Source organism: Carya illinoinensis, chromosome 7 (genome assembly GCF_018687715.1).
Source record: "Carya illinoinensis cultivar Pawnee chromosome 7, C.illinoinensisPawnee_v1, whole genome shotgun sequence".
Lineage (NCBI taxonomy): Eukaryota > Viridiplantae > Streptophyta > Magnoliopsida > Fagales > Juglandaceae > Carya > Carya illinoinensis.
In genome coordinates this window covers 33897929-34111924 of record NC_056758.1, presented here as the reverse complement: position 1 = coordinate 34111924, position 213996 = coordinate 33897929, and the positions used below count along the sequence as shown (strand labels likewise).

The following is a 213996-nucleotide window of genomic DNA, read 5'->3' as shown; positions in this document are numbered from 1 at the left end:
CAAGTGGAGATAGAAACCTATTACATTTGAACAACACCGCTACAAAGGATCTGTGTAGAACACCCTCTACACTTACAATCACCTTACACGTGGTGATTCAACTATTCCCTGTGTAGAACATTTTCTACACACACAAGGGTTATACACACCCTTTTACTGATACAAGAGCTGATAGTGAGTAGATTATCAGAAAACACTCCTCAATGAGTGAAATAAGAACAATACAGCGCAAACTATATCTCTCTCAAAATGAATAAGGATTAAGACTCAATGCTTAGAGAAGAGAGAATAAAAGTTTTGAATGAATGTTATATGCTCTTGATGTTGTAAATATGAAACTCTCAAATGATCTATTTATAAGCATATGAGACTACATATTCAAATTTAAAAAAATTCATATGTCAAAGACAACATCATTCACTTTTTCAAAAAATTCAAATAAAATGTACTTCTTTTTCAATTTTCAAATACAACATTATTCATTTTTCAAAAATTTCAAACCTAATTTTTTATTTTTTGCATATAATAAAAGGAGCACACTTTACTTTTCAAAAAATTCAAACCTAATTTTTTTACTTTTTGCATATGACAAAAGGAGCACTTTACTTTTCAAAAAATTCAAATATAATTTTTTTACTTTTTGCATATGACAAAAGGAGCACACTTCACTTTTCAAAATTTTCAAATAAAAACATCTATCTTTTGTATAAATCAAAAAAAGTATCAATCATTTTTAAAAATATTAAAATAAAACATGCACATGTGAAAGCTGACAATCAATCATCTTTAATATTTTCAAAATTCAAACCTTTAATCATGTAATTTACATGTGAAATATGATAATCAATTATCTTTCAAAATTTTTAAATTTAATTTTCAAAATATTTATACACATGTGGAAAATGTATTTTAATGCTTTATGATAAAATATTAATTTTGAGCCTTAATCCTAATTTCGAACTTTTAATAAATTTACAATACTACTGTATGATTTTAATGTGAACTTGTTTCCTTTTTGCTCATGCTTGTTTATTTGATGTGCTTGACTCCATTGTGTAGACAACTTGAGCTTGTGACTCCTTTATTCTTTGAATTCATTTGTTATCAACAAAATCCATGTGTAAATATATAATTATACAAAACTTGAAATATTGGGTTCAACAGTAGCCATCTTTGTTTCAACCTGTTATTATCTACTTAATATTATTTTGTTAATAAAAACACAATTAGTTTTAGTAGATGGGCAGCCACATGTGGTGTTAAATATATATGGCTGAGCAGCAACTATTGATAGCTATTTTGTAACTTTTTGTTGGACTGTTATGTAGGACTGTTGGACAGACTTTATATTAGAGATACTGTTATTTTGTAGGGCTATTGGGCTGTTATTATGCATGCAGAAGCACACAAGTGATTGTTGGAGTTAGAATATTGTCAAAAATCTGATGTTGCCGATGCACACAAGTTGGGTTGTTATTTTGGACAGCATTAAGTTGTCACATGTAAATGTTGGGTTGTTATTTTATTATATGTTGTTGGGCTGTGATTTTTTTATATGTTATTTTATTATATTTTGAGTTTATTATATTATAGATATGGGATTATTATGGATTGTACATATAGAATTTTTATTTACATATGAGATTTTGTCATCTATATACATATAAGATTATTATATTATAGATTGTTAGATTATGAATATGAAAAAGAATGGGATTATTGGAGGTTATATCACATTAGAAAAATAAAATTAAAAAGTAATTAAAAATTAAAATTAAAAAATAATAATATTTTATTATTATAGAGAATATGATGGCTAATCCAATGTAGATTTTAAGAGTTAAGTGATTAGCTAAAAAATAAAAAGTTATATATTCTTCAAATTTTGAAGATTATGATAGCCAATCCAATGCCAATGCTCTAAATATGGTCTTTTAGCTATAATATAAACTTTTATCTAGACTAATCTACATTGGACTAGCTATTTTAAATTCTATATAATAATATAATATTATATATTTTAATAATATTTGATAATTTTTTTCTAATATTTTACAAATGCACTTCATATATTAATTAATAACTTTATTAAAAAGTAAAATTATTATTTTGGAAATATTTTTTTATAGAATATCTAAGTTTTTACAATATATATTCATGTTATATTAGAAAATTATAAAAAATAGTAGACATTTTTACAATAGATATCTCCTGTTATATTAGAGAAAAAAAAATAGAAATATCCTGTGATTGTAAATGAGAGCATGAAACTTTTTATGTAATTTTGATCTTTGTACAGAAGGAGAGGAAAGCGTGAATATAAATATGGGACTTAAAAAATAAAATAATAAAATATGAGTTTGAACTTTGCATAAAAGCTCGCCAAGTATGATGATGAGCTTAAATTTACTATAGATAAAATTTTAAACTTTTTATGTATAGCTAATCCAATATAGAAGAAAATAAGCTTTAATTTCAAAATTTTAAACTTACATTGGGTAATAGTTAGTCTATTGTCAATGGTCTAAGAGTCGTTATACCGACTGAAAGGCACATGCCATGTCACATTGATTTTACAGCTACGTAAAGGAACGTTACTACTTGTATTGCAATGCATAACCACCAAAATTGAAACATCCAAATCGAGGATCAATTGCATGCGTGCTAGTGACGAGTGCTTAGAAGGAAATATTTAAACTCATATCTTTATCGATGATTGATTTGAATAATGAGTTCAATTGAGATAAAAGTTGACAATTAAATAAAATATTAATAAAATATTATTTTTTAATATTATTATTATTTTAAAATTTAAAAAAAGTCAAATTATTTATTATATTTGTTGTTAGAATTTAAAAAAATTGTAATAATTAGATAAGATGGGTTTAAATATCAAACAATTTTAACTTTATCAAACTTCAACATCACATCTCTCTATAATAAAAAGCATCAATGATCCTGCTACAGTAATGAACAGTGCAATCCCATTCTGTTTCCGTGTTTCACGTATTTACTCTTTGCTTCAATTTGTGTGTTTCATCCGTGCAAAAGTCTTTAACTTCATTGGTTGTGCAGTATAAACACGCTGGTTGCATTGGTACCAAGCCCTGCTCTTGTCCCCTCTTGTCAGTTATCAGTGCATGCGTATGGAAGATACTTCAGTTGGTCAGTGCATGCCTGTAGTTAATTGTGAGTCTTGCATACGTATAGGTAATTGTGACTTTTACATCTGTAACATATGGAATCACAAAACCATTAAAAAAAACATTCTTAATCTGGATAAAAAAAAATAATTAAAACCTTAAAAACAAATAAAAAAAATCCTGCCCGTTCAGGATAAAGAAGAAAAATTTGCTCAGTGTAGAAGAAAAACAAATGACATATGATTAATCACAACAAAGAAAACAGTGCTCACTACCTAAGAAGAAAAAACAAATGCCATATGAAAAAATCACAAATATTTAATCCTGATAAATAAAAATGCAAGAAATAAAGAATCAATCACGACAATTTCTTTTTGATGTAAAAGAAATAAAACGTATGGTTAATTTTTTATATTATGAAATATATACCTTTTTTTTAAAATAATTATGGGAAATAAAATGCAAGAAATAAAAAATGCATATGCAGTGGTATGATGCTGCCAGTTTTCCATTTGGTTTTCCAATATTTGGTTTGATTGGTTTTCCAGTGGGTTGATTGGTTTTGTAGTGGTCTGCTGCATGCGATGGGAGTTCCTAGGATGATAGTTCAGGAAGCCATTGCACCTTAAAAGGGTCTATGAAGATTATTTTTGTTCACCCTGCTTATGTCGTTTGGTGCTTTCTTTCAGAGCTGCACATTTAGTTCTTGGGTTATTTTCTTTACCCTACTGGCTTTTCTTTCTTCTTTCTTTCATTGTTACCTTACCCTACTAGCATTTCTTTCTTCTACTTTTTTTTCATTGTTTCATGCAGTGCTTAATGTTTTCTGTTCGTTTCTAATGGTGATTTCTTTTCAGGTTTTCTTGGTTGGAGACTTTCAGAGTTTTACATTTCTGATTTTTATCTCTGTAAGTCTATCTTGTGGTTTACTTATTTTGTTATCTTCCACTTTTCGATCCCTTTCATTTGCTATTGTCAGATTTATCAAAGATCTTTGTTATCTTCCACTTTTCGATCCCTTTCATTTGCTATTGTCAGATTTATCAAAGATCTAAAAATAAAAGTGTACTCTTTCTTTTGTGAGCTATCTTGACAGTGAATAGGTTAAGAAAAGAAAAATTGTGTGATGTTTTGTCAGTGATATATCTAAAGCTAGGAGCAAAACAGAATAGATCACAAAAGAATATATGACAAAATGAAAAATTAACTCAAATTGTATACTAAAAGAAAAAGACAAAAATAATCAATCCTAAACAATATATGACATAGAACAAATCAAGAATGGAATATTTACAATAATAACATGTTTGAAATAGATGAACAGATGAACAAAAATTGATGCCTCAAAAATTTCATAAAAAAAGAAAAAAAAAGGATTTCCATGTTCAAAACAGAATAGATCTTCGAAATTGTGTGATGTTTTGTCAGTGATATATCTAAAGCTAGGAGCAAAAAGAGAATTAGATAAACATCCTAGGGTGAGGATCTAAAAATAAAAATGTGTTCCAATAATAATGTATTCTCCTTTTGTTGGCTATCTTGATAGTTAATAGGTTAAGAAAAGAAAAGTAGTGTGAAGTAGTGTGATGTCGTGTCATTGGAAATTAAAAAACTCGAAAAAAAACAGCAGTTAAACCAGATGAATTCACAAACCCAAAACCCAAGACAGACCGTAATTCATTTAACCCAAGAAGCCATATAATTCCAAGAGCCAACAGCATATAACATACCCAAATAAATAAATAAAACCCCACAATTAAAAAAAAAAACAGATGAACTCTAGAAATTAAATAAGTATTTATATAATTCCAATAGCCTGACAGTAATAAGAAATAGCAAAACATATCTGAAACTTGGGCTTGTATTTTTCAACCCTCTGATACATATCCAAGGCTAATTCCAGGATTGCTGATTTCTTGGGTGACAAACCCTAGCCCTACAAAAAAAAAATACTAATAAGTTTCAAAATGAAAAAGACTATATAAGTAATTTGTTTTTCGTTCCATTATACGTTAAGCAAAGTTCCATGCTTTCACAGAAACAAAAAAGCCATATGTCAAATTCGCATCTATTACCAAAAATTAACTCAAATTGTATACTAAAAGAAAAAGACAAAAATAATCAATCCTAAACAATATATGACATAGAACAAATCAAGAATGGAATATTTACAATAATAACATGTTTGAAATAGATGAACAGATGAACAAAAATTGATGCCTCAAAAATTTCATAAAAAAAGAAAAAAAAAGGATTTCCATGTTCAAAACAGAATAGATCTTCGAAATTGTGTGATGTTTTGTCAGTGATATATCTAAAGCTAGGAGCAAAAAGAGAATTAGATAAACATCCTAGGGTGAGGATCTAAAAATAAAAATGTGTTCCAATAATAATGTATTCTCTTTTTGTTGGCTATCTTGATAGTTAATAGGTTAAGAAAAGAAAAGTAGTGTGAAGTAGTGTGATGCTGTGTCAATGGAAATTAAAAAACTTCAAAAAAAAAAACTACAAAAAAAAAAAATGGAACAGCAGTTAAACCAGATGAATTCACAAACCCAAAACCCAAGACAGACCGTAATCCATTTAACCCAAGAAGCCATATAATTCCAAGAGCCAACAGCATATAACATACCCAAATAAATAAATAAAACCCCACAATTAAAAAAAAAATAGATGAACTCTAGAAATTAAATAAGTATTTATATAATTCCAATAGTCTAACAGTAATAAGAAATAGCAAAACATATCTGAAACTTGGGCTTGTATTTTTCAACCCTCTGATACATATCCAAGGCTAATTCCAGGATTGCTGATTTCTTGGGTGACAAACCCTAGCCCTACAAAAAAAAAAAAAAATACTAATAAGTTTCAAAATGAAAAAGACTAGATAAGTAATTTGTTTTTCGTTCCATTATACGTTAAGCAAAGTTCCATGCTTTCACAAAAACAAAAAAGCCATATGTCAAATTCGCATCTATTACCAAAAATTAACTCAAATCGTATACTAAAAGAAAAAGACAAAAATAATCAATCCTAAACAATATATGACATAGAACAAATCAAGAATGGAATATTTACAATAATAACATGTTTGAAATAGATGAACAGATGAACAAAAATTGATGCCTCAAAAATTTCATAAAAAAAAAAAAAAAAAATTCCCATGTTCAAAACAGAATAGATCTTCGACTACTGATAGCTTATAAACACAAATTAAAAAATAAATTAAAAATCACGTGAAGCAATGCTATCTCCGATTAGAGCAGATCTAGAAAAAATAAACCCATCTTCAACTACTAATAGCATGCAAACAAATCCACAATCAACAAAGGGAAAACGACGGCTATGAAGAAAGAAACCCACAATATGTAAAAACAAACCCACAATCAACAAAGGGAAAACAATACAAGCAGAGAAAAAAAATAAACAAACCGAACAGAACCTAAAAATAAAATAGTAGATCTAGCCAAACAGATCGAAAAGTACAAGACGAAGAGAAGCAGCAACAGCAGTACACGGATTTGCAGAAAAATAGAACCAAACAAGAAGATTAAAGTTCAAGTAATTACCTAACGAAAATGGAGAAAGTCGACTGCAGCAACACCGGTTGCAGAAGAAAATAACACAATAAAAATGAAGAAGGAATGGACGACGTGTAGGAGAAGAAAAATAAAACAAAGAAGAAGAAGAGTAGTGTGTGGCTGCGGTAGGAGAAAGGTGAAGAAGAAAAGAAAATGAGACAAGCCCTAACTCTAAGCAAGGTCAAAACACACCGTTTATGGAGAGAGAGCTGGCTGAAAACAAGCCAACGAATTGGGCTTCCAACAGCTACAAGGCTGGGCCCAAAACATGATTTAAAACCCACTAAAAAATAAGCCCACCCAAAAATAAAATGGTACAACAAATAAAAATAGTATAACAAAAATAAATAAAAGTCTAATAAAAATACTACAACTCAATATTAATAAAATAAAATATTTAAAGTTCAACGATAAAATAATTAAAGTAAAGATTAATTTAAATGCAAAGCAATAATTAACATCAAGAAAATACATTAAAATAAATTATCGATTAAAATGAATTTTTTTATGAAATATATATCTTTTTTTAAAATAATTATTTCATTAAACTAGATAAACGTGCATTGCACGTTACTTCTACCTAGTATATAATAAATATGTCTATCGACAAGCTCAGATGGATGTGTCGGCATCACCTTATCCAACTTAATAATTTATTGGCCATTTGTTTTGAGAAATAAAAATTTTAATTGTAAGTAATTTTGTGTACTAATACACACATTCATTCAATATGATTAATTTAAAAATTAGATTTTAATAAAAATAATAAAATTTTAAAATTTAAATATAAAGACAATATAATTAGTACGTAGATTGGTACGTAACAAAACTCAAATATTTTTTATTGATATTGCAAAATTTTTAAAATATTTTAAAAATACATAAAAAAAATTAAAAGCCACCCTTTTGCAAAACCTTGCTTTGCTTTTACTATTCATTGAGAAAAACCTGGCCTAAAAGCAGTGGTATTAATTTTATCAAAAGCCTAATTAAATATAAAATATGATGAATTTCTTCAAAATATAACTGTATTGAATTAGCTATAGGGATGAGTGAGAAGAAATTTTGAACTATAATAAATCTATGGATTCCTTCAAATTTAAAAGGTTACTGTTTATCAATTAAATGTATTTGTATTTTTTATTCTCATTTATTCCCTAATGATCACAAGATACAAGCATTGGTGTAAGTCCAGGCACAATTATATACTATGCAGGGCCATGCACGAGCATGAGTGAGAAATTTTCACTCTCAATAATAAAGAATGAAAAGTTAAAATTTTTATTATTAAAAAATAATATTATATTATTATTTTGATTAATCTAATAACTGATCTAGTGTAAGATTATGAATATAGAGATTTGAAATTTATAAAAAATGTGTAGTTTTCATCAAGTTTTAAATATGACTTTAATAAAGCTAACGTAAATGTTATAAAAGTGGGTCACAAAAGCATCATCATCACAAGCACCTTCATCGATATGCCGAGGGAATGTAAAATTATCAAAAGATAAATAATTTAAATAAATTGGAATGTAAAATTATCAAGAGATAAATAATTTAAATAAATTTATAATCCGAAATAATTTGATATAAAATAATATATTATAAAGTTAGGCATGATCATAGAGAACAAATTTACTACGGGTTTGCTTTTACTTTTCTTTCCTCTCTCTCTCTTCTCTCAATCTCATGATCTCTTTCTAGCTAGCAGAACTGAAACTACTTTAATTTAGGACGTGTATATATAAAAGTAAACAATTTGCTTTAATAATAATATTTTACTCACAAATAGATCAACAGTAACGTTACGAATACAATACACAGAAGATGTTTATTTAAAAAACGGAACATAAAAAGCAGTAAATATACAAAAGTAATTCAAAAACCATAAAAACTGAAAAACAAAAATCAAAATGAAGTACGTTTTGTTAAGAAACTAAAAGATAAATGATATTATAAGAGAAATAATTATTCTTTGATGTAAAACTTGATAATATATAAGTAAATGATATATATATATATATATAAGAATACAAAAGAGTAGGTATAGCTTAAGTCTTAATTAATGGCTAAAGATAGGTCTTAATTGATAGTTCAATAGTCTTAATTAATGGTTAAAGATTGGTCTTAATTGATGACTAAATGGTCATACAAATAAGTTTATAACACTCCTCATTTGAATGACCATACATAAAGAATATGTCTCGTTAAAACCTTACCAAGGAAAAATCTAGTAGGAAAAAACCAATGGAGAAAAAAAAAAGAGTACAACATTTATGTGTACTGCCAAGTACTTTAAGATTACCTTATTAAAACTTTGCAAAGGAAAATCCAATGGGATAAAATTTTAGCGAAGGAAAAAGAGTACAATCAGCACAAGTCTTTAAGATATTTACTCCTTCTGAAAAGTACATGATAATAAGTCTTCAGGTATTTGTATTCCAATATTCTACACAATCTTCTTAAATGTTGCAGTTGATAATACTTTAGTGAATAAATATGCAAGATTATCATTTGATGGTATCTGCTTGACATTAATTTTACCTTTCTCCTGAAGTTCATGGGTGTAAAAAAATTTAGGTGAAATATGTTTAGTTGTATCAACTTTGATATATCATCTTCTAATTTGAATAATATAAGCATTATTATTTTCGTATAAAATTGTTAGACTATCATTAATCATTGGAAGACTACATTTTTCTTGAATATGTTGAATCATTGATCTTAGCCAAATACATTCTAGACTTGCCTCATGAATTGTAATGATCTTTGAGTGATTTGAAAAGGTAGCAGATAGTATTTGATTGACAGATCTCCATGATATAGCAAAATTTCCATAGGTAAATATATATCCAGTTTGAGATCTACCTTTTGTATGGATTTAAAAGATAACCTGCATCTGCATATCTAACTAATTGTGGACTTGATCCATATTGATAAAATAATCTCATATCAATCATACCTCGTAGGTATCGAATGACATGTTTAATGTCATTCCAATATCTTTGAGTTGGTGCGGAACTATATCTTGCAAGTAAATTAACTGAAAATGTAATATCAGGCCGAGTGCAATTTGGAAGATACATCAGGGCTCCAATTGCACTGAAATAAGGTATTTCATGACCAAGAATTTCTTCATCGTCTTCACAAAGACGAAATGGATCTTTCTACACATCAAATGATCGAAGAACTATTGGAGTACTTAGGGGATGAGCTTTGTCCATGTAAAAGTACTTCAAGACTTTCTCTATATAATTTAACTAATAAATGAGAATTCCATTTTGCAAATGCTCGAACTGCAGGCCGAGACAAAATTTCGTTTTGTTAAGGTCTTTCATTTCAAATTCATTCTTTAAATATGTAACGATTCTTTTGATCTCTTCAGGAGTTCCAACAAGATTTAGATCATCAACATAAATTGCAATAATAACAAATCCGAAATCTGATTTCTTAATAAAAACACGTGGGCATATTGAATTATTCTCAAATCTTTCTTTCAATAAATATTCGCTAAGGCGTTTATACCACATGCGTCCAGATTACTTTAACCCATATAAAGATCTTTAAAATTTAATAGAATATATATTTCTGGATGTATTCAAATTAGAAGTTTTAGGCATTTTATATCCTTCAGAGATTTTCATATATATGTCATGATCCAATGTTTCATATAAATATGCAGTGACCATATCTATCAACTGAATATCTAATCTTTTTGTAACTACTAAACTAATCAAAAATTTGAATGTAATTGCATATATAACAAGAGAGTATGTTTTCTTATAATCAATCCTTGATTTCTGTAGAAAACCTTGTGCAACAAGTCATGCATATTATTTTAAATTTTTTCTTTTTGTTTTAAAATTTTCTTATTTCTTTTTTTTTTTCTCAAAACAAAAAATACATCAGGAACTGCAGCTGGATGAATTTGTAACAAGAGGTAAAGTTTGACGACATCAACAAAGCTTTTGATCTACTCATTCAAGGGTAGAGTCTTCGTTGTGTAATTTGGATGGACAAATAAGTAAGCTTCCAAGGACTTTTTGGAATTTGATTATGGTACAGTCCGACGATGATGACGACGACAGAAACAACAAAGAAGTTCTACATTTACCATGGTGTTTTATCTTTTGCTGAATTCTAATGTAGCAATGTGCTTGTTTCAGAGTTTGATCAAATAACAGCTGTCTTAAACATTGGGTACTTTCTATTTTCTGCAAAAATGATACAAAACTACATACTGAATGCTTCTCTATTATACTGCAAATGCACTGGATTTCCCCGTAAAGGTTGCTAATCCATACAAACTATTGTTATCTAATTCCCATTTAGCTAACTCTTCTTGAATTCTCGGATGTATGCTGTCAATGTCTGAAGTTTGTATGGTACTGTATATAGTAACTAAGGCCACGGATGGGCTTTTAGACCTTGAGGCAGGCATAGATTAAAATTTGCCCTGAGTCCACCTCCCGAATAAGCCTCATCTGCCCAAACTGTCTTGGAGGTGATTTTGTCTACTAATTAAAATAAAACCCAACATCACACAACTTTATATCGGAATTGTTCATATTTTCTTATTCAACCTTTCATAGATTTATTGCACACTTGTGAAGAGCATAATTGCTGAGTTTCACACATAATAACAGTACAAAAAGAAGCCCTCCCAGTCTCCTCCCCTCCCCCCCCCCCCCTCCAAAAAAAAAAAAACACAAAAAAGATTATTAAACTGTTGACACTTCACAACACCATAATTCTCACAATATTCTATTTAATATTGTTCCTTAAATGTTGAAACAATTCCCTTCATTGTCTTTTCTTTTTTCATTTTGGAATAAAGAATAAGTTAGCTGATAATAATCTCATGAAGATCATTTCCCTTTTTAGGCCCGAGGAGGGGGTTTTGAGGCCTGAGGAGGTGGGGGAGGAGAGGGTAGAATTCTGTGAAGCTGATAAATCTCGTGTTGGGTGGCAGGAACACCTTCGGACAGTATTCTCATACGACCAAAATGAAAATCTTGAAAGAAAGAACCGCGTCCACCCAACTTTCTGGCCTCTGCAGAAAAAGCAACCAAAACAAATAGCACAAGGGCAATGATCAACCACTGTTTTTGATCGGCTACCGCCATCTTCTGTCTTTCTTCAATATTATTATTGTTCAAAGCTTCATTGTCTGATTTTTCTAGCCTCTCTTACTTTTAATCCAAAATGACTGACCTTTTAAATATTAGGCAAGTTATCCCTATTTAAGGAAAGATATATCTTTCTCCGACATTGTTTACTATCTATTCCTTATTCAAGGAATGACTTGAATTTTTGCTGAAAGGATGAACGCTCGATTTTTTAAGTTTTTTTTGGCATAACTCTATTTTTGGTGTACTGATTGTTATCTTTAGACTTCATTAGCCAATTTTATCCGTCAAGGTTGCTTTTGGATCAAAGAGTTTGACCCTACATTTAATTTTATATTAATTTTAGAATCCTCTATTTACATAGATTTTAATAATGAAAAATTCTATTATTAATCCATTGAGAATGTTAATAAAATATGAGAAAATGCTACATATAATTGTAAGATATGTAAATATCGTATAGACATTTAAAAAAAAAAGATCTATAATTAAAAATTATTTTTTATGTAAATTCTATATATTTTTTTTCAGTGACTATTAATTCTCTTAAATAATATAGAGTGTGTGGTATACCTATTGATTGGAGAATAAAAATTCATTTTAATAATTATAATATTTTAATGTGAGTAGCATCATTAGCGGCTAGCCAGCTACCACATTGGCATGGCCCAATCCTCCAAAAAAACATTTCTTTTTCAAACGGGATTTTGTTAGACGCAGTTGGCAAATGTAGTCGATATGCAGTCGGCTGTACGGAATAAATAAAAAAAATTATAAAAATATTTTTTTTTATAATTGTACAGAATGAATAAAAAAAATTATAAAAATAATTTTTTTATATAGGTCTCATATTAATTTATTTTTTTTTTAAATGACTACATGCCGTATTTACCGACTGAATAAATCATTTCACTTTCGAACCAGAGAAAGTTGGCATGGCATGATAACACGGTGAAGTCACTGGGGGGAAATTTGGGCGCCCATCACCATCAGTGGCGGATGTGACGCCACTTTCTAGTTGAATGAACGGGCTGTAGGAGTCGTTATACCCACTGAAAGGCACATGCCATGTCACATTGATTTTACAGCTACGTAAAGGAGCGTTACTACTTGTATCGCAATGCATAACACCAAAATTGAAACATCCAAATCGAGTATCAATTGCATGCGTGCTAATGACGAGTGCTTAGAAGAGAATATTTAAACTCAGATCTTTATCGATTATATGATTGTTTTAAATTGAGTTGAGGTAAAAATTGATAATTGAATAAAATATTATTAAAATATTATTTTTATTTTAATATTTAAAAAAATTAAATTATTTATTATATTTTATATTAAAATTTAAAAAAATTATAATGATTAGATAAGATAATTTAAAAATCAAACAACTTCAAACTTATCAAACTTCAAACCTATCAAACTTCAACAACAGATATATAATAAACATGTCTATCGACGAGCTCTGATGGATGTGTCGGCATGACCTTATCCAACTTAATAATTTATTGGCCATTTGTTTTTAAAAATAAAAAATTTAATTGTAAGCGATTTTGTATATTAATATATATATTTATTCAATCTAATTAATTTAAAAAAATAAATTTAAATTTTAAATATAAAGATAACATAATTAATACGTAAATTGATACGTAAATTTATTTATACATAGAAAAACTCAAATATTTTTTATTGATAATGTAAAATTTTTAAAATATTCTTAAAGAAAAATTCTATGTGCAGTTATTTTTGCGGACTCTTTTGTGCACTCCAGTGATATGATTGGTTGTGTATTAAAAAAAAATTAATCCAGTCAATCATATCAGTGGAGTGCACAAAAATGACTGTATGTAGCATTACTCATTTTTAAAATACATAAAAAATTAAAGCCACCCTTTTGCAAAATCTTGCTTTGCTTTTACTATTCATTGAGAAAAAATGGTTTAAAAGCACTGATATTGGTTTTATTAAAAGCTTAATTAAATGTAAAATATGATAAATTTTATTAAAATACAACTGTATTGAATTAGATAAAAGATGAGTTGAAAATTTTTCAACTACAGTAAATCTATGATTCCTTCGAATTTAAAAGGTTATTACTGTTTACCAATTAAATGTGTTTTTTATTCTTATTTATTTCCTAATGATCACAAGATACAAGCAATTGTTGCGAGTCCAGATACTGTATGTGCTAGGCGGGCCCATGCACGAGCATGAGTGGGGGAAGCTTTCATTTCCCTCTCTCAATAATAAAGAATAAAAAATTAAAATTATTATTATTAAAAAATAATATTATATTATTATTTCAATAAATTTAATGACTAATATAAAATTATAAATATAAAGGTTTTAAAATTAAATATAACTTTAATAAAGCTAACATAAATTTTCTAAAAGTGAGTCGCAGACTCACAAAGCATCATCATCACGAACACCTTGATCGATACGCCAAGGAAATGTATAATTATCAAAAGATAAAAAATTTAAATAAATTTATAATCCGATATAATTTGATATAAAATAATATATTATAAAGTCAGGCAATGATCATAGAGAACAAATTTACTACGAGATTGATGGGTTTGCTTTTACTTTTCTCTCCTCTCTCTTCCCTCTTCTCTCATGATCGCTTTCTAGCTAGCAGTCCTGACACTCCTTTAATTTAGGACGTTGTATATATAAAAGTAAACAATTTGCTTTAATAATAATATTTTACTCACAAATAGATGAAGATTAACGTTACGTATACAAGTACACAGAAGATGTTTATTTAAAATACGGAACATAAAAAGCAGTAAATATACAAAAGTAATTCAAAAACCACAAAAACTGAAAAACAAAAATCAAAATAAAGCAAATTTCAAGAACTCCATCCCGCATCGAAAATTAGCAAAAGCATAGCGCACACCAATATAATTAATCCTTTAATCACAACTCGGTCTTTAGTAATTGGAGGGAGACTCTTTCTGATCTTTCTCTTTTTCCTTCTCTTCCTCTGTCTTGGGGTGGTATCCGGGCAGTTTCTCCTTTATCTTCTCCAAGAAGCCCTTCTTCTCCTTCGCCTCTCCTTCATGACTAGGTACTGGCTCAGCAGCCGCATACTCGGCCTGAGGAGGAGGAGGAGGAGGAGGGACCTCCTCAGTCTTCTTCTGATGGCCTGGAAGTTTGTCCTTAATTTTATCAAGGAAACCCTTCTTTTCCTCAGGTTGGACTGGCTCTGCAGCATGAACGACTACTGCTTCATCGTATTTCTCAACAGGGACGTTGGTGTCCTCGTACTTCTCTTCTTCCTTCTCTTCTTGCTTCTCTGCTGCTATTTTGTCCTTGAGCTTATCTCCCTTCTTTTCCTTCTTTTTCTTCTTCTTTTCTTCTCCTTCACCTTCATCCTCATCGCTAGACTGCAAAGTTCAAGCAACAGACATATTTTAGGATTTATTACACCTTCCTTAATTTAAATAGAATGAGAAACCGAATTTTCTTTTTTAATCAAATCAATATAGAAATTAATGTCATAAAAGGAGTTGGGAAATGATACAAAAACATAAAATTATAATTAGAACAGATCTTTTAGATCCTCTTTTTCCAAACCAAAAAAAAAAAAAAATGGGGCATGTTTTACTGTGTATCTACCAGTTCAGGTATGATGAGAACTTTATTACAGATAGATGGATTAGTCTTGTCTATAGATACTTACAGAGCTAGAGCTGCTGCTGGATCGGTGAAGCTTCTCGTGTTTCTTCTCTTCTTTCTCCTTTTCCTTCTCGTGTTCTTGATCCTCTACCTTTGGCTCATATTCAGAAACTGTAACTTTCTCATCAAACTCAGTAACGATCGCCTCCTCTTGGTGCTTCTCCTCCTCTTTCTTCTTATGGAAATCAAACAGCCCTCGGTCCGTCTTCTCCACGGCGACCTGCTGATCATCAACGCCAGCAGTCTCGTACTCGTATCTACTCTTGTTGGGGTGTTCCTCCGCCATAATCGATCGAAAGCAACTAAAAAGAATATCGAAAACAAAAACGAAAGAGACCAATTACGAAGAACGAGAAGGCCGATTAAGTTACTGAAAGGTTTTGTGAAGGTTTTTTTCAGCTTTGCTACGATGGATTTGCGTGAGAGACTGGAAGGTTTTATAACAATATTACTATATTAAAGACACGGATCTGACGCGATTAAAGCCTATTGGGTGGCCCAATCAGTGTGCCATCTCTCTGTAACCGACGTGCCTCATTAACTTCGAGAGCAAAATGAGATCTCATACTCTCCAATCTCCATTATTTTACATGCCTAAAGGTACTCGCTGAGAATAACGTGACAACTGTCCCCTAGAATAAGCGACAAGGGAAAGAGGAGTCAAAATAATTAAAGAATAAACAAAGCAGAAAAAGGGCGGGAAGACGCGCGTACGTTTACAAAAGCCAATGGTTCGATGACACGTTTAGGAAGATAATGGGAGTTTGTTCTCGTGGGACCCTTTTATGTCGGTCAGTCAGGCGATAAATATGGAAGGTCGGCTTTGGCACCCACTGAGATTACCTTATTCCTAATGGGATACGTGGCAGAGTGAAAGAGGACGAGACGCGTCGATATTCGCGAGTAGGCCTCCGCGTGGGGGCATTGTTTAGCTGTTCGATGCTGTCACCATGCGAAGATACGTTACTTGGGAGAAAGAGAACGCTCTTCAACAACTGGCCGGTTGGGATGGCTGTACCCTGAGCTATGAGTGGCTGTAGCGGGACCCAAATTTGGGTCCCCACCAGCGTAAATTTTTTTGTTAAATGTATTTTTAAAATATTTTAAAATATAATTTTTAAAAAAATTTATAATAATATTATGAGTATTGATTTCTATCATTTTCACACATCATACACTATATTTTTTATTGTATAAATTTATATTAAAAATTTTTTTATTGTTATTTGAGACTTGTTACATACATAAAAAAATTATATAAAAATAAATTTATAAATTAATATAATTTTATCAGATTTATTATATCCACTTTATGATAAAAGTAATTTTATAATCTGACATATCATATCAAGTCACGTCAATTTATGAGTTTATTTTTATACAATTAATTTGTGATTAAAATATTTGTCTTGTTATTTTAGATATTATTATTATTTTTCATATTTAATGATATCATACATTTTATATAATTTTCATTAAGTTATTAATCGAAATATGCAACGTTATTAAACGCGAGTAAGAATGATAAATTTTAAAATAAATAGTAGTATTTAATTTATTATATTTAAGTAAAGATGGAGAGTGCATTGTTGATAATACATAGCCATTTTCTAAAAAATCTGAAAATTTTACGTTCTAATGTGTTAAATCATAAATGTTTGAATAGTGCGTCCTCAACACTATCTTACAAAAATATAGTTTATATTATTATATTATATTTCATGAAAAAACTTATTTAAATATGAATTTTCGAGTTTTTCTATTTGCAAGTTTAGTACATTAACTTATTATTTTTTAGTGAAACCCAGTATAAATTAAAATAACAATATTTCAACGGTATATTGGGTATGCTGAAAACAGGTTTATGAATAGTTTATTTTTCATAACATATCATCCTATAATAATAGAATGAAAGTTCTGTGTTTCAATACTTCGAAACTATATAATAATTAATGTATTTTTACACTAATTAATTAAGCCGACATAAGAAAAATTAAAATAAAAGAGACTGAAATAGGGTATAAGGATAAGGCTCAAGTCAATATCATATCTTCACATGGCGCTAACACCCGTGATACTAGCAATTGATCACATAAATCATGCTGTTTTGGAATTAACATGTCATGGTTCCAAATAAAACTTTATAGAAGATTCATAATTTGAACTAAGTCCTTCGTATTTGGTTTACATTAGATATAGAATTATGAATTTCTCCCACTAAGAGCACTTGCCAAATATAATGCATCTCTAAAATCTGGCTAAATATCAATAAAATGATCTGTATTGGAGTAGTTAAAATGAGGAAGTTTTATATATAAGCTACACTACCACCAAAATTTCCTTTATATTTGGAAATACATTGTTCATCTTCACAATAATTATTTTATTCTAAAAATATATGCCAACTGCATATTGGGACTTTGCTAATTTTCTTATTACTCGATTGGGCCTTTCATATAAAATATTAGGTTATTAAATTATTAAAGTATTATTTATCATATGGTTAGTGTAAATATTGGAAAATATGAAAAAATTTGAAATATTATTATTAAAAAATAATATCATATTATTATTTTAGTTAATCTAATGTGGGGTTCTATCTTGAATGGTCTTGATTTTATGCAAAACATGTACTTTTAACTAAATTTTGAATATGATTTTGACGAAACCAATGTTAATGATAAGAGCATTGTTAATGGATTATGTATATATAAAGGATAATTTTGATGAATATAAGATGAATTTAGATTTTAGCTATTCCATTTTCATAAATCTCCATATTGGAATAACTATTTTTTTTTATTATGTAATAATAAAATAATTATGGGTGTAAAAAAAATCCAACAAATCGAAAAATTGGCCCAGACCGGTTGTGCTGGTTTTGGACTAGTTCGGTCTGGAATCGGTTTTCATAAATGAAAAACTGGCCGGAACCGGTCCGGTTCCGGATCCAGATAGTTTTGGACCGGACTGGACCGGTACTATTTATATATTAATATTATATATAATATGTTTTATATTATATATAATTTTGAATCACACAAAAAATAATCACATATATACTAATATTAATATTCTAATATAGACTATAATTATACTCATACTAATATAGTTATACTAAATCATCAAAACTAATACTAATATATAGTTATACTAATAGTCTGATATTAATACTATCATATTGTCTAATATATTATATAGCTATAACTAATACTAATATATATACACTAATACTAATCGTCTAATATAGGATTATACAGATTTTTTTTACACTAAATTTCTTATTTTAGTTTTTATTTTATAGCAGTTTTTTATACAGCAGAATTTTGTTTATATAATAGATTTTGTTTATAAAGCAGATTTTTTATATCAGAATTTTTTTTACATATCAGAATTTTTTTACATAGCAGATTTTTTATAGCATAATTTTTTTACATAGCAGATTTTTGTAAATGGTAATAGATTTTTAATAAAACTGAATTTTTTAAATCAGTTTTTTTTTTAAACAGAATTTTTATGAAAAATTTATATTTTATTAAAACCGGAAAACTGGACCGGAAATTGATAAAACCGGAATACCGATTTAGGAGGAAAATCGATGCTTAATCGGTTTTGAAAAATGTAAAACCAGTGCCTACCGGTTCGGCCATAGATTTTCAAAACCGAACCGAACCAGACTGGTTACACTCCTAAAAATAATATAACTTGAATTTGACTTTAGCTATTCATATCAAATCTTCACATTGGATTTGTTGAACCCAATGTTTCAAGTTTTGTGTAATTATATATTTATACATGAATTTTGATGATAACAAATGAATTCAAAGAATAAAGAAGTCTCAAGCTTAAGTTGTATAGACAATGGAGTCAAGCATATCAAGAAAACAAGCATGAGCAAGAAGGGAACAAGTTTACATTAAAGTTATAGAATAATGTTGTAAATCTCTTCAAAATGCGAAATTAGGATTAATGCTCAAAATTAATATTTTATCATAAAGCATTAAAATACATTTTCCACATATGCATGAATATTTTTAAAAATTAAATTTAAAAATTTTGAAAGATGATTGATTATCATCTTTTACATGTGCATGCCTTGATTAAAGGGTTAAATTTTGAAAATATTAAAGATGATTGATTGTCATCTTTCACATGTGCATGTTTTATTTGAATATTTTCAAAAGTGATTATTTTTTTTAGACTTATACAAAAAGTAGATGATTTTGTTTGAAAATTTTGAAAAATAAAGTGTGCTCTTTTTGTCATATACAAAAAGTAAAAGATTAGGTTTGAATTTTTTGAAAAGGAAAGTGTGCTGTTTTTATCATATGCAAAAAGTAAAAGATTAGGTTTGAATTTTTTGAAAAGGAAAGTGTGCTCCTTTTGTCATATGCCAAAAGTAAAAGATTAGGTTTGATTTTCTTGAAAAAGTGAATGATGTTGTCTTTGACATGTGAATCTTTTTAAATTTAAATATGAAGTCTCATATGCTTATAAATAGATCATTTGAGAGTTTCACATTTACAACATTCAGAGCATACAATATTCATTCAAAACTTTCATTCTCTCTTCTCCAAGTATTGAGCCTTAATCCTTGTTCATTTTAAGAGATATAGTTTGCGCTGTATTGTTCTTATTTCACTCATTGAGGAGTGTTTTCTGATAACCTACCCACTATCAGCTTTTCTATCAGAAAAATAGTGTGTATAACCCTTATGCGTGTAGAAAGTATTTTACACAGGGAATAGTTGAATCATCACGTGTAAGGTGATTGCAAGTGTAGAGGGTGTTATACACGGATCCTTTGTAGCAGTGTTGTTCATAGGTGTAATAGGTTTCTATCTCCACGTGAAGGAGGTTGAATAGTGAATTTGTGAATCTTCAAGAGGTAGCTTGAGGCAAGGACGTAGACAATGGGGCCGAATCTCGTTAACATACTGAGTTTGCTTCTCTCTTACCCTTACTCTTTAAATTTATTGTTATTTCATGTTTTGTTTATATTTTATATTATATATTTGATTTATAATTGTTAGTTTTTAATATAACTCAATTCACTCCCCCTCTTGTATTAGTCATCTGGGCAACATGATTATATATTTATTTATTATATAGTAATGAGCAATTAATAATTTAAAAAATATTTAATTTTGTAATTATTAATTTATTTTATTTTATCATATTTTACTATTTAATTTAAAGAAACTGATGAAAGTTTGTAGATATAGATGGAGAGAAGATAAAATATTATGAAAAATAATAAAATAAGTATTTGATATATATCCAGTAACTATCAAATTTGATTTTATTTTAAGATTTATTGTAACTAAAAGCTACTATAGGGAGTGTTTCCCTAATCCAATGCGGACGTATTTGATGTCCTGGTAACTAAAAGGTATAATGATTTTACATTTAGATAATCCGGTGAGAGTGGAATCATTAATCCACATACAACAGCTCGGCTCTCTCCCTGAAACCTCTCTATCTATCTTCCCCAACCTAGGCGCGCGACCGGGGGGGGTGGGTGGGTGGGAGCTTCGTCTCCCGCTCCCCTCCCTTTTCCTTTTCTCTGTTTGTAGTCTTTGTTTTCTTCTTTCTCTTTGATTTTTTTCAGGCAAATAAGGGAGGAGTGCCGCTCCGGACTGTCCAGCCGCCAACCGCCAACACACACCCCTCCAGGATGTTGGTCAGCCGCCGATCTACAAGCCTACCGAACATGGTGCCAAACGGAGTGTGGCGTTGCCCGTACGCGCAGGACGAAGGCTCGGCTTTATGCGGCGTGTGGCTGCCACGCGCCACCAAGGGGCCATCTGCTGATGAGTTCCTCGGCTTTTTTGGATTCTTAGTCTTCGGTCGATTAGGTTCCGAGCAGCGGTTTCCTCCCAGCGTTTTGTGTTTGCGTCTGGCTCGGCCTCTGTTGTGCCGGCTGTTATGTGTTCTGTTTTTCTATTTTTTTGGGAGGCCGGTTTTTCTTTTCTGTTTTTATGTGTTTTGTTTCTCCGATTTTGGAGTTGGGTTTGTGTCTTGCACGGTGGATTTTTGTGTTCTGTGACGTCGCCGTAGTTGGTTTTTGGTCACAGATGTCTGTGTGTTGCACGGTCTATGCCTCCGTTGGTTTTTTTGTTTTGCTGTTCTGTTTGTCTTCGTGTAAAGTCCACGGTGATATGTTGAGCTGTTGAACGGTTGCTATCTCAGGCAAAGAGCTGAGAGTGGCGGGCGATGTTATGGCCGGTGGTCGTATGGCCGGCCTCCACTGTGGAGGTTGCTGTGGTCCGTACGCAAGTTGGGTGCTCGTGCCGTTGGTGCTCGTGATGCTGATTGCTTGTGGAGGGTGTGCCGTCAGAGTTCATGCCGTTCTCGTGGTTGGGTTGTGTTTGTTGGTTTTATGTTTTGTGGGTTTGTCTGTTTGTTAGTTTTTATGTAGGTATATGTTATTGGACTGTTTGTTCATAGTATCTCCCGTATTCCGCCTCCCTGGAGGTTGGAGGGGCCATCCCGTCTCTGGTCATACAGAGCGCTTACTCTCTCTTTTGAGAGTTTTAGAAGTTAAGACAATATCCATCATTTTATGTGCGGGAAAGCTCCTGAGCAGTTGCGTTAGTTGACTTATAGTCTGGTTTTCCTGTATTGGTAAGTCACAGTTGTAACTTCGTTTATGAATGAATGCAATGAAGCATATTTCTATAAAAAAAAAAGATAATCCGGTGAGAGTGCTATTAAGGAAGAATTGGGTGGATTAAGGAAAGCTCGTGGTAGTCTCATATTGTCCTAACCAAAGGCAGAGGTTTAATTGTAAGATTAATGCCTTGAATTTCCGAAAGGATTAGTAAGTTTTGTTTTATAAAACGAGGGGAGTTCTTCTTATTGTTGTGCAAAATTGATATGAAAAGCATTTTATTACATTTCCTGAATTTTTGTCGAAGAAATACATAAAATATATTTATTGTCCTGAAATCCCTATTGGAAATAAATGCAATTTTTTGGGAATTTCTGTACTGAATTATCTAAGAACCCTGTAATCAAAACATCGATTTAATCTTGTAAGAAATCTGTTATGAAAAATTGGAGTATGAAACATTTTGTTTTCATTAAAGAAAAGGCCGGAAAGAATTATTTTTTCCTTGAATAGCGTGAGGTACTCAAATACCCATAACGGAGTTTCTTCGAACATCTTCATAGCTCCTTGGATTGTTGGGCTTCGGACATCATGCAATACACGAATTAGCAAGGATGCATGCTACTGGGCCACGGCAATTTGATTGGGTTGAGACATGAGAACAGCCGATAATGTTCAATTCTTCATGATCAGGTCAGTTTAAAATACCTTTCATTTCTTTGAACCACCCAACAAAAGAGTAAATTTTTAGAGGTGGTTGGGGTTAAAGACCAAGGCAGAATATGACTGTCTTCGTTTGATCTACAGATATGCAAAAAGCTAAGCAGATTAAGCTTTGGTTACGGGGAAAGCGAAAAAGAAGAGAATTGAGGTGATTTATTACCAAAATCCCCACAAAGCAATAATCCAAGACTTCAATCCTTAATATACACCAATAAAAGTAAAAAGAGGAGAGAGGTGTTCCAACTTATTGTTTCTTTATTATTTTTCACAAAAGACCAGATGCAGTCATACAATTTTGCAGTACTGAGTACGGTATTCTTGTACCCAAAAGGAGAACAAGAACAATTCCTATAAACTAACACTGAATGCAAATTCAACTGAATGATGAGATTTACAATAATCTAAGAAAACACATAGTTCCCAATTAGTTACTCCAAAAAACCCTGCAGTCCCAAAGGGAAGTTTATAATCAATCAAAGGCACTAAATAAAAGGGACCAATCGACTCCCAAATTCATATGTACTCATTCGAGCACGCATATCCACGCGCAAGGCATAATTTACTTCTCACCCCAATGACAGTTAACTCCCCCTCCAGCTAGGCTAAAGGCATTATCATCCAACGTAGAGAAGATGAGCTAGAAACTCCCACCTATCAATCGATGCTCCCCTTTATCTATGCAGCACCACCTTTAGATTCACCATTTAGGTAGGATCTAGCTAATTTTACATGGGAGATTAGAGATTCCCCAGCACCAGATAAGCCTTTCCTACCAACCAACCTCACCCCAAAGTCATGATTTAACATCCTCATTCTGTTACCATCTCCATCAACTTCACTCAGTTTAATGACCTGGTTCCTTGAAATCAATGCGAACAGACAGATACAGACAGAATTCAGTCTCTCCCCTCCAAATTTCACTCTTAACAATGAATTAGAATTAAGGTCATTTGATCTTGGATCAAACAAAACAGAGAAGCTCCCAAATGTCAGGTCAGGGCTCTCAAACAATTTATTCAAATCATCACTTTCATCTCTAACATTATTTAATTTATCAGCCGGAATCAATGACCTCCTCTTGGCCATTCTCAGTATGTTTGCAGCTTCTCTCATCCCACTAAGAAAAGCTCCATGCATTGTTGCTGGGTACTGTTTGTTAGTTGCTTCTCCTGCAAAGAACACCCTCCCATCTCCAACACTCTCAGCAAGAATATCATAGTCATCTCCCGAAGACCCAACTGCAACATAAGAGTAAGACCCATATGAGAATTGATCCTTCCCCCAGCGCGTACAGACTGCCTGGACTGGATCTGGAACAGCAATACCTTTCGGATGAAAGATACCTCTCAATATGTCCAACACCCTTCTCACAGACTCGACAGGTGACATCATCTCAAACTTGATTGCGGCGTCTCCAGCCACAAGTGCAACAAGAAGTGGGCCTCCTGATACAGAAGAATAGCTATAAAACAAAAAGAACTCGCCTCTCATACTGGGATCTTGCGTCAAATGCCCAAACGTATCAATGTCACCACCCCAGAAATTATACGGGAACAGCATGGCAACCTTATTTAGCAACCCAAATCCTAATCTCTGAATTGCATCTTTCTTTCGCAGAGGAAGCTCTGGAAAGAACTCGATCGTTCCCTTCTTAAGCACACCCAATGGCACCGTGCAAAGAACCATGTCCCCACGGAACTCCTGCCCACCGGCATAAACCAAGACCCCATCGGTCCCGTACCTGATACTCTCCACAGTCCTTTCGTAGAAAATGGGAAGGTCCTCGCAAAGGGTTCGGACAAATGTCTCGTTTCCCCCGGGGATAAAACAATGATCACCACCCATCTCATACGGATCATCCTGATCCCAATACGCCATCGACAGATTAGACATCAACGAAGCATTCGCATATTCCAAATTAGCAAGATGCCAATTCAACAGCATGCACTCTTGCGGGTTCTCGGCAACGTTATAAACACGCCGAAAAGCTTCGAGAGCAGTCCCTAATGGAACATCTACCGATTTCACTTCCTCTATCATATCATGTCTAAGTTTACACACTCTATCTAACAACTTGTTGAACGAAACCTCAACTTTAGAGTCAGTTTCTGGGTTCACCGCTTCGCCATCAGGTAAATACAATGGGCAAATATCTCTCACCTTGTGAAGCGGCAATCCCAATTGCCTTGCAAGAACCCCGAGCGGGTTGCCGTTTATTCCGGTGAGGACGCTCCCACCGAGATCTGCTGCGGCCTCGACGCCTTCACTCTGCATTTTCTTCGTCCTCACTCGCCCTCCCGGCCGCGCCCTACCTTCCAAGACTACGACTTTGAACCCCATAAAGACCAATTGCCTCGCTGCGACTAAACCGGCGAGACCGGCACCAACGATTACCACATTGCTCTTGTCGATTCCGTCAAATGACCTCAGTTTCGCTTCTTTAATGGCGGGCGCGAGCCCGAAGTTTATGTAACCGTGGTTGAGAAGAAATCGGTAGGCCGAGTCAACGAGGCCTTTGTGCTCGGACCGAATGGACTCGAGCGCATGATCCCGGGTCAACCAAACGGACACGTTGGATCGCCACCGGGCGAGAATGTGGTTCCGGACAACGATGTAGTTGGCCTGCTCGACTCCGCCGATGGTGGAGACAACGTTGGCTTCGATCTCCTCCTCGGTGAGCGAGTCGACCGGAAAGCCAACCGAGATTGCGATTAGGGCTTCGACGTCGACGTCCTTCGCCATGTCGGACCGGCGATTCCTAGCGAGAGATGGATTGCCGTTAAGCTCCGTGAAGAATTTCTTCCTTCGGCGACGCTTCTTTGGAGGCGGGCCGGGTTCAGTTCGTCCGGGTTCGCTCGGGTTAGGGTTTTGGGGCGGTTCATCGAGGTTGTCTTCTTGGATGGGGTCGGAGGAGGTGTCTTCTAGGGAGTCCGAAACGGGAGCTTCGGGTGTAGTTTTGGGAGGTGGAGAGTGATTTTCCGGTGAGTTCTGGAAATTGTTTTCGGACGGGGTTGCACTGGCGGATAGAGTGACATCAGTATCCGGCGAGGAGACGCCGGATGCGACGTCGTTAGGGTTATAGGAGGGGTCTAGGGAAGGTTCCGTTGTTTCCATGTATCGTAGCTAATTTCGATTGTGGACGATGCTACATTTGAAGGAGGGCTTTAATCTTGGAATTCAATCTATCTTGGGCCGAGAGGGTAAACACGGATAAGGTCTAAGCCCATTTGGTTACAAAAAAAAAGCCCATGTATTTATTGGGCTGTATCTACCTTAGATATATCTCCTTCATTCTTCAATCACGCCATGCCTATTGAATAGTTTTTTTATTTTTTATTTTTGAGACATATTGACGTAGTAACACTCCATTCGGTAAAATATATCTAGTTTAACGTGGCAATGACCTCATAGGTCAGCCATTTAATTTAAAAAAAAAAATCATTTAACTATAAAATATTTCACAAAAATTAATCTATAAACTAACGTGATTTGATATATTACGATAGATTGTAAAATTATTTTTATTATAAAATATTATTATATGAAATCAAGTTAATATATAGATTTATTTTTAATAAAATTCAAAAGGAGAATAATATTGTTCTCTTTACTTATTTATTTATTTTTAAACAATTTTATTTCTAAGCCAACATGAACGATACACCATCTATCTTATTGACATATCAAATTAAAAAAGGTTTTAAATTTGAGAATTTTAAGTTTTCTTGTAAATCAGTTGTTGATTATTATTATCTTTAGTCAACTCTAACGTATGATACACTTTTTAATATTTTTATTGATAACAATAACTTAAACAAAAAGTGACGTGAATGTTACACCCAAGCTGGTGTGAGGATGAGATGATGAAATTTAGGTTGAAAAATAATATTTTATCTCGATTACATCTGTGAATATTATAAAATTATAAAAAAGTATATTCTCATATTATGCATGGAGTACAGTTAATAGGATTATTATATAATATAACTTAATTTTTTAAAAAAAATAAAAATTAAATGTTATAATTATAAAAATTTTATGTATAATTATTTTTGTCTATTTTTTATGTACTTTGTTAATATAATTAATTATATTATGATTTTAATATAAAATAATTATTTTGATAAATTATATTAATAAAATATATAAAAAAATAATTAAAAATACCCCTATACATATATCTAATTGTTTTCTCTTTGTTCGGAAAAATAATAAGAAACCATTAAAATTGGACGAAAGCTGAGAGAAGGGGTCAGGCGACGAAGTTCCAACCCCGAGCCAAGGCGGATTGAACGCTGAGGCATACTGCCGTTCCGTTCCATCGTTCAAATCGTCGTTGGCTCCGTCGAGTCTCTATTGTGGACAACGAAGACGATATCTGAGCTCTTGAGAGAGAAGTAGGAGAAGATTGGAGAGAGAGGCAGAGCCATGATAACTCGATCGAATCTGGCCGAGCAGTTGAGAGAGTACCAGCTTCGATCCAAGCACGATTGGGCCTCCGTCTCCTTCTTCTCCTCTACTTCTAATCTTCCTTCTTCAAGGTATGTTAAATTACTTTATATTTTTTGATAAAATATTTTATTTATCAAAACTTTTGTAATTGTATATTTTGATTAGTTACAATCATTGATTAGTTACATTCTCACGATTCTTGAATATTTTTTTGGTTGTTTGAATCGTTTTGTGATCAACGTGCTTTGGAATATTGTGTATAAAATTTGTCAATCTCTTTAAGTTGATTACGGTTTTGGGAATTTGGGGGATCATTTTGTGAGAGGCATTTCATTGTTTTGGAATTGTGAGCATAAAATTCGACTGCTTGTATTCAACTATTCAAGCGAACGTTCTAAAATTGTTCAGGTCGAGCATATCGGTTCTCGGTTTGGCTTTTTGATTCATTTTGAGTTGTTTGTTTGAAAATCATTTCCTACAAAACAAATTCTTAACTCACATTTCAATTCTTAAAGAACTATTATCAGGTGTTCTATCGACAAAGACCTAGCAAATACAATCATCTGGTGTGTCGATACAATTCATAAAAGAGGGCCGGGAAGGTTGGGAATTTTTGTCACCAACCTTCTTTCTTCTTTTTAATGCAACATGGGACGTACAATTGTTTTTGCTTCTCTTTTCAAAATTATATCCCACTCAGAACCGAAGGAGTTTTTAGATATATATGGTGGGCTATAACATTGGCAGGTGAAACGATGCCTATGATTATTGCATGAAGAGTAGATGGCATATATATTTGTTGGCATATCTTTCTAGATGAGATTTTCAACTGATCTGTCAAGGTGCAGCCTGGAGGTCGAGGGCCGGCATGGGATGAGCTGTAGTTTAGACATCCTGGTTTGATTTCGTACTAGGAGTTCCCTTGGATTACCTAGCATACAGTTGTGGTGGGTGGGGTCTCGTATCCAGGGTCCAATCCCTATGAAAATGAGGCCCTTGCCTTACCTTGTTGAGGTTCGGCATAAAGATATATATATATATATATATATAGGAAGAGAGAGAGAGATTTCCAATTTGGTTACTGCTATCACATGTTGGTTATCTGCAAAATGGCTTATGTCTCATTTTTGGCCATTTTGTTAATAGGGTATGATCAAAGCAGGCTTAGGGCTGGTCGTGATCAAACTGGTTCAACTGTCCAGTCCGGTTTTTAAAACCTCAGCATGAATTAGTACACCTGTATCCTGTATTCCTCCGTTCTTGTTTATGAAGCTCTGAACTTCAAACTGCATGACATTGGCTGTTTGTTTGAATTGTAATTTAGGCACACTAGCAATTCCCGTGGATACAATCTATTCATGCTTGACTTATAAAGCATTAATCATTCAGCTGCAACCATAAAAAAATAATCGATGCACAAGAGTACTATTATTGGCATTTTTGCACTGTGGTACCCATATGTCTAGATAGAATCAGAGAGCATCAAGATATGACTATGTTAAAGCATAAAAGATAAAAAAGTATATGTTCATAACTCAGAAGGCTTAGTTCCGAGTCTGTCCCCTAGTTCTTACTTGTTATTTCCATTGAGTTTCAAGTGAAATGGAGAGTATCTATTATTCCATTTAGTATAAAATATGGGTTTTTATTTATTTATTATTATGTTACCAAAAAGATTAGGTTGACATGTGAAACGACCAAAACACGACATGTTTGGTATTAAATGGATTTTCTACATTATTATCCATGAAGCTTTCATTTGAATAAATGATGTTTGTGACCTGGGTTATACTTGATTCAAAGAACAAGTTTTCTTTTTAACTTCATTTTGAGTTTGTTCTAGCAGAAACTGAATTGTTAGGGGAGCTAAGCATATTAAAATTTTTGAATGACACAACTAGCATCATGATGTTAATCGTTATATTGAACATAATCATAGAATCTGCTTAACATAATCGAATCACATGTCTTTTAATGGACTATCCTCTAGAAAACAACGGCACGAAGAAAATGAATACGAATATCATGGGATTAATATTTTTAATAAATATGCAGCTGAACTGTGTATTTAATAAATATGCAGGCAGGTAAACCACAAATGGATGTGAGTGGACATTGTCCAAAAATTTAATTGAGTACCCTGCAATTTTTGAATTTGCTTTCTCACAAGTGAAATATTCTGATTGTTTTCTTGAAGAGGACCCTTTTTCTTATGGAACTTCTTCTCGCAATGTGCGAGTGCCGGGTGGACTTATTCTAATTTGCATGAGCTCTTTCAGTTTTTTCTGATTATTCTGTGGATTAGTATTTATAGGATAACATGACTTCTTGGATAACATGACTTCTGATAATACTTTTTACCCATTTTCCTCCTCTGGATGCAGGGTGGATGTCGTGATCTTTGTAATATGGGAACTTGTTATTCTGGCTTTCCTGGTTTTTTCTGCAGTTTCTCTATATTTTAGGCATATGCGGCTTGCTTTCATTCTAGTGTGCATGACGATGCTATTCCTTTTATGTATGAAAATTACAAAGCAAGTGAGATTGGCCAGGAAAAAGAAGCGAAGGATGCTTCTCCCTTTGTCAATGTGAAACTATATGTAGTGTTTTTTTTTTTTTTTTTTTTTTTTCTATAGTAACCCAACTTTACTGTGCTATGTTCTTGGTCATTGCAATTTGGTCTGGCTTCTTTTTTGGTTTCTGGACGAAGTGCTGCACCTAAAGAAGATAAAGGATATAATGACGGCTTGTGCCAACAAAGCTGATCAAACTGGTTTATCCTCGAGGTAGATAATCCAAGTGTCATGACTGAGAGAGGGATTATAGTCGTGTTAATGGCTTCTTTCTTGCTGTCAGTTTCCCGTATACATGATGTAGTCAAAACTGTTACTTTTTTTAAATTTTAGTTCTTTTTTCCCCTAGGAGTTACTATGTTGTCAGTTCTATTTGGAATGAGATGACTGCTTGTTTGATACAATCATGTTAGACAAGGTTGTACTCTGTAAGTGATGATTATCAGTGTATGCAAATACTGAAAAAAGAAGCCATGGTTTGTATTAACCGTAGTTGCCACTTCTGTATCTCATGAAATCAAATTGCAACCCCCTCTTCAAATGCTCTGTCGAGGTAGAGGGTATGCCACTTTTGTTTTGGTCTTTCACCCAAAAGTGTGAGTTAATTTGACTATTTCCATACTAGTGAGGATTGCGTGCTATTGATAAGGAAGCTTTGCAGTTGGCTGCTGGCCATTGATTTGGGGATTATTTCTCTCATATAAGGACTCTAGACTTGTATTCCTGACCAATAGTTACAAACCAAACACTACATACCTCTGAGAATCTGATTAAATACATCACAAGCAAGCAAGTTCCAGCAGCTCTGCAATAGTAACAAAGCAAACAGTTTCTAAAGCATCATTACAGTTATACAGAAAATCTTGTTGAAAACAACTCCACTGTCTCATCTCCTCTGAGCAAAATGTTTATTCCACTCTTGAAGGTCAAGCGGCCAGTTTGTAAACCCAAGAGGGCAGAAACAGGAGAAGATGTTCCGAACTTTTTTATTTTCTTTTTTACAATGATATTTGAAGCTACTTCTCGGTGGTTAACTTCTGGGTAGGAGCGGTTCCTCAATTTCACACGCATCGAGCAACTACAGAGCTACGTTGAACCTTTGCACCTTCTTGTTTTAGCTGGCTGCTCATTTGGGCTTGAAAAAGTGGATCTCTATTCCTATGGTCACTATATTCCAAATTGCTGCAGTGACAACAAGAATGCTAAGAATCATTCCCAATACTCCCAATACCCAATTGACGTACCAAATTCCAGTACATTTCTGAGGTTTCTTGATCAGTATCCACATGAAACAGGGATATGCTAAGGTGATTGGCAGCGATATCCCTCCGATCAATCCTGCCAAGCTTGGCAAGAATGGTAGAGCCACTGCTATGAAAAATGCAAGACAACCAAAGGCAGCTCGGAACCCTGATCGGAGCCACCATGGACAGGGTTTGTTTGCTTTGCTGGTATACCTCAACTCCAGATTGTCAAAAACAGGCATTGCATATATTTGGAATGAGCTGAGACTGTTTATCACCACGAGTAAGCTTGTCAATCCCAAGAGCCATCTTGGTGTGTCATCCGCGTGGTATTTGTACAAAGCATTGAGCATCCCTCCATTAGGTATCTGGCAATAAAGCAGAAATCGTTAGTTGTTTTGCTTCAGAGTTTTTGTAGATTAAGCCCGTACCGATCGAGCAAGAATGTTCCCAGTATTGCACTATAAAGAGTCTGGAAGGGTTTATAAAATGAAAAAATAAAATTCGGTGCTCACTAAATTTCCATATGCCCAATAGCCGCCAATGGCAATGGGAAACAAACACATTGCGATAATTGCATACGCAAACTTCACTCCTCTCCACATTGGTACACGCGATGGGCACTTTGCGTTCGAAGGCATAGTCCCCTGCATTTGCAATGACACCCAGATGCTGACATAATGTATTAAAACATGATTTAAGTATGTTTGACACGTAACATAAGAAATAGAATAAGCATGATATATAGTGTATATTACGAAAAATTAAATTGATGATGATCATAGAATAGGGAAATTTACCTGTATTTCAAGTACAAGATTGTGGCCTCTAAAAGTGAAGGCAATAATCCCAAAAGCATTGAAAATGGTGAAGATCCTTTTTGCATCAAAATACTTTGCAGTTAGTTGGTCATATGAGATCCCCAGGGGCCTACTTTTGAAGACAGAGACTACCCATATCAGCCAACAATAGCTTATGGCAGTAACGGCTCCGATGAGGGATACCCCAGCAATCGAATTCAGATTGGGAAATTGAGCCAGAGCAGTGGCAAAACAAGCGAAAACCACGTACCACTCCGTTGTCGTCGGTTGATATATGTTGCATGTGTCCCCACAAATGATCTGGAAGAAGATTTTCATGGTCCCACCTCCTATCATGATTAAGGTCACACATGTGCCACCCGACAGATACATGGTCGGAAACAATGCGAGCAGTTTCCCCCATTTCTCACCTATTATAGATTGATATATATTTGGTAAATATATTTAGTAAACAACAGGGACAAAGAGGATAAAAAAGAAGAAAAATTTTATACACCACACTATCATTTTATTTTCATCGATGTCACCAATGAATGATCATATATTGAATGATTCTTTATCATCTAATGATAATAAACATGCCATATCTTTTATAATAAAATAAAAAATGGGATAAGAATATGATATATAACACTATTTAGATATATAGTTCACAATTGTTTAATCTTTTTAAGATAATAAATGATTTAATATGATATAAAAAAAATAAATAGTGTCATGCATGAACTTGACCTCGCTCTAAAGTGGAATCTAATCCCACTTAAAGATCGTTTAATTCGCACTTTTAGAATGTATAAATAATCTATGGATAAATTTGAGAGTAGTTATCTTCTTTCTCAAATTTTTGAAAAATTCTATATATCCGTCTTCCTCTTAATTCCCATATATATGCTCATTATCTCCTTATTATATGTGTGTCATCCATTAATATTGATCAGTAATGAATGATAAGTAATTTTTCAATAATTTAACGTCACTTAAAAGTCAGAAAGGCGAAAAGATGATAACAAAAAGTACAGTATATAATACTTTTCTAAACTTTTTAACGTCCCAATAGTAAGAAAAAGCTTAGGATAAACAAATAAAAGAAACAAACAGTATGAAAAAGATAAGCAATTAGTAACTTTTATCAACAATGCATCATGTGTAACTTTATATAATTAATTAGAGCACCACACGGAATAAAGCAACATCAGTAGTTAGTGTTGTTTTGACTGATATGGATGCTGATCTACTCGTAGCATTACACGTACGTTTCATCAAAATAATTGGAAACATTGGTGATTGACAAAGCTATCGGATTTGGAGGATTTGTTAACAAGGGTCTATCAGCAGATAGATTTGGAATCCTGGTGATTAAACATTTATATAATATATATATATATATAGAGAGAGAGAGAGAGAGAGAGAGAGAGAGAGAGAGAGAGAGAGAGAGAGAGAGAGAGAGAGAGAATAATAACTCCATTAATTAGTTTTTTTGTTTTTTTTCATAAACTCCATTAAATAGCTTAAGCTAGCTTGACAGATCTTTAATTTGAGCTTTTGAGTCGTATATTAATATCGGTCCATATATTTATAAAAATCATCGGCCGTTAATGCTGTTTAATGTTTATATTATCTTTCAATCATGTATGATGAACAGATAGTTGACACATATAAAAGTTTTTTTCTTAATTTCATGTCATGTCTTTTAAGGTTGCCATGCATGTACGTACTGGATATGGCCGTCTAAAACAAACCTGTAAACATATACACGTAGTGTATTGAGTATAGCCATGCATTGACATCTACGTACGATCAATTTGGCATGCATGCTTAATCCAAAAAAGAAAAAAAAAAAAAATGGCATGCATATATGCACATCATTCATGCATTTTCGTTGATCTTATATTGTAAAATCACAAATTGATATAGTACGTCAAATTGTAAAGTTATTTTTATAATTATAAAATAGATTTTACAAATTCCATGAAATCATATCAGTTTGTGAGTTTATTTTATATAATCACTCTGTGTCTGGAATAGTTTTAATAATATATATATATGTATATACGATGACGTTGAGCGTGATTGGCCTGCGTTAGAATCATCATGTTTAGATTTGTGTGTTTGACATAATAATAAGAGAACTATTACATACATAAAGTAATTACATAAAATAAACTCACAAATTTATATGTTTTATGGAATCCGTTATATAATTTATTTTATAATAAAAGTAATTTTACAATGACGTATTACATTAAATTACATCAATTTATAAGTTTACTTTTATATAATTCATTTGTAACTAAAATATTTACCATATATTACTGTCTATAGTTATTGCTATGCATGCTAGATATGATCTGCACGCAATATATTAAGATGATTGATCGTGCGTACCAAAAGCTAACATGGAAAGGCGGAGATATCTGCTATAACGCGTCCCGGATTCCGATTCATGCAACTTTATTAGTAACAACAGAGTGTACATCTGCCATATGAAAACCAGCGAAAGGCCCAAAGTTCCCCAAGTCCTGAAATAAATAAAAGAGAAATTCAAATTATCTTAAAAAAACAACTGTACGATTCAACTCAACTTTGATCTCATACTATATATTATTTAATTAAAAACTTAAATCTTTCTTTGATCCACTAGAATTATATATGATTCTCTGTAAGGTTATGTCCGAACCATTCTCTCTAGTTCGACAGTATATGGATGATCTTACATCATGCATGCAGCATGCTAAGTGTTGTTTTTATCTTTCATTTTATATAACCATATATATACATGATCATGAGATCGATCGATCACGCAATCGGATTCAAAATCGTTTACTCTTTTTTAGACTTATTATATATAACTAGCTAGCCTGGACAAAAGGAGCATGCAAATTAATTAACTTACCAGCCAAGGGAAGTGAAAGCTAGGGGAAGAACAAGGGCTTGAAACCCGATTCCGGAACATAGAGTATGAAATGCTGAGTAGTAAGCGTTACCGTTCCTCGATTCCGTGATGGGAAGCCAAGCATCCTGTTGGTCTAGCTTAGTCATGAAGCGGCCGTCAACATGAGCTTCTTCCTGCAAGCTGTAGCTTTGCATGCTTATAATAATGGCTTTTTTGATAGGGCAGACGATTGGAGAACTCATCATCAAACGAGAAGCAAATGGGCTAATTTCAGGGATCTTTGGGACTAAATCCAGAAGTGGAGGATTATGAAGTTGAAGATCAGGTGGCTGGGCGGAGATGGCCGAAATTTCTGCTTCTTCCCTCTTTGTACTCATGCTCACTTCCACCAGCACCTCACCACCCATTAATTTACCGCCATAAGACATAGATCTAGAGTACGTACTCTCTGATCTCTCGCTGATCTCTTGTAGTACTGCACGTGTGAGTCTTCTGAAAGTTTTGATGTTGCAGTAGTAGTGATCACCGAGTCTTTATATGCATATGTATAGAAATTTAAGTTGGTTCAGGTTTAATTCCAATATTGTATGATCTTGATCATGTGGATGCTGAGTAGGGCAGCGTAGAGGATTAATTAAGTGGGATTAATGAGGATTAAAAAAATAAAAAGTGGATGTTTGACTGATGTCCCCACAGCCTAGTCCATGGGCTGCTTTTATCTACCATAAAGCTTGGCACAACCAAAGAAAATAGACGATAGCAGGTGCTAGCTAGGAGCTTTTGAGTGTACGTACGTATGTAGTGGCATTGAATTAGATTTTAGATGGCAAAATAGATTCGTCGACCCTCGTATTTTTGCCTAATCATAGTGGTGACAATATGTTATACAACCTATTAATTCGATTAGAATACAATATGATAATAGCAGGTTAGAATTTAGTCTTAACGAATTCGAGTCAAAATAAATTGACTTATTAAAACACGATTGCTTAACGGGTTGATAATGATTTTGACTCATTATGACACGTTAAGAAGTTAAAGTTACAATTATACTCTTATACCTAAAAGTAAAATTGTTAGAATTTCAATTTCAATTTCGATATTTTTATTGTTTAGATTGTAATTTTGGACTTGTAGTTAGATTTATAATTTTTATAAATATTGTGATTTTAAAATTTATATAAAATTATGTTAAATTTAAAAAGGTCAAAAGGGTTAATTTCGGACATATTCAATCCATTTACATAAACAATTTGAAACAGATCGTATTGTGTCTTGTTAACCTATTTCGTAATATTTACTAATAAGTCAAAACGGGTTGACATGACACGACCCGTTATGTTAATGGATAGTGTTAGGATTTGAGATTTTGACACGATAAACTTAATGGGTCGAGTTAGGGTTAAGCTATATAGTATAATATACATGCTTTGATACGACATAAACACAACTCGTTAACACAATTTGACACCCGTAACTCATCAAAAGCAATTTGGTTTTTGATCAATCGAATGAATTACCTTAATTAATTAGTTTCTTTTTTCTTTCTCCGTTGTTGGAATCATTTCATCGATCATTTCTAGCGCCTGCAGCTTTGCCCTCAAAGCGGCCACGTAAAGCTTTTATTCTAGGGACCCAACATGCAAGTTGCAACTATGGTTGAGCACTGACTTTTCGAAGTCAGTATTGTCGTCCTTCGACTCCGACTCCAACTTTGTCGGAGGTCGAATGCGACATTCGACTTGGACTTGTCAGTCGAAGTTAGGCTTTTTTATTGGACTTTTTTCCTTAATCCATTTGATATTTTAATTTTACAATTTTGAACTCTAATCGGATTTGGGCTTCCATATCAATTTTTTTTTTAAATATAATTTCTAATTTCTAATTTATTTAACCAAATTTGTAAAAAGAAATCATTCACACAAGGATCCTTCATCCTTAGATCCTTAGAACTTGATACATATATTAAAATCTTCGACACTGTAAAATAAAACAAAATTCAAACTTACAACAAGAAATTTTCCAACTATGATACACTAATTAAAAATATATAACCAAAATTACAAATTAAAATCATTTATACAAAATTACAAATTAAAAATACAAAACCAAAATTATAAACTAATTATTCATCATCATCTATCCTCTCAAATTATCCAACCAACTCATGGTTCATCATCCATCAAATTCTAATTCCATCAACAAGTTACAACTTACAACAAAAGAACCAATACAAATTGCAACGAATTTCATTTCAACTTGTGCCTGAAAAAAAAGAACAAAATTAGTATTACATGTTATAAGTTATTATAGAATCATAGATTGATTACTATATTCTATACATTACTACTACATGGTATATTAGGTACATTAGTGTTACATGTTATTATAGTAAAAATATATTATTTTTAAGTACATGTGTTCATACTAGTATTTAACTCACTATATAAGTTATAGTTATATAAAATATATATGATTAATGTATAAAGAATATAGATATTTTTATAATAATAATTAACTCATGCTAGTATATATATATATATATATATTAATGAGTTTAACTAACTATATAAGATACACTTATATAAAATCTACATAATCAATACTTTAGTTATTATACATTAGTATTATATGTTATTATAAATTTATTGTTGAACCCAAGGTTTCAAGTTTCATGTGATTATAAATCTACACATAGATTTTGATGATAACAAATGAATTCAAAGAATAAAGGAGTTTCAAGTTCAAATTGTTCACACAATGGAATCAAGCACATCAAAGAACCAAGCATGAGCAAGAAGGAAACAAGTTCACATTAAAGTCATAGAGTAATGTTGTAAATCTCTTAAAATTCGAAATTAGGATTAATGCTCAAAATTAATATTTTATCATAAAGCATTAAAATACATTTTCCACATGTGCATGAATATTTTTGAAAATTAAATTTGAAAATTTTGAAAGATGATTAATTGTCATCTTTTGCATGTGCATGCCTTGATTAAAAGGTTGAACTTTGAAAATGTTAAAGATGATTGATTGTTATCTTTCACATATGCATATTTTATTTGAATATTTTTAAAAGTGATTGATGCTTTTTTAGACTTATACAAAAGGTAGATGATTTTGTTTGAAAAAATTTTAAAAAGTAAAGTGTGCTCATTTTGTCATATACAAAAAGTAAAAGATTAGGTTTGAATTTTTTGAAAAGGAAAGTGTGCTCCTTTTGTCATATGCAAAAAGTAAAAAATTAGGTTTGATTTTTTTTTGAAAAAATGAATGATGTTGTCTTTGACAATTGAAAAAGAAGAACCTTTTATTTGAATTTTTTAAAAAAGTGAATGACGTTGTCTTTGACATGTGAATCTTTTTAAATTTGAATATGAAGTCTCATATGCCTATAAATAGATCATTTGAGAGTTTCACATTTACAACACCAAGAGCATACAACATTCATTCAAAGCTTTCATTCTCTCTTCTCTAAGCATTGAGCCTTAATCCTTGTTCATTTTGAGAGATATAGTTTGCACTGTATTGTTCTTATTTCACTCATTGAGGAGTGTTTTCTGATAATCTACCCACTATCAGCTTTTGTATCAGAAAAAGGGTGTGTACAACCCTTGTGCGTGTAGAAAATATTCTACACGGAGAATAGTTGAATCACTACGTGTAAGGTGATTGCAAGTGTAGAGGGTGTTCTACACGGATCCTTTGTAGCGGTGTTGTTCAAAGGTGTAATAGGTTTCTATCTCCACCTGAAGGAGGTTGAATAGTGAATTTGGGAATCCTCAAGGGATAGCTTGAGGCGAGGACGTAGGTAGTGGGGCCGAACCTCGTTAACACACTGGGTTTGCTTCTCTCTTACCCTTACTCTTTATATTTATTGTTATTTCATATTTTGTTTATATTTTATATTATATATTTGATTTATAATTGTTATTTTTTTAATACAACTCAATTCACCCTCCCTCTTGTGTTAGTCATCTGGGCAACAATTGGTATCAGAGCTAAGAGCTCTATTATAAGATTAACTATCTTTTGAGTTAAGATCTTATGGCTAACATTGCAGTTTTATTTGGTGAAGGTCAATTTAGCAGTCGGCCTCCACTCTTTTGTGGAGATAATTACTCATTCTGGAAAGTTAGAATGAGAATATTTCTTCAAGCTCAAGGTAGAGAAATCTGAAAATGTATTGTAAATGGACCTTATATTCCAACAAAAGTGGTTGATGGAGTAAAGATCAAAAAGGAAGAAAAAAAGTTTGATCGTGAAGACGATAGACTTTATACTTTAAATTTAACTGCTATGAATTTATTATATAATGCTCTTAATGGAAATGAGTTTAATAGAATAATGAATTGCGTTACGGCAAAGGAAATTTGGGATAACTTGGAAGTAACTTATGCAGGAACTTTGCAAGTCAAGGAATCAAAAATTTATATTTTTACTCATGAATATGAAATGTTTAAGATGAATGATGATGAATCTATTTCTAGTATGCACACTCGTTTTACTAACATCATAAACAGCTTGACAGCTCTTGGCAAAGTTTATTCCAAGGTGGAGATAGTAAGAAAAATCCTCAACTCTTTACCAAAACGTTGGGAATCAAAAGTTACAGCGATTCTTGAAGATAGAGACTTCAAGAAGCTCGAAATCAATGAACTCATCGGGTTACTTATCACCTATGAGTACACATCGAAAAGAGGAGAAGAAGAAGGAAAGCCAAAGAAGAGCTTAGCACTTAAAGCTGTTCCTCATGAAAGTGAAAGTGATGAAAATGAGGAAAATGACGATAAAGATGAAGAAGTTGTGATGATAACAAGAAGAATTCAGAGATTCTTGAAGAAAAATAGAACTCCTCCGAGGAAATCCTTCAAAAAGTTTTCCAAGAAAGATTCAGGTAAAAATGACACTTTAATTTATTATAAATGCAATAAACCTGGTCATATCAAGTCAAATTGTCCTCTGCTAAAGAAAGATCGAAACAAGGGCAAGAAAGTAATGAAAGCTACATGGGATGATGATTCAAGTAGCTCAGATAGTGAAGCAAGCAATGAAAAATCAGCAAATCTTTGTCTTATGGCTAAATATGACATTGAAGTAACAAATCTTGATAATATTGAAAATCCTTCATATGAAGAATTGCAAAATGTTTTAGAAGATGTTTATGAGGAATTTGAAAAATTGGGTATCAAATATACTGCTTTGAAAAAGAAAAATTTTTCTTTAACAAATGAAATTGATATTTTAAGAAAAGAAAATATCATTTTAAAATATGAAAATCTTGAATTGAATAAGAAGAAAACCGATTTAGAAAATATTGTTGAAAACTTTACGAATAGAAAAAGAAATTTTGAAAAACTTCTTGGTAGTCAAAGATGTGTTTTTGACAAGGCAGGCTTGGGATATATGTCAAAATAAAAATATAAACCTTATAAAAAAATTTTTGATAATCCTTCTATATCAAAGACCAATAATCAAAATTCTTTTCATAAAAATAATTTTGTCAAAAAAAAAAAGATATTATTATAATCATTCAAGTTCTTCATATATGTCACATGCTATTTGCAATTTTTGTAATAGAAACGGTCATAATTATCATACTTGTCTTATTAGAAAAAATCATACAATGACTGTTAGAGCCATATGGGTACCTAAAAATCTTGTTTCTTCTAATACTAATAAATAAATGATTCAAAGAACTTGGGTACCAAGAAAAATCATTTTAATTGTTTTTATAGGTATGCATGAAGTCATCCACAAGCAGAAACAAGTGGTTTTTAGATAGTGGATGTTCAAGACACATGACGGGAGACAAGACTAAGTTCTTTGATCTTAGATCTAAAGAAGAAGGACACGTGACATTTGGAGACAACTCGAAAGGGAAGATCGTGGAAATAGGTAAAATTGGTAATGAATCTTCTCTCATAATTAAAGATATTCTACTTGTTGAAGGTTTAAAATATAATCTTTTGAGCATAAGTCAATTATGTGATAAAGGATTTACAGTTACTTTCAAAATGGATAAATGCATTATTTTGAATGATCATGATTGTAATATTTGTTTTATTACTTTTAGAAACAATAATGTTTATACAATCGATTTTGAAGAAATTACCTCACAAGATGCTATTTGCTTTTCAGCTCAAAATGAAACTAGTTGGCTATGGCATAGAAGATTAGGTCATGCCAATATGGAACTTATTTCCAAACTTTCAAAAAATAATCTTGTGAGAGGTTTACCAAAAACAAATTTTTTTAAAGACAAAATTTGTGATGCATGTCAATTTGGTAAACAAACAAAAATTTCTTTTAAAACTAAGATACATATTTCCACTATTAGACCATTGCAACTGATACACATGGATCTTTTTGGACCAAATAGAGTTGCAAGTCTAGGAGGAAAATATTATGCATTTGTTATTATTGATGATTTCTCTAGATATACTTGGGTCATCTTTCTTGCTCATAAAGATGAGGCACATAATGCCTTTACCAAGTTATGCAAGAGAATTCAAAATAAAAATGGTTATACTATTTCAAGTATCCGAAGTGATAGGGGAAAAGAGTTTGTTAATAAAAATATTGAAACATTTTGTGATGAAAACGGTTTTGTGCATAATTTTTCTGCTCCTTGAACTCCTTAACAAAATGGGGTAGTAGAGAGGAAAAATAGATCTCTTCAAGAGATGGCAAGAACAATGCTCAATGAGAACAACTTGCCTAGTTATTTTTGGGCCAAAGCGGTAAGTACTGCATGTTACGTTATAAATAGAGTTATGCTAAGGTCTAAATTAGATAAAACCCCCTATGAGCTTTGAAATGAGAAAAAACCCAACATTGGTTATTTTCATGTATTTGGATGCAAATGTTTTATTTTGAATGACAGGGATAATTTAGACAAGTTTGATGCAAAATCTGATGAAGGTATCTTTCTTGGGTATTCTACTAATAGTAAAGCTTATAGATTATTCAATAAAAAGACTTTGACTGTACAAGAATCTATGCATGTAGTATTTGATGAATCTAATTCTTCACTCTCCAAGAAATCTATTGATGAAGAAACAGGAGGTATAAATAACACGGAAAGTCTCAGTCTCAACAAAGAGAAAACAATAGAGGAAGTTCAACATGAAGCCATCAGGAAAGATCATCAAAATTTAATACAAGATGCAACCAAACAGTGAAAATTTGTGAAAGATCATCCAGTGGAACAAATTTTGGGAGAACCTTCACAAGGTGTAAATACTCGATCATCTCTTAGAAATATTTGCAATCATACTGCTTTTCTATCTCAAATTGAACCCAAAAATATTGATGACTCACTTCTTGATGAATCTTGAATTCTAGCTATGCAAGAAGAGTTGAATCAATTTGAAAGAAATGATGTTTGGACACTCGTTCCTAAACTTAAAAATCATACTATTATTGGAACAAAATGGGTTTTTAGAAACAAGAAAGATGAGTCCGGAGTTATTACTAGAAATAAGGCTCGACTTGTAGCCCAAGGTTTTAATCAAGAAGAATGAATCAATTATGATGAGACATATGCACCTGTCGCAATATTAGAAGCTATTCGAATGCTACTTGCATATGCTTGTTATAAAGATTTTAAACTTTTTCAAATGGATGTTAAAAGTGCTTTCTTAAATGGTTTTATAAATGAAGAGGTATATGTTGAGCAACCTCCAGGTTTTGAAAATCATATTTCTCCAAATCATGTTTTCAAACTCACAAAAGCACTATATGGACTTAAATAAGCTCCTAGAGCTTGGTATGAGAGACTCAGTGGTTTCTTGATTGAAAAAGGTTTTTCAAGAGGAAAAATTGACACAACTCTTTTCATTAAATATGAAAATGATGATATTCTTTTGATTCAGATTTATGTTGATGATATAATATTCGGTGCTACTAATGAAAATATGTGTCAAGTTTTTGCTAAGACTATGCAGGAAGAATTTGAGATGAGCATGATGGGAGAACTTACATTCTTTCTCGGATTGCAAATTAAGCAAGCAAAAAGTGGGACATTTATCAATCAATCAAAATATATTAAGGAATTACTGAAAAAGTTTGGGATGGAAAATGCTAAGGAAATTGGAACACCAATGAGCCCATCAACTAAACTTGATAAAGATGAATCTGGTAAGCCAGTTGACTCGAAAATATATCGAGGTATGATTGGTAGCTTATTATATTTAACAGCCAGTAGACCAGATATTATGTTTAGTGTGTGCTTATGTGCACGCTTTCAATCATCTCCAAAAGAATTACATTTAATTGCAGTTAACCGCATTCTTAGATATCTTAGTGGTACAATTAACCTAGGGTTATGGTACCCTAAGCACACATCTTTCGATCTAATCAGCTACACAGATGCAGATTATGCTGACTGTAAAATAGATCGAAAAAATACCAGTGGAGCATGTCATTTCTTAGGTCATGCACTAGTTTCCTGGTTTAGTAAAAAATAAAATTTTGTTGCACTATCTACTGCTAAGGCAGAATATGTTGCTGCGGGTAGTTGTTGTGCTCAAGTTCTCTATATGAAGCAACAACTTGAAGATTTTAAACTCATGTATAATCACATTTCAATCAAATGTGATAATACATGTGCTATAAATCTTTCAAAGAACCTAATACAACATTCTAGAACTAAGCATATTGAAATAAGATATCATTTTTTTCGAAATCATGTGCAGAAATGCGATATAATATTAGAGTTCACAAACACACACGATCAGTTAGCAGATATTTTCACAAAACCTTTACTAGAAGATAGATTATGTATGATCAGAAGAGAAATAGGTATGATGCATGCTATGAATATCTCTTAAAAGATAGACCAGAGTCAATAAAAATAGAGATAGATCTTTTAAATACTTTTACATAAACTTGAGATTCTTAGCCTCATGTTTGAGACCCTCATTCTCTTCATACAATATCATGTCATTCTTATCCATGGGAACCGGCAAGCGGAATGAAGAATCTAATAAAGATTTCAACTGTTTATTCTTCTGCCGAATGATTCCTTCCCTTGTGTGAGACTCTTGAACAATTCGTTGAAGTACAACAATTTGTTCTTTGAGTTTTTCAACTTCGTGATTTTTGGCTTGTAGCCGCTGAGAAAAAGCAACAATAGAGGAAGAGTAGCGAGTCCCAAGACTCACCAAGTCATAAATAGCATCAGAATCTGACTTATTAGTCAGATTATTATTTTCTTGCTGCAACATGGTACCAATGGCAGGTACAGAAAGGACAGGAGGTTGAGATGCAGAATGCCTCATGGATGGATCTAGAGAAATGTTAGAAGAATGAGCCATTGAGAAAAGAATAGAAGGCTTAAAACGAGAATGTTGAAGGAATGCAGATGAGTTATAGAGATGAGATGAAAACCTGATGCGGATTGGATGAACTTCAGGATTGATTTTATAGAGATAGCATAAAGAATAAGACAAACTATTGTCTCTTCAAATCTTATTTAGTCAAAAGAAATACAAGATATGCTGGACACACATTGTCAAAAGTTTTCTTACTAAGCCAGCGAGATTAACAGTAGATTGTCCCTATTTTTCTAGTAAACGATGAACCTCTACTGTTATCTACCGATGTTGACCTTGTATCTGAACCCTTTCTCGTTCCAGCTCCTCTATTCATGGTTGCAGATCATGAACATACCAATCTGCAAATTTTTTCAACTCTTGGTTTTCTTGCTTTAGTCTTTTATTCTCACTATCCTTATTAGCAAGCTTCTGTCGTAACTCAAATATTTGCATGTTAAGATGATCAATCTCACTCACCTTCGCCATTAACCTCCAAGACATGATCGTAACAGAGGAAGCATATTGACTACTGAGCATTCTTGATTCTGCAATAATTTCAGAATCAGCCTTACTAGAAAAACGGTTCACTGCGCCTATCATGGTATTGACGGCCTCAGGAGAGAAGATTGATGATTGATGCGTCAAGGGTTCCTGATTCAAGTCTGGAACATTAGTGGAAGAGAATTGCTCAGTCATTCTATCGTTGTGGAAAAACAGAACTCAGGTCAAGAAGTGATTATTTTTTTTGGCATCCGATAGATGAAAATGATCATTTTTTATAGCAACTCAGAGCCTTCAATCACGTTTGTCAACAACATCAGGCGATTGTTTAAATCTTCAGCCGTACTAAATTCATAGAGTTAGGTCTCGAGACTTTGCAGCATTTGTCGGGTCACGGACGGCTCCTTTTTCAACTATCTACAGTGATTATTAAACGCATCATTTTCTTCAGTCCATTTACTTGCTGCGGATCCTTTTTAATGATGTCAAAAGTGAGAGAAGTTTTAGACTAGAACATTAACATTGTTTAAATTACTAAACTTGTTATATATGCTTTGAATTATATTTATACTTTTGCTTGAAAAACTAATGCATATTTTCAGGGAGAGCTTAAGTATTAATACAGGTTTCAAGTTCTATCAAGTATTTGTCATCATCAAAAAGGGGGAGATTGTTGAACCCAAGGTTTCAAGTTTCATGTGATTATAAATCTACACATTGATTTTGATAATAACAAATGAATTCAAAGAATAAAGGAGTTTCAAGTTCAAGTTGTTCACACAATGGAATCAAGTACATCAAAGAACCAAGCATGAGCAAGAAGGAAACAAGTTCACATTAAAGTCATAGAGTAATGTTGTAAATATCTTAAAATTCGAAATTAGGATTAATGCTCAAAATTAATATTTTATCATAAAGCATTAAAATACATTTTTCACATGTGCATGAATATTTTTGAAAATTAAATTTGAAAATTTTAAAAGATGATTAATTGTCATCTTTTGCATGTGCATGCCTTGATTAAAGGGTTGAACTTTGAAAATATTAAAGATGATTGATTGTCATCTTTCACATATGGATGTTTTATTTGAATATTTTTAAAAGTGATTGATACTTTTTTAAACTTATACAAAAGGTAGATGATTTTGTTTGAAAAAATTTTGAAAAGTAAAGTGTGCTCATTTTGTCATATACAAAAAGTAAAATATTAGGTTTGAATTTTTTGAAAAGGAAAGTGTGCTCCTTTTGTCATATGCAAAAAGTAAAAGATTAGGTTTGATTTTTTTTTGAAAAAGTAAATGATGTTGTCTTTGACATGTGAATCTTTTTAAATTTGAATATGAAGTCTCATATGCCTATAAATAGATCATTTGAGAGCTTCACATTTACAACACCAAGAGAATATAACATTCATTCAAAACTTTCATTCTCTCTTTTCTAAGCATTGAGCCTTAATCCTTGTTCATTTTGAAAGATATAGTTTGCACTGTATTGTTCTTATTTCACTCATTGAGGAGTGTTTTCTGATAACCTACCCACTATCAGCTTTTGTATCAGAAAAAAGATGTGTATAATCCTTGTGCGTGTAGAAAGTATTCTACACGAAGAATAGTTGAATCACCACGTGTAAGGTGATTGCAAGTGTAGAGGGTGTTCTACACGGATCCTTTGTAGCGGTGTTGTTCAAATGTGTAATAGGTTTCTATCTTCACCTGAAAGAGGTTGAATAGTGAATTTGGGAATCCTCAAGGGATAGCTTGAGGCGAGGATGTAGGCAGTGGGGTCGAATCTCGTTAACATACTGAGTTTGCTTCTTTCTTACCCTTACTATTTATATTTATTGTTATTTCATATTTTGTTTATATTTTATATTATATATTTGATTTATAATTGTTATTTTTTTTAATACAACTCAATTCACCCCCCCTCTTGTGTTAGTCATCTGAGCAATATTTATTATTTATATATCAGGGTTTATCTATTGGTATTACATGTTATTATACTTATATGATTAATATATAGAAAAATATATTTTTTTTTATTAAATATGTATAATATCAGAGTGAAGTCGAAGCGGAGTTGAAGCCAGGGCATTGGAGTCGGAGTCGGTTCACCTCCACCTTCGACTTTGACTCCGACTTTCCGACTTTTATTGGGAAAAAAAAACTCCGACTCCGATTTGTCAGAGTCAAAGTGGAGTCGGGGTCGGATTTTCAAATTTTTATTCAGCCCTAGTTGCAATAACAGAATATTCATGAAGTCACCAATTTGTCCCTGCGTGGCTAGCAAGCAATTATTATCCAATATTTTGTATTGATTGGATTCATGAATAGCTGTAGATCATGGTTAAACATTACTTCTGAACAAACAAGTTTTGTTTTTGTCTTTATAATAATTCTAATCCAACTACTTTTTATTTTTATTTTTATTGCAAGACTCTCAAAGGCGGAGGAACTACCATTTACACCAAAATAGTAAGCAAAAAATTATAAGAGTAAATAAGGAACTTCCCAACAATCAATGCGCAAAAGTCCTAAAAGCGTCTCTGATCTAATTTATGATCCAAAAACTACCCAATTATTAATATTGGCACCCTCCTTGGCTAGGAAGTCCACTACCATATTTCATTCTCTGTAAATATGACATACACCAATCCAACTACTTTTTTTAGTTAGTATTTATAGGTCATTACTGATCTTCATTAAGGTTCATAGATTCTGTCGCGTTTAATTTGGTAAGTGGCTTAACGTGCTGCATCCGTTTGTTTTTTGACTTTTTCAATGGCCTCCCTTTAGAGCTCTGTTTCTTCTTTGATCTCATCTCCCCTGCGATTGCGAGGCCTTTATTTTGTTGGACAGTACTGTTACGTATACTTGGATACACCTTTTATTTAATAGTTTTTGTAGGTATAAGTTAAGTGGCGAACTAATTTACGTATCAATATTACTTCTTTAGTATTTAAATTTTAAATTGACACCATTTTTAATAAAATCTACTTTTTAATCAATCACATTAGATTGATTCACATATTAATATATAGTTATATTTACAACTAGATTTTTTCTTTATTTAAATAACGAATGCATCCAATTATCATTTTTAACAAAAAAAAAAATCTTCAATATGAATACAAACACACAGGTAATATACAAACAATAATTTGTAAGAGTAGGTGCATGGGGTTCCCAAAGCCGGCCATGATGCTTTGGAATGGGCTTCCTAAAGTACCCTAAGAGGCAAAAATATTACGCTCAGATAAATCAAGCCCTGTCCATCAAAATGTTTCCAGTTAGAGATACATGAAAAAGAGATAAGGAGATGACAAGAAAAAATAAATATTAAATTGAAAGAGAAAAAAAAAAGACAAAAAAAAGAAAAGAAAAAAGAAAAAGAGGAGAAAGCAAGTTGCAAAAGATGAGTGAGATAACATTCCTTACCACTCCCAAGGGACATTATAAAAGAGGGATCATATCCAATGAAAATGAGACTTCTTTCATATGGCTAAGCGACTATTAAGAGAGCATAGAAGTCATCTTCAACCTCAAAATGAGAGCTCCAGAATATAATCTCCTCTAGAAAATAGGTTTTCGACCTCCATTATAAAGAAAGAAATAAGAGATCACGAGAAATTGTAAAATATCTATATTATAGTAGATTTGCTCTCCAAACAATCTATAGACGTAAGCCTTATGCCGAATCACATAAATATATGTGTCTCAATCTCTATTTATATTTTCTGTATTTATTTTTTATTTATTGTTATAGATGTACAAAGGGGCACCAAATCATAGCTCTAAATCGCCCTAGTTGATTTTGAACTGTCTCATCTAGTCTTAAACTGCTTCAATGAATTAAGAATGACTCTTTATTTCATTTCGGCATGCGGTGCGATTTTTTCTCCATTAACCTACCCTTCCACAACTGCCCAAATGAGTCTCAAATGTACGTCGAATATGATAAAACGATGAATAGCTACAGTGACAAATGACATTTGGAGATACCCATATACAATCAGAACGAAGGCCGGCCATGTTGATTAGAAAGGTTGAAAGGATCAGAAATTAACAGAAGTTCATTACGATGAAAAATGTAAGACTAGACGTACAGCTAGAGGCCTACCAATAATACAATCCAAATAAATGCTGTTCATGTATGGACTAGTGAGGCTTGAAAAAGCTGACTTCAACGCCAGTGTCAATGACAACATAAATCCCAGCAGCGATGAGCACCACGCTAAGAGCCGAGCCCCAAAGTCCAAGCACCCAATTTAGCCACCACATCATGCTATATTTCTTGGGCTTCTTAATCTTCAACCACAGAAAACATGGATAAGCAAAAGTGACGGGCACTGCAACCCCTCCTATTAAACCAGCCAGGCTGCCCAAGAACGGGATTGCTACTGCCACAAAGAAGCATCCGTACCCAAACATCACTCTGAACACCGACCTCAGCCACCATGGGCATGGTTTCTTTTTCCTCTTGGTGTATTTGGACTCCATGTCATCGAACATGGGCATGCCGTATATTTGGAACGATGTCACGGCGTTAATTATTATTAATAAGCTTGTTAATGCTAACACAAATTGAGAAGCGTCACGTCCATGGTACTGATAAATTGCCGTTAGCATCCCACCGTTTGCTGGTATCTGTCAATATTTAAAAAAAAAAAAAATAGAATTTATAAGGTAATTTAGTGATTTGTTATGTTGTCAGAACAAAATAAACTTAATCTGGGACAATCGATAATGTTCTAAATTACCTTGTGGCCGTAAGCCCAATATCCACCGATGGCTAGGGGAAACAAGCACGCTGCGATGATTGCGTATGCTACCTTCACCCCTTCCCACATTGGCACGTGTGATGGATTTTTCTCGCTTGAAGGCATGGTTGCCTGCAGTAAAATGAGCCCCGTGTTCTCTACGTGAGAAATGTCTTAACGTGACTTCATATGATATATTGGATTATTTTATTATATAAATATTTTAATCACTAATAAATTTTATAAAAATAAATATATAAATTAATTTAAGTTGATATGATATATTATATTATAATTTTTTTATTTAAAAATAAATTAAACGTATCATTTAAAAAGTATTTACTTTTACTGTGACTTTATTCTTTTATTGCACGAGTTATTTATGTACCTGAATTTCAAGAGTAAGGTTATGGCCCCTGAAAGCAAAAGCCATGATACCAAGTGCATTCAGAACGCTGAAAATCATAGCCATATTATCGTTCTCCTTGATTGGATCATAAGAAACGCCATCAAGCCTGCCCTCCGTGACGGACACCAGCCACATAATAGTGCAGTACCCTACGGCTGTGATTGCACCAATTAGAGACACCCCAGCAATGGAGTTCAAGTTGGGAAGCTGAGACAGAACCACCGCAGCAGATGTAAACACCAAGTACCACTCTACATTTGTCAACGGTTTTTCTGTGCAGCCATGACCGCCACACACGATTTGGTAGAAAAGTTTCGTGGTCGAACCCCCAACGATTATGAGGGCAACACATGTGCCCCCTGATAGATACATTACTGGAAACAGGGCAAAGATCTTCCCCATTTTCTCGCCTGTAGAGGATTACACAATTGTCAACGAAGCTTAGTCAATGGCTATATATATTTATGAATGAGTAAACATAAAGAACTGCTCAGAAAACAGAGTAAAATCTGTAGGTGTAAAGGTATAACTAACCAAAAGTCGCGCTGAAAAGTTGGAGAAATCTGCTATAACGCATCCCAGTTTCAGTGGATTCATGAAGCCTCACCAACAGCCAAAGCGTGTAAAGCTGCCACACAAACGCCACTGTCAAGCTTATTATTCCCCAAGTCCTGCAATCAAAGAGAAGGAGATTATGATCAGAAGGAAACTTGTTTTCGAAAGCTGGACCAGCAAATGATACTGCTTATGCAGTTTAATTACAACTAATAAGTATTAAGCCAATTAATTCGCTCTCAGGAACTGCTCTGCCATATGCATGATATGTAAAGAAATGTGCTATGTGGCCTAAAAACCTGACAGACAATAAACGCTAGCAATTAATTTGGAGCTTGTTCAACTAAAGTATAATTCGACGGTGAAGTTCAAATATTCCGTATATCATAATTACCAATATTCAAACAAATAGTTTATGGCAAATAATATAGTGCACAAAACGCACGTCATCAAAAGTGCGGAGTAGTGAGTCTGTAATGTTGTTACATGGTTCCTTGATAGTAAAATCTGTTAATAACAGGTAGGAGGATCAAGAGTTTGGCCTGATGGCATCCGTGCTGGCCTATTCAATCGACCAGATTGTAGGTTTCAAATTTACAGTTGCTTGATGCATGAGAGGTTGAATGCTTACCACCCAAGAATGGTGAAGGCTACAGGCAGTACAAGCGCTTGAATTCCAATTCCAGAACAAAGAGTATGAAAGGCAGCGTAGTATGCGTTGCCGTTTCTTGACTCAGTGATGGGAAGCCAAGCATCATGAGGGTCGAGCTTGGTGAGTTGGATAGCCCTCCTAATCGGGCTACCCAAAGGTGTGAAGAAGTTTGGAGTGTGAGAAGACTTTGGCGCGGCAGTGTTTGCAGCATTTGTATTAGCTGCGACGATCGATAGCAATGGCTTTCTCGACAAAGACGGAGAATTGTACTGCGTTTGCATGGGAGGGGCGGACGCAACCTGAGCCCCAGAGCCCATCCCAGGTCTCGGAGAGATGGTCGAGCTCTCTTCAACCACCTCTTCCATCTCTTCCTCGCTCGCTCACTGCAATTTCCTCCACTCCTCTTCCTAATCTCCCTCCTCCGCCTCACACTGCATGGCCAGAAGGGCTTTGATTGTTATATAATAGTCTTTTGGAGCAAAACATGTTGAACATTGAAAATTACTTGGAAGGCAACATACAAGTAGAGGGGGACAGAGATAGGTAAGAGAGAGATGACTTCGGTTCTGGGTAGACAACTTTTGTTGACCGGCGTTTATAATATCATTACCGGATGCCAAATTGGACTCAACTGCATTCGCTGTAAAATTAATGTTCTTTTGTTATCTTTTCACTCTCGTTAGTGCAGTTGGTATGTGGTGAAGCTCTTGCCTGACTGACTTGGACCATGTCCGATTGTCACGGTGGGCGAAAAGAGAGAGTGAAAGCGAATAATAAGGAAAAAAAAAAAAAAATCATTTGCCGTTTGCCATGGAGGAGGGGAAGGTCACCTCTTTTCCTTTTATGTTAGTCTTTGTTAGACCATTGTACTTTCTATGCCAAATCCTCTGCCACCAAGATAAAACAGAGTCCTCCTGTTTAATGAAAATACGTATATGCTGCTCTTAAGACGCAAATGGCTGGAGAAAGATGGCTCATCTCTCTGCATTTACGCGGAGTTCCGAAGAAAAAAGAGTCAATCAAACACTTTATTGGCGATGCAATTAATATCCAAAAAGATCAAACAGTCAGCTTCATTCACCACAAGCACTGTTACGATACTTTAGCTAACAGTAAATCACGGGTTCTGGTTGTTGTTTGTTGCTTTGATTGACTGGAATTGTTTGCCATTACTTAATTTGTTTGGACAGGAAGCTGGCTATTATCACATTTCTTACAACTATCCACAAATTATTCACTATTTTTTTATATTATTATTTAAGATTTTTTTACTATTATTTACAAATCATTTAAAATTATTTCAATATCTAAACGTAACCCTTTAGAACTTTAATTTATCATTCTGGCCCTATGATTCTCTCATGCTTGGGGTGGGGCAAATAATTCGAACCTTGTTAACAGATGGATGAACTATCTGAACCAACCGATGATGGTTCATGGCCCTAGCCCCTGGCCCCAAAATTCTTGGTACATAATAGGTGTGTTACATGCAATCATTTATGGATTAAAAATTAAAATATGGATGTCTTATGAACTATATTTATTGACTATTTAAGGCATTTTTTCCTTGATTCCTCTCACGCGGTCCTATAACAAGTTGTAATTTATTATTCTAATAATGCCAATTATACACACTTGACTTAGTATAACTTGTTAAGAAATAAGCAAATAATCCAATTTGATTGGCAGTCAATTGTAACACTTTTATTTAAATACAGGGAAGTTTATAGTTAATAAAAAAAAGGAAGAAAAATGTGTCTGGCATGTACCCTTCTAGAACTGAGAAATAATGGTCTTCGTTACTGTGAATAATGAAAGGGTTTTCATAACTTAATCATACAATTTGGCTTGTGCCAGAATTCCACCAACGTTAATATATTACTCTTTATTCCCATTTCCTTGGATTCTTGATATTTTTTTTTTCCTCTCTCTATTTTATTCCCATCCTTTGTCTCCGCCGTGTTGACTCACTGGGCTCAGCCAAATAAAAATTGACTGCACAGGCTTGTATGTCCCAGCCTCGGTTTCTTTTCCTTCCTGCCTCGGGCTAGCTCGTCTGGATTCTCTGCACAGTCTATTCAATAATATTAAAAATAAATTAAAAATACTGAATGTGGGGAAGAAAAATTGTAATCCTCTTTCCCCTACAGATCCAAAAAAAAAGAACAAGCAAAAATATGGCAACATGGATTAAAAGGAAAGGCTTTAAAATTTCAAATTAAAAGAAAGGTCTTTTTTTTTTTTTTCCCAAAAAAAGTTGGAATTGAAAGCATTGTGCCACGAGACGTTGTGATCTGAAGACACGTCACTTGGTCAGAACGACGTGGGTCCAGCCTAATTGACTACAAACTTCTCGAAAGGTTGAAAATTATATATATATATATATAGGAGTGCCTGATACGGTATGGTGTTGAAGGTCAAAATATTAGAAATGATGAAAATGGCAACACGTTTAGTGTCAATAGAGATGATTGATGGTTTTCTTTTACCTAACCCGAGCGATTTGATTGTGATAGGCAAATAATTTATTTCGCCATTCTTATGTTTTTCGTATGAAGGTTTATGCTCAATTGTTACTTCCCTCCCACTGTAGGAAAAGACGATCAGGATGAGAAATAAGGTGAATTATTAAAGCCCTGCATACGTATGGGATCATGTCCTTCTTCCCTTTGAGATCGTGAATGGTAATCCTCACGAGTGGTTTTAAAAAAGAAGGGGAGAATGGACATGCATGCATGCCATGCTAAAAAATAAAAACGCGTCTAATGCAATTAAAAAAATAATAATAAAATAAGCTTACGTTTTATATATATTGACTAAGATTATAATTAACCAGCTAGCCTGTCTCTTTCTCGTCCTTTCGTTTTTTGCTAGGACAGAAAGTTAACGTTATAGGCTATTTCTGAGAAAATAATGGCAGGAAAGTGTCAATTTTGAACCTTTTAGATCAATTTGACATACAGAACCATTAGTTTTTCAGTTGTACTTAGCCTATTATTACAATGAAAATGATTTGTAGAGTCTTAATTATTCGTCCTGCATTTTTTTTAAAAAATTAGATACAAAATTTTTAAAATATATATACATGAAAAATTTTATTTTTTAATAATCGATCCCATTTTTTTTAATAGAAGTGTGTGGAGTTTGCACACTCTAAAACTATAACTAATATTACTTTTAGCATTACATAAACAAAAAAACTTGCCTGCAAAACAATCCCCAAGTTTAATTTTCATCAATGTAATAAATTAATATCAATTAGAAAGGAGCAAAGAGTCCTATTGGAGAGAGAATATCCAAATTTGTGCTGCTTAATCAGATTAGAGTGATTCCAATCCTAATTTGAAAAGATTCTATTATATTATTTTTGAGCAAGACAAGATTGAAAAAGAGCGACGTGATTCATCTAGCTTGTTAGATCAATTATGAGATCAAAAATCAATTTCTTTTGACAAAATAGATTCATATGGTTCTTCTATATATATGTCTATCCCGACATATGCTGTGAACTGTTTTTTGTTTTCACAAAGCTTGTGTCATGAGATGGAGATGATGATGGCTCGTTTTTTGTGGGGAAATCAATCTCAAAGGAAGAAAAATCATTGGGTAAGGTGGGAGAAGTTTTGTGATTTTAAGTTTAGAGGTGGTATGGGTTTTAAAAAATATTAGTGATTTTAATTTGGCTCTTCTTGCTAAACAGGGTTGGCGATTGTTAACTAATGAGGGTTCTCTCCTTCATAGGATGTTTAAAGCCCGATATTTTCCAAATGCCTCTTTATTTGATGCAAAAGTTGAGTTGAATTCCTCCTATGTTTGGAAATGAATTTTCAGTTTTCTAAGTTTGTTGAAATCTGGTTGTATGTGGAGAGTGGGTAAAGGGGAAGCGATAAGGGTGTTTCATGACTATTGGATTCCGGGGATTCAAAAGGAAGATATCCAAAAAGCTATGCCAAATGGTTCTGATTCGAATCAAAGAGTAAATGATTTGATAGATGCTAATATTAGGTGGTGGAATGTGGATGCATTGTGAGCTCTCTTCAATCCAAGGATAGTGAATCAGATTTTGAAGTTGCGGGTGTTAGTATCTCAGCAAAATGCTTGGTACTGGGTTTCTAAAAAGAGTGGTATTTATTCAGTTAGAAGTGGGTATAAGCTGCTACAGGTTGCCAAATCTCAGCTTGAAGGTGAGAGGTCTAGAGCATATTAGTTTTCTTCTTTCTGGAAATGTTTTTGGCAATTGAAAATTCCTCACAAGATGAAAGTTTTCGATTGGAGAGTTTGTAATGAGTATTTGCCAACTTTTCATAATCTAGTGAAGAAAGGGGTTGGAGTGGAAGAATGTTGTGTTTTCTGTAAGAATTCAAATGAGGATGCATCCCATGCTTTGTTCTATTGTTCAGCTGTAAAAAATATATACTTACAATATGTGCCTTGGCTAAATGATTTGCCTTCTGATATATCCTTTTGGGATTTAGCTATGGCAGTGAAGGAAAAAGGCGAGGAAGGAGATTCTTGTCACTTTTATTGCTATGGCTGGGAATGTAGTATAGGAGAAATCAATTTATTTATGAGAATATTGTACATAGTGCTATCCATATGATTAATGGTGCGCTATCCTTGTAGTCACATTTTAAAAAAGTGCAAATTTTTTTATTGGCATAGCAAGGCGGTACAAAAGGTGTTAAGTTGGTCCTCTTTACCGCCAGGTTACCTCAAGATGAATGTTGATGAAGCCAATTTTTTTGAGTTACAACAAGCGGGTGTGAGGTATCATCTCCATAATTTATTGAAGCAATTGCAGTGCTAAGGGGTTTACATATTTTTGTTTAATGGGGCATTACAAAGTTGATTGTGGAAACAGATTGCCTTGTTCTTGTGAATATTTTGAATTTTGTTGTTGATATTTTCACAAATTTTGCTTTCCTCCTTGCGGATATTAGAAGATTAATGCAAGATTTCAAGAGGTGCAATTTCTGCATATTAATAGACAAGGAAATAGTGTGGCTCGTCTATTGACTAGAAATACTTGTAATTTTTCAGATATGGTGTTATAGTCTGATTGTCCTTTCTTTGTATCTCGAGCTGTTTGGCTTAATAAGCAATCTCTTGTAAGGACTTGATTATTAATTACATTTAGGGTTGCAAGCAAACCGAATCAAGTCGAATTCTAACATAGGGTCAAGAGCTTGTTTAGTATATATATATCTACTCGACTTGAGCTCAAAAAATATTGAAAATCTCTAATCGAGCTCGACTCATCTAACATAAATGATGATTGAACTCGAGTACAAAAAATATACGAGTTGATAAGAACTCGACTCAAGCTCGGTTTAAATCTGACTTACAATTTTTTTTTCTTTGGTTGGCTGAAGCTTTTTTTTTTTTTTTTTTGATAAATAAATAAGATTATTTCTCTTAATTAATTTTAACTTGATACGAGCCATATACACATACTAAAATATAAGCTAAGGCATATACACATACTAAAATATAAGCATATCAAATATCAATATAACATTGATTCATTGTCACTTTCCAATACATATGGCATCAAGAAGGCCTAATACATTAAAGTCATTTAAAAATTACATAATAAAGCTATTAATTTAATATTAAAGTATTCAATTATCCTTGATATAATATTAAATATGACCAAATAATCAAAATATGATTAGTTAAGAAAGTATTGCAATCAATTATAGTTGTTTATTTTTATAAACATTTAATATTTGACTCAATAATTCTTTGATAAACTTAATACGTTATTATTGTATAATAATAAAACATGTTACTTATACATAAACTTAAAATAACAACATATATTACTTATACAAAGTATCAAAAATAATATATATAGCATAGAAAATATATATAATAAAAGAATATATGTAAGTATATATTAAATATATATATAAATATTACGAGTATTGTGACAAATTCAAAACGAGTCGAATTGAGTTTATAAGAATATTATTCACGAGTTTAAATCGAATCGAGTCGAGATTATACGAGTTTTACTCGTTTAATATTCGAACCAATATTAATCTTCATGAACAACTTATTTATTAAATGAATCAATTCCGAGTCGAGTTTATACGAGTCAATCTCAAATTATTTACGAGTGACTCTGTTCGTTTGCAACCCTAATTACATGTGGTTTGTTTATAAAATATATATATATGTCTATATATATATATTAATTATCATTTTCTATACAAGAATAATCTATTGGAAATTTGCAGATGGGGTTTTTTTAATTTTCTTTTCATGAACAAGGATTATAAATCGAGCAGATCAGAATTTTGGCTATAAGAGCCTCAACTAAATTGGACATGTCTAGGGGAACTAAAAGCCTCTTGATTTTTACAAAAATATTTTAAAAGAAATGTATACATAGAAAAATAATTTTACAAGTTGATGTATTTAGATGTAATTTAGTAGATTTAATTGATAATAAAAGTAATTATATGATATGATGATTGATGAAAGGGCCGGCCTCAAGTCACGTCAAAAAATAGTTTTCAAAAAAATATATTAGATACAATATTTAAATAGACACGCAAATATTTTATAGAAAAGGTAGATTCTAATAAAATAGAATATGTTTTATTTATTTATTTTTTTCAGTGAAATTCTTTTTTTTTTTCTTTTTTTATAAAAAGACTGTTACTCGTAAGAAAAAGAAGAATCGGATGCGGCCACCATTGTACCTCAGTACGTACTTATAGGCAAGAGGCACGTATGAAATTAGAATAAATCTATTCATTATTATTTTTTTATCATTTTACCATTATTTCATAATATAGTATTAGATGATAGATTTATAAATAAAATATAATAAATAATCTTTAATTATTTAATATTACATCATAAAATAATATAAGATGATATAATAATTGAGATGATGAGTGAGTATTAGTCGTGAAATTATATTGGAAAAATATAGTTGTAAGCATAGTTGTGTACTAATCTATGAACTAATGTGATGTGATTGGCTAAAAAGTAGATTTTATTAAAAACAATGTTAATTTAAATTTTAAGTATTAATAAATCAGTATTGGTATATAAATTAATGCGCAACTGTATTTGTATGTAGCAAAATTCAATTATATTATGGTCGCAAATGAGCCCCGTTTCATGAACTTGCTATGTTTTAGATTTTGAAGAAAAAACACGGCCAAATGTCTTTTCCGTTTTCGTTTCTTTTCTATTTTCTTGTTCTTTTCGTTTAAAAGCAAGTTTGATCACGTCCACGATGCCTCAACTCTCATGTCATGTCTGCCGATGGTGTTTGAGATTTAAGAAGTTGACACACATCAACACTAAAGGATAGATCAGTTCACCATTCAATGAAATTCGTCCACCAAAAAGAGACCCAGTTAAACAAGAAGGATTAAACCCTCCATCTTTCACAACAAAAAAGTACAAGATCCTTATTAAATCAAGGTTGTATTAACAGGGGAAAGCAAAATGTAATCTTCAATGTTAATGCGATCTTAAAATGTTATCTTGGTCATGTATATATAAATGCGAGCTGAATGCATGCTGCATGCATGATCGATCAGAAGCCATGGATGGATATTTGACGATAATAACTCAACTGATCTTCTGCAGTTTCCGAGCTATCGACACCAGCAATGCCTTCTCCAGCTCTACAGAGACACTCCTTTGAACAACCAACACGGCGTACTCCAAGAAGGCCGCATCGCATGGCAACGTGATTGGCCCGTCCTTTGGCAGCCCAAACTCTTCCTCAGACATCCTAAATAGCTCTTCAAAGATTCTGCTGCGCAAATAAACCAAAGGCACCACAAACCTTTTCTTATCTATCGTGTATACGACGAAGTGACCCTTATCAGCCACCCTATGGCGGATTATTGGGATTGAGATCGTTCTCCTCCCAATGCCAGCCATTTTCTTCCACTTCCTTGCCATGTCAATGAGTTTTTTCAAGCTGATCATGGTGGTTTCTCTTTTTTCTTTCTTCAAGAGTGGTAATAGACAAGCTATAAATAACATCGTCTAGGACTAGGGTGTATATATATATATCAGTAAAGGGTTATGATTCATGAGTAGAATGGCATGGGAATTTATACCTGAGTTTGATTGAATGTGAACTTTATGTTTCAACCAAAACCATGTGCTGATTGGATAGAAGACATGGTTTTGGAAGTGGGATTGTTTTGGATCTTATCGACTATTCACGATCAATAACTCTGTGGTGGGGACCAAGTTGGACATGACATATATTAATAGAACATGTTGGCTTCACCACAAGTGATACCGATCCTAGCTGCTCAAGCAAATTAATTAAATAGGTTATCGATGCCAAAGTTCCATGATCTTCCAAACTTGAAAAGCTTGTCCATATGGAGTTACCAATTAACTAACGGTTTGAATGCTAGCTTGAATCTCCCAGCATGCAAACAGGAGGAAATGCACGTGAAGTAGGAGAAAAGTGGACTTAATTATTTTGAAAGAACGTCTAAATTCATGAGTGCCAAAGGATTGGATTATTTAATGATCTGTCGCAACTCAATAAACCCATCCCTCTCCTTGATCATTAATTTTCTTGGAAGGTCGTGGAAAATCGGTAGCCTAGCTAGAGCTTTGCTTGCCGGATTAATTAATGCTAACAAATTAAGGAGTTCAAACTTCAATTATCACGGATTGTAACCGTGTCGCATGCATGCATGTGGTAGATTTAATGACGACCCATCCAATAGGGAAGTGTGTATTCTCGATCGGTAGGATGAGTAGTTCTGTGAATCGTACTATAAATACCTGTGAAAGAGATCTTCTTTCCAACTGGGAAATTAATTAGATAATATGTTGGTCCAGTATTATGACAAAATCGAAATATATATATAAATTAATTAATTATATTATCTTCATATATATTTCCAGTAGTAGAGTAATACTACTTCGACTAGAACTGTTTAATCATTACTAGAAGACCTCAGAAGCTAAAAGAGGTAAGATAAACAACAAAAGAACATGCTAAAAAATCAGAAGATATCCCCAAATAATACTCTCTACTGTCGTCTTTGGAATGCACGTGCAAATACTACTTGTGATTCGGTGATGCCGAGCATACAAGCGGCAATTTTCTGGACTTTTTCGTACTGGGTGATGAATGGCAGTTCTAATTTCTAACAGTTTGGAATATCATGTACGTATATTAATATCAATCGATCGATAGACTACAGGTGGCTGTCAATAGTTTTGAACAGAAACCGACAAACCACCGTACGGGTACTGACACTTTCCGGTTTCTTCAGTACCCAAGAAATGAATGTATTCCTAGAATGAGTAGTGCTATATAGAAGCCACTGTAGCAGTGCACACATTGCACTCACTACGTGGCTTCTGTTTTTTTTTTTTTTTTTAAACCAAACGTGCGTTTTAATTCTCGGTTGATTTCTCTTCCCCATTCGAATTTCAGAGCCCCATTCGAATTTCAGAGCCCCGCGAAATACCTCCTCCCTCGCTCGCATCGCATCACCTTCCTCTACCCAGCACCACCCGGCGACGCCGTCTTTCTGTCCAACTACACCGAGCGACGCTCCTCCGTCTGCCCAGCGCTACCACTCCTCGAGATCAGATCATTGAACGGAGCAAATCATATTTAATCTTGCGAAGACCCCCCTCCTCCCTCACCAAGCAACCTGTGTCGCGGCATTTGACCTCTGCCCAGCACCACCCTGCAAAGCTCATCCATTTGCCCAGGTTCGCCCCTCCCCCGAGCTCATTTAATGGAAACTAGCGACACTACTATGGTGGAGCTCTCTTTCGCCGCCGTCCCTTGGAGGGCATCGTAGGTAACATTTTAAGGACAAATCTGGTTTCTTCTTGTGTACTGAGAGGGGTGAGTTTTGGGTTGTTGTAAGATGGGTATTGCGGCTTAGGGAATGGAGTGTTGAAATCATTTGCATCTTTAACATCTTCTTGTTCCGTCATAAGTAATTTGTTCACATTTACACAAAAAATGAAATTTTTACAAACAACGTCAATCTCTCTCTCTCTCTCTCTCTCTCTCTCTCTCTCTCTCTCTCTCTCTCTCTCTCTCTCTCTCTCTCTCTCTCTCTCTCCTGCAATGGTTCTTGAAAAGCAAGTTCGTGTAATATTTCCAGAACTCTAGAGAGCTTCCAACGGACGTGGTTAGATATGATGACTATTGAATCAGCTCTCCCCAGCTTTAGAATCCTCTTTTTAGGGCACTTAGCGATCTTGTCTGGTTAGTTGCTATTGATATAATATGGGCTTCTTTTTTCTTTTCTTTTTTTTCTCATAAGGGTGTACATTCATTCAATCCACTGCTGTTGTTGAATTATCTTAGTAGCCAAACTCATGGCTCTTATTTGTTGTTTGATGTTTATAAGAATCTATGCCATGGGGTTTTCTTTGATGGATAATGAATGTTTTATGTTTAGGGAAACAAATTTGAATTGGACAGAAAACATGTTTGAGAAGAAACCTTTATGAGATGTATTTTTGTTAAAGCACTTTTAGTTCTTCAGTTCATTAATCATTAAAATCAGGATTAAAATAAAGATCAAAGGAGATTTTTTTGTTGTGTTTTTGTGGAGATGCAAAGGTTTAATTTTTGTACCTCTTGGCTCTTTGAGAGGCTATGGAGCTATGCCAAGGCTTTGATCACTAGCTAACATGCAAAGGTCTATTTTCTTTCCTTTTTATTTTGAATCTAACAAATTTAATGATCTTTAGTTATGTGAGAAAGAGGTAATGATGGCGTTTTTGTCAGTCCAAGCCATTTTTTTTGGTTTTTTGTTGGAATGAACTTATTTTTCTAACTTATGAGATAATCTGGAACAATAGAGTTGCAGTAGATGAAACAGTACAATAATCTGGTGTTAACTTGGGGAAGATATGTAATTATTGCATTCTTGGTTTCTCAACATGTATTAGTCATGTTTTTCATGATTGATGTCTGACTGGAACGGTTTGGGGATATTTTTCTCAAATTTTGGTTTCCTCTATGATTCTTTTAATATCTGGAAGGAAAAATATGCACTATGGTGGTCTTATACGTACGACTGCAACATTTGCCCTAATTTGCTGTAAATCAAATATTGCATAAAGTTATTATCATGACCTAAAACACATGGCGTTGACCTTTGCATTGGTAGAGGAACAGATCAACTAAATGATAGAAAAAAGTATTGATCACTTCATGAAGCTAAATAATGATATATACAAGTTGTCTCAAATGTACAAGTTTTGCATGAGTACCTTCTATAAAAAAGTGAACTCTACTATGAAAAATTCACTGTTTCTGGTTTATTGTTGGGATGAACTTATTTTTCTAGCTTATGAGACAACTGTTTCTGGTTTATTGTTTGTTTGTAGCTTCTATTTGGGTAAACTTCTTTTGAGCATTAACTTTCAAAATGGTTTTTTGTTCGAATGGGCAGGATAGATGCATGGTGTAGATGGTGGAGTTGCATCTAGAGGATTGTCAGAGGACCCACTGAAGATGTTTCCAGGAATTTTGACTTTTAGTGATGAATGGACCACCTTCTAGGCTGATCCAGCTGAAGTAGAAATGGTCACTTTTAATTACATGAACATTATTTACAGCCGTGAAGCTAGGAATCTTTGTTGAAAAGAAAATGGGGACATCAAAAGTGAAGAAGCACGAGGCCAATTCAAAAGTGAAAATGGGTAGCTGTTGTGCTTCCAGAGTTAAAGTATAATAGGAACTAATGTTTCACTCTTTTGACCAATGTTTATGTTAGCTTCAGCAGATACATCTGGCTCATTCTAATTTGTAAAGATTCACTTATGCTAGTCAACGAATTAGCTGTAATTATTAGTAATCTTGGTTGGTTTAGCACATGAACGTGCTCTGTTTTAGACTCCGGAAAACTAAGTCTTTGAACTTGGATAGGTTATGAATATAATGGCAATTTGCAGGTGTTTAGACTTATTGATTATTTGTTGGGGGTACATCCAATGACATTAGACTTGGACGGATACAATTTACATCCACAGGCGAGATCAAACCATGTGCACAAGCTACTTTCATTACACAGGTTAATTTAATGGCATACAATTTACATACATGGGTTTCATCAAATCATGTGCACAAGCTGTTTTCATTCAAAAGCCATCTACATCATGAACGGGCATTATTGACCTCCACTACTAACCTAAAAGTAAAAACTAAAAACAACTAAAAATTCATTACTCAACATGAAACCGAAAAACGCATCTACCCATAATCATACTCAACAATGGATGAAGCTCAAATTGCCTAGATATTCCATTGAAATTAACCACATGTTCATAAAATAAATGCCATCATGTACATGAACAGATTCCCATAACTTCAGGATCATTCCAGTTATACAAATATTGTGGCTATCTAAATACATAACATGAATGGACATTTTGAGATTCAATCAAAATCTTCACAAAAAGAGTAACATCTTCATTGAATCCTCTGTCATTCCAGCACCAAAGTTAGAGTTGTGGCTGCCATTGTATAGCCAGTTTCACCATGTGCAGTTTCAAAGTAAGAGGAAAACCTTCATGATATATAATGGAAACTCGAAAGGTTGAAGGGGGAACCAATGTATCCCATATAACCACATTAATACCATTGGAACTCTTTCCAGCTGCAGCAATGACTAATATGCCAGAAACATAAGTAACATCCCTGCAAAAGTACTTAAAATTTAGTATCAATTAAAAGCACAAAGATACACACACAGTCATTGTTTTATTCCAAACGAATAAAGAAACCATAAGCAACCATTATACTCAAATCTGTTAACTTGGAATAACATGTTATGAAAAAATCAAAATATCACCAATTCAGATTATTCTTCTCATTTTCAAAAAATGGAAAAGCAAATGCAAGCAAACCATACTATATTCATATGTGAGAACAAAACTTCAAAGTCTCACTCCACTTTTAGGCAACCAACTTTCGACAATTGAAAAAACCACTCTGATTTGAAAAAAAATGCAAATTTTAAGCTCTCGATACCTTATACTTCCGGGCTTAGTCTTTAAGCATGTATAGGCAAGAAACCGAAGGAGTTGGTTTAGAGCTGCCGAGAGAGGTTCGTGCAATGCCATGAGAGGCAAGATCTACAGGAGGGTACATTAGTTTCTAGCAAAAACAGAGAGAAAAAAGAGAAAAAAAAAATCTATGCTAAACCCTAGAATCACAGATTATTTGGAAGAAACGATACATTACCCTCCCACAGATCTGAGGGCTTCGTTGATGGCTTGAAGGAACCAAGGGGCCGAGGGCTTCATTGGTGGAGAAATACTCCCGAGGGCTTCATTGGTGGAGAAATACTCCCGAGGGCTTGGGGACTCGTTGGTGGAGAGATAGGACGGCTTAGGGACTCGGTTGGTGGAGAGATGGGATCGAGGGCTGAGAGCTGAGGTCGTGCTTTGAGAGCTTTGAGATGGGAGGGCTTGGGGTTGGGGGGTAAATGGTTGAATGAGGGGCGCGAGCTCTGAGAGAGACGAAATGGAGAAAACCGGTTTAGCTTTGTTAGTGAACCCAGTCTACACGTAATGTGTGCAATGGATGTAGCGTAACAGTGGCTTCTGTGAAGATTTATTCTTCCTAGAATTCCATTATTAGAAGATACTGCCTAGATTTCTTGAGCTATTCCATTCGATTTAAAATAATCAATAATTCAATTTTGAAAGTAATAAATCTTTAATTCTTTTTATTAAAATATAATAAATTGATAATCAGTCATGGAAGGTCTGCGTCCTGGATTGGATTCCAAAGTCAAGGGACCCAGACAGAGCCCAATAGCAATGAGACCCTTGTTATAAGGCACCCCAGGCCGGCCACAACATTGAATGATCACCTTATCCTTCAGTGACCTCATCGGTGCGGAGTTCTACATGCCTCCTGCAGCCACAGATTAGTTGGTCATCTGCACAAAGTGATAAAACCAGAGCATTTTAGTTCACACTGCATGCCTAATATCTAGCAAAAGGTCCGTTACATCAGTAGGGGCAGCCGATCGCACCACAATGCTCCCTCTCCCATTACCTTTCTTTCTTCAGACTTGTTACACTCAATATCATCAATCACAGCCAACCTTATCAAACTGTAACAATCTAGACCTTCAACCTACCCATCAAAGCTTCACAGAAAGATATAATAAAAATCAAAGAGATGTTATAAGAATCCTAGTGAGATCATAGTGAAATGTGGAAGAGAAATACGTATAGCACGCTCTGTTCTGAACTCTCCAGACTCCAATGACCGCTTGAACGCATGCTTTTTTACCTTTCCAGGTTACACTGTTGTCCATTTATAAATAATTTGGGACAATTCATTTGTCCTAAATACTACGTAAGTTATTCCTCTGGGTTACGCTTAATTTCCTAGCTATCGTTGTTGTTGTGGATAATAATTCTTGTCCCCTTCCATGTGGAGGAAAAATACAGGAGAACAAAATTTGTATGATCATCAAGCATGCGTAGCCAGTACACTTTCCCACTTGGTAATGATTGGGAAGCTAGAGAATCTCCTGCCCAAGTAGATATGTCTTCCACGCTTAACCAAGTTTACGTATCACAGAAAACAAAAGGCATAAACTTCAATTATCAAAACCAACCAAGTAGTTTTACAATCACAAACAGATTCGTAAAAGTAAATTCACAAAATTGCGTGACTTTATGTGATGCAATAGATTTATTTTACAATAAAAATAATTTTATAATCTGATGTGCCACATCAAGCTACATCAGTTTGTGAGTTTATTTTTGTGAAATCCCTTGTGATTAAAGCATTTCTTAAACCAAATAACAAGCACGATTCATTCATCCCAGCATAAAATAGATAAAACACACGGTTTTTTTTTATTTTTTTATGTTGATGAAGAAATGCAACTGCAACCGTCCCAGTAAGCAAACAACAAACAATTCAGAGTTTGGAGGTTGCAAGTTGTATTAGATCCTTCCTAAGAATCTTGCCGGACGGATTCTTGGGTATAGAATCTATAAATGCCACTCTCCTGATTCTCTTGTATGGAGCCACCTGTGCACATATAGTATGTCAGCACAGAACTAACAAGTAACAACGGATTTCTGCTAGCATCGAGATTCAATAATACAATTCATATTTTTAAATCAATACTCTCAGCTTACCTGTCCCGTTACAAAGTCCATGACTGCTCTGTCAGAGAGATTGCTTCCAGCTTTTCTTACCACGTATGCCATGGGGCACTGTCCAGCCTCCTTATCAGGAAAGCTAAAACAAAACAAATCAAACAGAGGGTCTCTCTTTTTCATTTTTTGTAAATCACATATTGCTCTCTAAAAACCCATTTCCCTTAAATGTATTGTGTTTGTCTACAAGATTAACAAGGATGCATAACAGCAAGTAATCCAGCTCTTTTGCCTCTAGAGAAGAAGACTTACGGTATAACAGCAGCATCAGAGATCTCCGGATGAGTAAGTAACAAGGCCTCTAGTTCAGCTGGGGGAACCTAACACGTTGAGAGAGAAATTAGCATTTTTTTCTTGAGACACGATTTTCATGATAATGTGATTCAAAATATCTTTCAAACATGATGATATCCAGTTGCTGGTTACAATATTCTCATATATATAGCATCCTCCTCATGCATAGCGTACTAAGGCATAGGTGTTTGCATATAAAAGAAGGCCAAATCCAAGATCCCGAACCTAATTATTAATGCCTCACCTGATATCCCTTGTATTTAATTAGCTCCTTCAGCCTATCAACCACAAAAATGAACCCATCATCATCAATATAGCAGATATCTCCAGTTTTCAACCATCCCTCTGAATCAAGAGTTGATGCTGTTGCTTCTGCATTACTGAAATAACCTGCAACAACAACATTCCCCGTATCACTCGGCAAAAATAAATTTCCAGCGACAACGTCAAACACTTGTTAGCCCTGGCATTCTATCATCAACTATGACATGGATATGGAACAAATACAAGCAACAAAATTACGGAACAAATTAGAATAGATGAGTTCTTGGCAAACCTAGGTCTAAATTGTTTGATGGAAACCAGCACCGGGGGACAGGCCAGGGGTACTGACAGGCAACCCGCAAATGCAATTGCATAAAATCGGACAGCGTGAAAAATAAACAGAGTGAAAGTATATATTAATCGATATGCTCAACCATCAATGCTGAAGGACACAAGTCACGCAACACAAGCAGCCATCAATTACCACCAGCAATGGCAGACAACACTACCATACGCTCGGTTGTATAGCATAGCTGTTGAATAATAAACTTAATTTCAATAGCTTCTCTGGATCTTTCATATCCTTGTAAGTTATTAAGGAAAGTGACACAAGATAAGAATAAGATTCAAATTCAACAACAAATATGGAAGTGATTTGCAGCAATCATCAAGCCGAGTATCATGGCCTCTAATTGATGTAGTTGTTTTATTTTTAGTAAGGCAAATCTGTAACCGTTGTATACAATATTTCCTTAGCTGTACAAATCCCTTAGATAGGTTTGTAAACCTCTTAATAAATGGTTACAAAACAGATCAATATATGTGTGTTGATATTTCCATTGTGAGCTTCAGAATATTTACTCTTCTACATGGTATCAAAAGACCAAGTCTCCAACGAGAATTCAATCCTAATGTCTTCCCCAACTCAGCCTACCTCCGAGCCCCTCTTGTTGTTTTTAACATCACAGCTCAGATCAATGAGAAACTCACACCTTCCTCATTTCCCCAATGGAGAGCTCAGTTTGAGGCTCTCCTAATTGGCTATGATCTAATGGACTACGTTACTGGTGAATCCCGTTGCCACTCCTCCGACGGCACCCCACCATCTATAGCCAAGAAACACCACTGGGTTAGGCAAGACAAATTAATTCTTAGTGCCATCCTTGCCTCTACTTCCCCAACCATTACCCCTCTTATTGCCACAGCAAAAACCTCCAATGATGCCTGGAAAAAATTATCCACCATGTATGCAAGTAAATTGCGTACAAGGGCCATGCAACTCAAGGAAGAGCTCACCTTGATTCAGCGTGGAAATCGCCCAATTCCAGAGTACCTTCATGCCGTTAAAGGCCTGGCTGATAAGATTGCACTCATCGATCACCCCGTCTCCGACGACGACATTACTCTCTACGTTCTCAATGGGTTAGGGCCTGAATTCCGTGAGATTGCTGCTCCTATTCGGGCAATAGAAAAATCCCTTGCCTTTGAGGAGCTTCAAGGAGGCATGAAAATTACCTGCGCAGGATGGAGGCTGCTACCCAGCAGCTCGTGGCCGCTGCAAATTTCACAAGCCGACGCTCTGGCTTCTCTGCATCTCAGCAACAGAAAGTTCCTCACAAGGGAAATGGGTCTCCACGTTCACAAGGCCAACATCGGTCTTCCAGCTCAAATGGCCCATCTCGTGACCCACGTCGTTCCAATAATCAGGGCCGGTTCAACTCTAATCAGAGACGCTATCAGCCCAAATGCCAGTATTGTGATCAAATGGACCACATGGCTAAGGCTTGCCCTCAATTAAATTATTCTGAAATGACTGTTAATTGTGCAGGAACTTCGAATGGTCAAGAAAATAAATGGTTAATTGACTCTACAGCCTCTCACAATATCACGGGAGATATAAAAAATTTATCAATTCACTCTGAGTATGATGGCACTGATGAAGTCCTTCTTGGTGATGGTACAGGTTTGGCGGTTACGCATATTGAATCTTTAGCATTACCCACACCCAAAAATTTTTGTCATTTAAATGATACTTTATGCGTTCCCAATATTCACAAAAATCTCATTTCTGTTCATCATTTCACCAAGCAAAATGATGTTTTTCTTGAATTTCACCCTTTTTATTTCCTTGTGAAGGCACGATCCACGGGGGCGATACTACTAAGAGGTGCATGTAAGAATGGCGTCTACATTTTTCCAACTCAATGGTGGCTTCTTCTACTCCCAAAATGGTTGCCTATGTGCATGAACGGACTTCAATCGATGGGTGGCACAAGCGTTTTGGACCCCATCGATTAAAGTTGTTCAAAATCTTGTTAATCTTTTTTCCCTTCCTCTCACAACAAATAAATTACCATTGTCATGTACTTCTTGTTCAATCAATAAAGCACATCAACAACCATTTGGCTCTACAAGTTTTCAAAGTCATTCTCCGCTTGAAATTATTTACAGTGATGTTTGGGGTCCTGGGCATGTTACCGGTTTGAATGGTGAACGTTATTATCTTATTTTTGTGGATCATTACATCAAATATATATGGTTTTACCCAATGTCCACAAAATCTCTTGTTTCTACAATTTTTCCACAGTTTAAATTACTTGTTGAAACAAGATTTAAGTGTTCCATAAAAAGCTTGTACTCAGACAATGGTGGCGAATTTTTAAGTTAAAAAAAATATTTGTCCGATCATGGCATAAGCCACTACACCACCGCCCCCTATACTCCTCAACAAAATGGTGTTTCCGAAAGACGTCACCATCATCTTGTCGAGACGGGTCTCACCTTGCTTCACGATGCCTCTTTACCTCTTTCTAATTGGCACCATGCCTTCCAAACAGCCAACTATCTCATAAATCGCCAACCAACCCCTCTTCTTAAAAACAAGTCTCCATTTGAGGTTCTTTTTGGTCAACGACCAAATTATCTCAAATTGAGAAAATTTGGTTGTTTATGCTTCCCTCTCACAAGGCCATACAATACCCATAAATTACAACCAAAATCAATTCCTTTTATTTTTCTTGGCTATTTCCAAACACAGAATGCCTATAAATGTATGGATCCATTAACGGATTGGCTGTATATCTCACGGCATGTGACTTTTGATGAATTGCAGAGCCCATTCCCTTCAAATACCACGTACGGTCCACACTCCACGGTCCACGCCCGGCCCAAGCACGGTTCATCTGCCGGAACCCACTTATTTTCCTCTGCACCTCACTCTTTCCTTCAGCAAAACCCGTGCCCTAATTTCCTCTCCCCTGCTCCTTCCATTCCTGCGCCTCCATCTTGTCCCGATCGTTCCTCGCAGCCACCACTGAGCTCGAAACCTGCAGCTGCCATTCCTGCGCCACCTCCAAGTATATCCCCCTCTATCTCTCCTTCTTTTCCTTGTGAATCGAATGATAATACCTGTGATATGAATCTGAACTTAGATGCTGATATCCATATGACTGTTCCGCATGCCTCTCTTTCACATCCACTTGCATCTAGTTTAATTCCTGATTCACAATCTCCTGTACACGCCGAACCCACTTCCCATCAAACCCATTCCATGACCACTAAATCTATGAACAACATTTTTAAACCCAAGCAATTACACACTGTGTCCAAGCACTCTCTTCCATTACCTTTAGAACCAACATGCGTGACTCAAGCTGTATCTCACCCTGAATGGCATGAAGCCATGTCTAGTGAATTGACTGCTCTCATGCGACATGGTACTTGGGATTTAATCCCCCCCCCCCCCCCAATAAATTGTCATCCAGTGGGTTGTAAGTGAGTGTTTAGAGTTAAAAGGAAAGCAGATGGCTCAGTTGATAAATTTAAAGCCCGGCTTGTTGCCAAGGGTTATAATCAGCAACCTGGAGTTGATTATAACAAAACCTTTAGTTCAGTGGTTAAACCAGCCACCATAAGGACAATGCTGAGCATTGCAGTCATGAATGAGTGGCCCTTAAAACAAATGGACGTAAACAATGCTTTTTTACATGGAAATCTAACTGAAACTATGTACATGATGCAACCTCCAGGTTTCAAAGATTTGTCTCACCCTGATTATGTGTGTCGGCTAAGGAAAGCAATTTATGGTCTCAATCAAGCCCCAAGGGCCTGGTATTCAGCTTTAAAAACTGCTCTTCTAGCACTCGGGTTCCAAAATTCTAAAGCTGATTCCTCTCTTTTTGTTTATCACCATGATTCCATTATCTACTATTTCCTTGTTTATGTTGATGATTTAGTCATTACAAGTAATGACAAGAAGTTTGTAGCTCATGTTGTTACCAAACTTGGTGACCAATTTTCCTTGAAAGATATGGGTTCTCTTCATTACTTCCTAGAAGTGGAAGCTATACCAACTACTGCAGGTGTATTTCTCTCCCAACATAAGTATGTTCATGACATCTTGGAGAATACACACATGGCTGGTGCAAAGGATGTCTCTACCCCGCTGTCAACCACTCAATCCCTTCAGCTAGGAGATGGCACGGCTGCTGTAAACAGCAGAGTATAGGCGTGTTATTGGCAGCTTACAATACCTTTCTCTTACTCGGCCCAACATATCTTTTGCTGTTAATAAGCTCTCTCAATTTATGCACAAGCCAACAGTCACTCATTGGACTGCCACTAAGAGACTTCTTCGATATCTTAAGAAGACAATCTTTAATGGTATTCACCTCAAATCAGCTGCAGCACCATGTTTAACAACCTACACTGATGCAGACTGGGCTGGAAACATTGATGATCGAACTTTCACATCAGCTTACATAACATTTCTGGGCTACAATCCCATCTCATGGAGTTCAAAAAAACGTGCTGTTGCTAGGTCCACCACGGAAGCAGAATATCGAGCGCTGGCCAATGGTGCATCAGAAACAATGTGGTTACTTGCCCTTCTTCAAGAACTGGGTTTTTCATTAAAGCTGCCAACTTCTCTTCTATGTGACAATCTTGGAGCGACTCATCTAAGCTTCAATCCGGTCCAACATTCAAGAATGAAACATATTCAAATTGATCTCCATTTTGTGCGTGATCAAGTTCAGAAAGGTGCGCTTAAAGTGAGTCATGTTCATACTCAAGATCAATTGGCTGATCTACTAACTAAGCCACTGTCCCAGGAACGCACAGAATTTCTAAGAGCCAAAATTGGTCTTGCCGATGGAAGCTCAATTTTGCGGGGGCGTATTAAGGAAAGTGACACAAGATAAGAATAAGATTCAAATTCAACAACAAATCTGGAAGTGATTTGCAGCAATCATCAAGCCGAGTATCATGGCCTCTAATTGATGTAGTTGTTTTATTTTTAGTAAGGCAAATCTGTAACCGTTGTATACAATATTTCCTTAGCTGTACAAATCCATTAGATAGGTTTGTAAACCTCTGTATAAATGGTTACAAAACAGATCAATATATGTGTGTTGATATTTCCATTGTGAGCTTCAGAATATTTACTCTTCTACATAAGTTACCAATCTAGTATCTCTCTCAAAGAGTTGTCTTGTGCTTTCAAGTGAGAGCTACACGTACGGGATTCATTATTCATGTAATTGGGAGTTATGTGTGAAGTAAATCATGAGTTAGGTTAAGATTGGAAGCTATAAGGACTCTTTGAAGCCTATAAATATTCATGTAAACAACAGACATTTTTGTTTCCATTGCTCTCTTATTAGTGAGATCAGCTCTCCAATTTTCAACAATATCAGTGCTTGCTCGTGATTCCCCATATGATAAGAGGATAACATAGGTGGTATATGAGATTCCATATTATTTGAGAAGGAGAAGTTCTTGCTATTTATAATGTTCTAATGGGATATTAATTGTATCATTGACTAATCATTTTGAAATATAAGCCGTATGGTTTAGGCTTTTCCATTGAGTCATTACATTGCTTGCTTGCTGACAATTCAATTATTTAAGAAAACTTGGTCAAGTCCAAACTGCCAATAAGGGGACCTTTGAACATGGACATGAGACTTGAAATTATCAAAACTTTTCATAATTTCAATCCCAAACATCACTCAAATACAAAATATTTTTCAATTTCAAATCTTAAATATTTTCATCTAATTATTACCTAAGTATTATCCAAATACAAAAACCAATACAACTTTTACAAACTTAAAAAAATATATATTAAAAACTATATTCAAACAATTTTTTAACTTTATAATAATTTTACTTAACTCTTTCTCTCATTTTTCAAAACTCAATAAAATATCTCAACTCAAATCATTTCACTACTATTCACAAAATTAAAAAAAAAAACTCCAAAAGTCTAAATGAGTCCTAAGAGCATTGGCAATAGCCTAGCTAAAACCAAAGTCAAAATTTGGCTAAAACTATATGTTTTGGCTAAAAGCCAAATCCATTCAAGTATAATATGATATATTTTTTTTAACAATATTTTTAAATATATATTTTTTTTAATATTTTGCCACTACATTAAGCATATGTTAATTAATAATTTAGAAATTATTAAATAATTAATTAACATAGGGTTAGTTTTAACATTAGAATGTAAATAATCAAAAGTTTAGAAATTAAATATGGATTTGATATGTGGACAGTGACTAGGGCTGAGCAGAAATCTGAAAATCTGACTCCAACTCCGACTCCGACTCCGCCTCCGCTCCAACTCCGACAAGTCGGAGTTTTTTCCCACTGAAAAGTCAGAGTTGGAGGTGGAGGTGTTCCGACTCTGACTCCGCTCCGATTCGACTCCGACTCATCCTCCGACTCCGACTTCCCATCCGACTCCGACTCCGACTTCCACTCCAACTCCGACTCCAACTCCGATATTATGCATATTTTATAAAAATATATGTTTTCAATATATTAACATCTAATAAATAATAATGTATAAACATTATAATGAATAATATAAGTTAATATAGTTATTATAAGTTAATTTATATTACTAATTTACTATAAGTTACTATACCTTATATAATTAATTTACATTACTAATTTACTATAAGTCAATATATAATATATAGTTATATTATATATAATTATAGATTATATATATACTCTATATATTGAGGGCTTATATAATATATAGTTACTATACTATGTATTTTTTATGCATTAATCATATATATTTATATATTTTATATAACTATACCTTATATAGTTAATTTACATTATTAATTTACTATAAGTTACTATATAAGTTACTATATAATTTACTATAGCTTATTTTATATTTTACATTACTAGTTTACTATAAGTTAATATATAATATATAGTTATATTATATATAATTATAGATTATATATATACTATATATATTAAGGGCTTATATATTATATAGTTACTATACTATGTATTTTTTATACATTAATCATATATATTTATATATTTTATATAACTATACCTTATATAGTTAATTTACATTACTAATTTACTATAAGTTACTATACCTTATTTTAATATCAAATATCTTATTTTATTTTATATATTATAATATTATATATAGTATAGTTTATATATATATATATAATATACTATATAACTATATATATACTGTATAGTATTAGAGTCATTAGACTATATATATTTATACTTATATAATATATATAGTTATACTTATATAATATATAGTTATATTATATATAATAGTATAGTTAATATATATAGTATTAAAACAAAATTAATATTTGATTTAGGGTTTACAACAAACAAAAAAAAAAAAAAGGCTAAAAATGCCAAAACAGAGCCCAAACGGCATCGTTGGACTCTGTTTTGGTCACAAAAACAGAGTTCATTACTCCAAAACGGCGCCGTTTTGGAGGTAAACGGCACCGTTTACTTCAGGCCAAACAAGGTTTAATTTCCCCCCGAGTCCGGTCCCTCACTCTCAGCTTTGCTTTAGGATTTACTACTTTACTTCAGTCACTCATTCGGCCATTTGACTCCTAGCTCAACCCCCACGATTCGACCACGAAACGGCGCCACGATCTCAGCCACAACTCAGCCCCAGCTTCCGACGCGTCATTGCTTCTTCGGTATCTCCTCTCTTTCTCTCTCTCTCTCTCTAACAGAAATCGTTCGATTCGTTCTTGGGTTTGAAATCTGTTTTAGTTGTTTTGAATCTTTGATTTCTCTTTTATCTGTTATGGTTTTGGTTGTTGATTTGTTTTTTGATTTTTTTGAAACTCTGTTTTCAGGTGCCCCAGTCGGCACTCGGCAGTCCCCGTCGGCCGTCGCCCCGAGTCCCCATGCTGTCGCAGATCTGGGTCATCGCACGGTACCCACTGCCCTCCCACGGTCTCACCGACTCCGCTCCGACAAGTCGGAGTCGGAGCCAAAGTGGAGCATATAGCCTTCGGAGCCGGAATCGGAGGTCGGAGTCGGAGTCGTAGTCGGAGTCGGAGTCGGAGGACCCAGATACCGATTCCGATCTGTAGGTGCTCAGCCCTAACAATGACTAGCCAAGTTTGGACTTCCCCTTTCCTTTCCATTTACTGTTTCTCAAAGTTTCACTTAAACAACTTTAATTAGTCCAATACAGCTCATTGAAATAGATATTAGATATATTTAAGACTTCATTGTTCAGTGCCAGTGCTCTAAGTCAGACCCGTCGCACGAAGAATACAAGGAAACAAAAAGCTTATCTTTTTGTCGGGAATATAAATGAAAACGTGACAGTATTGTATTTAAATAATAGGACTTAAGATAAATAATGAGTAACGATAAAGTAAAGATGAAGACAAAACATTCATTTCTTCTCATGCACAGACCAATATGATTTTTGTTTTTAAAAAGATTTACTGTTTATTTGTCCCTTATTATTTTATGTTAATTCATATGTAATTCACGATTATAAATATATTTTATTTTATTTTATTTTTATTAATAAGTATGAAAGCACGGAGTTTAATAAAGTCATTTTCCGATTTATTAATTATAAATATATCGCTATCAAATAATATAAACGAATTTTTTTTTTTAATAATTTTTTAGACATCTTTAACTATTAAAAAATTTATAAATAATAACCATTTTTTAACTATAAAAATAAAAAAATAAAAATGTATGAATAGCATATTTTATAATCATACAATCATTTTTCAATATTAAAATGTACCTGTCATGATGGTGGGACCTCTGAGCCAAAGCTCACCGGGCCGGTTCACCGGCAGAGCTTCACCGGTCTCCGGGCTCACAATCTTTGCCTCCATGCCTGAGGACAACAACCCCGCCGTTCCGTATCGCCTGCTCTCCTCCAATGAGTCCGTGGACGCACCCACCCCTGACGATTCTGTCAAACCGTACCCCTGAAGAATTGTCACCGTTGGATATCTCTCCACGAACCCCTCGATCACCTCCTTGCTCAGCGGGGCTCCACCGGACAAAACCGATTGCAGCGAGCTCAGATTGTACTTGTTCCGTATCTGATCAGCGCTGTTCACGAGCGCCACTAGAATAGGCGGCACCAGAGGGAGGTATGTTACCCGGTACTTCTCGATCGCTGAGAGCATGTCATGCATCTCGTACTTGGAGAGGATCACCACCGTCGTTCCTGACGCCAGTAGGGCCAACGCGAACACTGCTAGACCGTAGATGTGAAACATAGGGACAGTGCAGATGAACCTATGGTCTCCTTCGTCCAAATTGAAGCGGCTGAGCACGATTTGAACCATTGCTATGAGGCTCTTATGTGAACCCACCACCCCTTTACTCGCACCGGTGGTGCCTGACGAGTAGAGCAGAGTCGCCGTGTCGTCCTGGTTGACTCGTTCCCTGACTCGGGTCCCACTTGGGTGCTTCTTCAGCATTTCCTCCAACGTGGCCACAATTCTAGCATTCTGAACAGTGGGGATGGACTGCTCGTCCAGTAGTACTATTCGGAGATTTGACCCGGCGAGTTTGGGGACGAGTTCGCGAATAGTGAAAGCGAGGACCGGTTTCGAATCGGTGATCTGCTTGGCGATTTCTCGGTCGGTATTGAGGGGGTTGGTGGTGGTTATTACGGCGCCGAGGGACATGACGGCGAGACACACAACGGGGAAGGAGATGGAGTTGGGAGAGAGGAGGAAGATGACGTGGCCTTTCTTGACGCCCATCTCGGAGAGAAAAGTGGCAACGGAATCAACGGCAAGCCAGAGATCGGGGAAGGTGAGGTGGCGGCCGGTGGACGCGTCGACGAAGGCGATCTTGCCATGGTGGGCCCGGGAAGAGATGAAGGTGGTGACGTCCAAGGAATGGTTAAGTGGGTGTGCGGGAGTCTTACGTTTGCTGTAGAAGACGGAGTTTGATTTACAGAAACCGCTCTTGGGATCGATCACAAGATTCCTCTTCTGCGCCATCGATACACGACGCCGCTGCTCTCTCGATGTACCGCCTCTGAGAGTGTCTGAGTTATCAGCTGGAGTGTAGGCTGACTGAGCTCTTCACTTGATTAGTTCTTTGTTTTACGCTGTCCATAGACTTTGATGTACCCTTGGGTGGAGGACTTTCCATGGGGCAATTGTGGCCGTTGGATTTGCCGGCTGTGTCTGTTTTACGCACCAGCCTGCCGAAGGGTCACACGGTTCAACTTTCACTTAAAATTATTATAAAAGAAAATTTTAATAAACAGATAGACAGTTAAATCATCCCATTCTTCTTATTTTATTTCATATAATTATTATAATTTTTTTAAATATTTTAATAAAATATAAAAATAATTTAAAATTTTTAAATATTAAAATTAAAATTATATTATAATAATATTTTATTTAATTTATAAATTTTACTTATTTTTTCAAAATGAATTACGTGGAATGTTTATTGTTTAGCGATAAGATACGTTATAATTAATTTAAATAATTACAAATTTTGTGAAATTATTTCTTTTACTCTAAACTCGAAAATTCGATTAAGAACTCTGTTAATCGGATCCAGAAAACAGATCCGATCAATAGTCATAAAGAATTCATCACAAAATTATAAATAATAATAATAATAATAATAATTATCAAACAATTTTTTAACAAAACACATCTCATCAGTAATATAAGCCAACTAGATTTTGATTTGAACTATAGTGATGGGCGATCCTGAAAGGTATGATATTTGTTGTCCACAACATGTGATTCATGAAAGTCGCATGTGTAAACTGTACTGTTTTATTATATTTTATTTATTTAAATATTCTGCTACAATTTATAGAATAAGAAAATAATTTGACCTCGTTTTAGATTAAAAAAAAAAAAAAGGAGAGAAAAAAAAGAAAGAAAGAAAAAAGAACTAGGCTACAGGCAATTAAATATGTCTCTCTTTTTCTCCCTATTGGACAGAAGGCAATTGAATCTTTACGGTAGTATCTATTCAAAAAAAAATATACTTCTAGTTGTGAGTGCGTAAATGCCGTATAATCATTTTAAAAAAAATAAATAAATATAAAATTTGTATGAAAAGAAATTAATTTTTTAATAATAAACCTATTCTTTTTCAAAGTGACTATAAAACGTTTACATACTTTACGATTGTATATATTATTTTACAATTTATATAATTATTTTGCAATCTACGACTGTATGTATTGTTTTGTACTCTACGTAATTGCAAAACAGTACATTGTCTAGGTTGGCACCTCCATCTTTCGTGCATGCAATGTGTATTTGGGGGTACAAGTCCTATCAACACCAACTGTATTAACCACCAGTACCTGTCTACAATGGAAGGCTCCCCGGACAATTTGGGGATTAGCTGTACTCACAACCTGTGCAGATGATCCGTGCATACCATCAAGGACACTTTTTTCTTGGTCCTTATTCCTTGGGACTTTAGATCTGATTCAGGTTTTCCTGTCTTTATAGGCTTCTGTATTAAAAGATCTAAAGCACCTCAATTTCTCTTCGAACCCAGAAATCCGATACATGCATTTAGAATCTTATCTTTGTAGCTGGGTATATGGCACGCCCAAATTTTCATGCTCTTGGAGTTTTGCACAACTCTTCCGACGGCCAGCTTGTCCACTCACCCTGCTCCGTTCGACGAGCTCTTTTGCACCAACGACAAGAACAAAGGGTTCATAAGGTCTCGGAGGCATCTCTAAGGATGTTGGACGCCTGCGGCACTGCTCAAGATGTTCTCTTACTCGTCAAAGAACAACTCAAAGATCTTCAATTTACGTTTGGTCGGGGGCGCATTGGCGAGCCGGAAATTGGCAACAAGATTGCAGCTTATAATCTCGGTAGAAAGATGTTGAAGATAGAAACATTGAATCGCTTGAATTCTTTAAAAGGCATGAAGATAAAAGGTGTGAGGAACAAGTGCATTAATCCGCACCTCTCATCAATAGATGACAACCTTAAAGGCGTAGTGAATGTGCTAAAGGAAGTGAGAATGACTGCTATTTCTATAATGGAGGTACTGTTGTCCCTCATTTCCATATCATGGCTAGATCACAAATCGGTTAAATGGTCGTTTGCTTCGAGGCTTGTTCGCTTTAATAGCCATAGACTAAACATTATTTGCGATTTGATGGCGCTCCAGGATACGAATAAAAGACTGGAGGCCGTGGAGATTGCCATTGAAGATCTTGAAGTGGAGTTGGAGTGCATGTTTAGGCGTTTGATTCAGATAAGAGTTTCACTTCTCAACATTCTAACAAACTAGCTAGCTGGATGCAAGCAACGGTACTGGAAATCCCATCTGATCTCCTGTCAGTGGACATGCAAAGACAATCGACCTAAGACAACCTCAGAGGCTATTAAACTATGAACTGATTCCGCAAAAGTTCAAATTTCGCGCACGTCCATTTTTGCATATATCGTCATGTGATCGCTCACAGCCTAAATAAATCTTTGCAGGTATCCGGGCAGTTTATAACCATTTTATTCGGCTTATATCTGATGAGTGATGAAGACAAGGGAAGGCAACATTTTGTTTACCATGTGTAATCAGCTTTTGATTTATGGCCCTCTGAGAGGTCATTGTCCCACGTATGTGGATGCCTCATGTGCTAGCTTGTTTCAATATTTAAACGGTTGTTTCAATACCTTTATTTCCTGTCTCCAAAATGCTTGTCTGAACCCAAGCTTTTCCATTTCTCTCTTATTCCCCTTTTTGTTTCTAATTAAAGAACCACGCAAACGATTGCAACTTGGGAGGTTCTTAACTTGCCTCGAAATTTCAGGAGAAAAATCATATCGGTGCCAGGAAGGAATTAATGTTCAAACTTTAAGTAGTTTTCAGTCAAACTTGGTTGGAGAGGACGACGAACTACGTTATACTTCAGGTCGACGTTTCCAATACAAGGCAGCGATTATTTCCATCATGAAACAGGGAGACGTTCTTGTAAGAGAGAAAAAGAAAAACACGGTTAGGGGTTTCGGGTGTAATGTACAGACCAGAATATTTATTTTGATCAGTGCAGACTACAATATTAATACCAATCAAATGTCCATAAGCTTGTTTTTTCATGATCTTCTTCAAATCCACCAAGGGTCATATTAATATAAGGCAAGGCAAGCACAAAGGGAAAACCTTGGGAAGAACCGAAAGCGACAAACCACAAGATGAACTAAAATGTATCGATTCGCAAAAGAATAAGAAAACAGAAATTCATGAAGGGCTATATGCGAGACAATTGACATTATTTTGTGCAAGAAGTGCCATGGCTGTTATAAAGCATGAGGGCACTGATGCTCCGAAATATATTACAAACAAAAAATCGAGAGGGATATCTGTTATAGATAGGTTACAGAGATATTTTTAGCAACTTGTAACTTTCTATATTTAGATAGTATATCAAATAAATATGTTGGATGTAAATAGACTTAACGTGTAAATATATCTGTGTACAGTAAAACCAACAGCAATTAGACGTTAGAATCACGCTGAATATTCGGCGCTCTATGTAACTCTCTTCTATATAAATGAAGGAAACCAATGGAAAGAGGGATTCAGACCAAAGTTGACATGGTATCAGAGTCCTTACTCTGTTTTCAGTCTCTGCGGTCTTAATCTCTGGTATGCGATTTCCATCGCTATTTGTGAGAAATTGTGAGTTGTTGGTGGGAGAAATTTTCCTTTTCTTTTCCGCACGTTTTTCTAGTTCCTGGTTGAGAGTCGGAGCTCTCTGTCATGCTCATCCTTCTGAGTTTGCCATTTCATTGGCTGTCGGGTCTCTATCGGTATTATGAGCCTTGCCCCTTGATTGTCGGTGCTTTCTGTGGGTGGTTGTGTGCCCGTCGGCATCATCTGTGACAGTCGGTTCCCTCGTTACATGATCTGGTTGACGTTGGTGCTGGGTGCACCTTCTTTTCCGTGTTGCTTGGGTCTATCAGCAATATGGTTTGCCGATTCTTTTGTGCTGGGCAGTTGCTTCAGTTGGGACTACGGTGATTTTTTTTTTCTGGATAGTAGCTGTCGGCATTATTTTTTTCTCTGGATGGTGGGATAGGTAAATCTGTAACTGGGTCTTCTATTTTCACGGGCCTTTTATTTTCGTGGCCTTTTTATTTCTGTAATTTCTTGAGTGAGCCTTCTATTTTCACCTGGGGCTTATTTTGTTCGAATGGGCCGTTTAATATAGATTTGGATCTTTTTTTATTTTTTGGGTTAGAGTTCTGCTTATTTGTTTGTGACAGCTTGAACTTATTTTTAGTGACTTTTTATCATGTCTATTGAAAATATCATTGTCCACTTTACTGAAAAGAATTTTCTTACGTGAAAATTTCAATTTAAAATATTTTTAAAATGAAAAGAATTATCAAATCATATTGATAATTCTGCTAAAATTTCCATTGATGAAAAAGAATTTGCTTAATGAGAGGTCAAGAATGCCAAGGTAATCTCTTGGCTATTAGGGGGCATTGAGTCTCACCTTGTGATTAATTTTCGTTGTTTTGCTACTGTTCATACTATGTGGGATTATCTTCACCATATTTACCACCAAGATCATAGTGTTTGAAAGTCCCAATTAAATTTGAAAATTAGTAATTATAGTCAATGCAATTTACCTATCACAGAATTTTATTATGGTTTTATTAACCTTTGGAGCAAGTATTCTACCATTGCTCATGCTAAGGTTCCCATTGTGGTCCTCGCAGCTGTTAAAGCAGTTCATGCTGAGAGTCAACATGGTCTGTTTTTTAATGAAACTTCAACCCGAATTTGAGCTCGTTCGAGCTGGTTTATTGAACCGTGATCTAGTTCCTTCTTTGGACATTTGTTTGGGAGATTTGTTGTGTGAAGAACAACGGTTATCCACTCAGATGAGTATGACTTCTAAGAATGTCTTTTCCAAGACTGTGAATGTAGCCTATGCAACACAAGGGAGAGGGAGGAACAAGTTGTAATGTTTTAGTTGTAAAGAATTTGGTCATATTCTCTCAATTGTTCTAAGAAAGTTTGTAATTACAGCAAGAAAAAGAACTATATCATCAAAGACTGTCAAATACAGCCTCAAAATTACCAATCCCAAGCTTTTCAGGCTGATGTTCAGTCCTCTGCTTCTTCTTCTGCGCCACCTACTGTAAGCTCTGATTCATCTGTTCTCACACCAGCAATGGTTCAACAGATAATTGCGTCTGCTTTTAAGGCCTGCAAAGTATGAGTACTAAATCAACTTTCTGGATTGTTGATTCGGGCGCTTCTAATCATATGACTGATAATATGACGAGTCTTCATGGTGTTCGTAAGTATAGAGGTACGCAAAATATTCAAATCACTGATGACAGTACTCTTCCTATTACTATTGTTGGTAATTTGATCTCTTCATTTCAAGATTTTTTTGTCTCTCCTGGATTATCTACCAATTTAATTTATGTTGGACAATTGGTAGATAATAATTGTAAGGTTTATTTTTCTTGTAGTGGTTGTCTTGTGCAGGATCAGGTGTCGGGGATGGTGATCACGAAAAGGCCTAAAGAATGACGTTTATTTTCCTTACAATTTTCTATTCCTAATGTTGTTTCTCTTGCTTGTACAGCTATTGCCAATACTAAGTAATTCTGACATAAGAAATTATGTCATCCCAATTCTATTGTCTTGACTCATCTTATGAAACATGATTTTTTGGACAATAAAGAATCATTTTGTTCTTCTCCTGTATCTTTTGATTGTGTTACCTGTCGTTTGGTAAAAGTAAAAATTTACCTTTTCCTGTGCATGGTAGTCATGCTTCTAATTGTTTTGAGATTGTGCATACTGACATTTGGGGTGTGAGTCATGTTATTTATCATGCTCAGTATCGTTATTTTGTGACATTTATCGATAATTATAGTCGATTCACCTAGATATATTTTTTCCGTTCTAAAGCTGGCATATTTTCTTTCTTTCAAAAATTTGTTGCACTTATCGAGACACAGTTCAGTACTTGTATCAAAATTTTACGCTCCAACTTAGGGTGAGTACATGTCTCATTCTTTCCAAACTTTTCTTCAACAAAAGGAGATCATTTTCCAACATTCTTGTCCCTATACTCCTCAACAAAATAGAGTTGCTGAGTGTAAGAATCGTCATCTCTTATATGTCGTTCATATGTTATTGATTCATTCTTCTGTACCTTCTAAATTTTGGGTAGAAGCTTTATCTACTACTGTCTATTTGATCAATCATTTGCCTACTACCACTCTAGATTATGATTCTCCATATTTTCGATTATTTGGCATATCTCCTAAATATCAATCCTTTCATACTTTTGAGCGTGTTTGTTTTGCTCATCTGCCACCTGTTAAGCGTCACAAACTTGTTGCACAGTCTGTCATGTGTGTTTTTATGGCATATAGTCATACTCAAAAATGATTTGTTTGTTATGATGTTCATGCAAATAAATCTCGAATCTCAATCTCACGGAATGTGAATTTTTTCAAAAATCAATATTTCTTTCAGTCTCAGGTTATTTTTTATTCTCCTATTACTCTTCTTCTCGCTTTTTTTTTTTTTTTAATGTTTGTTCCTATATTAAGTGACTTCAATCAGGTATGGTGTATCATCGACGTCTTCCCCCTTCTTCAATGCCCCTTCCAGACACTGATCTGTCATCTAATTCTGTGATTTCTATGCCTCTGCACTCCACCCAAGTTACACATCCACTAGATAAGTATGGTTTTCCTCACATCTCGCTAACTGTCACTCTCAACATTATTTCTGTTCCTTACTCTTATACCCAGGCATCCAAGCATGTTGGTAGCGAGCCATGCAAGAGGAAACACAAACTCTTCATGACAATCACATTTGAGACTTTGTAATTTGTCCATCTGAGGTCAAACCTATTTATTATAAATGGGTATACTCAATCAAGTTTCGAGCTGATAGCTCACTAGACAGATATAAGGCCCGTCTCATAGTTCTTGGAAACCGACATGAGTATGGTATTGATTATGAAGAGACATTTACACTTGTTGCCAAAATGAATATTGTGCAAACTATCTTGGCACTTGCGACGTCGCAAGGTTGGTCTCTCTAACAAATGGATGTGAAAAATACTTTTCTACATAGAGACTTAAATGAAGAAATATATATGTTACCACCTCCTAGCATGTTTGCTACAGTTTCTTCAGAGATTTTTCGGCTACATCGATCCTTGTATGGACTAATACACACTCTGCGTGCATGGTTTGACAAATTTCACTCTAATCTGCTTGCTTTTCATTTTACTCAAAGTCAGTTTGATTCCTCTATTTTTCTTCGCAAAACTTCTGCATGAATCGTATTGTTTCTCGTATATGTCGATGACATTGTGATTATTGGCTTCGATAGTGAGTTGATCAAGCAATTACAACATCTCAAGGCCTCTTTTCACATGAAATATCTTGATTCCCTACAGTACTTTCTTGGCCTTGAGGTGCAACTTACTCCAACTGGTACGTTGTTACACTAGCATAAGTATACGCAGGATGTTATTTTATTGGGTGGTTTCTAATCGAGTAACTATGTTTTTACTCCCTTTGAGGTAAATCTTAAGCTTCATTAGGAAGAAAGAAAGCTTCTATCAAATCCATCATTGTATCGGCAGCTTGTTGGGAGTTTGAACTATTTAACAATTAATCGTCCTGACATTTCATTTGTCGTGCAACAAGTCAGTCAATTTATCCAGACTCCTCAACATCTTCCTTTAGTCGTTGTTCGCCGCATTATCCGATATTTTAAGGGCACCTCTACACGCGAGTTGTTATTTCTTAAAAAATCTTTCTTACAGTTGATGGGGGTATGGTGATACTGATTGGGCCAAATCTGCAAACGCTCATCGCTCTGTTACTAGCTGGTGCATGTTCTTAGGCAATGCACTCATTTCTTGAAAGAGTAAAATGCAAGACAGAGTTTCAAAGTCATCTACTAAGTATGAGTATCGTGTTATATCTTCCGCATGCTCTAAGATCACATGGCTTCATGGGTTATTGGGAAAACTTGATTTTCCTCAACTGCCTCCCACTCCTCTTCATGCTGATAACACTAGTGTGATTCAAATCGCCACTAATCTTGTATTCCATGAACGTACAAAACATAATAAAGTCGATTGACATTCCATATGTGAATCCTTTGACAAACATATGATTACTCTCCCTCACATTTCCACCGAATGTCAAACTGCTGACATATTCACTAAAATTCTTTGTCGGCACCGATATCAGTTCTTGGTTGACAAATTGATGTTTCTTGATCCACCAACATCAATTTGAGGGGGGATGTTATAGAGATAGGTTACAAAGATATTTTTAGTAACTAGTAACTTTCTATATTTAGATATTATATTAGATAAATATGTTAGATGTAAATAGACTTAATGTGTAAATATGTTAGACTTAAAGTGTAAATATATCTGTGCACAATAAAACTAAAGTGTAAATATATCTGTGCACAATAAAACCAACAGCAATTAGGCGCTAGAATCACGCTGAACATTCAGTGCTCTATGTAACTCTCTTCTATATAAATGAAGGAAATTAATGGAAAGAGGGATTCAGACCAAAGTTGACAATATCCATGCTAACATACTAACATGCTCAATCGGAGTTTTCTGCTCGTTAAATTATGTTCACACAACCTCTTCTTCACAATCACTTTATTGAAACAGAAATAAACGAAGTTGAGGTGACATTTGTGCCAAGAACCCATCAACAAAACTCTGTCATCTTCTTTCAGCTCCTCAATGCCTACAGGTGATAAAACATAAGGCAAGTTCTGGTCAATTTATTTTGCATTTTACAAATTTAAAAATAGATATAAGTGAAAGAAGAGCTGGGTAACAGTGCAACTCAAGCATTAATAATATAATGTATGCTTGTTGCACAACTCTCTCTCTCTCTCTCTCTCTCTCTCTCTCTCTCTCTCTCTCACACACACACACATTTTGTGGAAGAAAGTACAGGTCTCTATCTCATTAATGGACTATGTTATATAGATAATCTACCAATACCAATTTAGTATTATCTAATGAAGTTGAGTTTCCACTTCACCTGCAACATACATGAGAAATAATTCAAACATAATCTTTATTGGTCAGAGCCAAAAACCAGACAGACATAACAAAATGGTGTAATTATAGTTGATGAAATGACCAAGCAGCATATAATGAAATCTTCATATAGATTAAATAAGATAAGACAGGAAAAATGCTGGCAGAGTTTGCTTGTTCTCATGTAAAACGTTTCATGCTGATGTACTTTTATATACTGACTAATAACCCAACCTTTCCAAAAAGCAAAGCCCTATCTGTACGCACAAAGCCACAGGCTACCAGGCTGCGTTTGGATGTTAAGTTGAGTTGAGTTGAGTTGAGATGAAAGTTGAATAAAATATTGTTAGAATATTATTTTTTTAAATTATTATTATTTTAGAATTTGAAAAAGTTGAATTGTTTATTATATTTGTGTTGGAATTTGGGAAAGTTGTAATAATTATATGAGATTAGTTGAGAATCCAAACTGGTGTGCGAGTACAAAGCCAATAGGACTGACTAATAACCCAACCTTCACCAAAATAATCATCACACTGAACACAATTGCAGTACAAAAAACAAGTCCTATGATTTTGGTATAAGAACATTAGTCAAAGCAGTTTGAATGGCGAGTCTTTCCTGGGTAGTGAACACATTTCCGAAAACGAAGCAACATTAAAATTTAGTCTGTTGTCCATAGTCCAGACTATAAAGATCTGTAATTCTTATTTTCTGTTCTCATCAGACAATCAAAGAAAAGAAATAAAACCCCCTCCGTTATTTTGTAAACATGTACTGGTAGCCAAGAGTCGATTAACTTAATTGATTGAACAAAATAGAACACAGCATTTTAAGATAACCAGTTATTAGTATCTAAAAGCAAAGAGAGAAAGGGTGCCTACTGGTCATGCCCATGGCCATGAGAATGATCATCGTGGCCCTCCCAAGGATGCCGCCAACCCTAAGACAACAAGAATTTCGCCCGCCCAGCCGCGGGCCGGGGGGGGGGGGGAAGGGGAGGGAGTTAGAAAAAGCAGATTATAAAGAAAAAGAGCTCAAATACAGGAAATTTTGTGCCAAATTGAAACTTACCAATACTACAGGACCATCTTGCTTGGCCCTATACAGCACCCAAAACCTGAAATATCAAATTGCGAAAAATTCATATACTCGACAGCAAATAAAAGAAACAATTAAAATAAAATAAAAAATTATCGTGAAAGCCTTTACCATCAGGCTCCGAAAGACCCAATTGCACATTTTTTTCAATAAGCGAGCTCAATCAATCCAGGTTATTAAAGAACTCAAAGTGATTGATGTAGAAAACAAAACGAGGGGAATACTTGAAAAAGATAGATCTGAGGTACTGGATTCATATTCAACCGAGTCGTCAATAGTGAAAACAAAATGAGGGTAACAATAATTGAAGAAAGATTGAGAAAAAGATTGAAGAAATACGGGTAAAGACTGACCACATGACAGCGCAAAGGCCCTTCCCGGTGAGGGTGTGCCAGCGCTTTGGTTGATGCACCGTGAAGCCCTTGTACGTCGTGCTCTCTCCATGGCCTCCCCCCATCTCTGACCCAATCTCTCTCACTCGCCCTCTTTCTGAAAAAGCCCTAACAAGTCGGAAATAATCGAATTCGTACCAAATTTATTTATTTTGAAGTAAAGAACTAAAATTAAGAAACTGAAAGACCAGCAAAATGACTAAAAGCTCCCTGCAGTCCATATAATCACCATTCGCATCTGACTGAAAATCAGAAATTGGGCCTAATAAAGGGTCTAAGTTACATCCATTTGTTGGCAGTCCATTGAAATTATTGAATATATAGGCAGCGCATGAGGGCTTTCTCTTATACAATAATAATAATAACATAAATGCTCTCTAAACGCTAAACCTCGATTTGGATGGAGTGGTTTTAGGGCTGTAAATTAATTTGTCTGGTTGTTAGTTCGCTCAATATTTATTTAGTTAAATTCGAATCAAATTCAATTTGTGAAAAGAAAAGCTCACTCGTGACAACATAAATCTGCTCATTTAGTAAATGACACATATCCGACTAATTAAACTCGACTTGATTCGACCAAAACTTGTTAAATCCCGCTTATTTATGTTTGAATCGACTCGATTAAAACACATTCATGCATTAATTAATATGTAGAAATACATATACATATATATATATATATATATATATTGGTTAATAATATAAGTATATCACATTTTATAGTTAAATATATAATATGGAACGTAATTATTTTTTTTTTTAAATGATGTAACCTAATTACTTATACCTATATATTGAATATACTTCATACATATTTTATAATTTGTACAATAGTTAGTTTGTAAAATTTAATAATTTCATATATTAGCATGCAGTAACCATATATGAAATGTTGATATGTACTATCATATTATCTAGTTGTATCAGTAATTTATGTATAATATATGGTTATTATGGATAAATATCAATAGGTTATATATTAATTATTTATAAATATTTAAAATTTTCTAATTCAATAAAAAGTCTAGGTACTTGTTAGTTGTAAAAATTCCATTAAATAATATCTATTATTATTTATTTATCTCTTTAATTTACTAATTATTAAATTTTATTTAAAAAATAAAACATACAACTCTAATTCAGTTCAACTCGACTCAGATCTCGAGTTGAAAACTTAACTCACCAAGCTGAGTTCGAACAAAGCTTAAGATTTGTTAATTAAGCTGAACTCAGCAATCTAAAAATTGGTTCAGCTCAACACGACTCAATTATAATCCTAAATTGTGGCGTAATTATTTCTAGTTTTTTTTTTACAAGTGATAAGCTAGGTAGGAAGATCTAAGATGAAAGTGTTAGGGCTAAAAATTAATAGTGAGCTCACAATAGTTAAGAGTTCACAAGGTAAATGGTTCAAGTGATTAAATGCAAAGAATAAAATATGAGTGGTGCTATATACAGTCCTCTCAAAGGACTATATTGCATTCCTAGTATCTAAAATGACTAGATTGTCCACATTTTTAGGCTAGAAATTACTACTTTACCCCTCCTTCTACAACCTAAAGCCAAACGAAAACATTTGAAATTCTACAATATGAATACTGTTGCGCCCCAGACCAAATCTCCAGCATCATTGACCACCACAACCCAACCTCCTCCACCATTAACAACATCACATACTCAAGGTTTGTTTTATTTCCCTTTTCCTCCACCATCAACAGAACATGCTGTTTGTTTTCGTTCCCTTTTCCTCAAGTTTTTCTTTTTTGGTCTCCAACTCTACTTTCCTCGTTTCTCTTTTCTTCCATTTTGGTCGTTTGCAGTTCTTGTTTTATAGGAAACGAGAAGGGAGATTGATCGCAAGGATAGTGCCAATCATTTTGCAAATCACTTGCTGAGTTTCACTTATATGTGGAATATGATGTACTAATTAGTGAGACATCAAGAATTAGCAAGACATTATGCAAGTTTCTTAACATGAATAAATCTGGATACTATCTTGTATGGTTACCAAGGCTTTATTCTAGTTATATATTTCATTATCATTATTCAGTGCCTAAATCTAAACAGAGAAGTATAGCATTGCCAATGTTTGAATAAAGTTGAGCTGGGATGAAAACCATTCTTCAAGAAGGTGTAAGTTTCCTTTAATTTTAGGCATATTACCAAGTAATCTGCCTTTAGCTATCTTTGAATTGGACCAAATGGAACACATTCACAAATTTTTACAAATAAGTAGAGTGCACATAATCAAAATCAGCTGTAATGATTAGATAAATTGAGATAAATTTAAGAACTAAACTTGCTTGCACAAATATAAATGACGCACTATGATCTAAAAAGATAGATTATTACCTAAAAAGATAGATTATTACGTAGTTTGAGATCAGTTGACAATGACACTCAAATTAACTTGATCGTTCATTGTGTCTCCTTGTTGTTAAATGGGACACAACGAACATGGGGTAATTTAAAACATGTCATTTCAAAATGGCCAATAATATTTGGTAGTTGATACCTGATGCAATACTGACACATCACAAGTAGTGCAAGCAATCAAGCAAGCATTACAATGACAGAATAATGCTTTTATATATATACATATTTGTGTGAAATATAAAGATATTATATAAAAATAAATTTATAAATTGATATCATCTTGTATAATACGTTAGATTTATTTTATAATTTAACATGTCGTATCAAATTATGTTAATTTATAAATTTATTTTTGTGCAATTATTTCTCTAATATATATATATAGAATATTTATAAAAACTAAAAAAGTAGTAATACAGATATTCTTTGTTTTGGAGAGCTGACAGTTGCATAAGACCATACGAGCCATGAGGGAGCGGTAAATGACCATGGCGACAATTTGAACTTGGGGCTTTGCTACATACAGTTGGGAAATGCAGTCGGTGTGCAGTCGGCTGTACGGAATGAATAAAAAAAAATTATAAAAAAATTGTTTTATATTCAGGAGGAACTATATGAATTATAAAAAATTATAAAAATAATTTTTTTTTTTCATATAAGTCTTGTATTAAACTTTTTTTTACAGCCGACTGCACGCCGACTGCATTTCCCGACTGCATAAATCATTTCTATTTGAACTTGAAGCTGAGTGGACTTCAGTCTTCAAGGGATGGGAAACTTATCTGGCCGTACAATTAAGTAAAATTGAAAATATATATTTTTGAAAAGAGCAATGCTGTACTTATTTGAAAACTGAATATTCCTTATAAAAATGATATTTTTTTTTATTTAATAAAGTATATTATCTCTAAGTAAGGATTATAAATAGAATTTCTATTGGATAATTGCATAATTCTCTCTTTATATATATACACACGACACACGTGACGTTCTCCATGCAAGATATATACCGAATATAGTGTAGTTTAAAGCTGGTTTTCATTTGATTATATTTTTATTTTATACTAAATGAAAATGAAAGTAAGTGTTTTTATTTGATCAATAAGCCATGTTCAATTTTTCATGTCCCACAATTTTAGAGATTTTAATTTTCTTATATCTTTATTATAAGAGTTAAGAAAAAAAACTATCTACTATATTTTTAACTGTCATCCACTCATCATTCCTTATATAATATCTTGATTTAAAAATTAGTAAAATAATAAATAAATTTTCAATTATTCAATAATATATTAAAAGATGATGTGAGATTTAAAAAAAAATGATAAATAGAAATTTTTTTAAAATTCTACTATATAAAAATTTTGATGTAATTTATTTAATGCGCAGATTGTTTTGAACTATAAAATCATTTGACGGAACACACTAATTTGTTGACACTGTATAATAACAATCACTTTTGTGTAATTTTTTATATATTTTATTAATATAATTGACTATATCAATTTTTTTAATATATAATCAATCATATCAATGAAGTGTATAAAAAATATAAAAAAATAATTACACATAAAATTTTTGAGAAAAGAAAAGAAACTTGTTTTTGTTTTTTAATTTTATGAAATCATAAAAGAAAGTCTTGGATTTCGACAAATTTTTTTTTTACTAACATATTAAGAAAGTATTTTTTCATAGTGTTGTGATTTAAAAAAAAACATGTAAAAATATAAAATATTATGAAATTTTATTTTTTGTTTTTAATAAATTATTCCTGTTGAGATCGCCTTCAAATTACACGCCGGTAGATGTATTAGCACTGCTCATAAAACATATCTGCTGCGTCTAGAAACTTCACAGTGATCAATGCAAAGCGAACTCCTCTGCTTTTCACATCCTTTTCAGTGGTCGTTTGACTCGTTTCTTTTGAACTTAAAAATTAGCATCATCTTACTCCGCATAACGCCAGCCTATATATTATACAATCGCTAAAACGGTAGAAAATGAAGGCACAGAAGTTTGACACACTCATTCAAGAAATAACTTGGCTCTTATGCAGACCACGTGGGCGGGGGACCTAAGCACCAAGCAAAATCTATGGCATGTGTTTGGGCAAGTTGCTTCCCTTTTCATCCCCCAAAATCTCTCCAAGCAAGCAACAAAAGAACAAAACAACAAAATCCCATGTCGGATTCGTAGAAGTGGCTACAATCCACACGCTATAATTAGCCCTTCATTATCCCTATTGATATTACTTTGTACCCACGCATATAAGCAAGTTTAGAGACGCACAGGATAGAGATAAAAGCACAGAAGAAACTTCCATCTCATCAAAACCATGGCTTCCACCACCACTGCCAATCCTTTGCTCTCTTCGAACTGCTTAGGGTCTAAAATCTTTCTTTCTCCTCCAACCCCGAAAACCACCAAATCACCGCTTCCTTTGCCTCTCTTCTCCAAAAGAAAGTCTGCAATCACTCAAAGCATTCTCAACAAAAAACCCAATTCAGTGCCTTTGAAATCTCTCTCGTCCCAAGCCACCTTAGCTGCCTTGATCTTCTCTACTGTTTCCCCACAAGCTACCCTAGCCCTTGACAACCCCGCACCCCCTCAACCCCCACCAGTAATCGAAGCCGAACTCACCAAATCTAGCCCCTCAAATCCCTCGCCTTTCTCACAAAACCTCCTCCTCACAGCCCCAAAGCCCCAATCCCAGAACAACTCTGACCTCCCAGAAGGTGGCCAATGGCGATACAGCGAATTCTTGAACGCAGTGAAGAAGGGCAAAGTAGAGAGAGTCAGATTCAGCAAAGACGGCTCTGCTCTTCAGCTCACCGCCATCGATGGCCGCCGAGCCACTGTAATTGTCCCCAACGACCCGGACCTCATCGACATCTTGGCCATGAACGGCGTCGATATCTCAGTCGCCGAGGGAGATTCGGGCAACGGGTTGTTTAATTTTATTGGTAATCTTCTGTTCCCTATCATCGCTTTTGCTGGACTGTTCTTCCTCTTCCGCCGAGCCCAAGGCGGCCCCGGCGGGCCAGGTGGGCTAGGTGGCCCAATGGACTTTGGAAGATCGAAATCCAAGTTCCAAGAGGTCCCCGAAACCGGCGTTACATTCGCCGATGTAGCAGGAGCTGATCAAGCGAAGCTTGAATTGCAAGAAGTCGTTGATTTCTTGAAAAACCCAGATAAGTATACTGCCCTGGGAGCTAAAATCCCTAAAGGGTGCTTGCTAGTGGGACCCCCTGGTACCGGGAAGACCCTATTGGCAAGAGCAGTCTCCGGCGAGGCAGGCGTGCCATTCTTCTCGTGTGCCGCTTCGGAGTTTGTGGAATTGTTTGTGGGAGTTGGGGCTTCGAGAGTGAGGGACTTGTTCGAGAAAGCCAAGTCGAAAGCGCCGTGCATTGTGTTCATCGATGAGATTGATGCGGTGGGGAGGCAGAGAGGGGCGGGGCTTGGAGGTGGGAATGATGAGAGGGAGCAAACTATCAACCAGCTCTTGACGGAGATGGATGGGTTTTCAGGTAATTCGGGGGTGATTGTGTTGGCGGCTACAAACCGGCCTGACGTACTTGACTCAGCGCTGTTGAGGCCGGGCAGGTTTGACAGGCAGGTCACTGTGGACAGGCCTGATGTTGCTGGTAGAGTAAAGATCCTTCAGGTAATTATTAGCTCTATACATAACAACCCTGCACAATTAGTTGAACACATTTCTGTATTATCTGTAAATAAGATGTCCAAGGTCTAAATCTAGGTTATACAATTCAAAAATAATATAAATTCATGTTGATATTTATAAAATAAATGATATCCGAGTAGATGTTGATATTCAAAAATAAAATCTAGGTTAACGGCATGTTGGCCTTCTGTGCCCACTTAAAAAAGGGGGGAAAACTCCACTGCTCTACAACATATTACTAGGGCCAATCCTCATCTAGGAATATAATTGTATAATTTGGTTCATTCAACTGCCGTTGTCCAAGACTGAGAAGCTTAATGGGAAGTTTTCCAATCATTGAGTTGAACCGAATCCATTTTTTAAACTAGAACCCTGCATGTATGATAGGTACACTCGAGAGGGAAGGCTCTCGCAAAGGATGTGGACTTTGAGAAGATAGCGAGAAGAACCCCAGGTTTTACAGGGGCTGATTTGCAGAATCTGATGAACGAAGCAGCTATTCTTGCAGCCAGGCGTGACCTCAAGGAAATCAGCAAAGATGAGATATCTGATGCGCTGGAGAGAATTATTGCTGGACCAGAGAAGAAAAATGCTGTAGTGTCAGAAGAGAAGAAGAAACTAGTGGCTTATCATGGTATGTCTATAGATAAGGATGTTTCCAGCTCTGTCTAGCTTTGTAATCTTTGATTTTTGGTGGCTAACAATGTATACGCTCAAAAAACCTTGCAGAAGCCGGGCATGCTCTAGTTGGTGCATTAATGCCTGAATATGATCCTGTAGCCAAGATATCAATCATTCCTCGGGGCCAAGCTGGTGGCCTTACCTTTTTTGCTCCAAGTGAAGAGAGGCTGGAGTCTGGACTTTATAGTAGAAGCTACCTGGAGAATCAGATGGCTGTTGCCCTGGGTGGAAGGTTAGTTGCATGAACTTATTTCCAGAAATGCAGAACATATCTTGCTTTTTTCTTTTTTCTCTTTTTATCGTTGTTTTATATTCAAGTACCATTAGAGCCGTTCTGGGTCTAATTCTGCTATAGTTAAGAAGTGCTTGGATTTGTAGTATGTTTTCCCCCTCTATTTAGTGTACTAGTTGAGTATTTGGCTACGAGTCTACGACCATCCCATTTTGTTGAACAACTTTCATCTCTTCCTTGTTTTTAATTGCAGAGTTGCCGAAGAGGTAATTTTTGGCCAGGAAAATGTAACTACAGGAGCATCAAATGACTTCATGCAAGTATCGCGGGTGGCAAGGCAGATGGTTGAGAGATTTGGGTTCAGTAAAAAGATAGGACAAGTTGCCATTGGCGGACCTGGTGGAAATCCCTTCTTGGGTCAACAGGTATGGATTGTGTTTGTAATTTGTACTTGGGAAATGCTGCCAAAGTTGTAATAATGCCTGATGATATATTTTCATATCATGAATGCAGATGTCATCCCAGAAAGATTACTCGATGGCAACAGCTGATGTAGTGGATGCAGAGGTTAGGGAACTGGTAGAGACGGCATATTCCAGGGCCAAACATATCATGACCACCCACATTGACATACTTCACAAGCTTGCTCAGCTACTCATCGAGAAAGAAACTGTTGACGGGGAGGAGTTCATGAGTCTTTTCATTGATGGGAAAGCTGAACTATACGTTGCTTGATCCCACCGCTCAAGCGTCAAAATCTTGGTGTTATAAATTTCATATACGCATATACAAGTTAGGAACCAATTAATTATTTCAGTAAATTCAAAAAAAAAAAAAAGGGAAAACAATTGACAGCAGAAATCAAGTTCCTCTCTCTATCCATCGCTCTCTATCTTACACTTTTAAACAGAAACCACATTCCCAATTTTCATTACACAAACATCACATGTTGGTTACAACGACAATTAATTGAAAACCAAATATATGAAAGAATAAATTCCGCATTGATTCTCAAGACCCTCTTCCACCACGTTGCCTTTTTTCTTCGAGCGTTGCCGCCTCATTCAACATATCAGCTGCATCCTTGTGCATATCCAGCTTGGCAAGTGCAACTGCCTGCATGTAGAAGGCTGTCGACCAATCGGGGTAGACACATTGTGCTTGCATTGCATCTCGGAGGGCGGCATCTGGTTGATCACACATCAGATGGCAAAGACTTCGTCGCGCATACACCGTTGGAGAAACCATGGTTCCGACGTCTATGAACTGCACATACAACGAATATAAAATTAACCAAAACACAGTATTTCTCACCTTTTCTTTTCTATCTCTTCTCATTGTTTTTTTCTTTACAATTTGAAATCTGGATGTCTTTTCTATTTCTTTCCCCCTAATGGATCAATGGCCCTAATGGATCAATGGCATTAGCTTGTACGAGGGAGAAGAAGAGAATAGGGCAGGAGGGGGTGGGGAGCACATTTATGTAAGCTCTGCGGACGTATGCTGTTCTCCGTATCAATCAAGTTTCACATTTTCTTAAAATTCTACAGATAAAATATCCCTCCCATGTTAACATCATAACATGGGAATCTGGGATACTATTAAATAAAGTTCCATTGCTTTTTGTACAAGTAAATAACAGGGAAGTATGGATGGCCTACCACATAATGGTATGAAACGAAGTTTATTTATCAGAGCTATTTATCTCAATACTGCAATTGACATACCTGAGAATAAGAGTCTATTGCGGATCTGAAATCTCTGTCACGAAATGCCAAGTCCCCACGCTTTCTTGCCTCCAGCATATCTCTCATTTGCTGGGTCCATTCTTGGAAAGACAACTAAACAAATCGACATCAAGAAAGAGATGTTAGTATGAGAGTAGATGAAAGTTATGCACGCTTGCAACTTGTACCATTCAGTTACCTCATTGGACCCTTCATCATCTTTGTAGTGTGTCATGACCAAGATCTGATGGATAGCTGTGAGGTCCATCCTTGAACAGGCATCACCCATTGGAGAAAGGGGGTGTTGTGGCGTAGGAGGTGCATCCTCGTGCCTTGGGATTCCCAGCATCACATAAGATGGAACCTACAAGCAGAGAACTCACATCCTGAGATAAGATTTTAAGTTCACAAAACTGTTTTATTATGGACGGATCCATCCACAAAAATATCTGGAAGTTGATTTTAGTACACAATCAGGAATGCAATAAAATCCATTATCAAAACGAGACAAGCAACCATCAATTCTTTCCTGCACTCATCACCATCAAGAAAACCACAACTAAAAATTTTGCTAGCACGCAACTGAATGTTTGATGTAAGTGAGATGTATCCACACTATTTGCTCTGCCATAAGTAAAGATCCTTTTAATAAAATTATCGGGCTTAGTCCTCTCTAAACAAAAAAAGCTCTAACCAAGAATAAATCGGCAAAACAGACTTAACCAGCGGCACAATGGATAATTGGGCATGGTGATAGCATGACAGGCAGTGATCTTGTGCTTCCACAGCATTTAAGAAGAAATTTGAAGGTCATGTTAAAAAAGAAAACTTATGATAAAAGCTTAATGCATGCATTAGAAAGCTAGACAGCAATGAAAGCAGATTTTACATCGGGTTTATTTTGTAGGGGGGCAAGTGTTGCAACAAGGTCTTTGGTATTCGGCCGTTCCCTAGGTTCATACTGCAAGCATTGTGAGGCAATATCAAAAACCACCGTTGCCTCCTCAGTTGAAAAGTTACCCTCCAAATGTGAATCCATGAGAAGAAGAATGTTTTTGCCCCGTATCATATCAAGAGCCTGCATACATAATAGAAACATATTCATTAAAATCAATGCCAAAATAATTTCAAATAGAAAGAACCGTTAAATTTCAAACGACCGTGTAAAGATCTTCCTTGACACTAGCAGGTAACAAATCAGTGGTGTGACTATCAGGGGTGTTATTTCTCCAAATTCTTGGATAGGATTACATAACGAGAAATCTGCTATCTGACATAAGCCTTCTTCAACATAAATCATAACAGACTTCTTTGGAAGCTAAAAATGTAACACAAATACAGCCAGAAAGACAATGTATTAGAAAGGCCACACTCAAGAAAAAAAGATGAAAAAGGATATTATCCAGTATTTCCATTTTATGACAGATAATTGCTAAGTCACAGCTCAATAATAGTAGCAAAAGTATACTGTCATGCTCAACACAAATCCTACAAGCCTATAGAGAAAGCATGCAGCTTCCCAACTACAAATTTCCAATATTGTAGAATAAGTTCCTTAAAATGAGTACTTGTTTTCTTCTCTTTCTTATTAAAGAGGAATTCCATTGTGGACTTCGCTGCCCTCAAATTGGACAGCTGAATCGGCAGAACCACTACACTACACCTATTAGTGATAGATCCACTATCCAAAATTGTAAAATACTTACGTGACCCGGGGGGATGTGCTTTCCACTGAGAAGATCCAAAAGGACAGTCCCAAAGCTGAAGATAACGCTTTCTGGAGTCACTCTTCCTATAACATATACGTATTCCATTTAGGAAGCATTACTTGAAAAGTAGTGTCATACATTCCAATAATAACAATTTTAACACTATATAAACACCTTGCAAAAAAAAAAATTGATAACATCTACAAAGCAGTTAAGCATCGCAACTCTTTCAAACCCTACAAAACTAAATAGTACATATATGATAATCCAAAATATTTCAAGGCAAGCAACACCTCTGTGGTCGCTTAGATTGTAAGTTTCACACGATATTCATATACCAACCTCAGCTCAAGTTATCTTTCCTAATTTTTTTTTTTTAAATGAGGAATCCCGGAGACCATGCAAATGCAACATGTCTTTTGCTCGGTTCAACCCCAAACCTGTAAAACGCACCCACATCACATGGATCAAGTAAATCATTGACTTTTCACCAATAGGAAGTTAGGGACATGGCTCCTAAACATTTTTTGCACCCAAGGCCTTGTTTGGAAACGCAACATGTCTTTTGCTCGGTTCAACCCCAAACCTGTCAAACGCACCCACATCACATGGATCAAGTAAATCATTGACTTTTCACCAATAGGAAGTTGGGGACATGGCTCCTAAACATTTTTTGCACCTAAGGCCTTGTTTGGATTCAAGAACCATCTCAACCCATTTCATCTCATCTGATCATTACAACTTTCCCAAACTTTCAAACAAAATATAATAAACAATTCAACATTTTCAAATTCCAAAACAAAAATTATATAAAAGAATTATTTTCTAACAATATTTTATTTGACTTTCAACTCTCATTTCAACTTAACTCACTATCCAAACCTCCCCTAAGGGTTCAAACCTAAGTCTTGAGGGGAGCATACCCCAAAGACCAAGGCCCTTGTTTCCAATCTTCTCACAATTGCAATATTTAAACAAGAAATTGTAGGAAGACAAATCAATGCCTTCTATATTAAAAAAAAAAAAAAGACACATGCTAAAATTCTAGCTGTACCTATATGCCTACAAAGGTTAAGGTGAGAAGCAAATTGAGATTGATAAAAGAAATTGAAATTCACTTTCATGTTAAGCAATTTTAATTACTGTTAAATCTGTAACACTGGGTGGATCTAGTGAATCATCATGTCATAAAAGAGCTGAATCTTCTGAGATTTTATGAGCTTGGAAACTCTCTTACTTGATCTCTATATATGGTCCTTTTTACTAGCTTGCCTATATAGATCTGCTCCAAACCCCCCCTCTTGAATGTAATCAACTAATTTATACTTTTATCTGAAGGTGCAGCTTAACTCTGCCATATCTGTGCAAGCGGAGATTCTCTGTAACTTTCTAAAATATTCTACAAGGTTTCTTGATGATGCTATAGGGTCTCTTTGTTTCAGTAGACCAAGAAGACAATGACAACTAAACATTAATAGTATCCTTTGGAAGTCATTCATTGATATTAAAAGAAAAACTAGCAGTAATCATCACAAAACAAAAGATTATGCAAGCATGAGGATGTTCTAGCTGGTTTTATGTATCAGAGAACAATAAAGATAACAAGATCTCAGGATTTAGTGTGGAAGATATCACCAAGTAACATAGATAATGAGACCAAAGCTTAGAAACTACCATTTCTCAGATACTCTGGAGGTGTATAAGCAAGATTTGTGCTGTAACTTTTTCCATCCATACTGTTTTTCATCAAGCCAAAACATGAAAGCCGAGGATCACCATTCTGCCAATACCATCCACAACAGTACTGCTTTAACTCGAGAGAAAATGCCATAGATGCCAGAAACAAGAGTAAATTTGCTACTGCACCTCGTCAAAGAGAACCCTGTATGCATTCAAGTCATGATATAATGGGCGGCCTTGGGTACCACAATAATCTAATGCCTCAGAAATGTACAAAGCAACCCTTAATCGCATGGCCCACTCAATGGTCTGATTCTCCCCTGCCAATCAAGTGACAAATGAAGCATCAAAATTCGGGCAACTCAATAATGAAGGAATTATTAAGATAAAGAAGTTTCAGTGAACAGACCGGTAATATAGAGTGAGACTCAAATTATGACCACAAGTAAGAAGTCATAAGAGCACGACCTTGTCCATTACACAGTTTTAAGGGTTTTTCATCAATTTGAATTTCTTAAATATTTTTCAGATAGATATAGATATGCAAACATCCACATGCATATATTTATGAGTTTTTCTATTCTCAAGCAGTACCCATCATTTAAATGGTAAGATTTGATTTATAAGAATCAAATTTCAAAAATTCTCTTCTAAATCAAATTATGCCATGTAAGCATCTTTTTTTTTTTTCTTTTTCTTTTTTTTTTTTAAGTATGCCATGTAAACATCTTACTAAGTATGCTCTACACACCAGCTTAAAAATAGATTTTTTCAAATAACTACTATTATATCCGCAGCTTCAAGTATAGGCAATAACGCAACTCGCTTTACGGAAGCAATTTTTTTTTCAAAGGCAACGGAAATCAAAACCCACTTGAAAGGCTGGTCCTTTCGATTTCATCATACTAATAACCACCAGACAGTCCAAAACTAGTTAATATTAACAGAACAACTATGCCTAAGAATTCAAGTAGAAACAATTCCATAATTTATTTATTCACGGGAATAATTAGTTCGCCAAATTAGAAGCCAAAAAATTACAGGAACGTACAGTGGAATAGATGTTTGGCTAGGGTATCGTTGGGCATGTACTCCGCAACAAGGAGCCTCTCATCGCCATCGCAGCAATACCCAATTAGATTCGCAAGCCTTTTGTGCCTTAGCTTCCCAACACCAAAAGCTTCCTCCTAGAATTAAAATTAAATCAATAGTAAATACGCAACAGTAATGAAACAAAACCCTCCAAAATTGCAAACCCTAAGAAGAAAAAAAACGAGGAGCAAAACGGTACAACGGGAAAGGTAAGACAATAAAGGAAAGGAGTAACTACGGCGAACTGCTTGGGGTCAGGCCAAGCGAGCTTGGTGAACTTCTTGACGGCGATCCAACGGCGATGGTTCTGGTTCTGGCTCTGGAGGCGGCCCTTGTAGACGACATTGGGAGCCTTCTCCCCGCTCTCGGAGACGATGTGGTCGGAGCTGAAGTTATTGGTGGCCGCTCTCAGGTCGGCCAGAGAGAACTCCGAGAATCCCGGCACGCCTACATAACCGGTGGCGATGGCTCCGGAAGCGCCAGAGTCGGTTCCGTTGGGTGGGGGAATAGCGGAAGGGAGGTTGTGGTAGTTGCTGTGGCTGTGGTGTTGATTGTGGTTACGGCGGTGGTACTTGTTATCTTCCGTACGGGGACCTTTCGAGAAGGTGGACTCGCAACAGCCCATATCTCGGTCTGTTGACTCAGTCCCTCAACAACTCCACCTCGCTATTAGCCAAAAACAATAACACAGAGAGAGAGAGAGAGGGAGAGAGAGAGATTCCTTTGCTAAGTGTTAACCCAGGCACCCACCCGTGCGTGTATCACTTGAAAGAAGAGATCTAAGGAGCGAAGAAGGGGAGGTGCAGCTTTCAATTTCTTGTCATTTGCGTGTTCTCTCTTCCTTTAGCTGCACTGACAAAACCTCCTGTGTCTCCCTCTCTGCTTGAACGGTCCCTTTTTGTATCGTCGAGGGTACTTTGGTCTTCCAATCTCGTCTCCTCTTCCATTTCGCGGTTTTTTCGTCCTTGCCCTCTTTTCGTAGAATGTCTCTATTTTTCTTTTCTAACTCAAAAATTACTATATATTAAAAAATATATATTTATATTTTAACTATATTATTAGCAAAACATTTTATGATTAGCAGATAAATAAAAATATTAAAATTAATATTTATTAAATAATAATAAATAGCGCTTCTTTTTATTAAGTTCTATAAAGTGAAATCGTCAGCTCACATGCATCATTATCTTCATGATTTTTACTATCTTCTAATATTAGTTCCCTTAATTTCCACAATTTTTTATTTTAAACATAATTTATTTATTTGGTTGTTATTTTTCACAAACAAACAAGTCATTCATTTGCTTTTTAAACGTAGAATATCACATGAGAACCCAAAAATTATTTATATATATATATATAAAAAGACATGTATACAAATATGGATAAGCACAAATATTTTATATGTAGAAACAAAATGATTTATTTTCCAAGATTCAAGTGTTTTTCACACCGTAGTGGACTTTCCATATGTCTTGTTCTTTTATTTTATGTAAAGATAAAATGTACACCACTCTAATGTCTGCCCACTTTTGAGTTAAAAGAAAAAAGAATAAAAGGAGGAGGAAAAAAAAAAAAAAAAACAAACAAATAGCATGGTAAATCCAAAACAAAAGACCGCGGGCTTGTCGGCGGCTTGTGTGACGCGGTACGTGTGCAGCACGAGTTGAACGAGAAAATGCTCATTTTCTATTCAGACAAACAAATTCGAGTTCCCGACACTATTTCCTACGTTTTCTGTCGAATCAGGTATTCTGCATTTAATAAAGACTGTGTAAGCTTCCAAATAAATAAATAAACCTAATTTAAAAATATTGAATATTATAACAGTTTTTTAGAATTTAATTTAGTAATTAAATATTGATGTTCATATCTCAAAAACACGTGTCACTCCTTTTTTTTTTGTTTATTAAAATTTTATTTTAATCTTTAAATTCAGTGCAAACTTTTATTTAATGAGATAATAATGATCTAATTTCTTAGTCAGTAAAAAAAAATTAGGATGAGTATCTTTCCAAAAGAAACATTTGGGAGCAGTCCGAATCCGTGGCTAGAGTCCATAGTATATGAAGTTTGAGAATATTGAAACTTGTAGTAAACGAAACTCGAGCTTCCTCGTGACGTACAGCTGTCCATTGACCCTGATCTCTCTCTCTGTGTTTATGTTTTTTCCCTTACGTTTTCACATCTAGTTTGAAGAAGTGGATTGTCATCAAACCGACGATTAAACATCCTCTTCAACGAAAGTGACAGGATCTCTAACCTCAATCCAAATCTAGTTAACAACTTAACGCGTCTTTAAATTTTTTTTAATTTTTTATTAGATCATCTCCATCGGACTGTAGAATATTTTAAATGATTTTCTATTTAAATATTTAAAAATTACACATCAGTTTTCATTAAGAAGATTACCGTTAAAGACACAGGGTCTGTGTACACAGGATCTCTCATGCCAGTATTAATGTAACTACCAATTGGCGCAATTTGAATGCAAAACCAGGTTTGCACCAAGGAGAAGGGATTTCTAATTCAGATTCGGCAGACTCGCTGACATAGACAACCCTCATCTTTTCTTTTAAGAGTCATGCTGACTGGCTGAGATTACAAACTTTAATGTCGCCAAACTCCCATTTGTTGTTTCTCAGCCACTAAAGTCCCATTTGGCGTGTGTGCGTGCGTATTTAAGCATATCCCAATTTGGTTTCTCCACTTAAGATAAGTACGTATAAAATGGGAAAGGTCAAGATCCAGCAACCATATGCCCCAACAGCCCCTACTCGGGTTGGCTTACATTATATGCCCCCCCATTCACACCAAAGTCTCGAGGTCATTGTCAAACATTATCAAACCACTCATTCCTTTTACAATCAGTAACTAATTATATTATGCCATTTTATTGGATGTATGACTTACTTCTCTCTTTCTCAGCAGCTTTGGCAGCTCTACCCCACGGCTGAAGATACAAAGATATTGATTGGAAGTCAAATATTCGCACTCTTAAAGTTAAGGAATGAAAAGGAAATAGAATCAAGCCTCATTGACTTAGAAATGTAAATGACCAGCACAAGAAAGTTCCCCACCAAACCAATTGATAACACTGAACAAAATCAGGATCCATTACCCATAATGTAACACAAATTTCCTCTAGAGGAAGATATATTAACCTGGAATAAAGCATGATATACCATGGATATGCATAAGAAAGAATGATCACCTATCATCTTATCTGTAAAAATATACGGACCGAGACAACACTCTCACTCTCAGACATGCCCATCTTCTTGAATGCGTTGGCAAAGCTCCTCGTAAGCTTCCACAGAATTGGCTGTAAACCTCTCCATGGCCCCAAAAATCGTTTTCAGACCTGATAACAGACTGCTAGAATTCACAATCTCACGCCTAGGCAGGACATGATCCATCTTTTTTTCTCGAGCCTGCGCCATCTTTTGTATCCTTTGCTCCTCCCTGTCCAAGATTTTAAGTTTTCTCTCCACACCCTTGTCTGCAGCTGACCTTCGCTGCATGTCTGCAATATGAGGTTCCAAAAGTTGATTTAAGGTCATGAAAAATCCCTGCATAGCTTCAATCACTTCCTTCTCTGAGACTCGATCCATGGCTTGTGACCACCGGTTACATATCACAAACACAGGTGGTGCACCAATCTTAGCAGGGGAGAATGGCACTGTACCATTAAGTGTTTCTTCAGGTTCATAATGCACACATCTCAAAAGCCAACCATTTAAGGCCTTGGTATGGGCCTTTTGGATGTCAATCCAATTAAAGAAGCAAAGGTTCCAGTTTTGAAGCTCAAATTTGAGTTCCATGGCAGCTTCAAGATCAGCATAATTAAACTTCCCGTTGGATTTAATGTAATCTAGAATTTTGCTACCTCCAACTGCTTCGCACTGACACCTGTGACAATCTAGCATGGCTTTCCACATACCAACCAACCTGAAATAACAGTTAGATGGGAATTAGACACCAGAGATAAAATTATTACACAAAAACTATCATTAGCTAGAAAACTTAACCAAATGGTAAAGTCAAGCCATATTGTGCAGATAATCACCACTATCACTGAATCACATGCGGTGCAAACACAGGAAACAAAGTTACAGAGGTATTTAAAAAACATTCTCATGCGAAATTGGAAAGATCACGTACACAAGAATTAATTTATTGATCTGCTGCAACAACTCTTCATCCCTCATCTTGTTTATTGTAATTGCTGTCCTATCAATAACCTGAATTGAAATTCTCATATTGGTAGATAAACTCCTGATCAAATATTGAACTGAGTCAACTTTAGAAGCTTCAGCACTCTTTTTATTCAACAGTTTCAGCTCCCTGCACTTCTTATCATGAATTGCACGAAATTTTTCCAGAGCCTGCAAAATAACAAATACATCTTCACTTACAATTAGTGACTTATCCACTCATACACAAAGGAGGCACGATGGCAGGCATAAAATCACCGGAGTAGGAACAGATGGGAAACATATTCAAGCATATCATATTTCTGTAGGAAATTACCAATTGAATGAAAAAAATAAATAAATCCTTGAATAGTTCACAAAATCTGGAAGGTCAATGAACATAACAAAGTCACTACAACGCTTAATCTTCAGTTATCATAGTCATAACTCGTCTCTGAATTCAATAGGATGGCTTTACAATTTTTTTCTATTCTTCCTTTTTACCAAGAAAGTACCAAGAAAGAGGATTAATCTGAATGCCCCATGAAAATGTTGTCTTCAACAATGCAATATCAAAAGCTTTTCCAGGGAAGATAATAAGAATAGTTAGTTATACCATGCAGGACAATTAATATAATTGGGGTTGGTGATAGGGAATACCACCACAATTGGTTCTTTCTAACATTTACAGGTAATGGCCTCTTAAGTGTACCAATTTATGATCATATAGTTCTCAGAATTTTAAATGCAGAACTATTATCCTGTTTGCATACCTTAAAATAAAATAAAATAAAAACTATCCTGTTTGCACATCATTGAATGCGGCAAACAAACTGTGACTAATTATTATTTAATAAAAAGTGAATAACCATAATATTTAGAAACCTCTAAGATAATGAGCACCTTCATGTATTCCACGACCAATAATAATCATCTCTAGTACTGCAAAACCATCTGTACCCCTTGCCATGATTTGGCCTTCATTCAATAACATAAGCAGCATTGTTAATCACAAAGAAATGAGTTGGGGTAGGAATTTTAACATGAGATCAAAATGACAGATAATATCACACAGAGTGAATCTCACTCCAACTCAAGATACATCCATATGATCATCTGAAAGGCAGACAAGCCATATAAGTTGCACGTTTGTCATCATAGGAAGCATCTCTCGGAACATAGAACATAGAACGTAGAACATCTTTTGGCTGACTTGCTATATGCCTATTTAAATATATAAATATACCCACACACACACATCCGCGGCCGCATACAGCCAAACTAGGTTGAAAAGGTAATATCAATTGAGAAAAAAAGGTAGTACGTAGCCAAGCAGTAATTGGTATCCACGATTATTGGCACGAATGAGATAGTACCAAAGTAGCCTCTCTCATTTTTCATTGCATAGATAATTCAGATCGAATTTGAAGTTGACTATTTCTTTTAGGCTTTTTGGGCAATCAATTGCATACCTTGACTTCAGTATACAGCTTCTCCTCCCACATGCACAGCTTCTCCAAAACAGAAGAAATATTCTCAGAACTCAAGCCCATATCTCGATTATCGGAACTAATATTCTTCTTAATCAACGGTGAGAATTTCTCCACGCTTCTTCGTGGCAAAGACGGAGTTATCGCGTGCAAAACCTTGCATGAAGCTACTTCACAAAGAGCCACCAAACTCATATCTTATGAGACAGGTACTTCCAAAAAAACTCGGTAAATTTAAGAAAGGAACAGAAATACCTTGATTAACGGCAACTTTATGATGATAATGGAATATTCCGACATCTAGCAACTTCAAAACTTCGTTGCCTGAATCTGAAGCTTTATCAAACAGAACCTGAATTTCTCTCATTGCTTCGGAGACACCGCGTGTGGCGGTTGGAGTCTCAGGCCGATCTTTCTCCGAAACAACTTCAACTTTGTTCTCGGCCGACAGATTCGGCACATCGTCGTTGGATTTTATGTGTTCCTCGGTTTTCGTCTTCACCGGCTCGGGCTCGAAATCGGGGACTTCCTCTTTGTGATTGAACAGCGGTTCGTATCGGTCATACGCGTCGAAGAAATTCAAGAAATCCCAAGCCGAGTTGCTCGCAGGCGGCGGCGAAGGAGCTAAGCTTTGGTGATTACTCAGGAAGTCGTGGTGTATTCGGCTAAAGTAGTCTATTTCTTTCTCTGCGTCATCCGCTTCGGAATCAGAACGGAATTCGAGGTGAGAATTTGCTTTCGAATCTGATTTCGAACTGGAGAGGGAAATACAATGAGGCGTAGAAGATTTTGAAGGTTGAGGAACCGGATCAGAATCGGAATGCTCAGTGATCTGAGTAAAGAAACGGTGGAGAGTGGGGCCGAGAGTGCTAAGGGACTGCAAGTACGCAACGTGGGCATCGGCGAGGGAGTAGCTCAGGCGTAATGCTTCCTCAAGGAAATTGCAGCGGTCACGGCATAAAGCCACCGCCGGTAGGTCGTCGAGCTTGGAGGCGCCGCAGCCCATGAGTGGCACGTGCAGTTCAGCGGAGTGAGTGAGAAAAGTATTTGAAACCCCAGGGTTTTATGAGGTACATGGGAGATATTCCAGGATTCGTGTCTTGCATATATAACGGTCTGAATATGAAGAGCAGAAGAGAAGAGGAGAACAGGGAAAGCTGAGAATACATACCATATTATACGATAACATGTAGTTTTAAATTGTCGGATATTATTTGCCACATTTATTTCACGCTGCGTGTTTGTGAGATTCCAGAGCGGAGAGACAACTCAGGATATGTTTCTACTTTTTAAAGTTTGAACTGTGAGGAATAGACTGGCGGGATTGGCTTATTTTTGCATTAACGTCTTTATGGTTTTCATTTTCCTTTCTTTTTTTAGCATTAGTAGCACTCCTTCATTTATTTAACATATTTTCTAGATATATGAAATTTTGTATGAAAAATTAATTTTAAAAAAAGTTTTTTCGAGTTGTGTTATTTTTTTAATTAATTTTTATTTTTATAATTATATTCATACTTTTAGCATTTCTTTCTTTTATTCATGTTATAATTTCGTATGAAAATTATTTCTTATCTTTTCTTTCCTTTGAAAAATTTTATTTAAAAGTTGGTGTGCACACACACCTTCCATGCCGTTGACATAACAATAATTGATTTGTAAGAAAAATATTTAAAATTTAAATATCTTATAAATCAAGTCTTGTCCTGCCAACAACATAGAGAATATACATTACACATCGGCTTACTATTAGAAGAACTCAATTTGTTTTCTCTCCCTCTTTTCTTAATAGGGATTAAAAAAATGTCATATCAGTTTTATCCTCTCTTTTTTCTTTAAAGATTGGGGTGACTTTTGCAATATTAAAAATAAATTTTTGTTATTTTTTCAAAAGTGTCTATTATCTTAATTTTATTAATATTTTAGCCACAAAAGAATTATAAAAAAGTAAACCTACAATCTGATATTGCTTGATATGATATATTATATTGTAAAGTTATTCTTATTATAAAGTAAATCCAATAAATTTTATAAAGCCATATTAGTTTATAGATTTATTTTGTGTAATTTCTTCGTGTCTGTAACAGTTTTTATTTTATTAACAACCATTGCTTAAATTTTATTGATAATTTTCACTTTTAATGAAGAAAGACATTGAAAAAGAGGAAGCTTGAGGGTTACTATTAAAATTATTTGAATTCAAAATATTTTGCATGAAGTGAAGAGACTAATTTAATTGACAACTATCTAGAATAACTTTAAATTTTCAAAAAATACGTCGTATTATCTTCATATGTACTGTGATTATAATTATTATTCTTGAATAATAAGAGAACACTGTGCCTCTTAAATCTTTGTGCCGGAAACCAATAGGACACACATGGTACCGCCACCATGCCGGGCTATGCTACGTTGCCGAGAGGAGAAAATTAAATACAAAACAAAAATGACATTAGTCATGATTCAAAAATGTGATTGAGGCATAATTGAAACGCTCCACATCTGATATTAACAGTCTAATTGAGAACTTGACAAGCCAACGGTAAAACATGGTTGCCAAAAGCGATCGAGGACGATGATGGGATAAAGTTTTAAGCTTTATTATTGTCGATTGATAGCATTATATCCATTGATTTCAGTACATGCCAAAAACGATATTTATAAAGTCAAATAGCATCTCAATAATGTTCATCTCTTTAAGCAAATAGACCCATTATGTTTAGGGGTAAAACAACAACAACTCTTGTGGGGAGAAGAAGCTATTCTATAAAGGTTTTGCTTTGACAATGCAAGAAAGATTGAGCAAAGATCCACGTCAATGATGTGGATTTGAATCCGATGTTACCTCAAAAGGAGAGTTTTGGGTGGAATTACAACTCAACATATCCTTGTCTGTACTACTACTTGCTCTTTAGTTGTGTGGTTGTTTTTGGGGAGTGGGCAGGCTGAGTGCAGAAAAAACAGCGGGTATGGGGCATGGTCCTCTTCTGCTAGAGCCTAGGCATACCACAATTCCTAGAAAAAGCTGTATATTTTTGGATTTCCCCTTGTTTTTACCACATTATTTAGTGCAATAGTAAAGTGGCTGTATGATGTATGCCTCAAAACTCTCGGTTATGTCAAATAATTCTGAGTGGTGCTACTCAGCCAGCGCCATTAATTTGTCCCCTCAAATATATTAGTAGTAATTTATTTATGAGAATTATTTTAGATAAAAAAAAATTATACATAGTAAATTTATAAAATGGTGTGACATCATTAAATCTGTGAGATTTACTTTAGAATAAAAGTAACTTTATAATCTTATTCTATTAAATTATATCAATTTACGAGTTTAATTTTATGTAATTTTTTTTATAATTAAAATATTTTTTTTTATTATGAGAGGTAAAAAAGATGGGCTAACGAGCGTTATTCAATAATTTTTGCCTTTTCTCCTACGGATAGAGATAAAGACGGGGCAACGAACGGTCCCCCACCTGTGGTGCTAGGAAGTGAAGATTTTGAAGTTACTGCTGACGCGCTTTGCTTTAAACGGCCTGAACCAGCCCAAAGCACTGCACCTGTAGAATAGAAATGGAAATCTAGAATCATTGGTTGGAAGAAAGATATACTGTAAAAGGTGGAACCAATGAGAGAAGCCCAAAACCGTCCTTGCAAAGCTTTAAACACGGGCCCGGTTAATTGCTTTGCGTGTGTTATTTTACCAGTAGTCTCCGTGGCCTCTGTTGCATCAGGTAAACACCTTTTGCGGGTACTGATTGACTGGGTAAAGTTGTTAAAGTTTTGTCTGGACTCAGCAGGAGTGGAGGCGATTTTTGAAGTTTTTGAATTTCTGCAGGACAATCATGAAAAATGAATGATTATGTTGTTTCATGAAACCGGAAGTTTACCTCAAATATCATGATTTAGGCTCCACAATATGGCCGTGAATACTGGATCTACTCAAAGCCAACAACCAGATTCAAAACTAATGTTCAATCGATCATGTGGCAAACCCCAGATTCGCTTGGCTTTGCCACAAGAGATGAGTACAAAAAGAACATTTGGGAGCACGCACATGCTGACATGCATTGTACCAATTAGCACTGTGGTAGTCATGAGTGTCACGAGCATTATTGAAACTATGTTGATAAGTATTGTATAAGAAAATATGTCGGCAGAAGTGCCAAAAAGGTGGTCTCTCTTATATAATATTATTCATTATATATATGGTCGTAGAGTGACACTATTTGAGATGCTTTGAGGATTATACCGTGTGGTCCAACTTGTTCACTTCAACCTTCTGATTATGATGCTTATCAACAACCACCCCACAACAAAAATCCCAATATATTTGATAGAAATATTGATAAAAATAAGAATAGTCAAATGATTTATGTAAATTCCAAGCCATATATATTTCTTATATGATCTATACTCTAAACAGAGTAATTAATATTATAATTAGAGTTTTTTTAAATTATTATAAAAAAAATAAGAACTTCTCCCATATTGGGTCAGGGTCACATTCAAGACCTTCTCATACTAAACTTAGTATATTACAAAGTCAAAATTAAATAATTGATCAAGTTGATAAGAAAAATATTGGTCCAAAACTGGCTAGATTAACCTTACTGAGCAAGGCCAAACAAAAGGCCTTCAGCTCAGCTCAAAGCTGACTGGAAAGCCCAGTCGGATGCTTTTCTTTCTAGAATTCAAAACAGGCCTCGGGACCAAGCCCAGTATACAACCCAGGAGGAGAGGGCGGGCGTCTTCTGATCAACAGTAATAATAAGAAAGTTCAATTATTTTCATAATTGTTCAAAAAAAAGAAGAAAAGGTTCAATCATTTCGTAAATAATGGACATTGGAGTTCATGCAGGAACATGATAGTCATAAGATGGTATCGAGGGACCACCTCATCTGCCTCTTTTATTCCTTGTTTTCCAGGGAGAGCAAATTAAACATGCTGAGGCTCTGAGCTAAAATTGGCTGTTAATGCCGGTAAGTACAGAATCCACTTTTTGCACAGCAAGAACTCCTATATTTATAAAGGTAGCAACGGCCAAATGATAGGCAGAAGCTTTCTTAAATTCCTTCATAAGGCTGCATTACCTGGAGCAACAAGCTAGTCATGTTCATGACCAAGGAATCATGATCATTCTTTCATAATTATTATATTTATTTGTAGGGTTCATGCACAGCACAACCAAGTACTATTTTCCTTTATTAATATATATATATATATACACATGCACGCACAGTTTTTATGTCCGACGACGGATGAACCATGTGTGCTGTATTCCTTGGAGCAGTGATGTGTTTAGTAACGTGGGCGTGAATGAGATTATTATATCATGTATTCTCAGTATCTTTAATTAGCTTTTCTCTACCATTAACATGATGATGTACAGCTAATTTGTAAGTGTTGTTCATGTTTATATGCTGCGCCCACTACATTTTCTCCCAACTCCGGAAAGTGCCCCTTTGGCGTACGTCCATCTGCGATCGACGCCATCTCCTTGGAGTTGAGTACTCATGGTTGCCAAAATAAAAGAGATGTTCCTCTCCTTCTTCTTTTTTTTCCTTTTCTAACTTGGTTTGAATAATAGGGGAATGCTATATATATACATATTGATCACTTCATCACATATCTCGATATGAAAATGACTAAAAATTATACACCATAATTAGAGCAACATGGCATCAACTCTCTCAAGAAATCAGATCACATGGATGTAGCTGATCATGACAAGATCAGTGATCCTGATATGCAATCACACCCTCTATCAAATAAACTTGTCTCTTGTAATAAGTCTGTACATAATTTACTAAGTTGTCCTTCTTCTAGATGAGCTGTAATGTATATTTATGTAATTTTAGAATTAGTTAGTCTGCAGGTGTACAGTCTGTAGCTAGTACGAATATTCTCTAGTTGGTTAGCATCCTATCTGTCCATTTTAGTATAAAGCAGCAGCAGGACAGTGTAAACAAAAATAATGAACTTTTATGAAATCAGAGCAGTGAGCATTTTCTTCTGGTTTTCACTCGTTCCATTTTGCTTCCTTGTTATTCTTACATGGTATCAATAGCCTCAGAGTGAGAATTTTTTTTTTTCAAATGACTACTGAATCAACTCCTTCTCCTTTTCTTGATTTCAATAACCTCACCAACCCATATAGACTTGATCATGGTGATAACCCCTCCCTTCCCTTGGTCCCTGACCTTCTTACCATTGAAAACTACACAACTTGGTCAAGAGCTATGTGTAGAGCTCTTCGTGCCAAAAATAAGTTGGGATTCATCAATGGAACTTTGACAAAACCAAAAACTGTCACTGACCCTCTATATGATGCATGGGAAAGATGCAATGATCTGGTTGTGTCTTGGCTTCACAACTCTATCCATCCATCCCTCAAATCCAGCATTGCTTTAGTAGATGATGCTACACAAATATGGGGTGAACTCAAAGATAGATTTACTCAACAGAATGGTCATAGAATTTTTCAGCTCAAAAAGGCATTAACAGGTTTGCAACAAGATAATGACTCAGTTAGTGTGTATTTTGGCAAGCTTAAAACTCTGTGGGATGAACTTAGTATATATGACCCTATGCCTGGATGTATTTGTGGCAAGTTGACTATCTTGCTTGACAGATACCAAAGGGATTGTGTGATACAATTTCTTATGGGGTTAAATGACTCATTCCAAGCAACCCGTGACCAAATTATGCTCCTGGATCCTTTGCCTCCTTTAAACAAAATCTTTTCTATGATCTAGCAGCAAGAGATGCAACATGGCATGCTGTCTGCTGTTCCTTCAGCCGACACAATGGCCCTTGCTGTCAAACAACCATACCCTTCCCCTAAATTCTTTTCTAAAACACCTCAGCAACCAAAACTTGAGATACTTTTCTGCACTCACTGCAAAATCCAGGGTCATGTTCTTGATACTTGTTTTAAGGCAGGTAATGCCTTAGCCCCTACCTGTACTCACTGCCATATGACAGGCCATATAGCAGAAAAGTGCTACAAATTACATGGCTATCCACTTGGGCACAAACTTCATGATAAGACCAAGCAACATCGTTTTCCCTTTGCCAACATGGCATCAGTCGAGCTAGAAGATTCCTCAGATCACAAGTTAACCTTCACCAAAGAGCAATATCACCAACTGTTGTCTCTACTACAACCAAAAGAAGTGTCCATTGCCAATCATTCAGTCAACACTGTCAAGGCAAATTGCACACACCCTTCTACCATGAATGGTATTATTTCTTGTTTCACTTCTTTCACCCCCACACACACACCTTGGATCATTGACACTGGTGCTACAGATCACATGATCTGCAGTACCACTTCTTCTCATCCATTACCTCTCCAGTATCTTTTATAGTTAAACTTCCCAATGTTCACACTGCACCTGTCACTCACATTGGTACTGTCCACGTTCACAACACATTAACACTAAATAATGTGTTATGTGTTCCTTCATTTCATTTCAATTTGATTTCTGTAAAACAGCTAACCAATTCACTATCTTGCTGTTTTATTTTTCTTTCACCATTTTGTTTTATCCAGGACCTTTTGTCATGGACCACGATTGGTATGGGTGAGATAAAGCATGGTCTCTACCACTTGCTTGCAGAACCAGTGTCACCAACAACTCTCCTAGATCATTTTTCCACTTGTTTACATAAAAATATCTCTGTTTCAGCTACTTGGAAAAATGTTGATCTTGTTTCAGATCTTTGGCATTGTCGATTGGGTCATACCCCACTTTCCAGATTACATGTAATTTCAGACTCTCTTATTAAAAATCATGTTTCTGACATTTCCAATACCAATCCTTGTTTTGTGTGTCCACTTGCCAAGCATCATAAACTTCCATTTTCTATTAGTTCCCCATAAAAGCAAAGCCATATTTGAACTAATCCATTGTGATATATGGGGACCTAACTCAGTCACAGCTTATGATGGAACAAGATATTTTTTGACCATTGTAGATGATTACTCTAGGAGTACTTGGATATATTTACTCAAGGATAAATCAAATACCAGGCCATGCATTGAAGCCTTTTGTAATCTTGTTGAAACCCAATTCCATACTAAAGTTCAAACACTTCGAAGTGACAATGGCCTTGAGTTTCACATGACAGATTTTTTCAACAAGAAAGGAATAATTCACCAAAGAACCTGTGTGGAAACCCCTCAACAAAATGATATTGCAGAAAGGAAGCACCAACACCTTTTGAACATAGCTCGAGCCCTTAAAATTCAATCTAATCTTCCTCACTTGTACTGGAATGATTGTATTCTCACAACAGCTTACATAATTAATCGAGTTCCCACTCCTTTACTCTCTAATAAAACCCCATTTGAGATCCTTTTCAACAAACCTCCTACATATTATCACATGAGAATCTTGGGTTGCCTCTGTTTTACCTCTTCCATTTCTCAAAATAGACAAAAATTTGATCCTAGAGGTAGGCATTGTGCCTTTCTTGGTTACCCCTTTAGGGTAAAAGGGTATAAGCTGCTTGATTTAAACACAAACTCAGTTTTCATCTCTCGAGATGTTACTTTTCATGAGCATGTATTTTCCTTCCATCAACATCACTCTACTCCATCTTCTCAAATACCATCTTCTCCCACCCTTCCTCAAACTCCTTTTCCTTCTATTTCACATTCTCCCCCACCATACAGCACCTCTTTGCCACTTACATCAGAAACAGATTCCTCATCATCCACACCCACAGACTTTTCCATACCATCTTCCTCCAATCCTTCAACTCCATCAATAACAGAACCTTCCTCTCCTCTTCCTCTTAGAAGATCCACTCGAACCAGAAAAGCTCCTCAATACCTATAGGACTTCCATTGCCAGCAAGCAACTTTAATCTCATCCCTTCAATCAGTGAACATGGCATCAGCTCCATCAGGTATTTCTTTTCCTTTAGCTTCCTCCATTTCTTATCATAACTTGTCTCCCGAATTTTCTTTATTTTTTGCTACCATCTCTTCCACTAATGATCCACACACTTACACACAAGCTGCCAAAGACCCCGATTGGTTTAAGGCAATGGATACTGAAATTGAAGCTTTAGAGCTCAACAATACATGGACCCTCACAGATTTACCCCCTGACAAAACCCCCATTGCATGCAAATTTGTCTATAAAACCAAGTACCACTCCAATGGTACTATTGAGAGGAAGAAAGCAAGACTAGTAGCTAAGGGTTTCACCCAACAAGAAGGGGTGGATTATCATGAAACTTTTTCACCTGTAGTAAAGATTGTCACTGTCAGAACCATTATTGCCTTAGCTGCAATTAAAGGATGGCATCTCCACCAATTTGATGTTAACAATGTCTTTCTCAATGGAGAACTCAATGAAGAAATCTACATGAAGAAGCCACCTGGCTACACCAAAGGACAACCTGACCAGGTCTACAAGCTCAACAAAAGTCTTTATGGCCTCAAACAGGCCTCACGTCAGTGGTATGATAAATTTTCCACTTCCTTGGTTGCTTTTGGTTTCACTCAATCCAAGGCTGATTACAGCCTATTTACTTGCATAACCCCTACTACTTTTACTGCACTACTTGTCTATGTTGATGACATTGTAGTAGCAAGCAATTCTCTTGAATCCATTTCAGGTCTCAAAACCTTCTTGAACACACATTTCAGAATAAAAGACCTTGGAACCTTGAGATACTTCCTTGGCATTGAGGTTGCTCGATCACCCAATGGCATTCACCTTTGTCAAAGGAAATACACTCTAGATATTCTTGCTGACTCAGGTAATCTAGCTTGTAAACCTTTAAAGATCCCAATGGACCAAAACCACAAATTGAGCAAGTCATCAGGGATACCTCTAGCTGATCCTACCTCCTATAGACAACTCATTGGTAGATTGCTTTACCTCACATTAACCAGACCTGATATTAGTTATCCCATCCAAGTCCTAAGTCAATTTATGGATCACCCTTCCACCTCCCATCTTGCTGCAGCCCACAAGGTACTGAGATACCTCAAAAATGCACCTGGTCAAGGCATTCTTCTTTCTTCAAGTTCCCCACTGCAGCTTAGAGGCTACTGTGATTCAGATTAGGCTTCTTGCCCAGACACACGCAAATCAGTCACTGGTTTTTGTATCTTCTTGGGTCATTCTCTCATTTCATGGAGATCCAAGAAACAAACAGTTGTCTCAAGGTCTTCAGCTGAGGCAGAATATCGTGCAATGGCATCTATTTCTACTGAACTCACTTGGTTGCAACAGTTATTCACTGATCTTTCCATTCCTCACCCACATGCAGCTGAACTTTTTTGTGACAACCAAGCTGCTCTACACATAGCAGCCAATCCAGTTTTTCATGAGAGGACAAAACACATTGAAGTGGATTGTCATCTTATCCGAGATAAAATACAAGAAGGTAGCATCAAGACTGCTCATGTTCATACCAACTCACAGCTTGCTGACATTTTTACTAAGTCTTTACCTTCTTGTATTCTTTTCTCGCATCTCTCCAAGATGGGAATAGTCAATCTCTATTCTCCATCTTGTGGGGGGTATTAAAGCAATATGGCATCAGCTCTCCCAAGAAATTAGATCACATGGATGCAGCTGATCATGACAAGATCAGTGATCCTGATATGCAATCACACCCTCTATCAAATAAACTTGTCTCTTGTAATAAGTCTGTACATAATTTACTAAGTTGTCCTTCTTCTAGATGAGTTGTAATGTACATTTATGTAATTTTAGAATTAGTTGGTCTGCAGGTGTACAGTCTGTAGCTAGTACGAATATTCTCTAGTTGGTTAGCATTCTATCTGTCCATTTTAGTATAAAGCAGCAGCAGGACAGTGTAAACAAAAATAATGAACTTTTATGAAATCAGAGCAGTGAGCATTTTCTTCTGGTTTTCACTCGTTCCCTTTTGCTTCCATTGTTATTCTTACATATTGATCACTTCATCATATATCTCGATATGAAAATGACTAAAAATTATACACCATAATTTGAGTACAGGCCACCTGGTGGCTTTTGGAAATTTACGTAGAACCAGCTCACAGTTTTAAACATAAAACATATACAAACTGATCATGATCTTGTTACAAAAATATCAGCCCACTCATGATAATTTGTAGGACTGTTCAACTGGGTAGAAGTCGGATAACTTTTTAAGTCAAATAGTGATACCATACAGATGATCAGACGTTGAGTTTATATCTGGTGAAACAAGCTGTATTAGACCTGCATGTATTATTAAAACAAAATAGATCATGACATGCATGTATTTACTTCTCATAAAGATCAAGAGTACTGATGGATATACGAGCAAATTTCACAGCCAACAAAAATGAAAGGCAGAGATCAATGCACTGTCGAATGATCAACATTCATTTTTGCCCTCCATTTTTGTGGACTGTGAAATTTGACCATGTACCACGATTATAGCATAAAGGAAAAATCTATTTTTTATTATTCTCTTAATTTTTTTTTTTATGACGTGGCATTAAAAGATAAGATGATAACAGACTGATAAAAAGAACGATGAATAGTCTACAATCATTTAATTAATATTATATTATAAGATGATCACGAGAGAATAATAATAAAATAGATAATGAGCAATATGACTATAAAAAAAATGATAAGTACAAAGGAGGACATTTTGACGAGGGATATATAACGGAATAAGCAAATTAAAAGTAATATATCCTCTTCACTGTTTATCAATGGACCTTTAAATTAAAGAGAAATGATATATAAGCCGCAAATGTCATTGACCTGGTACCACTATTAAGTGAGAGGGAAGAAAACTAAAAAAGGCCAATACTGATCATCAGCGATCAAAAAAATAAAGCAACAGACACGGTCATTAATCTAGTGCATGCAACTCACGTATCAAATGATTTACAGAAAACTTGAACTGTACACCAATTAAATTCATTTCAATCTCTGTTCATCAAGATGGATCCTAATATTTAATTTTCATTTATGACAATTACATCTACTGTTATTGCGTGAGAGCGTTGAGTAGTGAAACCCTTGCGTTGATCAAACTCCTAAACACTCTCTCGCTACCATTTTCAATATCACCAATACAAACCTCCATATCCTGCATTTTCTTCAATGCCATCCTCACCTCCTCTTCTGCCTTCTTTCTCAAACCCCACAAGCCCTCCACCCCAACTTGCTGAAATTCTGCAATACCCTCCTCTACCTTGGTTTTCTTCGTCTTCTTGTATAACCCCAGCCCCACCCACGACGATTTCCTCGACGTAAACGACGCCGATATTCCATTAAAAAGCGTAACCGAGACCGTCACGGTCGCCTCAATCACATCTCCGATTACACCCATTAGCTCTGCGTCTCCCACCGATATGGACTCCGATCTTGCTGGAACCCTGACATTCCGTACGGTGGAGACAAGCTTTCCCATTTCCTTGGCCATTTGCTTTCTAGATTTTACGTACGAAGCAACCTTCGACTCGTCTCTCTTCCTCATTGCCACCTGCGCCGCCGATTGCACCTCTTTCAAAGCCAAAACCGACGTCCGGAAGATTCCATATACATCAACAAATCGAAGAAAATCTTCTAAGAGTTTCTCAACCCACAGGGATTGACAACGTTGTCGTAGTGTTTCCTGTGCCTGAGGGAGCTGAAGAATGTCGTCGAGGTAGTCAATGACGTTCTTGAGACGACTCAATCCGTCGCACAGCCAAGCCGAAGTTCGGGTGTCCGGCTTGGAAACCCATGATTTGAGCTCGATGATCTCATCCTTAAGCTGGGAGACCAGGGGGTGTGATCTGCATGGAAGACTGACGGACCTGATGTGATAAGAGATGGGCGGCTTAGTCACTGGACGGTTGGGATTGATTTTGTTAGGGAACGAAAGAGAGCGTCTAAAACGGCCAACCATTTTCTCTCCCTTACAACGCTAAAATTCAGTTTCTCGAAAATTTTCTGCAACAGTTGCGTTTGGCATGGAGGAAAAGATAAAGAGAGAGTCGAATATATATTAAGGGTGGACACGTACAACAAGGCGCACGAGGGGGGAGATGAGGAGGCGTGGCGTGGGAGGGGGGAGCTGGATCCGCGAATAAATCCAGGCTGTTCGGGCAGATCAAGTGGGGGCGTGTAGTATATTGAGGGGGACACCACGTGGGTTTGACACGCTGGCTTCGCTCGACTGTTGGGGCAACTTGTTACTTTTGATCATTGGGTGTGGGCACAAGGTCCAACTGATAGGAACACGAACGTAGGCAGCTTGGACTTATGACTTAGGCAGAATTCTTATGTAATATATGTGTATATATATATATATATATAATCAAAAACAAAATTTCCAGCGTCCAAAATTAAAGTTGTTTTGTAGGAGGCCAACTCATTCTGATCTTTGTATTCCTAAGTAATCATAGAACATGCAATATCAGGGGCTTCTAGCTGTCACTATAATAGTAGAACTACTAGTGCTGCTAGCTCTGATCTGTAGTAACAGCTAGCACATTGGGTGTTCGTCAGGCTTTCCGTCAACGCGTATCGATAATCGGCCTGTGCATGCATGGATTATGCAATTCTGCTTATAATGTTTCGCCTATTTCTTAATTATCGCACTTACAGACTCGAAGAAGATTACATTGGAATTTGGAACTTAACAACATCACATGATGAAACTTGGGATTTTAAGAACGTTACATGGAACCCCAAGTATCCCCGGAGAGATCTGTGGTGCTCGCATAATCTGAATATTTTTTAAATCCATGTTTATGTTAACTAAACTGCAAGTCGAAGAAGATTTGTACCATGTAAATTCTGTATAAAATGATTCCCCCCTTTTTTTATAGTGATTATTAATCATGTACAAGCATCAGCTAGAATGCTTTATTAATCCATATGCAGTGCTGGACCGGGATCGATCTTATCTTTGGGGGCTGAATAAGTACCATTTATATTTCATATGATTATGAGTTTTAGTTATAAAAATATTGTTATTATATATTTTGGAGCAATTAATGGGTTGTTTTAATTAATTTAATTCTTTTGAGGAAATGTACCATTTTTTTAAAAAATATATAAAGGTGGGATGTGTTTTCCAATAGAAAAAGAGAGGGATGGCAAATGGCTGCCTGTACGTATCCCTAATTAGGAATGTCTTCAAAGAAATTATAATAGAACATAATTTAATTATATATGGAATGAATGCATTGCATTGTATTCTCACTCGAATATAATTATTAAACTCATGATCACCTATGTATACCCCACAAATACAGTGCCAATAATTGTAAGTTCCTTTTGCGACGTAGGCCAGCAGTTCTACTAGTGCTCCTCATTGGAAAATAAATAAATAATAAGAATTAAATTATGAGCAATGCTATATACAGTCGTAGAATTGCAAACGTCGCGCAATCGCTTTGAAAAAGAGTGGAGTCCACGATTAAAAAGTTAGTTTTTTTTTCATATAGGTCCTATATTAATTCATTTTTTTCAAAGCGACTGTACGCCACTTGCATAACCACGATTGTAAATATCATTTCTCTTAAATTATAATGAAATCAATTAACCATTAGTTTGCCCAATTATAGTGAATTATGTACCATACAAGGAAATTGGTAAGTGGAATCCAACTATATATGTATAATATGGAGCATTATTTGTTATATATCATTTAGAACATATATACGTGCCCAAAATTTAATAAAAATTTTAAGTAAAATCTCTAATGAAAAATGTTATAGACATAATAAAATTTTATAAAAATAAATTTACAAACTAACATAATTTTATATATTAGATCTATTTTAAAAATATTTTTTTAGCACACGTTAGCTTAAATTGGTGAACTTTGAAGGTGAGAATTGTGACCACGTTTTGTTTACGACACGTAAGCTTTATCTTTTAAGTATTCGATACCAATTCAATTAGCTCCCCTGGTTTTGGAATTCAATAAATTAGTTGAAGTTAGGGACCGGACATGACAGGTTAGGCTTGAATAAGTTGTCTGCGCTTGAGATAAGACTGAGAGAAATTGAAGTCACGGTGGTAGTTAAAATGCATGAAAGCATGAGCTGATTTTAAGGTCTTCACGTTCAAATTATTCTGTTTTTTGCAGAGGAAGAAAACATGCCTTCATACACGTTGGCCGCATGGCATTGACTCAGCCCACGTGAAGATGATTAGAAGGCATCTTCGTCAATTTTTTTTTTTTTGAAATACAGTATCTTCGTCAATTAAGTTTGAAGAATGTGTCACAATTTTTATCATTTTCCCCCGTCCAATTAATAGATATATATTTAACAGTTTACACGTCAATCAAGCAATAATAATATATTACACTCTCAACATGAAATTTCATCCGGATCGTGTGGTTAAAACCTAGGGGCTTACTACCCTATCAACAACTATTTATTATTTATAAAATATTTAAAATTGTTTATTTTTTTATTATTTTCTTTTAAATATTTTTTTAATATCCTTAATCACTAAAAAAATAAAAAAATATATAATTTTATTAATAATCATTTTCTTAATCATTCATGAGTAAAACAAAAAATTAAAAAAATCAAATATAAAAAGAATAATAAATAAGTAGTAAGATAGTTGTAACTCTATATATCATTTTCTTAAAACCTATTGTGAGACATATGAATGCCAATTAAAAATATCAAATATTTTATCTATAATCATTTTGTGTACTTCTTTATACATTTTATTAATATATATTATAAATTTTATTATTTTTTAATATAAAATAATTATTTTAACTAATTATATCAATAAAATATTTTAAAAATATGTATTATACGTAACAGAACTCTTAAAATATTTTCAGAGGTCGACTCAAATGGTGTGAGAAAAAGACACCACGTGCTCATGGCAAATATCCCATCGTGCCGCATGAACATCAAAGCCCAACTGCGTACTTACGAGGGCACAGAAGCTGGGATGCCACGAATGACCCGAACAGCCTCTGAAATTGCCATGCACGCAACATGAAGACACCACGTGTTATTCGTTTAAGCATGGAACCAGTAGCACAAATTCGTAGGTCGCTGGATGGATAACGATGGCAACGATTTGCAGAGGAGAGGATCGGAATGGATAGGTACAAAGTGGAAAAGGAGAGAGATGATGAAAAGGAGGCTGAGAAGCAGAATCAAGCGCCCAACATCACGCCGATGAAGCCTGTAACCCATCATACATACGGCGGAGGAATGTACGGCAACGAGGCTGGGCAAGCACGGACCAAACCGACAAAGCCACCGGCGAGTGAAACCCAGAGTGCCGATGGTCCTGTAGAGGACACCACCAAACCCAAGCACACCCCTCCTCCTTCAACCGGTGATCGAGATGTTGATATCACTGGTCGATCTTACATCCAGTAATCTGCTAATTAATGACTTTCTCGTTTTCTTCTTTTTTCTTTTTCATTCGAAGTACGTGTTGGAATTTGTACTGACCCAGTTTGTTGTCTCTAGTGATTTCATTAAACACGTATAACGTGATCTTGCATGCATGCCAATTTGATTTCTTTCTCGTTATAAAGCCTCCAAATTAAGGAACAAATCTAAATTAGTATAACATGTTTCATGTTCGGATGAATGTTCATGTTTTATATCGAGTTGATTTTGTTCCTGTGTCCTCTTTACCCCTTTCAATCCTTTTTCCTTGTAACCAAACAAACTTGGATAATATTAAAGATTCCTACGTACTGCTAATGACTTGCCATGGAAGACTGGAAGTTAATATTACCAACCATTAATGTTAATTCCAAACCATTTGGAGCAATCCCACTTGAGAATATGTGAAAGCTATTGACCCGTGTGAAGGATCAAGGCTCAAAATTGGTTTCATGTTGTGTTACTATTGTTTGCAACGGCCTTCAAGACTCATCTACTGGTTTTTGAAAAAAGAAGTGGCCCAGAAATTGTTTTTATAAAATTGCGACCTAACTACCAAATAATTCTTTTCATAATAGCATTGGTAGGCATTATAAGCCTTTTGTTTTTAACTTTTTAAGTTAACTATCATCATTCATCAGCTTCCTCGAGGCTTGTTCGGATCGTAAAAATATTTCATCTCATCTTATCATTATAATTTTTTTAAATTCTCACACAAAATATAATAAATAATTCAAATCTCAAAATTCGGTTAAGCAAAAAACCAAACCCAATCCGTCCAAATGACTCGGAATTTTCGGGCCGAACCTGGGAAATGCCGGTTTCAATCTGCTAAAGTCATGTTTTTTAAGCAATCCAAATGAAACCTTAGCTGGCCTCCCCATTCTCTTCCTCATTCCCTGTTGCCTTCTTTTTTTGTGTCTTCTCAACCCAATCTTTTCCCCAAGCAACATGTTCTTCGACGAGTTCACAATTGAAGCAACCCGATTCCTTTGTCTTTCCAACCCATTGATTTTAAGGACTTGCGGTGAGGATCCTCATGACCATTTGGCTTCACAGCCATCACACCACTCGGAGTTTTGGGTTTGCAAAATAAACCCAAATGATCATCTCCACCGAGTAATTGACAAGAAAGTAATCCAACACGGGAACGAGATTTGCAGGAAAACTCAAGACACGGTCTCTCCATCACGTTGAGAAAGAAACAACTGAGAAATTAAAACGGTTTATGACCTACGATCATGGTCAAGGATCTATGGGGTTTTATGAGCCACGATTGTGGTTATGGGTCATGGTCATGATTGTGAATTTGTGTTAATTGCAAATTTGTGTTTATGTACGTAGATCTGATATTTTTTGTTTGTTGTGTTATTCCGTATATATATATTTACAATTTTGTACATTTTTTTAAAATATGTTGTTGGACCGAATGATCAGACGATGTGGCGAATCGAGTTGGACGTACGGTCGGGAAATCAATCCACCAACTCGACAAATCAAAACAGATGGTCAAAGATATTGGCAAGAATGTAGCGTTGGGAGGTTAATTTAGTTGCATTTGAGTAGTGAGATTATATTAGATATTGTATGAATAGTAATAAAAAATAATAATAAAATATTAAATAATAGTAAAAATAAAAAATAAATAAATAAAAATTAATGATAATAAATAGTAGTTGAATGTTCTCAACGTCCCAAAGAATCCCCTGGTCTTCTAGTCACTCAAGGACGGGGGTGCAGTCATCCCACTCAAAAATAAAGGTGAACAGTATTCTCGGTCACCCATACCCAAGGATCGGGGTGCAGAATAGGTGGCTACGCCAATTATATAGGATGGGTGCACCCCTAGTGTTATTCTTATATTCATCTCTATATCCAGTGGCAGAGATAGGAATTTATTTCAGGGGGAGAAAACAAATAATATGTATAAAATATTTTTTGTTCTATTTTTATACAATTCTTTTACGATATATAATAATCTGATAGGAAGATTTACAATAAAAATAAAATACATTTAATATAATTTATGTATTAAAAAAGTATTTGATATGTCAAGAATAATATATCATCGAAATAATATAAAGACATTCATATAAATATATTAAATAAAAGAAATACAGAGTGTCTAAAATTGTAACTTGAGTTCTTTTAAATAAACAAAATCATCACGTATTGAATTTAAATCAAAATTCTTAACTATTTTTCTTTCAATATAGACAATTGAAATGTGTTAAAAATACTACTGATTATAGTTAGAATTTTTGAAATTTATTTATAATAAAAATATATATTTTATTTTATATGAGTCTCATATATTATGAGATGTGTTTTATTTATTTCATTTTTATATCATATTAAATTTTATGGAGGGACTAAAATAATTTTTAGATGAGGTGTTAATACATGATAAATTAATATTATTTTATTAAATAAATTTAAATATAGAGGAGGACCACTGTCTATATCCAAAAAGAAATCATTGCTATAAGCAAATTTCACTGACAGCATGATCAATCAAGCCGTTCTTAAAAATACTAATTAAGAAATTGATAACTAGAAAAAAAAACCCTAATATTCTCGGCAAGTTATTCACTAGATTTCAATCACAAGTTCAAAACAATAGGCAAGAGCAAGACGGGACGTGGTGTTGATCTGGCTTGATTTGGCCGATAGCTTAATTCCATTTTAATTCGGTCAGATGAGTAAGATGCTAATATCTCGTTTGTTTATAAAGAAGAGATAAGATAAAATTTGAAAAGTTTAATAAAATATTATTTTTATTTTAAAATTTGAAAAAATTAAAATATTTATTATAATTTATATAAAAAATTTAATAAAATTATAATAATCAGAAGAAATGAATTGAAATTATTTATGAAAACAAACTGCTATTCTTTAATTTTTCGTGACCAACGTATTGCATGGCATTGATGGCTATCCTGAACTAATTACTCCTATTCAAATCAACGTTTTGAGAAGTGATGATAGCCCCCTTTATCTGTACCATAATTACTCCTATTCAAATCATCATAATGTTTGCACCTTCTAACACTACTACATCAATCATTAACAAATGTGCCTCTAATCCCTATGTATATATAATAAAAATTGCGTAAAAAACTGATAACACCCCCTCAGATTCTTTCTTTTTACAATCTAACCGTTCGGAAGAAAAAGTCAGTTGTTGGGCGCCGCCAGCCCCAGTCTACAAATCTCCTCCGCCGGCGGAGCCTCCCATGTCCCGGTTCTCATCCTCTTCATTTCGTTGAAACCGTCAATACATTCCTGAACCTTCAAATTCCGTATTCGCTTTCGGGCCGAGGCGAGTTTCTTCCCAGCGACTTGGTCGAATATTCTTTCCCACCCTTTCTCCCATTCCCCGTGAGCATCGCATAGCTCAAGCGTCCCGTTGCCCCATTCGGTCCAGCTCCACCATCGATAGAGAGACGGCATCACCGCAGCCACGCACTGATCTCGGCACACCGGCTTGCACGGCCTACATTTAGCCCCGCTCAGCGGCCCCAAGCTCGACAACGCGGCAACGGGAACGCCGTAATGGCTGGGGGGGAAAGAGTATCTCCGGTCCGTTACGACGCAGAAGGGGAGGCGATAGGTAAGGTAAGGGACCCCCTGGGTGGTGAGCTGCGCCCTGAAGGCGGTCTCCGAGTTTAGCTGAGTGAACCTGGCAGAGTCGAGTTTGGGGATGAGGGAAAGGCGGGAGAGAGCGACGGTAGAGGTGTTGAGGTCGCCAATTCCAAGCCGGTCGTTGAGCCCACCGTAGGTGGACCCGGGAGGGACCAAGTACTTGCCCGGTACGAAGTTTCTGGGGTGGAGCGGGGCGTTCCAGTAGACGTCAACTCGTGTTCGGACGATCCAATTGTACGTGAAGTTTTTCCTTTTTTGGTACTCGCTGATCATGGTAAGGCAGCCCTCGACGAGGTTGAAGTATTGCAAGAGACCCTGCAAGAGCCAGAAAATGAAAATACGGAAGATTCGTAATTCGTACGTGAAGGTTACAAGGGGGGCTGCTTCTTGCAACTTTCGCATTCATTATTCATATAATATAATCATATATACGGGAAGAATAAACCTAGGGATCCGCTGGGCCTCTCCCAAATTTGTTATTTAATATTATTGTTAATTTTTTAATTTTTTAAAAAATATTAAAAAATAATGTGAAAAAAAAATGACGCAGCTAGAGTCAACGGCGGGTGTAAAACCACCCATACGGGAAAGGTGGCGCGTGACTTCGTAATCCACATGTTGGATGTACCATCCTCAAGTTTTTTTTTTTGACAAAAAAGAATTGGAGTCTTTGATGCTTTTCTATCAAGTCGTGATTATAGATAGTATCATCCAATATGCTAGGGAGCAAGATGGGAGGGTCTAGACGGGTAGAACTGCAGCGCTTTTTACAAGTTGGATTTGAGTCATAACATGACCTTAATCCAAAAAGTTAATATATATCCTCTTAACAAAAACCCAACACGGAATTCGTGAGATGGAGAATATCGGTACGAACGCCGGAACAATTGAATAAATTCGTATCGGTTTAGGCAAAATCAAAAAGAATTTATTTAATAAATTTATTCATCATATTCATATTATATATACTACACATAATTTTTTTAATTTTTATCTATTTTATATCAATATGTGATGAATGAAATTTTAATAAAATAATTTAATTAATTTAAAAAAATAAAATAAATATAGATATAGTAAATAGTGCATGCGAATAGTGTGAATACCAAAACTCAATAAAATTGTTCGGGCGTGCGTACCGATATTCTCGGTCTCACGAATTACGTGCTCGCTTGGACAATATTAAAGAACTTATACACAAATTATAAATGGCGACACTAATTCATGTGACGTAGGGGTGCGGGTGGCAACTGTTTACGAATATATCATAATTCATTGTTTATTTCATCTGTCTTCGTCAAATCAGATGTCTATGCTTTAATTAAAACGAAATTAAAAGTCGGCAAAAAAAATGAAAGTAAGAAAAAGAAACAGACAAACCTGGATGCCGCTTGGCGAGTTCGCCGCCGTGAGGACTCGGAGCTGCGAATCAGTCTGCGGGAGGGGTTTGGGCTCGAAGATTCGGACGGAGGCAAGTCTTGGCACGGTCTTCAGCAGTGAAAATTTGTACGAGTTCTGATCCAACGGGCTGTGTAGAAAAAGATCCGAATTCGGATACTCCTCCAGAATCTTCTCCACTATAGATGGCCCCGTGAGCTCGAACCTCCTGGCCCCTCCAACCAAACACACCGCCATTCTCGACCGATCCAACTCATCCTTCCTCCTTTTCCACCGAGCCTCCTCGGACTCGGTCCCGTTCGGCACCACCCGAGCAGTCAGAGGCGGCGGCTGCGACGAATTGAAAGTGACGTTTGCGGGCTGCTCGAATGTACGACCGAGAATAAAAGATCGAAGAGGATCGAAAGAGGAAAGTGGGTTGGTGGTGTTGGGGGTGAGATAGATAAACACGAGGAGAGAGAGGGGAGGGATGATCAGCAAAACAAGACGCCAATCGAGATCCGAAATCCTTCGAGAAAATTGCATGGTGATTTGAAATCGATCCTTATCACCTCTCACCTACTCCTCCTCCCGAACTTGAGTTCTTCCATGAGAGAGAGAGAGATGGAGAGAGAAACTCGAGAACCATGCGGCAGAAGGAAGATGACACTGGCACAGCCTTTTTGGCGTGAGGAGGTTTTAAAAAAGTAGAGGTGGAATAAGCTTCAAGGGGCGCTTTCGGAATTTCGAAAGTCCAATGCGTTTCAATAAAGTAAAATGTACAATAATATAGCCCTTACGCCCTACGGTGGGTTTGGAATCGCCCCTCAGTTACCGCTTTGCTGTACAAGGTACGTGTGAAGTAGTTATGTCGCAACGCGGTAGACATGATATTCTTATTTATTACTATTTTTTTAATTTTAATTTGAAGGCGCATCCTACTCAGATAATGATACCTGCTATATTAAATATTAATCCCGTTTCTGCTTGATGACTATTTTACTCGGAATATTACAAAAGGGAAAAAAATGAAAAGAAAAAAAATAGAATTAAAAAAAATAAATGAATATAGAAACATATCATTATCTTATTATTGATATTAGAAATGGTGATGGATTTATTTGTATTTATAAATTTTAATTCGAAAGAAAAAAAAAATAAAGTCCTTTAAAGTAGATTACTCCTTAATTTATCAAACAATCACATATAAATAATAGGGGCTAGGCTAATAGCTAAGAAGATGCCATTTTCCTCGCCATCTTTCTTTATCTTTGAGCAACAGCAATATCCTAGCTAAAAGATCGCTTTCAAAGTCCGCCATCATTTAGAAAGTCTCAACATACCCCACCAAACAATTTGCACAACGAGTAAATATACCAAGACTAATTTTACTTATAATTTCTGGACATCATATATTATATCTATTTTATTTTATTTTTTATTTTTTCTATAACAAGTATGTAATACACAGATAATAATTATATCAATTCAATTAATTTAATAAGAATTAAATTAAATTAAAAATAAAAAAATAAAAAATAATTTTAAAATATATAAAATGTATAATGTGATATGATGGATAATATTACTCAATAGACTAAATTGGAAAGATCTAGGCTGCATTTGAATATTGAATTGAATTGAGTTGAGATGAAAGTTAAAAGTATAATAAAATACTATTTTTTAATATTATTATTATTTTATAATTTAAAAAAGTTGAATTGTTTATTTTATTTTGTGTTAAAATTTAAAAAAATTATAATGATTAGATGAGATAAATAGGTTCGATTTCGCCATTAAGATTTCTTATCTTAAACACAAAATTATTACCTCATTATTATAATTTTTTCAAATTTTTATATAAATATAATAAATAATTTAAATTTTTTTTAACTTTTTCAAATTTTAAAATAATAATAAAATTAAAATAACTTTATCTTAAAAGTCAAAACTTACAATTCTCAATCCCTAAACCGAACCTAAGATGAGTTGATGGCAGTTTCATTCTAAGCCCATAATTTATTGGTTCGAGCACCGATGGCTCATGGCAGTCTATCTGGTAGGTTTTAAACCAATCTACCAATTAACTTGCGAGGTCGAAAAGTTTGACACACCAACTTTACAACAATAAAATTCTTTTTTATAAAAAAAAATCCCGGTAACTGAGGCGCGATATATTGTCATATTGATTAAAAAAACAAAAAAAAAAAAAATCCCTCCTCAATGAGCCACTCCCTTTGAGTGGGCAAACAGCTACCTTGGATGATATATAAACAGTCGCCCTACCAAGGGTTTGATACTCCTAAACAATATTCAACGCAGGGGCATTGCATACTACCCCTCATTAGGATTGTAAAAAGAAATTAAAAAACTGGTTAAATGGATCGATCCCAACCGAATCTACCACCGGAATTGAATTGGAAGGTTTGCTCCAATCTGTAGCTAATCTAGTCCAATACCAATTCTTAATAAACGAAACCTGTTTGATAGAGATTTTTATATTAAACCGATATAAACAAAATCAGACTGGTATATATATATTTTTAATTTATTTTTATATTATATATAAAATACCTTTTCATATAATTTTTTATATTTTATTATATATTACATATTAAATTATTAATTAATATAATATGAAATTTTAATCTTACTATTCATGTCTATTAATAGAACATTTGATTTAACATAAAATTAATATTATAAAATTTTAATATAACATATGATTTAACATCAAATGAAGCTTATAATTTTTAATATAATATGAAATTTTAAATATAAACATTAATATTAAGTTATTCCTGATATATAATATATTATATATAAAAAATTGAAAAAATTGAAAGTTTTGATTGTTGCAATAAGTCAATCTGTATCGATTTTAAAATTTTCAAAATTACTACGTATCAATTTCAAAATTTATTCAAAATAAAACCCATTACATCCCAAGACTAGGTTGGATTTTCGTCGTTTCATGAAATTGAGCGGCTTGGGGGAGAGGAGTTTCTCCCTCCCATCACTCTATGCACGAAGGGGTGGGTTCTTTCCTTACCTTTATTTCAATTACTGTTTCTTTTTAATATTAGTGTTAAAGTTTCAAAACATAAAATCGAGAATATATAACAAAAATGACATAATTTATTTTTTACAAGGAAATGATATTCATTATTTCTACATCATATATCAATATATAATTTATTATTTTTATCATTTTATTAATAAAAATAGTAAGTCATATATCAATATGTAGTGTAAGAGATAATAAATATAAATTTTCTTTCGGTAAACATCTTTGAGCAATTGTGAAGAGTTAAATTGTGAAAACTTAAAAATTCATATAGTTTTTGCAAAAGATAGAAAATTTCGTAAATATAAAATAACAAATATTTATAGTTTAATAATTCATTAAATTAAAAAATTATTTTTATTATAAAATAAATCTTTATCTCCCATGTCAATTAAAGTGAATGTGAGAATTTATTTATTTAATATTTGACACTAACTGAGTTTTGCTATATACAAGCACAGTCGCGTACTAATCTGTATACCAATACTGATTTATCCATACTTAAAATTTAAATTAACACTGTTTTTAATAAAATCTACTTTTTGACTAATCACATCACATTGATACATAGATTAATATATAATTATGCTTGTAACTATATTTTTTTTATTTTTTAATCTTGAGAGAGTTGACTTTAAAAAAAGTATAAAATGTTTATTTTTATGAGAAGTGCTACGTTCACAAATAAATATCATAAAAGTACTTTGATACCATCTGCGGTGTCCTCGAACCCCACGTCGTGGTGGTTCGGAGGAGAAGGTGGGCGGAGTTACGGGTTGGTCTGCAGGGGAGAAAACAAAAGCAAGAAAAAAAATATTCTGGGGGAAGAAGAGAGCTACGCGGCCCATGACACGCTTAGGGTTGCTTCCTGGCTCCAAAACGGGCAGTCAAGAAGGAAGGGCTGGGTTTTCACCTGCTATGGGCTCCCTCAACACATGGGCTGAGCCTTAACTCATCAACTTACACCCTATTTAATTTTAAATCTAACAATAAACAGCAGAAAAGGTTAACTAATAAACACACACAGTTCATGAAAGTATCAATTATAAATTGATATAATTTTATAATATTAATATATTTTATAATAAAAATAAGTTTATAATTTAATATAAATATAATTTATTTATAATTAAAATATTTCTCTTATTTCATTGCGACAAGATTTCCGGGTTCCGGGTTGGGATGACGGTTCGATGGCGGGTATCGTCCACCGCTTCAAATCGAACCCAAGAAGCACCAGGTAAACAGCGACCGTTAAACTGATACCAGGCTGGCGTATTCAGCAAAAACTCGTAAGGCATTAGGTAGCTCAACGCGTCCTCCTAGATCCCAGCATCAGGCGCTGCACAAATGCAAGGAACATCATCAGGCATTGGATATGGTCTGAAATATCAGGTTACAATTCCCTATCCCTAATCGGCACCTTTTCTTTTTCTTCTTCTGCTTTCTACTCTAGGCGTCAACTCAAGGTCGTCAATTTTTCTAAACCCTAGTTTGGATCGTGAGTCTTTCTTTAATGTCCAGGCTAGATGCATTTCGGATGTGAAAGCAGACACAGATCACACTAGCTTCCTCACCGGCACTCTCAGTCTCAAAGAAGAAAACGAGGTCGATATTTACACCAATCCTTATTAATTTATTCCCTGATTTAAAAAAAAAAAAAAAATTTGTGTCGCGCTTGATTTCGTAGATGTCAATTCTTTCAGGTGCATTTGATTCGGCTTTCTTCAGGTGGAAACGAGCTTATATGTGAGGGTTTGTTTTCGCACCCCAACGAGATCTGGGACCTCGCTTCCTGCCCCTTCGATCAACGGATCTTCTCCACCGTCTACTCTACTGGTAATTGACTGTTTACTTATTTTTATATTTCAATTTTCAATTTTTGATTAAGCTGTATTCGTTTTACTTACAATGCAAATGTGAATGATAGTTGGATGATCTTTGCTTCTTTTCAACGAGTTCCTAGCAATGGTTTTACTTTATGATATGGATATGTATTAGGTTTAGGAGTTTATATGCCTCTAAACATTGCAGAGAGTAAGTAATTACAAGTTCTGATCAAAACTCTGAGTGCTTCCCGGTATGTTCATAGTGCTTCCCTGATTTCGACCATTCTTCAGATTAGATGGGGAGCACTGGAAGATTAGAATACGAACATTCCTTTTTAAAGATTTTTCTTACTGTTTTAGCTGAAACATATTTGAGGCTACTTTGTATATGCGATTCAATCTTCTTATAGAATACCAAATTCTTGTCTCTTCCCTCCCACTGTCTCTCACGCCATGGCCGCTGAAACTGAGCTAATCTCCACTTTCTCATCAGGTCACTGATCATCAACTTTCTTCAGAGAGCATGATCTCCTTAGCATTTGTTTGGTTCTTTTATTCGCTTTTCCTTTGAAACTCTACTCTATAATGAAGATAGTTTTTTTTTTTTTTCATTCTTGATATCTATTTTTGTTTCCAAGTTACTCCAGTGGTTCAAAGCTATAGTTATATATATTCTGTTTGTTATTGAAGGTGAAGCATATGGAGCAGCAATATGGCAGATTCCTGAATTGTATGGAGAGCTGAACTCCCCTCAATTGGAACGGATAACCTCACTTGATGCGCACGTTGGTAAGATTAAATGGTAAGTTTGCTTATCCTGGTCTTTCATTTCTTTGTTCTAGGGATTCACCGTCCTAAATGCATTATGATGAACATTTTCTCTCCTTTTCTGTATCAAATCATATGGTATATGACTGAGTACTCTGTATTTTGTTAAACTGTATTTTGTTAAAGTTACTGAAAGAAACGGATAAATATCTGCAGAATAATATGGTGCTGCAAGCCTACAAAACATCCTAATATTTATACTCAGTGTTTCTTTTTAATGTGCTAAATCACATACCGCTCTAAATGGAAGATCTATTTTTCTATCTTTTGCTTTTGGGATCAAGTAGCTCATCACCACTGTCTGGATCACTTGTGGTGAGGTGTGGTGTTTGATTTTGATTTTTTTGCAGTCAACTTTATGCCTTTTGTTTTGATGAATAAGAAACCCATTTTTGAGTTTTAACTTTCTGTAAGTTTTTTATCGCTACATGTGATTCATCTGCTCACTTGAGTTGTATGTATAAACCTTCAGTGTTCTTTGGTGGCCCTCTGGAAGGAATGATAAGCTGATCAGCATTGATGAGGAAACTCTTTTTTTGTGGAGCTTAGATTGTTCAAAAAAAGTTGCCCAGGTATAGTTCATAGTGAAATTTATGGAGTGATCCCATGTTCATTAATTGTAATTGTGGCCAAATTTAAGTGAAGCAAAGTTCCTTGTCTCTCTTCCGAAGGCATTATAGATTTGGGGCAAATACCTATTCTCTTCACTGAAACTTACAATAAGTTCCAATTTGGTCCTCAGAATTTAAAAAGTCTGCCTCATGAAAGCCAGTAGCTAATGCATTGTGTTTAACAGACCACATGCCACTACTTACTGACAGAAGTTCAATTAAGTGATTACACACAGATGACTGATCACACGCGGTGGGATAGAAATGGAGTTCCATGAATCTATAGTTGCTTTAAGTAGCTGCATGGTCTGACAATTATACCCTTTAAATTCTTGTGCTGGTTCTCATTAAGTTCTGGTTGCACAAACCAGGTACAATCACAAGAGTCAGCCGGTATGTTGCATAACTTATCTGGAGGAGCATGGGATCCACATGACATGAATGCTGTTGCAGCCATTTCTGAATCCGCCACCCAATTTTGGGATCTACGGACAATGAAGTATGTTGTGTTTTCACAATCTATTATTGCATTTAGTTATTGGTTATGACCCATATATGTAAAGTTTTCCTGTAGGTCAGTTTTTGTTTAAAGTTGTCAAATGTCCCTAGGCTTATCAGCCAACCCATTTTCTTCATTTGAAGCTGTGAACAACCTTGATGTTTTGTTTTCCTCCTGTTATGGAAAAGTGCTTATTTTCTTGAATAGGTCAACAATCATGTGTCCTTAAGAGTGGTTATATTTTGATTTTTCTTTTTCAAATTTACATTTTTTCAGTTGATTAGTTAGCATGATTTAGAATAACTTTCTGATTTTCATAAAGTGAGGAAAAATATTTATGGAACCGCTAATTTGATATGGTATAAGCTTGTCATTCAAAATATCAATGCAGCTAATGATTGTATTATTTAATTGCAGGAAGACAAATTCAATTGAGCGTGCACATATCCGCAACATAGATTACAACCCTAAGAAGAAGCATATACTTGTAAGAATGTAACTTTTGCATTAAGCATGGTCGTTGTATAATCCTTTTAAAAATATAATTATGTCTCATCTCATAGTTTCTTAATGCCACGCTGATAGTGGTGCATAAATTGGCATCTAGAGGGTGTGTCTACACGCCTATACATGCATCTGTTTTATAGAATGTAATACATAGATTACTTGTCAAAAATAAGTGTGATACATAGATAATTTGTTTGCATTGCTTCCTGTGGCATGAAAAACAGTTTTATGATTCTAATGGGTGTTAGCATAATAAATAGTTTATCATTACCAACAGGTCACTGCAGAGGATGAATCTGGGATACACATATGGGATCTTAGAAAGCCAAAGGTTCCTATCCAAGAGCTTCCCGGACATGCACACTGGTATATATATTAAGTACAGCTGCAGTTGTGATTATTGATAACTATGTTACTGCAAAATGAACCCTATTGTGTACATGCATCTGAAAGGGTTGTGTTACTATCTTGTGCACTTTTAGGTGTTTTTAGGTTGGCCATATTGTTCATAAACACACATGTGCCCACATATACAACACATTTTTTATTTTATTTTTTTATAGATTTCCATACTTTCAGCTGCCTAATTTGACCTGTTTAAAAATGTGTCACCAGGACATGGGCTGTCAAGTGTAACCCTGAGCAAGACAGGCTGATTTTGGTACTCTCTCTGAAGCCCGGACAAATACAGACATGCACACACACAAAAACATTCAGAGACACATATTAAAGCCTTTGTCTGAATTCAAAAAGTAAATCATTGCATACCTTTTGCATTGATCTTTAAATGTTTTATTTTGGCTTAGAAGAGTTTTAGACGTAAGCGTACCCCATGTGATCTCATCTGCACTGTATATGCATACCTTCCAAACATTTTAAAACCATTGTTTCACTAAATATATGGGTGGTGACTGAAAGAATGACTCACTGCATCAATGAAACCGAACATGATGTTTCGGGTTTTCTTTGGAACTGTAATTATTGACATTTTTTTGCTGATAAAATGTATCATATTGCAGAGTGCTGGTACGGACTCAACTGTCAACTTGTGGTTGGCTTCTCCATCTACCAGTGATGAGTTTACAGCAGAAAGGTTATTTGCTTGTCTCGGGTGTTCATTTTTTAAAATTATTATTATTATATAATAATTTAACTTTTTTCCTTGTTTTTTGCAGCTTGCTTGATTCACCAACTCGTAGGATTGATCCGTTACTTAGTTCCTACAGTGACTATGAAGATAGTGTTTATGGTAACCGCTGCAACCCTTGGTTTTCTATGTATTTCATCTTTACAGTGAAGCTGACTTCTTTTCACTTGATTTGAAGGCATTGCTTGGAGCTCTCGTGAGCCTTGGATCTTTGCGTCATTATCCTATGATGGAAGGGTAAGAACAGTAGTAATCTGTTATAGAAAGTAATCGAAGTACTAATTATTATTTTTGGGGAGCAAAGAATTAGAACTAAAGACTTGCTTTGCTGCATAATAGCCGTATACATCTTATTATTGCTTGGTAAAGCTGCAAGACGTCCATAGGCAGGACCACTCATCAATTTGTTTTGCCCTTCTGTTCCTCAGTGGCACAGTGGGAACATGAAGTTGGCTTTATCATTTTTGTCATACATTGCTCCCTATACGATCCTGTAATAGTGTAATGTGCTTCCATTGGGATTGCTAGCGTGGGATTCTGTTAGAACTGTCTGAACAGGCTTTGATGCGTGCAATAAATGCAGAAAAAACCCATTTGAAATTAGTCCATAACTCATAAATTTGATTCTTTCGTTTCATGCAAAACAGGTAGTTGTGGAAACAGTCAAGCCTCTTCTCTCAAAAAAATGATGCTTTGACACGTATTGCCCATTGCCACAACTGGTCGACACAGTGCTGGTGCTGGTGCTGGCCAATATCTGTGTGCATTCCCCTCCTATGTTTGGTCTCCCTGATGTTAACAGGCAGACACCAGAAAGGACAACCTGATATTATGAAGATAGCTCCGATGCTCTCAGAGACTTTTTTTCGCGTGTATCTCGAGGCAGATTTGATTACCATGTACTTTCATGGATTTTTAATTTTAATATCATATAATTTTTTGGTAGTATTCTTGCATTCATAAACTCAACCGCTGCTGCTGCTTCTTCTTCTTCTTCTTCTTCTTCTTTAATCATTGTTTTTTTTTTTATATTATTATTATTATTTTTAATCATTGTAAGAGGCAAAGAATTCAAGTAAAAGGAATGGCATTTATCACGACCTCGGTTGAAACAAATGGCTATGACTGTCGCGAAGAAAAAATGAGCCATCAGAATCTGAAATTGATTTGTTGCGTAGAAATTTTGTTGTACGAGAGTGACATTTTAAGCTTATCCAATCGCAGAGGGACATGAGTCACGCAGAAGGTGGTCGTGTTTCCTCGTTCGACGGCACACTCACACATCCCCAAGTCTTTTCTTCAGTTTCAGTTTGCTGTGTCATTTGGAGACCCGTGGCTCTCTCCGTCACCATGTATCGCCCTGCCACGTGCCTTTTAATGCGTAAGCACCCACGCATTCAGACTCAGCTTATCCACAAGTACATGGCCAACAGGTGCCCTGCCATGTCATCCTACATCAAGGTCCTGACACGTGGTGAGACCTTAAGAAAACAAGAAAAAAGTGGCAGTGATGCAAATTGTTGGACATGAACGTGGTGGGGATAGCCTTATGCTTTCTTTCCCTAACGGGATAATAACAGTCCCATTTTCAGAGTTGTCGTACTATTCTTGTGGGCATTCATCCACAGCCAGCCAACTCATCACCGGCAAATATTCTTATTTTTTAAAAAAAGTAACGATTTATATAAGGAGTGTCGTACTTGCACGACAAAAGCTACTAAAATATGTACCGATTATTTTATTTTATTTTAATGTATATGTGTAATTTTTTTAAAATACTAAAAGACATACACAAATGTTTTTTTAAAGAAAAAACAGAATTCGGTACACATATTCGGTAGACTTTGTTCGGTGGTGGACGCATTTTCCTAGTATATCTATATATTTTGAAACATACTAATATGCCTCTCCTCATGCTCCTCAAAAGTGACCGGTGGTCATAATTTTTTTTTTAACTTAATAATTAGAAAAGTGATTTTAAATATTTTGATACATTTTTTTATTCTTTAAAAATATTTAAAAATGTGGAAAGAAAAATAAAAAAAAAATCAAAAACTGAATGCGATCAAAATAAGCATAACTCTGAGCTAAATATTTTAGTTATAAAAAACTATATAAAAATAATCTCATAATTTAATATACTTTACTAGATTATGAAATTATTTTTATTATAAAATAAATTTAAAAAATTATATAAAATTATATTAATTTATAAATTTATCTTTATAAAATCTATGACTTTCAAACCGGATGCATGGTTGAAAAGTCTTTACGGGGAGAGATTCCAGGATCTGCTTGATTTATACGTTATAACCGACAGTCCCATTTAAATTTTGTTTGCATTTTATGTTGATTTACTTTCCTCTTTTGTCATTGGCTTCGTTTAGATATCCACAATCTTGTCCATCCTAACAAACAGTGATAATAATTTTCTCAATTGTACTTTTCTTTTTCGTGTAATGTTACTTTACTTTATATATAATTCATTTTGTTTCATTGAAGTAGCATTACAATGCATATCACATAATTTATTAAAAAATTAAAAATATAAACATAAAAGAAATATAGAGAATTTAAGACTCTTGTTTTGCTCTTTTGTATATTTTTATGCCATCTTTTTTTTAATATTTTTATAATATCACATGACACCACGTGATAGTACTACATTAATATGACAAAATAGACTATATAACTATCAATTCTCTTTCTTTTATAACCCAATAGGAACTTGATTTGTAATTAATTAAAAGTTCAATGTCTGTTAGCTGAACTTGATTTGGCTCTATTTTTTGTCGAAAGTTAGATATTTTAAAAGAATTTTGCTACATATAAACAAAATCGCGTATTAATCGGCGTACCAACACTGAATTCTTCATATTCAAAATTTAAATTAGTACTATTTATAATAAAATATATTTTTTGATCAATCACATCATATTGATATATATATTAGTGCGTAATTATGTTTGCAATTAAATTTTTTTATTTTAAAAACCTTTGTTTACTTGTCCAATGAAAACCAACATTAAAAATAATTAAAATTATAAAGAAGCATATGCCATATTTAGTGCGGGCGTATATCAAAATTTATGAAAAAATGCTACATCCACCAAGGATTTACCTATTAGCATTTTATTTATTTTATATATATATATATTTTTATTTAATGATTAAGTATGTATTTTTTAATGATATTATACATTTTATTTTAAAAAATTTATATTTTTAATGATACTATAAATTTTATTTTAAAAAATATATATTTAAGAGAATTAAAAAAAATAGATTAAAAAAAGGCAAATAACCTTGTCGGTAAGTTTTCTCGTGCTGCACCCTCTGCGTGCATCACTCTAATTTACGAACCTTGTAGGGTGTGGAGCATTGTTGACAGATCATCTTCGCAAGTGTTCGATTACAGTAAATTATTAAAAAGTTTTAAATACAGTCTAATAATCATTATCTATTTCTTACTTATAAGGGTATTAATAATTTTTTCTTTTTTTTTTTATCATTATTTTAAGTATTTTTTAATATCTTTAATTATTAAAAAAATTTTAAAAAATATATAATTTTATTAATAATCACTTTCTTAATTATTAAATAAAAAAATAATAAATGATCGGCAAAAGAATAATAATCCTATCATAGCATGAATTCTATTAATCACAATTCTCTTATTAGATTGAAAGTACTCTTATCTGTTTATCAATTTGATTATAATGAGTATTTCATTTTATTTTATTTCATATAATTTTATTATTATAATTTTTTTAAAATTTTATATAAAATATAATAAAAAATTAAATATTTTCAAAATTTTAAAAAATATTATTATAAAAAAATAATATTTTATTTAATATTTAATATTTATTTCAACTTATCTTATTTTAATTTACTATTCAAACGACACATTAAAATATTAAGAAGATATAAACACATAAAATAAATTGTATAATATACAATACTATCATGTACTCTCAATTTTTTTTAAAAAAAAAGGAGAAAAATCTATCCATTTTTAATTATTTTTCCCTCGTTAAGGAGATTTCAATAGGAAATTAGGAATAAAGAACATGAAAAAAAAAAGATAAGGCCAAGTTGCTTTTTAAAAATAAAAATAAAAATGGGAACTCTAGTTCTGTCGCCTTATAAAGAGTGGAGGGGCTCCTAACAGTGTCCAATCCAACGCAGCAAGGAGAGAGTGACGGTGCAAATATAGACACGTGGCAGGCCAAAGAGGCATAACGGATACAAATTTCGAAGTGGGTCCCGGCCATCCTGCTCACGTGTATGATTATATCCCCCCCACCCCCCAGATTCGCAGCCATTTCCAAAGGAAAGCACCCCTCTCTCCGATCTCGATCTCTCTCTCTGTTCTCCGTCCCTTCACTCTTCAAACTCAAAGTTCAGTCATTCCTCAACGTCAAGTCGCAGCACAAAGATTCACCCGAAAGGCTCTCCTCTACTTCCCATTGGTCCCTTGTTCTATCTTCCATAATTACCCATTATAAATTAGAAGGTAAAAAACAGACGTCTCCTTCTTGTACTCTGCAACGACACTCAATACTGATTTCCAACAATACTACAAGCCTGTTCTCGCTAGGGTTTTTTACCTTTCCTTCCTTCCTTGAATGGCATTCTCTTAATCGATGGCGGTGAGTTCAGGACGCCTCTCGGCTCACTTCGATTTCAAGCTCGGAAGAGGGCGCCGACTCTTCGGAGACGGTTTTCCACCGACGCGTATTCTAGGCTTGGATTTGGGTAAGCGTTGGAGCAGAAGGGCGCGTGACCGAGTCTTAATAGTGGGTCGAATCGGCTGCTGCTGCTCCGACCCCGTGGTCCCCACCCGAAGAACGACCGGGTCCGGAAATCGCGTGGAGAAGACCGAGGAATGGCGCCTCGATCCCAAGAAAATCCCTCACAGAGTCCGTACCCAAGCCTCCCCTGCAGTTCCCTTCGCCTCTTCTCAGTAGGTTCCTATCATTTTCTTTTATATGGACGATATACACTGTCGTTCAATCCTTTGTCTGTGGAATTTGGAATTTTATAAACTTAAGACAATAATTCAACTTTTTGGTGAATACTAAATAAATTGACGGTTGCATATTAGAGTATTGTTTAGTAGTTGCTTCAACCTTTTCAACTTTTCCTTTTTACTAGCACGGTCTTGATTGCCTTTGGTAGATTGCTTGTGCTATCCACTCGTTTTGATAAGTTGTTGCATTACAATTTTGCTGCAGATGGCACACAGTTTCAAAACAAGAAAAAAAGTTTTATCCTCGCTGTACACCGGGAAATTCCGGCCCTCAATCCCGTGACACTCCTCCAAAAAGAGGTAATTTACAATGCATTTACATTCGTCAAGGTAAAAATAGAAGATAACCAAGAAAATCAACGAAGAAATTCCATCTATTCTAACAATTGATTGACGGTATCTTTAAATAGCATGCCTGATCAACAAGTGCTGTGTTCCTGATTTGTTCCTTCACTGTAGACACCGGCATTGCAAATGAGGAGGACTGGGGCATTAGCTTACTGAATGAGAATGTTAATGAGTCGGGCACTAATGAAGATGGAAGTACATGGTATCGGGAAAGCGGGGAAGACTTGGGTTCTAATGGGTACAGATGTAGGTGGACAAGGATGGGTGGTCAATCATACGATGGTTCCTCGGAATGGAAAGAAACGGTATAAAATCGTTCCATCATATGATGATATTTCATGTACGAGAGTGTTGTATTGGAGTGAAGCTAAATGGAAGCAATTCTCTGCGAAGTAATTTGTGCAATTTACATCTTAATCCATCTTTACAATTACGTTCAAATGTACATATATTGATGAAAGTGCTACCTAAGAAGCTTCATGCACTTACTGCTTGGATAATTTGAGAGCATAATGACTGAAGTTGCCTCACAATTTTCTGTCCTTTGACATACTGTTGATTATGTTGTCAAGTATCAACTAAATCTGGTAAGAACGGTTAATAAACAGCTACTTATAATGAGGGGAGGGTGAAGTAAAAACTTAAAGGGAATGAGCTGCTAGTCTATTGCATATTACAATCTTTATTTCAGTTGAAAGCTACAAGCTCTTTTGGAATCTCAAGGTGTAAACATTTCCTATTAAGCAACGGTCATCTAATTTGCAAAAATAATTTATCAGTGGAGGTGATAGGTGCAGATTGATAGCTAGGGAAAAAGGTTGCTTTTTGTTACCTTGGCTTTATACCTAATCAGGATAAAAATACATTGGAGAATACTTCCCTAAAAACTGGCAAAAATGGAGTCTTATGTGATTAATGCATATTCAAACCAAACCAAATTTGAAAAGCAGTTTTGTTGAACTAACAATATGATAAAAAAATTTACAATAAATGGTTTCTTTTTTCATTCTGCAAGCATGTATAAGACAGAATCTGAACATCCTGGATTACCATAGTTTATCTGACAAGAGCAATGAGTAAACTTTATCATGGCCATCGCATCATTTTTTTTTTTTTTTTGGTTGTTGTTGTTTTTGGAGCCTTCACAACTTATGGTTGCTGTAGTCCCAAATTACTCATGCTGTGGCATATAGCCATGTATGAATGTTGTCATTAAGGGACTCAAAATTTCACAAACAGTTGGAATTGATGTCTAGTTTTATTGGTAGCCTATATGACAAGTAGTATGATGTTTCAAGTTTAAGGTGAAAAGTTTTATCATTTTTTCATGCTTTAAAAGTTGAAAAAAATTGATATGACTAGAATATTTTAATTAATACTATGTCTCTCCGTTGACTTGAATCATCTTTGTCTACTAGATGCATATGTTGTTTTTATCCAAATGCATTTGAGTTACTGGAGGAAATTTTTTCATGTTCTAAGGTTATTCCATATCTTTCGAGTTTATTTCAAGCGAGCTCTCGCTTTTCATAATTGTCAAATCTATGTTTAATCACTCACTTTGAGTAAAAGATTACATTTTTTCATAACCCCATTTAGTATCATCCCAGGTGGATGCATTTAATTGGATTTATTGATCTCATTGACAGTGGTGGGAGAAAAGTGACTGGAGCGGATACAAAGAGCTAGGTACTTGCTGACCCTCTCTTTAATAGACCAGCTGGTTATTACCTTGGATCATATTTTGGTATTTTTTTTATAGTCTAGCATGAGTCTTGGATGAGTTCATCTCATGGCTATTAAGTTGGAGTGATAAGTTATAACTCAAATTGAGCTCAGCCCTGATAGTAATAAAGTGAAAGTTCGCACCTTTCAACATCTGTACTGCTATCTCTGTTGATACTTTTCCATTGCCACATCCCCCATTTCTCATAGTTTTGAATGGGATAGGTAGTCTCTAGTCTTTAACAGACAACCATGTAGATGATGTTTATAATTCATGCTTGCATAGCTTGAAAGTAAGCAAGCATCTGGATTTTTCCAATGGTTGATATTGCCACATAAACAAACATAGCCACTATTAGCTACGCATATCTAACAAATTGTCCATTCCATGTTTCTTGTCCATATGAATGACATTACCACCAATCTCCTTAGAAATTCAAATGGTTTACAATGACAATGTGCTTTCTTTCCAATGAAAGTTGCGTATCAATAAGATTTTAATTGTCTGGCTGAATTAAATGACTTGAGCGCATCTTTGATTCTTGTCCATTCATATTTCTTAACTTTTCACCACCATGAAAAATTTAGTTATTGTCTTTGGACATGCAATGATTGACTGTTCCCAACATACCATGTGAATTAAGGACTATTTGCGTATCATTTAGATTTTAATTGCCATTTTCCATCTTTTGGCTATTTGATTGAGTGTTACTCTACTATTGGTGCATTCATTTAATTCTATATATTTGCTCATAGGTGTGGAAAAATCTGGTAGAAATGCCGAAGGGGATTCATGGTGGGAAACATGGCAGGAAAATCTTCATCAAGATGAATGGAGGTCTTCATTAACTGTCTCCCTGCCCTTGAAAATAAAAATTGACAGTTTTTTTTTTTTTTTTAAATATTGAACACTAAAAACATGGTCATGCTCCTGTTCCTCCCACATCAGCAAATAGGATGAGTAATTACTCCGGATTTTGACATTGCAGCAATCTTGCAAGGATAGAGAGGAGTGCACAGAAACAAGCAAAATCTGGCACCGAAAATGCTGGATGGTATGAGAAGTGGTAAGCCAATGTATTTACAGAAAAATAATGGCATTTTGTATGTATCAGTTATGCATTTAAAGAACAATGAAGCATCTTACATTCATAATATATTGATGACACATCTAATCTGAATCTAGGTGGGAGAAATATGATGCTAAAGGCTGGACTGAGAAAGGGGCACATAAATACGGTAGGCTGAATGAACAATCATGGTGGGAGAAGTGGGGAGAGCATTACGAAGGAACAGGATCTGTTCTCAAATGGTTTTTTAACCCTCTTTTCATATCACTTCGAACTTAAATGTGTTTTGTGGAAATTCCTTCTTCTCTGGAAAAATGTGAACTTCATGTGTTCATTTATTTGCCCATGCAGGACTAAACATAGAATGTTCCTGTCATTACCTGCATATAAGATTCTTTTATAATACAGAGGTACATATGGAAATAAAAGAAACAACAAAGAGAGAGAAATTATATTAGGAAGTTCCAGGATTTCAAATTTCAGAAAAAATGTGGCACAGCTGATGCAGCAACAAGTTTCTGTAGTGATAGATATGTGAAGCCACCATAAGTTGGCAGCAAATTAATTGCCTCTTCTGTTTAATAATATATGAGTGACAATTATGTACACCTGGAAGAAATGGTAGGCATTTAGGGGGGACTATGAAAGAACTCATTGTGTAAACCTCTTTCAGATTAATTAGTTGAGGGATAAGTTGTATTTTCCATCTACTTATTCAAAACCATGATTTGAAAGAATTGTTGAATTACATGAAGTTCAGCTTTTTCTCCATCTGTTGGTGGGTTTTATTAGAGCTTCCCAGTTGATTCTCTCTCTTTCTCAAAACTGTTAAACTTCTCAGGACAGATAAATGGGCTGAGACTGAACTCGGTACCAAATGGGGAGACAAGTGGGAAGAGAAGTTCTTTACTGGAATAGGTTCACGGCAAGGGGAGACATGGCATGTATCTCCCAGTGGTGAACGTATGTCAAGTACTTGAATTCTGGAGTCCAAATGTTTATGTCACATATCATATTTGCCTGTTACCCTCCTTAATTGTTTTGTGCCATTCAACATATTCTTTGAAATTCTCTTTTATGTTATTTTAGAATTTCTTGTGCAGCAACTGAAATCAATTTCTGTTGATTCCTTGAAATTTTGTAAAGGCTTCATTTTTCTTCCTAGGCCACATATGTAGGTGCAAGCAGGTCTTTTTCTCAAAGCACAAATAATGTGCTCAACTGGCTTACTTCAGGGGTATAAATATTCTTAGGAGCATGATACTGGTGTAAAAAAAAAGAGACAAATATTGAACATGATACAAATTATGTGCTCCATTGTCTACCCTTAGGAAACATGAATAAAACTAAATGCAGGATCCTTCATGGCCTGGAAGACAGGAGTGAAGGAGGCATCAGTTCTATTGCCTAGGATTCGATATGAGTTATTTCTTGCCCAGTAATCGAGATGTTCATTTTTGGTTAGTCTTGTGTAACCCACGATGGTATAGTTTATGCAAGAATTCATCATAATTTTATTTCTTGTTCAGGTTGGTCAAGAACGTGGGGGGAAGAACACTTCGGAAATGGGTATGGACATCAAGCTATTAAGCCATTTTATGAATCGAGCAAAGCTCCTCACATGATTTGATTTTTGCATAGAGCCATAAGCCATATTTAGATCATTCTCAAAATTAACTGCATCTGAATTTAATTAGGTTTGGATACAAAAAATACTTCATCTGATCTCATCTAATCATTACAATTTTTCTAAATTTCCACACAAAATACAATAAATTAATTAACTTTTTTAAATCCCAAAACAATAATAATACTAAAAAATAATATTTTAACAATTTTTTATTCAACTTTCATATCAACTCATCTCATCGCAAATCACAATTCAAACCTACCAATCTCACATCTTTTTCCTTACAAGCATTCATGAAGTTAAAGATTAGAAGTCCTTTGCGTATGGTTGTCTTTTGCATGCTGTATGGATACTAATATGGCATTTTTCTATATCAGTAAAGTGCATAAATACGGGAAGAGCACAACAGGTGAAAGCTGGGATATTGTCGTGGACGAGGAAACTTATTATGAGTAAGCATACTCTTATCTTGACTATCAAAGTTAGGCTGTTTTATGGATTGTAGCGAGTTATATGCAAGTAACCAACGGACTTTTGAGAATGAAATGAAGATGCATGTGTTTTTATTTTTCCTAGTTTCCGGAGGAATGTGATATTCCTAGAAAAAGTTGCTTTAATTAAAATTTAAATTTGATGAGGTGTCACTTTTGATGAAGGGCTGAACCTCATTACGGTTGGGCGGATGTTGTGGGTGACTCGACTCAGTTACTTTCAATTAAACCTCGGGAGCGGCCACCTGGTGTCTACCCAAATCTAGACTTTGGGTCATCTCCACCGCCCCCACCTGATGACACACCAGAAGAGTCTCCTCCTTCGCAATGAAGAGATGATTTTTGAACTCGTAACTTAATTAGGTGGTTTAGATTGGTTGAACCTCTTATAGCAGAATATTGTGAATTTATCTTTCAATTAATTCATTCTTTTGATTGTTAATGCTTCCATGTATTCAATGTCATGCCCTGGTTACGTTTTGGACAAAATTTCTTTGCTTGGGATTACACCATAGTAAGAAAGATACATTCTTATTTGGTTTCAATTTCATGTTAAGTATCTATGACACCGATTTTTGGATTGCGATGGATCTTGGAACTGGAACGCATTCCTGTTTGGCCCTCAAAGCGCTTTTAGTTTTAGCCCGTTTGGCATTCCTCTCCAAGGGTGTGCAAATTACACGCAGATCCTTCAAAAAAAGCGAGACCCATAAGAAAAATGTTCCTTTTTTAATTGTGAATCTTAATTTTTTTAAAAGAAAATGTGCAGGGTATGCAAACCCTACACCAGTATCTAACATTCTTACTGCCCTTTTATTATTACTTTCTTCTGGATGTTATAGATTACTTGTGTCCCTCGTTGAACTAACAGCGACCGAACGCAGCCAATGAGTACTGGATTGGAAGAAAACGTAATTAGGGGCAAACATAAAGTGGATCTGAGCATTTCTCGGTTACAACAAGAAACATTGACAAATACAGACAGCTCTGGACCTAAACACTAATCAGATATATAGGAACTCTAAACCTGTAATTTCTCAGTTAGTTTACAGCCGCCGTATATCACTGTTGCTATCTCATGTGTTTCTAACATAAATGAGTTGAATTACACGAATCCAACGTCATGGATTGACATGAGTAGGAGGCAAAGGAAATTTTCCATCACCCGAGAAGATATAAGACCAAAAATTTAAAAAAAAAAAAAAAAAGGGGAGGAACCCGAAATAACATCTACTGTATCTTTTTGGGAGTGAAAAGAGCTGCATACACAACGATTTTGGCGGTTAAAGCAATAAGCAGTTCAATAGATTGGTCTGTCTAGCAAAACCTCAAAAATTATCTTCAGTCCAGTCCCCATTCTCCCACCTCTCACATCTGCCTCATATGCCTCCCACCCCCCGGGGGGCAGAACTTCCACTGCATAGACTAAAAGCTCATTCATCCACCCAAGAGTTATGTATAGGGTGTTCCTGAAGGCAAACTTTTTTACAAAAGGGCTCACTGTCATGAACCCAACATTTGGCGCTGGTGACAAAGGTGGGCTAGCACTTTTCTCTTTGCCAGTGGTTTTATTATGTACAGGATGGCATTTATGCACCTTTGGTCAGATATTCAAACTGTTGATGGGGGGGGACGCCCGGGGGGCAATTTTGTTATACAAGAATCTGTTACCAACAGCTTTGTTAGTCTGAAAGAATCTCTTCTAACTCCGGTTCATCAGAGGTTGCTCCATCATAATCCAAACCAGTTCCATTGAAGAGACCTCTCTCTAGGGGGTCATTCTGATCTTCATCATCATCCATGTCAAGCCATTCTGGCTCATCGTCAACATTTTGATCATCAATAACTACATCTTTTCTGGTGGGACTATAACCCTTGCCATATTTTCTAGGCCCGGAATCTCTCTTCGCCTTGGCATCAGAATCTTCACATACACATGTAGATGGGTTCTCATGAAACTCACCCCTGCCTGGCCTAACTTCATTTGGCTCCCCCATAAAACCTCTTTGAAAAGTACGAGCTCTAGAAGCAAACACATCCCAAGTCATGTTACTTCTGCTCAAGAACAACCGATATAACTTTTTAGCATTTGGACGAATGGTGGGTTTGTGTCCAAAATATCTCCTGCAAGTAGGCAAATACGTAAAATTATTATTATTATTATTATAAGGAAACACTTAAAAGTTAGCAGGTAGTCTAAACAAGAAACAGGTAAGAGGGGCCCAAAAAAAAAAAAAATAGAATAGAGGGTGGAAAATGGAAAGAAAGAAAGCACACCTTCTTCCAGCTAATATTCTAGCCATATTACCGTTGTTGTTGGTAACAAATACATCACTTTCATCACACACTATGAAGTCAAGTGCAGCCATGCGAGAAGAAAATGAAGCAAATGGTTCCAACTCCTCCTTGGAGGCTATAGTTTCTTTTGAATAAAAATTGGGGAAAAGTGCTTTCAGGGGTGCCAATGTCTCTTCCCCTCCATATACTTCCCCAGATGCCACATAAATATGGACATCACTGCCATATCCCAAAGCTCTTAGCATCAGGCCTACTTCTTCTGGAGTGAGCGGGCATTTTCCATGCCTCCTTTCCTTGTCAGGATTGCTGATCTGCAAGTCAATTAAAAAAAGCCTCACACATGCTTCATAAACTCTAGAAATCCATGGTAGTAGGAGCCAAATCAAATTCAACAATGCATACAAACTAAGTTGCAAAAGATATTTAGGGAAACACCATCAAACCATCTTCGTTCCATCTTAAAAGCACACGCATGCCCATTTTCCCATGTAGGAAAGGCTGCTGAAAAGTATGGCCTCCCAACACATTTATAATTCTCTTTTCACATTTTTTTTTTTTTTTGAGAAAAGTAAGAAGTATATTAATAAAAGAATAGGCAAAATGCCTCGTTCAGTATTCTTTCACATAAATATAACCTCACCCCTCTTTCCACCTCTGAAGTTTAAAAGCATGTTAGGAATGCTTAAAATATCTCAGAATTTTGTGAATAGTAATGAAATTGTTTGTGTAGAGATATTTTATTAGGTATTGGGAAATGAGAGAAAAAAAGTTAAATAAAAATATTTTTTCAAATAAGTATTGTATTGGAGTTTGTGAAAGTGAATAGATAAAGTTAAAATGTTGTTTGAATATAATTTTTTAATATTATTTTTGTTTTGAAGTTTGTTGAAGCTGTATTGATTTTTGTGTTTGAGTAATAATTCGGTAATGATTACATGAAAAGTCAAAAATTTAAAATGGAGAAGTACTTTGTGTTTTAGTGATGTTTGGGAATGAAGTTGTGAGAAATTCTGGGAATTTTGGTGTTACCCAAGCATGCCATTTTCTAGTTACAGATCAGATGCACACACCCCGAATATTGATTTTCAGTTTTTCATTTTTGTATCTCAAAACATGGAAAATCAGGCTTATATAAGAGGAATTCTAGTCTAGAATAGTAGAGACTCACATGTAAAGTTTTCCACCTCCTTCGTATTGCAGCCAGTTCTTTCCTTTCTTTTTCTCCACCACCATAATAACATCCTGAGAATGCAAGCATATCAGGTTCAAACCTGCAAACAAGAAAAATATGGTTGCATAAAAAAATCTCTGACAAAGTAAAAGGCATTGCTTGTCCATTATAATGAAAATAATGCAATGGGCATTTATTCTCTATAGAATGCAGACACGGCCATGATCAATCAAGAATTCAGCCTGACAGCCTGCTTCTAGAATTACCAAATTGCTCAAAAGCCCTCAAAATATTAATCACACGATTAAATGCCCATGCTTTTGTTTGTTAATTGTTGTTATTTTTTCAATCCAAGCTCAAAGGAAAGAGGAATAATCCTCAAGAATGTCAACTTGAACATTGTGCACATTTGTATACACATGTTTGTGCGTACGATGTACATATGTCCAAGAGCAAAACATATGAAGAAGCACCTGGGTGTCTACAAATGACAATCTATTTCATCATCAGGCAGTGATCATCAACCTAAACGTTTGAACACAGGTTCAAAATGTACTTGTTCAATGGGCTTGATCAAAATGAGGCAGGAAACAGATGAGAACAAATCAACATTATATTGAATGCAACAAATGAAAAAGATATGAGAACAAAGCAAGATAATATTGAATGCTACAAATAGAAAAAATAATTCATTTGTCTAATTACTGTAGTGATCTTCAGAGATATAGAAGTTCAAATAAAGACTACCTCAGGTGCAATGCGATGTAATGCTTGCTTTTCATCCTCATCCGATGAACCAATTTTTGACCCATATCAAGTATTGTATCAGTAAATCTTAAAGCATGGTAGTTAACTCTGCATCTCAACTTCTGCAAATCTGTGGCCAACTTGTTTGCAAGTCTGTAATCAAACTTGCTAAGCTGAACAGCCTGTAATAAAGACCAGTAAGTGTCCTTTATGGGAATAACTTGAGATATCCATTCAAGGTGAGGTTTAATCCATACAACACAGAATCAACAGTAGGAAATGTCAAATGCTCAAAACAAGAGTGTTTTCTATCTGATATAGGAATTAACATATTTCTTGAGCATATTTAAAATAGACATATACTCTCAAATTTATAATGTCAAGTCACATAATATAAACAACGCCAATTAAGAGTTTGAAATTAAAAATCTTATAAATAAAAGAGACTAAGATGCATTTTAATCCATGTATATGTAAAAAGTAATTTTATATGTAGTCGAAGATGTCACCTATCAAAAAAAAATGAAGTCAAAGATGTTATTAAAAAACACAAGTACATAATTTCTTGTTTTGGGTGTTCCAAGTGAAGATGGCCAAGCTCAAACTCCAAAGGCAAGGCACCTGGTTGAATTTTCCAATTAAAATGACAATGAAGATTTAAGTATTGTCCCACCCTTCCTTATAAAAAAAAATGATGTCCCACTTCATTTTCAAGGTGCCAATGAAGCTAAGTATATCAAGCTTCGGTCACACCATGCACATGCACATCGTGGCTTTGAAGTTATGAATATCAATCACGTGAACAATAGTATACAGATCAAGAAAAGCAGAATCATAATTCTTAATTTAAAAGAGGATTGTTCTGAAACCACCCCCCCCCCCGGGGGGCCAAAAAAAGAAAAAGAAAAGAAAAGACGGGAATTGAAAAGGTTATACCATATATAAGCAATTAGAGAAGTCTAAGAGAAATGAAAACTTACATGCTTTTTCGAGAGAACAGGCAAAACACGATTTTGATAACATCTTTCACTGCACTTCCTTGGCACGCGCATGGTGTATGGAGTCATAAGTTTCCCTCTCTTCCTAGGTAGTTGTCGAATAATTTTAACGTCTTTTGACAGAAATGATATAAACCAATCAACATCAAAGATCTCTGAAAAGTTACTGCAAAAACAAAGTAAGAAATTTGTTACATGGCAATATAAGAATTGAATGTAATTTTTATAAGTAACAAAAGAATTGAATGTAACTAGATGTTCACTCCTATTGCTAATCTGGACAAATAGATGTATTAGCAAAATCCAAATTGCAAAGCATTGCCAACCTGGAATCCTTCCAGAAAGACTTTTGATCCAGTTTTGGAACAACAAGTGTAGCATTTAATATACGGGCAGCAACAACAGCATCTGTTATCTGTCAAAGGTAGATCTTCTAAGGTTTGTACGAAAGTAAGTATACTATTCAAATATTAGTAATGAAGTAGAAAATATATCAGACCAAGGGTTTGATGGATCCCAGTACTACAGGCAACATCAGTGCAGTGAAACAACTAACAAACTAGGCAACCCAACATGCTTCACCATAACTCTACACCCAGATTAAGCAAAATGAGGATACCAACCGATAAAGTAAACAATACTGTGGTATATTTCTCTCTAAGAAGAGCCCCCCAAAAAATGCCAGAATGACACAACCACACTAAGTTCCTTTAATTGACACTATTCAAAACCTACTCTACATCTTTGAATTGTCATTACTATCTTGAATGGCAACTAGTAGGTTCTTCAGGGATTGTTGTACCAGCAGACACTTTATTACCAATATTGAATTCCATGAGTAACATCAACCCAAATCCACTATGCATGATACCAACAATAATTACTCAACCAACTCTCATGAACTCAAAAAGAACTCCTCTTGTTGGATAATATAGTCTCGAACGCGAGGCATTCCCTACTTTGATGAAAAAATAAAGAGCATATTGTAGGTGTGTGAGGTATATATTTAATTATGTAACTGCGCATTATTTGTTTGCAAAATAACCAGTAATCGTCCAAACAATTTCATTATTTCCACATGTTAGTTATCGTTAGCATGTTTGCTTCCAGCAATAAATAATTCAAAGATATGCACATATGTTCAACATTATTGAGTCCTATAATAAAAACAAAACATTGTTGACTCCTGGTAAAGATTTTAGCTTTCTTAAAAAAAAAAAAAATTAACCTGGCAAACATTCATTCTATCAAATGAAACTTGGTGCAGAACCTTTTCTTACAACTACTGTATAAGATACAAGTCCGGAAATTACCCCAGTTCTTTGTTGATTCAAACCTCCACTGGTTGCTATTGCCAAAAATCGATTGGGATGCGTAATAGCTTCAGCTTCTGAAATAAAATAAGACAGTTTGAAATCAAAATAATCACAGCAGAAAACTGTCATTCTGCAAAAGCCAGTCCAAAGAACAAAATCAAGAACCTCAGAAACAAAACTAGGCAGTGAATAGCAGGTGGTGATTAGAATAATCTGGACCAAAGTCCTAACTAGAAAACCAATAAAATGACTTCTTTTTGGATACGTAAAACCAATAGAATAACTTCCAAAAGCATAACCGGATCAAGAAACTTAAATTAAATATATTCTAAGTGAAAAAGATGAAGATAAAAAGATGCAACGTTATACGAACTTGGAAAATTGTTGCTAGCATTGCTGCAACCATAGTAGAACTTGGAATTTCTGGAACTCCAAATATGACGATCCGATTTGCCCCCGCCGCTCTAATCGCCAAAATTCAAGAAATCACGGTGAGCAGATACAATAAATCCAAGAAAACCTAAAAGAAACTCTCAAATCACTCTCTCGGGATCCAAAAACCCTAACCGGAACACGAGATGCCGAAATTCCAACCACATCGTCCTCTGGTACCTTAAGCTGCACACGGATACAACTCGAAATGAATCACAAATAATTAAAATAGAAGCAGATATGTATATAGAGTGACAGAGAAAAATGCGTGAGAGAGAGAGAGAGAGAGAGGAAGTACGAAGGAGCGGTGGCGCAGGTGGTCGGAATCCACTGGGGATGGAGCGAGAAAGGATAGGAGAGCGAATAGAATGAGAAGAGCACCGGAAATAGCGGAGATGAAGGGAATGAGGAAGCGAAGGCGATGGTAATAGTGGTGGCGACGTCTCTGAGACGCCATTATCTCCGGTGCTCGCGATTGTGGAGGAGCTTAGCCCCGAGCACCACGGTCTTTCACACTCTCTCTCTTCTATTAAAGAAATGCAAGAATGCCCGAAACAAACGTGTAGTAGCGGATCAAAATCTCAATCGATAGGATAAACTCTAATCCTGTGCGCAAAAACCTCCGAAAGTGCCTGAAGAAAGCCCCTAACACGCGGGAACTTCTTAGTGCTAAAGAAAGAGAGTATATAAAGACATGGCGATAGCGACAAGGGAGTGGTTCCCGCAATGGGCAGCAATCAAGCAAGAGAGAATTGCAGCTTTCGCCCGTAGCGTAGAATTCTCCAAATTCACGAAGGATAATGCCTCCATTCGTTTATATATTTAAAATTATTTTTAAAAGAATTTATTTACTGTTTAAGAAGTAATTATTAATATATCAGAAATACTTTATGATCTAAATTTAAATTTCAAAATTGTGTCTCGAATGTGTTTTTTATTTTTACTTAATGATTAAATAAATATTTTTAATAATATTATGAATTTTTTTATTTAAAAAACATTTAAAAATATAAAAATAATGAATAAAAAAATATTAAAAAAAATTTACATGGTTTGGTGAGTTTTCAAGGTACATCCTTCAATAGATGCAGCACCACTCTTAATATATTAATATTATTTTTACGCCCAACTAACGCTCACCACATCCTGTCCCCTTCTCTACTCTACCATATGCAAGGCACCGTTAATATTGTGCATCCAAAATTATCGATATTAATTTCTTAAAATCTTAATTTATTTAATAATTGATTAAAATTTATTACTTACTTAAAGTACGCATAGTTCTTTTATCCTCGTTATAGGATGTAAAAATCATGATCTATTTATGCTTTGAACTGAATTAGGATCCTTGGTGAAGTTTTAGATTTGAGTAGTTTAGAGAATCTTTTTTAATTATGAATTTCATTATTTATTAATAATAATTTTACGTCTATCTTAACAATATCGAGTGAAAAACTCATATCAGTTTTTGTTATAAAAAAAATTATAAAAGTGCCAAAAATCAGAATGAGGTGATAATAAATAAGACAATTTTAGAAAATTTAGCGCTATTTTTGAGTAGGTTGGTCTAAATTTGATAGTCCGTTTCAAGGGTGGCCGCGTCGCCGAATGAGATTAGTCATGTTTATCCAGTTGATTTGCAAATTGGGTGTCAAAGGGCATGTGCTTTACAGCTCGGTTTTTCTAACAAAATAACAATGATAAAGGACAGTGCCATTCCCATACAGTAGAAGTACACCGAAACGTCTACGAGAAGGTAAATGATTTTTTTTTTAATATTTTTTAAAATTTAATAAAAAAATAAAAAAATAAATAAAAATTAGAAATTCATTAAAAAATATTTACTTAACTATTAAGTAAAAGAAAATAAATAAAAATGAGGAATCAATAGCCGCCATCTGCCATCCGTGACCACCATTTGTTTAAATAGCATTTCCCTAATAATAATATAAAAAATCGTCGATAATTATTTTTAACCTACCAACAGTCTTCTAATGTTTGTTTGATTGTTTTTTTTTTGTTTAAAGTCTCTTTTCATTCATCTCCCGACTTAGAAAACACAATGAAGATAGTGGGCAGTCTCCTACAAATCCACTATACAGTTTGCTACACGCAAAGCATGTTTATGTAGTGTATGCGCAACAACATCACCTTCTCTACATGTATGTTCAGTAATACAGACATCAAAACATGCTACTCTATAGCTTATATCTTGTGTTAAATAAGGTTAAATCAAATTATCTTAAGGAGCGAAATTTTCGCTATTTTGGATCTTTACTCGTCTTACGGCCCACGTCACTGTGTTGTTTACACTTCTACGTCACTTAGGAGGCTACTAGAGTCTCCTAAATAATTTCACGCTTCAAAATTAAGAGATCTAAATGGTTTCTCTAAGAAAATGTAGAGAAAAATGAGTTCTTTTTCCACACTCAATAAAAAAGTCCATACACTATATTTAAAAGAGTTTTCACATCTGGTTAATTAACTTCCTTAAAAATGAGGAAATTAAATAACTTCCCTCAAAACTGTGATAGTGGTGGGGAGTTAACAAATAACTTCCCCACCTATGTAGAGTAGTGGACACAACTTGGTCATGGGATTTACCCATTACCAATATCTTGGATTAACATTCCAAAATAACTCTCATCTTGCATTTGTTTCCGAATTGCCATAACAACTTTCTCTGAATCCCCTTCTAGTACTACCTTTTGCATTCCCATTTGAAGCACAAACTCTATTGCTATAAGGGCCTTTTTGCCTATGCTATTGTTGGATCAAGAGTAAAATTTTTGTTCTTTTCATTGTTACAAGGAAATTACCTTTTTCATCTCTGACAACTATGCCAATTCCTAGTTTGAAATGCTTTTTATCAATTGCCACATCCCAATTTATTTTACAGAAACCTTGTGGTGGACAATCCCAGGTAACATTTCTTCTCATGTTGGATTATGTATGTGCAATGGATCTGTCTTGTAACCCTGCAAGATCTTGCTTCATCTGGTTTACCTTGTGTAACACTACCTTTGCTTCATCTCATTCTTTCTCTTCCACAAGTTCTAGAGGATCAATGTCAGCTCTTCCATTTCTTCTATTTCTAGATTGCTAAACATATCTTCTATTAGTGATTTAAAGATGTTGCATGAATCCTTGCTTTTTTGTATTCTTCTAGTACATTGCTCAAGGATATCAGAGGCTGAGATGCAATCCCATAATATATGTTTTGTAGTTTCTGGTTTCACTAAGCACAATGGGCATGTTTGATCAGAGAATATCTTCCTCTTGCGTAGATTGACTTTAGTTGGTAAGATACCAAGACATGCTTTCCATAGAAATTTTTTTTGTATCTGGAGGGATTCCCAATTTCCGAATCCTTGTCCAACCTTCATTTTGCTGTGATCTATGAGAGCACTGTCATTTTCTCCTATCTTAAATGTCACCTTGAATGAAATAAGTATTTCTCACTGTAAATAGACCATTTGTTGTTCCTCTTCACGTCAAATTGTCTTGTATGTTTCCTCTACTGAATGGTATTTGACTTATTATTTATGCCTCTTCCTGAGAGAAGATTTCTTTGATGAGTTTGAGCTTCCGCTGATTTGTTTGCTGGTTGATAAGTTCCTTTACTTTAGTTTCTAAATTGAGATAACTCTGACCACTTTGAGGAGTGAATGTTGAACCTAAATAAAACTGTCGAAATTGGACAACAAGATCTATTTCGATGTGAATTCTACAGTGTACACTGCAATCAAATTTGATGGACTGTTTGAGTTCTTTATACAGTCACTTTTGTATACTTTTTATGCACTCTACTAATATGATTGATCAAAATAATTATTTTATTATAAAAAAACTGATGCAGCCAATCATACTAATAGAATGAGTAAAGAATATACAAAAATGACTGCATATAGAATTTTTGTTATAATTTAATTTACATTAACAACAAACTTAGAGGAAAAACAGAAATGAGAAAATTTAAAGTTTAGACCCTTTTTGTTGTTAGTTATTAGGAATTAGAATAGGGAGTTGGATAATTATTGAAAAATAACTCGTGCAAGTTTTGATAAAAATGAGATTTTCTGTTTTAAAATAAAATTTTAACATTTTTACGACGAGTTCCAAATTTTTTTTAAAGAGATTGTATAAAACTTATAAATTTTAAACTTGTATCTAATCTTACATGTAATTATTAGCGGACAGGCCACGAAAAAGAAGGAAAAAGGTTTGGTTTAGCTTGTGGATGATGAAGCTCCCTTATGTGTCACTCAAATGTTAACGTTCGTAAGCAAAGTATCGGCGTAATCATCGAAGACGAAACACTTCATCATTCACCTAGTACTTCTATATGAATTTGCATTTATTTTCCTTCCGTGTGGGTTTTATTTCATGCCTCTTTTGACGTAGCATGACGTAATTAAGGACGTGCTTTGTATTATATAGCCGATGAGAAATGATATATATATATAATTGTTTGTAAATGATGCACACTATTTTAAAAAATAAATAAATAAATATGAAATTTATATAAAAAAATTTAAATTTTTAATAATAAATTTTTAATACTTGTATAATTAATAATTGTATCTAATATTACCTTTTAACAATTATTTTCTTCTAAAACAAATTGCATCATTTCCTTTCTCTATTTTTAATTTGTGGTTTATTCACTCTGATACGCTTTTTTTTATTTATTTAAAAAAACTAATACATACATCTAGTGAAGCATTTACGCGGTGAAATTTTATAAAACTAATTAAAATTAAAATTTTACGAATGAAATTCGAATTGCGGAATGAAAGCAAGCCTACCATCGATTGATTTGGGGGGGCCAGACCCGACAGGAAAGGTACAATAACTCGAGTTGTTTTGTATGGATTCGGAGGTCACTGGCTTTCAAAATTGGAGTTGTTACGCCATAATGGAATACTCGATCGTGACCTTGTCACATAATCTAGTTGGTTGCATAAAACAAGTCATGGTCGTCTTATGACAGATGGTGCAATGTTACCAACCAACCAACGAACTGTTATCAGTACTTGCTTTTAATAAAAATTTTATTTACAATCACTTTTACGTATTTGTTTTATATATTTTATTAAAATAATTAATTAAATATTATAAAAAATTAATACAATTAATCACATTAATATAATATATAAAATATATATAAAAGTAATTATACGTAGCATTATTATTTGCGAAAACAGTATCTTCCCTCTGCATTCATATTTCAAAAAGTTCAGTTCAAAAATAAAACGGAGCATATCAATGAAATGCTGGCGGGAGAGAAAATTTCGTGATAACCCCCTACTTCTCTTACCAACTCTTCCATCCCATCACACATCGTTAATAACTTAATAGTACAAAATCCATTCACTGCAAAGCGTCACTCACTAATCAGACAATGAAATAAACAAAGACGATATGGAATTTCATTACATTGATGAAAATCAAGCCACAAAATCAAAATACGAAAAAGGTATTGATAAATATGGGATGTGAAATGCGGGGAAAGTAACTCAGAGGAATCGTGGTGTCGTGATGGTAATGGGGTTGGGCTTTTCATCATTAGAATCTCTCTCTCAACTTTTTCTCTTCGATCCAAACACATTATAGAGAGAGAATTTGCGTTTGTGTCTACCTTTACAATGGAGCGTGCCTAGAGAATTGGTTTTAATTACTTTTGTTCTTTACAAGGACACTCCATCTATTATTCAGTTTAGGAAAAGCTTCTAAGCAGTCGGGTTATTATTTGAAGTATAGCAACCCTCTTTTCATCTACTGCTACATTAGAAATCACACAATAATCTCAATAGTCTCAACCACATACAATATACAAGAGAAGTTTCAAAACAATTCAGCCTGAATGGTATATCGCACGAAACCCATCTTCTCCTTAACGCTGTCACTACCCTGTTCCTGTCGCCCATCTCTTTGTCATTTTTTTCCCAGCTAACAGAATGGACATGGCATTGTTGAATTCATCTACTGATCTAGAGCCCAGTCTTTTGCAAGCCATTACATACTTCCAAGTTCTCTTATCACAAAAAATCACCCAAACTCAAACTACACAGAGTAATTGCCAGTTTTCAAAAGTATATTTTTTATTTCTTTTTCAAACCAGCGCTTTACATTTCTAATATGAAAGTCATTCAACATCTACAAATACATTCATCATCTATAAATCTGAAAATGAAAAAGATTCCACACACAAGCATCCAAAATCCTTGTGATTTTCTCTTTTACATTTTAGCAAACACCTTGTATGCACCATGTGTTCTCCATCGCAGCAACTCTTATGTGTTTCTATCATCCTTTTTCTTGATACAAATAGCCAACCAAGGTTCTTAACAATTTCTAAAGAACACATGATGTGAACCACAATCGACTCGTTTTGAGATCCAACAACAATATTGAAAAAACAACCCAAGAAAGCCAAAATCAAGTCTATGGATAGGGAATTTAGACCAAGAACTCAAATACTAATACATAATTATTCTAATCACTATAACTAATACTAATATATATACTAATATTATTAAAACTGAAAAATTGGATCAAACTATACCAGAATTAGTAAAATTGAAAGTACCGGTTTATGAGGATAACCAATACGTAATCAGTTTTTGAAACTGCAAAACTAATGCTACCGTTCAGTTCCAAATTTTGTCTAAAATTAGACTAAACCAAACTGATTACACCCCTATATACAAGAAATTTTTGGCATGGAAGATGTGCTCTGACGTAGCATGTTAACACTTATTTTATTAGAGAGAGAGAGAGAGAGAGAGAGAGAAAAATAAGAAGAAGAAGATAACTGCTCCTGTGAGAGACCTGTGTGCAAACTTCAACCCAGATCCAACCAACTTGCCGGAGTTGTTTCTCTATCCCTCTATTTCAATGTGCAAATTGCAAACCCACCTTTAACCAAAGTGTTAGTTTCTTCACGAAGAAGATAGAAGACAAGGTTTCTTCTTCGCGACCCACCTCGTCAAATCTAATTGTTGATGGCACTCCTTTGCAGCTCCACCACCACTCTGCATCGTCTTTGGTTCTAGCTTTTGTATTTGTAATAGCTTACAAGAATGTGAATGGAATCTAATGCAAGAGAAAAAAGCAACACTTTTTACCTTCTCCCTTCTATTTTATTAAACCAAAGAGTTTTTCTTCCAGCCGGTCCGTCCAATGTTCCTCAAATAACAACCCTCAAATAGTTGAGTGCCATGTAGGCTTGACAACTTAATTTTCATGTGACCGCACATTAGCTGATCCAAAATTCATCCCCTCGCCCCCCTCTCTATTTCACAAAAACAAGAAACATCATCCCCTCAAGTCTTCATTCTATTTGATTTCTGAGAAAACTGTTGGTTAACCAATTAAGGTTTTTTCTTTTTTTCCTGTAGAAACATTTTACATTTATATGTTGTGTTTTGCCTTGTATTCTCCGGTAACCACTTGTTTACTATAAACAGTTGACTATAACCATTCGTTCGAATTTTCTTTTGATTGTCAACAATGGTAGACTTGGCCAAAGTACGATTGGTTTGTTGCTGAAAGTGCGAAAATCTCCTCTCGGAACTAGCTGATTACTTTGTTTATCAATGCAGTGGTTGTGGTGCTATTCTTCGAGGCACTTTTCCACTGATTGAATGGTATTTTGCAACTGTTTATTACTTTATGAGAAAATGAGCACAGAGAGAGGGAGATGGAGGGAGGGATAGAGAGTGACATTTGAAACTATGTGTATTTCAGGTATGTGTTGATGGGCCTCAAGGTGGACCAAGTCTTAGAGAACTGTCGTGTTGCCTGGTAATATTTTTAGGAGATTGTCACATATTAGAGAAATAGAGTAATACATTGATTTTGTCCAGGTGTGACAATCCCTACTCAATCTTTCTTTGAAGGACATGAGTCTTTGATACACTTGAAATGACAAGGTAAGTTAAATAGAATGCATGCCAAATGTGTTCAATTCATTGAAATATTTCCTCTTGTAATTCAGTACACACATGGTAAAAAAAAAATTTTGTGTTTGATGCTTTAGTAAGAAGGTATGTCATTGTCATAATTTTAGATACAAAATTATTGAGACTGATTTTCTTAGCTCTCGATCTTGTGATTGCTCCATCTGGAACTTACAAAGGTTCTTTAAGACTTGGTTCACCTTGGGGCCCATCAATTTGTTATAGTGATTTTAATTTATTATAATTATATCATTGATAGTGATGGTATAAATATTACTATATCATTATTTCATACCATCATCCCATAATATATGATGTGGCGTATTTATCATCATTTGATGATAAATAACCATTTAATACATGATCATTCAGTAGTGGTAAATGTGTAAAATCTTATTTAATAGGATGCAAGTGGGATGGTAATATGGTGTATAGAATTTTCCTTATTTCATATATAATTATTTAGTATAGTGATTTATGTAGTAATTTATATATAGACTTGAAATATATTACTAATAGTAATATAGTATTAAACTATTAGTATTAGACCATAAAATGTAAATTGTATTTAATATACGTTGTAACAATCTGTTAGAAATTCAATGGTAAAATTTCTATTGCCTTTGGGAATCTCGTGAAGACCCTATAAGTTTTCACAAATCTATTAATCATATAGATTTTAGTCTAACTATATAGTTAGTGTTATTACTCAATATGGTATCAGAAGAGTGTTATTGATTATTGGATATAGTTAGAAAAGTTTTAATTAGACACATGGAAAGATCTTAGCCACCTCACTCTTCCAAGTCTACTCTCCACCTTTGAAAAATATCTTGAACTGATTTTGTGGATATTATTAGATAAAAAAAAAGAAATATCTTGAGCTAATTTTCATGGATATTATTAGGTAAAAATATCTTGAACTAATTTTGTAGATATTATTAGATAAAAATATCTTAAACTGATTTTTGTAGATATTATTAAATAGAAATATTTTGAGCTAATTTTTATAGATATTATTGGGTAGGAGAGACCTACTCTCAACTCTCACTCCAGCCTCATCCTCTTTCATATCTCGTTCATAAGTATCTCCAGCCACTCCCCACGAAATTATCTTCATTTACACTTTCCATTGAAAGAATACCAAACACTCTCTCTCGAACAGCTTTTAGGTGTTCTTTTGCACACTCATTTCAAAGTTTTTTTTCCTCGTGATTGCGCTTGAAGTTTTATAAGAAACGCGAAGATTGATGTAAGTTGGCTTTTAACTTACTAGCAGTCTACTGTGTATGTGTGCTAAGTAAATGAACTAAAATATATATGTATGTGTGTTATCATATATGTCATGCTATGTCAAGTTATCACATAATTGTTTGTTACATAGAATTTATTCTGTCATCAGTTTTCATCTGTTACATAATATATATTCTATCATGTATATGAAAACTGTTACATAATATATTCTGTCATGTATTGCTATACATTACAAGTACGTCATGTTAAGTATGTCATCTATTACATGTATGTCAAGTCATGTAATATTCACTGTTGCAAGTATGTCATGTTAAATATGTTGTCTATTATATGTCATGTTACGAAATATTTCTATCTCAAGTTGGTCATATCTTTCAAGTTATGTTCAAGTCACGTTATGTTACGTCAGGGTTTCAGTCCTTTCATATTCCAGTCATGTTTCATCTTGAGTTACATTCAATTTCATGGGGTCCACAACAACTGTGGCACACGAAGTATGAGGTCGCAGCAATTGTGACGCATACATTACGTGAGACACAATAATTGTGACACATAGAATACATGGGGCCACAACAACTGTGGAGTATGTATTTAACTGCATTATGACGTGTAAAATACATGGAGTCACAACAACTGTGGAGTATGTATTTAACTGCATTATGACGCGTATAATACATGGGGCTACAACAACTGTAGAGTATGTATTTAATTGCATTATGACACGTAGAATACATGGAGCTACAACAACTGTGGATTATGTATTTTTCATGTTAAGTCAAGTTTCAGAATAAGTTTATGTTAAGTCAAGTTTCAAATCAAGTTCATGTCAAGTCAAGTTCAGTTCACATTTCAATTGTACTATGTTGTATTTCAAGTTATGCTTTAATTACTTATGAATTCGATTATGCATTCATGCTTTTACTGTCATCCATGCATCATTAGCCTGGATGGAAGTTTTTTGTTAACTTACTGAGATTTGTAATCAAATCTCACTTTGGTAGTTTTAACTACCATTCCCCCAGAATGGAAGATCTTGTTATAGGACCTGAAGGAGAATCAGGAGCTGATCAACTAGACACAGTTGACTAAGCGATGGTGAGACGTCAATGTTAATATAGTAGTTAATGTAAATTACTACTTGTACGTTGGAGTTGCATCTCTTGTACTTTTTGGATCATAACCATTTTGGACTAGTGTTGTGATCTTAGTTGTTCAATGGGTCTTTATGTATGAAGTATGTTTCAACTATTTGGGATATTTTCAATTTGATGCATAGTATTGCTAAAGAAAAAAATTTATGCGCTGCGAATATTGCATAATGTTAGATGCATATTAGGAATATTACATCTTATACGTCATAAACGGGGGCAGGTAACCTTGTGTTGCATGTTTTGACACTTTAAATGTCCGTCTAATCCCAAACGGAATTTGGGGGCGTCACATACGTTATATACTAATGTATATTAGTATTACTAATTTACTAATGTACTTGTCAAAAAGAATATATTAAGAACTTATTAAGCCATAAAATGTTATTAATATATATAATTTATGATTAAAACATATGATCAAATAAATATTCATGTTTAAGATTGAAATTTTATGTTATAAATTATAATACATTATCTTATACATAATTATAATTTATATTGTTATATATATAAATCATATATAATATAAAAATATTATATACAATATTAAAAAAATTCATTAAAAATATATAATATAAAGAACTGGTCCTGGAACCGGACTGGTATCGGCCGGTTTTGAAACTAAGGAAACGGGATTGGTTCCACCGGTTCGAGCCGATCTGGTCCGATTTTTTGGTTAATTTTTATACCCCTACTTGTATACAGTAGAACTATTCATATTTGTTGCTATGATCACTTGTGCCATTATTCCTAAGTGCATGTGAAGAGAAGCTTTGCAGTAATAAATTGTTTCAAATGTAGTAAAATTAACAGACAAAAATAGAAAGCTATGATCTCAAACATCAATTATAAATTATAGATAAAATTAATATGTTGACGTTGTATCACCGATAATGATAATATTAGATGCGTGTGATAAACCACCAAAAATTCGAATTGTGTCATAATTGACAAACATTACACAAAAGAAGTTAATTCATCAACCATAATTATCTAAATATAATAAATACGATAATTTTGTTAAATTCTTATAATTCGAATTGGGCTTGAGTATGTTAAGAGAAAGGAAAATGATCTACTTACAACTATTCTGTATTATTTTAGAATTTTACATAAAATAAAGGGTAATTTTATAATATTGACATTTATTTTTAACAAATGATATGATTGATTATATTGATTGCTTGAAAATGAATTCTAAAATAATTATAAAAGAAATTATAAATGTTTCATTACTCCAATTTGAGTTCTGAACTCAAAACTCTCCTGCTACGTAGAGGCAACTTGTGCACTCAAGATGTGCACGAATCTAACGTCAGTATTTTTTATTTTTCAAAATAAAAACAATGAAGACAAACAATACAGCTTCGACCTCCGACATAAATCTAAATCTTTTTTCTACCTTTCCAGAAAGAATTACCCATCTACTACTCATGATGACTTCACTTTTTATTTTATTTCTTCTTAATCTGCCTTGTCCCTTTATTTCAACATTTCTACCATTTCAAAAAGAATTACCATCTCTTCTTCCCATATAGAGCTCATTCCTGAGAGAAAATATGCCCAAAGATTAAACTTGAGTTATCTCCTCCAACGAAAAGCCACCGTAAACGGCGCCGATGGATTAAGGAAAGATGAAAGAGAAATTTCCATAGGTTTCTTACATCTCTTTTTTAATCAAGGCAGTGGATTAAAAAAAAAAACCTCCAGATCTAACGTGAGTGCCGTTGAGAAGTTTGGTTTTTCTTGAATCTTAGATCAAGATTTTGTGATCTTGTGCTCAAGCTTCCGGACAGTGGATGAATCATCTATTGCATTCAAGGGCATGAAAAAAAAAAAAGAAATGAAAAAGAAGAAGAGAAAGATGAGATTTGGGAGAGGGGAGACGAATGGGTGATCGAAAATAGATCTAGGAAGCCGATGCTTTCTTCTTTTGTGTGTTTTTTTTTTAAGGAAAAATCTAGTTGCAAGCATAATTATGTACTAATATATGTACTAATCTATTGTGATTGGTTAAAAAGTATATTTTATTAAAAACAGTGTTAATTTAAATTTTGAATATGAAGTAATCAGTATTAGTACGTGACTTTGTTTATACGTAGTAAAACTCTTTTTTTCATATAAAAAAACTAACTGCAGCAAGCCACGTCCACTTCATACGCGGATTGGTCCCCAAAACGCTGAGTGTAGCTTTTTTCTGAACTTTTTGGCTATAAACTGCAGGAAAAATATAGTTGCAAGTATAACTGCGCATTAATATGTATATCAATCTAATATGATTAGTCAAAAAGTAGATTTTATTAAGAATAATTATAATTTAAATTTTGAATATGAGTATTGATACGTATATTAGTAGGCGACTTTACTTGTATGTAGCAAAATTCTAAACTGCAACAGGAGTCGACGGGTTGGGGACCTCGGTTAAGCCTCCAAACACTAAGGGTCCAATCCTCGCCTTGTTGCTCCTCTAGTGATCGATGAGACTCATTTGCTTTGTGTAGATCATGTGTATCCCAAAAGGAGCTTGAGTGTGATGAGGCTAGAGTTTAATGGTGGGAAGTATGAATGATGTTTGGGCTAAGTGATTACGGTTTAAGTGATGATGGTGCACGGCTAAGTGACCCTTGGTATGCTAGGCGCCACTTGTGTGCTAGGGTTGGAGGATGGACAATCTTGGTTAGGGTTTAGAAATGAGTGATTGACGCTAGGTTTGATGAGGGGTTCGACCAAGGTTATTGGGGATACATGGTTAGGGCAAAGGTGGCTTGTGAGATCCTTAAAGTTAGAAATTGTGAAATTCCTAAAATGTAGGATTTGAGATTTCGAGATCTAGGATGATAAGGGCTGACTGAAAATGAAAGGGATGGATAAGGTAATGTGTTTTGGTGGGAACATAAAATTTGAGTGAGCCAATCAAGGAAATTGACCAATCAAATGATGGAGGGAAAAATGAAAGTAAGATTTTTTAGGATCTAGGGTTTCGGCAGGCTATGGCCGAATTGCTCAAGGTTAGATCTAGGTTTTTTGTGGTTGTTTGGCTATGGGAATTTGAGGATGTCATGTAGGGCTTGATGGGAGGCTAGAGTTTTGTGGTTTGAGACAATTGAAGGTGGTGGAAAAAGTAAAAGGATAGGCTAGCTGAAATTAATGTTTGAGAAATGAGATTCTTCAAGGAACTTTAAGGAAATCTTATGAACATGTGAGAAATCACATGAACACAAGAGATCTAGCAAAACACCACACAATTCGAATTCCCAATGAGGATTCGGCCTCTTCACTCCAAATTAATCAACAAAACTCTACAAGAATACAAAAAGAGAAAATGAAAATAACAAAAGAACCAAACAATATTTGATTCACAAATTGCATAAAAAATTGAAAGGAAGCCTCAATATATTAAAGGATAAATTGAATCAATATCGATTTACAAATTGCACGGTGAAGATCCTCTCTTTGGGGATTCACAAATTGTGCCCCAAAAGAGCCCAAGTGCATGAGCACCAAAAATGAAGAATTCCAAACCCTATGGCCGGCCACTCAATGTTCAATTTATCAAAAGATTCTAATAAAATGTCTAAGGGTTTTATTTATAGAGTTTAATAAATTGGAAACCCCCAAAAGGTCTATAGGCAAATTAAAATAAAATAAATAAATAAATGAAATAATAATTAATCAAATCTTTAAATAAAATAAATCAAAATAATAAAAATGACACTTTAGCTATGGTGGCCGTGACATGCATGGCCCATGGTGGGTTATGGTGGTGCATGGTCCACGGCTAGGCTAGTCATGGTTTGATCCGCGGCTCGCTGCATGGCATGGCATGATGCCATGTGTTGGTCTGGTGGTGGGTACGGCATGGCGTTGTGTATGACCTGTTGATAGTGGGCATGGCATGGTACCAAGTCTAGGCTTGATAGTGGACACAGAGTGATGTCATGCTACTGTTGTGGTGTCCAGTCAAGTGGCTTGGGCGGTGATCTTGCATGGCCCAAGCTTGTGGCCTGGGTGATTAGCATGTATGGCCAAGTTGACAGTCTGGGTTATGGGGCCGCAAGGTACAAGCTGGAGTTGTGCACTGGTTGGCATGCTTAGTGGGCATGCCACTAGTCTCGCATGCAAGGCACGAGTTAGAGCCGTGCGCTGGATGGCGTGCCTGTGGGAGTATGCCACTAGTCTTGCTTGCAAGGCACGAGTTGGTGCTGTGTGCTGGATGGCGTGCCTGTGAGGGCACGCCACTAGCCTCACTAAGTGGTGTTGGAGTACGCATGTATGCGTGCAGGCGCATGCACAAGCCCGCACACATGGTTTGCATGTAGCCAGTAGCCTCCATAGCTGTCTATTATGTGTTATGGTTTGAGTCAAGATGTGTAAATAAACTAATCATGTAACTGTCCTGACCCTACATGAGTGATGTCGAAGTATGATCCCAAACAAATTTCCTGAGAGTTATGACACGTCGACTCGAGGCAGTGCTAATTCCTTCTTTGTATATAAAGAGAAGAATAAAGTGTAAAAAGAAAAAATCAGGAAAAATAATGGTGACGTGTGAGCATCGGACGGAACACGCTGATCAACAAATCCCGCGGTTCTCGCGAGTCGCGACTCCTCAATCCTAGAAAATATTATATCGTCTACGAAGCACCCTACCTTCTTACGGTGGATCTCCTGGAATTCTCACACGTGCAAACGCAGCAAACCCCTCATCTGGGTAGCGATTCCGCACGAGAAAACCCTGCACTTTCACTCACTTATTCGCTCGCTCTCTCTGCGCTCTTATTAATGGCGACGATACAGGAGAATTAGGGTTTTTTAAGTAAGGAAGAGAACATTAGGAATTCTATTAGATTGCTCAAAAGATGTATTCGTTAACGGTGAAACCCTCCTTTCTACCTCAAGCTGCTGCTTCTTCTTCTTCTCCTCCTCCGTTTCCTGCTTCATATTTCTCGCCTCGTTCCTGGTCTTCAATTTGCTTCCCGATAGGGACTAAGTACAGAGGATGCAGGAGACTCGCTTTGAGGATTCACGCTTATGATTCTTCCAAGAACGACACTTCCAATGCCTCCAGCGACTCCAAGCCCCCCAATGGCTCTGTGGTCTCTCTCTCTCTGTCTCATTAGACGTACATTTGTATATTCGTTAGCCGAGACTCCTTTTTTGGTTGTTCTTTTTTCCGGTATGGAAGATTTCTGTTAATTTTTATGGATTGGATAATGTGGTTATTAGTGAATGATATTTATACAGAAAAAAAGTGAAGAGAGGCATGATGAGAAATTGGTCACAAATGCCTAAACAGGTTTTATTTTCATTGATTAAGGGCTTTGATAATATTTTGTATTTACTTGTATATAATCAAATACACAGCGAATGAAACTAACTTAAATAAGTTACATGATTAACTGAATAAAAGAGGTTGTGGTCTGTAAATATTATGGTAGAGAGTGTCCCTAGAGGTGCTGCGGGATGCTAGCAGTATCTGGACTTGGAACCAGAGAAAAATCTCTCATTTAGTCGCGGGTCCTTCCTTAGTGTTACTAGGCCACCATTGGATGGTTGGTTACACAACTTAGTTCCATTATTACTGGCTTGGGCAAGGTATTTGATGGTACGCCATTTATGGTGGTTAAAAATCATGCTAAATGTGATGCGTAACGGCCTTAGCCATTCAAACGGGAAGTGCTTAACCTTTGGTTTCAAAATGCTGTGCACGAGTTTTATTGGTGTTGTTTGGCAAAACATTACCTACTATGATACTCTTAATTTGGAAACTTTGCACTTGCTTTGCAGCAGTTATGGTTGATTGATTTTGCTACCCTTTTTTGAAATACACAGCCAAAAACCCGGAGAGACATTCTATTGGAGTATGTAAAAAATGTGCAGCCTGAATTTATGGACTTGTTTGTAAAGAGAGCACCCCAGCAGGTACCATCTCCTTCATATGAGCATAATAATGGTGCTGTAGGGTTACTAGGAGGCTGTCGTTTTTCCATGGCCATTTGATATAGTGGAAATGATTTTTTATTCATGCTTACCCTTCAGGTAGTCGATGCAATGCGCCAAACAGTCACAAATATGATTGGAAATCTTCCCCCACAATTTTTTGCGGTTACAGTCACCACTGTAAGTGTAATTACTTTTGATATGTAAACTGCTGCAAAAACTTTGTTGATCTTGTGGGATTGACTCTCTCTGAGAATTACCTTTATAATTTTTAAGCTGGTTTGATTACTTCATTAGTGTTTCTTCACATTCTTATCCCACTTTAGGCATCATACATTTTATGTGAAATTCCTTTATGAGTATTTTCAGTTAGATCACTTGGCTTTCTTTCAGGTTGCTGAAAACCTTGCACAACTAATGTACAGTGTCATGATGACTGGATATATGTTTAAGAATGCACAATACCGGTTGGAACTGCAACAAAGCTTGGAGCAGGTTGCTCTTCCCGAAGTTCAAGACAAAAAGGTAACTTCTTTTCCATACTTTTCCTTGTGTCTTGAATAAACTAATTTCGTAGTGTTGCCACTTTTGAAGAGGAACATTGAAATTGCATGATAATTTGATTGAAAGTTCAGTTATGAAGCCCTTGGATCTTATTTTTGGTTGTAAGCATTCTGTTAATTCTCTACGCAGTGTCCATTAGGTGAAGTTGATGATGTTACATAGTGAGCGGACTACTTTTTCTAAATCATTAACCATGCAAGGAATTTATCTTTTTGAATCTTCTTTTATTGTTATCGTTTTTGTTTTCCATTGTAAGTGAATGTAATTATAAAAGGTGGAAAACTCTCTTATGTGGGTGGCATAATTGTTCTATGTGAAGGTATTGTGTTCTTCCTCTTATATGATATGAGGGAAGTTCTAAGTAAACTCATAAAACTAATTTTCCCAGCTGTTTTTTTCCTCAATGTTTGAAGGGCCTTGCAATTTTTCTCTGTTTATATTCTCTCTTTGTTTGTGAAATACAATAAACTTGCACCCAAAAGAACATGGTTGACATAACATCAGCTTTTCCTTTTTTTGTTTCCCTGCTATAATGAAATGGTTTCTCGGCTGGCTCCCGATTGAACATTGAGCCTGGTTGACCTTGCAGTAGAAATGAGAGTAGGTGTAAACTCTTGTATACCTTGTGTACTTGGGATACGCCTATTCTTATTAATATAATCTGTTACTTATAAAAAAGAATCTTGTAAGAAATGAAGACTGAACTATTCTTACCCAAATCACCACATAGATAAGTGGTTGTGCAGTGTCTTTACATTCTAGTGATTTTCTTGGAGATGCCATTCTCTTATTTGCTTTGCTGAATAGAGTTGTCTCTTTCTTTCATCAGACATGTTATCAAGTCTGTCTATTTCTGCCTGAAATCTTAATGACAGTATTAATTCCATTTTGGGATATCACTATTTTGAGATGCAGCATTCCATATTTGCAAGTAAATGTTTTCTCACGTGTTGATAGAACCTAGCTTCAGCTTTGATTAGCACATTATTTGACACGATCCTATGACCATTACAGGATGTGCCAGATTATGCCCCTGGTACACAGAAGAATTTGTCAGGTGAAGTTATTAGGTGGAATAATATCTCTGGTCCTGAGAGAATTGATGCTTTAAAGTACATAGAATTGCTTGAAGCTGAGATTGAGGAACTGAATCGTCAAGTTGGTAGAAAGTCGGCAAATGGGCATAATGAATTGTTGGAATATCTCAAATCTCTTGAGCCCCAAAATCTGAAGGTAAGAATACCTGCTGCTCCCTTGGATGGTAGTTTATAATGTGTTAATGATCCTCCTTTGAACCTCTTTTTACACTAAAAATTTTGCAGGATTTGACAAGTAGTGCTGGTGAGGATGTTGTCCTCGCGATGAATACATTCATAAAGCGCCTTATGGCTGTTTCGGATCCCAACCAAATGAAGGTTTTCTTTTATATTGAGATCCTTTTTCCTTCTTTACCTCTCTGATTGATTTAATATTTACAACTAGCTCCTACTTTAGCTCTCTGTTTGATACTTTATATTTGATAACATGGTTAAAATTCCAGTCGATCCTTCCTGTAACTAACAAATTTGCGGAACTTCTTATAACTGCTGAAAAGGTTTTCTTGCTTAATAAGACCCTTTTTTTTACTGATCTTGAAATTAGTTAGGGTGTGATATTGTTTAGTTTCAAAGAAGGGATAGTAATCTTTGTATGATAAGTACTTGATTAGAAATTGTAATTGAAAATGCACCCATTTTCTGGTGATATCCATATGAGTTTTCCAATTCCTTTCTAGGACTTTCTTATAAATGCAGTGGTATTAAGCTCTGTGACTCTTACTGCTTATTTGAATCGAACATGTCCATGCTTTATATGCTAAACAACAGTGGGATCTAACTGTGAAGGTAATATATGTCGAAAGTGGTTGGGAACTCTATCCCAATCATGAACTCAGAGCTATTGTAGTGATGACTTTGCTTGTCATATCTTTTGGCTGAATTCAATTTGCTGTAATGATATAAAAATTGCTTGTGTAGATCTTCAACTTATGATATCATAGATTGTGGCCAGGTTCTCTTTGGTATTGTGATTTGGGATATCAATTAACGTTGAACTCTGTGTTAATCATAACAGACAAGTGTGACGGAGACTAGTGCGCCAGAACTTGCCAAGCTTATTTATTGGCTAATGGTGGTTGGGTACAGCATTCGGAACATCGAAGTCCGTTTTGATATGGAGCGAGTGCTTGAGACTCCCCCAAAGCTTGCGGAACTACCTCCTGGAGAAAATATTTAAAGCACCAAGGATCGAATTGCAAAGAACGTTAGTTATGGTGATGCCAGAACAGTTTTCTTTTCACTGGAACTACCATATTTGAAAACTAAGCCGAAATCTCAATCCGTGGATGATCCCCTACTGGTTAGGAAGGGCAAAAAATATTCACTTGCCACGGAGTTGGTTTTCCGAGTAGTTGAAAATTATTGATGACATCAATTGTCGAAACTCAGATATATTTTTAGACTGATCCATGTGTATCTTGCTTCTTTCTGTATTTTGTACCATACATATCATCCTTTACTAATTATTTTTATATTGCTAACGCATAATGCCATTGAAATTAATGAGTTGCATGAAAGCAACTGACTATCATGGTTAGATGAGTCGCAACTTCTTTATGATCAGTCATCAGTTTGCACCCAAATTCTTGTCAACAATGTATTTTAAAAGCACCTCTCAACAATAATTTATTAATTAATTATAGGGTTAAAAAGGAGAGATCAGTATGATACCTACCAAATTTGTTTTGCTGGGTATGGACACTTGACAGACTTTAGAGGAGCAAAAATTCTATGTGCAGTCATTTTTGTGCACTCTTTTATGCACTCCAGTAATATGATTGGTTGGATATTAAAAAAAAATTAATCCAGCCAATCATATCAGTGGAGTGCGCAGAAAGTACGTAAAAGTGATTGTACGTAGAATTGCTCAGAGATGAGAGATCAACATCAATAATTTATAAAGAGGGAATATAAAGAGGGAAGAGTACTTCCTCAATTTGATTATGTTTATTTAATGTGTTTTCCACCTTCTGATTAATATGCCTTTTAAACATTGCATGTGAAACTATCTCAATACCGACACATTGCAATCTCAAACCATAAATGGATTACAATAATGGGGCGTTTGATAAAATTGGTCTTGTTTGGATCCAAAAATTACTTTAACTTATTTTATCTTATCATTATAATTTTTTCAGATTTTTAAATAAAATATGATAAATAATTCAACTTTTTTAAGTTTTAAAATAAAAATAATATTATAATAATATTTTTTCATTTTTCATCTCATTTAAACTCTAACTCACTGTCCAAAAAGAGTTTTGGATTGTGCTAATTCAACGAGACCGTTATTTGTTTGTAATCGAACTGCGCAATGTATTGATTTTGATTATTTTAAATGTAATTTGATGAAAAACGTGTTCGGTGGAAAATGCAATTTCCATTTTTTTTCCCTTAAATGTTCCAATAATCGAAACATTATAAATGTGGTCGCTGGAATCACATGGAAAGCAAGGTAACATTATGAATTATTACGAAATGTTGACCTTTAAAGATTGGAATGGCATTATTATTTTATATTATTTAATATAAAATGCATAGCTTGTCGTTGTGCTAGGACCAATGAGATGTTATCATATGAAACTTCCCGACAACATAATCACATTATACGACGTTATTGATGGGTTCAGCACGACGCCACCTCTAGTCAACAACCTCTTGATCTTTAGATTCTTCCGCTCATTGTTCGTACTGAGCTTCCTAAATCTCCAATTCAAGAAGGAAAGCTGCAAAATGGAGGTTGAAATTGTTTCCAAAACTTGCATTAAACCCTCCTCTCCGACACCCTCTAACCTGAGAATCCACAAGTTGTCCTTCTTGGACCAGTTCAGTCCTTCCTCCTATATTCCCCTAATCCTCTTCTATCCCGTGAATCAAAGCGCAGGCAGCTACGATGTTGCTGATATTGTCTCTCGAAGATCACAACTTCTAAAGCAATCCCTATCAGAAACCTTGACTCGCTTTTACCCATTTGCTGGAAAAATCAAAGACAATCTCTCCCTCGATTGCAATGACGAGGGTGTTTATTATTCAGAAGCCCGTGTGCAGAGTCGTCTTGAGGAATGCCTGCATAAGCCCGATCTCCTGTCTTTCCAAGAACTCATCCTCGAATATACCATTTCGAAAGAGCCCTCTGCAGGGGATCATGTTGTTACGATACAAGTGACGAGCTTTGCATGCGGTGGTGTTGCCATTGGTGTCTATGTTTGCCACGTGATTGCTGATGGAACTACCCTGAGTGTTTTTCTCAAAGATTGGGCCGCCACTGCTAGCAAGGCAGCATGTGAATTAGCTGTATATCCTAAATTTGATATTGCCCCATCAATCTTCGTACAAAACAACGCATACCCTAAAGAAGGAAAAGTGATGGCTTTGTTCGGGCCTTTCTTCAAATCGGGCAAATCTACTTTAAAGAGAATAGTGTTTGATGCTTCGGCCATTACCTCACTTAAGGCCAAAGCAACTAGCTCAAGCTTGCAAAACCCAACAAGAGTTGAGGTTGTGTCCGCAATCCTATGGAAATGCATCATGGCTGCCTTCAGGGCCAAATCCGGTGTTGAGAGGCCAACTTTGATTCTCCACGCGGTGAATTTTCGCCGAAGAGTGAGTTCACCACTGGCACTCACACAATTCTTAGCAGGAAATTTGTTCTGGATAGCAGACGCATCATGCAGTGAAAAGGAGCCGGAGTTACCTCAATTGGTAAGCAAGCTCAGAGAAGCAATCATGAAAATCGATGGTGATTTCGTGAAAAGCATACAAGCTGGTGATGGAGGGTTTCTCACGGCTTGTGAACTTGTGAAAGCAAAGACTAGAGAATTCTCAGATCATGTGGCACGTCCAAATTGCGGAATGGATTTTATTGGGATTTCCAGCTGGTGCAACTTTGGGATCTACGACATTGATTTTGGGTGGGGAAAGCCGAAGTGGGCAAGCTTTGTAGGTTCAACAAGAAGCGATGCAGAGCATGTGTTCCTAAATATGATAAATTTGATGGACACAAGATCGGCAGGTGGAATAGAAGCGTGGGTGCGGTTGGATAAAGAAGATATGGCCATTTTAGGAGAAGACAAAGAACTCCTTTCATTTGCTTCTTTAGATCCTACTCCCATATTTATAAACTAGACAATTAATTATGCATGGTATTTCTCATGGTAATTGTCATGATCATGCCTGATGTGGGATTGATCGTGTTGATCAAATATTCATAAATATGCAAGATTATGTTCAGAGTCATGTTGAAAGACTTTATTAGCTATTATATATACCGTTGATCTCCTTGTTATAGCATAGCATTATGGTAATTATTAACAAACTAAATGACTATACTTTTTTTGCCACCAATGAAGAATAAATGGGCGGCTCATGCTCTAAGATTATAAGGTAGATAGGGAGATAAATACTAAATAGTGCCTGCCCATAATTGAAATAAGCAGCACAAGTGCCTGGCGCGTGACCTTATAATATCTTATGAGCAAGAATCGTTGCTGCTACGTTCCGACCTACATTTTGGAGGTTGAGGGTTATGCCAATCAGGCCACAAGCCTTTGGCGATGATGTTATTACATTAATATAGGCTACATGAGATAAACGGAAAAAGATTATATTAAATAATTTATACCCCTAAACTACTACGCACGAGCACTACTTTTTCCTCATAATTTTCAGTTTGCACTGTGCACTCTAAGCAGTCAGATTTTAGTAATTTTTACCATCAATTAAGATTGTCGCAATTAGGCCTTTTGATTCGGGCACCTTATTTTTCCAATCCAATAGCCCCATAGAAAAATTCAGGTACAATAAGAAGTTTGGGTATTGGGTTTTAATGTTTTTATTTTAATTTATTTTTTATAATTTTTCCTAGCAACTAAATGGAGAAACTCAAAACCAATATTTCCGTGAACAATAACTTCCGTTTTTTGTTTAATGCATTACTCCCGTGGGAAGAGATGACATTTTGGAATAAGTCGAGCATCCATGCACAACAACTCATGAAAATCTTATAAAAAGTACACATTTTAGAAGAAGTCAATCTCATGAAAACCAGCCTAGCGATTCAATGCTCGATGAGTTTAGCTTTTTTCAGGTAGCAATATAGATCATCTAGTACTCCTGGTTAATCTAAGGCTTACAAATAATTCACAACGCTTTGAATGTTTAATATAATATATATATAAACACGGAGCAAATATTAAAAAAAACAAGGGCCTAACATGAATAAATTAATTTTCACCGTAAAGGCCAAGGGGGAGATCCAATAGGAAAGCCAGAAGAAAATGCATAAGCGAAAACGAGCCTGGCCACAGCCATTTTTTTCGTATGATCTTTTTATTTGTATACAAATAAAATGATTTATTAAAAAAAAAAAGTACTACCCGGAAACCCGCATTTTAGATTTTTAAAATTGATTTTAAAGTGCGATTCCGGCTTGAGTCTGATCTGGACCAAATTCTGAAATTTTCAAATCGGAATCGAATGAACAGTAATAATTGCAATTGTATGATCAGGTACAAAGAGTACTAGTACATATGTAATTCAATGGTATTACTATTATAAAGTTGCATACTAATTTGTGTATCAATACTAATTTTTTCATATTTAAAATTTAAATTAACACTGTTTTCAATAAAATCTACTTTTTGACCAATCATATTAGATTGATGTACATATTAATGCACAATTATACTTACAATTAGATTTTTCCTACTTTAAATTGTATTTTCATAAAATAAAATCTGAGTTGATCCATCGAGGATATATATATATATATATATATAGTACGTAGTAATTTATCCCAAAAACGTTGTATTTGAAATGATAGTTGAATGATAATAATAATAATAATTAAAAAATAAACTATTTAAAGTGAACCGAAACACCCAAAATCAAAGCACAGAGGCATAAATTTTGGCTCATGAGTTTGGATCGATTTGTGCAACAATTCCGCGATTGACTGCAGAGATAGAGATCAGCAACCGCTAGCTCTGGGAAATAAATAATTAACAGCTAGCAGAATGATTAATATATATATATATATATATATAAGCTGGATCACATGACCTCAATATTACAAACATTTTAACAAGTAGTACTTAATCTCTGATCATCAGTTTAATTTGTCATGTGCATGACATTTTATTTGGCCTTCGATTCGTGAAAGATGGAGGGGCTAGTAGTACTATTTCTTGATCATGATCAGGAAATTTTAATAACTTTCTAGATGCATGGTGGTGTAAAAATAAAATAAATTGCGTTGATTAATGAAGTGAAGTTTGCAATATTCACATGCTTATGACCTATATATATATAACTATATATTAAAATATTGTAAACTAGATCTGGTTGGGTGATGACCGACAACTTATGATTTCTATGATCATCGTAAATATAAATATTAAAGAAATTAAAGCTATTTCTTAATCATAATTATTCATGTATGAAAATCTCGTGAGACGAGACAAGTAATTAATTAGATATCAATAGTTTATAATAAGTAGATGTAATTATTATTTACGCATTTGAAGGAGGTGATAAAAGTTTATCAAAAGGCTATTTGGCAATTAAATAAACCTAGCTAATGAGAAAAAGGATTTTTTGTGTTGGGTTATAATCAACTTGAAGGAGATCACATGATTGCTGATGGAACTGCCTTTAGTGCCTTTCTTAAAGCTTGGGCTGCCACCACTCTTAAAGTTTCTGAAGCTGTAATATGTCCTAATTTTAATGCCCCAGCAATTTTCATACAAAACGAAGCATACCCCATGGAAGCAACTCTAATGGCTTTGACCATGCCTCTTCTCAGATCCGGTAGGTGTACTGGAAGGAGAATCGTGTTTGATGCGTCAGTCATTGCCTCACTTAAGGCTAAAGCAACTAGCTCAAGCATCCCAACCCCGACAAGAGTTGAGGTAGTCTCATCACTCCTAGTAAAATGCATCATGGCTGCCTTCAAGGCTAAATCTGGTATCGAGAAGGCAACCTTTTATACGCATGCAGTGAATTTGCGTCGAACAGCAGCCCCACCATTCCCAGAATCATCTATGGGAAACTTTATTTGGGTAGCAGGCGTGTTATGCACGGATGATGAGAAGATGGAGTTGGCTTACATGGAGGGGAAGCTCAGAGAAGCAAAAACGAAAATCGATGCTGACTTTGTGAAAGATCTGCAAGGTGATGGAGGGTTTACAAAGCTTTACGAGCATGTAAATGCATTGGGAGGGACACTGTCAAGTGCAGCAAGCCATCGTGGAATGGATTACGTTAGTTTTACAAGTTGGTGTAACTTTGGTCTCTACGATATTGATTTTGGATGGGGAAAGCCGATGTGGGTAAGTTGCATTGACTCAAGTGATGAGAGGGAGCAGGTGTTTCCAAATACGATAATGCTGATGGACACAAGATGTGGCGGTGGAATAGAAGCATGGGTGTGGTTGGACAAAGAAGATATAGCCGTGTTAGAACAAGATAAGGAACTCCTTGCTTTCGCTTCCTTGGATCCTAGTCCCATAAAGATCATCTAAAGACAATGGTATTTCGATCTCATCCAGGATTGGTCGTTGTCCTGCTATGGGGGCGGCTTGATGATGATCATGTCGATTCACAAATAAATGCAAGATAGGTGAATCAGTGATATGTGTGCATCGATTATAAATTTTAAAACTACAAAACATGCACAAGCGTTGTTTTTCGTCGAAAATGACGAATCAAAATTAGTGTATTTGTTGTGAGCTTGTTATTATAGGAAGAATAATTGAATTATGTTATTAACAATAGATTACTTTCTAAAACATTTGTCTTCATGTTCAGAACGACAACCATACCGCGTGTACCAACAGGTTCAACACTTACACAATATACTGCATTATGACATCCATCGTCAACAATCGAATCATGACGATCGAATATAACCACCAAGGGTATGGCTCAATAGTCATTAGTTACTTTCAAGGAGTTTGACATGTATTGAGACCAGCAAAAAGATTATTTTCCCTCGAACCATCTCATTCGCAGGGTTGAGAAACATGTACAGACATATAATATGTGTGTATGTACAATAGCTTTTAATTTTGATACTCTTTGCAGGTAACGACATCGGAAACAGCTTAAACATATATCTAGCTTACATTAATTTTACCAGTTGGTGTAACTCGACCCAATGATATTGAATTTGGATGGGGAAAGCCGATGTAGGAAAGCTGCCTGTCTTCATGTCATCACAAGGAATAGGTGTTCCCCAATGTGATAATGCCGATGGACAGCAGATCCATAGGTGTAATAGAAACATGATCATCAAGCCCATATATTACACTCATTTCAATTTGATATGACATGCCTATAATCCTATTAGCCATTGATTTTTTCTTTTTGAAAAAACGAGAAATCCAAGAGATAGGGTAAAATGCCAAGACAACAACATAATTAGATAACAGATACATGCCACTTGAGAGATACTTGAGAAACTTGCACGACCATATGACAAAAGACAGGAAAGGGTACGGATATCTTGAAACTAAGGGAAAGGTCAATCACGCTTATAAGTTGCCAATCAAAAGCAACAGTTCAACAGGTTGTAAAATTAGCAATATACGAAAAACAATGAACCAACCAAACAAAAGGCAGCAAACACCTCTCTCTCTCTCTCTCTCTCTCTCTCTCTCTCTCTCTCTCTCTCTCTCGCTATATTTTTCTTAGAAGTGACCTTTTCGCTATAAATTTTAAGTTGTCTACTGACTACTACCATATGATATCAAAGAATATATGTTAAAGGTAAAGAAAATAATAATAACACAGAAAGTTGGATAATAAAAAAAAAAAAACCCCACGTCCTCGACAGCATGTAGCTTGCCAAAAAACATAAATTAGTATTGACAATCTGAACCAGAGCTTCATTCCCATCACCAGCTTGGCTTTCCGCAGTCAACCATACAGGATTGAGCCACAGCCAAGGTTGATCAAGTATCAAGAATTGGGAAGCGACGGTCTGGCCACTTGGGATATGCACGCTTATACAAGCTCATGCACACCGTGTCATGTTGCTGAAGGCCACCATTGAAAACACACTTCATAGCCCCTGAAGGGAAGGGAGGAGGAAAAAAAAAAAACGAGAAGAGAATTAGTACAACAGTCTCCTGCACACCATGTCATGCTGCTTATTATGCATGCAGCAGCCTTAACTCTGCAACATATCAACCTTAGTGAGTTTAGGATAGATTCCTTTCTAAAAGATTTTTCTTGTTCAGAATGAGCATCATACCATGTGTACCAAAAGGTTCTTTAATACGCCCACGACGACCACATTTGGTCCACACTTCCACAGGCTGCAATAACGACATCCATCATCAACAATCCAATCATGACAAATGTAGACTGAGACTCCAAAACTTCTACCTCAAAGAAAGAGCTAAAATGATAAATAATTGCAATGAGATTCTTTTACCTTGAACCATCTAACATCCTCAGGGTGATGGAACATATATCTTACAGTAGCTTTTAATTTTGATACTCTTTGTGGGTAACTGCATCAGAAACAGCTTAAGCTTTAAATAAGAATATCTATAAACCATTACATTTGTACCGTGAAATTCACCCAAAATACATTTCATAAACTGCTTTGATAAACCACAAATATTTAGAAGTAAGAAGACAAGATAAAAAGAAACCAGGAAAAATAAAATGCACGGTACAACGTTAGCCATATGCAAAAATTTTAAAAAGTTACAGAATTTATGTGTAAATATAGAGATCAATTTATTGAAAAAAAAAAACACGTCAATCTCTTCACCGTATGTCCACACCAAAATCAGAGTGCACGAGTAATATTAATTGGACTACTAGGGTATTGCATTTGTACTTGTCTCGTGCAAATGTACATCATATTTGATTAATCATGAATCTATTGATAAAGCAGAGTTAGGGTCTGTTTTCTGCACCTTTGCACTTAAGCAGAGTATAGACTAGAAAATAAAAAGAAAAAGAAAAAGAAAAGAAAGTTCAGACTTCAGAGTAATGTTGAAAAAAGGTGGGGGCCATCAATATGAATGTGATAGACGTATTTGTTGTTATTGAACACTCTCTAGAGTCTAGCCAATGTTACCAACATAGATGTACTATAGTTTCCCTGGAAGGGGAAACCTAACAACAAAAGTGCGAGCTCGATAAAGAGCAAAGAATAGATCATACCCAGTTAAAATAATCTTCTTCAGTATTATCCTGTCTGGGTCAATGCTTCTCAAAGAACCAACAGCAGCAACAGAAGGTGTAGAACCAGCTTCTGTGCTCTTCAGGACTATTAAGGGAAGAGAAGGAAATGAAATTGGGGCATAAATAGATGCCAAAGAAAAACGCCCTGCATGAAGAAACCGTTCCATCTTGTGCTTGTCTGAGTTCATGTTGTCAGTAGAAAATATAGGCCTGCACAGCGACGGGAAATGACCTCAAAACTGGCAATCAATATATGCTAGAATGAACAGGATTATAAAACACTACCTGGCAACAAATTGGCGAAAACCAACATGGAAGACAAGTTCCTCTTTGGCTTTAATAGGAGCACTGTATGTGTCATGTTTCTTTATGCTGCAAAACATAGAAGACTCATGAAACCATGACAAAGCAGAGCACTAATCCAGAAACAGAGAAATGATAAAGGAGACAGCTAAATAGAAGATACCTGAAGTGGAGGACAGACATCTTGGACTCATGCTGCAAGAGACCACTTGCTACAACAGGCACTGTCTTTCCTAGCAAGCATAATTTGCAAGCAATAGCATTTGGTATGTCCTTTATATGCAGCCTTACATATGAGCTAGCTGGTACACAGTCATCCCTGTTCCCTTGCTCCATATCTAAAGCATTTGCAAGAACATGTCTTTGTGTTCTTGCAAAATTATCGAATGCAAAAATTCTCGCATATTCTGGAGGTAGAGATTCCTGATTTTATTCAAAAGAACTTTAGGGGAGCTCTTGATATTCAGAGATGATGTAGATTTCAAAGAAGAACAAGAATTTTACTTTTGGGTCCCAGGAAGAGGTCCTAAAGGACTTGAGGCCTCTATACTTTGCGAAGCGTTTTCTAGCAGGAATATCTAATGGTGTATCCACTTCATCAGGATATTCTGAAAGATAACAAATCATTGGGAAAAAAAAAAAAAAAGACATATCAGCAACTAGAACAAGCTAATTTCAAAGGAAGTTTGTTTCAATTATCCAGTACACTAATATCTCATTCACCTTAAGCAAAGTCCACAACCATCCTACGCTAGACAAGTTTATAGGAGTGCACATTAGTCCACTGCTTTGCAATAGTAAGTGACACAGGCCTTAATTATCCCCTAATTTCCTTCTCATCTTTATTTTTGCTTCGTCTTATCTCTTTGTTTCTTCCTTTATTTTATGTTTGTCTAGGGGTTTATTACCTAAACAATGACAATGACAACATGGTTATCCTTTTTCTTTTTTTCTATTTTTTTTTTCCAAAAAGAAAATAATAGAGAGAGAGAAAGGAGGGGGGGGGGGGGGGGGGGGGCGCTGAAGGTAAGTGGGCAAATTCCCTTTCCAAAAGTAATCCAATCACTTAAAGCATTTGCACCCTATTGACTGTACATTCGGTTTGCCATAGAAAGAGAATTGACCACTAATGATTTTAAGGCTTCATGGTCAAGAGAAAGATCTACCCTCATCTTCGGCATGTGCAGTTTTAATCCTTTGAATCTCATCCTCTATCTGTTCTCTTGTCAAGTTCTCGCCATCCTGCATCACAAAAGAGAGCATTTGACAGGTTGAGCACCTTCAATAACTTATTTACTTATTGATAAGTAATTTATTTATTTGATAAGTATTTTCAATAAAGAAATTTATGATTGTTGTAGGGAGTTTTACATTACATAAAGTAATGTGGACTACGATTGTCCACAACAATTTTTTTGATGGGTAACATGGTCCACATCAATACCTCTTGCCTTTTTTTTGTAGATTTGACTAATTCTAGCTACCCTACCCTTAGGCCTTGTTTGGTTACACATATGGGATGAGATGAGATAAGATAAAAGTTAAAAGTTGAATAAAATATTATTAGATTATAATTTTTTTAATATTATTTTTGTTTTAAGATTTGAAAAAATTAAATTGTTTATTATATTTTGTGTGGGAGTTTGGAAAAGTTGAAATGATTAGATGAAATAAGATGGTTTGGTTTGTGTAACTAAACCAGGCCTTAAACTCGGCGTCCCCCTTTATATACCCTGCCAGTGTAGTTGGGTCGTGCCCCTAGAAGGTAGAAATTTATCATAATCATCATAGGAAGGTTTAAACTATATCAAGAAATACCTATTTGTGCTTTATGTGATGGCAAGATTCAATGATTTCATGATTCAGACAGCCCTTTCTCTTATTTAATTTTTGCTGGAGAAGATAGAAAAAATGGTTGACTTAATGCTTTTACGTGGTTAGCTTAATTAGCACAGGCAGTCTACCCTGAAACTCGAATGATGCTGAATACATCTATAGCATGCTAAAACCCACCATCATCATTGAATCAACATCAGTTTCTTCATCAGAGTCCTTCAAGTTCAAGAAGGATCTATCGTCATCAAGGTTTAAATTCTTAGCGCCATCTTGATTGGGAAAGTCACCCTCTTCTTCATCCAATACCATCCCATCATCGGCTTCATCATTGCTATATGAATCTTCTTCATCTTCTTCATCAACAATCCAAGCAGCCTGCAATATATAATAAAGCCTGTTTATCACAATCATGTGAGGTACATACCTAGCAAATGAAGATGTTATAAACATAGGAGAATGAAAAGACAAGCTTTAAGATATATTGACATTAACAGTATTGAATGCATACCTGGTATTCTGAAGTGCCTGGAGGAAGAGCCCTCTTTCTCAACCTTTTTTGTCTTTGATTTCTATCAGCCTCAGTCATTTCTGCCTCTGTTGGCCATGTCTGACAGACAAGAACCATGTTATCAATCGAGATCATACCAAGGAAGTTTCATCATCAAATAAGGGAAACTAAGCACAACTGAATATCATCCTTTAAGAGGAAGAGGGATGAAGGAACACACACTCATCAAGACACAAAACCTTCAGGAACTCAGCACTGCCACTATTATTTTCAATCTAAAAGCTGAAAGCTAAAATATAATAAAGCACCTAAGAACAAACGTAGAACTTAAAACTCAATCTCATATATATGTATAGGGTTACATTGAAACAATAGGCTTGACAACAAAGCTGATAATAATGGTGTAATGTAAAAATCGATCAAACACCAAGTACAAAACATCGTTTATCAGGTGCTGACTTACAAGGTTACTAGGTGTGATTATAATCGACAGAGCAATGGTTTGATATTTATGGAATTTACCTGCTCTCCAGCAAGAGGATCGGGAACATTTTCGACAAGTAAAGGCTCTTGCTTTAAGGGATCGGAAGCCAATGAGCGAATTACCTGAAATAGCTCGAATAGAATAAAAACAAAATGGGCATATCAGACAGATAAAAATGTTAATTAATGCCAAACGTGAGTGCTAGTTGTCAACAAATAAATATATTATATGAATGATTGACAAAGAAAATACATTACATTAATCACCATTGCAGTTGTAGGACATTCAAAATAAAGGACAAACATGCACAACTTATTGCATCTCACATTTCCTAATTGCAGTAATTGCATGACAAGAAACTACATGTACAACATTTTTTGATAACTAATAATTTTATTGAAGAAATAGGCATAAGCCCAAGTACACAGGAAGTATACAAAGGATAAACCTACAACTTCCTGAAAACAAAAAAGAAAAAACCAAAAACTAAAACAGATTCAGGAAATTATCCACCATTACATAAACTTTCGCCCAATAACCCAAAGTACCCATGAAAAAAACCCTAAGATCTTCCAAAGTACGTTCTTTATCATCAAAACATCTCCTATTTCTTTCTATCCACAAACACCACATGAGACAAGGAGGAATCATCTTCCAAACAGACGCTGCCTTCTTACAGCCCTTCAAACCCTTCCATCCTACCATTAAATCCACCACATCCTTGGGCATCACCCAATGCAAACCTGTCCAACTCAGAACCTCATCCCACAAGAATCTAGACACTTCACAGTGAAGGAAAAGATGATTTACAGATTCTCCATCCTTTTTGCACATAACACAACAATCAGAAATAAACAGTCCTCTCCTTCTAAGATTATCATTTGTCAAAACTTTGCCCAAAGAAGCCACCCAACAGAAAAAAGCAACCTTGGGAGGAACTTTCACCTTCCAAATACTTTTCCATGGGAAAACGCAACTACCATGACTTGACATAACTCTATAGTAAGAAGAAACTGAAAACTTAGCATTTCCAGCAGAAGACCATGCCATACCATCCTCCCTTTCAGTTACCAGCTTTATACTGTAAAGTTTAACCAACAAAGCCTGAACTTCATCCGCTTCCCAATCATTAATATCCCTTTTGAAAATAACATTCCAAACAACCTTATTATTGCTTACACAGTATGAATCAAAAACAGCAGCATTTTGATCCCTTGCAATTCTGAACAAGGCAGGAAATTCCAGCTTGAGAGCAGCATCCCCACACCACAAATCATGCCAAAAAAGGACTCTTTTAACATTTCCAACCTTCAATCTAAAATTACTAGAGAAAAAATCCCATCCTTTTCTAATAAATTTCCATAAACTCACCCCATATGCTCCACTAGAGGCTTTTGAACACCAACCTCCCTTCAAACTTCCATACTTTACATCTATCACATTTTTCCATAGGGCTTCACTTTCCAAATGATATCTCCAAAGCCATTTGCCAAGTAAAGCTTTATTCAAGACCTTCAAATCTTTAATCCCCAAGCCACCACCATCCAAAGGTTGACAAACTTTCTTCCAACTAAGCAAATGAAACTTCTTTTCCTCACCAACACCACCCCATAAAAAATTCCGAAATAAACTCCCAATTCTCTTTTCAACCCTTGCAGGAAGAGGAAAAAGAGGAAGGAAATACGTAGGCAGGTTAGACAAAGAACTTTTAATAAGAGATAATCTTCCCCCCTTAGACAAATAAATCCTCTTCCAACCCGCTAACCTCCTTTCAATTTTTTCAATCACCCCATCCCAAATGTCCACAGCTTTAAAAGAAGCCCCCAAAAGTTACAAAGTTAAAACAACATAGCATCCCTTCTGTTTCGGCTTCCTCAATATGGGATACTTAGAGCTATTTAAATTTGATTTTGTATCACATTTCTTTTGCCCAATGCATTACCAAGCTATAATCAACTTCCCAGCTGTATAGCAGTCTCTTAAAAACTGGTATCATGAAATGAAGCATATAATATAGTCTATGTATGATTGAAACGAAAAGACAACACCAGTATTCTGATGCTGACTCTGATTGAAAAGTAGAGTGAGTATTAAGAAAGACGTGATAATTTAAAAAATAACCCATCCAACAGAGGCAGCATTGAGAAAGAAAAACAGATCTACTTCTCAAATAAGCCCGAGACTCAATTAAAAAAGCAACATCAACACCATGATTTAGCTACAACAGTCAAATTGTAGAACTCAATGCTCCCTATATTTAATTCAATCTTATGTATTATAAATGAACTAGAAAAAGAAATAATTGTGACCATTGGTGAACAGAAAATAAAATCCAATTTATTTTGGGATAAGCATTAATAATAACTCTAATTTCATATCAAAAATTCTAGATAAAAGCTTCAAAATCTATCTCTTGATCCTTCGTCCGTGCTGTCTTCCCACCCATATGACAATTATCACGTGCAAACTTATCGAAAAAATGATAACATCATTACGCACAATACCCTGCAAACGATCAAACTTTGGGGATACTTGAGGAATGAGATGAGATAAGAAATTTGAGAATAGTGGTGAAATGGTTTTTGAATAGTAGTAAAATAGTTTGAATTATGATGTTTTACAGGGTTTCGGAAAATGAGAGAAAAAGTTAAATAAAAATATTATAAAGTTAAAATATTGTTAGAATATAATTTTTTAATATTAGATTTGTTTTGGGATCTCCAAAAGTTGAATTGTTTTTTGTATTTTGTTTGAAAGTTTGGGAAAGTTGTAATGATTAGTTTGAAAAAGTTGTAATGATTAGTTTGAAAGTATTTGTGTTTGAGTGATGTTCGGGAAGGAAATGAGATAGAATGAGATGAAAAACATTACCAAACATCTCCTTAGTCTCTTTCTCCATCCCTACACCCTCCTTATCTCTAGTATTGTAGTAGTAATAATGCATAACATAGACCCTCCAGTGACTAAGAAGATAAATCATGCTCAATTTAAAAAAATTATCCTTTTCTGCTTATGTCCAAAGTAAAATTGCAATACCTCTGTATCATGCACTTCGTCTGAGTCCATGATGTCCCGCTCTTTTCTTGGATTTAGAGGAAATGGATCCTTAAGAATTTCGATTTTACTCAATTGGTAATCCCCCGCACCAGAAATATGAACCTGAGGTGAACGGAAATAAGACGACCGCCTAAAGAAGGAACCAGACGTAAGCAAATGGTTGAACTAATACCAGCTGATTCACAGAGAGGCTATGACCACGCAGGTAGCCGGTGATGATAAGAGTGCATTTCTCCATATTGCAATCATCAACCACCATATCAACCTACAATGCATCAACAAACACAAGAATCAATCATAAAAGAATGTACAGCAAGATATGAATCAAAGAACATAAATCTTTCTTCTAACTTCTTATTTGTCTTTCCTTTTTGATTGATGTGTGGTTACTCCTCACCAACAAACAAATACTAAACCATGTAAGTCTTAAGACAACTTTAGCCTTTGTTGGTCCATATTGATGCTACCACTAACTGAAATAAAAACTCAGTAAAACCATGTAGAAATAAATGGGCACCATTTGAGCCATGATGTAAGGTCGTTGATTTCGCCAATGAGGGGCCATCAGCCTCTGCTCCTTGAAAAGCCACATAAACTGCAAAATAACACAACAGAGACAAGTTACAGATCAAGGGAAACAGTATGACAGAAATTGTGTGAAACATATTTTGATGCCATCTATTTCTTGTATTATTAGAACATTGGCACCAATAACGGAAGCTCTAGGTAAATAATCTAGACAGCTACCTTGTGCAACTCATCCTTTGTATCTGCAGGGTAGAACTTACAGTCCTCAGGAAACTCTGAAGCAAGACTAGCCATACACATCTTCTTTGAATCATGTCTCCTTTTCAGCTCAGAAGGCAAGTCCTATGGGACAAAAAGCATAACCATTATTTTTTTACATCAACTCATGGGGAAAATAATTTTTATTTACAAAATTTTCAACAACATTCAAAGAACATTGACAAAAACATACACGAATTAAGACAACGGTGCTTGGAAAACCAAGAGATCTAAACACAGAGAGGCACTGATTTCCAAATGAATCAATATAGCAAGAGCTGCTTTCTTCACATGAAGAGCTCGCTGAGGCCACAAATGCAATCAGATCAGCTACCTATCATTCAAACAGGATCAATGAATTAAAGAACAAATAAATGAAACTAGGGCACCAAAAAACCATAAAAGTACGAAAAACATTCGGGCACTGAACATACCTTAGCCATTTCCATACATGATAGCAAATCCCCATGAGGTGCTTTCAATACCTAGGATATATTACTTCGGTTAGATATTCTCAAATTTAAACTTCATACAGGTACGGCAGTCATCCTTTAACCTTTAACAGAAAATAATCAGGTCAACATTAAGTGGCACAAATTATCATCCTTCCAAAGGTCATAAGACGATATAACCACAGTCCATAGTGTTAATTCTTGATCGTGAAATACCTTGGTCTCAAGAGGAAACCATTAAATTTAAATTAAATGCATGAAAAAATTGTGCATAACTCCAAATATTATTACATGCATACAGCATCTGGGTAAAACTATATATCCAATCTACAATATAAACATCAAAACATTTTGGCAACAAACATTATTTCTACTTAGATCTAATTAATATTTGCAATTAAAGACAATGCAACCAAAAGCTCTAGAACAAATCAAAGGGATCGAATTTAAGAAACTAAGAAAATTTGAATCTTTTTCTTGAAACAATAAACAACGCATAATACGTGAAAAAGTTAACCAACTAATGGGAGCGGAAAAACAAATCTTTTTCAACACCTATCAACGAAAAGCAGCCTTCTTCCAACATTTTCGTGTACAAAATTTCTTACTGTTGTTCTCAGCTTATACTCAGAAGAAGCAACTGTTGATGATCCAGCTCCAGGACCATCTTGAGATAATAATGACAGAAGATCCCCAGCAAGAGAGTCTACATTGGCAGATGCGGAGAGCCCAAAAAGGACCTGTAATTGAGATTAACTTAGAATGGTGAAATAACTGAGAGCAGAACATCCTAAAAATGCAACACAGCGCACAAAAATGAGAGGTTAATAAAATTGAACACAAGAACGCTCTAAGTCATGTATTACACCTATTAAAGCTTTAAAGTATCATGCAAATAAAAAACACTCACGATAACGCGGGGAGGGCTAGTGTTACCACTGGTTGCCCTTTTCTCTTTCAAGAGGGCAGCCCGCTTCTGCTCTCGTACCTGCAAAAGCGCATAAAATCTATAAACTATGGAGAGAGAGAGAGAGAGAGAGAGAGAGAGAGAGAGAGAGAGGAAAAATCAAAAGACCAGCTACCATTTTATTATGTTGAAGTCGACTAGCCCTAGCTCCCTTGGTAACATTTCTCTCTGCTTTTGAAATCCTGCTCTTATCTAAATGAACAATAATTTATGTCAAATTTAAAAAAGCCGACAATGGTAGGAAACAGAAGCATGAATCGATCGAGTACTGAGAAAATTTAAGCAATCAACGGTGTTACGTTGGGTTAGCAAGAAAATTACAGAGAGGACATGTGTAAAAAACCGGAAAACGAAAATTTCCTCTCATGTGTGTGTCTTCCATATATAACAATACAAATTTCTTGCTCCCTCTTTCTAGGTTTCCGATCAACCAAACGGAGAGCAAAAGCGAAACGGATTAAACATAAGTTTAAAAAAGAAGACAGACCTTGGGAAGAGGTTTTGTGAAGGTTCCGAGAAGACTTGGAGGAGAAGCGGGACTTGTGGGCCTTGTTGACTTGAGCTCTGGATCCTCCCATGACAACCGCAAGAATCGCAACTCGCCTACCTCGCACGTAGAGAAACCCTAGCTATTCCCTCGAGAAAGAGAAAAATCACCCTTAAGTTGCCATTACAGAGAGCAAAATAGGCGGCAAGGGTTTTAGAGAGGTATATAATGTTTGCTTAACTTCGGCTCAGAAATCAGGTGGATCCATGACTACAGAGTAGCCGTGTAACCAACCCCAGAACACAGTTACCACTTACCAGTAGGACTCGAACACTGTAGTCGAAATCCCGGGTCATATTTTTTGGGGTTAAAAGGCAGCAGACAGAAAAAGTCAAAAATAAAATAAAATAGAGATTAGCTCATCAAGTAATGTTAATATTTAAGTGTTTTATTTCATATTTATTAATATTCATTGAAAGTTCTAGTCATTGGTAGATTAGACTGAGTTTTTAGGAATTTGTTATTTGATTTGTAGTTGAGAAAGTGCCGTAATTGTGATGCTATTTTATAAGAGTCGTGGTTAGTGTGTTCTGATGTAAAGCCTATTTATAGGCCTTTATTTTTATCAATTAAAATTAGACAAAGCTTTCATTTTCAACAAGTCTCTATTATTTTTTCCTCACTTTGTACTAGTGTTCTTTTTGCTTTTTCTCTACTATGTATTAGTGGTACCAAAGCAGGTTTCGGGGAGAAAAAAAGTGAACCTGATGGCTTCCAACAGTTTTGTACAACCAGCCAATCCACGCTTTGATGGTCACTATGATCATTGGAGCATGCTCATGGAGAACTTCTTGAGGTCCAAAGAATATTGGACAGTTGTTGTTTCTGGAGTAGCAGAACCAACGGAAGGTGTTGTGTTGACGGATGCCTAGAAAACAGAGTTGGAATGGAGAAAGCTAAAAGATTTGAAGGCAAAAAATTACCTTTTTCAAGCAATTAATCGTCCCATCTTGGAAACAATTCTTAGCAAAGAAACTTATAAAGATATTTGGGATTCCATGAAGAAAAAATATCAAGGCTCTGCTAGAGTGAAGCGTGCACAACTTCAAGCTTTGAGAAGAGATTTTGAGACTCTACAAATGAAGGATGGGGAATCTGTTACCAGCTACTGTGCCAGGACTATGGAGATGAGCAACAAAATGCGACTTCATGGTGAGAAGATGGAAGATGTCACCATTGTGGAGAAAATATTGCGTTCCCTGACACCAAATGTTGATTATGTCATGTGTTCAATTGAAGAATCGAAAGACAGATGCATTCTCTCTTGATGAACTGCAAAGCTCCTTGTTGGTCCATGAATAGAAGATGAACCGAAGTTCAACTTCAGAGGAGCAAGCTTTGAAGGCTTCTACCTCTACTCATTTCTCAAACTCTAGATGAAGGGGTAGAGGTAGAGGTAAAGGAAGGGGAGCTCAGAGCAATAGAGATGGCAGCATGTATTTCAAAGCCAATGATGATCAATTTTCAGGCAAAGGCAGAGGACGAGATCAACATTTTGACAAATCCAAGGTAGAGTGCTTTAGATGTCATAAATTTGGTCATTATCGTTCTGAATGTTATACTAAGTTGCCTAATGACAAAGAAAAGGAAGAGCAATCAAATTTTGCCAAAAAGAAGGAAGTAGAAACTTTGTTGATGGCTATTCAAGCTAATCAGAAATCTGAGTCTGATCTTTGGTATGTGGATACGGGCTGCAGTAACCACATGTGTGGAAGTAAGTCTTCTTTTTCTTATTTAAATGAAAGCTTTCACTTTACAGTAAGTTTTGGTGATTGTTCCACTGTGAGGGTGATGAGAAAGGGTAATATTGAGATAAAAACCAATAATGGTTTTGTAGAAATAATTTCTAATGTTCTTTACATCCCTGACTTGAAAAGTAATTTGTTAAGTGCTGGTCAATTGCAAGAAAAGGGTTATGTAATCACTATTCAAAAGGGTGTTTGTGAGATTTATGATCCTACTAGAGGAGCTATTGTTGTTGTGCAAATGAGTTCAAACAGGTTGTTTCCATTAAAGATTGAAAAGTGTGCAATCTTGTTTGGTAACTGAAGTAAAAGATCCTTCTTGGTTGTGGCATTTTCGTTATGTCCACTTGAGTTTTGGTGGATTGAAGACCCTCCAACAGAAAAATATGGTGACAGGCCTTCCTCATATTAGTATTCCTTCCCAAGTTTATGAAGAATGTGTTGTTGGCAAACAACATCGTTCTCAATTTCCCCAAGGGAAATCATGGCGAGCAAAAGGAGTTTTGGAGCTAATTCATTCTGATATTTGTGGCCCGATAACACCATTTTCTAATGGAGGAAAGACCATTAAGACCCTTCGAACAGATCGTGGTAGAGAATATTGCTCAACCGAATTTAAAGTTTTTTGTGACGTTCATGGCATTCGAAGAGAGCTGACAGCTGCTTATACACCACAACAAAATGGTGTATCATAGAGGAAAAACATAACCATCCTCAATATGGTGAGAAGCTTGTTGGCAAGAGGGAGAATTCCAAAATCTTTTTCGCCTAAAGCAGTAAATTGGAGTATTCACATCTTGAATAGAAGTCCTACATTTGCTGTTCAAAATATGACACCAGAGGAGGCTTGGAGTGGAAGGAAACTAGCTGTAGATTATTTTAAAATTTTTGGCTGCATCGCTTATGCGCATATCCCGGATGAGAAAAGGAAGAAACTTGATGATAAGGGGGGAAAATGTATTTTTCTTGGTGTTAGTGAAACATCCAAAGCTTATAAATTGTTTAATCCATTAACCCATAAAATTGTGACCAGCCGAGATGTTGTCTTTGATGAGGAAAACACTTGGGATTGGAATGGGTAGGAACCTACTCAAGTTCTTTTTGACAATGATTCTGAAAGCGAACCAACTCCAGCAATCTTTATGCCTGAAAATTCATCAGAAGCAACTCCAACAGCTGCTGAAATTTTGCCAACAACAGCAGAAGCTACTGATGCAGCAGCTCGATCTCTTCCTCGTATTCGAAAAAGGCCTGCATGGATGGAAGACTATGAGGTAACTGGAATTGAAGATCCAATCACTCACTTTGCTTTATTTTCAGATTGTGATCCTACAACCTTTGAAAGTGCTGTTAAAGAAGAAAAATGGAGGAAGGCGATGGATGATGAAATTGATGCCATTGAAAAAAATGATACTTGGGAGCTGACTGATCTTCCGAAAGGGTACAAAACCATTGGTATAAAGTGAGTCTTCAAAACAAAACTAAAGGAAAATGGTGAAGTTGACAAGTATAAGGCGCGTTTGGTAGCTAAGGGATATAAGCAAGAATATGGGATTGACTATACAGAAGTTTTTTCTCCCATTGGAAGACATGATACAATTAGATTGGTGATCGCATTGGGGGTGCAGAACTCGTGGCCTATTTTCCAGCTAGATGTCAAATTGGCATTTTTGCATGGAAACTTGGAGGAACATGTATTTGTAGATCAACCTCTTGGTCATATTAAGATTGGAAATGAGCATAAAGTGTATAGATTAAAGAAAGCTCTTTATGGCTTAAAACAAGCTCCACGAGCTTGGTATAGTCGCATTGAGGCTTATTTTTTGAAAGAAGGCTTTTACAAATGTCCATATGAGCACACACTTTAAATGTCCATATGAGCACACACTTTTTGTTAAGATTGGAGATAAGGGGAAACTGCTCATTGTTTGCTTATATGTAGAAGATCTCATATTTACTGGAAATGATGGTGTCATGTTTAAAGAATTCAAGAAATTTATGATGATTGAATTTGAAATGTCTGACCTTGGTATGATGCATTACTTCCTTGGCATAGAAGTAGTGTAATCAACTAATGAGATCTTTATTTCTCAAAAGAAGTATGTGCAAGATATTTTGGACAGGTTTCAAATGAAGGATTGCAATCCTGTAACCACTCCAACTGAGTTTGGCTTGAAGCTAAACAAAGATCATGAAGGGAAGAAGGTGGACAACACACTTTACAAGCAAATTATTGGTAGTTTGATGTATTTAACTGCAACAAGGCCATACATAATGTATTCTGTGAGCTTAATAAGTAGATATATGAAGAATCCAACAGAAATGCATTTGTTAGCTGCCAAGAGAATCCTTCGTTACTTGCAAGGAACTAAAGATTTTGGGCTGTTCTACAAGAAGGGTGAAAAGTTAGAACTATTCAGGTTTACTGACAGTGATTATGCAGGAGATCAAGATGATAGAAGGAGCACTTTAGGCTATGTTTTTATGTTGGGCACAGGGGCTATTTCATGGTCTTCTAAGAAACAACAAATTGTCACCTTGTCAACTACAGAAGCTAAATTTACTGTTGCAACAGCTTGTGCTTGTCCAGTTGTCTGGTTGAGAAGAATTCTTGAAGAGCTCCAGTTCAAGCAAGTGGAAGTTACTATAGTTTTTTGTGATAACAGCTTAGCAATCAAACTCTCCAAGAATCATGTGCTACATGGAAGAAGCAAGCATATTGATGTGAAATATTATTTTTTAAGAGATCTCGGTAATGATGGAACAATCAAACTGGTTTATTGTCGAAGTGAAGACCAAGTTGCAGATATACAGACCAAGCCTCTCAAGTTGGCTACATTTGTGAAGTTGCATGGTCTACTTGGAGTTTGTTCACGTGCTGCTCTAAAGGAGGACTTTGCAGAGGGTTAATTCTTTCTTTTAAACTGATATCTGCAGATTTCAATTTAAGGGAGGGTGTTAATATTTAAATATTTTATTTCATATTTATTAATATTCATTGAAAGTTCTAGTCGTTGGTGGGTTAGACCGAGTCTTTAGGAATTTGTTATTTGATTTGTAGTTGAGAAAGTGTCTTAGTTGTGATGCTATTTTATAGGAGTCGTGGTTAGTGTGTTCTGATGTAAAGCCTATTTATAGGCCCTTCTTTTTATCAATTAAAGTTAGACAGAGCTTTCCTTTTCAACAAGTCTCTATTATTTTTTCTTCACTTTGTACTAGTGCTCTTTTTACTTTTTCTCTACTATGTATCAGGTAATTCATCTTCAAGAGAATACCTAATGAGGTAAGAGCATTAAAGCATTGATATTAGATTAGTCATCCCAATTTTCAAAATTTGTTAGGATGGCTATGACTAGACTATGGTTGTTGGGTTTTGTGATTTGCTTCAGTGAGAGACGTTAGGTATCAATGATTTTCTATTTTTATGATAATGCAAGATCTAGCTTGAGAAATTTGGGAGCTTTTGTGGATTTTTTGGGTGTTTATGAGTAATTGAGGAGGGTTTGTGTCTTGTCCTTCAAGGATTATTAATTATTGGAGAAATTAATGAGAATTTGGGAAAGCGTCGTCATGTTTGGCCATTACTGTAAAGAAGCAAATGCATAGGCACGATGGTCATGTTGGGATTTTCTTTGAGCTTTTTGATTGGAACCTCATGTGAGAAAAACTTGGAACAAAAAGAGAAAATATGGATAAAAAATCATATCTAGTCAGGATTCATTATTTGAAATGATAGTACTGAAATTGGAAGAGAAATGGAGTAGAAAACTCACCGGTGAAATGGCAATAGGCACTTGTCTTTGATGAAGGAGCTCGATGAGAACGGGCTACCGATGAGAACAAAGTGGCGATGATATTGTTTATGACTCTAAACTACTGTCTTCGAAGGAAGTGTATATGGCAATAGGGAGGAGGTGGAGAGATAAAATATTAAGAGAGGAAGAAAACAAAGTCAAGCCGTGGGAAAGAAGCAAAATAGGGTTTCATGAAAGAAACGAAACCCTATATATGACTTTACTAGAGTATAAGTCATATATGAATTGGGATATTGAATTTACTATATAGCTAATACGTTGGATGAATTTCATTTAGCTTTTTTTTGTTTTAAATAAAAAAATTACGTCAAGGACTCTCAGGTCCCTTCGGATCTAACTTTACAGAGTAAATCTCATCCCATGCACTACATTTTCGAAAGTTTTCATATACAGAATTGATTAAATTGCTAGTTTTTTACTGAAAATGTGGTCTAATTCAATATGGGAAAAAGACTATGTTCTCTACTGAAATGTTTTTATTTTTATTTTTATTTTTATTTAATGATTAAGTAAATATTTTTAAATGAATATATAAATATTTTTATTTATAAAAAATGGTGAAAGAAAAAAGAAAAAATAAGATTCGTAGTGATTGGTAAAAATTGTGTGTAAAAATGGTCTGTGGACGTGGCAACGTCCTTCAATATGGCTCAAATTCTGGTGTGCTTATCTATTAATACAACTATATTGATAATTGGTTAATCTAATGTTAGTGTTCTTAGCAGTAGTTTAGTTAAAATTTGATCAATTTTTAATTAAAAGATTCATTTTTATAAATTTAGCTAATCAATTTTTAATGATATCAAATAATAAACTATCTAAATCTACCGTTATTATATTAAAATATTTGATTTTGATATTTTTATTTATTTTAAATCTAATTATAATTAGAATATTTATTCATATTTTACTGAAGTTGTTGATATTTAATCACTTAGCAGTGAGGGACAATATTTTCGGTTGTCAAGGTGCTGCATGCTTTTAATTTCCTTTGTAATTATTCATACTGTTCTCTGGGCCGTAGTGCTCATACTTTAATTTATTTGGCAGTGGTTTGCTTTTATTGGTAGATAAGCAGAGCCAGATGTGTCAGGTTCACCGTATGCAATTAAGTTCGGTTCAAATGCTACCGATTCGTACAACCGGGAAGCAATTTTTAATGCGTCAAAAATTATTTGACCAGTGAAGAAAGGTTTGACTAAATTTGCCGTACATTTATTGAGTTTTGTGTTGTTAATTCATCTTTCTCTTGAGTTATTAACCAATGAAATTAGAGAAATTTATGATCCATATAAATTTTATAAAAATAAACTTATAAATTAAGTTTTGATCTGATAAACAAAATTGTTTTTCTTAAATTTAAAATTTTCATCTCATCATTATAATTTTTTTAATAAATAATTTAAATTTTTTAATTTTTTCAAATCTCAAAATAATAATAATTTAATATTTCATTTTAAAATTAAAATTTTCATCTCATTTATCAAACAGAATATAAGAAAATGCTATGATTTCGACGATTGGTTTTGAATATTTTTTTATATTTAATGATTAAAAAAGTTTTTTTTAATGATATTGTGAATTTTATTTTTAAAATAATATTTAAAAGAATTAAAAAATGCATGGAAATAAAAAAATACAAGATTACACGTCTTGGATCCATTGTCGGACCCTTGTCGTTAGGCAGCATGGTCCTTTTTGTTTACCCCTTCCTCAAAGGACCACATACTAAGGGTCAAATAGTCCCAATGGACCGAACCTACAACCATAAAGGCCCACGGAGACAAAAGCCGGCGCAACAATGACCAAAGGGCCTGCGGCCACAATGCACTAGTACAGAATTTAAATCCGGCTGTCATTAATTACAAATTAATGATGGAATAGGACGAGATAACATACGGCACCATATGCGCGCAGGACACTCGCCTAGGGTATTATTTTCTTACGGCATAGCGGCTGATTCAGGACATTAACAATCCGCAATTCACTAAAGATAAGAGAAGGTCAAGGCATGAGACAAGCCTACTGATTACACATCTGACCATATAAAAAGAGGTTAAAGGACATGCCTAAGATAGGGTCTGAACTTTCTGAAATTTCAAATATTCTCCGCCCTCTACACTGATTTGAGTATCGAATGTTCCCCATCACACCGGGCCACTCTCATCTTCTTGTTTCAGGTGACACGAAACACGTCCATAACAACGTACATGTAACCTGAGTGCTTATATACGGTTGTACTGTAGATGGGCAGATAATACGGAGGAATGATGGTAAAGTCTTTCTGTACTAGTATACTAACATGTTCTTAAATGGACGAGCAAAAGGGATTGTTAAAAATGAATAGACAAGATTAAAAGATTGATGAAGAATTTAACTTATTTTTTTACTTTAAAAAAAAAAATTCTTCATGTCAAGTGAAATCAAGAATACTCATTTAATGCAAAATGTGGAATAAAATAGGAATGAAAATTCTCCATTTCAAGGGAACCGCATGACAGAATAGATACTTATCTTTTTAAATGAAGTGCCCTACAAACTAAGCAATTAATTATGGTTAAAAGAATATTTGTATTGTCTATAGACTGCACTAACATACAACAATCTCTGCTTGCCTTTCACCAACGTAAAAATGTCAGAGGGGTATGGCAGAAATAACTGGTCTATTGTACTTGCTTTTGGAAATTCTGGAACAGAACATGAACAATAACAATACCGAGGATAACAAGAAGAGCCTGAAATACGTTCTAATCTCTTGCATTCCAAGCTCAAGCACTTCCATCTTCTTCCCATATCTGCTGCTCCTCTCCATTAAGTAACCATCAAGATAGTCATCAATGGAAACCCCCTTGTCCAAAGTGGACACAGGCACCTTTGAATGGACTTCACCAAGTTTGTGTGGACCCGATTTGAAAATTGTGAAAAAAGCAGCAGACCATTCATTGAGAACTCTCTGAAGCCCAGAAAGAAGACATGGTTAAAGAAGTATGAATCTATTAATCTCACTCTTAATTAAATCATAATTCTGTTCAAGAAACGTGAAAAATAACAAGGGGGAAATGGAAGAAGTTTTTTTTTTTTTTTTGATATCCTTGGGTGTTTGGGCCAGCTTACGCGCACCTCGACTAATCCTACGGGGCCCTGAAGTTAACGGCCAGGTAAACCTCCAGTGGCCCTGAGGTGACTCGAACTAGTGACTATTGGGGAGCAAAGGAAGAAGTTGGGTAATCAAAAGCAATGAAAAGGACATGGATCAATCCATACATACATTGAAGGTAGAGAGGTCAGTGGGATTGAACATTTTGAAGCAGTCTTTAGATGAGGCTCCTCGATCTCCATATATCTGTTGGGCAATGCAAAAAGATAAAGAAGTGAATGAGTTTTAAATTGTATCAAGCAATTACAGTATGAGAGTTCTGGTTTCACAAACCTCAAATGTAAAAGCCATGGGCACCTTTACAACGTCATACATGAAATCTGTTGCTGTCCCATGTGCCAAATACCTAAAATTAAAGAAAGTTCAAACTTGTGGAAAGATGTTATAAACATGTTGAGATGGTAGATTTTCAGCCCTTTAGACATGGTGAATATGGGCACTCTCACGTACAAGTGCCAGTACCTAGATTTAAGCAAACAATAAACTAGTAGAAAAAATCCCAGTTTAATGGTAAAATCTGTCCTCCCAATTGGCTCCTCTAGACTTGCTGAATATTGGCACTTTATTGTGTAGATACCATGCATTCTAAATTTGATATAAGGATAGAAAATAAATTGTTTCTGCCATCCTTATAGCCAGATTCTTGATTTTCACTATATATAATGTCATTGTCTTAGACAGCTTTGAGGTGATTTTGATACGTGGGCATCTATTCTCCTCTAAATGATGGAATGTTTTCACGATAATCATTGTTTTCAACTACAGGTAATACTAACCCAACAGAGCCTCCTCCAGATCCAATCATGCAACGCTTTTGGCAATGAAGATAGTTCACCTCTTCAAGTAACAACTTCATCTGGTGTGATGGAGGTCCATCAGGTGTAGTGTTTTTATGGTCATATGGCATAAAGAGAGCCTGCACAAACAAGCAACTTAGGCAGTCAGCCAGTGCAGAGTATATTATGAACAGAACAAAAAAGGTAACTGAAAAGGAAAAAGAAAACAGTTACATAATACTCAATCATTTCATATCAATTTATAGAAACTCAGGAGTGTTTTGAGTTCCCCTGTAAGAAGCATTGACAATTTACATTTCTTCTGATTCAATAAAACAACCACACCAGCAAAAAGGTGCAAATGCTGAAAAACTCTTTCATCTAAGTAATCTTTTCTTTTAAACGCCCAAGGATTGACTTATTCCTGCACTATCAAATAAAAGCGACATCTATCCTATGTAAAGATAATTAGTTTTCATCTTTCCTAAATCAATTATTAACAGAGTGTGAAACATGCCATACCTGAAAGGAGCATTAGGAAAACTAAGCCACTCCTTTCTGAATTAACACTGAACATTATTTTTTAAAATTTGACACTGAACATTAATTTAAGTCTAATAAGTTTAGAAACATCGACATGGCGATGAAAGAGAAGATCATAAGGGTATTTCTTGCGTATACTTTTCCTGGACAATGATTTTGTCTGAAAAGATAAAAAAGGTGCGATAGACTTGGGGTAGGAGTGTCATAAAGATGAGCAGGTGACAAGTCAAGCACTTAATCATTGTTTTGAATCCAGCTTCATAAACTTAGATCAAGCTAGAATCAATATTGCTATCAGCCCAATCACAACTAGCCGTATTTTTTGACAGGTCACAACCATTTGAATATCGCTCATGCACATTTGACAAAGCATGAGCTAGTTAAAAAGCACATAAAAGCACATCTATCATCATAACCAAGCTGCTTTCAATCTCAACCAGCTCTTGCATGAAATGGCTCCTGATTCACATAATAACAACCAGCTCTTTGCCCTTGGACATGAAGCCAGTATCTTACTACACACAATATGGCTTGACAGGATAGTAAACAAAGGCCAAAGAAATCGTTTCTCTGGCAAGGCCGTATTTTTTGACAGGTCACAACCATTTGAATATCGCTCATGCACATTTGACAAAGCATGAGCCAGTTAAAAAGCACATAAAAGCACATCTATCATCATAACCAAGCTGCTTTCAATCTCAACCAGCTCTTGCATGAAATGGCTCCTGATTCACATAATAACAACCAGCTCTTTGCCCTTGGACATGAAGCCAGTATCTTACTACACACAATATGGCTTGACAGGATAGTAAACAAGGGCCAAAGAAATCATTTCTCTGGCAAGGTCGAGTAGTTTATGAGCCCCTAAAGAAAACATAAAACATAAATCTTTTTTTTTTCCTTGAAAGGTGGTGCAGCTCAATGAAATGACAAAATTAACAGGAAAGTTCAGACACGAATAGTTTCTGATTCATTCTAGTGCAAGATCCTGGACTTTTAACATAATAGGCTTGGGTAGACTGATGATATTCATAAGACCTTTCAAGGCAAATGACATGGGCAGTCAACAACAGCCAATAATATTAACAGTACAACTTACCTCCATTCCAGAGTGTACATTAATCCATACATGCGGGTCAAAAGATAAGGCAAGTTTCCGCATAATTTGAGTTTCAGGCTCGCTAAAGGGAGAAGTTCCAGGATTTTCCTCATATGGATCATAATCCTGAAATTGGAGAACAGCAACAACATGAAAGACTATCACAGAATAGCAAAACATAGAATTGGACAGTTGAATACTTGGGTGCTACACGCAAGTGCAAACACACGCACACACAGGATGCAGATGCAGACATGATTAAACCTAAAGCCTCCTCCAACAGTGTAAAGTGTTCCATAATCAATTTTGAACAGGGAAAACACCTCAGCTTAATTTCTTTTGATAGGTAAATGGTTGTATTGATGATAGGCACAGTCCCAAGTACACAAGAAGGTATACAAGAGATAAGACCTGTCTAGGTCGCAGCAACGGAAACAATAAATACCTCAGCATAATTACCAAATTAATGAATCATCAGCGACAAGTTCAAAAGATATATGCATACATACAACACAATAAGGGCTAACCAGCATAATTTATACTGCAGGTTTCAAGGGTAAAAGCGGTAGGAATATAAACCTTTTCCTTTTTGCCCCAATCTACACTCCAGTTTCGGTTGAGATCAACTCCTCTCCCTGCAACAAAAAATGCAAATTTAAGCATGTCAATGCCATCCCAAGTGGTCATCTAACTCTTGAATCAAGAAAATTTCAAGTGCATGACCATTTCTCCTCTCACAAAGATCTCCAGCTTCAACAAGCCTGCGGCCATTCAAATTTTCCATTGGCACCACCTGAGGTATCATAAGATATCAGTATCCCAAAATGTAAGTCCACGCAGCACTTTCCACAGCACTTCCCTTGAAATGGCAAAGAAAGTACCATATATGATATATTAAATATTTCCTATACTCACATAAGTCCTTTAATCACTACCAGCTTTGGGACATCCATCCTACTGAACGCAATTTTGAGATATTCTGAAAATCTTACCCTAAAGTTTTCCATGGTCAACTAATTATCAATAAATTATCTAATGTTTGAGAATTCAGCGCACAAACATAAGCCAAATGTGAGGATATATTATTTGTGAGCATGTTACGTTGAGACTTATCTTTTGGTACTGGCATCACTTAACAAAACAACAATCTATTGATGCTAGCATTGAAAGCTATTCAGCTCACTCAGTGAGTTTGACTGCTACAAATTCAGTTGGCCACCTTGTATATAGACATTGTCTTGGTTCAAAGGGTTGTAACTTGCTCATGCATACAAATAAAATTCCAACGCATAAGCAATTCAATTTACTCGGCAGAAGAAAAATGCAGCTACAGCAAACTGTTCCAGAAATAAATTAGAGTTACCTTTATGACAAGTTTGTCAAGGGTACTGTTCAGCGAAGTTGGATCCATGTTGGGTAGAAACTGCTCTTCACTTAAGATTGACAAAATCCGGTAAGCAAGTTCAGATGTAATGAGTTCCCTTCCATGCTGGCCAAAACTCTGGAAGACAATGAATTATCTGTCAAAAACACCAGAAATTACCAATCTGAGATTATCTATGCACTACATATTAAATATAAGATTTCCAAAGTACATCGTTTGGCTTCTTAGTGCGGTACTCTAACCTTAAAACTATGAAAATTAATGCCTAACAAGCAGCTGCTCAGTTAAAATATTGTTAATAGGCACCATAAGCGGTCCAAGACAGGCAATTGCAAAGAAAACTTACAAGAAGGATCCGAAACTTTGACCTGTCATCATATTCTCTCCCTCCCCTGAAATATGTAATCACTGAGATCTCTGCCCGGTAGCCTTTATTTCTAGATTTAATTGTTTCCATCTGTTAAACACATTACCAATCATTTATTTTACCCATAAAATAAAACACATTACCAATCAGAAGCTAAAGATCAAGCAGATGTTTAATTCAGATGAATCATGGGCAACCTACAGTTAGTTTTCCAGGGTGACGATGGACCAAAGCCTTTATATGCTCCATCAAATCGCCACTACAAAAGTCGAAAGAAAAAACATACAAAAGGAAAAAGCATCATCATATTTGTATTATCTCAAACGTCAAGCTCACAAAAGATGGCCTTAGTATACCGATAAACCGGATAAGAATGGGTAAGAAGGCCTTCAATTCCTAACCCACGTAGTATATTTTTTGTATTTTATGGAGACAAATACTACAGTTAGGTCATCGAAATATATGTAAAATGAAACGCCAAGAATTGAGGGTTTCAGCTCCTCCAATTTCAAAACAATTAAACGGAACTTTCGAAACACTGAGACACCGGTTAAAATTTTATAAATTCACACAAAAAAAAAGAAAGAAAGAAGAAGAAGAATAAGAAGAAGAAGAGAAAGACCTTGATATGTAAAACCATGTTAGCTTCACTACACATTCCAGGATTTTAACAAAAATAAGAAATTTCATCGAATCCAGAATATATTCAACAAAGCTCGTTCTCTTGATCCAAGAAACGAAGAACGCAAACAGATAATTCCGGCGTATAGAACTTGTCCCAGTAGAGAGAGAGAGAGAGATTAAAACAGGGTTTCAAAAGGAATTGCCTGAAATGGTAGAGATCGCGGTTGATGGGCATCGATGAAGTCGGCGTGAGACTTTGGTTCCTATTGGCGACGACCAAGAAAACCGCATCTTGCAGGAAAGCAAAGAAGCAGAAGCTGATTGATAAAGAGGATGAGAGAGACAGAAGACGACGACCCATGCCAACGGAAACCGCAAAAGAAGAAGAAGACGAGAAGAAAGCTTTCGTTGTGTTTTCATTTCATTTCTATTCCCACCAGTCTCTGGCACTTCTCATCCATGTTTGAAGCTGTAAAAAAACCAAAAAACAAATAAAATTGAACACCTTGCAAGCAACGACTCTGGTTCTGGAAGATGAAAAGGTGGAGAGAGAATGTGTGGATTAGTCAGCTGTCTCGAACTTTCTCAACGTTCAACGGGTAGGTTTTGAATTATTGGGTATTTTTCTGTTTTATTTTTATAATTTCCACATCATAGGACAGTGAAACAACGCGTTCGATCTGTAATGTTTGTTACTGGTTGTTTATGATAAATTGATGACATTTGCTTATTAAAAAGTAAAAAACAACGCGTCGATCTCATCGAGCATGTGGAGCTATTTCTGAATGCGCTGCTCTGACGCATATCTATGTCTTCGGCATGTGGTGCTAAAGACCAATCATTAATCCAAAATTTTTAGGACAGCTGATATCAATTTGATTAAGGCCTTTATTACTATCATTTTTATTAGGGCTGTACAGGAACGAGCCGAACCGATCTACATCGATGGAGTCCAGCAGCCAGAATCAGGAACTGATCGAAATCAGTGAAGAATCGGTCAGCGTGGTGCAGCAAATAGATAGAACCAATATCGATCGGTTCAAATAGCTGAACTTGCCGATTAAAGATTTATTTTTTTTAATTTTTTTTATTTATACTGCATTTAAAAAGACGTCGTTTCACTTAAATTTAAATAAAATGACATCTTTTTATGCTTATATTATTTTAAAATACAACTGAAACGATATCGTTTCGGTGTCATTTTATTCACAGCATATTAAGAAAAATTAAGTAGAATGACCGGCATCGTTTTAGAATTTGATCTTTTTTTTAGGGCCTTCTTATTCCTTGATTCATTCATGTTTCTCTCATCCTTTCTCAATCATTCGCAACTTTCTCTCTCTCTGAGACAAAGCTCGTCATTAGGGAGATTGAGAATTGACAGCGAACTGTCAGAATCGATATAACCAGTTTTTCTCCACCCCATCGACCAGTTATGGTCAGTTGCTCCTCCCCATTGACATTCATTGGTCCATATCGATTTTGCCCAAAAACCGCATCTAATGGGTCGGTTTTCACCCTTAATTTTTACATACTATACATCACATTTATTTCAATTTATTTTATTTTATTTATATCATAGACTAATTAAATTCTTATACTCATCATCTATACACTATACATTTGGTAAGAGAAACAAAATTAAAAAATTATGTGTCGTATGTGGTTCAAGTTGATGAGTAGGATTTTTTTTTTATTAAACATTTAATTTACAAGATCATAACATTCTATCACGCTCTAGAATCTGACGTCCACGGTAGCTCACTCTATTGACACTGTGGTGCGGTAGCTTTTTTTCTTTTGACAACTTCACTCATCTATCAGTATTTAATGACTTAACACTACGTCTATACATAATACCAAGGCATTTTAATTCAGTCTATAAGTTGCTCCTTTGAGGACTTGAACTTGTGACATAATCTTTACTCTTGTATCAATTATTAAAGATTTAACCATTGATAAAAAATTATAAGATTATCTGATACTATTTTAATTAAATTTTTACCCTTCATTATGATAACATGTGGGGTATGTTTTTATTCAACCAAATGTACGGTGAGTATGGCGTGTTGATTGTATCGTTTCGGGGAATCTATGAAACAAGAAGAAAATAGAAAGTGATTACAAAAGGGAAAGAAACGACGACTTGGGTCGATGAAATCTATATCATGTTTAATTAAAACTTAGCGACATCAAGGTGTTTGGTTCTTAGATCTTACCATCAAATTGTAAAATTTGTTTAACAAAATTACTTAATCAATGTTAGAACTAAGAATATTGATGGTTTATTTATAGATCATAGGCTAAAATCTTTTTATCCACCCACTAATATTTTCTAACTTTGCTTCTTTCTATTATAAGAGATCGATAATATTTGATGATGAAGATTTATTAATTAGATGATCATTTTAAAATATAGATGGTCATCTTATTATAAAACACTACAAGAATAAGGTCTTGTTGCATCTCTTAAATCCTTCAGAATTCACCCTATAAAACGCAGCAATTTGCATGTACCAACAATTCTGGGTTCGTCGCTGCTTGGACGCCAAAGTTTCGTTGCAACTAGTTTAACTCAGCTGATGTTGTGAATCGTTAGAAAAACATATGTTTTCCATCGTTTTATACGGATGGGAAAAATAGAGAAAATAGCTGCAAATTATGTCATGAGTGATGTTTGTAATCGCTGCATCACTCAGTTTGGGTCGATTAGTAACGTTGCAATACCGCATATTTTTCCGCTGCAAAATATCAAGTTTTCCATCGATGAATCGGAATTCACAGAACAGTTCTAACTTTACATCGGCAAACCGTCCACCACAAATTCGAACTTTACTCTATTCTGGGTTCGTTTATGGCATTGAAGGAGAGGAGGTGGAGCCCGATCTTTGTGGGGGAGAGCAGATCAACAGTGAGAGAGACGGAGAGCTTGTGGAGGGGCTGTGAAGCATGGGAGCGGCCGTGTAGAGGGCTAACTGAGTGGTGGTGCTGCGCCGTGGAGGAAGCCAGCGCAGGGCTTGGTTGAGAAGCTTCAACCCGATCCGTGTGGGAGAGAGCAGAAGAGACACGGGCGAGAGACGGAGAGCTTGTTTGGGGTTGTGGACCTCATTTGCTGGAGGTGGTGCGTCGGCTGAGGAGGCAACGGTTGGGAACCCATGCTGTTTTGTTGGACTTCGACGGCGGCTGGGAACCCATGCGAGAGAGGGCCGGGCTTGGGGGGGTCAATGGCGGAAGATCTGTAGACAGCGAGAGAGAGCCGGAGCTTGGTTAGGTTGGCCAGCGCGGTGGGTCAACGGCGGAAGATCTGTAGAACATAAGGGGGAGAACTGAAGGGGTGAAGATCTGGAGGCGTGAAGATCTGTAGAACGTGTGGGGGAGAACTGGAATCGCTGGGGGGAGGGGAAGATCGAACAGAAAATTGGTCTGGGGGAAAATGCCGGGGGGGGGGGGGGGAGTAAAAAAAGTGGGTATAAAGGCGCACGGTTTTGTTGACTAAATTTACACCGTTGCAAAAGTTTTTTTTTTTTGATTATTGCAGCGACTGTTTTGTTGCAACAAGTTAAAAAATCACCATAAAAATTATTTTGAATATTGCAGCAATTTATAGTCGACGTAAAAAGCCAAAAAGTACTGCAAAAGACCAATTTCGAATTTTGATGTAAAAAAATTTGCAACAACATAAAAATTGTTGCAAATAAAGATGTTTTGCAGCAATTTTATTTTCATCAAACATAAAATTGCTGGAACAAGACCTTATTCTTGTAGTGAAATATCATTTTATTAAAAAACTTACATAATTATTAATTTTTAATGACATGGGATAATATATAATATAATAGAATAAGAAATTTTAGTGTTGAATTATTAGATAATTACTCTTTAATGGATTGCTAATGAAAGATATTAAGATAACCACTCATCTTGACAAGTTATTTCTATTTTTCACTCTCCTCGTACATGTTAATTTTAGTAAAAAAAATCTAGAATTATAATACAATATATGACATTAAATAAACACGTGACACGTGGGTCACCTCAAGTATCAAAATGAGTAATTAAACCCAATCAAATTTGTTGGATCAATATTTATTAATACTTCTAAAGCTAGCAAGCTTAGGAAATTGCATGCCATTCACCATTATATGTAGTACGTACGTACAAAAAGGCAATTATTTATAAACAAGACCAAAAATATAACATGTTCCTCATCACTTACCGAGATAAGAAACAAAACATGATCGTCATCATATCTGCTAGAACTGTTCTCATGGATCAGCGACCAAGTGATCAACCGCTAGAGGACTGGGGTCGAAGGAAGCAAATGTCAGAAGCTCCGGATTAGATTCTAATCTAGCCATGTCTGGCTCATCTAAGGTAACCCATGCTTCTATCCCATCTCCCAATCGTGTCTCAACCAAAATGATCAGATTCATGAGCACTGTGCCACTTGAACCAATGCTGCTCACCCATATTGGCTTCCCCCACCCAAAATCAGCTTCATAGAATCCAAACTTACACCAACTGCTAAACCCAAAGTAGTCCGCTTCATCTTGGGAGCCTAGCTTTCCAATGCCTCTCAGAGTTGCACACATGACGGAATTCCTCTCTTCACCTTGGATTTTCTAAACAAAATCTCCATCAATTCTTGATATTGCACCCCGTAGCTCACCCACCAAGCTCTCCAAGCTTGCCTCATCTGTGTCAATGCAACGAGCAGCCGCTATCCAGAGGAGATTTCCAATAGTATGCTCCGACAATGGGGGTGTCATTCTCCTACGCAGATTCACTAAATGTGTCATTAGAGAAGGCTTTTGGGAACCATTGTTTTGCCTAGAGGCAGCCATGGCATGCTTCCATATGAAAGCTGAAACCACCTCCACACTCGAGGGTTGTTTCAAGTATGAGCTGGTTGCTTGTGCCTTAAGGGTGGCTGTAGCTGAGTCAGGAAACACAAATCTCCTTGTTACGCTCTTTCCTTTTCTCAACAAGGAACCCCACATAGCCATCGATGAATCTCTAAGCCATAGATCACTTGCGGGGAAGAGAGAACTCGAGTCAAAGTTAGGGAATACTGCTGCAATATTAGATTTAGATCCCCTGGCTGTTGTAGTCCATGCCTTGATAAAGGTGCTCAATGCACCGCCATCTACGATCTTGTGCGAAATGCACAAACCAATGGCAATGCCACCGCACTCAAAGACGTTCGCTTGAATATTTGTCACGAAAGTTCCCGCAGCTGATTCTTTCAAAACGAGTTCGCATGGAAGGAACTTGAGTATAAGCAGGAGGTCAGGTTGCCTGAGAAATTCAGAGAGACAAAAATTGACATGTGCTTCCACAAAACAAGCCCCTTCATCATTGCATTCAATGTAGAGATCATCTTTAATCTTTCCGGCCAGTGGATAGAAACGAGTTAAGGTCTCCGACAAAGATATCTTCAGCAATTTTAACCTCTGGGGGATAGTGTTATGGCTTGCACAGTGATCATGATTAGGATAGAAGAGGACAATTGGTGCATAGGGAACAGGAAGAAGCTGATCCAGAAGGGAAAGCTTAAAACTTCTGAGGTGAGGTGGTGTTGGAAAAGATGGTTTGATGTGTTCCTCGGAGACGATTTCAACCTCCATTTTCACTGTTTCAAGTTGACGGCAATAGATCCCCCAGTTCATTTATATGCGAGCGAGGGAGGCAATGTGGGTACAAACTACAAACCGTTAAAAGGAGGGAGGCAATGTGGCTACAAACCCAATTCCTTATAATTAATTAGCCGATCCCTTATTTTAGGTCTCCTAATCTGTTTTTATACAGCTGCTTATATCTGTACAGTTGCACAATAAAATAAAAACATAACTTTAATCTAATATTTTACAACTAATTTTATAATTATTCTGTAATCATTTCGTCATTAAAAATTAATTTTTAATTATATATATTAAACTAACTTCCATTACATTTAAAGTTCTAAAATGATTATAAAAATAAGCTTACTATTATCTCTAATTAATTTTAGATTTTTTTAAGAGATAAAGGTCACGTGTCCATGAGTGATTCTCTCCAAATTTTATTAAAAACCTTCACTTATGGCGGATGAATTAACATCTCCTCACAAGAATGCACAATAACGAACATATGTAATACCCAATAAATCTGGTCAAACAATACCAAAGCCTTCATTGCACCAAATCCTCACCAATGAAATCAAAAGATCCATCTATTGTGCCTTGTCTTACTCCTATAGTCCCGATGGATGCCCCCACCACTGATTTCCCTTAATTGCTACAAGAATCATCATCAACATTGAGTTTAAAAAAACCCAAATCCGTCAGGTTCCATGCTATTAATCTTGGTAATTTTTCACAACTTGAAAGAATATGACAATTAATGTCCTGTAAAATTGAAAAAGCATTGACATCCATTTTTTTTAAATTATCGTAAGCTATTTGAAATATCCCTTAAGGTCACTTTCACTACTCTCAAAACGATTCTTCAATCAAAATTAGCACCTTCCATTCGATATGCACATCTTATAAAAAATAAACTACACACGGTTTCAATGGAAATACCACCACACATTTCATTGAGTGTTGAATAAAATATATACAAGGACAGACTCTGTTTTAGGCAACTAATACATCTGTATATTTGCTATAATTATGCAAGAATGTAATTTACAATAAATGAGAAGATACGTAACAGCTAGTATGCTAAACATGGAAAGTAGGCAGTTGACTGGGCAGAATTGATACTGCAGAGATGCTAGGCAGATTTTATGCAATCTTCCGTAATACGCCCCCGCAAGATAGGACTTCCATCGGTAAGACCAATCTTGGATCTAAGAATTTCAGTACGTTGGCGAGACAGAGGTTTTGTTAGCAGATCCGCAAGCTGGTCCTGGGTATGAACATGCTTGACATTTAGAGTGCCCTTTTGAACCAAGTCACGGACAAAATGGAGGTCAATTTGAATGTGCTTCATGCGAGAATGATGAACAGGATTGAAGCTGAGATGAGTGGCTCCAAGGTTGTCACATAGCAGGGAAGGTGGAGCTTTGAGTGGAAATCCAAGTTCATTGAGAAGACTAAGTAACCACATGGTTTCAGAGGCGGCATTAGCAAGGGATCTGTATTCAGCTTCTGTAGAGGAGCGTGCAACAGCCCGTTGTTTCTTTGAGCTCCATGAGATAGGATTATGACCGAGAAAACTGATATAGGCTGAAGTGGAGGTACGATCATCAGCATTCCCAGCCCAATCAGCATCAGAATATGTTGTTAGATACCAAGGGGTATCCTTTTTGAGTTGAATACCATGAAATATGGTTTGCTTCAAGTAACGAAGTAGCCTTTTAACTGCTGTCCAGTGTGTGTGCGTGGGCTTGTGCATAAATTGAGACAACTTGTTAACAGCAAAGGAAATATCAGGACGAGTAAGTGAAAGATATTGAAGACTCCCAATTACACGTCTAAATTCAGTGCTATCAAATGAAGCAGTACCATCAACAAGTTGTAAGGATGTAGTAGTAGATAAAGGAGTTGAAACATCCTTGGCACCAACCATGTTTGTTTTGGACAGCAAGTCACTAATATATTTATGCTGTGACAAGAATAAACCTGCACGAGTTGGGATAACTTCCACTCCCAAAAAATAGTGAAGATTCCCCATATCTTTCAAGGAAAATTTGGCCCCAAGTTGTTGAATGATAAATTGCACAAATCGTGAATCATTCCCAGTAAGCACAAGATCATCCACATATACCAAAAAATAACAAATAATGGAGCCACTTCGATAAATAAATAAGGAGGAGTCAGCCTTGGAGTTATGAAAGCCAAGATTAATAAGAGCATCCTTAAGAGTTGAATACCATGCCCGAGGGGCCTGTTTAAGCCCATAGATGGCTTTACGTAATCGACACACATGGTTTGGTTTGGACATATCCTTAAACCCTGGAGGCTGACTCATATAAACATCCTCAGTAAGCACACCATGCAGAAATGCATTATTAACATCCATTTGCCGTAAAATCCAACCTTGCATGACAGCAACAGTGAGTACAGACCGAATGGTTGCTGGTTTTACAACGGGATTGAATGTGTCTGTGTAATCGATCCCAGGTCGTTGGTGATACCCTTTGGCCACAAGTCGAGCTTTAAAGCGATCGATTGAGCCATTAGCTTTTCTCTTAACACGAAAGACCCACTTACAGCTCACGGGATTACAACCCGGTGGGGATGGAACCAAATCCCAAGTGCCATGTCTCATAAGAGCAGTGAGCTCATCAGACATGGCTTCACGCCACGGTGGCATGGATAAGGCCTGGGTTACACATGTTGGCTCAAGACTTTGAGGAACAGGATGTTTAGTAGCAAGATTGAGCTGTTTGGGTTTGAAAATATTGTTCATGGACCGGGTTGTCATGGAATGAGTTCGACGATTTGGGGATGGAGGGAGGACAATCGGACCGAACGATGAGGTAGGAGGAGGGGAAGGCGCAGAGTCACAATTATTTTCAACCACACATGGATCCAACGGAGATAAATTATTGAAATGATTTAAAGAATCTGAAAAAATCGGAGAAGAAGTGGACGAAAAATTACCTGGAGGAGATGGATCGGCGACGATAACAGGTTCCGAAACCACTGGAGCAGCAGGAGGTGGAGCCACTGGAACAAAAACAGCCGGGGTAGTGTTCGAAGAAGAGGCAGACAGAGGTACCTCAGACGAAGAGGAAGGGAACTCGATGGAGGCTAGGGTTTTTCCTTCATCAAAGAGCACATGCCGAGAGAGATAAACTCGGCTTGTTGTGGGCTCAAGGCAGCGGTAGGCATTTTGGGTTAGAGAATACCCAATGAAGATGCACGGAGTGGATTTGGGCTGGATTTTGTGTGTGTTATACGGCCTGGTTAAGGGATAACAAATACACCCAAAAGTTTTTAATTTGAGGTAGTTGGGTTTTTGTCCAAAAAGGGCCTCAAAGGGTGATTTATTTTGAAGAAGAGGAGTGGGTTGACGGTTGATTAGATATGTTGCAGTGTGAAAAGCATAGGGCCAATATGAGAGAGGGAGATTTGCATCGTGAAGTAAGGTAAGACCAGTTTCAACTAAGTGACGATGACGACGTTCAGAGACGCCATTTTGTTGAGGTGTGTGAGGGGCAGTGGTGTAGTGACTAATGCCATGAAGAGAGAGAAACGGTTTGAGACTGATATATTCGCCACCATTGTCAGAATAAAGGCTTTTAATTTTTGCTTGAAACCTTTTCTCAACAAGATTTTTGAATTGAGGAAAAATGCTCTTGACGCATGATTTTGCATTAATCGGATAAAACCACATATATTTTGTGAAATGGTCAATAAAAATTAAATAGTAGCGAGAACCATCTAAACCAAGGCAATGTGCGGGGCCCCATACATCAGTATAGATAATATCAAGGGGAGCATGACTTTCAAAACTCGTGGGCCGAAAGGGAAGTTGATGGGCTTTATTAATGCAACAAGATGAACACATAGAATTAAATTTATTGTTCACAATAGGAAGAGAAAAATGATTGACAAGACGTTGGACATGTTTGAAAGAAGGATGGCCAAGACGCTTGTGCCACCCATCAACCGAGGTTCATTCATGCACATTTGCAACAATTTGAGTAGAGGAGCCCACCAGTGAGTTCGGAAAGTGA

The 213996-nt window shown here is 35.3% G+C and overlaps 26 protein-coding genes, 2 long non-coding RNA genes and 1 pseudogene across 31 annotated transcripts; 11 read left to right on the top strand and 18 right to left on the bottom strand.

The window, feature by feature from the left end:
• Positions 1-2882: 2882 nt before the first annotated feature.
• LOC122315093 lies at positions 2883-7018 on the bottom strand. The gene is made up of 2 exons (XR_006243942.1): positions 6713-7018; positions 2883-5980 (listed from the first exon to the last, which is right to left on the bottom strand). It is a non-coding gene; the product is annotated as an uncharacterized LOC122315093 (long non-coding RNA).
• A 7530-nt stretch (positions 7019-14548) lies between these two features.
• On the bottom strand, positions 14549-16044 carry LOC122316882 (dehydrin ERD14-like). Its single transcript, XM_043133712.1, has 2 exons — positions 15551-16044; positions 14549-15254 (listed from the first exon to the last, which is right to left on the bottom strand). The coding sequence occupies exons 1-2, from the start codon at positions 15830-15832 to the stop codon at positions 14799-14801; spliced, it is 738 nt and encodes a 245-aa protein (XP_042989646.1). The 5' UTR covers positions 15833-16044; the 3' UTR covers positions 14549-14798.
• Positions 16045-23117: 7073 nt separating this feature from the next.
• Positions 23118-26035, bottom strand: LOC122316601 (lysine-specific histone demethylase 1 homolog 1). Its single transcript, XM_043133265.1, has one exon. The coding sequence runs from the start codon at positions 25994-25996 to the stop codon at positions 23558-23560; it is 2439 nt and encodes an 812-aa protein (XP_042989199.1). The 5' UTR covers positions 25997-26035; the 3' UTR covers positions 23118-23557.
• A 1055-nt stretch (positions 26036-27090) lies between these two features.
• LOC122317295 lies at positions 27091-30394 on the top strand. The gene is made up of 2 exons (XM_043134290.1): positions 27091-27423; positions 29719-30394. The coding sequence occupies exons 1-2, from the start codon at positions 27311-27313 to the stop codon at positions 29924-29926; spliced, it is 321 nt and encodes a 106-aa protein (XP_042990224.1). The 5' UTR covers positions 27091-27310; the 3' UTR covers positions 29927-30394.
• Positions 30395-30638: 244 nt separating this feature from the next.
• LOC122317294 (lysine histidine transporter-like 8) lies at positions 30639-32435 on the bottom strand. The gene is made up of 3 exons (XM_043134289.1): positions 31952-32435; positions 31667-31798; positions 30639-31519 (listed from the first exon to the last, which is right to left on the bottom strand). The coding sequence occupies exons 1-3, from the start codon at positions 32342-32344 to the stop codon at positions 31034-31036; spliced, it is 1011 nt and encodes a 336-aa protein (XP_042990223.1). The 5' UTR covers positions 32345-32435; the 3' UTR covers positions 30639-31033.
• Positions 32436-34334: 1899 nt separating this feature from the next.
• On the bottom strand, positions 34335-35397 carry LOC122316354 (lysine histidine transporter-like 8). The gene is made up of 2 exons (XM_043132883.1): positions 34866-35397; positions 34335-34491 (listed from the first exon to the last, which is right to left on the bottom strand). Exons 1-2 carry the CDS (start codon positions 35291-35293, stop codon positions 34335-34337), a joined length of 585 nt encoding a protein of 194 aa, XP_042988817.1. The 5' UTR covers positions 35294-35397.
• Positions 35398-48695: 13298 nt separating this feature from the next.
• Positions 48696-51676, bottom strand: LOC122315102 (lysine histidine transporter-like 8). The gene is made up of 5 exons (XM_043130868.1): positions 51044-51676; positions 50392-50528; positions 49837-50267; positions 49449-49580; positions 48696-49335 (listed from the first exon to the last, which is right to left on the bottom strand). Exons 1-5 carry the CDS (start codon positions 51427-51429, stop codon positions 48847-48849), a joined length of 1575 nt encoding a protein of 524 aa, XP_042986802.1. The 5' UTR covers positions 51430-51676; the 3' UTR covers positions 48696-48846.
• Positions 51677-58443: 6767 nt separating this feature from the next.
• LOC122317372 (auxin-responsive protein SAUR66-like) lies at positions 58444-59102 on the bottom strand. The gene has a single exon (XM_043134436.1). It carries the CDS (start codon positions 59081-59083, stop codon positions 58661-58663), a length of 423 nt encoding a protein of 140 aa, XP_042990370.1. The 5' UTR covers positions 59084-59102; the 3' UTR covers positions 58444-58660.
• A 1275-nt stretch (positions 59103-60377) lies between these two features.
• On the top strand, positions 60378-63000 carry LOC122315770. The gene is made up of 2 exons (XR_006244112.1): positions 60378-60885; positions 62500-63000. It is a non-coding gene; the product is annotated as an uncharacterized LOC122315770 (long non-coding RNA).
• Positions 63001-63326: 326 nt separating this feature from the next.
• Positions 63327-65344, bottom strand: LOC122316353. The gene is made up of 6 exons (XM_043132882.1): positions 65291-65344; positions 65115-65195; positions 64410-64701; positions 64293-64351; positions 64080-64183; positions 63327-63746 (listed from the first exon to the last, which is right to left on the bottom strand). Exons 1-6 carry the CDS (start codon positions 65342-65344, stop codon positions 63551-63553), a joined length of 786 nt encoding a protein of 261 aa, XP_042988816.1. The 3' UTR covers positions 63327-63550.
• Positions 65345-65640: 296 nt separating this feature from the next.
• On the bottom strand, positions 65641-77250 carry LOC122315768 (probable CoA ligase CCL5). The gene is made up of 5 exons (XM_043131913.1): positions 75879-77250; positions 66777-66922; positions 66491-66558; positions 66218-66320; positions 65641-66107 (listed from the first exon to the last, which is right to left on the bottom strand). The coding sequence occupies exons 1-5, from the start codon at positions 77098-77100 to the stop codon at positions 65994-65996; spliced, it is 1653 nt and encodes a 550-aa protein (XP_042987847.1). The 5' UTR covers positions 77101-77250; the 3' UTR covers positions 65641-65993.
• A 1221-nt stretch (positions 77251-78471) lies between these two features.
• LOC122314676 lies at positions 78472-80038 on the top strand. The gene has a single exon (XM_043130169.1). The coding sequence runs from the start codon at positions 78689-78691 to the stop codon at positions 79394-79396; it is 708 nt and encodes a 235-aa protein (XP_042986103.1). The 5' UTR covers positions 78472-78688; the 3' UTR covers positions 79397-80038.
• A 5566-nt stretch (positions 80039-85604) lies between these two features.
• LOC122314688 (NADH dehydrogenase [ubiquinone] 1 beta subcomplex subunit 2) lies at positions 85605-87828 on the bottom strand. Its single transcript, XM_043130196.1, has 4 exons — positions 87638-87828; positions 87258-87303; positions 87068-87126; positions 85605-85881 (listed from the first exon to the last, which is right to left on the bottom strand). The coding sequence occupies exons 1-4, from the start codon at positions 87739-87741 to the stop codon at positions 85875-85877; spliced, it is 216 nt and encodes a 71-aa protein (XP_042986130.1). The 5' UTR covers positions 87742-87828; the 3' UTR covers positions 85605-85874.
• Positions 87829-92293: 4465 nt separating this feature from the next.
• LOC122314729 (ATP-dependent zinc metalloprotease FTSH, chloroplastic-like) lies at positions 92294-95560 on the top strand. Its single transcript, XM_043130293.1, has 5 exons — positions 92294-93716; positions 94122-94368; positions 94464-94647; positions 94901-95072; positions 95161-95560. Exons 1-5 carry the CDS (start codon positions 92388-92390, stop codon positions 95380-95382), a joined length of 2154 nt encoding a protein of 717 aa, XP_042986227.1. The 5' UTR covers positions 92294-92387; the 3' UTR covers positions 95383-95560.
• LOC122314730 (serine/threonine-protein kinase BSK1-like) lies at positions 95548-101735 on the bottom strand. Its single transcript, XM_043130294.1, has 9 exons — positions 101094-101735; positions 100815-100950; positions 99950-100083; positions 99758-99863; positions 98081-98166; positions 97264-97452; positions 96574-96738; positions 96375-96488; positions 95548-95913 (listed from the first exon to the last, which is right to left on the bottom strand). The coding sequence occupies exons 1-9, from the start codon at positions 101478-101480 to the stop codon at positions 95659-95661; spliced, it is 1572 nt and encodes a 523-aa protein (XP_042986228.1). The 5' UTR covers positions 101481-101735; the 3' UTR covers positions 95548-95658.
• Positions 101736-103866: 2131 nt separating this feature from the next.
• On the bottom strand, positions 103867-107846 carry LOC122316965 (nitrate regulatory gene2 protein-like). 2 transcript variants are annotated; one of them, XM_043133838.1, is made up of 4 exons: positions 106797-107846; positions 106524-106711; positions 105020-105243; positions 103867-104806 (listed from the first exon to the last, which is right to left on the bottom strand). In XM_043133838.1, the coding sequence occupies exons 1-4, from the start codon at positions 107545-107547 to the stop codon at positions 104119-104121; spliced, it is 1851 nt and encodes a 616-aa protein (XP_042989772.1). In that variant the 5' UTR covers positions 107548-107846; the 3' UTR covers positions 103867-104118. The 2 variants fall into 2 exon arrangements, with proteins under 2 accessions (XP_042989772.1, XP_042989773.1); XM_043133839.1 differs by having other exon boundaries at positions 106524-106708; positions 106797-107844.
• Positions 107847-112643: 4797 nt separating this feature from the next.
• Positions 112644-113918, top strand: LOC122316352. Its single transcript, XM_043132881.1, has 2 exons — positions 112644-113195; positions 113304-113918. The coding sequence occupies exons 1-2, from the start codon at positions 112644-112646 to the stop codon at positions 113916-113918; spliced, it is 1167 nt and encodes a 388-aa protein (XP_042988815.1).
• Positions 113919-118234: 4316 nt separating this feature from the next.
• On the bottom strand, positions 118235-119506 carry LOC122317374. Its single transcript, XM_043134440.1, has one exon. The coding sequence runs from the start codon at positions 119452-119454 to the stop codon at positions 118549-118551; it is 906 nt and encodes a 301-aa protein (XP_042990374.1). The 5' UTR covers positions 119455-119506; the 3' UTR covers positions 118235-118548.
• A 3075-nt stretch (positions 119507-122581) lies between these two features.
• On the top strand, positions 122582-123028 carry LOC122315406. Its single transcript, XM_043131281.1, has one exon. It carries the CDS (start codon positions 122633-122635, stop codon positions 122918-122920), a length of 288 nt encoding a protein of 95 aa, XP_042987215.1. The 5' UTR covers positions 122582-122632; the 3' UTR covers positions 122921-123028.
• A 2900-nt stretch (positions 123029-125928) lies between these two features.
• LOC122316689 lies at positions 125929-128684 on the bottom strand. The gene is made up of 2 exons (XM_043133405.1): positions 127961-128684; positions 125929-126895 (listed from the first exon to the last, which is right to left on the bottom strand). Exons 1-2 carry the CDS (start codon positions 128501-128503, stop codon positions 126113-126115), a joined length of 1326 nt encoding a protein of 441 aa, XP_042989339.1. The 5' UTR covers positions 128504-128684; the 3' UTR covers positions 125929-126112.
• Positions 128685-132185: 3501 nt separating this feature from the next.
• On the top strand, positions 132186-137393 carry LOC122316688 (WD repeat-containing protein DWA2-like). Of its 2 annotated transcripts, XM_043133404.1 has the most exons (13): positions 132187-132419; positions 132549-132632; positions 132731-132863; positions 133544-133655; positions 134154-134253; positions 134664-134791; positions 135209-135278; positions 135576-135664; positions 135914-135959; positions 136318-136391; positions 136474-136547; positions 136624-136682; positions 137093-137393. In XM_043133404.1, exons 1-13 carry the CDS (start codon positions 132375-132377, stop codon positions 137132-137134), a joined length of 1056 nt encoding a protein of 351 aa, XP_042989338.1. In that variant the 5' UTR covers positions 132187-132374; the 3' UTR covers positions 137135-137393. The 2 variants fall into 2 exon arrangements, 1 of the variants encoding a protein (XP_042989338.1); XR_006244293.1 differs by lacking the exons at positions 136624-136682; positions 137093-137393 and having other exon boundaries at positions 132186-132419; positions 135914-136050; positions 136474-136542.
• Positions 137394-140755: 3362 nt separating this feature from the next.
• On the top strand, positions 140756-147289 carry LOC122316687. The gene is made up of 11 exons (XM_043133403.1): positions 140756-141414; positions 141686-141780; positions 141940-142133; positions 143478-143517; positions 144310-144391; positions 144543-144620; positions 144740-144865; positions 145465-145586; positions 146153-146192; positions 146631-146705; positions 146910-147289. The coding sequence occupies exons 1-11, from the start codon at positions 141095-141097 to the stop codon at positions 147073-147075; spliced, it is 1338 nt and encodes a 445-aa protein (XP_042989337.1). The 5' UTR covers positions 140756-141094; the 3' UTR covers positions 147076-147289.
• Positions 147290-147659: 370 nt separating this feature from the next.
• Positions 147660-154476, bottom strand: LOC122316686 (O-fucosyltransferase 16). Its single transcript, XM_043133401.1, has 10 exons — positions 154005-154476; positions 153842-153892; positions 153648-153738; positions 153272-153348; positions 152285-152373; positions 151941-152124; positions 150961-151142; positions 150211-150313; positions 149022-149353; positions 147660-148868 (listed from the first exon to the last, which is right to left on the bottom strand). Exons 1-10 carry the CDS (start codon positions 154161-154163, stop codon positions 148427-148429), a joined length of 1710 nt encoding a protein of 569 aa, XP_042989335.1. The 5' UTR covers positions 154164-154476; the 3' UTR covers positions 147660-148426.
• Positions 154477-168786: 14310 nt separating this feature from the next.
• On the top strand, positions 168787-173157 carry LOC122317240. Its single transcript, XM_043134216.1, has 7 exons — positions 168787-169171; positions 169908-169997; positions 170115-170195; positions 170409-170540; positions 171594-171812; positions 171902-171994; positions 172692-173157. Exons 1-7 carry the CDS (start codon positions 168935-168937, stop codon positions 172851-172853), a joined length of 1014 nt encoding a protein of 337 aa, XP_042990150.1. The 5' UTR covers positions 168787-168934; the 3' UTR covers positions 172854-173157.
• A 1068-nt stretch (positions 173158-174225) lies between these two features.
• Positions 174226-175941, top strand: LOC122315276 (stemmadenine O-acetyltransferase-like). Its single transcript, XM_043131100.1, has one exon. The coding sequence runs from the start codon at positions 174239-174241 to the stop codon at positions 175799-175801; it is 1563 nt and encodes a 520-aa protein (XP_042987034.1). The 5' UTR covers positions 174226-174238; the 3' UTR covers positions 175802-175941.
• Positions 175942-178305: 2364 nt separating this feature from the next.
• On the top strand, positions 178306-179196 carry LOC122316351 (BAHD acyltransferase At5g47980-like). Its single transcript, XM_043132879.1, has one exon. The coding sequence runs from the start codon at positions 178306-178308 to the stop codon at positions 179194-179196; it is 891 nt and encodes a 296-aa protein (XP_042988813.1).
• Positions 179197-180179: 983 nt separating this feature from the next.
• Positions 180180-191073, bottom strand: LOC122315448 (pre-rRNA-processing protein TSR1 homolog). Its single transcript, XM_043131338.1, has 21 exons — positions 190757-191073; positions 190385-190461; positions 190213-190290; positions 189911-190042; positions 189285-189335; positions 189044-189184; positions 188812-188934; positions 188582-188659; positions 188237-188329; positions 188044-188166; positions 185046-185129; positions 184524-184622; positions 184193-184390; positions 183346-183421; positions 182684-182787; positions 182343-182602; positions 182162-182248; positions 181856-182086; positions 181113-181191; positions 180930-180993; positions 180180-180746 (listed from the first exon to the last, which is right to left on the bottom strand). Exons 1-21 carry the CDS (start codon positions 190845-190847, stop codon positions 180628-180630), a joined length of 2388 nt encoding a protein of 795 aa, XP_042987272.1. The 5' UTR covers positions 190848-191073; the 3' UTR covers positions 180180-180627.
• Positions 191074-198871: 7798 nt separating this feature from the next.
• On the bottom strand, positions 198872-204933 carry LOC122315447 (metallocarboxypeptidase A-like protein MCYG_01475). Of its 2 annotated transcripts, XM_043131336.1 has the most exons (11): positions 204530-204933; positions 203904-203961; positions 203682-203792; positions 203315-203452; positions 202675-202744; positions 202531-202586; positions 201952-202077; positions 200310-200449; positions 199807-199879; positions 199645-199719; positions 198872-199329 (listed from the first exon to the last, which is right to left on the bottom strand). In XM_043131336.1, the coding sequence occupies exons 1-11, from the start codon at positions 204685-204687 to the stop codon at positions 199012-199014; spliced, it is 1323 nt and encodes a 440-aa protein (XP_042987270.1). In that variant the 5' UTR covers positions 204688-204933; the 3' UTR covers positions 198872-199011. The 2 variants fall into 2 exon arrangements, with proteins under 2 accessions (XP_042987270.1, XP_042987271.1); XM_043131337.1 differs by lacking the exon at positions 203904-203961 and having other exon boundaries at positions 204530-204657.
• Positions 204934-208591: 3658 nt separating this feature from the next.
• On the bottom strand, positions 208592-209953 carry LOC122316350 (annotated as a pseudogene).
• Between the last annotated feature and the right edge of the window lie 4043 nt (positions 209954-213996).

What these genes read in the sequence shown, in the direction of transcription:
- LOC122317372 (XM_043134436.1), bottom strand. Translation starts at nt 59,083, where the DNA reads ATGTTATTTATAGCTTGTCTATTACCACTCTTGAAGAAAGAAAAAAGA.
- LOC122317294 (XM_043134289.1), bottom strand. Translation starts at nt 32,344, where the DNA reads ATGTATCTGTCGGGTGGCACATGTGTGACCTTAATCATGATAGGAGGT. An exon ending in ATCTTGTACTTGAAATACAG is followed by an intron (nt 31,799 to 31,951) that starts GTAAATTTCCCT and finishes TTGCAAATGCAG; the next exon opens with GGGACTATGCCTTCGAACGC. An exon ending in ATTGGGCATATGGAAATTTA is followed by an intron (nt 31,520 to 31,666) that starts GTGAGCACCGAA and finishes CTTTATTGCCAG; the next exon opens with ATACCTAATGGAGGGATGCT.
- LOC122314729 (XM_043130293.1), top strand. Translation starts at nt 92,388, where the DNA reads ATGGCTTCCACCACCACTGCCAATCCTTTGCTCTCTTCGAACTGCTTA. An exon ending in GAAACTAGTGGCTTATCATG is followed by an intron (nt 94,369 to 94,463) that starts GTATGTCTATAG and finishes AAAACCTTGCAG; the next exon opens with AAGCCGGGCATGCTCTAGTT. An exon ending in GCTGTTGCCCTGGGTGGAAG is followed by an intron (nt 94,648 to 94,900) that starts GTTAGTTGCATG and finishes TTTTAATTGCAG; the next exon opens with AGTTGCCGAAGAGGTAATTT.
- LOC122315448 (XM_043131338.1), bottom strand. Translation starts at nt 190,847, where the DNA reads ATGGGAGGATCCAGAGCTCAAGTCAACAAGGCCCACAAGTCCCGCTTC. An exon ending in ACGAAGTGCATGATACAGAG is followed by an intron (nt 185,130 to 188,043) that starts GTATTGCAATTT and finishes GAGCTATTTCAG; the next exon opens with GTAATTCGCTCATTGGCTTC. An exon ending in ATGTTGATTCAATGATGATG is followed by an intron (nt 183,422 to 184,192) that starts GTGGGTTTTAGC and finishes TTTGTGATGCAG; the next exon opens with GATGGCGAGAACTTGACAAG.
- LOC122316687 (XM_043133403.1), top strand. Translation starts at nt 141,095, where the DNA reads ATGGCGGTGAGTTCAGGACGCCTCTCGGCTCACTTCGATTTCAAGCTC. An exon ending in GTTCCCTTCGCCTCTTCTCA is followed by an intron (nt 141,415 to 141,685) that starts GTAGGTTCCTAT and finishes ATTTTGCTGCAG; the next exon opens with ATGGCACACAGTTTCAAAAC. An exon ending in CTTCATCAAGATGAATGGAG is followed by an intron (nt 144,392 to 144,542) that starts GTCTTCATTAAC and finishes TTGACATTGCAG; the next exon opens with CAATCTTGCAAGGATAGAGA.
- LOC122314676 (XM_043130169.1), top strand. Translation starts at nt 78,689, where the DNA reads ATGGCACGCCCAAATTTTCATGCTCTTGGAGTTTTGCACAACTCTTCC.
- LOC122314730 (XM_043130294.1), bottom strand. Translation starts at nt 101,480, where the DNA reads ATGGGCTGTTGCGAGTCCACCTTCTCGAAAGGTCCCCGTACGGAAGAT. An exon ending in AGCCAAACATCTATTCCACT is followed by an intron (nt 100,084 to 100,814) that starts GTACGTTCCTGT and finishes CTTGATTGGCAG; the next exon opens with GGGAGAATCAGACCATTGAG. An exon ending in AGCACATCCCCCCGGGTCAC is followed by an intron (nt 97,453 to 98,080) that starts GTAAGTATTTTA and finishes TTATGTATGCAG; the next exon opens with GCTCTTGATATGATACGGGG.
- LOC122316352 (XM_043132881.1), top strand. Translation starts at nt 112,644, where the DNA reads ATGACTACTGAATCAACTCCTTCTCCTTTTCTTGATTTCAATAACCTC. An exon ending in ACAGATACCAAAGGGATTGT is followed by an intron (nt 113,196 to 113,303) that starts GTGATACAATTT and finishes TCTATGATCTAG; the next exon opens with CAGCAAGAGATGCAACATGG.
- LOC122314688 (XM_043130196.1), bottom strand. Translation starts at nt 87,741, where the DNA reads ATGGGGGGAGGCCATGGAGAGAGCACGACGTACAAGGGCTTCACGGTG. An exon ending in GGCCTTTGCGCTGTCATGTG is followed by an intron (nt 87,304 to 87,637) that starts GTCAGTCTTTAC and finishes TTGATATTTCAG; the next exon opens with GTTTTGGGTGCTGTATAGGG. An exon ending in AAGATGGTCCTGTAGTATTG is followed by an intron (nt 87,127 to 87,257) that starts GTAAGTTTCAAT and finishes TTGTTGTCTTAG; the next exon opens with GGTTGGCGGCATCCTTGGGA.
- LOC122315768 (XM_043131913.1), bottom strand. Translation starts at nt 77,100, where the DNA reads ATGGCGCAGAAGAGGAATCTTGTGATCGATCCCAAGAGCGGTTTCTGT. An exon ending in TTAAATACAAGGGATATCAG is followed by an intron (nt 66,559 to 66,776) that starts GTGAGGCATTAA and finishes TCAACGTGTTAG; the next exon opens with GTTCCCCCAGCTGAACTAGA. An exon ending in TCTGATGCTGCTGTTATACC is followed by an intron (nt 66,321 to 66,490) that starts GTAAGTCTTCTT and finishes GTTTTGTTTTAG; the next exon opens with CTTTCCTGATAAGGAGGCTG.
- LOC122315276 (XM_043131100.1), top strand. Translation starts at nt 174,239, where the DNA reads ATGAGATGTTATCATATGAAACTTCCCGACAACATAATCACATTATAC.
- LOC122317374 (XM_043134440.1), bottom strand. Translation starts at nt 119,454, where the DNA reads ATGGTTGGCCGTTTTAGACGCTCTCTTTCGTTCCCTAACAAAATCAAT.
- LOC122315102 (XM_043130868.1), bottom strand. Translation starts at nt 51,429, where the DNA reads ATGGAAGAGGTGGTTGAAGAGAGCTCGACCATCTCTCCGAGACCTGGG. An exon ending in GCCTTCACCATTCTTGGGTG is followed by an intron (nt 50,529 to 51,043) that starts GTAAGCATTCAA and finishes CTTTGATTGCAG; the next exon opens with GACTTGGGGAATAATAAGCT. An exon ending in ACCTTACTCTTGAAATTCAG is followed by an intron (nt 49,581 to 49,836) that starts GTACATAAATAA and finishes ATTTTACTGCAG; the next exon opens with GCAACCATGCCTTCAAGCGA.
- LOC122315406 (XM_043131281.1), top strand. Translation starts at nt 122,633, where the DNA reads ATGGATAGGTACAAAGTGGAAAAGGAGAGAGATGATGAAAAGGAGGCT.
- LOC122316354 (XM_043132883.1), bottom strand. Translation starts at nt 35,293, where the DNA reads ATGTCTTATGGCGGTAAATTAATGGGTGGTGAGGTGCTGGTGGAAGTG. An exon ending in GCTTTCACTTCCCTTGGCTG is followed by an intron (nt 34,492 to 34,865) that starts GTAAGTTAATTA and finishes TATTTATTTCAG; the next exon opens with GACTTGGGGAACTTTGGGCC.
- LOC122316686 (XM_043133401.1), bottom strand. Translation starts at nt 154,163, where the DNA reads ATGGCGTCTCAGAGACGTCGCCACCACTATTACCATCGCCTTCGCTTC. An exon ending in TTTCGGCATCTCGTGTTCCG is followed by an intron (nt 153,739 to 153,841) that starts GTTAGGGTTTTT and finishes TTTGGCGATTAG; the next exon opens with AGCGGCGGGGGCAAATCGGA. An exon ending in CTGTTCTCTCGAAAAAGCAT is followed by an intron (nt 151,143 to 151,940) that starts GTAAGTTTTCAT and finishes TCTTTATTACAG; the next exon opens with GCTGTTCAGCTTAGCAAGTT.
- LOC122316351 (XM_043132879.1), top strand. Translation starts at nt 178,306, where the DNA reads ATGATTGCTGATGGAACTGCCTTTAGTGCCTTTCTTAAAGCTTGGGCT.
- LOC122315447 (XM_043131336.1), bottom strand. Translation starts at nt 204,687, where the DNA reads ATGGGTCGTCGTCTTCTGTCTCTCTCATCCTCTTTATCAATCAGCTTC. An exon ending in TCTTTGTGAGAGGAGAAATG is followed by an intron (nt 202,587 to 202,674) that starts GTCATGCACTTG and finishes TTTTTGTTGCAG; the next exon opens with GGAGAGGAGTTGATCTCAAC. An exon ending in ATTGGGGCAAAAAGGAAAAG is followed by an intron (nt 202,078 to 202,530) that starts GTTTATATTCCT and finishes CTCCAATTTCAG; the next exon opens with GATTATGATCCATATGAGGA.
- LOC122316353 (XM_043132882.1), bottom strand. Translation starts at nt 65,344, where the DNA reads ATGCGTTCAAGCGGTCATTGGAGTCTGGAGAGTTCAGAACAGAGCGTG. An exon ending in CAGAACAGAGCGTGCTATAC is followed by an intron (nt 65,196 to 65,290) that starts GTATTTCTCTTC and finishes TTTGATGGGTAG; the next exon opens with GTTGAAGGTCTAGATTGTTA. An exon ending in ACAAGTCTGAAGAAAGAAAG is followed by an intron (nt 64,702 to 65,114) that starts GTAATGGGAGAG and finishes CAAGAAATCTAG; the next exon opens with GCAGTATCTTCTAATAATGG.
- LOC122317240 (XM_043134216.1), top strand. Translation starts at nt 168,935, where the DNA reads ATGTATTCGTTAACGGTGAAACCCTCCTTTCTACCTCAAGCTGCTGCT. An exon ending in AGCCCCCCAATGGCTCTGTG is followed by an intron (nt 169,172 to 169,907) that starts GTCTCTCTCTCT and finishes TGAAATACACAG; the next exon opens with CCAAAAACCCGGAGAGACAT. An exon ending in TTGAGCCCCAAAATCTGAAG is followed by an intron (nt 171,813 to 171,901) that starts GTAAGAATACCT and finishes AAAATTTTGCAG; the next exon opens with GATTTGACAAGTAGTGCTGG.
- LOC122316689 (XM_043133405.1), bottom strand. Translation starts at nt 128,503, where the DNA reads ATGCAATTTTCTCGAAGGATTTCGGATCTCGATTGGCGTCTTGTTTTG. An exon ending in ACTCGCCAAGCGGCATCCAG is followed by an intron (nt 126,896 to 127,960) that starts GTTTGTCTGTTT and finishes TGGCTCTTGCAG; the next exon opens with GGTCTCTTGCAATACTTCAA.
- LOC122316688 (XM_043133404.1), top strand. Translation starts at nt 132,375, where the DNA reads ATGCAAGGAACATCATCAGGCATTGGATATGGTCTGAAATATCAG. An exon ending in GATATGGTCTGAAATATCAG is followed by an intron (nt 132,420 to 132,548) that starts GTTACAATTCCC and finishes TTTAATGTCCAG; the next exon opens with GCTAGATGCATTTCGGATGT. An exon ending in CATTATCCTATGATGGAAGG is followed by an intron (nt 136,683 to 137,092) that starts GTAAGAACAGTA and finishes CATGCAAAACAG; the next exon opens with GTAGTTGTGGAAACAGTCAA.
- LOC122316601 (XM_043133265.1), bottom strand. Translation starts at nt 25,996, where the DNA reads ATGGAAACAACGGAACCTTCCCTAGACCCCTCCTATAACCCTAACGAC.
- LOC122316882 (XM_043133712.1), bottom strand. Translation starts at nt 15,832, where the DNA reads ATGGCGGAGGAACACCCCAACAAGAGTAGATACGAGTACGAGACTGCT. An exon ending in CCAGCAGCAGCTCTAGCTCT is followed by an intron (nt 15,255 to 15,550) that starts GTAAGTATCTAT and finishes TGAACTTTGCAG; the next exon opens with TCTAGCGATGAGGATGAAGG.
- LOC122316965 (XM_043133838.1), bottom strand. Translation starts at nt 107,547, where the DNA reads ATGGGCTGCGGCGCCTCCAAGCTCGACGACCTACCGGCGGTGGCTTTA. An exon ending in TAAAGTTGCCGTTAATCAAG is followed by an intron (nt 106,712 to 106,796) that starts GTATTTCTGTTC and finishes CTCTTTGTGAAG; the next exon opens with TAGCTTCATGCAAGGTTTTG. An exon ending in AGCTGTATACTGAAGTCAAG is followed by an intron (nt 105,244 to 106,523) that starts GTATGCAATTGA and finishes GTTATTTTGCAG; the next exon opens with GCTCTGGAAAAATTTCGTGC.
- LOC122317295 (XM_043134290.1), top strand. Translation starts at nt 27,311, where the DNA reads ATGATAACTCGATCGAATCTGGCCGAGCAGTTGAGAGAGTACCAGCTT. An exon ending in TCTAATCTTCCTTCTTCAAG is followed by an intron (nt 27,424 to 29,718) that starts GTATGTTAAATT and finishes CTCTGGATGCAG; the next exon opens with GGTGGATGTCGTGATCTTTG.